This window comes from Equus caballus, chromosome 18, assembly GCF_041296265.1.
Source record: "Equus caballus isolate H_3958 breed thoroughbred chromosome 18, TB-T2T, whole genome shotgun sequence".
NCBI lineage: Eukaryota > Metazoa > Chordata > Mammalia > Perissodactyla > Equidae > Equus > Equus caballus.
This window is the reverse complement of record NC_091701.1, coordinates 67,207,968-67,496,325: the sequence shown is the minus strand read 5'-3', so window position 1 is coordinate 67,496,325 and position 288,358 is coordinate 67,207,968. Positions and strand designations below refer to the sequence as shown.

The following is a 288,358-nucleotide window of genomic DNA, read 5'->3' as shown; positions in this document are numbered from 1 at the left end:
TTTTTCTTGCCTAATTGGTCCGGCCAAAACCTCAAACACCATGTTGAATAAGAGTGGTGAGAGTGGATACCCTTGTTTTGTTCCTGTTCTCAGATGGATGGCATTCAGTTTTTCCCCATTGAGTATGATCTTGGCTGTGGGTTTGTCATATATGGCCTTTATTATGCTGGGGTACTTTCCTTCTACACCCATTTTATTGAGAGTTTTTTAAATCATACATGGCTGTTGGATCTTGCAAATGCTTTCTCTGTGTCTATTAAGATGATCATGTGGTTTTTATTCCTCATTTTGTTAATGTGGTGTTATCACAATGATTGATTTGCAGATGTTGAACCATCCCTATGTCTATGATATAAATCCTACTTGATCACGGTGTATGATATTTTTAATGTATTCCTGTATTTTGTTGCCTATATTTTGTGGAGGATTTTTGCATCTGTGTTCATCAGCAATATTGGCCTGTGAGTTTCCTTCTTTGTGTTGTCCTTGTCTGGCTTTGGGATCAGGGTGATGTCAGCCTCGTGGACTGTGTTAAGAAGTGTTCCATCTTCCTCAATTTTTTGGAATAGTTTGAGAAGGATAGGTATTAAATGTTTTTTGAATGTTTAGTACAATTCCCCAAAGAAGCCATCTGGGCTTGGACTTTTATTTTTGAGGAGGTTTTTGATTACTGCTTCAATCTCTTTACTTGTGATTAGTCTATTCAGATTCAATTTTTCTTCTTGATATAGTTTTGGGAGGTTGTATGAGTCTAACAGTTTATCCATTTCTTCTAGATTGTCCAATTTGTTGGCATATAGTTTTTCACAGTATTCTCTTATAATCCTTTGTATTTCTGTGCTACCTATTGCAAATTTTCCTCTTTCATTTCTAATTTAAATTATTTGAGAGTTCTCTCTTTTTTCATTAGTGAGTCTGTCAGTTTTGTTTATTTTCTTGAAGAACCAGCTCTTTTTTTCATTGATCTTTTCTATTGCCTTTTTTGTTTCAAATTCATGTGTTTCAAGTTCATTTATTTCTGCTCTAATTTTTATTATTTTCCCCTTCTGCTGACTTTGGGCTTTGTTTGTTCTTCTTTTTCTAATTCTGTTAGGTGTAGTTTAAGATTGCTTATTTGAGATTTTTCTTGTTTATTAAGGTGGGCCTGTATTGCTATGAATTTTCCTCTTAGGATCACTTTTGCTGCGTCCCATATGAGATGGTATAGTGTATTTTCATTTTCATTTGTCTCCAAATATGTTTTTATTTCTCCATTAATTTCTTCAATGATCCATTGACCCATTGGTTGTGCAGTAGCATGTTGTTTAGTCTCCACATTTTTGTCACTTTCCCAGTTTTTCCCTAGTAGTTGATTTCTTGTTTCATAGTAGTATGGTTAGAAAAGATGCTGGATATGATTTCAATCTTCTTAAAATTTATTGAGGCTTTCCTTGTTTCCCAATATATGGTCTATCCTTGAGAATGTTCCATGTGCACTTGAGAAGAATGTATATTGTGCTGTTTTGGGATGGAGTGTTTTATATATATATATATATATATATATATATATATATATATATATATATATATATAAATTATATAAAGTCCATCTGGTCTAGTTTTTCATTTAAATACACTATTTCCTTGTTGACCTTCTGTCTGGTTGATCTATCCATTGATGTAAGTGGGGTGTTAACATCTCCTACTATTATTGTATTGTTGTTAATATCTCCTTTTAGGTTTATTAATAGTTGCTTTATGTACTTTGATGCTCCTGTGTTGGATGTATACATATTTATGTGTTATGTCTTCTTGGTGGAGTGTCCCTTTTATCATTATATATTGCCCCTCTTTGTCTCTTATTACCTGTTTTATCTTGACATCTACTTTGTCTAATTATTCCAACACCTGCTTTCTTTTATTCACCATTAGCTTGGAGTATCATCTTCCATCCCTTCACTCTGAGCCTGTGTTTGTCTTTGGAGGTGAGATATGTTTCCTGGAGGCAGCATATTGTTAGGTGTTGTTCTTTAATCCATCCTGCCATTCTGTGTCTTTTGATTGGAGAATTCCGTCCATTTAGATTTAGGGTGATTATTGACATATGAGGGCTTAATGCTGTGATTTTATCACTTGTTTTCAAGTTCTGCTGCATTTCCTTTATTTCTCATCCTGTGTATTGTGGACTACCAATTCAGCTAGGTAGTTTTCTATGATGGTTTTCTTAGTCTTCTCTTTATTTATTATTTGTGTCTCTGTTCTGATCTTTTGCTTATTGATTACCATGATGTTTATATAAAAAAATCTTGTAGATGAGATAGTCCATTTTCGGATAGCCTCTTATTTCCTTTGACTAAGCCAATTCCATCCCTTTCCTCTTCCCCTTCTAAGTTATTGTTGTCACAACTTGTTTCATCTCGTGTTGTGAGTTTGTGGTTAAAATGATGAGATTATATTTATTTTTGATGTTTTCCTTCCCTTTATCTTTAATGTTATAATTAATCGTTTGCTAACCTGTTCTGATAGAGAGGTGCAATTTTCTGATTTTGTCTACCTATTTATTTCCTTGCTCAAGACTTTGTAACCCCTTTCTCTTTTTCCAGGTATGAGGGCCTTCTTGAGCATTTCTTGTAGGGGGGTCTTGTGGTGATGAACTCCCTTAGCTTTTGTTCGTCTGGGAAAGTTTTTACTTCTCCATCATATCTGAGGGATATTTTTGCTGAATAGAGTATTCTTGGCTGAAAGTTTTTGTCTTTCAGAATTCTGAATATATCATTCCACTCTATCCTAGCCTTTAAGGTTTCTGCTGAGAAATTGCTGAAAGCCTGATAGGTGTTCCTTTGTAAGTTATTTTCTTCTGTGTTGCTGCCCTTATTCTTTTTTATTTGTCATTGAGTTTTGCCAACTTTACTACTATATGCCTTGGAGAAGATCTTTTTACATTTGTATAGCTAGTAGATCTATTACATTCTTTCACTTGTGTTTCCACTTCCTTGCCCAGGTTTAGGAAGTTCTTAGCTATTGTTTCATTGAACAAGCTTTCTACTCCATTTTCCTTCTCTTCTCCCTCTGGAATACCTATAATCCTTATGTTGTGTTTCCTAATTGAGTCTGATATTTCTTGGAGAATTTCTTCATTTCTTTTTAACATTATTTCTCTCTCCTCCTCCATCTGAAGCATTTCTATATTTCTGTCCTCCAGACTGCTGATTTGCTCCTCCATAATATCAGCTCCATTATTCAGGGAGTCAGATTTTTCTTTGTCTCCTCCCTTGTGGTTTTCATCTCCAACATTTCTGATTGGTTCTTTATAGTTTTAATCTCTTTGTGAAGAAGTTCCTAATTTCATTGAATTGCCTTCTATATTTTCTTGTAACTTTTTAAGATTTTTTATGATAGCTATTTTGAATTCTCTGTCATTTAGATTATAAATTTCTGTGCCTTCAGGATTGATTTCTGGGTGCTTGTCATTTTCCTTCTGGTCTGGAGATTTAATACATTTTTTCACATTATTTGATGGTGTGGATTTGTGCCTCTACTTAGTGATGGTATCTGGTTGCCGCTTCCACCTGCCACCACTGGCTGTGAGTCAAGAACTCTGTATTCTGAGCCTGCCACAGTCCTCAGCTTACTTGCTCCAGCTGCTGCTTTTCTATCAGTGTGGGCACTCTGGCTGACCAGCTGAGTTGGAGTGCCAGAAGGGAGAGGGGCGCTTTCCTTCACCTGTGCAATCCCAGGAGTATTCTTGCTCTACCCTCACTATCTGCTCTCCTGTGGTGTAGCTTGATGAAGACACCCTGGCAATAGCTTAGTCACCTCTGTGTGGGGCTTTCCCTTGGGCTTTGAGGGAATTTGGAGAGTGAAGGTGTTCTCATGGAGGGCCATGCCACCTACCCAGAGCCACACTCTTAGGAGCTCAGGGTCACTCCCATTGGGGGAGACAGAGAAGGTTCCCCTTACATCCTTCCACTTCCTCAGGGGGCTCCATCACCTCCACCTTCAGGCATATGGCTGTGTCTTCAGGCATATGGCATATGTGTTCAGGCATACATCTTTTGTGTTGTGTGAATGTCCTCTATTGGTATATGAATGTCATTTTCATTGTAAGTTAGGGGTAAGAGTCTAAGGGGAGAGCTCACTCCACCATGATGCTGCTGTCACTGTGAATTTATACTTATTTTAATCTAACCAACAAATTTAAATAAGCTTTTATTTACCAAAGATCATTTTATATCATGTTAAGTTGAAAGACATTTGTGTTAATTTCTATTACATTTAGAAACAATTTATGTAAGCACTTACTTTAAGCCAACTTGATAGAGATACTTTAGAAATTATATCATCTGGAGGCAGATAAATATATAGAGAGAGACCTACATACGGATAGACACAAACAGAAATCTTTAAAATTTTAGCCAAGTCTTAGGTACAAAACTCAGAAGAACAGTTGGATTCAAGTTGCTCCCCAGCAAATGGACCTGTTCAGATTGCCAAAGATTTTTACTAAAGATTCTTTTTTGTCATAAGCATTCTTTTTATTGCTGTTTTTGAAATCATTTTGTCTTTTAGAAGCTTCTGCATATTAATCAAGATTGCATCCCATTATGAGAGGTTTTGAATCCTTTCTTTTAAGGGTGACTCTTAAGGTGGACTTCAAACAGAGATTCTCCAGAATGGCTATTACAATTCCAAATTGTCTCAGAAGTTTACTTATTTCCACTTGCTCAATTTTAGATCAGGGATTTCAGGGGAGTTGAAGTGGGGAAGCTCAGCAAGAGTGGAGATTTGGTTTCTTTCACCAGCAAAATCTTATTGAAAGTTTTGTTGCAAAAAGCTGATAGAATATTAAGTTATAAATACTAATTAAAGGAAAATATTAGCCCATGACTTTACAGACACCCCTGTAATCTACTCTCTGAGTTAATGAGACTCAGATTTTCTGGGAAACTGCTACTTCAAAGATTACTGGAACTGCTCAATCCTGCCAGAGAGTTACTGTTTGTCCTGAAACATGACAAGGTATTCAAAAGGATTTAGCAACTTAGGATCAGAAATTTGGCCAAACTGGAAGGTGATATTCAGAGCCCGACAGGAATTTTCTTTCCAGGCCTTCCCTAAGTTAAAATAAAACTAAGCACCCAGAGCAAAAACAGCAAATTAGGGTGATGCTGTTGGACAGGTAGAACAACTGTCTTCAATTTACAAGCCCTTGTAAGACTGGAAAAGTGGTTCCAGAGGCAGTTCAGATTCCATGCACTTCCTTTATCTCAAAAAAGATTATGGCCTTGCCTCTCTGAGAACTGTTATCTAGCTCATCACCAATTCCTAAAACTGAAGAAAAGAACAAGTGGAAAAGGCCAGAAAAAGGGCAATAAGAACAGCCTCACCCTAAATCTAGCATCTTGAGTGTCTTCTCCACAATATTAGTAAAAAAAAAAAAAAAAAAAAAAGCTTAAAACAAAATTTGGATTCATAACTAGGGAGCCTCATATTATGGTACTTGACTCATGGCAGTAATTTGAAGACAATAACTGTGGAGTCTCCATGTATGTGTGACTATATGTATGTTACATGTATGTGATATTTTTACCTCCAGATGGCATAATTTCTAAAGAGCTCCATTCAATTGACTTAAAGTAACCACTTATAAAAATTTTTTCTAAATGCAGTTAATCCAAATGTCTTTCAAGTTAATGTAATATGAAATAATCTTTGGTAAATAAAAGCTTGTTTAAGTTTTTTGGTTTCATTAAAATACACTTGTCCTCAGAGTTATCTGCATTGGATGTGATACAGACATGCAGCCTTTAGTCTATGTTTTATTGTTCAAATAAGCTGATGTTATCTCTATTACAAAACCAGTTAACAAAAATAATAACTTAAAATTATGGCTACTCTTGTCTAATGTCTCATGAAGTCTTGTAGGCAATCTAAATAATTATTGGGAACAAGTAACTAAATAGATGTGAAAAAGGTGAGTGTTGAGTGAACTTTTAACAATAATTATGTGCTATTGTGTATATACTTAAAATAGCTTCCAAAATCTCTTTGGTAACTTGAAACTTTGAAGTTTTGCTAGGTTATTACCTGATAAAAACTCATTAAATATATAGATCATCCCTAAATAAGATAAAATATTAGACATCAATTACCAAATATAAGTTTATCTATGTTGGGCTTCTTATTACAGAATAACTAAAAGGTGTTTTGAGTCTATTGGTAAACATGTCTTGTGTTCTATTAAAAATTGTCCTATGAAGAAGCACGCTTCTAGAAATTATTAAAAGTGTTTATAAACTTGCCAAGCCACAGACACTTTATAATTGCTTGCTTTTTAGTTTTCACTAACGTCTGTAAGGGTTGAAAATTCTAATTAATATGTGTAGTTAAAGCCACTAAAAATTAATAAGAAAAAATCTTTGTATTCAAGGAAAGTAAAATGTATGCTTTCAGTAAAGAAGGAATAAAGAATGGAACCATTTTTGTTTGTTTTGTTAAGAAGGATAAATTTGTCCTAAAGTACTAGAAGGGAAAAAAGAAAGCATGGGACAAATTCTGAATGTAAAAAAGAAAATGACAGAAGGTTGATGCAAGTAAAACCCTGAGGAGTTATGTACATGGTCAAGTTGGCTAAGATTGAAATGAATCTAATTAAGTAAATGAGTTTTAATATAAAAAGTAAGCTGGTACAAGAACTAGAACTTGGCTTTCTCTCTTAAAAGGGATAATTTTCTTAAAATCCAGTCTGCTCTTGATAAAGAGGTTATAAAAGGTTTTTCTTTATTTTTGAGTAAGTTTACCTAAAGGACAGAAGATTTGTGTTTGGTTAAAATTTCCTATGTTCAAAAAGACTGCGGTTTCTCTATCAAGATTTTTTTTTTCCTGACTGTTTTAATGCTCTGTTTGCCCTTCACTGTTTTGGCTGTCACTTTGTTTGAATAGATACTTAAGCATGGTTTCACAGTGACAAGATCAGCAGACACTTGACCTTATTTGACCAAGTGTTTTTAAAGATTTTATTTTTTCTTCTTCTCCCCAAAGCCCCTGATACATAGTTGTATATTTTCAGTTGTGAGTCCTTCTAGTTGTGGCATGTAGGATTCTGCCTCAGCATGGCTTGATGAGCAGTGCTAGGTCCATGCCCAGGGTCTGCACGGGAGAAACCCTGGACTACCAAAGCAGAGCACGTGAACTTAACCACTCAGCCATAGGGGCATTCCTATGACCAAGTGTTTTAAAACCTTTTGATATTTTTGACAAGCTCCCCAAAATTCACATCCTAAATGAAGTCTTTATTTTGACCTTCTTTGAAAGTTTTCAGAGGGCCCTTGGGACTTCTCAAAGAAATTTGTTCTCTCTTCTTATAAAAGTGGGAATACGAATTAGGCTTGTTTGGTATGCTAAATTGCATGGGAAACATTGTCAAGTAAATGATGATAAACCTTAGATTATATTGCGTAGGTAAATATTATTCACTATTTTAATCCTGCTACCTTGCTCCCAACATCACAAGAGGAAAAGACATGACTGCATTCTATTATTTAATTGGTTTACAGCTGGATCTTACTTAAACAATAAGCAAGGAAGTTATCAAGCTGGATATGCTGTCCAGCCTCAAGAATGCCCACTACCTTCTATTAACTCTGTAACCAAGTGAAAGATTTCCTTCTACAGGCTCAAGAAATCACCACGGAAGAAGAGAAACCAATAAGGCAGTCAAAAGGGGGAATTTTTGACATGCCATCACAGGTGTGGTTCAGGCCCAATAAAAAACCCATAGTACCTATTGGAGCACAATTGCCGCTTTTCCAGCATATACACCAATTAACCCATTGGTCACCCAAAAAGATGATTTTATGGGGAAAACAATACTTTTGGAAACTTTCTCCCACAGTGGCTCACAAAGCCTATACTCGTTGTGCTATATGCCCAAAATATAATCTAGGGAAACTATTTCAGGAATCACAAGGGCACTTTCCCTTCCCTAAGGGACCCTTTGAGGTACGGCAATTGGACTTTGTCCAAATGCCACCATCTCAAGGATAAATATATCTTTTAATGATCTGTATGTTCTCACATTAGGTTGAGACCTTTCCTTCAGAAGAGTGATGGCTTTAGCTAAATTATTATTGAAAAGGATAATTCCTGTTTGAGGAATTCCTTCTGAGTTACACAGTGACCAGAGAACTCATTTCACCAGACAAATAATTAAATCTATTTATAATATTTGGCCAATAACGCAGCATTTCCACTGCACTTACCACCCCCAGTCCTCAGGATTGGTGGAAAGAACTAACAGCACAATCAAAACTCAATTGACAAAGCTTTCAGAAGCATTTACTCTCTCATGGCCAAAAGCTTTCCCACTAGTGCTCTTTAATCTCAGATCTACACCCTTTTGGTAAACACTGGCTGTTTCCTTTTGAAATAATAATATGATGACCTCTGTTATTAGATGAGGAAATATATGAACCAACTTTGCTTACGGGAGATATTACATTTTTGTCAGGGTCTCATTGAGATGTTTAACAGAAATGAAAGGTTGGTAGCTGATTCTTTTCACAGGGAGCTCCCAGACCTTAAATATTGTGGGCTATAACCTGGAGAATTTATTTATGCAAGAGGCATCAAATAAAAGACTCTTTGCAGCCCTGTTGAAAAGGACTGTACCAGGTGCTTTTAACTAATCCATGCACTGCAGAATCAAAAGGCATAGACTCTTGGATTCACATTTCTTGTTTAAAAAAAGGGCTCGCCACTTGAGTTGGTTTCAGTTCTTATTTGATACCCAACTTCAATATTCCAAAACAAATATCTCCAAACCAGAATGAGAAGAAGATGGCATCTGTTTTACACAGCTGTCCCAAGACTCTGGACCACGTCTGTATTTCCAACCTTGTATCTGCTCATTTAAACCTTTGTGGGGCTTAAACTGTAAACTTATTTTATAATTGTTCCACTTGAGGTTTCAACATACTATCATAGTTAAAGAAAGTAACTGATTTGGAACAGACTGGTCTTGAAGGCCAGGTATTTGTTGGGTGGCTTCTAATGGAATTCAATAGTCATGTGGAACAAATCTCTGGCCTTGGGTACTGCCTATATGGCTAAAACACTGCACCCTGATTTTCCCTTGGATGCAGGGAAGGATTCAGACTGAACCAGCATCTGTTGCCATCTCCTTCTCTTTCAGGCCAGATGAGCTCATTCAGTGTTCCACTGGTATGCCCACAGAGCAACTAGCTATACTTTTTTCTTCTTTGGGGCTAGAGGATGTCATATCACGTACAGAAGCCCTTAACAGTAGTCAAGCAGGAATGGCCTTGTTAGATACTGAAATGTCTTTAGTGAGAAAGGCTGTCCTTCAAAATAGAATGGGCTTAGATATTCTTACAGCATCCCAATGTGGTATACATACATATATCATTCAAGCTGAATGCTGTGTTTTTATACCTTACACCTCCTCTAATGTATCATCTCTGCTAAAGCACATGAAAAAAGCAGGTGAATGCCTTAAGCGATCCTATACCTGGGCTTGATTTGTTTAGTTGGCTCCCTTCCGGTATTGGCTTCCATTTGTGACCAGGATTGCAATTCCTATTTCTATTATTCCTTGGAATTCTTGTATTAGTCCTAATATTCAAACCTAATTACTATTTTCTCAGTGTTGTAAGATTGGCACACAAGCTAGAGTAATGATTGCTCAGCGACTTGAGATGGTTGATCAATCTTACAACCCTGGACAAATCCCCTTTTCTTATTAAGGCTATGCCTAAGAATTCATTTTTAAGCTAATCATTTCAAGTACTGGATTACTTGTTCTATAATTGTTATAAACAATGTAACTATAGGAAGTCATGTAAAAGCACAAGTGCAATGTTTGTGCAATAATTTTAAAATAACTGACAAATTGCATAACCTATGAAACACTTCACCTGTTAATATATACCTCTGTGCTTGTCCACTATATTTGACTATTTACCCTCAACATGGATACTGGACAAATCAATGAAATAAAGGCCTAGCACCAGGGGGCATGATGGACCCAGGGCAGGCAGCAACCACCCTGGTACCGAGGGACAATTTTTTTTGAGGAAGATTAGCCCTGAGCTAACATCTGCCACCAATCCTCCTCTCTTTGCTGAGGAAGACTGGCCCTGAGCTAACATCCATGCCCATCTTCCTCTATTTTATGTGGGGTGCCTACCACAGCATGTCCTGACAAGTGGTGCCATGTCCGCACCTGGGATCTGAACCAGTGAACCCTGGGCTGCTGAAGCAGAATGTCCAAACTTAACCACTGTGCCAGTGGGCCAGCCCCTGAGGGACAATATTTTGACCAGAAATGCTTTCTATTGAAAGATTATTGATCAAAAGGGGAAATGACAAGAGATTTTCACATATTGAAGTATATGGGGTAACTATTCAGGTTCAAAACTGATTCAGCTTGAACTAAAAAGCCTGACTTACGGCCCATCAAACATACATTGTACATCTGCTTAAGCATTAAAGAATGCACTCTCTTAATATAAGAATGCATACTTCCCCTCCTACGCCCTATCGGTAATGCCTTATTGATAAGGCCTGGATTAGTCCCTTTCCTGATCAGGTCATTTTGACCTCCTAATTTGCAACTGAACACCTCTTTGAAATTTTGATGAAAATGTATCCTGGTTGTATTTAATGTATGTTCTTTATTCTAAAAAGATGTAAGACCATACTGAAAACCGTGCTTCTCAAGAATGCTTTCTAAAGCCTTCCCGGGTTATAATCCTCACTCTGGCTCACGTAAACTCTTTTTTTCTCTCATCTATAGGATGGTTATTGGTTACTTTGCATCGACACTTTCATTAGGATTCCATTAAGTCTTGGTCTTATAATATTGTGTAGGGGAAGCATTCCCAGCCAGACATAACATCCATTTCCAAAAAAAAAAATCCAAAGTTGACATGACCTCTTCATATATTAGCTCAAACATTTTAATCTTTATAATATTATCAACCTTAGCAGTCTGTTGCCCCAAACAGTTGATGGTCAGGTTTCTCATTGTGATTTCCTGCCTTCTGGCTTAAAAAAATTTTTTTTTTCCAAACTGGGGTGAATAGAACGGGCCTATCTGAGGTCCCTTCATCTTGGGCAGCCAGTAGGGGGTCCTTTTAGCTCACCCAACCTTAGTCAGTGTTTTATTAAAACCTTTGTTTTAACTTCATTCATGTCCATTTTATTTATCCTATTTTTCTTTTTAATAACCAGCTAAAGATTTCCATCCTGCTGAGACGAGTCCTGTGACTCTTCCCTTTTCTGATTCGTCTTTGTTCTTCCCCCTTTTAATATTTGTCTTATTTACCCCACTGTCTTATTTACCTTTTTTTAAAAAAAACCTTTAAAAATTGTCACCTCGTTGAGAAGAGTCCCTTTATTTTTTTCTCAGCTGCTTTTTATTCTTTTGTTAACTTGTTTTCATTAACATCTGTAAGACCAGGAGAGGAAGCTGAGACCCCAAATTTGATTGTTTTATCTCTTTCTTTTTCATAGGTTTATAACTGAAAACATCCCAGTTTTGCAATATGTAACCCAGAGGTCTGCCACTGAGAACCAAATCTGAGTTTCGCATTATGGCACCGCTCACACACACACATTAAAAACACTCACACATATCCACACAGGTATCAAAACACATGGAACCAAGAATTAGTCCTTTCAACAAATCAGGGTTCCACCTGAACAAACTCCAGTAACCTGGAATAAAACCCCTGAAACAGAGGCAAACATAGAAAGGAAAAACAGGACTTGTCAGTTTTAACAAGGAAACTCACCAAAAGCATGTCTGTTCCAAACCAGAAGCCAAAACAAACAAACAAACCTAGAGCCTGTTTCCTTGCCACAAGAAAAATGCACCTAGGGCCAGAGGTGCTGGGTCAGACAGACAGTACTGGGGACAGTCCCTAGGGCAAATCACCTAGGCAGCTGCTGGACTGCTTTCCAGGAAATCCCAGTCAGTCAGGGCTGCAGAGCCACAGGCAAAGAGCCTCCCGACTGACTCAACAGATTGTTGCCAAACCCAAACACAGGCTCCTTTACCCACCACACAGTAGGGTCAGTGAAGGAAAAACTGAAACACCAGGCTTGTGGCAAGGAAAGAGGTTTATTATCAAAAGGCAGCCAGACAAGGAGATGGGAGTTAGAACTCAGATCCACCTCCTTGAAGGGAAGAAGGTAAGGGGTTTCAGGTAGAGGAGGGAGAGCCTGTGCTGGGGTTTTAGGTAGGGGAGGGGGAGCATGTGGCCATGCTGCTTGGTGCCTTCCCACCAGCCTGCATTTTGACTTGAAGACTGAATTTCTTTTCCCTTGACTGTCTGGACTTTTCTGATTAGTTTTCATCTTCAGCCTGCGTTTGGCCTTGTGAGGCTGAATCTTCATGTCTGGACCTTGACTTCCTGGGAAAGACAGCTCACTCACATACTAAGGAGGGACAGAAAGACCTGGTTAGGCTTAAACAACAGTTGATTATGCTGAATATGCACGGCTGCAGTTAGCAAAGCTTATCTCAAATTTTTTTCCTCTAAGGAAGATTTTTTAACTTCTTCATGCTCAGTTTCAGTGTTGTTATGAATATTCTTATACATGTCTTTTGATGTACATTTATGTGCATTTCTGTTGGCTATCTACCTAGAAAAGGGTCATAGAATAAGCATATGTTCAGCTTTATTAAATATTGCCACATATTTTTCTAAAGTAGTTGTACAAATTTATACTCCCACCAGCAATGTTAGAGGCTTTTAGTTTAGTTCAAGTATCACCAATACTTGATATTAAGTTTTAGCTATTCTGGTGGGTGTAGTGGTGTCTCTGTGTGGTTGGTTTAATGCATTTTCCTGATGATTAGAGATGTTGAGCACGTTTTCATACATTTATTGGTCATTTAAATACTCTTTTTGGTAAAGGGTCTTGTGGCCCTTTTTCAATTGGGCTCTCTGTCTTTTTCCTATTGATTTTTAGGGGCCCTTTACATCTTCTGGATACAAGGCCCTTGCTAGATTTATATTACACATATCTTCTCCTAACCTGCTGCTCACGTTTTCATTCTTTTATGCATAGAAGGAAAACAACTCTAGGGAAATTGACTAAAATGTCAACAGGAGTTGTGTTTGGATCTTGAATTTTCCTTCTTTTTACTTCATATTTTCCAGTTAAGAAGCATGCAACGAAAAGAATAAAACACAATAAAAGGAACGAGTTGTTTAAGGAAAATGGCATATTTAAAACATGATGATGTAGGTGAAAAGTGACCCATTGGAAAAACCCAAGACAAGAACTTTGCCAGTTTGCCTTTAAGGTTACTTACATGGCTGCTCAAATCTGCTAGAGACACCTGGTGGAGAGTGTTGATAATTTTACAGTAAATGCTTGAATATGCTGAAATGTGCTTGAGGATGTAACAGCATAAAGGGCCAGCTTACTTCTTAGGTGAGAAATGTACACAAAACACACTTTCGTTCTCTTATCATCTCAGTTCTCATATAACTTAGACCGTTCAATTCCCAGTTGGGGTAGACCTGGCTCACCAGTGGGTTGGGTTTGGGCTTGGGCAGCAAATACACAAAAATTCAGAAAGAACAAGTGAGCTCAGAGGTCGAAATGGGACCAGTTCAGGGCTGGCTATATAATTTGTGGGACCCAGGGAAAATGAAAATGTGGGGCTCCTTGCTCAGAAAGCAGGAGAAAAGCTTCTTTAAGATACTAAAGTAAAAAGATTTTTCCTTTCTTCCACCATTTCTCTCTCATTTTGTCATGGTACTATTTATTTGCTATTTAATGTCATTCTAGGTGAAGAAAAATTTAAAACTTAACTCATTTGCATGAATTTTCCACTCCTCTTTATATTGTGCAATGCCAGTTTTAAGGGTAGATATAAGGTGGACTATAGGTGGAATCACCAAAATTACCCAATTCATTTTTCATAGCTCATTCACGAGTACATATTTTATTCTCACCAGAATTGTGGAAACAGTGTGTGAAACTAACTCAACTGTTTTTATTTCGCTTCTTGACATGAATACATTCTGCCAACCCTCTCTACCTTCAGCTTACTGGCAAGGAAGGACTGGAAAGAGAAGAAACTATGAGTGGCCCTATCTTTCCCTTTCCTTCCTGTCGTTTTCAGCCTACATGATTTGTTAATACAGGAAAATAACACAAAGAAGAAAGGGTACGTTAAATTTCCTTGGTCGTCCATTGTCTTACAATGCCTTTGCTTTCTTTTTGCGTTGGAAGCAAGTTCTGGTCCTGCGGGCTGTCAGAGCCCCACTTCGTCATAAATGTAATAGACTTACTTGTTCTGGCTTTGAATCTCGTTGAACTCCATCCATCACGGGTCCAGCGGAATTCTGCGCTCGCTGGTCACCGTGACCGCCACGTGAATGGGGCTGCAGGGAAAGGGGGCGGACACACACTGTACGTCACGCCTCCGTTCATGCGCATGCTCCACTGTCCTTTCGACTTAACGGAGAAGTTCAAAGATAAAATTTTTAAGAATTTCAAGATGGCAAAAGCAGAAACAAGGACAGTGACCTTACGAATGAGGAGCCTTCTGCAACTGTACAAGTCAGAAGCCCATGAAGCCAGCCCAGGAGTGGTTCTTTTTCTTTTCTTTTTTTTTTTTTGTTAAAGATTTTATTTTTTCCTTTTTCTCCCCAAAGCCCCCTGGTACATAGTTGTATATTCTTCGTTGTGGGTTGTATAGTCTTTGTTGTGGGTCCTTCTAGTTGTGGCATGTGGGACGCTGCCTCAGTGTGGTTTGATGAGCAGTGCCATGTCCGCGCCCAGGATTCGAACCCACGAAACACTGGGCCACTTGCAGTGGAGCACACGAACTTAACCAGTCAGCCACGGGGCCAGCCCCCTTCTTTTCTTTTTTTAATGGGTAAAGGGAGAACGCTCTTAATCCTGCATGATCATGGCTCCTTTGAGATCAGGAGCATTGAAAATATAGCCTACAAAAGAAAAATCATATTTAAAATTATAGGCATTTTGTTACAGAGCCAGAATTTGTAGCCTGATTATCAGATAGAAATAATAAGCAAATGAAACTTTTTAAGAACGATGTCAGAGCTCAAAACAGCTACTTCCCCTGGAGCAGTTTCGAAGCTCTATTTGTGCACACACCGGGCTTAAGTGAGTTCCTGCCATTCTAAGGGGACGTTGGCAGTTAGTAGGCTTGCTTTGTGAACATGTGTTTCAACCTAAGTACCAAGCCAGACACAATTAGAGGTGTCAACTACAGATGTGAAAGGTTACAACTTAGAGTTTCCACTCTCTTTTTGAGTTTAGCACTTAGAGGAAAAAAAATGGAAACAAAACTGGAGGAGAAGAAGGAAACTTTTGTTTGCTTTTTTTCCCCTTTGGGAAAGCAGCAGATGTGTGCATCTGTGTTTGACTTTTTCTGCCATGGAGTGGGCAGTGCTGTTTTGTGTGTAGCTGTGTTTAAGGCTGCTTACAGTAACATGCTCTGGGATAGGGATGCAGGACAAGGAGTTATGACCAGCTGCTGTGGACTGGGCTGAGCAGACGCCTAAGTGGAGGGGCCAAGCAAGGTGTATAAAGCAGACTTCACACGAGCGTGTCTGCATGCTGAGCACTAACAGACAAAGGCAGAGGTGTGGTCTGATGAGAGCAGGCAGTAAGGCCTCTAGGTGAACGGGCAGAATCAAAAATCCCAGAGATTTTTCACAGGTCTCAGCAGAGGAGTAACTGTATTTATGTTTGTCTTATATTTTCGTCTGTGTTTTTGCTGTCAGGAAGTTCCCTTTCTTTATCATCTTGATGAATGTTTGTGTTTATGGCACTTTTAATTCTTGGGAGGATGAGTGGATAAGTACATCATAAGTAGATAAGTGCCTGTGCTGGGGATTGGAGTAATTTGACTATAAAGGTCATGAGACCTTAGTAATAAGAGCAAGGAATGTGTGATCAGAGGTCAGGCCCAGGCCAAAGCCTGGACAGCTCAGTTGGACCGAGGGTGATAGAGATTGCTAGTTGTCTTCCAATACCTGTTTCCCATCTTCCAGGGGGATAAAATGCCTGATTTCTGGCTGAGTATATGGCTGCCCAAAATAGGGACTACATTTTCCAGCTTCCCTTATAAGTGTAGTCGAATGACTAGGTTCTGGTCAATGAGGTGAGAAATCACCTATCTGTTCATTTTTCTTTGTCTTTTCCTGTATCTTGCTGCCTGAAATGCAGATCCTATTGTCTTACACGGAGAAGAAGAGCCACAGTCTGGGGGTGGGGCAGCAGGGAGATGGAAGGAGCGTGAGTCCCTGAGGACTATAGGGTGGAGCTGCATTTCAGCTCTGGACCACTTACCAAATCACTTTTATCTTATTTAAGCCATTGTTATTTTGGCATTTCGCCACTCATGGTTAAACCTAATGCTTACTGATATAAAGTATTACTGTAGACTTATCTGGCTGGATTTCTTCCTGACAGAAGGGCTAGCTTAGGGACTTTACACAAAGGTGCAAAAGTCTGTTTTTTATACTCCTGTCATTATAACATAGTAGAGAGCCCTTTATAGAATACTCATGCATTGGCACTTGAAAAGCTCATATAGGGAGCCTATGACTAAGGGGTCAGAAGCCAGGGCAGAAGATTGGCAGCACACAAAGTGCATTAAAAGTGCATTGATCCTAAAGATCCTACTCAATGTGGGAGCCAATCCTTAAGAACAGTTGGGCTGAGTCGGAGGTGATGGCATAGAGAGCAACAGGTGAAGGGAATCTCTAGTAAATGTTTCACAAAGCAGATATTGAAAAGTTATTTTATTCATTAACCAATTTAGATTTTTTAAATGCAAGCCAAATATCTAGTCAGGAGGAAGAGACAATGTTATGCCATGGCAGCTGGGGATATACAAATTTTGCTCATTATTTTAAAGAAAATAATGCAAGTAAATGTCTAACACAGCACTTGGAGTGTAGTACTCAATATATGTTAGCTGGTTAATATAATATTGTATTACGTTATCATATTACAATAAAAGAATTAAGCCTATTAACAAATTGTCTGGATTACTAACTGAATAAAGTGAAGTCTCTCTTTTAACTTATTTTGTCATGTTTTTGCTTCCTGATAATTTTTATTTTGACTACATTATACATGGATAATAAAAGTATTAGCAGCTATGTTTTGTTGAGCATCTACCACGTCAGAGATGTTTTACACACATTACTTCATTTGCATCTTACAAAATTCCTGATAGATCACATAAATCATTTTACCAGATGAAGTAACTGGGATTCAAAAAGGTTTCGTGGCTCAACATCTAACTTAAGATCACATCACAGGTGCAGTGAATCCAGGTCTGTTTATTCCAAAATCCATGCTCTTTGCCTTACACCCGTTCTTACTCTTTCCTTGGTAGCAAGCTATATGTCAAGTTTCATTTGTGGTTCACTGTGGACTATTGAACAAAAATGGGGGACAAAATTGTTCCCCTTGTCATGTTGTTTTTAACAGATTTTTAAATCAGTGAAGATACAGTAGTATGTGCTTGCATGAAAGAAGGAATAAATCAGTAGTTATGAGAAATGTGAGAAACAAAACAACAAAATGTAAATGAGTAACTTACAGATGGGACCTGGGAAATAAAATGATTATTAAATATTACTAATTGCTTTTACTAGTGAACTTAGTGCCTTAGTGAACTATTACTTTGTTATAATATTCATAAAGTTGCAAGTTTAGGTATTTTATTCCAAAATTTAAAACTACTATCCCATTGCAAAAATTGTTATAGAGATGTATACAATGAATTATGAATATTTTACTTTTTTCATAAAATTCAGTATGTATTTCCATTTGCAGCACATCTAAATTCAGACTAGCCACATTTCAAGTGCCCAATAGCTAGTGGATAATGGATACCATTTGGGCAATGCAAGTCTAGATTCTCAGAATAATCTGGATAATTAGATCATAATCCTTAGAATTTATTTTAAAAAAACAACCATAGAACCAACGTGCCACATGCATGACCTAGTTTATGATATATTACTATGATAAATTGATGAAAAATATTTGTCCTGGGGAAAAATAATATGAAAGCTACAAATGACCCACTTAATGGCGCTCCTTCCTATGTTCTAAGGTTTGGAAGACATTAGTTCTCTGTGGCTTTTCACTATTTTGCCTACTTCTACACGCTAAGCCTAAATATGTCAATTTAACCTGGTAATAAGTTTGTCCCCACAGCAAGCTGTCCTAATACGCCACGGACGTGTTTGAAAGGATGAGGCTGGTAAGCCATCCCAACGGTAAAGAGCTCCATGCTTTTAGAAATACTCGCCCTAAGGTAGCTGCATCTACACAGCCTTGTATCTGATTCCCAAACCCAGTCGAAAGGGCTTAGATTTGCTGTAGGGAGAGGTGGCTAGTTTCCTTCCTATTCCAGCTGTTGCAAGCTCTCTCATTCCTGCCCTGCCATCAAAAGGACATTAGAATGGAGGAAAAGTGACTTAACCATTACTTTCTCCCTTAACTCTTAACAGGGCTGATATCCAGGACTTGAATATTAGCTTGGGAAATATTTCGATGTTTATTCTCTGACATAGGAATCCTAGGTTACTTCAAGCATTAAAGTGATTGTTTGAGAATTTAACCAACTATAGGACTAATTCTCAGCACTGCAGCAAAGTTTTCTGTAGTATTTTGGAAATAATTGATTTGGAAATAGTTGCTAATGCATATTAATTCTTGTCCAGTTTCTGAGCCCAATTCATTCATTAAATAACTCATTTACACTCATTCTGTGCCCAGGCACTTTTCTAAGCAATGGGGCTACCTGATACATGAACATCCCTGCCCATGTGAAGCTAGCATTCAAGAGCAAGGAGACAGACAAAACAAATTCTACCTTATATTAGAAGGCAACAGGTGCTATGGAGGAAAAAAGGGAAGTGGAGAGGAAGTGAGGGGTGGGTGAGGGGAACGTGGGTCGCAATAGAGTGAAAAGTACAAATCATACAGATATAGTGACATTTGAGCAAAGTTTTGGTGGAGGTGAGGAACCATGCCAGCATCTGGAGAAGAGCTTTCCAGTTAGAGAGAACAGCAAGTGCAAAGTCCTGAGGAGGACAGAGCGTGCTTGGCAAGTTCAAGGCACAGAAAGAAGGCAGTGTGGCTGGAACAGAGTGAGCAAGGGGGAGAGTAAGAGCAGGGGACTTCCTACTCCACGAGTGTGGTTTATGCAAGAAAAACAATGCAGACCTATCAGCAGACACTTGCTTAAGGAAGGGCGTTGGCTTTCCTGCAAAGATTGACAGTGAATGTATGTAATTGATGTTCACAGAGTAGATTTGATTCCCTGTCCTATCCAGCTTTTTCCCCCAACTGACAAACTGCCTGTTCAGATCACATTGAAGATGACTTTTCACTGCATTTTATTGATAATTTACATACTTTATAAATGTTCATGTGTACAACGAATGGTTTTTCTTGAACTATGTTCTGTTTCTTCATTCTGATGCACATGGGGGAGCAAGACTAGCGTGTGGATTTTCGTTTTTAGTGTGTTTTGTAAAGAATGAATTCACTTTGACTTAAAATCCACCTTTAAGATTTGGGGGCTGGCTGGAGGCACAGCAGTTAAGTTCACGTTCTGCTTTGGCAGCCCGGGGCCAGCCCAGATCCCAGGTGCACACTGCTTATCAAGCCATGCTGTGGCAGGCGTCGCACATATAAAGTAGAGGAAGATGGGCATGGATGTTAGCTCAGGGCCAATCTTCTCCAGCAAAAAAAAGGAGGATTGGCAGTGGATGTTAGCTCAGGGCTAATCTTCCTCAAAAAAAAAAAAAAATTAGACTGTAAGCAGTAAGGATACACAACTTGAGAGCCCAGAATCATAAAGCACAATGAATATTTTTAAAAACTATAACCCTATCACTAAACAAATCATTAATCTGCTGTATGCAACAAAATACTATTAAAAAGTTTATTTTCATTGTTTGTAGAAGAGGATGCTGCAGAAATACTCTTTGGCCCCCAGAGGGCGCAAGGCAGAAAGCAGTCCAAGCTGAGTTTATCCCTCCAGATGGCAGCACTACCTCCTTACCTGGGCTGCTGAAGAGAAAGGGAAAAGTGGTTGACGTCCACCTCAGAGGATATTCAATATGGCATTCCAGTAGCCAAGGACTGTATATATTTGACTCTACCTCTGGCTTTTGAAATGCAGTAAACACAAAAATTGCAGAAACCTCTTTACTCTATCCCCTTCTGCCTTACCTACAGAAATGGAGTGTGTATGTGAGAGCATGAGAGAGGATGAGAGAGAGTACTAGAATGCGTGTATGTGTGTGTGAGAATGTGTGCGTATCTGAGTGTGAGCGAGTATGTGTACGTGCATGTGAGAGCATATGAGAGAGAGAGGAGGAAGGAGCCCACAGTGCTCCAGGCTTTAATTCTTCTAAGAAACTTAAGAACACTGTGGAAAGTACACGAACTTGGCTAGACGATGCATCAAATTCACAGTTCTCAATGTTCTGCCAAAGGCTAAAGCTGCAGATCTTTCCTTCAAGACAGGAAACAAAACCCAGGCACAACCCCCTTTGTGCTCGCCCTAATGTTTCAGTGACATTTTACTTATCACTTTGATGTTTAGAGGAATTTTACTACTTGAGCGGGATTTTTTCCTCTCGTCAATAGTTTATTGAAGTGTTTCAAAAGCAGCACTTATAGCACAATATCCACTATTAAGAATTTCATATGCCTATTTAACTGCTGCATGACTGTCATTCCTTTATTGAAATTAACATTATGAACACATAATGGAAAAATGCTCCTCAAAAGAGGAAGATGAATGCCGACCATCAATAGAACAAAGCTATCTTCAAAAGATAGAGATGTAGGAAATCGTTTCACAGTTTGGTTTACAAGAACATGAGGACAAAGTCCGTCTATGTATGTGTATCTGCCAGGTTTTGCATGAGGTGGCTCAGGAATGTCTCCAGCTGCTTCCTTGATCTGTATGCAATCAGTCCACCCCTGTTGGCCCACCGATCCACTCCAGTAGCACCTGCGTTTTCCACGTGGTACACCAACTGTAGTAAGTCAGGCCCCGTTTCTGGATTTCTTTCCAAGCATTCTTTCAAATCTACCATTCCCCCACCCATGGCCCTGAGTATGGCATGAGGAGCACAAGAGTCCCACTTGAAGGTGGTGTCTTCTGAGAAGATGTAAATGTCAACAAGGCCTTGGACAACACAGAGGCTCTTGTAACCAGCCCCAGCTGCTGGGAACACGCGCTCTCCACACACACGTGACAGTGCAGCTTTGATGGTCTCCTTTTCACTCGTACTGATGACAGCTGAAAACTGGTGGGAGAATTCCGCCTCAGAGCTGGTGTTTGTGGTCAGTTGGCTCCGGGTGTCACTGCTGTTTCTTTTAGAGATGGAAGGCTGAAGGGAATGGATTTTGGTCTCCATGTAAGAAAGCCCCCAGTAGCACTGTCCTTTCCACCTAGGGAAGAGAACTTTCACTTAGTGACGGTAGGTGATCACATTTGTTTTTTATTATTCGTGTTGCTTTCTAACTTAATGATATGAAAAAGATATAATGTAACGAGTCTCAATGTCCTTAAGCCTTGAAATGGATATCAACTAGCTAATTCATTTCTACAAGTTACTCCTGTGCATGAAGCTGCCTGTGTGGTTGCAGGTTAGGAATGCTTTGAGTTCTATAGTGTTATCACATCGATCTAGGATGATGGGAAAATATGTGTGGGATTTCCGGCCTCTAGGGACACAGCAAATTTCATTGCCACTTTTGGTCTTTAAACTTTAATAGGGAAAAAGGTGAACAGATAAATAATTTCTCTTTTCAATCTGCAAATCTTTTACTCCTTATAAGCTTTTCTTCATTTCATAACTCTTTTTCATTCTCTTATTCACTGGTTCCACCTTGACTTTAACACCAAGAAAGATGGACTTGTATTTTTGGCAACAACAATAATAGTACCTATCATTTCTCAATGTTTACCTTATCATATATGTTGGGTAATTGACTCTTTCCAGAGGAGGAAGCTGAGGCTTAGAGAATGTAAGAGTAAGAATTTAAGTCAGTGGCTGAATCTGCATTCAAACCCAGGAATTCTCACTCCAGAATCTGTTCCACTAACTACTTTATCACCCATTTCTAGGCCACGATTATCTCTGCATACAGTCCCTTAATGACCCTTTAAAGATAACAGAAACACATTTTCAGTTTGGAGGAAGGCAAGAGTAGAGGAAAAATGTCAAAATTTCAGAGGTGTAGTTTATGACTATTAAAGAGCAAACAATTACTAGTTGCTTGAAGCAACTCAAAGTTTAACAAAATTATTTAGTCCTATATAAATAGAAATATAGGACTTATTTCAATGAAAACTTGAAGCCACAGGAGAGAAGCTGCTTGCTTCCACAGACTCTGACATGCCCTGGAGTCAACCAAAGCATCAGGCCATGATCAGAGGCAGTTGGCAGCCTGACCACCTCTATGCTCCATACAGAAGTCCATAAGGGGGGAGGAGGGAGGAGGCAGAAAAGGAAGTGATGCTGCCAGTATTTACAGCAGAGAACCCCATAGTCGGGTTCTGATCCTGGCCATTCCTATTCATCTTTTCATTGGATAATTTTCACATTTTGTTTTGAATTTTTTCTAAAATTATATAAATGTTCAACCGGCTATATAGTGATGACATCTATCTTGTTCCAAATATATTAGGAGACAGTGTTACACTGTGCTATTAATCTGGTTTTGAGTGGATTCTAGAAAACGGGGAACAGGACTGCTCTATTCCAAATGCAAAACTATGATTTCTCCAAGATAGCATTTCTTTTAAAAGTTTCTACCAGCATGCACCTAGCCTCAAAAAAAATTATGCCAAACCCAAGACTGAAAATAGAACTCTAATTCAACCATGCAGACTTTCAGTAGGAATACCCCAATGTACTGAGCCATGGGAATGCCACATGGAGGGACAATCATGACAATTTGCAAAGCTGAGGTTGTAAATTCTAAAAACCATAATACACCAAAAATGCTCATCTTTTACCTGAGGGTATGTAAGTCTTGTGATACAAAAGGTTGGTTGATGACTCCCATCAGGGGCACCCCCGTCTGTATGTCATAGACACCAATTAAAATGGTGACACACTGAAGTCCACTGGGGAAGATTCCTTGGTTGGATTTAACGTCAGCAGAACCTTTTATATACTGATAAGTTGAATCTGAAAAATGAACCAAGTTTGTTTAGATTCAGGAAATGATTATTTAGAAGATAAGGATGAATGTATCTATAAACTCTGCCCTATATCATTTCTGTCTTCTAGTAATTTGGTAACTGCTATGGTCTGAATGTTTGTGTCCCCCCAAAATCATAACCCCCAAAAGGTGAAGGTATTAATAAGTGGGGCCTGTGGGAGGTACTCAAGTCAGTAGGGTGGAACCCTCATGAATGGGACTAGTGCCTTATAAAAGAGGCTCAGAGAGATCCTTAGGCCCTCCCACTATGTGAGGACATGGTGAGAAGGTGCCAGCTATGAACCAGGAAGAGGGCCCTCACCTAACCGTGCTGGCACCTTGATCTTGGACTTCTCAGCCTTCAGCACTATGAGAAATAAATTTCTGTTGTTTATAAACTACCTTTGCTGTTAGTATTGTTGAGTTGATTCTGACTCCTAGTCGATTCCTAGCGACTCTGTGTACAGCAGAGCGGAACCCTGCCCAGTCTTTTGTGCACCATCCTCTCACCTTCCGGTGCTCTATCAGACAATGCTCTGCTGCTGCTGACAGGGTTTTCATGGCCAATTTTTTTGGAAGTGGATGGTCAGGTCCTTTTTCTTAGTCTGTCTAGTCTGGAAGCTCCACTGAACCCTGTCCACCATAGGTGACACTGCTGGTATTTGAAATACCAGTGGCGTAACTTTCGGCATCACAGCAACACGCAGCTACAAGAATATGACAACCAACAGATAGGTGATGTGGATGCCTGAAATGGAAATGAATCTGGGCCAAGGCAGTGGGAGCACTGAATCTTAACCACCAGACCACCAGGGCTGGCTATAAGCTACCTAGTCTGTGGTATTTTGTTATAGTATCCTGAACAAAGATGGTGACCAATCAAGTTTTACCTTTGCATGACACTTGTACTGAATTGTTATTTAACCTCTTGCACTTCACTGTTAAGCTGCTTGTGTTTCATTTTCCCAACTCTATGGGAACTCTTGAAGGAAGAGCACATGTCTATAGTTCCTGTGGCATCTAGCATAACACCTTACATGTAATAAACACTCAAATATCCATCACATGTCAAAAAGCATTTAAAAGCTAATGTCTCAGGATAAGTAACGGGATTCTTTCGAGATCTTACTAATCAGAGGACAAGTCCAACGTGGATGGGAAAGCCTTCTTCCAGGAATCTGTCCTAGGTGGAATTACCTTTTTTTGGTCCCTCAAATTGGAAGGAGGAAAGAGACAATGATGGTGGCACAAAAGGAAGAAACAGATGGTTCTCTTATGAAAAAGAAGTCAAGGAGCTACGTTTCTGCTTAAGAGATGTACCTGCCAGCAGCTGAGACTGCCAACAGCTAGTTGGATGTTAACTAGAGTTAACTCCCAGTTAAGGATGTGCTGGGCAAAAGATCCAGAGAGGTGGCTAACAGAATCAGTTCAGGATAGGACCAAGAAACAGGCAGTTCCTTTCCCTCAGAAACCTTAACTGATGCTGATTTACCCTTAAGTGATAAAAGATTTGGGCAAAGATTCTTAATTTGCATATACAATCCATTGGCTGAATATTCTATAATTCTCTGATGATTAAAGGCATTTCTATAATGTTGTATTAATGTGCTTGTAGGATGGGGAGGGTGGGAGGGGTTTGCCTGCTCAGCATAATGAATGGTCCCAGTTGTGTTGGGTGGAGTATGTCAGGCAAGTGGGAAAGAAAAAAAGAGCTTTCTGAAAATTAACATCTAGGGCATTGTATTAACAGCATCATTGAAATAGGTCTACCCTTTAAAACAATGAGCTATAGATTATGGTTCTACCACAATCATGACCCCCCCAAAAATGCGTAAGGTTTACAAAGGGCTCACAAACTGACTGATAATGAGTCACATTCAGCTGTATTCTGACCTGTATAGTGATTTTAATTGTTTAATTGAATTAGTAGACAGTGGTTAAAAATTGGGTGATTTCACTTAAAAACCTGGATTTGGGTTTCTCTTTAAAGATTGAAGATCTGGACTGTACTCCCATATGGCAACAATCTGCTGGAGCTGAGTGTTCTTTAAATGGCAAGCGTGATCAATTAGTTATAGCTGCGATCAATTCATTCCTCTCACACATTTGCCAGTCTGGCCCCTGAAGTCTTTCAAAGATGAGTTAATTCAGCTTCATATATGTGCCTGTACGGGTGTGTGTGTACACATAAATCTGTAACACACATCATAACACATACACTTCAACTCTTCATTTGTCATTGTAAAACTTGAAAATTTTAGAAACTTCTGGGAGAGTTAAACTACACTCTCAATTTTTATTTTTCCAACCCCCCATCCCACCCCAAATAAGGATCACTAATAACAAAAAATGAACAAAAGTAAACACTCTCCTCTACTTACCTATGGGATCCACCCAAATTCCCAAAATGTCCTGTGGAATGTTGATCTCCACTGAATCCAGAGTTGGGTCAGTAAAGGTGACATCCTGGTGAACCACCTTGGCTAATGCTTCAGAAGCCAACTTATTACCATTAAGGACTTTGCTAAGAAGCTCTACTGTTTCTTTCTCTGTTGGACACAGTCTCAAGATAATCTTTTCCCCTAGAGTAAAGACAAACTAAAAGCCATTACATTTCAAGAGTTTCGGGGGAGAGAAGGACCGCAGAGGGGTGCGAGGAGCAGAAGCTGTGCATTTAGATTAGGTGAGAGCAATGTACCCAGAGCACGGGGTCCTAACCTGGCTGACTGCCAGCAGCACCCGGGGGGCTTCAGAAAGTCACAGCTGCCCAGTGGTCACTCAGGCACCTAATGTGAATAGTGAGGGATGGAGTCCAGGTATCAAAGGACCTTCTCCCCAGACAAATGTCTACATGGGCACATGCACACAATTTTGTATCCAGTTTAAGGGGCCTCATGGACCAGTTAGGAACCCCTGAATCCTGAGTCCTTGATAATTAATCCTTTTTTTTGCCTTTTAGTATACATAGGTCACCCTGTTTGTGTTTGAATATGTTATTGAAAAGAGAGGTCTTATCAGCACAGGAAGTACTTCTACCTCCCTCTATGATCTGCTTTTAACTACGAATCGTTTATGCTCAGTAAAGCAATATAAGATGAAGTATACTTAATCTTTAAATGTGGCGAAACTGTTTGACTCTAAATGGCATACATAGAAATAGCTCTCCTCTTTGGAACCCACTAGAAGTCAGGGTGTAGGCAAAGCTGCTTCTCCAAATGAAACCACAAATTGCCAAGTCCAGGTGCTTTCCCATCACTTTAAATATGCTTCTTAGACCCTTGGCTAATCTGGTTTCCTGCTCCCCAAAAAAGTGAGGAAAGAGGCTGGCTAAAATAGGCAAATGAATAGCAACAAAAAGTGACAGCAATGGAGAATATATAAACGTTTAAAAATTAAGAAAACATGGCACTTTGGGGCTTTTGAAGTCTATAGAGAAGTACTCCTGGCGCTCCTAGGCATCCCAAGGACCAGTGGCATCTGCACCACCAGAGAGCTTGTTAGAAAGCCAGGCCTGCAGGCCCCCTCCCAGACCTGCCGAGTTTTCACAAGATCCCCAGGTGATTCACACATCATTAAGGTTTGGGAAGCACAGTATAAATCTATTACAATGAGGACTCAATCAGCAGAAACATTCAATTAAGTTTAGTTAAATTCCAATAAATTAGACTGTTAAAGTTGGGGATAATGATGCTCATCACTGCCACCGATGAAGCACCCACCCTGGGCTCAGCGAAAGTCATGGGATCATGCAAAGCAGCAAATCGTATCCCATCACTCCTTTGCTTCAAGTTCTCCAGTGAATTCCCAACACAGATGAAAATCCAAACTCCTTCCCACACATTCCCTCAATCTGTTCCTGCCTGCGCCCACCTCATCCACCAGTCCCTCCCCTTCTCTTGTCCACGTGTCTCTGCCCCTCCAACATGCTGACCCCACTCTCTCCTTCAGTTCTCAGGAAGATGGATGTGGAATGCCTTTTTGCCCCTATAATTCTAGAGAGATGAAATAAAATAACTTCATGAAGTGGTCAAACATAGGATTTTAAGGATAGGATTTCTTATGAGTTAATCACAGGTGAGATTTCTCTCCTTCCTACTCAGTGTCATAGAACTAATTGCATCTTAATACAGAGCTCATGGAGGAGATGAAAAATTTTCCCGAGTTAATCCAGAAATTAGTCTTTTCCTTTGTACATGTACCTCCAGATGTTTAACTATTTGTCACTTGATCAGTGTTTAAAGTTCACTGTTTTAATCTTCTACCATTAAACAAACCAAAAAAACCCAAACTAAAAATAATTTATTTTTCTGAAAAGAATCAGATTTTAACATTTTTCTCTCTACCACAAGGCAACATGGAGGTCCATCAAAGGAGAATCTGGCCAACAGGAAACTTATTAAATCAGGCTTAAAACTTGGTACTAAAAAGAACCTTTTAGTTAGTCCAACTCCCTTTACAGAGGTTCTGAGACCAGAGGAGTGGTGAGGTGATTTACTCAGGAACACACAGCATTTCAGGGACAGGGCCCCCTGTGCATTCTCAGCCAAGGCCTTAGGCTCCCCAGGGCGTCCACGAATGGGTTTAAACCTTGGACCTGAAATTGTCTGCACAACTGTGAAATGTGCATCTTTCTGGGGGCATCTATAACTTCCATTAGATTCTCACAAAGCCATGCAACTTTCCCAAAGGTTAAGTCATATATTATTTAAATGCTAAAGATTTATATCTAAAATAATACATGTGAACTTGCTAAATAATTCTAAGATACCACATCTCTCTAAATTAAATGGCATGATATTATGAGGCACTGAATGAAGCTTAACATTCAAATAGCACATTATTTTATTTAGATGAAAAGCTTCCAAACATCCATTTATTTCATGGTACAAGTTGAAAGTTAGAATATCATATGATAATTAATTTATAAAAATACATTAAGATTCTTATACTTACCCAAATCAGTAGTAAACTCATTGGATTCTTCTCCAAAAATTTTTTTTCCTAAGCCTGGAAACTGAATGATTCAGAGTATGACAAAAAACAAAAACCACCACCATAAAAACCCACAAACATGTTCAGTTATGAACAGATTTCCCTTTCACATTTCAAATTAAATTGCACAATTAGATCTGAAATTTAGAAATTCACGATTCCAGAAATCAATCCAAGTATGAAAAGTGAAGTCAGCTTAGTTCACTAGTTTTTTAATATTTTCTGCTCCTTTGCCCCCTCTAGAAAGCCCAAATTGTAGTAGAAGTCTAGTTTCCTCATGTCCTGTTGAGTTTGCAGAAACAATTCTAGAAACTTCAGCCTCCTCAAGGGCCACAGAACTAGAATGTTTCTAAAGGAGATATTTTAACTGTTGCTCTTAAATAGCACCCTAGTAGCTAATATGAGTTACTATTATTGACCACGTACCTAAATTATTACTTGGGACTGGACAGAAAGGATTAGAGGATAAGATTAGATTTTGTTTTCATCATCAGGTGTGTTTCCTGCACCTGTTGGAGGGATCACAAGCCTTCGGACTAGGAAGGTAATACAGCAAAAAAAGAAGGGAGATAATTGATTGATAGAAAAAACGGAGCTAAGAATCTTCTCTCATCTCCATATGACCAGGAAGCTTTCAGATACATTTTGCTTCTGATCCACTCTGTAGTAAAGATAATTTTTCTCAAAATATGTGCTAAATTATGATATATGTGATGTTCTCAGGGAACCAAAGCAAGGAAGCGTTTCAAATTTTTGAACTTAGTCAACTGCAGATGGCCAATAGCTCAAACAGTGCCCACAAACACGTGTTATTTTTTCCTCTTATGAAGAACAGTGCAAATCAACAGGGGCTGCAATGAGCCTACTCATTGGAGGCTGAAGCTACGTCTCCCAAGCCGGCTCAAAGGCCTGTTACTGAGGCTACAGGACATCATGGGCATGAAACCAAGACATTTTATATAGCCAAAAATTAATATCACTTATTTGTTCATCAGTCTGGCATATACCTCATGAATGAACAATTGCCTGAACTTGTGATAATGCTTTGGGACAAATATTAGCCCATAAAAATTAATGTTGATACATTTCTAATCCAGTTGCTCAACCATCCCTTGCATCCAATTTTCTTGATCGGTAACAAAAATAAACTTGTTTCATTTAGTTTATTGGAGCCAGATATTATAGGGCATGAAAAAGCATAGTTTGTAGAGATTTCAAGGGGTCATTTATTCTCTCTTCCTACCTGTGGTCAAGAATTCACTTAAATGATTCCCAATATTTGAGAATGTCATGGAAACTATTCCAATATTTTGTAGTGCTTTCTGTCATAAAGTTCTATCCTTCCAAATCTAAAAAAATATGTAATTATTAGATCCTGTAAAAGGCAATATCGTATTGCAAAGAGCACAGACTCTGGAGCCAGTCGGCCTATGTTCAAAAACTGGCCCTGTTACTCACTTGTTGTGTGACCTTGGGCAAGTTACTTAACCTCTCTGCGCCTCCCTTTTCTCATCCATTACATTAGAACAATGGTTCTTACCTCCTAGAATTATCATAAAGTTAACTAAATTAATATATTTAATACCCTTAGAACAGTGCCTGGCACGCAGTAAGCACTTACAAATGCCTGCTAGTGCTAGTGTTTGTGATTACTCCTTGTGAAGACAGTTTCTTTTCCTCAGTCAGCTTAAGAAAAACCTAGAATCACAATCATTGTTTATTATAAACAATGTTTTTCTACTAGAAAATAAAGGAGGACTTTAAGTCTCCAGGACTGTATGAGCCCGAAACAGAGGCAACCACTAGCTAAATGACTACGTCAAAAAGAAAAAAAAAAGTTATAAAACAGTATGTTCTCATTTCTGTTGAAATAAATTAAATGTGCCACACACACACATAGAAGGAAAACGTTCTAACAATATTTAGCAAAACATAGCTGTGCTTTTCTCTAGTGTTGGGATTAAGAGGATTCTTATGTTTGCTTATTTTCCAGAGAACATGTATTCTTTACTAAAAAGAAACTCACTAATAAATGAAAAATTCCATACCAAACAGTTTCTCTCTAGCTGTTAAAACTGTGATTTTTTATTTGCTTTTCTGTATTTTTAAAATTTTTCTGCAATGAACATTTAGTAAGCTTGCAGTCAAAACAAGGAGGGGAAACCCCAAGGTGTTTATTTGGATCCAAGGTGCTCATATTCTGAAGGAAGAAAGGAAGGAAAAGGCTTGCTATTCTATCAGGGGACAAAAACCACAGAGGACGAACATTTTGCAATTACCTTGGCTGTGACCTTTCTTACCTTGTTCTCCATATTCTGTTTTATAACTTCCTGTACCAGCACATCAGCCAGAGTCTTGAAATCAACTGCAAACTTCTTGTTCTTCTCTCCCTCTTTCTTTTCTTCTATCAGCAGCTGGAAGAGGGCTTCCTGCTGCCTGCACGCCCGGGCGATGTTGGCAGCTTTCTCCGAGACACAGAGCAGCTCCCGGAGGATAGCTGACATTTCTGAACCCTGCTTTTCAGTTGCAGCTGCTGGGAGAATTGGCACCCACCCTCTGGGCCGTCACCTGGGAAAGTACAAGAATGTGAAAGAGAAAGCAGTTCAGAGAGTGATGTCAGGATGCCCGCAGCACTGCTGACAACTCATCTGGCAGTCAACCTGGTCAGCACAGCTCAACAGCTAACACACATCGCAGTCACATCCTCGGGCTGGAAGACTAGTGTCATCGAAAATTTGAAACTTATCTTTTTAAATCTTAAAAAATTTATAGTCTCAAAAATCCATTATGCAAAGAGTTGAATTCTCAGTGAAAGGAAGTCTTTGAATGAGAATGTGCATTTTATTTATAAATCCCTAGACAGGCAGGTAGGACACACAAGCATCATGTTAAAAGGAAAGCGGAATTCCTAACAACGGCCTTAGAATGACCACAAAGGCTTAGCGGCAGTGTTGAAGTACTGCTCTTTCTTTCACCCTATGGGGGAAGAAGGGAGAAGTGGGAGAGGATTTATCTTCTCAGTCCTGGTCCTTAGTACTTTCTGAAGTACTAAGTACCACACTAGCAAGCGCTGTTGTGTCCCGCAAGACTCTGAGGCCACTCTTGGGCTAGCAGCCCAAGCAAGCTCCCAGCCACCTTTTTTCCCCCTCTATTAGAAAAAAGTCCCACTCTCTGTGCTGCTCTTCTACCAAGTGTAAACAATCAAGTGAAGTAAGACATGCAACTTGTTGGGATTTGAAACGTTCTGGCTCTAAGAATGTTATGCAATCCTACCTCGGTATACCTATTGCATCTGTTTTGCAATTAGGAGAGAAAGATTTCTCATTTTTTCATAGTAGCTGCATTTTATTGAAAGGTTCAATAATTTCTATCTTATTATTTTGAGAATTATTGAGAGGATTATCAGTCCTGTTTTACAGTCAAGGAAACCGAAGCTTAGAGGTTAGGTAACTTCTTGAGTTACACAAGACTAAACGGCAGGGCTCAAAATGGGTCTTACACAGAAGCCCATGCTCTTTGTTATTATAATCAACAGTTTATTTCTTTTTTAAAAAGTTCCCTTCATGGACTCTAGGAGGCTGAGAATTAGTACAACTGTGAAGATGTCAATGCAATGGAGTTACTTGTGAATTGTCATCGAAGGTTTGTCTTAAACAAAGTTGCTGAAAAACTGCTGTCTTTTTAAGATGAGTCAACCACCATGAGAAAAAAAGTCCAACCTCAATAGTAATAAAAGGAAAGTGAATCAAAACAATGAGACATCCTCCTTCACTATTAGATAGACAGAGCTGTTTTTAAAGTTAACATTCATTCTTGGAGAAGCTGTGATGAAAGTGCTCTGTATGAAGCTGTGGGAAATTACTCTGCTAGTGGGCATGCAAACAAGCGTGTTTCCGGAGGGCAATTTGAGAAAAATATATCAAGATACCTAGTATTGTCACTACCTTTTAGCCAGTAACTCCAATCTTACCTTAATTTGTGTTAAGCAAGGCTGAGTTCAGTTAAAACATTTCTGCACAAGAAGGATTAATATTTACAGTAGCAAAAAGTTGAAAATAATTTTAAACATTGGTAAGATATAAGATAGACTACTATGTGGTCATTAAAATGTTTGCAAAGAATATTTAATAAAACGGAAATATGTTCTTGCTGTAATGATAAGGTAAAAAACGACCTATGACCATATATATATATATAGTATGATAGTATGTTACCAATTTGTGTTTATATGCACATATACACTCTATATATACATAGAGAGAGAGATTGAAAGACTAGTAGGTCATGTTTTAACGGTAAACAGATGTTTAACAGTATTTATCACTGTGTACTGAAATTGTGGATAGATTTTTTCATTATGCTTTTCTATAATTTTCAAATATTCTACAATAAATATATACTGCTTTTATAATGGGAAATGACATATTAAATTAACTCGCAATAATTAGGCATGAAGGACAAGAATTTCCTCAATTCCTGGAGACAACTGACCAAACAGTGTTACTATGGTAATAACACAAAAAGCCGCCAGGTGGTAGAGAGTACAGAGTTAAAGACTAAATAAAAACAAGTGCTTACCTAAATGCCTTTTTTTTTTTTTTTAGGAATGAATACGTTCAAAGATTCACTTTGGTTGACCTGAACCTAAACACTAAAGAAAACAATTATATTAATAAAACTGAGGCACATTGACTTAGAAATAATTTATGGCAACTGTATGCTATAAGTTACATATAATATATACATACACAGATGCATGTGTATCTTAGTAGAATACACAAGGCCCAAAAGTATAAATTCAATAACCATAATTTTGATTTCTTAGTAAACGCTCTGGGGTTGTAAGTGAAGGGAAAAGAATCAATGAACCAACAGTAGCTAAATAGCTTTTTATCTTAAAAGTAGCATGAAGATTTTAAGGAGTCCAAATTGAAAGCTTTCTAGGTAAACAATATCAGAGTTGTCATTTTTCACTCAACCTTGTTAAAACCAATTAAATTTTTTTCCTAAAATAAACACTGGACCACTACCCTGTTGGTTAACGCAGGAACTCTCCCTATGATGCCATCAGAACGCTCAGGTGAGCTGCTCACCTAGGCTCCAAGCTCCGGAACCAGCCCCAGCTCTTCCCTCACAGGGGAAGCTCACCGCCCCAGCCCTGATCGGTTTCCACACAGCTGCCCCAGGAATCTGGAGTTTCTGCCCTTTGGACCTGACTTACTTCCTCAATAATGACCATTCTCACCTCACTTGAGTACAGCACCTTGACCACTAGGAAAGAAATACCAGCTATAAACCACAGTCCTGTAATTAACAGGTGTTTAGACTTTAGGAATTTGTTGTAACACAGTAATCAGGTTTTCCAGGTCCAAAGTGATCTCAGAGTGCAACCTTAATCATTCTTCATTCTGACCCTAGGGAACACTATTGTTCTTTGTCAAGCTCCGGGTTGAATGCCCAGTTTCAGTTTGGGACTAAGCTTTCTCCAGCCATCCTATAGAACCCAGCTCTTCTTTAGCTATTTACCTATCTCCAGGGTCCCAGCTCCCTAAAAACATCTCTCTCACAGCTATCTCATCTACATGTAAGACTTTCGAATTAATTTGCATGGCTAGCCTGCTACTTTCTGACTGAATGGACCATTTCCTCCAAATGAGTCAAACCACCATTCTCTGTGCTGCTCTGTAAGCTGCTTCCATCTCTCTCTCTGTCCTCAACTCAGTTCACTCAAGCAGGTCACAACCCTGAGGGGAGGACGGGCCAATGCATCCTGACCTTGAGTGACTCAACTTGAGATAAATTGTCTACAGGGAAACTGAGGGCTACCTCCAATGCAGCATTTCTTCAGTGTTATCAATAGCTCTTAACACTTGGGGAAATTATCCTTCAGATGATTTTTTTTTAATAAGATTGGCACCTGAGCTAACATCTGTTGCCAATTTTTCCCCCCCCACTTCTCCCCAAAGTCCCCCAGGACATAGTTGTGCGTTCTAGCTGTGGCTACCTATGGTTCTGTATGTGGGACGCCGCCTCAGCATGGCTTGACCAGCGGTGTCATATCTGCGCCCAGGATCTAAACCAGCGAAACCCTGGGCCACTGAAGCGGAGCGTGTGGACTTAACCACTCGGCCACGGGGCAGGCCTCTCAGATGATTTTTAAAATTTAAAAAAGTTTGCAAACTCATTATTGACTTAAGTCAGCTTTATTTAAACATTTTAAATACTTTAAATGAAAATTATTATAAACTCCCAATTGGTAAGTTATGCATTTATCATAGCCTTGAATATAGAAGAAATTCCTTTTGATTAGTTTTCTTAATGTGCATTCCGAGAACCACCCGTATCAGAATTACCGAAGATGGCTACTCAGAAGACAGATTCCTGGGCTCCACCCCAACTTAGTGGATCAGAAGCTCTGGGACAGGGCCCAGGAATCTGTATTTTAGTCAGCTTCCTGGTGATGCTAAACACTGAGATTTAATAGCTCCTGTTCTTCAGGCTGCTTATTCTTCTTTAACACTATGCTGGCAATTTCGGGGGGGCTGGCACCTGGTGGCAGATTATCTTGGTGGAACCATGCAGGTGCAATGGTTCTGCCGTCAGTTATCCATGTGCAGAGATAGGCCCAAGTTAAATAGTAATAGCTAACATTTATTAGGTGCTTACTGTATGCCACATATCCTTCTAAGCACTTTACATATATTAACTCATTTAATTCTCACACAACCCTATGAAGAAGGTACTATTATCTCCATTTTACAGATAAAGAAACTGAGGCACAGGAGGTTAAGTAATTTGCCACAAATCACACAGCTAGGAAGTGGCTGGGACAAGATTCAAGCCCAGGCATGCTGGCAGAAGCCCACACTGTCAGCCAGTACTCTAGCCAATAAAATTGTCTCCTAAGTTGTTAGCTGTTAATAAGGGAAGAAATGAGTAATTATTGGATTAATAATTATAAGCATATTATTATTATGAGGTATATCATATAGCAAAAAGTAGAGAAGTACATACCTAGCTGGAAGCTGTTGCTAGTTTGACTATTATAAATCACTATTGAATTGACACCTGACTTCCCTTCTACTCTCAGAAAAACCGTTCCCCTGGTTGGTCCTCAGTCTCACCATAAACCATCTCTGCTGGATGGTAAAAGCTCACCCATCATGTTCTGCTGACGTCTCTCTTAACTGGCTCTCACAGCAGTGGTGCAGGGGGCATAGCTCATGCCAAGTATCTAATTCCTCTTGTATTAGTGTGCTAGGGCTGCCATAACAAAAACCACAGACTGCGTGGCTTGAATAAAAGAAGTTTATTTTCTCACAGTTCTGGAGGTTGGAAGTCCAAGACCAAGGCATCGGCAGGCTTGGTTTCTCCTAAAGCCCCTCTCCTTGGCTCACAGACGCCTGCCTTCTCTCGTGTCCTCACACGGCCTCTCCTCTGCCTGCGCATCCCCAGTCTCTCCCTCCTCTTCTTAAGACACCACTCAGGTTGGATTGGGTCCGCCCAGCCCATGTAACCTCAGTTAACCTTAATAACTTCTTTAAAGGGCCTATTTCCAAATACAGTCACATTATGAGGGGCTGGGGGTTAGGGCTTCCATGTACAAATTTTGGGGGGATACAATTCAGCTCACAATGCTTCTCCGGCAAGAGAGACCTTGATAATCTTAGCAAATGCCAACACGACCTATTTCTTTGTCTTTTATTTTCTCACCAAATAGTAAAAATGGGGTAGGGTTCTCTTCCTCATTTCTGTGGTCCCTTTAACAGCCAAACCATTGATGATGCAGTGAGCACTGAAATAACCTCTCATAAGCCTTGCTTTGTGACAATCTATTTCGAGTTACATTTGAGCAGAACAGGTTTGAAGAAGTTACAGTCCTCACCATCTCAGACCAAATGGATACTGTATTTTAACATGAGATTGTACCACAATGTCAGATAGAAATAGTCTCATTAGCTTTGGGGGATATTCATATCCAGCTAAAGAAAGACTGAATAAATTGAGGTAGGTCAGAAAAAAAAAAAAAAAAACGCTCTTAAGACTTTCCCTGGAAGCCCAAATCTCTCTACAAAGACAGAGGTCAATTTTAATTTCTGACCATTCTATTATCTCATCAGAATGAACACCAGAAGTCTCAAAATCATATCCAAATAATTCACACGTATTTCAGATGTAATGAACAGTGTAGTGGGAAAGACACAGGTTTTGGAATCAGATAGACCTGGGTTCAAAACCAGGCTCTGCCATTAACTAGCTGTGTGGCATCAGGTAATTTACTTACCCTCTCTGAGCCTCCCCTCTTATGTGTAATATGAAGATAATACTTACCTTGCAGGAACACGGTGACGATCAAATGAGATATTTCTGGAAAAGTACCCGGTATGGAGCCTTGCGTATAGCAGATAACAAATGACAGCTATGACCATTAAAAACAGCTTCACAGAAACCACAGTCACATGTTCTTACTTGAGAAAATGAGGGTGGCAACTTTATATGGGTCACTGAAGTCTTTTTTGAAAATTTACCAGTCCATTAAACCCAAGAGGCTGGGAACTACTTGTAATTCTCTGAATGACCCCGAATAAAGTTCCTTTATGCAGGCCAGTTCTGACTGCTTCAGTTTCTGGGCATCTGGGTGGAAATTTTGGCTCCTGGAGGCTGGAAGACTACTCTGGCTTCGTGGTAGACCATTTATGGATGGGCTTGGGAGGGTCACTATTCTGCCAAGGAGGGTATTTTGTCAGGATATTTTGTGGACATTCTACTGCCCAGGGTGTCTATTCTTGTGTGAAGAGCCTGGTTGTACCAGAAGCTGGCCATGCCCTTTTGTTGTTCATAGTGACAGAAGTGTGACGACACAGATAAGGGCCTTCAGCAAAACAGAACTGCTCTTTAATGAATAGGCAACTGGGTCAAAGCCCTTCCGTTGAGGTTCCCTTCCTTCCTGCAGATAGTCCACTACTTCCACAGAGCGCACATTTTTGCCCGTTACACAATGACTCCACCCCACTCCCTCCATTCATATCCTGAATTCAATCTTTCACTCATCCTCTAAGGATTGGCAGTTTGAAGCTATTGTTATTGTGTGGCGGCCCTGCCTGACAGCTATTGCTGTTGTGGGTCAAGGTCAGACTTCTATGAAATACCTGGGTGTTTTACAGGAAGGTGTTTGTGGTGACTTCTCAAGGGAGTGGAGCTGTTCAGGAGTCCCTCTAGGTGGGCACATGCTGAGGGGCTGGCCAAGGCTCTATTTAGCTCACACTGCTCTCGTAGGGGAAACTCAGACCTCCTTCCCCTTCTTTTTTGCTCCCAACTTAGGGGTGCTTTAAGGAGTAGTTTAAAGAACGGAGGCTGCCCGGGCAGAAGGGCCAGAGGAACCTAAGTGAGCCCACAGAAAGTATGTCGGGGGGTTCAATTTGCTCAACTTCTGGAGCAGCCAGGGATGGCTGAGGTGCAGCTTGCTAACAGTAGCCTCCCCTGATATCCGTCTGAGATGCTCACCTGCCCACTTGGCTACCTAAGCCGGAGGGAAACCACCACAAGCATTACCAGGGATTTACGAATACTATCTTTTAGCTCACGGGAAATGAAAATGTCCTTCCAGTGTATAAGCCTTGTTCAACTTTCAGATATTTGACTGTCAAAAATTTCTCAGAATCCATTAAGTAGTGCAGTATGGGACCGCCTGTACGTTTTTGGGTTATTTTACTTTGATCTGTGTGATATTGCTGTCATCACTTCATAGGCTCTGATGAAGTTTAACATTTTACTAGATGATTTCCCACTATGTGTCCATTTACTCCCGTGCTCTGGGTAGACCATTAATTTGCACATGCTGTTCCATCTGGTTGACATGCCCTTCCTCCTGCTTTCCATGCCTAATGTGTCTACTCACTTTCTCAGAATTAGTTCCACGGCAAGAAACTTGAACAGATACTTCACGAAAGGGATTTTTTCAAATGGCCAATAAATATATGGAAAGAGACTCTACCTCATTAGTAACCAGGAAAATGCAACTAAAAATCACAACAGGATACCACTGCATACCCACTGGAATAGCTAAAATCAAAGAGTGAACATTTCAAGTGTGGTGAGGATATGGAGCAATGAGACTAATACACTGCTGGTGTGAATGAAATTGGTACAACCATGTTGGAAAACTATTTGTAATTTGTTGAATATGAGCACAACTTATGATCCAGCAATTTTCCTTGTAGACACATACCCAACAGAAACTCAAGCATGTATACATTAAAAGACATGTACAAGAATATTCAGGAGCAGCATAATTTGCAATAACCTAACACTAGAAATAACCCAAATGACCATCAATAATAAAAGGGAACAAACTGTGACATAGTCACATAAGAAAATACTATACAGCAGTGAGAATGAATGAATTACTGCTGTAGGCACCAACGTGGATGCATCTCACAAAAACATACTGTTGAGCGAAAGAAGTCAGACACAAAAATTAAATGCTGTGCAATTTAATTTATTTGAGGTTAAAAAACAGGCAAAACTAACTTATGGCGTTAGAAGTCACAATGGTGGTTCTTGATGGGGGGTGGGTATGCAGGGGGCTTTCAGGCACTGGCAGTGTTCTGCATCTGAGTGGTAGTTACATGGGCGGGTTGACTTTGTGTAAATTCATCAAGCTATACACTTAGGACTTGCATACTTTTCTGTATGTATTTCTAATTAAAAAAAAAAGTTTTTTAAAAGGTATGTGTGTGTCTGTGTGTCTTTGTAGAAGAGAGTCAGTTCAACAGTTGGCTCCTCCCCAGGCCGTGGGAGAACAGAGCAGGCCAAATCTCCATCCCAGCTCTCCAACACATTGTCCATTGGTTGGTTTATCTATGCTCTGTCTGGCAGGAGATTTAAACGTGTGTGGTTTCTTATGACTTGTATGCATACTTCAGAGGTGTTCAATAATGTTGGCTGACGAATTTCCTTTTAGTTTTGTAAATACAGAATTCATCCTTGTCAGATTGTTTATTGTACTTGGATATTATGAGCATTACCCAGGTGCCGTTAGGCACATAGGCCCATATTTATTTACATAAAAAATCTACATATACTGTGTATTCATTTACAAAAACAAACCAGAGCGGTATCTGGATGGCTAGCACTGAACTACATTTTTTTTTGAGGAAGATCAGCCCTGAACTAACATCTGTTGTCAAACCTCTTTTTGCTGAGGAAGACTGGCCCTGAGATAACATCCGCACCCATCTTCCTCTGTTTTATATGTGGGACACCTGCCACAGCATGGCTTTCTGAGCAGTGCCATGTCCACACCCGGGATCCGAACCGGCGAACCCTGGGCCGCTGAAGCAGAACATGCAAACTTAACCACTGCACCACTGGGCCAGCACCTGAACTACATCTTTTGAGCACCAAATCAGAATCTGAATCCTAGCTACTAGACCACCAGGGAAATGTTCAGAATCTGAAATTATACTCTGTCATCTAGAGGTGAATTATCTTGACAAGATTAACCTAGTTGATTAAATAACCAAAAATAGTAAGTTTAATTTGGTTTTATAAGAAAAGACCTTAAATGTGGGATATGTAAATCCATCTATTTAACCTTAACATTTCTCCCTCCTCCTTCCTAACCTTCAAATAGTGTTGACATACATGCCATTTCTAAGCTGATCAGTCTACCTCACCCTAGCTTCATAAAAGGTGAGTCTGCACAGAAATCCCACTGGTTTTTAATACGCAGATTGTATGTTTATATACAGAGATTTGGGTGTGGGGGGAGGGGTTAATGAACATTAGAAGGAGGGCCTAAACCCCCAACCCAAGCCAGCTCTTAGGGCACGGCAATTCTCTCTCTAATAAGCTGTAAGTTCCTTGAGAGCAGGATAGACCTTTTTTCCATCTCCTCATGACACACAGTGGGAGTTCTGTAAGTTCACTTACTGATTTTCATTCCATTAGAGATAAACATGTTTAAAAGGATTTTCTTGTAACAAAATTAATCTGTCAGGGATTATTCATTATGCAAATTTTAGGATTATAACAGAAAATGTGTTCTTTACAGAGGTTTTCAGAAGGTGGTTATTTATTTCTGCAATAACAAATTACATGATCTAAAATATATTCTCTGAATATTATAATAAGAAAGCAAAGGTCATAGATCATATTATGTATCATTTTGGCAGACTGGGTTTAGCAGCATATCTCTTATCACTCTACTTCCACTTTGTAGAGGCAAATGTTTATTTTTGACTGATATTTACAAATGTTGAATACAGCAATACAGAATACTGAAAGTAACACTTGCCTTTAAAGGAACACAAACTGATAAAAGAATATTTATAGGACCTTCTACTTGAAAAGGTCAAAGTGCTAAAAAGATATAAATGGCCCTTAAAGCCACACCAGTATGTAAATATACCAAATGCTCTTGCATTCTTACTGATCTTGCAACCATAGAAAAATGTCTAAGCTGGTTAATATTTGTCTTCTTGATCTGATTATTTATTTCTATTTCCCCCATTCTTTGCTATTCATGAAGTTTACAATCAACCATATTTTTAAAACAGACCTTTCATTATTCCCAGATCAAACTGCGATTATACATGATTCTCGCAAATTCCCAAGAATTAACTAGGGGGGTTTTCTAGAACTTGGAAGATCAGATCCTGGATAAAAAGCTACTGCTAATGAAAAATTATGGCATCGATTTAACTCAATTAGAGTTTCCTTAGCAATATTAAAACAACAGTTTCCTTTGGTCACTTGAATTTAACTCCTTTGCTACTAATCCTAACTCTCATTAGCACTGAGGGAAACCTACCATGATCACTCAGGAAAGAAAAGAAGAAATTTAAGTATCCACTGAGGGGCTGGCCAGCAGTGTAGCGGTTAAGTTTGCACATTCTGCTTCAGCCGCCGGGGGTTTGCTGGTTAGGATCCTGGGTACAGACCTATGCACCGCTGGGCAAGCCATGCTGTGGCAGGCGTCCCACATATAAAGTAGAGGAAGATGGGCATGGATGTTAGCTCAGGGCCAGTCTTCCTCAGCAAAAAGAGGAGGATTGGCAGCAGATGTTAGCTCAGGGCTAATCTTCCTCAAAAAAAAAAAAGCATCTATTGATAAAGTCGGCAAATATTTACATTAATTTAGGAGATTTTAAATATTTAGTTGATTAAAAATAGAAACAAGCAACCAAGCAACCCCCGTCCACCCCTCAAAAAAAAGGAAAAGGAATGAAGAGAGAAGGAAAGGAAAGGAAACTGTCACTTTCCATGTAGCAATTCATCCTAATGAATTATTTCATAGATGTTTAATACTCTTTTGTTAATTTGCTTTTATACATAATTGACATGTTTTATGCCCAAGTAAAGTTTTTTTTTTTTCTTTTTAGGAATGGGTTGGGTCATTTTAATAAAAGCTATAAATAAGTTATTAAAATTTGCATGCTTGTCTTCCCTAATTAGGAACACAAAAGAGGTAACAAGTCAGGTACAATATTTTGCTGTGGATTACTAGTCACAGTAATCTGCATCAAAACTTCATTAATACAATGCTCTTGTAACATTAAAGGATTTGAATTAACATTGCATACCACATAAAAGAGACGAAACATGAAAAAATGTTCAATCACCAGAAGGTTTGACTACAAAAGGAATAAATGGTTTCCTAAATGGGTGACGTCATCATATTAGTAAAACCATCACTTCCATTTAAGAACATTTTATGTACAGGACTACTAACGGGTTACGTCAGCTATTCATTCCAGCAACAGTGCTCACCTGTGTTTCCCAATCTTGCCTTTTTTGTTTGTTTTGGTTTGCCCTTTTAAAATTTTATCATTTAGACCTATTTTAAATATCTTCTTTCCCTTAGAAATTCTGATTCATGAAGTCCCAAGTTGCAACCTGGAAATCTTTTTAAATAACTATTACCCCCTACACACTTGGCCACCACTCTAGGTGATTTTTAAAATTAGACCAGTTTGGGAAACACTATTCTACATCAATCAGGAGAGATGAGAAGCAAAGTGCTGTCAATTCTGCTTTTATTTCTAAACTCCAAACCAGACAAAAACATCAACATAGAGGATTTTATTAGCTTCATTACATGATTCAAAATGTTTTAACAAGGACATTTATTAAGGACACACATCCAGAAAAAGTTCTCATATACACCATCCTCATCTTTAATAAATGAAGAAGACACTTGTTTTCATTAATCACTTTATATAACATAATTATCTTTTAGGCAATTTATCTACAAGATGAAACAGAATAAGACATTTTCAAATTGTTGTCAGAGACAGAAATAAAAGGGGAAGTATATATATATATAGAATAACTATAACTTTTGTTTCACAAGCCTTATATGTCAAATAAGACATACTTTCACTTTTTTCAGGACCACAAGTATAGCTATAATTTAAATCTGTAATAAGATATTTCACATTAAATGGCATGAGTCTAAGCTGCACTTTCCAAGCAAGTGGTGGTTTAGTCCAAAAGCTTGAAAAGAAATGGTAGCTTATTCTATGCAAAAAGTGAAGTGTAACTTTATGCATCTTACATAATTCTCTTCGTGACTGAGAACTTCAAGAGTAGTATAAAAATCCATAAAAGCTTAAAAATAAAGTAGGTTCTAAATAAGAATGCAAACAAATATCCGTGTTGAAAAACTGAACTCTTCCATTGCCTTCATTTTTTCCCTTATATTCCCTGTTTTAAAAGGTAAAAATAAGGTCCTTAGCTAGTTCATCAGTCGATAGCAGTTTCAGTGGATTATTTTCATCATTAGACTATTATCAGGCTGAGCAAGGCTGGTCCTTATCAATTTCTTTGGTTTCAAAGCCAGGAATCACAGGGAAAAAGCCAAAAAAATGTTTTATTCAACACGTGAGGTGCACTTGAGTGGTCTGTCCACACAGCCTTAACCCTTGTTCTCTTAAAGTGAACACTATTCACACAGTGGGCAAACTTCTGCTTCTCCAACGCCTTAAAATTAGCTTTAAAACTGGAAAACTCCAAAATACACACCTTAATCGTTTATGTATTCTCTATGGATGGACTAAATAATCTAGGGATTTTCTTTCATGCTCTTTACGTCTAACAGCAGACAAGATTCGGCCAAATCCAGGTGAAATATTTTTCCCATCTACTACTCTGGCCACACCAACTAACTATGCAGATCTCACCAGACCGCCTTTCAAAATGCAGAGAACTACAAGTAAGGAGCTAGACTTTTCTAAATATAGTCCCGTCATGTTCATTTCACGCTCATCCAGTAGGTCACTAGCGGCAACAGGCAGCTATGGACACTTAGAAGCATCTCTCAAAGCAAAATCAAGAGGCGTTTGACAGCTACGTCATCTACCTGTTGAACCTGGGCCATTGCTCCCGACAACTGTCAGATCCCAGCTTCTACGACCTAGAAAGGCTAATGATCGAATTTTTTTTTAAAGTTGTTTGCTAATCTTTCTTCCTACTCTATTTCTTTCGGGTCACTTCTGCAGAGCCGAGGGAGCTGCCAGAGCCGCCGGAGCCGCGAGCTCCTCCGCCTGGCTGGTTGCAGCAGCGATGCGAGGCGGGCCGGGCCGGGTGGCAGCCTCGCTGCAGCGGACAGAGGTCATCACAGGCCGGGCGGAGAGGCTACGAGCCCTTCCGGCCCAGATTTACTCACCTACGGTCAGCAGAGGCGATGGGGTGCAGGCTGTTCGCCCAGCCCGGGGACCCAGATCCGAGGAGGAGGGGGGCAGTGGCGCCGGGGCGAGAGGGGCGTTAAGGAGGAAAACGTATTACCTAAGCCAGGGATGCGGAGCCGAGAAAGAGGGTGCAGCCTTTCCCTCCAGAAACGGAAGAGGCGGGGGAGGAGGAGGAGGAAAGCGCGGAGGAGGAGGTGGCGGGGCGAGGGCGGCTAGCAGAGGGGCGCCAGGCGTCTGGCCGCAGGCTCAGCCGAGGGCGAGGGCGGGGAGCGCGGCGGAGGTCAGCGGAGGGGAAGGCGAAGCCGGGTGGCGCGCTGCCTCGCTCCGCCCTGGATCGAGACCTCAGCATCCGCCAGGCCGCCGCCCCCTCTTTTCCCCGGGGACCGCCGCGTGCGGACGCGCGGTGACGCCTCGAGGCTCCCGGGTTGGGTGAGGGCATCCCACGCCTGCCGGAGCCGGGCGTCTGCGACGTCACAATTGGAGCGTGATGATTCAGAGGGGACTGCCAGCAAGAAAAGGGCTCCAGGGTCACCTAATCCACTGTTTTTGTTCTTTTCTGGTATCCGCCCACAAATTCGATTTTAGAACCTTCCTCCTCCGATCTTCCGTACTCTTTTTTGGGGATTACGGGTTTGACAGACGCGTTGGCACCTGTGAAGATGGACTTCCTGCTGGTGGCAATCGGGTTCCATTGTTCTAATAGAAATGTCAAGTGGGCTGGTTGTTCTTCAAACCGTAGCAGTGTCGCCCGGGCGCTTTCCTTACAAGGTGTGGGCCACCTTGGCAGGAAGCACATCACCGGTAGAGAGCTCCTCTCTTCAACCCTTTAAGCTGTGCTACTCGGTGTGGTTTTGAAAGGTGGGTGGGGATAGGAATGGGTGATGATAGGAGAGGGGTTGAAATTAAAAAAGGGCAGTATGAAGTTTTCCGTGGAGAGGCCTGGCAGCTGGCCCTGCAGGCTGAATGTTGTTTGCAAGTGCATCGGGCCTTCTAAAGCAGCACTTCAGTCCCCTCTCACTTCATGGCACGCCTAGGAAATGATAATGTCTGCAAGGCCCCAAATGGGGAAAACAGAAGAGGCTGCTCATGCCCTTCCACTGTGCCCTTCCACCTGGAGGGCGGAGGAGACTAATATCTACATACCTGTAACTCATTCCACCATAGGAAATTGGGAAGCTCTGTTTAAAGTTCCAGCTGGCAGGCTTTCTTATCTACATTTTCCCAAACCACCCAAGACTGCCTCCTAAGTAGTCAACACTTCAGTCCTCAGAGCGGTGAGGAACCGCCAAGACGGAAGCCTGGGGCTATACTCGACCTGTCACACTCTAGGAAACGGTGCTTAAAACTTTACAGCTCCCAAACTGAACTCATCTTTCTGCTCCCAGCCTGCTTCTGTGGTTTCTAACTTGAGACAGCTCTAGCCCAGACCTCATCCCATGCCCTTGCTTTCACTCACTAGCAAGTCTGCTTGACGCTAGCTTCTCTCCCAGATTCATTTCTAGGTCCATCCCCTTAGGGCTTCTTAGGTCCATGCCATTGCTACTGTTGATTAATTAGTCTCATAATTGTATCTATAATGGCAAAAATCAAGAAATAGTTTAAACATGATATTTAGAAGTAAAGAGGCAAATACCAGAAGAAATAGTTAGAAGGTGGAAGAATTTGCCTCTAGGGAGCAGGAATCTGGGGAGGGGAGGTCTGGAGCAGGGGACTGCCATTTTTGTGAAGTTTGTACTATGATATGAACCTGGTCCATTTCCCGCTTTGCTATCACAGAAGTAGTCCTCCAGCACACATCTCAGTAGATTTCTTGCTTGTTTAAACGCCTTCATTGGCTGCCGATCTCTGATAAGATCAAGAGCAAGCTCCTGGGCATGGCTTTTAAGGCCGGTCTCCCCTCCCATCTGTCAACCATGCCCTTCACACTTGACACCCCGTTTTACCACACCACGTCTAGTTTCCTAAATGCACAAACTTGTTTCATACCTTTGTACCTTTATACAGGTCATTTCTTTTGCCTGGAGTGTTCTCTCGCTGCTATAATAATAGCTAGTGGCTCTATGCTAAGTGCTTTTTGGGTTTTATGGCTGTTCATTCTTACATCAGCCCTATGGTAGGTATTACTGTTATCTCCATTTAATAAAGAATAAAACTGTGACTTAGAGAGGTTAAGTAATTTACTCAAATATGTGCTATGTGGTAAGGCCAAATCTGAATCCAGCAATATGACTCGTATTATATTACCTATTCATGTTTTAAAAACCTTTCTCAGACACTAAATTGGAGCAGGATTAAAAGATTTAAATTTTTTAAGTCTTCAAAGTGCAAGGAGAAAATATAAGTGAATTGCTTTTAATCTCAAAGTAAGCTTGGAACAAAGGGCAAAATTACAAAGAAAAAGTGACAGAGTTGACTACAGAATTTTTAACTTCTTTTATCAAAAAGACCCACAGAATAAAATTAAAAGACACGTAAAAATTATTTAAAAATTGGCAATATATACGAAAGATGAGAGTAAAATCCTTATTTAATAAAGAGGTCGTACAAAGAAAATATAAATATCCTGTTAAAAAAAAATGGGCAAGAATGTAAATTAGCTAAGTCATGAAAGAAAAATGTAAATGGCCAAACATATTTTTAAGGGAAGTGAAAACTTAAAACAATAATGCACCATCAAGTTGACTGAGAATAAAAGAATACTCAAAGGTAGTGATTTGGGCCAGCCACCCTTGAGACAGGATGCATGGCGAATGACCAGACTCAGTACCAAGAAGGGCATAAATTGCTTCAATGTTTCTGGAGGGCAGTTTGGCAGAATGCAGTAAAAGCCTCAAAAATGTTCACACCCGTTGACTCAAAAGTTACCTTTCTGGGAATTCATAATACAGGGATTGACAAATGTTTTCTATAAAAGCCCAGATGGTAAATACTTTAGGCTTTGCAGGCCTCATGTCTCTGTTGCTTTTCTTCTTTGTATGTGTGATTTTTTTAACCCTTAAAAAATATGAAAGCTATTAACTTGAGGGCTGTTGAAAAACAGGTTGTGGCCTGAAATTGGCCTGAGGGCAGTAATGTGGGTAAAGAGTAGACTACGAGAAAGTTCATCACAGTGCATTTGGTAATAGCTAAAAGAGAAAGCAAACTAAATGTCTGAGGATAGAAATTAATTACAACCAAATATGAGGAAACAAGTTTGTAAAAAATTTTTAAAAGTTGCAGAATATTTATTGCATGAGACAGTATTCATGATTTATTAAGTGGAAAAATACAGTTTACAAAAAGATATCTATGTTATCCCCAATACAACGTAATCATGTGTATATCTGCTTAGAAAAAGATCTGGAAAGATATAACACTCTAAGATGTTGATGGTGGTCTTGGGGTGGGGGTGTGATTGTAGATACTTGGTTTTTTGTTGTGTGTGTGTGTTTCCTATAGTGAATATGTATTGTTTCTGTAATAAGCAAAGATACAAGAAACTTCCTGGGCAACAACAAAGCACCTTAGTCGTCAATGTAAGAAAATCTTCCGGGAATCCACTCCCCTGATGGAGTTGGTGGCTCTCTCTTCTGTGCTCCCTGAATACATAATGGTCTTTTGAGTACCATTATTTACTTAATTGGAGAATGGTTGATATCATCATTTAGTTAAGGATTTTTCTATTATTGGACATCAGGGTTCCCAGTATTTCACTATTATAAGTATGCTGGTTATTTTCTACTTGCTCTCTGCCAGATCCTTTTTCCACCCTTCCCTAGCAAACTCTGTGTTTCAGAAGGTAAAACTTTCCTACACTATTCCCTCTGGGCTCTCTTGCCATCTGGCTTCCAGGTAGGATTGACCAATGGGTGACACCAACAATAGGTTGGACAGTGGAAAAGAAAAAGGTTGGGGTATTTCTTCCCGCCTCTTTTCCTGATTTAGACCTCCTGATTTTGGCTCCTGCGAGGCAGCTTCCCCCCGACTGCTCTGCTAACTTCATCTCCTCCCTGTATCCTTTCAGTCCTAGCAGAGGTAACAACTTCGTACTTTTGCAAGAGCCTGGGTACCTCCACGTCTCTTGTCATCTCCAAGTCATGTTGTTTCCCTTCACCCGATGCAAAACCTAACCCCAAACTTCTGTAAATAGTCCCTTCAATAAAATCTCTTTTGTTGAAACATCTGTGGAAGTTGGTTCCTGCTAGGACACACTGATATATTAAAGAACGCTGGTGAACATCATAGAACACGAGTCTTTTATTTCTTATGCAACAGGCCCTGGGTATTCTCAGATTTTACATCGGAACTTTTGACTATTCGCAAGATAATTATAGAATGATTTACAAGTTTCCTGAAGTGGGAATTTGAATTAATAACTGTGAGGCTAGTTTTTGGGAATGTAACACTCATTATTGTTCTCCAGTAGTTTTTGAGAAGTAACACTCCATTGCATTTTATTGAAGAAATCATATACTACAGTATGGTAGTGTTCAAATATTGATGTTTTCAGTGGAATCTTTAAGAAAATATTCTTATATCAAGTCGACATATAAATGAGGTAAACGTCACATGCAGAGTTAGGGGAAACTTCTTCCTCATCTTTGAGGCAGACTTTGGGACACCCTGCAGAATCCCAAGGCTCCTTGGAACACAGTTTGAAAACACAGATTAGGAGAGTCCAAGAGTCAAGAAGATATGTCCTTCATAAATATCAGGGGTCTATTGTATTTCTTTAGGTTAGATTGCTAGAATTACACGGTCAATAATGTAACTTTGCCAAAACACTCCTCACTGTGAATGACGTTGCCTATCTCATTACCACATCTATTATCAAATACACACAAATAAAAAACCTCTCCTAATTTCTCATCAAAGTTTTAGCTACATTTTTATTATTAATGGGAGAATTTTTTTCCATGTCTATTCGCCATTTATATTTCCTTTTCCCCTCTTCCTTCCCCCCTTTTTAGCCTCCTTTTCACGTTTGACCATTTCTCTATTCATTCAATACCTATTAATTCCCTGTATTGCATCTGGGCATTATGTTAACGGATATAAAAGGTAAACAATACAGTTATGCCTCTGCCCTCACGGAGCTCACAGACTAGCAATATTGTAGTCTTATTATTTATCTTATTTAATTCAGTTAACAATATAGTAAGTATGGCGACACTTTGTCACATTTATTATGGATAATTTTCTTAGTTTATCTTTTAATTTTATTGAAGGGTTTTTATTATCTACAAAATTTAAAAATTTTTATGTTGTTAAATCTATGGATCTTTGTTTCTATGTCTAGAAAATTCTTTTTAAAGCAAAGGTCAGATCAATATTCACTTATATATCTCCTAATATTTTTACTATCTGATTCTTAAGGTTTAAGTCTTCAATAATCTGGAAGTTATTTTGAGAAGCTCTAACTTGATTTCCTCCCCAAATATCTAGCCAATTTTTCTGACATCATTACTGAACAAACATCCTTTTCCTACTAATCTGTGATGACCCATGTATCATGCGCTAAGTTCGTTTATGCACTAAGGCCATATTTTTGGGTCCTCTATTTTCTTTCATTTATCCTCCTTTGGATTACTGTGCCAATGTCATAGCTTTTTAATAGCAATAGGGTAACTCTCCATCAAAATTCACTTTTTCAAAATGTTCTTAATATTTATGCTTTCAGATAAAATTTATTGACTATGTTTAATGGACTTTTTCCTGGTTATAAAAGTAATGCTCTATGAAGAAAAGTTTGTGGAAACTTTGAAAAGATGGGAAAAATATAAAGAAGGAAGCAAAACCCACCCCAATACTATAACTGTTAACGCTTTGGAGTATAACTTCCATCTTCTCTGTGTGAAAGTGTGTGTTATTTTTACAAATATTACTAAACATATTGTTTTGTAAACTGTCGTTTAATCATATATGAGTATTTTACCATGCTATTAAATATTCCTTTGAAATATTATTTTTAATGACACATTAGCTAAGGCCTCTAGAGTAAGGATCAATAGTAGCAGTGTCAGCAGGCAGCTCTCACAGTCTTTCTAGACTGAGTCATTTCCTTTACTCGGTCGCATCAAAACCAGCACTGATGTCACCAATTGTTGTTACATAGATCAACATTTCACAGCTGCTGCTGCCGTAACTCATAACTTGAAATCAGCTGCTAGAAACTTAAAATTGGTTTTAACTGTAGTTCACTGGGTTACAATGAGTTTTGCAGCATTTGCCACCTACATCTCTTCTGTTAGGGATATATAATAAATGATTTGACTGTAGGCTATTAGACAGTTAACAAATACAGAAAAATGTGGGTTACCCAAACAAGGACTACATTTGAATTGATTTAGTTATAACTTATTCCCAGCACCACATTGCGCAATCTTATATTTGTGTTCCTTTAAATCATTAACTTAATATAAATCATTTATACTTGCCTTAGAAAAGACTGAATAGCTCTCATGAAAACTAAGCATAGCTCTGATTTCTTAAAAGGATTTGAGGAAGGAATCCTTAACATTTATGATAAAATATTTAAAACTCTGAGTTTTTCTTAAGTTACCAGTACAAGTTTACTAAACTATATAAACTAAGAGGAGTTGAATGTAGTAGTGAGGACTACAAGTAGCTGAGATATCAAAAGCAAAGGGTACGTTTCTAGAACAAGTCATGCAGGTATATTTATAGTCACTTCTCGATGTACGGAAATACAGGCTTTTCTCTAAGAAGGTTTCACTGGGTCTGAGTATTTATCTTTATTCTATCACACTACACACACACACACACACACACGCAGTGTATATACATTAAACTTCATAAAATGGGAATTATCTTTTTCTCACTTACCTTTCCACAGAAGCGTTGCTTACTGAATTCCCAGATGTAAAATATAGTAAATGCCAAAGGCTTGAAGTGTATGGATTCTTAGGATCTGAGTTCCCCTCTGTCTGAAGGGAATTAAAGGCTGGAAATTGGAGAGCAAAAAGTTCGGAGGGGGGACGCTGGATTGCTTTTCCCTGCACTTCATCTGAACATTCCTTAGTAAACGGCCCAGCCCAGCCTCTGCTGATTAGGTGTCGAGTTCTTTGCTGTGCAGTACAAAGGTTATCCTCTGGAGCACACATATTATCAATGACTCATTTCCTTCAATTCTTAAACTTTCCTGAATATTTTCCTGTTTACTTTGGCTATCCATGGAAGACCCTAAATTCAACTAATTGTTGAATCCTCCCTGATACTCTAGTTTGTAAGAACATTTTATGGTACACTTTGTTTTCTTGAATATTTACGTCATGATTGTTTATTCTTTTTGTGTATTTGGCTTTGGAATAAGTTTGCCTAGTTTTATTTTTAGAACTGTTAACAATTTCTATATTCTACTTTTGGGATCTTATTTGGCAAATATGAACATGAAATTAATTTCGTAGGGTATAGTGTATTAAAAATCTTTTAATTTCTTACGCATTCAAAAATAGAACTTTACAAGGCTTCTTTGAAATGTCCAATACACGGAATCAAATTCTTTTCCTAAACCACACCCATTGTATTGCCTCCACACCTCATATTACCAAATCATTCTGGCAAAAACTTAAGCCAACAAGAGACTGGGAAGGCAAGAGGAGACAAGAAGTAGATCTCGCTTGTGCTGATTATACTGTGTTTTTAATTTGTTAAGTAATTTCCTTTGTGATATATAAAGTGCCTCATCATTTAGGTAATATTTGGAGACATATTAAATGTATTTAAGCATATGGGACTGTACTATTACTCCTAATACCTTACAACAAAAAAATAATTTTAGCTTTCAAAATGCCTTTACACATAATGAATCTTTGATCCTAAATGCTTTTCACAAGTTTTTTTATAGGATATTCTGACACTGAAATGTTTGCTTATTGTGATTAGTCTCAAGTTTCCCCAAATGAAATGTTATAAATGGAAAGAAAACAATGGAAAATTAGAACATACACGTGTCTCCTGGTTTGTTTGGGGGTTTTTTTTGTACTTACTTCACATAGTTTCTTTCTTCAGCTCATTTTTTCCCCTCTTTTCCCACAAGAAAAATTAAATATATTACCTGACGTATACAGTTAAATTTTATCTTGGAAATAGCAGCAAATGCGGTTCAGCAGATGCTTCTGTGAGGACCAAGGAGTTAAATGAAAGGTGCAGACCATGGCTTGATGTCAAGATGAGGAAAAGAAAGGAAATTCCCAGTCACCATTCACTTCTCCAGTGCCATTTTTGGTCTCCCGCTCTCCATCCCTTTAGATAATCTTGTTTTCTGGGTGAGTATGGAGGTTTTGACCTTAACATACTCCAGAACAACAATGTACTGATAAATGAGTACATTGAGGAGATCAGTGTACAGAAGCAGCTATCTCTAATTTGTTGTTGTTGTTGCTGTTGAAGTCAAAACTCAAAACTTGAAAAAAAGAAATCTTTGACATACCGTTTACCATAAATCTCTCATCAGCTGCAATTTATTTCCTACCTCATCCACTTTGAATTTTAAAAAGATATACCAAACATTGCCTTCCTCTACCTTTTTGCTCTAAGTGACTCTGGTGCTCCTAAAAATAGGCAGAAATTATACAAGTTTCAATTGATTTTACCTCTAATAATATGACATGAAAATTTTCTCTTTCCTTAGTTCTTTCTTTATCTTCCATTGGGACAGTGAATATGACATGAATAGTAGAAGGTCTCACCAACCACACACCAGAACAATATAAAAGTGACTCTGGAAAGAACTCGAAGTTTTCCCATAAGAGTGAAAACACATACTATCTTGACACTCATTTGATTTTATTTCTTTTCTCCAAAAGAAATATCAAATAGTAGGGAATCTAATGTTCATCAGGGGAAAGTATATGCATACTTTAAAACAAATTTTAATCTAATTACATATTATCATTGCTATGTGTGCATACATAAGAACAATTGTAGGGAAACCCAGAAGAGTTTAACGGCCATAATTATTACAAAAGATCTTCCTGATTACAGTTCCCTGTGGGACTTGCTAACATCACAGAATTTGCAATTCAACTCACCAAATTTGGTAGGACAGGTCAATCTACTCATTTGGGGATGTTTTAGTGGCAATTTTAAATACTTATTGCTAAACTGAGATCCTCAAGACTGTATTTACATAATATGCATATTTTAAAATAATGAAGATAATTTGACATTGCATATCAGAAATATTCCAATTGTTAGAAATACACAAATAGATATTGCACTATTACTATGTACCAAGGTTTATGTTCTTTGAAAATACAGTGCAAAGTTTTTATAATATCAGTGTTATTTCTTATGTTGTGTCTGTGTTATGTATTTTTAATTATTAGGGATACAATTTGGCATGCAATATCAAAATTAAGCAATGTATTAAAGCTTTTTTCTAAGAAATCTGGTTTGGAGAGACTACCTTAGGGAAAAACATAAGCCTTTCAATCTTCTTTGATGCAATATATGCACCACCTGGTGACAACTCAATGTACTAAAGAAAAAACTTGTGCAAAATGTATTTTGGGAATTACCTATTCCCAAAGAAAAAGACAGTCGGTTTTGTTTAATGTTTTGTATTTCCTTAAAAATCACTTTTATTTTTGTTAGAAGACAACTATCTGTTCTCAAGATAAGCAATAGAAAATATAAATAATTATAGAGAAGTAGCGAATCACCCTTATTTCCACCACCATCCAAGGATAACCACGATTAATATTTTCAGTAGGTATTCTTCTAGAATGTTTCTGTGCATATATACAAACTTTTTTTCTATCAGAAACCATCTTTATTTTTAAAATTTCCTATTTTATTAATGCTACTATCTATATCAGCTGCTATTTGAATCAATACCCTGGGCATGGATACTGGTTGATGATCTGAGAAATAAGCCATCATTGCCTGCCAAACCCACATAATCCTGGAACCCATAAACGTCTCCAGTATCCAAACAGATGATTAAACCCCATGGCCTCTTGATTCAAGGTGACGCATTCATAGATCGAAAAAGTTAAATTAGGCTAATCAGATTGCTGTGCTGAGTTCAGAAAATAAGAAACAGATTGGCTTGTTGGCAAGTGTTATAAAAGCAAAATGAATAAGTAAACAGATAACTATTTAAAAGTCATATTGTGAGATGATATCATGAGGTAGACTTGGGATCAGACAAGCCAAGGCAAGTCAAAATCTCTTAAAAGTGAAGTTAGTATGAAGGCACAAAAAAGATACAGGAAAGGGTATGGGAAGCCAGACGTGTTTTCTCTGATCCACTGGCCATGCTTCAGAGTGATACTGATAGAATTTTAAAAATCTGATTATGTCATATTTCTGCTTAAATACCCTTAAAGGTGGCTTCACAGGCCCTTTGTTTCCTGATTCCACCCTATGTTTCCAGTGCTACTATCAGAATGCTGGGGTCCCATGTTTTGTTCCATCTGTGCAGAGTTTTTCTATATCTAAAACAGTCGCTTCCTCTGAGAAGACTTCTCTGGTTCCTAGACTATGACAGGTGGTCCTAATATTTGCTTCTGTAGCATCATGTAACCTCCAAGGCTGCAGGGCCCAACACCTAACACAGCACCTGGATCATAATAGGCCCTCAATGACTTGACAAAGCACCAAGAGAAAAGCAGACATCCCACAAGTCTGCATGAGATTCCATGTAGCCAAAGAGAGAGGGAGATAGCGAAGAAAGGGCACCCAGATGTGACTCAACCTCTAAGATTTTTCAGATCCAACTTTGGTCTATGTGATCCTTTCAGTAACTCTGCTATAACGAAGGTCCAGTCCTGTTTGCTGAGTTGCACACAATGATTAGCAGAAGCATACAAAAGGGTAAGGGTAAAACTCAAAATATTGAACAGCTGTGGTACACCACAGTGCTGTGAGGGCAACTCTAGGCATGCCAGCCTGCAGCAGGCAGTCCCAGCCAAGGGAGGAGCAGCCTGATAGCCACCAGGCAGATGCCTTCTCGTATGCAATCTCTATTGCCAGAGGTACTATTTTCCTAAAAGGGACATGGCCCACTGTGAACACATGGGGATACGGTCTAGTGTAGACAGCTGTGGCCAGCTGGCTGGCAGGCACTGGGTTGATTTCCCCAAGAGCGCCCACCTGGGGCTCCTTGGGGCAAGGGTGACTGGGTTGGCTGACAGTGCACGGTGGGTATTTACTAATTGAGTTTTCAATATCTTAACAATCATACAGCCATACTGTGGCTACTCACTTGTGGAAGGCTTATGTAACTTGCTTTGTGTATTGAGCATGAGGGAAGGGAAAGGATTCAGATTTCATTACTCAATCTGGGGCATCTCCAAAACCTTGGGGTCCATAAGGCCACTTGTCTGTGACTATAATACAAGGGCAAAAATGGTAAATGCCTTAAGAGATGTGCTGTTGAGTCAAAGGCCCCACAGTATCTGATACTGCCCACCTTGTTCCATATAAGAAAGGGTGTTGATACCCTTTTGGAATCCATAAGTTGAGATTAACATTAGCTTCTGGAGTCATTGGATCAAGGTCTTTTTTCTGCACTTCTTGTTAGTAATAGTCAAATGATGCCTTTTGTCTTGGCCTCCAGTTGTATGACCCAGTTTCTTTTGTTTGGGAAGACACCTGGAACTTTGTGTAGGTGGTCTAAGTTCTGTGCATCCTGCATTTAGCTCTGGCCAGAGGGGTACACTGAGACCACCACATTCACAGCCTTGAGGTGGAGACCAATGAGATCATTGTAGGCCAGGATCTTGCAGTGGGGCTTTGGCAAAGAAGAACATTGACGTCAGAATGCTCTTCCCACTTCACAAAATTTTAGTCAACTTAGGTGTGAAAAGAAGGTGAAATGAGCCAGTTTCAGCACCCTACCAAGATGTGTGAAAGAAAGGAGAGGAGGGTTGAGACTTAAGACTTCCAACCCAACCCATGAGCAAGGAAGAAGGGTAGAGCTGACCACAGGTAGCACAGCCCCAGGCCAGTTAAAGTTAAGAAAAGGCACAACTCCAGAAGTTCTTCCAAAAGTGGGCTACTGGGACAGTCGGAGTAAGCATCTTGTTCCTAGCATTGGCAGAGATCCCTGATTCGTCACGGAACCTGGGGAAAAGGGGGTGGGTAAGTTGGGTGCAATGAGGGGCCTCAACCTGACAGTGGTGACATTTTGGCAGACTCTCCAGAGCCCTTCATTGATTACAAATCATTGATTTCCAAGAAGGGAAAGTAGGAGGGGGTCACTTCCCTGCCATTTAGCCCTTTGTGGACCTCTGGATAATCTTTCACACGTTGTGTATGCATAATCCAGGGAGCATCTGTATTTTGAGAAATAAATTTTGCAATCTTATTTTTCCATACTAATGCCAAGTTCACACTGATTAAAATACACAGGGTTATTTGTATGCAAAATCTCTTTCTTAATTAATTAACTAGTATATCAAATTTGTATGCCGGCTTATCGTGTTCCCAGCCCTAGGTTTCTGAAAGATTCGGACAACATATATGACGCAGTTCCTAGCCTCAAGGAATGTACAGCTTGTTTGAGAGAGAAAACTAGAATTCAACAAAAAAGTGAGTGATGAACTATGATACTGATTAGAAGTATTATTTAAATTCAGGAAAGGAGAGCCAAGTACAGGTTAGAGTAAGAGACTATTGCAGGAAGAGAAGACCTAAGGTAGGCCTTCGGGAACGAGAAATTTTAGAAGAGGGTGAAAGAACGGCTTTTCCGGTATGAGGAATCCAGTGAGCCAAGGCACAGAGGCAGAAAATCAACATTATGTGTTCAGGGACATCTAGGTGAGATGTGTGACAGTAATGAGAGCAGATAATGAGAAATACGGTTGGGCAGCTAAGGTGGTATCCTGTTTCTTTTGCCTCAAAAGTCACTCAGATGAACTCAGTGTTATAGACCACTACTGTTCAATAATAATGCCACCTATGTAATTTAAAATTTTCTATAGTCACATTGAAAAAAAAAAGAAACAGATGAAGTTAATTGCAATAATATATTTTCCCTAACCCAATATATCCAAAATATTATCATTTTAACACATGCTCAATATATAAATTATTTTACATTGCTTCAGCTGTTAAATTTAAATTAAAAAAAAATCAGTTCCTCAGTTGCACTAGCCGCATTTCAAGGCCTCAATAACCACATGTGTCTAATATTGGACAACACAGCTATGGACAATTGTGAGATTATTTAGCAGCTGAATAATAAGTCAAAAGTGGTATTTTAGAAAGATTTGTTGTCAGTAAAATGCAGAGTGAAATGGAGAGTGTGATGGTTGTGGGAGAAGAGAGAAGTTAGATCTGGAATGGCTTACATGTGGATACTAGAATGGTAGCAGTGGGGTGTTAAGAGCAGAGGGCAAATCTGAGAGATGTTTCAAAGAAATACTTGGTATGTTTTGATAACTGATTGGCAAAGAGAGAAGAAAAAAAATTCAAGAGTGGTAGACAGTCTCCAAACAGCCCTCAATGATCCTTGCCTCCTAGTACTCACACCCTAGTGTAGTCTGCTCCCACACTGTACCAGGAGTGGTCTGTGTGACCAGTAGAATAAGGCAGTAGTGAGGGTATGTCACTTCCAAGATTGGGTTACAAAAAATACTACGGCTTCTCTCTTGGTGGTTCTCCCTCTTGGAACACTGGGTCTGGAGGAGGCCAGCTGCTGCATGTGAGCAGCCCCAGGGAGAGGCCCAAGTGGTGAGGAACTGAAGCCTGCCAACAGCCTGGGAGTGAGTTTGGAAGTGGGTCCTCCTGCATTCAGATGACTGCAGTACCAGCCAGCCCTTGACCGCAACCTCAGGAGAGACTGTTAACCAGGACTACTCAGCTAAATCTCCCCCTGATTCCTGAGCCCCAGAATCTGTGAGAAGTGATAAATGTTTGTTGTTTTAAGTTGCTACATTTTGGGGTAACTTGTAACAGCAATAGATAATGACTACATCAACCAATTAAAAAAAAAGATAACCCAATTTAAAAATGGGCAAGAGAATTGAACAGTTACTTTAGAAAAGAAGATAATAAGTATATGAAAAAGTGTTCAATATCGTTAGACACCAGGGAAATGCGAATTAAAACCACAATGAGATAACACTGCATACACAACAGCAGGCTAAAGTTAAAGACTGACAATGCAAAACGGTAATGAGGATGTGGAGCAACCAGAATTCCTATTTTTTGAATTAAGATATAATTCACCCATTTAAAGTATGCAACTCAATGGCTTTTAGTATAGTACAACCAACACCACCATACATTTTAGAATATTTTTATTACTCCAGAAAAAAACCCCATACACTTTAGCTGTCACCCTCCAATTGTCCCACCACCTCTCCGGAACCATAGGTCACCCCTAGTCTACTTTCTATCTCTACACATTTGCTTATTCTAGACACTCATATTAATAGAATCATACAATATGTGGTCTTTTGTGACTGCCTTCTTTCACTTAGCGTAGAGTTTTCAGAGTTTACCCATGTTCTATTATGTATCAGTAGTTCATTTCTTTTTATTGCCAAATAATATTTCATTGTATGGATGTGCCACTTTAAAAAAAATCCATCAGCTGACAGACACTTGTGTTATTTCCACTTTTTGGCTATTATGAATAATACTGCTGTAGACATTTGTGTGGAATATGTTTTCATTTCTCTTGGCTATCTATCTAGGAGTGAAACTGTTAGGTCTTATGGTAACTCTGTGTTTAACCATTTGAGGGACTGCCAGACTTTTTTCTGAAATGGCCACCCATTTTACATTCCCACCCGTAGTGTATGAGGATTCCAATTTCTCCAAATCTTCACCAACACTTATTATTATCTATCTTTCTGATTATAGCCATCCCAGTGGGTGTAAAGTCATATCTCATTACATATTTGATTTACACTTCCCTGATGGCTAATCATGTTGAGCAACTTTTCATATGATTATTCATCATTTGTATATCTTTGGAGAACTGTGTATTCAGATCAGTTGCCAATTTTTTTTTTTGAGGAAGATTAGCCCTGAGCTAACATCTGCTGCCAATCCTCTTCTTTTTGCTGAGGAAGACTGGCCCTGAGCTAACATCCGTACCCATCTTCCTCCACTTTATATGTGGGACGCCTGCCACAGCATGGTTTGCCAAGTGGTGCCATGTCCGCACCCAGGATCCGAACTGGCGAACCCCAGGCCACCAAAGCAGAACATGCACACTAAACCACTGCCACCAGGCCTGCCCCAGTTGCCAGTTTTTGAACTGGGCTATTCATCTTTTTTTATTATTGAGTTCTAATAGTTCTTTATGTATTCCAGATACAAGCTCCTTATCAAAAATATCATCTGCAAAAATTTTTCCCATTCTTTGGATTGTCCGCACCTAGAATTCTCAGTCCAAAATGATATAAACACATTTGAAAAAGGTCTTGTGTTACATAATTTGCCCAAGCTCATGAAACTAGCAGTGTGCTAGGGGCAGGACAGGACCAGCTATACAATTTGCAGGGCCTAGTACAAAATGAAAACGCAGGGCCTCTTATTCAAAAATTAAGAGCAGAGTATTAAAGCAAAAGCAGGGCACGTCTAAGCATGAGACCTTGTGTGACACATGTTGTAAGCACATGAAGCTAGAGGGACAGAGAAGATTTGAGTCTTGGACCAAGCTCTTTCCAATAACATATGCTGGGTCAGATGATTTGTTCATTTATTGTGCACACTGAATGAGACATGCTGGCAATGTCAGATGGTGATGTCAAATAGCGATGTCCCATAGCCATTTAAAAACTGAATTTGCAAAAAACCTACGTATCCTTCAAAGCCCAACTTGTGATACTTTCTCCAAAGTTCTTAGCTAGAATCTGCACAATATTGTATGAAATTGCTTTTCCTAAAATCATTTTTATAACATTTCAAAATTTCCCCATCCTTGAAATGAGTCAGAGGTTTAAGGACTTAGGAAACTTAATATGTATTTTCCTTGAAAATTGCATTTTGGGGGCCGGCTCCATGGCCGAGTAGTTAAGTTCGCGCGCGCTCCACTGCGGTGGCCCAGGGTTCAGATCCTGGGCGCGGACATGGCACTGCTCGTCAGGCCACGTTGCGGCGGCATCCCGCATCCCCCAACTAGAAGGACCTGCAACTAAGATATACAACTATGTACTATGTATGGGGTGGGTGGGGGGGGGGGGGGTTGGGAAATAAAGCAGAAAAAAAAAAAGAAAAAAGATTGGTAACAGTTGTTAGCCCAGGTGCCAATCCTTAAAAAAAAAAAAAAGAAGATTGGCAACAGTTGTTAGCCTAGGTGCCAATCTTTAAAAAAAAATAAATAAAAATTGCATTTTGATCCATCTCACAACTCATTTGATATCTGATATTTATCATATCTTGACACTTCAGTCAAAACTTTCAATTTAACATTCTGTCACAGTAATTACCTAGAGAGAATAATATATCGTTATGCATGGCTGTCTTATCCACCAGACCACAGGCTAGGACTGGCTCAATCATCTTATTTACTTTATTCAGGTTATCACTTGTATATTACTGGCCCAGAAAGGCCTTTCCTGACCATCTTATCCAAGGAGGCATTTCCAGTCACTTGTTAGAGATAAAGATAGTATCTTATTGTGAAATATAAAATTCACAAAGGCAGAATCATTTACTCTTTTTTTCTTCTGATATTTCTAGCCCCTTACAGTTCCTAGTATAAATTACAAAAAATCCAAAAACCAGAAAAGCAAAACTGCTTTACAGATCAGGAGTTCCTTCTGTGACGCTTCGTTTGTCACCTGTTCAGTGGGTATTTGGTGATTATATGTGACCTAGGTAGGAAGAGTAACTTTTGATCAAAAACTTGACAATATCTTCTTAAATGTCAAGGAACTAAGACTAACCCCTTTAACTTCTTTCTTTTCAAAATTCCTCACTGAATTCCTTCTTTCTGATAAGCGTGTCAATACTTTAGTGGTGAAGAAATGTTTGCTGCTGGACATCTGGGTGTATCTGGATGCAGAGGAACATTCTTCTGAATCAACAGTGTATCCTAGTGGATAGGTTAAATCTTGATTTGTTTAAGCATTAGCTACTTGCTGAATGTAATTATGCTTTCACTGATAACAGTAGTTTTTAGTTTAGTTGGTGAGACGTAATAGCACCTCTTAATGAGACAATTCTTGTCCATCACTGAGGAAGAATGGAGAAGTTATGACTTTTCCAAAAAACTGGACATAGCTCAGTCTTAATGTGAAAGGAGTTCTGCTGTGTTGGGTTAGGAATAAAGCACATCGATGTCCTCCCGTTATCAAGTATATTTCACCTGTTTGATTCTCAAAGAGAAGAATACTAGGTTTACATTTTTAATTAAAATTCCGTAGAAGTCTTTCGGGTCAATCCCTGCTAGTCAAATTAAGCAGGCCAAGCCTAGACCACTACGTCTTTTCCCCAGCGGCCCCACTAGAGAGCCAAGTCTTTCGGCCCAGCCGGCCCGACTCTGCTCTCTGCTGGCGCCTTCTGTCCGGCCCCGGCCCCGCCCCGGCCCCGCCCCGGCCCCGCCCCCGCCCCGGCCCCGCCCCCGCCCCGGCCCAGGCTCCGCCCCGCCCCGTCCCGTCTCCCTTCCCCCGTCCTCAACCCATTTCTTCAGCCAGTGGTTCTCGCCCCGCCCCTCAGCGCCGCGCCGCAGAAAAATCCCGCCGTGGGCCGCTCTGGCCCCCTGGAGGACTCAGCATCTGTGTCCGGCGGTGCACGCCGGCGGTGGGCGGGTCCGACGTGAGGTGCGCGGAGCCATTGGGGTAGGCTGTGTCGGGCTGCTCTAGTCTCGTGTTTTGGTGATGCGGTCGGGCGAGATGTGGAGGCTCCTGTCGAGGTGAGTGAGCGAGCGGCCGAGGGCGCGCCCGTCAGCTGCGCTCGCCGACGTGGAAAAGCGTCGGGGTGGGGACGGCCTCTCCTCGAAATTTCGAGTCTCCCTTGGACGCGAGCCCCGGCTTTCCTCGGTGTCTCGCCGTTACTCTTTCTGGCCACCTCTTTGAAGCACCACCTTTGTGTTCTGCCCCTCTCGCTCCTACTCAGCCTTGACCCCTATTTCTTTCTTCAAAGTTGAGGATAGTTTGGGGGACACGCAGGGTTTCAAGGTGGAGGAATTCGTGGCGTGTTTTGTGCGTGGCCAGTGTTGCCCCTGCGCTGGTGGGGCGGCTTTACCGTTCCGGTCCATCGGATGGCTCCAGCCGTCCTGCAGGTGTCCGGACATTTCAGCCTAGTGTTGCGGACACGCAACGTGGCGTGCTGGAGTAAGCGTGCACACATCGTGTTTAACTTTTGAAAGTGCTGCTCAATGCAGCTGGAGCTCAGCTGAGGAAATCTGGCCGCGGTCGTTTGAGGGCGCTGGGCTGCGTCAGGCTCGCACCTGCTGCCTGCCGCCTTAGGTTACCAGGTAGAGCTGAGACCCTTTAAGGGAGAACCGCCTTATTTCCGCGACAGCTTAAATTCCTGGGTTCCTTAGCTCACGGAGAGCCTTGGTAAATACCAAGAAAATCAGTCCATTGAGTCATTGCTGCTGCTTTTTTGAAATTGTGAGCAGATACCAAATTATTTCAGAAAGAAATTGGAAGACATGTTTAAGTTAACTGACTTGGGAAAGAATCGGTCATTCGCAGAGTGCAGGATGGCTTTATTCCACCCCACATTTCAAGGTGCCGACTGGTTAGGTGAGTCCTGGACTAGTTTGGAAGCTTTGATCAGAGATGCCTTTTTCAGGGCTAGCTGTGGAGTGGCTGCTACCCTAGCAAAGCGGAGGCCTGAGATCAAGGTCGTCCAGTCTACGACAGCCTAGCCTACAAGTGTATTAAGGAACAGGGGGCCACAGAGAGTGTTTCTGCGAGGAAATAAGGGTTCTGTGCTGTGGTTGACATGGTTGGGTAGTCCCTCTTGAACTTCGGCCTTCCTTGGCTTTTCTGGCATTGTCTTGCTTTTCTCCGACCACTCCACTGCTTACTTTTTGCTCTAGTGCCAATTCAGCCCTTGGACATTTTTCTGTTCCCAAATAAAACACCTCTCTCTGAAGATAACTCTCCAATTTGTATGTTTAACTTTGACTTATCCTGAGCTCTAGTGCTAGTCACAACCACCTGAATGTCTCATTTGTGTCTCAAATATAAATTTGCACATAAATGCAACCCTTACTCCTCATCAGCACTTTCAGCTTCTTGGCGCTATCCTTCTAGATTTCTAAATCCTTATCTCTTCCTACTCATTTGAATTTTAGCAGTCTTCTCAAAGTTAGCGTTTGTTCATTTTGTTCATTTTTCGGGGTGGACTTACCTCTTCCCTCTTGGCATAGGTTCTGCACCTGACTGCCAGATTAATCTTGTTGACGTTTACTTCAGTGCCTGCCAGTCCTCTGCTCAGAAGCTCTTAGAGGTGCCCCCCTACCTAGGGAATTAAATAAAAACGTTCCAGCCTGGCTTTCAAAGATTTGGCTCCAATTTACTTCATGAATTCAACAATACTTACTGTTATGTTCTAGCTTCTGGGCCGTGCTGTTCTAGGCACTTCTGTTATCCTGTAGCCAACCTGGACGACTTGTTGTTCTTATTGTTTCTTATGGAGGCGGTCAAGTCTGAAAGGAGAGCAGACATGAAACAAATATTTAAGCAAAAGTAATACTTTGTTGCCAATTCTGATAAGTGTCTCAAAGGAAAAGTACAATTATGAGAGAGCCAGATTTAGGAAGGAAGATGGGGTCAGGAAGCCTCTTTAAGAGGCTGATCTTTGAGTTGTTAATAGTGCTCATTCCTTTTTCCATCTGCTCTCTACTCTGGCGAACTACATTATTTTGGTTCTTGCTTCTTGGGGGCTGCCTCTTTTTCTTTTACTTCTATCTAGTTGTGTCTGAAGGGTTAATATTTGATTTTCTGGTTTTTCTTTTTTCTGTGCTGGGAGTCACAAACCCAAAAGCAGAGGCAATTGAGTGATACTCGCTAGATGGCAGCAGTGGGGACTCCTGGGGGCCTAGTGAGCTACAGAGAATGCCCTAAATGAGGCGGCTTCTCGGCCCCAGGAATTGTTGCCATTAGAGAATGTAGACCCAGGGTTTCCACAATGACCAATTTTTCTGGAAAAGCTGGAAAACTGCACTTTTAGTTGAAATCTCGATTTTTAAATGTTTGCAGTTTTAAAGCACTGCTGACTAAGCAAAACACATTTATAGACCCAGGTAGCCTTTAGGTCACTAGTTTTCAACTGCATCTTTTTCAATTATTCCTCTTAGAGAGCTGAGAGGTTCTTATGCCTCAGTGAGTATCTCTGCATGTGACTTCCTGACGTGTCCTAACTTTTCTTTCAAGCTCCATTCTCTCTTCTCTACTTGCTGTTGAATATTTCTACTCATGGCAGTATAAACTCAAGAAATTCAAAATTGAATTCATTCATTCTACAAACCAGGTAGTTTCCTTCCCAACCTTTTCAGTACCTATATTCTGCTGGCTATCCTGGCTTGAAATCCTGGAGTCATTTTTGACATAATTCTTTTCTTTTCCATTGGGTTTTTACTTCATAATAACTTGATAAATCATTCTGTTTCCACAGCTGCTGTTTGTCAGTTCATACCTGAATTGTTTGGCCTTGATTTTCTGCTTTATTCACTTTTTACTTTGCCTGCATCTGCTGTAATAATCTTCATTAGGCACTGTTTTTATTATATCATCTTCTTAAACAGTTTTATCAAGTTAATTTTGTAAGCCCATGTGTGTTTTATTGGATAATTGCAAAAATCTCCTAAATTATAAGTTTCTCCTCCTTCTAGAACAGTTGTTTTTAACTTTAGCTTGTATCAGATCACCTGGAGAGTTTGTTAAACATGGATTTCTGGGCCTTACCCCACAGTTTCTGACTCACTGGGTCTGGGATGGGGCCAAGAATTTCTTCTTCTTCTTCTTCTTTTTTTTTTTTTGAGATTAACCCTGAGCTAACATCTGCTGCCAATCCTCCTCTTTTTGCTGAGGAAGACTGGCCCTGAGCTAACATCCCTGCCCATCTTCCTCTATTTTATATGTGGGACACCTGCCACAGCATGGTTTGCTGAGCGGTGCTGAGTCCGCACCCGGGATCTGAACCGGTGAACCCCGGGCTGCCAAAGTGGAACGTGCGCACTTAACCGCTGAGCCACCGGGCTAGCCCGGGGCCAAGAATTTCCATGTCTGATAAGTTCCCAGGGGGTGCCCATGGTGCTGGTCCAGGAAACACGCTTTGAGAACTGCTCCCAGCAGCCAAATTGACCATGACCTGAAGGAAAGGAGCCTTCAGGTGATGAAGTGAATTAGTAAATTAGCAGTAGCTGGGATGTGCATGCTCTCTTCCCCTCCACCAGATGGCAGTTTTGACGCCAATGGGAGGGAAAGAGAAGAGCAGGAATTCAGAATTACTTGGGGACTGAATACTGAAATACTTTGAGATATATAAGTTAATATCAGATTTTAAATAACAGCTGAGTATGAATTGGAACAAATAGAAGCAATATGATTATATGAAATGTGGCAAGGAGTTTTGTTGTCTTTAGGTTTATTTTCTCTTTTTTTGTAGTAATCAGGGATTTTTGTAACCTATAAATGCCGTGCATGGTGCTTCGCACTTGCACTTGGTAGGTTTAGGTTAACTTTCTTTGAATGAGATAAAATTCCCACTAATAAAACTGGGACTTGAAGCTAGGCCTGTGTTTCTCTTTTTTTATTCTTTATGCTGTACGTAGTACTTAAACTGTTGTTATAAAAGTTGCCAGTCTGGCAGCACCGTCTTTAACCATAAACTGGCATTTGGGTACTGGCCTCATTAAGGAATTCAAAGTTATTCTGGATCTAAAGAAATTAATGCTTACATTTTTTGATACTTAAAAAAAGTTCCAAAAAGGTGAAATTGAGTTAAGTTGAAAAAACTTTTCAGAAATGGTGCTTCAGGGTAAGTATAGTTCACATCTTAAAAGTCTATATGAAATTCCTGTTTAGAAGAGATTCCTAGGTAAGCTAGGATCTGTCACTTCAGTTTTCTTTTTACAAAGTAGTGATTTTGATGACAGCTTGTCTGCACTTTGGAATCCGTTTAAAAACTGTCGAAATCCCTGTGGTCCACCTCCAGAGTTTGCTTTAATTGGTCTTAGTAGTGACCTGGGCTTTGGAATGCTCACAAGAGCCCTCAGGTGATTCTAATGAGCAAACAAGTTGTGGAATTACTGGGCTAGGAGAAGAATATTTTACTTGTGGTAAGGCAAATTCAAAATATGCTAGTCTAGGAATGAAAAGTGTGACTGATTTCAGCAAATTAGTGATTTCCCTCTTTTTTGTAGTAGTATTCAATTTGAATGTAATATGAAAGGGAAGTCATATAAATTCTAAAAAATAAGTTGGGTTACAAATTTTTTTTTTATAAATTCTGTTATCTAAGATGTGGTTACAAGTGTAACAATGGTCATATTGCCTTTTGAAAACATGCCTTAGCTAAACTATTGCCCCTAAGTCTCAAAGTATTCTTGAAAAGTTAATAAATTGGCACTTTATCAGTTCCATCAGATAGTATATGTATCTACACAAGTACATAGTCCTTATCGGCTGCTCCCGCTACTTGTTCCGGCTTTGACCTCTCTTTATACATCTTTAAATTTCTCTTCTTATTTAGTATGCATCCCAGTATAGTCTAACTACAGTGTTTTGATATGCCTTGCTCTCACTATTCTCTGAGTTTCTCAAGGGCAAGAGTGATTTCTTTTGGGAGATTTTTAAAAGGCCCTTTATAAAGATACAATTTGATGAATTTTTACACATTGAACATATCTGTTTCACTGGCACCTGGATCAAGAAACAAGGTAGTCCCAACATCCAGAATCCCTGGTCTTGCCCCTTCTAATCATTGCCCTCCCTTATGTTTCTTTTACTTACTTCTTTAATTACAATGTGCATAAAGTACTTAAATGTGCTGTTTGAAGTCTATAGCTTAGTGAACTTTTACGTGTGTCTACAGTCCTCTCACCTTCCTCTGGATAGAGAGTTTCTAACACTCCATGTTTCCTTATACTCCTCCTCTGCTTCCCCCACCCTCCACTATTCTGACTTTTGTTATTACTGATAACTTTTGCCAAGTTGTGTCTTAAGCTTTGTATTCCTAGCCTAACAACACTTTTAAAACAACAAATTTAGAAGTGTATTGTGTTTATTGTTTTGTAGCCTGCTTTTTTTTGGTAACTTCTGTCATGACTATTTTTCCATGTCATAAGTATTATTTAAATATTTTTATTGGCTGTGTGGTGGTTTTGTGTAGATGACAGTCTTTAAAATATTACCATATTGTTAGATATTTACTTGGTTTCCAGTTTTTCCCTTATGTAAATAGTTGTGAATGTCTTTATAAATCAAACCTTGGTCATAGCTCTGAGATTTCTTTAATACAAATGCTTGTGGAATTGTTAGGTATAAGGGTATGATCATTTTAAAGGTGTGGATCTATGTTTCCAGATTACCTACTGGAAAGGCAATACCAATTTACATATCTCACAGCAGTGTCTGAGAATGCCTATTGCATCCTTATCATACTTTTTTTTTTAATTAATGGACTTTATTTTTTAGAGCAGTTTTAAGTTTACAGAAAAATTGAGCAGAAAATGTTGACAACTGTATAATGACATGTCTCTACCATTACAGTCATACAGACGAGTTTCATGGCGCTGCATATTCTTGTGCTCCACCTTTTCTTCCCTCTGTCCCTTCCCCAAACCACTGGCAACCACTGATCTTTTTACTGTCCCCAGAATTTTACCTTTTATAGAGTGTCCTGTAGTTGGAATCATACAATGTATAGCCTTTTCAGATTGGCTTCTTTCGCTTAGCAATATGCATTTAAGGTTCCTCTATGCCTTTTTGTGGAATGATAGCTGATTTTTTTTTAATTGCTGAGGAATATGCCATTTTATAGCTGTGCCACAGTTTGTTTATTCACCTACTGAAGGACCTCTTGGTTACTTCCACATTTTGGCTAATATGAAGAAAGCCACCATAAACATTCATGTGCAGGTTTTTTTGTGGATGTAGATTTTCAGCTCATTTGAGTAAATGCCAAGGAGTGCAGTTGCTGGATCATGTGGTCAGAGTATGTTTTAGTTTTGTAAGAAACTGCCAAACTGTCTTTCAAAGTGACTCTACTGTTTTGTGTTCCTACCAGCAATGAATGAGAGTTAAACCTTTTTAAATTTTTTTCTTTTTAACTTCTAATATCATTTAGAAGAGGCTAAAGCAAAAGGGAATGTAGTATTTATACATTGAGATATGAGTACCCACGTTATTGTGTTCATTGTATTTGTTTCAGGTTTAATTCATTCAGAAGGACTCATGTCATACTGCAACACTTGGTAAGTTTGTATTCCTAGCCTAACAACACTTTTAAAACAACAAATTTAGAAGTTTTTGTTGATTGTTTTGTGTTTGTTGTACTGTGTTTATTGTTTTGTAGCCTGCTTTTTTGTAACTTCTGTCATGACTATTTTTCCATGTCATAAGTATTATTTAATTATTTTTATTGGCTGTGTGATGGTTTTGTGTAGATGACAGTTTTTAAAATATTGCTATATTGTTAGATATTTACTTGGTTTCCAGTTTTTCCCTTATGTAAATAGTTGTGAATGTCTTTAGAAATCAAACTTTGGTTATAGCTCTGAGATTTCTTTAATACAAATGCTTTGTTTGGGACTTTGTTTTGCTGGCATTATTAGATTATGATGTGTAACTTAAAATGTCATTGCTAGGGAAGTAGAAGTACTGGCATGTTTTGTTGACCTTGGTTCATTGTTCCCAATTTTATAGTGTCAGGACTTGACACACATAACTTGTGGGAGGTGGCATAAGGTTATGGATAAGAGCATAGATCTTCAAATCAGAATGGCTGGGTTTAATAATGGGTACACTACTTAATCCTGGGCATATTACTTGACCTCTCTCAGCCTCCTTTTTGATATATATAAAAATGGGGATAATAGCATCCACCTTAGAGTGCTTATGCATAATAAATAAGATAATACATTAAAAAAATGTAGCATAGTGCTTGGTATATAATAATCATTTTATACATGTTAGCTACAATTGTACTAATAGTACCCTTACAAAGCTTAGATGTCCTTAGTTTATCACATTGCAAGGTAGAAATAATTTTTATTTTTGTATTTCTCTGCTACAGACTGGATTTTTGTGTCATCCCCAAATTCATATGTTGTAATCTAATCCTCAGTGTGATGGTATTTGGAGGTCAGGCCTGTGGGAGATAATTAGGTCAGGAGAGTGGAGCTCTCTTGAATGTTATCAGAGCTCTTATGAAAGAGACCCTGGAGAACTCCCTCACCTCCTCTACCTTGTGAGGAATGACACAGTGAGAAGAAAGCCATCCATGAATGAGGAAATGGAACCACACCAGACACTGAATCCGTGGGTGCCTTGATTTGGACTTCCCAGCCTCCAGAACTGTAAGAAATAAATATCTGTTGTATAAGCCACCCAGTCTATGGTATTTTTGTTATAGTGGTTCGAATGGGCTAAGACATCCTCATACAGCCTGACAAGTACCTTGAATGAAAAAAGTCACTCTTGATATAGCACTTACTGTATGCCAGGTGCTATTCTAAGTACTTGGTATGGATGAGCTCACTTAGTTCTTGTTATAGTTGTATGGAGTAAAAACTATTGATCTTTTATCTGCAATTCTGAAACCTCAAAACTAAAAGTTTGATTTGATGACAAAATCTGATCTAACGTACTTGAAGCTCTTTTTGTCTTTATCCTAACTAGTGAAATATTACTGTTTTGGTGCAGAAGTATTAAAGCATTTGATTACAGTTTACTGACCTAGACTCCACTTGAAGTGTTTTATATAGTATGTAATGTGTGCTGTGTTTCCTTTCAAAATCTAGAAAGTTTTCTGAATTCTGAAATGCATCTAGATCCAAGGGTTTTTTTGTTGTTGTTGTTAAGAGATTATGGCCTTATCCCTATTTAATGGATCAGAGATTGAGGGACAGAGAGGCTAACTAATATGCCCCAATGTCACACAGCTAGTAAATAGGAGATGGGATTTGAATCCAGGTGAGCTGGCTCCATAGCCTTACCTCCTGCACTCTACAGCCTCTGGTAGAGTGGGCACTAAGTGGCTATTGTGGATGTATGGACTTGTGGACTATTGCGGACTTGTTTCTCAGGTAAGCCTAAGTGGAGATGGACATCTGAAGACTGGGATATCCTTTCCTACCTTTACTTAATTTCATCAGCTGATATACATGGGGGCTGAGGAGTTTACTGGAAAAATAACTTAGAACGATGTCAATGATTCCTATTTAGATGTACGCACACAGAATAGAACGACCTAACAGAATCCAGATCACATGGGGCTGTGGTGAACTGGGGCATAAACCACACTGAGAGAAGGCAGATAAACTGGGCTCTCATTGACAACCTGAGGGGCAAATGGTTCTAGGTCCCAGTGTTGGCTTTTACATGTACTTCAGAGAGAGAGAGGCTGTATCCCAAATAGTGCTTCTGTGACCCTTCTAAGAGAGCCAATAGAGAGCAAGATCCCTTTTTATTTCATAGTGGAGTCATGGAAATATGGCATCAATGGCAGTATTGTAGGCAGACTTATGAGAAGTAGACAGGACTGATTTGTGACAATAGTGTGACATTTCTTGTGACCTTTCCAAGATCCTTGAATGGAGGCCAAGGTTCTGCATTTCTACAGATGGGGTTTGTCAAGCTAATGCAAACTAGTGGAACCTATTAATGAGGTCTCATTTGTATCCATAGGCTGATTTGGATGTATTTTTACTACAAAGATATTCACAGAAAGACTTTTCTTTCTCTATAATCTTCCATTTTAAACTCTTACACAGCATTTTAATTTAATGTGCAAAAGTTCATTTCGTCCACATAGTTTTGACTTGGACATGGAGAAAACTTCTTTTTTCTTTCAGAAAGTAGTTCTTTTCAGTATGAAGGTATACGGATTGGACCCATGAAATGCTACTGCACATATCCTTTTCATGACAGCAAGCATGTTCTTATGCTGTATGTCCAGATGATGGTCTAGAATCAGTATCAACCAATTTATAATCTGTGCCATCTGAACAGACATTTATTAAGTGTTTGTGTATGCAAAGAACTTAACTAAGCACTTTGAGATACTACTACGAAAAAGGCAGTTCCTGACCCTAAGAAATGAATAGTCTAATGAAAGAGATAGAAATATGTACTAATAAAGAGTGGTAAAAAGGCCAAATACATAAATTAGAGGTGAACAAAAGTGAACAAAAGTGGGATAGACTGATGTTGACTCTGAAACCAATGAAAGCTTTCTGGAGGAATAATTTATTGGATCTGGGCCTAGTAGCATGATCAAGCGTTTCAACAAGTAGAGATGGGAAGTAGTGGAAGTTCATGTAGTAGCCCTAAGAGGTGATTATATTATCTCCGTTTTACAAATGCAGAAATTGAAGCTCTGAGAGTAACTTGCCTGAGGGTGTACAGTAGTGAGTGGCAAAACTAATGTTTAAGTTCATCTGACTCCAAAATCTCTTTTCTTTCTATTACACAATATGCTTATTCTTGGTGGCAAGAACTGCAAGATGGAGAATGGAGGTTACATTCGGGTTTTGTGAGTATCCATTATAAGGAATGCAGTGCAGCAGTGGGCCTAGAGAGTTTACCTGGGCAGATGTGGAGAGACTTGAAGCCTATGTCAAGTAATTTTGGATGTTTTTGAAGTTAATGGAGAGTCACTGAGTATCTTTGATTGGGAGTGACAAGATTAGGAGTGTGCTGTAGCAAAATTTCTCTGATGGCAGTGTGAAGTATAGACCACTGGGCAAAGATCCTGGAAATCTGCAAAAAAGGAAAATTATAATAATGCTGTGTGGCTAGGGCAATGAGAATGGAAAGTAACGGATAGATAAGAGAGTCATTTTAGAAATAGATTCTCTGGTACTTGGCTACAGCCTCAAGATGTTGGTAGAGAGGGAAGGAGAACAGGTAGAAATCAAAGATAAGACCAACATTTTGAGCTTAGTTGACTGAGAAAATGTCATGCCTTTAGCTGTGCTGTGTTACCTGAGGGAACAGAGGAGGAGAAACGAGTGTGGTGGAGAGAGATCCTTCCCCAGTGCCTTCAGAGGGAGTGTGGTCCTGCCAACACCCGGATCTCAAACTTAGAGTGTCTGGAACTGAAAGACAATAAATTTCTGTTCAAGCCACTTAGTTTGTGTACTTTGTCAGGACAGCCTTAGCAAACCTATATGATTATCATGATACATGTCAAAACCAAGATTATTGGTATATATTAATATTAACTTCAGACTTCATTTGGATTTCACCGATTTTTTCATTAATTTTCTGTTCTAAGATCCAATCAATGACACTACGTTGCCATTTCCTTGTCATGTCTCCTTAATCTCTTCTGGTCTGTGACAGTTTCTCAGTCTTGTTTTTCATAACTTTGACAGTTTTGAAGAGTACTGGCCAGGTAGCCTGTAAAATATCCTCTATCTGGGCTTGTGATGGACTGTGTAATTAGACTATGGTTAAAAGGTTTTTGCAAAGAATATCACAAAGGAAAAGCCGCCTTCTCATCACATCATACCACAGAGTATCTGTGGGTTTTGACACATGCATCGGGGAGTACATGACATCCACGCGACATAGCTGGTGACGCTTACCTTCATCACTTGGTTAAGGTGGTGTTTGTCAGGGTTTTCTGCTCTAAAGTTACCATTTTTCCCTTTTCATACTTTATTCTTTGGAAGCAAGTCATTAAGTTCAGCCCACACTCAAAAGTTGAGGGGACTAAGCTCTACCTTCTGGAAGGGTGCTGTCTACATACATTATTTGGAGTTCTTCTGTAAGGAAGATTCTCTCTTCTCCATTTATTTATTTATTCAGTTATTTATATCAATGTGGACTCATGGATATCTATTTATTTTTGATTAATTTTTTTATTGTGGTCATAATAGTTTGTAACATTGTGAAATTTCAGTTGTATGTTATTTGTCAGACACCATATAAGGGTGCCCCTTTACCCCTTGTGTCCACCCCCCACCTACCTTCCCCCAGGTAACCACTAAACTGTTCTCTTTGTCCATAAGTTTGTTTATGTTCATGGATATTTATTTTATTCTTTGGGTTACAATCTAATATCCTATTATTTATTTTCTTACTCAGATTATTCTGACTTTGGCCATTAGGAATACCTTCATTTTGGCTCCTGTGTCTCTTTGATATGACCCCATCCTTTTAATTTTTAAAAATCAAGATCTGAGCTCTGGGAGTACTTTTTGCTACTGGAGTGTCATGGCTTTCTCTCCAGGAATAGAGCTAGGGTAAAGTATGTATATATATATATATATATATATATATTAGAACACATGTGTACTGTATACTAACCTACATATACGTACATATCTATAATTGTTCCTGTATTTATCTATGTGTATATATTAAGCTAAACATGAGTTCATACCGATGTCTCTGACTTTAATCCAGGGCAGAGTTTATTCTAGCTTTCCTGTCTTGATTATCTGTAACTGTCCACCATCTGTTACTTATTTAATCCCAGTGTACATGCAAAGCAGTTTCAGAATTGCTAACCACCCCCTAGGAGAAACGGATTTACCAACTAGAGCGTTGATGTACAGTTCCTTTTGTATTTTTTCTTAGAGTTTCTAATCAAACCACTGTTTTCCAAAATTATTTAGGTCAGCAACCCTGCTGCCACTGCAACCACCATGATCACTTCAGTGAGGTTATATCATACATGAGTACTTCAGTTACATTTATTTGTCACCATCTGCATTCCATGTTGGAATCCCCTCACATCCTGGCTGATTTTTAAAAAACATAATTTGTATACATTAAAGTTCCCTCTTTGTTATGCATGTTTCTGTGAGTTTTGGCAAATGCGTAAATCATGCATCCACCACCCCAAGACCGTATACAGCAGTTCCATCACCCTACAAATTCTCCTGTACTTCCCCTTTGTAGTCAACCACTTCTCCCACCTCCAACCACTGATCTGTGTTATGTCTCTATAGTTTTGTTCTTTACAGAACAGAACATCGTATGAATGGAATCATACATTATAGAGGGTCTGGATTCTTCCATTTGGCAAAGTGCATTTAAAATTCATTTATGTTGTTACATGAATTGATAGCTTGGTCCTTTTTAACACCAAAGAATATTCCATTGTAGTTTATCTATTTTCCTGTTGAAGAGCATCTTGTTTGCCTCCAGTTTTTAGACAATATGAATAAAACTGCTAAACATTTGGGTATAGGTTTTTATGTGAATATAAGTTTTTAATTCACTTGAGTAAATACCTAGATTGCTAGATTGTATGGTAAGTCTATGTATAACTTTACAAGAGTTTGCCAAATTGTTTTCCAAAGTGGCTGTACCATTTTCCATTCCCACCAACAGTGAACAAGAGTTCCTATTGCTCTGTGTACTTGGCAGCATGTTATTGTCTGTTTTCGGATTTTAGCCATTTTAATCTGTGCATGGTGGTATCTCATTGTAGTTTTAATTTGCATTTTCCTAATGATAAATGATATTGTGTTTCATGTGTTTATTTGCCATCCCTATATCCTCTTTTGTGAACATCTTCAGTTTCGTTTGTTTGTTTTTTTACTGAGGAAGATTAGCCCTGAGCTAACATCTGTGCTAGTCTTCCTCTACTTTATATGTGGGTCGCCACCACAGTGTGGCTGATGAGTGGTGTAGGTCCACACCGGGGATCCAAACTTGTGAACCTCAGTTGTAGAATTTATCTGCTAAATTCTATGAAATGAGAAATTTTTGTAATATTCTAGCTGTTCAGTTTAACAGGGACCAGAAACATCATCCAGAACTAACTAGTAGGTGTTAACTTTTAACCTAATTTTCTTAACAATGTTAATTCTGAAACCTTTCCCTAAATCATTTAGGTTATATTTTGCTACACTCATTTTTCAAAAATATTTTTCTGAGAAGTTGCAGAATGACCAAGGTCGTGTATTGAAATGGGTATAATCTCTAAAAACAACATTAAAATTATTTTAAAATTGTGTGAAAGATCACTGCTGAAAATTCAGAAATCATAGTACAAAGAAGAAAATTTAAATAACCAACAATCCTATCCAAGTCTAATCACTAGACATTTTGGTATATTTCCTTCTGATTTATTGCATGTATTCATATTTGCTGTTTTTGACTCTTCTTTTTTACTTTGCATCATATTATGAAACTTGTTATTACCATTGAATATTCAAACATGTTTTTCAGTAACCGTACAGTGTTGTCATATGAGTAACATGGATTAAATGATAGGAGTACCATATATTAATTATTGTGTATTTTTGATATTGTAAATAATTGTATGAAATATCCTTTTTTGTTCTTTGAGACATTCTTGAGTAACCAAATATTCGTTATGCCTATGGTAGAAAATTTGAAAAATATGGAAAATCACAAAGAAGGTGGCCCCAAATCATTGTTTATAATTTGATGTATATATGGACATTCTTTTATTTTCTATGTATGTATATATATTTTTAACAAGATTATACTCTAATATAAATATTTCACTAGATTTTGGCTTATTTTCTGAGTATCAATTTCTAAAGTAGAATTATTTCTTCAATGTAAGAATGTTTAAAAGACTCTTCATACACATTGCCAAATTGCTTTCCATTTACACTTTCCCCTGTAAGTGCTTTTGCTTTTAAAGGTTATCTGTTGTCGGTTATGTGGCCACTGCAGTTGTATTTGTTGATGTAAATTATAGTTCCTTGTATCCTGGGTTGTGTCTGTATTTGGATCTATTCTCCTTTAGCAGGTCAGTAAACTTGGCTCATATATTTCATCAACATTACAGAAAATGAAACGACATTGGGAAGTCTGGTTTCTTTTGTGATTTTTGTGTATTCTTTTCTTTTATCAAAAATTTTTCCTTAGTATCAGTAAGATAAGACAATGAAGAATACAGTTTTCTAAGTCATATAGCTTAGTACCTTTTAAACCTAATCTATTGCCCTTTAAAAAATTATTTAAAATATTGTTTTGAATAGGAAGTAAATATGTATGGTACAAAATTCAAAAAGTTCGGTGGGGCCATACAGTAAAAAGTCTTCCCACCTCTGTCTCTCGGATGCTTGATTTTCCTTTGTGGGAGCAACTATTTTAGCAATGTCTTATGTAACCATCTAGAAGTATATTTTCTATATAAGTTTGTTTGTGTCCACGTACACAGTGGGTGGGCAGCCTAGTAAACACACTGTGCACTTGGGATTATTCCATAACAGCGTATGGAGAGGTAGCTGCCTTGCTCTTTTTAAAGGCTCCATAGCATGCATATGTATGAATGACTGTTATTTAACTAGTCTTCCACTGATAACATTTGGGTCATTTCCAGTCTCTTGCCGTTACAAATGACAATGTGGTGACTATCCTTGTGTGTATTTCATTTTGCCTGTATGTAAATATACCTACAGGGTAAATTTCTGGAACAAGAATTACTGTCAGTGTGTATGCTTTTAAAAACGTGTTGTCAGAGTGTATTCCTAGTTCTGTAATAATTCATTCTCCCACAGTATGTCTGTTTCCTCACAATTTAGACATTATAGGATGTCAAACTTTCTGATATTTGTCAGTTTGGTTAAAAAATATATCTTACTGTAGTTAGAGTTTTTAAGTTTTAATTTGAATTGAAGAGATGCAACCTTTTCTGTTGGTTAACAGCCTTTCCTGTAACCCTTTTAAGTGAATATAAATTATTTTATCTGATAATGAATTTTAAGAAAAATTAGCTCTAAATATGCAACATTATTTTATAAAAGAGGACTTAAACATTGTGTAAAGATGTTGCTTAATGTCATCAAAATATGGACTTCTGGGCTTTATTAGATTTTAGTTAATTAGCGTGTTTGATTTTAATTGGCTTTCTCCAGGTAAAATTTTCCAGTTTAAGCTGACTTTGAATTTTATGTTGCACACTGTCCCAATGTGAGGTTTAAAGCATTGTCCTTAGATAAAGGAATGTATTAAGTCTGGTGGTGCTATTAGCCCTAATAGATGTGTATAGCAGAGTCCTGAGAAATTGCTATGTAGTTTAAAATGTGTTCCTCCCAGGTTTTATAGTCGTCTTTTATATTACACGAGCAGTGAGACCTGATGATTGTTATTATGTATGAGGCCCTGAGTGAGTGTATAGGCAAGTTCTTCACAGCTATATGATATGTAAGTTTGTCGTTTTATAATCTGGCCTCAAACTACTTATGCTGCCTACTTTCCCATCATTTTCTCAACCAACCTTTATTCCACTCATGTTTAACATCTTAATATTTCCAAATACTCAGTGCTTATGTTTTAGCATGTGCTATTTTCTAGGATTCTCAACCCCCTTTTTCTTGGCATACATCAAGGCCCAGCTCAAATATCACTTTTTTCCACATTGTCAGTATCTGCTGTAGTCAGAATTATTTGCCCTCTCAGTTCATCTTTGCTTTCCAAGCACCTAACATAATGCTTGGTATACAGTAACAAATGAAAAGATTTAAGAGCATTTCATAGTCCAGGTAATTCTGGGATTGAGTGCTATTCTAAATAGTTGACTCAGTTTACTCAGAAGTAAAAATTAAACTTAAGAGGTATGTATTTTCTTTGGAATTGTCCATCTATGGTCTAAATGACTTTAGAAATCTTTGGCAGATGTATCTAGTTATTCATTCAGTTGGTTACCATTGTTAACGTAACTTTTAATGTACCATTGTGTGAAAGATTTGCATTCACTGTATATGTTTTGGTGTTGGCATGTGACAAAAACTTAATAAATTTTATCCTAAAGTTATTCTTTGTTTACACAGAGAATGTCAAAGCACACAGATGCAGCAGAAGTACTATTGGAAAGAAAAGGTTGTGCAGGAGTGATAACACTAAACAGACCAAAGTTACTAAATACACTGACTGTCGGTATGATTCGGCAGATTTATACACAGCTAAAGGTTTGTAATTTTCTTAAAGCAATTATATGGATCGTTTTAAAAGTATATCTTAGTAGAACGAAGAATAGTTCTCCTTTGGTCACTGGTTCCTTAATTCTTCATTTGATGAGTCTCTTTTCCATTCCGCTGTGTCTGTTTGGGACACCTTATAATATGTTGTTAATAATTGTGAGACAGAGAAAGAAGCCAAGTGTTCCAGATTAGAATTGCACCAGAGTGGAAGAAAATAGAAACTTCCATGTTAGTATACTATATTTTTACTAATGTAGTCCAGTATTGCATTAACCTTTTGAACAACCGCATCTGTCCAGCTATGTCTCTTCCTTTTGCATATGTTTTTAATTGCGAGTAGAATTCATAGAGCCTCTGTTAATTTTTCTGTGTCTGGTTAACTAATTTTTTATTTGGTCCTTTGTTGTAGCCTTTTGAATTTTCTTTGACTCTTGATTCTTTCATCCTACTTATTTATTAGCTATCCTTACCCCAGATCACTTCTGGATTTGATCATTATAGGTGATTTCACGCTGTTGCTTATAAATATGTCAGTACAACAGACCCCTATATCACCACAGTAGAAAGGGTAATGCTCTCTTATCAGCAATCTTTGGGTTGATGTAGTCATCAGATTTATAAGCTTATGTAACGTAATATCATTAAGCTCATATTTTTTCATCTTGGTCTCAAAATTGTCATGGCAAAGATTTCAGATGCTGTCATGAAATTTGGATCACAAAATGTACTCATCTAACAACTTTGTTGTAACTGCCTCTAATTTATGTCAGAAAAGAAAATGAAGTCGGGATCCCTTCTTCTAGATATGCTTTATAAAGCTTGTGCTTTATATATATATCCATATATACCTCTCTATACACGTGTATGTGTGTATATATATGTATATGTACATATGGGTTATCTTTAATGAGTTTGTATTTATAATATGCTTATACCATCTTCTTTTGCATTTGGATAGAAGTGGGAACAAGATCCTGAAACTTTCCTGATCATTATAAAGGGAGCTGGAGGGAAGGCTTTCTGTGCTGGGGGTGATATCAGAGGTAAAAACTTTTTTCCCTCTCACCTAAATGCTTTTTTTCCCTAATAAAACTGAGACACTGTTAGCAAATTTTTGTAGTATTTCATAATTTGCTTTACTTTTGAGAATTTTTTTGTTATAAAGTTAATACATTCTTATGTAGCTAAATTAGAAAAAGGAGAAATTTAAAGACTTACCTTTTGTAGTTAATATTAGAAAAAACGAGGAGAAGAGTGATTTTTTAAAATTACTTACTTCCTTTCAAATATCTTATCTTTCTCCCTGACTCATTCTAAACAAAATGTCCAGTTAACGGTAGGTGAATCCACTTTTTACTTTAGAATGGCTGATATTAAGCAGTTCAGTTTGTCACCTCACCTGACAAGCTGGCCATGTTGAGTGACTTGCCGTTCTCCAAACATGACATGCTGTCACATATTTCTATGACTTTGTGCTTTCCCACTGTTTATGGTCCCAAAGCAAGAATGTACTAATTATAGCATTTATCCTATTGTATTGTCACTAACATGTGTTTAAATAAACATGCTGAGATAAAAAGATTAATTCTCCTTTCTAATCATTTAGGTCGATCTGTCTGTACACATTTAACTATTAAAGACAAAAGAAAGAAATGTTTGTTCTTAGGATCAAAGTCATGTACTTATTTTTCCACCACTGGTTGTCAGTATTTTATACATACTGAAAACTATTTTTTACATTTTGTATTTTGTTTCTTGTGGAGTTGGTAGTGTCCAGGGATGGTTTTTTCCTTATGTTTTTGTTTTGTATATTTGTTCTTTTGTGTTGTAAGATAATATTGTTTGGGTTGATCTATTTACCAAATTTATAAGTTTATGTAAACCAGTATATTTGGAATGAGAAGAAATAAGCTTGATTCAGGACATAGTTTCACATACCTATTAAATTTAAAGTTACTGAATCGTAAAATTGCAGTTAAAATTTTTCAATTACTCAGACAAATCTTTGTTAACCGAATCGTTTTTGAATTTATTGTTTTGCCCACAACATGAATAATTTTAAAACATTGTGTATCAGCCTGGAATTAACTTTTTCTCTGGAGTTGAGCATATAATCTGGTCAGTTTACTGAAGGGCAGAGCCTTGTGTATTGATTTGAACTTCTTCTGACTGTGAGCTATTTTTGCATCTAGGCCTAATTTTATACTGATGTTAGAAATACAGTTACAAATTCTAGAATTATTCTAGTTACATGTATAAAGCAATGGCAATTCCAGGAAATTTAGTTTCTTTAAAGATCATAATCTAAGACAATAAATCGGCACCCAGCAAATTTTTTTAAAATGGTATGAATGTCATTTAATTTTAATTTATATGGAGCTAATTGATTAGAATAAGATTAGAGGAAACCTAAGAATATTTGAGGTAAAAGAGCTTCATTCCACAAGCAGTACAGTTTACACTCTTTTCCTCTTGAAATTGGTAAGCAGTGATAAGGACTGACTAAAATACAATAGATGAGGGGTTTTTTGGGGCATATGTCAGTGAAAGCCTCAGAGTAACAAAACTAGGTATCACATTTTTCTTTTAAAAACCAGAAAAAGAAGTCAACGTTTGGAATATTTTGAAGGAAGATATATCAGAGTTTTAGAGTTAGTCTAAAAATCTATAAATAGTCAATACTTTATTTTTTTGGTAATTTATTTTTTTTTATTGAAATCACATTGGTTTATAACATTATATAGATTTCATCTGTACATCACTACATTTTGGCTTCTGTACAGACTGCATCATGTTCACCACCAAAAGTCTAGTTGCCTTCCCTCACCATATGCATGTGCCCATTTACCCCTTTCCCCTCCCCATGTACTCTCCTTCCCCTCTGGTAACCACCAGTTTGTTTTCTGTATGTGTGTGTGTGTTTATCTTCTCCACAACCCCTCTAATGTTTGTTATTTTTTGTCTTAGTGATTATGAACATTTTAATGGGTGTAAGGTGGTATCTTAGGGTAGTTTCAATTTGCGTTTCTCTGATGATTAGTGATGTTTAGCATCTTTTCATGTGCCTGTTGGCCATCTGTATGTTTTCTTTGGAGAAATGTCTGTTCATATCCTCTGCCCATTTTTTGATCGGGTTGTTTGTTTTTTTGTTGTTGAGTTGTGTGAGTTCTTTATATATAATGGAGATTAACCCCTTGTTGGGTATATGATTTGCAATTATTTTCTCCCAGTTGGTGGGTTGTCTTTTTGTTTTGATCCTCCTTTCCCTTGCCTTGCTGAAGCTCCTCAGTCTGATGAAGTCCCACTTGTTTGTTTTTTCTTTTATTTCCCTTGTCCAAGAAGACATGGTATTCAATAATATCCTTTTAAGATCGATGTGAAAGAGTGTACTACCTGTATTTTCTTCCAGAAGTTTTATGGTTTCAGGTCTTACCTTCAAGTCTTTGATCCATTTTGAGTTAATTTTTTTGTATGGCGTGATATAGTGGTCCACTTTCATTCTTCTGCATGTAGCTGCCCAGTTTTCCCAACATCATTTATTGAAGAGACTATGTTTTCTCCATTGTGTGTTCTTAGCCCCTTTGTTGAAGATTAGCTGTCTGTAGGTGTGTGGTTTTATTTCTGGGCTTTCAATTCTGTTCTGTTGATTTGTGCCTGCACCAGTACCATGCTATTTTACTGCCATAGCTTTGTGGTACATTTTGAAGTCAGGGATTGTGATACCTCCAGCTTTGTTCTTTTTTCTCAGGATTGCTTTAGCTATTTGGGGTCTTTTGTTGTCCCATACGGATTTAGGGTTCTTTGTTCTATTTCCATGAGGAAAGTCATTGGGATTCTGATTGGAATTGCATTGAATCTGTAGATTGCTTTGGGTAGTATGGAAATTTTAACTATGTTTATTCTTCCGATCCATGTGCATGGAATCTCTTTCCATTTCTTTATGTCATCATTGATTTCTTTCAGCAATGTTTTATAGTTTTCACTGTATGGGTCTTTCACCTCCTTGGTCAAATTTATTCCTAGATATTTTATTCTTTTTGTTGCAATTGTAAATGCGATCATATTCTTGAGTTCTCTTTCTGTTAGTTTGTTATTGGAGTATAGAAACACAACTGATTTTTGTAAGTTGGTTTTGTACCCTGCAACTTCACTGTAGTTGTTGATTATTTCTAATAGTTTTCCAATGGATTCTTTAGGGTTCCCTCTATATAAGATCATGTTGTCTGCAAACAGCTAGAGTTTCACTTCTTCATTTCCTCTTTGGATTCCTTTTATTCCTTTTGCTTGCCTAATTGCTCTGGCGAAAACCTCCAGTACAGTGTTGAATAAGAGTGGTGAGGGTGGGCACCCTCGTCTTGTTCCTGTCCTCAGAGGAATGGCATTCAGTTTTTCTCTATTGAGTATGATGTTGGCTGTGGGTTTGTCATATATGGCCTTTATTATGTTGAGGTAATTTCCTTCTATCCCTGTTTTGTTAAGAGTTTTTATCCAAATGTCTATTGGATCTTGTCAGATGCTTTCTCTGCATCTATTGAGATGATCATGTGGTTTTTATTCCTCATTTTGTTAATGTGGTGTATCACATTGATTGATTTGAGGATGTTGAACCATCCCTGCATCCCTGGTATAAATCCCACTTGATCATGGTGTATGATCTTTTTGATGTGTTGCTGAATTCAGGTTGTCAATATTTTGTTGAGAATTTTTGCATCTATGTTCATCAGCGATATTGGCCTGTAGTTTTCCTTTGTAGTTCTTTTCTAAGTTACTTGCTTCTACCTTGCTGCCCTTAGTATTTTTTCTTTTTCATTGACTTTTGCCAGCTTCACTACTGTATGGTTTGTAGGAGTTCTTTCTGCATTGACAAAGTTAGGAGATCTGGTGGCAACCTTCATGTTAATTTCCATCTCCTTCCCTAGGTTTGGGAAGTTCTCCGCTTTTATTTCCTTGAACAAGCTTTCTGCTCCATTCTCCTTCTCTTTCACCTTTGCAATACCTGTAATCCTTATGTTGCATTTCCTAATTGAGTTGGATAATTCTTGGAGACTTTCTTCATTTCTTTTTAGTCTTAGTTCTTTCTCCTTGTTCAGATTTCTAAATTTCTATCCTTGTTCTTGCTGATTCGTTCCTTGATAATATCTGCTAAAGTGTTCAGGGAATCTATATTCTGCTTTATCTCATCCATTGTGTTTTTCATCTCCAATAATTCTGCTTGGTTCTTCTTTATAGTTGCAATCTCTCTTTGAAGTAGCTCCTGAACTTGTTGAATTGTCTATCTGTATTCTCTTTTAATTCGTTTAGTTTTTCATGGATAGCTATTTTGAATTCTCTGTCCTTTATGTTATAGTTTTCTGTGTCTTCAGGATTGATTTCTGGGTAGTTGTCACTTTCCTTGTGGTCTGGAGATACAATGTAATTTTTCATACTACCAGATGTCATATATTTGTGCTTCCACATTGTGGTAGTATTTGATTGCCACTTCTACCTTGGGCCACTAGTTGGGAGTCAAGAGCTGTATATTCTGCACCCACTGCGAACTGAGGGGACAGCTCCAAGGTGCTGTGCTGTGGCGTTGGAGCAGTGGGTGGGTGGGAATGGTGCTTTCTTCTCCTGCATGATCTCAGGGGCGTCTCACTCTGCCCTTGCTATCTCGTCTCTTAGGGTGTTGGCTTGATGCAGACACCCCTGTGATAGCTATTCCCCTCTGTGAGGGACTTTTTCCCAGGCTGTGAGGGACTTCAAGGATCTATGGCGTTCCCTTGGAGGGCCTCCCCACTTTCCTCGCTGTGACTGTGTCACTGTCCTTCCATGAGGAAGAGAGGCATTCTCTTACCTCAATCCACTCCACTTCCTCGGAGTGCTCCAGTGCCTCCACCTTCTGACGTATGACTGTGTCAGTCTCTCAGATGTCTTTTCTGTTGTATGGATGTCCTCTGTTGGAATATGTATGTCCTTTTTGTTGTATCTTTGGGAGGAGAGCTCACTCTGCCATGATGCTGACATCACTCCTCCTCTGCACATTTTTTGATCAGTTTGTTTTTTTGTTGTTGAGTCGTATGAGTTCTTTATATGTCTTGGATATTAACCCCTTATCAGATATAATTTTCAAATATTTTCTCTCAATTGGTGGATTGTCTTTTCATTTTGTTGATGGTTTCCTTTGCCGTGCAGGTTTTTAGTGTGATGTAGTCCCCTTTGTTTATTTTTTTCTTGTTTCCCTTACCTGAGGAGACATAGTATTCAAAAAGATGCTGCTAGGACTGATGTGAAAGAGTGTACTGCCTATGTTTTCTTCTAAGAGTTTTGTGATTTCAGGTCTTACATTCAGGTCTTTAATCCATTTTGAGTTTATTTTTGTGTATGGTGTAAGATAATAGTCTACTTTCATTCTTTTGCACATGGCTGTCCAGTTTTCCCAACACCATTTATTGAAAAGACTTCCCTTTCTCCGTTGTATGTTCTTGGCTCCTTTGTCAAAGATTAGCTGTCCTTATTTGTGTGGGTTTATTTCTGGGCTCTTGATTCTGTTCCATTGATCTGTGTGTCTCTTTTTGTGCCAGTACCGTGCTGTTTTGCTTACTATAGCTTTGTAGTATATTTTGCACTCAGTGAGTGTGACACCTCCAGTTTTGTTTTGTTTTTTTTTTCTTAGGATTGCTTTGGCTGTTCGGGGTCTTTTGTTGTTCCATACAAATGTTAGCATTCTTTGTTCTGTTTCTTTCAAAAATGTTGTTGGGATTGCATTGAATACTGTACATTGCTTTAGGTTAATTCTTCCATCCGTGAGTGTGGAGTATCTTTCCATTTCTTTATGTCTTCTTCAGTTTCTTTCAACAATGTCTTATAGTTTTCAGTGTATAGGTCTTTCACCTCCTTAGTTACATTTATTCTAGATATTCTTTTTGTTGTGATTGTAAATGGGATTTTATTCTTGATTTCTCTTTTTGCTAGTTTGTTGTTGGTGTATAGAAATGCAAATAGTCCACAATTTTTATGAAACTCTTTCCCATAAAAGAAAAAATATGTATATTATGGATTTAATTTTTATTTTAGTCGGTAATTCTCATAGGGCTTAAGGACAGCAAAGGCATTAAGCTTACAGTATATGGAAGAGAAAGCTTTGAAAGTAGTCTTGACATTGACTAGAGTAGGAGTACAGTAGATGTGAACTCTGGATAATGGGAAATTGCAATAGAAATGAAACTATTTGCTAGTATTTATTATTCAGATATTTACTGAGCACGTGTTTATTAAGCTGGGCAGTAGTATGCTATGGCAATGACTTTCAGAAGTTATATTGCCATTGATATTATTAATAAATAAGGATATTACTATCTCATTTACCTCTCTATCCTCACCTTTTACCATTCTCCTTTAGTCCTTTAAAACTGTGTATTTCTTGGTTTCATTCATTCTTGCCTGTGTGACTTCCTTGGTGTTCCTTCCTCTACTCGGAACTTTTTCCTGTCATTTACTAGGAAATCCCTACCTATTGTTTGAATTTGGCTCACACTCATCTCTTCTGGGAAGCCTTCCTTTAATTCTATCTCTCATGCTTCCGTTCCTACAGTATCCCAGCCTTACACTGGGCATAGCATAAAGAGTGTATTTTAATAGTCTGTCTGTCTTATTAGTCTAAACTCCGGGGCACCCATCTTACACTGACATCTTATTATCTGCAACACCTAAAACAGTGCATAGTACCTAGTAGATGCTCAAGAAACGTTTCATGGTGAAATGAATGTGGCAGAAACACTTAACTAGATGGAAGATACTATAGAACTGTGTGTGTGTACACACATATGCATATATTTCTCTGTGTATGTATGTATAAATGTACTTTGTGTTAAGATATATTCCCAGAGGATGTGTATATCCAGCAAATGTGTTTTCAGGTGCTGCAGAAAACAATCAAAAGAAAATGCTTTTTGGGGCCAGCCCCGTGGTGCAGTGGTTAAGTGTGCACATTCTGCTTCTCGGTGGCCCAGGGTTCGCCAGTTCGGATGCTGGGTGCGGACATGACACCGCTTGGCACACCATGCTGTGCTAGGCATCCCACATATAAAAAGTAGAGGAAGATGGGCACAGATGTTAGCTCAGGGCCAGTCCTCCTCAGCAAAAAGAGGGGGATTGGCAGCAGTTAGCTCAGGGCTAATCTTCCTCAATAAACAAAAGAAAATGCTTTTGGTAGCAATATATAACTTCTAATTTAAGTGTAACACTTTCTAAGAAGTTCTTAATAACATTTTTGCCCAGAAGTTTTGACATTGGACTATGCATCTGGGGCTAACTGTAATATTATCTGTGGTGTGGGCAACCTCAAAATTTTAATAAATTATTCTAGAATTTCCCCCTGTTGCTTAATATCACAATATTTTAAAGTTGTTCTATTTGCCTGTATGGACTGTAAAACACTTCTTTTGATTTGTAATTCTTCCTTTCTTTCTTTTTCTTTCTTTTTTTGGTAGCAATTTCAGAAATTGGAAATAAAAACCAGAAGATACTTCAAGATTTCTTCAGAGAAGAATATATGCTGAACAATTATATTGGTATGTGTGCTCTGCTGAGGGCTTTCAAAATGGAATCAAGAAATAAGCTACATAGTATGAATTGTTAAAAATGTAATCACTAGGCCTTCTTTAGACTGGTAATGACTTTATTTATTTGTTTAAATACATTTTTATATTCATTTTGTTAATTGACATAACATTAGTTTATAACATTATATAGATTTCAGGTGTACATCATTATATTTCGATTTCTGTGTAGATTTCATCATGTTCACCACCCAAAGACAAAATACCATCCATCACCATACACAAGTACCTAATCACCCATTTTCCCCTCCTCCCTCACGCTTTGCCCTCTAGTAACTACAAATCCAATCTCTGTTTCTAGGTGTTTTTTGTTGTCATCTTCTATTTATGAGTGAGATCTTGTGGTATTTGACTCTCCCTCTGACTTATTTTGCTTAGCAGAATATTCTCAAGGTCCATCCGTGTTGTCACAAATGGCCAGATTTCATCCTTTTCTTTTTTTTTTTTTTTTATCACTGAGTAGTATTCCATTTTGTATGTATACCACATTGTCTTTATCCATTCATCCCTTGATGGGCAGCTAGGTTGCTTCCAAGTCTAGGCTCTTGTGAATAATGCTGCAGTGAACATAGGAGTGCATATATCTTTATGCACTAGTCTTTTCGTGTTCTTTGCATAGATAGCCAGCAGTGGAATAGCTGGATCGTTTGCTAGTTCTATTCTTAATTTTTGAGGAATCTCCGTACTATTTTTGATAGTGGCTTCACCAGTTTGCCCTCCCACCGGAAGTATATGAGAGTTCCCTTTTCTCTACATCCTCTCCAGCAGGTATTTCTTATCTTGTTGATTATAGCCATTCTGACAGGCGTGAGTTGATATCTCATTGTAGTTTTGATTTGCATTTCCCTGATAGTGATGTTGAACATCTTTTCATGTGCCTGTTGGACATCTGTATTTCTTCTTTGGAAAGATGTCTATTCATACCCTCTACCCATTTTTTCATCAGGTTTTTTTTTGTTTTTGAGATGTATGAGTAGTTTATATAGCTTTGCTGTTAACCCCTCATCAGATATATGGTTTGCAAATATCTTCTCTTGATTGTTAGGTTAACTTTTCATTTTGTTGATGGTTTCCTTTGCTGTGTAGAAGCTTTTTACTTTGTTGTAGTCCCCTTTGTTTATTTTTTCTTTTTTTCACTCGCCTGGTCAGACATGGTATTTGAAAATACACTACTAAGACCGATGTTGAACAGCATACTGCCTACGATTTCTTAAAGAAGTCTTATGGTTTCAGGTCTTATGTTCAAGTCTTTAATCCCTTTTGAGTGTAGTGTAAGATAATGGTCCAGTTTCATTCTTTTGCATGTGGCTATCCAGTTTTCCAAACACCATTTATTAAAGAGACTTTCCTTTCTCCATTGTATGTTCTTGGCTCCCTTGTTGAAAATTAGCTGTCCACAGATGTGAGGGTATATTTCTGGGCTCTCGATTCTGTTCCATTGATCTGTGTGTCTGCTTTTCTGCCAGTGCCATGCTGTTTTGCTTACTATAGCTTTGTAGTATCTTTTGAAGTCAGGGAGTATGGTACCTCCAGCTTTGTTCTTTTTTCTCAGGATTCCTTTGGCTGTTTGGGGTCTTTTGTTGTTCCATATAAATTTTAGGACTCTTTGTTGTATTTCTGTGAAAAATGTTATTGGAACTTTGATAGGGATTGCATTGAATCTGTAGATTGCTTTAGGCAGTATGGACATTTTAACTGTGTTAATTCTCCCAACCCAAGAGCACAGAATATCTTTCCATTTCTTTGCGTCTTTTTCAATTTCTTTCAATGATGTCTTTTAGTTTTCAGTGTACAGTCTTTTCACCTCTTTGGTTAAATTTATTCCTAGGTATTTGATTCTTTTTGTTGCAGTTGTAAATGGGCTTGTATTCTTAATTTCTCTTTCTAATTCTTCATGGTTAGTGTATAGAAGTCACTTTTGTATGTTGATGTTGTGTTCTGCAACTTTACCATATTCATTTATTATTTCTAAAAGTTTTTTGTTGGATTCTTTAGGGTTTTCTATATATAAAATCATGTCATCTGCAAATAGTGACAGTTTCACTTCTTCCATTCCAATTTGGATGGCTTCTGTTTCTTTTTGTTGCTTCATTACTCTGGCTAGGACTTCTAATACTATGTTAAATAAGAGTCGTGAAAGTGGGCATTGTTGTCTGGTTCCTGTTCTTAGAGGGATGGCTTTCAATTTTTCTCTATTGAGAATGATATTAGCTGTGGGTTTGTAATATGTGGCCCTTATCATGTTGAGGCACTTTCCTTTATACCCATTTTATTCAGAGTTTTTATCATAAATTGATGTATCTTGTCAAATGTTTTCTCTGTATCTATGGAGATGATCATGGCATTTTTATTCTTCATTTTGTTAATGTGATGTGTCACATTGATTGATTTGCAGATATTGAACCATCCCTGCATCCCTGGAATAAATCCTCCCTGATCATGCTATATGATCTTTTTAATGTATTGTTGTATTTGATTTGCTGGTATTTTGTTGAGGATTTTTGTGTTGATATTCATCAGTGATACTGGCCTAGAATTTTCTTTTCTTGTGTTGTCCTTACCTGGTTTTGGTATCAGGGTAATGTTGGCTTCATAGAATGAGTTAGGATCCTTCCCATCCTCTTCACTTTTTTGGAAGAGTTGGATTGCATAGCTATTAAGTCTTCTTTGAATGTTTGGTAGAATTCACCAGGGAAGCCATCTCATCCTGGACTTTTATTTTTTGCAGGTTTTTCTTTACTGTTTCTATCTCCTTAATGGTTATTGGTCTATACAGATTCTCTATTTCTTCTTGACTCAGTTTTGGAAGTTTTGATGATTCTAAGAATTTATCTGTTTCTTCTAAATTATCCAGTTTGTTGGCATATAGCTTTTCATAGTTTTCTCTTATAATCTTTCATATTTCTGAGGTGTTTGTTGTAATATCCCCTTTCTTTTCTGATTTTATCTATATGAGCCTTCTCTCTCTCTCTCTTTTTTTTTTTTTTGGTGAGTCTAGCTAAAGGCCTGTTCATTTTGTTTATCTTTTCAAAGAACCAGCTCTTAGTTTCACTGATTTTTTTCTATTTTTTTAATTCTCTATTTCATTTATTTCTCCTCTGATTTTTATTTCCTTCCTTTACTGATTTTGGGCTTTGTTTGTTCTTCTTTTTCCAGTTCCTTTAGGTGCACTGTGAGATGGTTTATTTGAGACTTTACTTGTTTGTTGAAGTAGGCCTTTATGGTGATAAACTTCCCTCTTATAACTGCTTTTGCTGTATCCCTTAAATTTTGGCATGTCGTATTTTCATTTTTATTTGTCTCCAGGTATTGTTTTTCTTTCTACTTTGATTTCTTTGTGGCCTGAGTTCCTGTTCAGTAGCATTTTGTTTAGTCTCTACATATTTATGGCTTTTACAATTTCCTTCCTGTAGTTGATTTCTAGTTTCATGCCATTCTGGTCAGAAAAGACGCTTAGTATTATTTCAGTTTTCTTAAATTTATTGAGACTTGTTTTGTGGCCTAATATGTGATCTCTCATTGAGAATGTTCATGTGCAGTTGAACACAATGTGTATTCTGCAGTTTTTGGTTGGAGTGTTCTGTATATATCTGCTAAGTACATCTGGTCTAATGTGTCATTTAAGGTCTGTGTTTCCTTATTGAAATTCTGTTTGGATGATCTAGCCATTGTTGTCAGTGGAGGGTTGAAGTCCCCTACCATTTTTCTTTTTTTTAAAGATTGGCACCTAAGCTAACAGCTGTTGCTAATCCTCTTTTTTTCTTCTTCTTTTTTTCCCCCAGTACATAGTTGTATATTCTAGTTGTAGGTGTGGGATATCACCTCAGCAAGGCCTGATGAGCAATGCCATGTCTGTGCCCAGGATCCAACTAGGGAAACCCCAGGCTGCCAAAGTAGAGCATGCGAACTTAACCACTCGGCCTAAGGTCTGGCCCCAAAGTCCCCTAGTATTATTGTCTGTTTCTCCTTTTATGTCTGTTAATAATCACGTTATATGTTTAGGTGCTCCTATGTTGGGTACATACGTATTTACAAGTGTTATATCCTCTTGTTGGATTGTTCTCTTTATCATTATGTATTGCCCTTCTTTGTCTCTTGTTACAGTTTTTGTTTTAAAGTCTATTTTGCCTGATGTAAGTATTGCTACCCCAACTTTCTTTTCATTGCCATTTGCATGGAGTGTCTTTTTCCATCCTTTCACTTTGAGTTTGTGAGTGTCCTTAGGTCTGAAGTGTGTCTCTTGTATGCAGCATATATATGGGTCTTGTTTTTTTATCTCCTTGGCCACCCTGTGCCTTTTGATTGGAGAGTTTAGTCCAGTGACCTTTAAGGTAGCTACTGATAAGAATGTACTTATTGCCATTTTGTTACTCTGTTTCTGTGTTTTTTAGTAGTTCTTCTCTGTACCTTTCTTCTTTTCTTGCTCTTTTCTTTTGTAATTTGATGGCTTTCTTTAGTATTATGTTTGGGTTCCTTTCTCTTAATTTTTTATTTATTATAGGTTTTCGGTTTGTCATTACCATGAGGTTCCTATATAATAACCTACGTATATGGCAATCTATATTAAGTTGATGGTCTCTTATGTTTGTCCTCTTGCTAAAAGCTCTACTCTTTTACTCCCCTCCTCTCACATTTTGTGTTTTGGACATCATTTCTAAACTCTTTTTTGTGCGTGTGTATCCATTACCATCTTATGGCAATAGATAATTTTAGTACACTTGTTTTTTGACTCTCATATTAGTTTCATAGGTGGTTGATCTGCTACCCTTATTGTATATTTGCCTTATCAGTGCTTTTATTGTGATAATTTTCTTATTCCTGTATGCAGTCTTTTCTTTTTCCACTTAAATAAGTTCCTTTAGCAGTTCTCTATGGCTAGTTTCTTGATGATAAACTCCTTTTGTTTTTGCTTGTCTGGAAAACTCTTTTATCTTTCCTTCTGTTCTGAATGATAACCTTCACAGGTAGGGTATTCTTGGCTGTAGGATTTTCCCATTCAGCACTTTAAATATTTTGTGCCACTCCCACCTAGCCTGTGAGGTTTCTGCTGAGAAGTCAGCTTATAACCGTATGTGATTTCCTTTGTCTCTAACTTGTTGCCATACTCTTGCAGCTTTAGGATTCTCTCTCTATCTTTAATTTTTGACATTTTAATTATAATGTGTCTTTTTGTGAGCCTCTTTCGGTTTATCTTGTTTGGTGCTCTCTGTATTTCCTGTACCTGGATATCTGTTTCCTTTCTTAGATTAGCAAAGATTTCGGGTGTTATTTCTTCAGATAGCTTCTTTGCTCCTTTGGCTCTCTCATTTTCTGGGACACACATGATATGGATGTTAGGGCACTTGATGTTGTCCCAGAGGTCCCTTAAACTGTCCTTGTTCTTTTTAATCCTTTCTTGTTTTATCTGTTCTGTTTGCATGATTTCCTCTTATCTTTCATTCAGCTCACTGATACATTCTTCTGTATTGTCTGCTCTGCTATCAATTCCCTCTAGTTAATTTTTCATTTCCATTATTGTATTCTTCACTTCTCATTGGTTCTTTTTTATATTTTCCAATTCTTTGTTGAAGTTCTCTGAGTTCATCCATTCTTCTCCCTAGATAAGTGAGCTTCCTTATGATTATTAGTTTGTATTCTTTGTCAGGTAGATTGTTTATCTCTGTTTTGTTTACTTCTTTTTCTGAGGATATATGTTCCTTTGTGTCTTCATTTTGCCTCTTTCTCTGTGATTATATTTATATATTAGGTAGATTAGCTATGTCTCCTAATCTTGATGATCTGGCTATAAGAAAGAGATGACTTATGAGGCACAGCAGTGTGTTTCCCTCTTGTCACCAGTTCCAAATGTTCCAGGATTGTCCTCTGTGTGGGCTACATGTGTCCGTTGGTTGTGGCAGACTTTCTTTTGCTGCAGGTGCCTGAGAAGGCTAGTCTGTGCCCCTGGCCAGCTGGTTGTAATGCTCAGCTGCATTTGGCTGCTGTGGTCCCTTCAGTCACTTTATTGTGCTTGAGGTGCCCCTCAGCACAGTTGGCTACAAGGTCTAATAGCACATTCCTGTTACAGTTTTTCTCTTAAGTGAGTAGGCCCCCAATGTGGCTGGTTGCCAGGCTCCAGGGCTTACAGCTTTGTAGGCTTCCAGCCTGCAGGGCTGTGATCAGCTCTCAGTAGTGCAACTGGGTATGCAGGCCCCAAGTGTGGGAACACTCAGTTGTGTCAGGCATTGCAAGGTGGGGCCGATCCCCTATGTGGCTGTTTGAGAGGCATAAGTCTGCTGCACCTGACAAGCCCCGCTATCTGAAGGCTTACACACCCTGTCAACACAGTCTTGCCCCATGCATACATCCCGCCCTACTGAAGTGGACCCACTTGCCTCCCTGTAGAGGCCCCACACACTCTACAAATGCATGCCCACCCCTTACGCCCTGCTCCAGAGAGGCGCACCTACACACCCCACTGCAGAGGTCCCACACACCCTACCTATGTGGGCCCACAAGTTGCCTGAGGTCTTGCTGTTTGGTGGGGCCAGTTCCCAGGGTGGGCTTCCTGCCTTAGGTGAGCTGGATTAAATTAGTGCTGTAATAGCTGGGCCATATTCCTGTGCTAACATGCCAGGGAAATAACTCAGATAGCATCAGCCAGCATCTGGGTTAGCACCCCTGTACTAGGTCACAATAATGGCTGCCACCAGTGTCTCAGTCCCTGGGGAGGTGGTCCCAGCTTGGAGAGGTCTCACCTCTCATTGAGATGGGCTCAGAGCCTGTCAAGTGAGTCACTTTTCACCAAAGGACTGTGCACCTTTCTTTCTGGTGATTTCAGGTTACTTTCTGAAATGGATACATTTGTGTGTGGGCCCTTTAAGAGCAGGCTTTTCTTTCCCTTAAGTTTGATAGCTTTTCTGGGGTTATTTCCCATTGTTATTAGTAGCCAGCAAAGCCAGATATTATGACACTTCTCTCAGTTGTGCTCAGTGTAAAATCTGCTTATTGTTGTAAAGCTCCCCTTCTCAGATCCCCCACTCCTGCAGGAAAAGCTTCCTACCTTAAGATTGCTCCTGGCCGACCATGAAGTGCTGCGGCTAGAAGGTGGCATTTTGCTCTCAAGAAAGGAATTTCTGCGTCTTCCACCTCAGTTGGCACTCTCTCTTATTGAGGGTTTTTTTTTAATCCAGTTTTCAATTCTCTCTCAGGGGTAATTGTTCCAAGAGTAGTTGTAAATTTGTTGTGTCCATGGGAGGAGGTGAGTTCAGCATACTCTTACACTGCCATCTTGACACAGAATCAATAGACATTCTTATTTATTCTTTTGTATACTATATGCCAGGAATAAACTATTCTGACTGCTCATTCAGAACAATTCACATGTTAACATTAGTAGGCTATAGTAAACTACTGTTTGTCATACACTCAATATGAAAACATGGATTCTGATCATATGGCTAGTTTTCTTGGACAACAAAAAACTTGGATCTCAGTTTTCTCTACAAAGTGAAGTATGATTTCTTAATTCTTGAGGAGTTCTGGGATGAAAATTTCTTTATAGTTGACATTCCAGATTGCACCTGAAGTGAAGCAGTACTTTTACTTTTAGTGAAGCATGTGTTTCAGGCTAGATGACAGGGAATAATATAATGGATACTTGTGTACCCGCCAGCCCAGAATGAATAAGCACTCATATTTATTTTTGCTTGATGTTTTAAAAATTGATTTAAAAAGAATATAATCCTACAAATTGTAAAATTACCGTTCCTCACTGCCATTTCTTTCTTTCTCCAGAAGCAGTCATTATCCCTCCTCAGAGGCAACCATTGTCATTAATTTGTAGTGTATCCTACTAGGTCATGCTTTATATTTTTATTATATATTTACGAACAAAAATAGTATTACCTTGTGTTTTTGAAATTTACATAAATATTCTCTTACCATATATACCATTCCATAAGTTTTTTTCTTTTGTGAAGAAGATTGGCCTTGAGCTAATATCTGTTGCCAATCTTCCTCTTTTTGCTTGAGGACGCTTGTCACTGACCTAATATCTGTGCCTATCTTCCTCTATCTTATGTGGGATGCTACCACAGCATGGCTTGACGAGCAGTGCTCAGTCCACACCCAGGACCTGAACCTGTGAACTCTGGGCTGCTGAAGCAGAGCACACAAACTTTACCACTGTGCCACTGGGCTAGCCTCCATGTTTTGTTTTTAATAACATGGAATGTAACTGTTCTATATTGTTTAATATTGTGAATATACCCCACATTACTTATCTATTCTACATTAATGAATATTTCAGGTCATTTAAAATTTTTGCTAATATACGTTGTTGCACCTTTATATGTGCCCTCTTAATTTCCGTGTGCAAAAGTTTCTCTAGAAATAATAGAAGCCAAATTGATCAGTCATACAGTTTGTACATCTTCAATTTTTTTTCCAAATTTTTCTCTATAGTGCAAGACTTCATTTTCTACATGTGTTTTTATCCTTTTTTGTCATTAAACTTCGCATATTTAATATCTTATTGTGGCTTTAAGTAGTAGTTGTTTTCTTTTGTTAATCATCTAGATTTTCTTTTCAATTTTATCATTTGTTCATCTTTTTATTGGATTATTTGTCTTTCTTACTGATCTTGCAGGTATTTATATATTCTGGATTCTTCACTTTTATAGATTATATACATTACAAGTACATTTCTCTCAGTCTGCTACTTTCACTCATCTTCTGGTATATACAGGTTTTTATTTCATGAGATGAAATAAAAATGTTTCCATTCTTCTCCCATTTATGATTTCTGATTTTTGCATTAAAAAAACCACTTAATAACACTGAGGTTATTAAGATGTTCTATTTTCTTTTAGTAGTTTGAATATTTTATTTCTTTATACTCTTAATTCTTTAATGTACTTGGAGGTTTTTTGCATGTGACATCATCTAACTTTTATTTTCCAGCTAGAAAGCCAAATGTTGCAATGTCTTTTTATTGAAAAGTCTGTGCCTTCTTCACTAACTTTAATGATACCTCTGTCATATTTCAAGTTCCTATATTTGGCCAGGTCCTTTTCTCGGCTACCTTATTCATTGGTCTATTTGTCTGTAGTACTTATGTTAAAACTACAGTGTCCAAATTATTATAGCTTTAAGATATGTCTCTGTCTGGTGGGACAGGTTGCTAGGATGCTCTTGGACTTTTCGTCTTCCATATGAATTTTAGAATTATTTTGTCTAGTTCTGCAAAAGATTCTATTGAGATTTTGATTGGACTGACAATGAATTTTAGGTCAATTTGGGGGGATTTGATATCTTTTCTATTGAGTCTTCCCATCCATGAGTGTGGCATATTTGTTTATTCATGTAGACTTTAAAGAAAGAAACTTACAGAATTATAGTTTACATAACATAAAATTCACCCATTCCAAGTATAGAATTCAATAATTTTTGGTAGACTTGTGCAACCGTCACCGTAAACCAGTTTTAGAACATTTTCATGAGATTGACTTTCATTTCCTTTCATAATGTTTTGTAACTTTCCCCATAAAGATCTTATTTCTTTTTTTTTTTTTTTTGTTTTATTCTTAGGTAGTTTGTTTTCTTTTGTTACTACATTTAATGGCTATCTTCGTATTACATTTTCTAATTGACTATTTCTGGCTTATAGAAATGCTTTTTTCCCCCCAAGTGTCAGGTATACTATAAAGTGTAAGGAAAAGTGATTTCATTACCCACTTACTCATTATTTATAGAGAGTATGGTTCAAACATGTCTTTCTAAGGCATAGGTTGGCTAATTATATGGCTTGACTAATTTTTCTACCTAATTTCTGTATATTTAACACAGCACATCTCAACTGTGCAACAGTTGCCTTTCACTTCCTGAGAGACCTTTGTATATTATTTTGTGTTTCATGAAATTCTTATCAAGAAAAATTATAGTTTAGAAGTGAATTTTTTGGAAATAGCTTTTCTGTTGACACAGTTATTACATGTTAATGAGACCAAATTTGGAAACTGCAAAAAGGAAAAGAGATAAAAATTGCTGATAAAGCCTATCATCCAGAGATAAGAACTGTTAATCTTACATCTGGATAATCTCTTGTTTATTTATACTTTTACTACATATATAATTAGGAAAGAATTTAGCTGCAAGTAACAGAATACCTAACAGTGACTTAAACAGATAAAGGTTTGTTTATTTGCTCAAGAAGTCTAGAGGTTGGTAGTCCTGGACTGATGTGGCAGCTCAGTAATGTCGTTAAGGACTCAGGTTAGCCATCCTTAGCTTAAGGTTTCTCTCTTTTTTTTTTTTTTATTGTGACGTGCTCAATTTTCATGTGTGTGTATGTGGGTGATGACATTTTCAGGAAGTTCTTGATATACTGTTTCAAGTCTCAGAAAGGAGATGGAAGAAAACCTATAATAAGTTTTAAAAGAGAGTTTGGAGGAGTGATGTAAGGAACCTGGTGGAGTGAGCTCTTCCCTTTATCTCTCCCTCTTTGAACTTCAACTAAATGGATATTCACTGACCAATAGAGGATTCGCAAAGAGCACAACAGGATGCCTGAGAGACCCATGCAGCTATACATTTGAACATGAATGGACTGGGCCACCTGGAAGTAGTGGAGATACGTGAGCACTCCTCTACCATTTCCTGGTGGTCCTACAAGTGAGAATGCTCCTTGGCAAAACTGTAAGAATAGGTGGTGGCAGCCTTCAGCCTACGTGCGAATACTTTCCCACCTGGTAGGGGAGCCCATTGTGCCACTGCAGTTCCAATGAATGGCCCAGGGCTTGGGCTCCATGAAGGAGCCCTGCTCACCAAGTGCGGTGGCCAGCGCAACTGTAAGAAGTGGTGGTGGTGGCCCTGAGCTCATGTGTGAACACTTTCCTGGGTGGTGCGAGTGCCCACCATACCCCCACAAATTCTAGCAGATGGGGTGGGGTCAGAAACACAGCTCCTCCTTCCCCAGAGTGGTAGCAGGTGGAACCTGCAACCTGATACTACTACAAATACACTGGCAAAGGATTAGTTCATCAACCACTGTGAGAAACTACAGCAGCAATTCATAGCAGAAGGAAACTGACCAAGTCTCCAGAAATCAACTCTGAAGTCAGAGAAATTTACAATCTAGATGACAGAGAATTACCTGTCATAAAGAAACTCAACGAGTTACAAGAAAACTCAAAGTTCACTGAGCTCAGGAATGATATTAGTGAGAAGGAATATTTCACCAAAGAGATTGAAACTATAAAAAAATCAAGTAGAAATTCTGGATATGAAGAACACAATCAGATAGAAAATAATCCAGAATCCTTAAAAAAGAAAGAATTGGTGATTTACAGGATATAAATATAGAAATGTTTCAGGTGGAGGAGTACAGAAAACTAAGATTTTTAAAAAAAGGAATTCTTCGAGAAATATCTGACCCAATTAGGAAGAGCAACATAAGAATTACAGACATTCCAGAGTGAGAAGAGATGGAGAAAGGAACAGAGAGCTTGTTAAAGAAAGAATAGCTGAGAACTTCCCATACCTGGGGGAGGAACCGGACTTACAAATACATGAAGCCAATAGAACTCATAATTACATCGGTGCTAAAAGACCTTCTTCAAGGCATATGACTGGCAAAAGTCAGCAACAGAGAAAAATAGCAAAGGCAGCAAGGCAGAAGGAAAAAAAACATACAAAGGAACCCCTATCAGGCTTTTAGTGAATTTCTCAGCAGAATCCTTGTAGGCTGGGAGAGCAGAATGTTATATTTAGAATACTGAAAGACAGAAACTTTCAGCCAAGAATACTCTATCTAGCGAAACTATCCTTCACATACGATGGAGAAATAAAAGCTTTCCCAGATAAACAAAAGCTGAGGGAGTTCATCACCATTAGACCTCTCCTACAAGAAATGATGAAGGATGCTCTCTTACCTGAAACAAAAAGGCAAAAGTCTACAAAGCTTTTAGCAAGGAAATAAATAGACAAGATCAGAAAACTGCAGTTCTATTTCAGAACAGGGTAGCAAATAATTATAACTTAAAATATAAAGGGAAGGAAACCATCAAAAATAACTATAAACACTTCAACTTAGTCACATACTTGCAACACAAAACATAATTTTTGACAACAGCAACTCAGAAGGGCAAGTGGGAAGGGATGGAACCTGCTTAGGCTAATGGAGATAAGAGGCTAACAGAAAACATAATATCTCATTTACGAGATCTTTTATACAAAACTCACAGTAACCACTAAATGAAAAACCAAAGCAGAACCATAATTCGTGAATAAAGAGAAAACTGAGAAAACAACCACAGAAAATGACCTAACTGAAATGGCAGTCAGAAAAAACAAAGGAAGAGAAACAGTGGAAATGTAGAACAACTGGAAAACAAGAAATAAAATGGCAGTATTAAGTCCTCATATGTCAATAATCACTCTAAATGTATAATTTTTCAATTTTCCAATCAAATGACACAGAGTAGCTGGATGGATTAAAAAACACAACCCAACAATATATTGCCTACAGGAAACACATCTCAGCTGTAAAGACAAACATAGGCTCAGAGTGAAACGATGGAAGATGATACTCCAAATTAATGGCAAACAAAAGAAAGCAGATGTTGCCATACTTATATCAAACAAAGCAGACTTCAAGATAAAAAAGGCAATGAGAGACAAAGAGGGTCAGTATATAATGATTTAAGGGACTTTCCACCAAGAGGATATAACACTTGTTAATACATATGCACCTAACACAGGAGCATCAACGTATATAAAGCAACTATTAACAGACCTAAAGAGAGAAATTAACAGTAACACAATAATAGTAGGGGACCTTAACACCCTACTTACATCAATGCATAGATCATTGAGACAGAAATTCAATAAGGAAATAGTAGATTTAAGTGAAACACTTGATCAGATGGACTTAATACTTATACAGAAAGCATTCCATCCAAAAACAGCAGAATACACATTCTCCTCAAGTGCACTTGGAACATTCTCAAATATAGACCATATATAGGGAAATAAAGCAAGCCTCAATAAATTTAAGAAGGTTGAAATCATATCAACCATCTTTTCCAAACATAATGCTATGATACTAGAAATCAACTACAAGAAAAAAGCTAAGAAAGTCACAAATATGTGGAGACTAAATATAACACTACTGAAAAGCCGTTGGATCAGCGAAGAAATCAAAGGAGAAATTATGAAATACCTGGAGGCATGAAATGAAATGAAAATACAATATGCCAACTCTTACGGGATGCAGCAAAAGCAGTTATAAGAGGGAAATTCGTAGTAATACATGCGCACCTCAACAAACAAGAAAAATCTCAAATAAGTAATCTTAAACTACACCTACCAGAACTAGAAAAAGAACAAACAAAACCCAAAGTTAGCAGAAGGAGGTAAATAATAAAAATTAGAGCAGAAATAAATGAAATAGAGACTAAGAAAACAGTAGAAAGGATCAATGAAAGTAAGAGCTGGTTCTTTGAGAAGATAAACAAAATTGACAAACCCTTAGCCACCTCACTAAGAAAAAGAAGCCTCAAATAAATAAAATCAGAAATGAAAGAGGAGAAATTACAATGGATACCGCAGAAATACAAAGCATTATAAGAGAATATTATGAAAACTATATGCCCACAAATTTGATAACCTACAAGAAATAGATAAATTCTTAGATTCATGCAACCTCCCAAAACTGAATCAAGAAGAAATAGAGAATCTGAAAAAAACCAATCATGAGTAAAGAGACAGAAACAGTAGTGAAAAACCTGCCAAAATATAAGAGTCCAGGACCAGATGGTTTCTCTGGAGAATTGTACCAAACATTCAAAGGAGACTTAATACGCATCCTTCTCAAACTATTCCACAAAATTGAAAAAGACAAAACATTTCCTAACTCATTCTATGAGGCCAACATTACGCTGATACCAAAACCAGGTAAGGACAGCACAAAGAAGGAAACTTGCAGGGCAATATTGCTGATGAACATAGTTGCAAAAATCCTCAACAAGATATTGGCAACCCAAGTACACCAATACATTAAAAGGATCATACACCATGATCAAGTGGGATTTATACCAGTCACTCAGGGATGGTTCGACATCTGCAAATTAATCGGTGTGATACACCTCATTAACAAAATGAGGTTTAAAAATCACATGATCATCTCAATAGACGCAGAGAAAGCGTTTGACAAGATCCAACATCCATTTATGATGCAAACTCTGAATAAAATAGGTATAGAAGGAAAGTACCTCAACATAATAAAGGCTCTATATGACAAACCCATAGCCAACATCTTGTTTAATGGTGAAAAACTGAAAGGCATCCCTCTGAGAACAGGAATAAGACAAGAGTGCTCACTCTCGCTATTCATATTTAACATAGTACTTGAGATTTTGGCCAGAGCAACTAGGCAAGAAAAAGAAATAAAGGGAATACAAATTGGAAAGGAAGAAATGAAACTCTCTCTCTTTGCAGGTGAATGATTCTACATATTGAAAACCCTAAGGAATCCATCAGAAAACTATTGGAAATAACAACTGCAGCAAAGTTGCAGGGTACAAAATCAACTTAGAAAAATCAGGTGTGCTTCTATACACTAATAATGAACTAGCAGAAAGAGAAGCCAAGAATACAATCCCATTTACAATTGTAACAAAAAGAATGAAATATCTAGGAATAAATTTGACCAAGCAGATGAAAGATCTATACACTGAAGATTCTAAGACATTTTGGAAAGTAATTGAAGATATAAAGAAATGGAAAGGTATTCCATGCTCATGGATTTGAAGAATAAACATAGTTAAAATGTCTGTATTTCCTAAAGCAATCTACAGATTCGATGCAATCTCAGTCAGAATCCTAATGAGATTCTTCACAGAAATATAGTAAATAATCCTAAAATTTATATGGAACAACAAAAGACCTTGAATAGCCAAAGCAATCCTGAGAACAAAGAACAACCTAGAGGCGTCACCCTGACTTCAAAATGTACTACGAAGTCACAGTAGTCAAAACAGCATGGTACTGGTGCAAAAACAGACGTGTGGATCAATGGAACAGAATTGAACGCTCAAAAATAAAAACCACACATCTATGGACAGTTAATCTTGACAGAGGAGCCAAGAACGTACAATGGAGAAAGGAAAGTCTTGTTACTAAATGGGGTTGGGAAAACTGGACAGCTACATGCAAAAGAATGAAAGTAGACCATTATCTTGCACCATAAACAAAAATTAAACCACAATGAACTAAAGACTTGATTGTAAGACCCGAAACCATAAAACTCGTGGAATACAACAGGCAATACACTCTTTGACGTTGGTCGTAGCAGCATCTTTTCGAATACCATGTCTGCTCAGGCAAGGAAAAGGAAAGACAAAGTTAACAAATGGGACTGCATCAGACTAAAAAGCTTCTGCAGGGCAAAGAAAACTATGAACAAAATGAGAAAACAACCCACCAATTGGGGGAGAATATTTGAAAATCGTATATATGACAAGGAGTTAATCTGCAAAATATATAGAGAACTCATACAACTCAATAACAAAAAGAACAAATAACCCAATCCAAAAATGGGCAGAGGAGATGAACAGACATTTTTCCAAAGAAGATATACAGATGGTCAGCAGACACATGAAAAGATTTCAACATCACTTATTATTAGGGAAATGCAAATCAAAACTACAATGAAATAGCACCTTACACCTGTCAGAATGGCTATGATTACTAAGACAAAAAAATCACAAATGTTGGAGAGGATGTGCAGAAAATGGAACCCTCATACACTGCTGGTGGGAATGCAAACTGGTGCTGCCACAATGGAAAACAGTATGGAGATTTCTCATAAAATTGAAGTACCATATGATCCAGCTATCCCACTACTCGGTATTTATCTAAAGAACTTGAAATCAACAATTCAAAGAGATTTATACACTCCTATTTTCATTGCAGCACTTTTCACAATATCCAAGATGTGTCAGCAACCCAAGAGCCATTCTATAGATGAATGGGTAAAGATGATGTGGTATATGTATACAATGCGATACTACTCAGCCATAAAAAAGACAAAATCGTCCCATTTGTTTACATAAACATCAGTGGCTTGTAAGGCAAATGTCAATTATATTTCTCAATAGCTGAGTTTTACAAGGCTTTCATTCATTTCAAATTGAAGTATTAAGTTGTTAAACAATAATGAATAGATGATCAGGATTGTGTATGGATTGACATTTTAAAAAAACATATTTTACAAGTCATACATTTAGTCTTGATATTTCTTGCAAAAATTTCTTAGGGAAAATACTCAGAATTTGTGTAAGGTGATTTTTGGAAAAAGTGAATTGATTTTAAACATTGCAACTAAGTACAGCTCTTATTTCTTTCAGCTTCTTACCGGAAGCCATATGTTGCACTTATTCATGGAATTACAATGGGTGGGGTAAGTAGACTGTTTTACTCTCATCATTGAAGTGAGGGGATGGGTGTAATACAATAGAATTCTGTGTAACAAAATCATGTTTGGGTTTTGGATGGAGCCTTGCAGGTTTGGGATATAATACGTGCTTATAGCCGTTTTAGAATAGCTCCACCCAAAAAGAATATGTTCTTAATTATGTTATATGCCATTTTAGCTTCTTGAATTAGTACACTTTTTTAAGCCAACAGAACTGATAGAATCTTTTTTTGTTTAATGTAGAGCTGTTTTTTACTTTTTAGCTGATTGCTTCCGACTTTAGAGAAGAAACTGGAATGTTGAGTTTTTTTGAGACACTGAATAGTGGGGATGTGGTTCCCTAAAGCGTATCTGTTGCACAAAATCTCACCTTAGTGAAAGTGTTTGGATACTTTATGAAGTTCTCTGAAACTACATTTCTATCAGTTGACAAGTATTTATTTTGCATCTGTTTTATTACAAAGAAGTCTTAAATGTCATTGGCCTTGAATAATTTGATAGGGAGTTGGAGAAAAAAGTGAAATAATTACAGAAAAAGTGATAAAATCATATGGCACTGACTATATTAAAGACAAACCTTTAAAGTGAGAGGTCAGAATGGGACTTCAGTCCAGCAAAATATAGGATGTAGGTAGGTAGTAGGAGGCCAAAGGGTGGAATTTAAAAAATTCCACCTGTTCGTTGTTTCAGAGATTTAATCACTGAAAATACAAGAAGTCCCCTCTTTTTCTAGTAGAACCACATTAGGTGAAGCCTCTTGGGCACTGGGAATTGCTTGGATCTTGCATATCATTTTGAGAAGGGATTCCACTAGCAGCTATGGTTAGGAAACAGGATTAAGGGTAATCTATACCTCTCTGCTTGTTGGCAGGTACTAAGCATGAGTTGACTGTGCTTTGTCAAGAAAGTATTAACATGGGGAAAATAAGAACTCCTTGAAAAAAAAAAAAAACACTGCAGAACAAGGGGAAGGAAAATAATCTGAAGCATTGAAGGAAGAGCTGCCCTGTGAATGTGAAAAGAACCAGGAAAAAAATGAAAACAAAAAGTATGGGGCATACATAGTAACATGTAAAAAGATGGCCCCAGTAAAATAGGAGAGATAGCCCATAAGGAGACAAGCTCAGTTGAAAGGGCAACAGGTTGAAAAGGGGAATAGATAACATAAGGAAGGGTGACTGGACACTAAAATGCAGTAGCAGAACTGACATTCCACTTTGAAGACAATAGATTAGAAGAATTTGAATTTAATATTACAGATAATAAAGTTGTATCTGTGGAGGAAAAACCTGAGAAGCTCTCACCAAAAAAAGACTAGGATAAAAATGAGAATGAACGTTTTGAGGTAATGAATGTGAAAGAAAGATACTGGGAACTCAACAAAGGAATGATAAATATTCCATGGAAGGTAAATCAAGCATTTGGAATGGAAATGATGATCAGATATAATTAAAGACGACTTTCTTTTATTTAATTAAAAACAAAAACTCTCAAACCCATGGTATGTATAATTAAAGGAAACACAGCATTCCAGATAAAAATCAATGAAAAGAGATCAGCATTCCTAGACAAAAGTTCACAGAAGTTTTTTTGAATTACAGGCTTTAAGAGAAAACAAACAACTGCTCAAGTGTTCCAAGGTGGGGATGAAGAGGTGGTTAGTGACTACAGGTTACGTACAAAGGAACGTCAAGTCATTCTGGTTTCAGACTTTGTTATTAGTATAATAACAAAATAAAAAATTGCCAGAAGTCAATGGATTGAGGAAGTTGTGAAATACTTAAGAGCCAAGAGTTTTCTACCCAACCAAGTTGTCATTTAGTATAAATGTAAAGAAAAATATTCTCAGAAATGAAAGGACTTGGAAAATATATTGCTGACATACCGTTGTTGGAACTGTTTCAGTAAATGTTTGATCTAGTTGACCAAGAGATCGCCCAAATTTAATAACATAAGAGTGGTTTTGATATGAAAGGATCAAGGAACTGCCCTTTCGTGCTGTCAGTGGGCAGAACTTTCCTCTTTTCATAGGAGCCTGAGAAGAACTATTATTGCCCTAGCATACCACATCTGGATGAATTGGCCATGCATTTTGCCCTCCAGGACATGTATAGGTTGGTACAGTGTCTGTACACATTCTTATGTATGTTACAGCCAAGAATACTCCATTTATTTCTAAAGAGAAGACTGCAGTAAAACAAAGATAATGTTGTCTTGAATAGAGGGAGTAAGGATGATGCTGCTTCTTTCTGCTGGTCTGTTTTCTGTATTTACTTTAAAGAGTATGAATGACTTTAAAAATGAAAATGAAAATATACTTTATAGGGGCCGGCCCTGTAGCCGAGTGGTTTTAAGTTCGTGTGCTCTGCTTCGGCGGCCCAGGGTTTCACTGGTTCGGATCCCGGGCGTGGACATGGCACTGCTCATTAGGCCATGCTGAGGCAGTGTCCCACATTGCCACAACTAACCTATATACAATTAAAATATATACAACTATGCACTGAGGGGATTTGGGGAGAGGAAGCAGAAAAAAAAAAAAGATTGGCAACAGTTGTTAGCTCAGATGCCAATCTTTAAAAAAAAAAAAAAAAGAAAATATGCTTTATATTTGCCTTTCTTAACCAGAATACCACCAAGATTTGTCTTAGTGCCCTAAGGCGATGGTTTTCAAGGTGTTATCCCTGTACCAGCAGTCTCAGCAGCACTTGGTAATTTGTTAGAAATACACATTCTTGGGCCCTACCCCTAGAGTCAAATTCTAGGGGTGGGGCCCAGCGGCATGTGTTTTAATAGGCCCTCCAAGTGATTCTGAGTTACGTTAAGTGTGAGAACCAGTGTTCTCAGGCATCCGTTGAATGTAATGGTTAACTTCTCTCCTATTTCTGTCCTGCGCTTCTAGAATGGTACCAGTTATGTACTGTTTTTGGGAAAATCGAAAAAATAGTCAAGTCATTTGCAGCGCTCTGTGGTTCAGATGAGGAACCCCTCAATAAGAAAGCTTCTTTTGTATTACATATTGTCAACCCTCCCACCCCCAAAATCTGTGTATCTTTTCTCCCATCAGGTCTGCCTACCTACATGTCCCATATATACTCTATATCTAATTCATCCTTAAAGACTGAAATTCTACACTATTTTTTGACAGTCTTAAATACTACTATGATTAGATGTGATTTCTTCCTCCATTGACTCAATAAATTCAATCTGTACTCCAAATTTGGCTTTTATACTTTAATTGCTAGTTAATATGAAATATGCTTAAGTGTATTAGATGGTGTAGAAGAGGAAGAAATATTCCTCTATCCTTCCAGGTTCTTCTGACTAAGAATTAAATTGACATGAGACAGAATAACAGGAGAAAATCAAACAAAACTAAGTAAATTGCCAAAGCTACCACCTTAAATACCATCTTAAGCTAAAGACATAGGAGGATATTGGGGGTTGTGGTTTGGGATTTCAAAGGGGAGAAAGGCAATTCATGTGGAGATGGAACAGCAAATGTTTGGTAAATAAATGATTGCCATGCCTTGCATAGTCAGAGAGACATGGAGAGGACTTTGATCAAATGGGCCTTACTAGGTTCCTCCTTGTCTACCACACCTGGTTCACATTATGCTATATTTAGCTATGGTGACAGCTCCTTCCTAGAAGAGGCCTTCTATCTTAAGTTCTTTTAGGTAGTTAGGGATAAGGTTGAAGTTTCTTCCTGAGTCTTTTGTTCTTAAAAATAATCAAGCCATACATTTATCCCAGAGAAATGGAAACTTAAGTTCACACACAAAAACCTGTATACAAATGTTTATAGCAGTTTTATTTATAATAACCAAAAACTGGAATCAGCCCAGATGACCTTGAACAGGTGAATGGTTAAACAAACTGTGATACATACATACCAGGGAATGCCACTCAGCAATAAAAAGGAAGGAACTATTGATACAAGCAACAGTTTGGATGAATTATGCTGAACTAGCATAATCGCCAAAGGTTACATATTGTATGGTTCCATTTATATAACGTTTTGAAAATGACGTAATTTTAGGAGTGGAGGACAGAGATGGGGGAGTGGAGGGAAAGTGGGAGTAGTTATTAAAGACAACCTGAGAAATAAAAAAAAATCAAGCCATAGAGACACATTTTGGGCTAGTAAATTTTGCTCCCCTATATTGAATGGTCTGTAACCGCAAGGATTATCATCATGCCTTTTTTTTAACTTTCGCATAACAACTAGGAATGCTCAGTACATATTTAATAAATTGTTTATTAAAAGACTTTTCTGAATAGTGATATGAACATCTTGTGTAGAGTTTGAAAGAGAAAAATGTATAGACTGGATGTGAACCAGCCCTTTTTTTTGTAGTGAGATTTTGTATGTATCTTGGTTTGGGAGGCTAACTTTTCATGTCTCCTTTACAAACTTTGCTGAATCTAAGATTCTTAGTGAACTCTAGCTTTTGAAAATGTAATCCTGCATGTCAGTGGCTCTCAATCCTGGCTACATTTTAGAATCACTTAGGAGTCTCTTAGAAATTCCAGTGCCCAGGCTTTACTCACCTCCCAGAACCGTTAAATCAGATATTGGAGTGGGACCCAGGCATTTTTAAAGCTCTCTGGTGATCCAAGTATGAAGCTAAGGTGATGAACTGTTGATTTACTAGTGATTCTTAGCTAATGTGTGGTTCAGTGTTACCTGTGGACTTTATTCAGAATTCCCTTAAGACATTGATTCTCACAGGTTAGCTCATATCTAGAATCACCTGGGGGGTTTGTTAAGGCACAGACTCTTCCTCCCACTCCCATTTCCAGTTTAGTCAGTTTGAAGTATGGCCTAAGAATGAGCATTTCTAACTAGTAGGGGTACCTCACTTTAGGAACCACTACCTTAAGGTGTTGAGAACACAGAGTGTGTTATCCAAAAAGCCTTTATTTTCAGGATTTTTAGTAGAGTTTTAGTATTATACATAATTTTTAGTATAGATAAATTTTTAATCCTAATATGGAAGTATGAGAATAAGATAGGGCAAATATGGCTTTAGAAAAGGTGTACAAATAGTAATTATCTCTCTATCTTGATTCTGATCAATGAATTGTTTCTTATAATGTAGGAAAGAATTTTAGGAAAATGTGAACAATCCAAAAGATGGTGCTATAGAGCATGTTTTTTTGTTTTTTTTTTTTTGCTATAGAAAACATTTTTTCCAGCAAGGAAAATGACAGTTTTACTGTCTCTTTTATCCACCATAAAGAGGAGCACAGCACTTTGTAGAGGGGATTGCTAAGTTCTATTTATTATGTTTCAGATTTCAGAAATTTGAACTTCTACTCAGTATTTTGGTATACGGTAAAATAAAAATGAGTGTTTCTGAATGGTTCTCCACTTGGTTGACCAAAATTAGGTAAGATTATGTCATTCCAGCATTTCTGAAAACACTGGATAAAAAATTTTTTTTGTGAATAGCAGTTTCAAAGAATAGTTCATTATGTTTCCTAAGAAAACAAATTTTTAATTTCCTTTACCCTTTATTTTAAACATCTGGTCATATTTTCTCCAGTTAATATACAACAGAAAGGCAAATTTGCTTAAAAAATTAAAATTAATTTTAAGTAGGTATAGAAGAGAGAAAAATCCTTAAATTTTTATTCTGTGCATGTAGTATCACCCCCATTTCCCTGAATTGGATTCAAAGTTTCTTTCTTTTCTCCCTTCCACCTTCCTTTTCTCCCTCCCTCCCTTCTTTCCTTTTCTCTCCTCCTAATGCATTTTACAACAGAAACAAAGTTAGCTCCCCCAAACCAACTCAACATATGGGTGCAATATGGTATTGTTTTTGAGTTTCCCAGTGTCCTCAAGATGCTGCTAGCAAAAGGCTTTTGTAATCAATATAATGGAAAATTAAAAGTTTTAAGGCATATTTAGAAGGGGTATGTTCTAATGAATAGAGAACTGGGAATTGGAATGGAAACAATAAGCATGTATTATACCCACATGACTTTATTGGGACACAAACCAGCCACTTGGAAAATTGACTAGTGCTCAGTTAAATGGAGGCTACTGAATCAGATTAAGTGTTGCCACTGATTGTTGTCATTGAGACATGTTCTGTCCTTTTCTTAGAAAAGAATGAACAGTCCTAAAAGAGTGAATTATGTTAATGTATTGCAAAGGTCTGTAAGACATAACAAGGTATGTCTTTGTTCAGTTTTAAAAGGTATTCTGTTTTTGCTGTGGTTAGTGACAGTTGAACAGATTACATTTTAAGAAACCGTTTTTTATTATAATAAAATGCTTGGCTTTTCTTAAACAACATTTAGTTACTTAATGGAACCTGAGAGCTTATGAAAGAAGAGATGAAATAATTTTATTAACTAAGTTAAAGAAGATTTTTAAAGAAACTTTTGAGTTTAGCTTACTTTGGTACACTTCTTCCCCCCATGTCATTTAAATCTCTTGAATTAAAAAAAATAGTTGTTATAATACTCTTTAATGTGTTTACATTGTGTAATGAAAACACTGAAACCTGTATTTCATTTTTAAATGAGAAAGCCAGCCAAGAAGATTTCAAAAGATCAAATATTAAGTCATTAACAAAGCCTGGAAAAAATTCTAAATTTTACATTTTAACATTTCACTTGCCCATACTTGAGACTTCTGTTGTAAAGAGTACAATTCACCAACCAAACAATGTTCTTTTTTCATGTAGTAAAGGTAGGAAGGACTATGTGTAATACATTGATCATGTATTTGCTCCTGCACGCAATTTGTCAGTGATGTTCACTTCAATTTCAAGGACTAATTGAGTAGCTTAGCTATATAAAAAAAGAATGATTTTAGAATGGCCAACCTTTGTCCAGTGAATGGGAACATTCTTATGATACAGCTAAGAATCATAATCATTCTTATGATTAGACATAATGTCTAATGATAGATTCTTTTTTTCCCCAGCTTTATTGAAGTATAAGTGACAAGCACAATTATACTATATTTAAAGTGTACAGTGCGATGATTTGATATGCAATACATTGTGGAAGGATTCCCTCCTCAGACCTTATTCATCTCATCTCGTAACTGAAAATTTGTATCCTTTTACCAGCCTCTCTATTTTCCCCACCCCGTAACCCCTGGTAACCACCATTCTACTCTCTGTTTCTATGAGTTAGACTTTTTTTTTAGGTTTCAAATGTAACTGATCCCATGCAGTATGTGTCTTTCTCTCTCTGGCTTATTTCCCTTAGCATAATGCCCTCTGGGTTCATTGATGTTATTGCAAACAGCAAGATTTTCTTTTTTTTTTTTTTTTTAAGGCCAAATAATACTCCATTATATATATACACATTACATTTTCTTGATCCCTTGATCTATGGAGAGACACTTAGGTTGTTACCATACCTTGATTATTGTGAATAATGCTGCAGGGAACATAGGAATACAGGTAACTCTTCAAGATAATGATTTCAGTTCCTTTGGATATATACCCAGAAGTGGGATTGCCGGATCATATGGTAGTTCTATTTTTAATTTCTTGAGGAGCCTTCATATTTTTTTCCATAGTGGCTGCACCAGTTTGCATTCCTACCAGCTGTGTACAGGGGTTCCCTTTTCTTCACATTTTCACCAGCATCTGTTATCTCTTGTCTTGATAATAGACATCCTAACAGGTGTGAGGTGATCTCTCATTGTCATATTGATTTGTATTTTCCCTGATAATTACTGATTTTGAACACCTTTTCATGTATGTCTGGCCATTTTGTATGTCTTCTTTGGAAAAATGTTCCAGTCCCTTGTTTACTTTTTAATGAGATTATTTTTTTGTTATTGAGTCATATGAGTTCTTCATGTATTTTGGATATTAACCCCTTATAGGCTGAATGGTTTGCATATATTTTCTCCCATTTGATAGGTTGCCTTTTCATTTGATGGTTTCTTTTGCTATGCAGAAGCTTTTAGTTTGATGTAATCTACTTGTTTATTTTTGCTTTTGTTGACTTTGCTCTTGCTGTCACATCCAAAAAATCATTGCCAAGATCAATAGTAAGGACTTTTGTAGTTTCAGGTCTTACATTAAAGTCTTTAATCCATCTTGAGTTGATTTCTGTGTATGATGTGAGATAAGGGTCCAGTTTCATTTTTTTCCATGTGGATATCCAGTTTTCCTAACACCATTTATTAAAGAGACAATCCTTTCCTTGTTGTATATTCTTGGCCCCTTTGTCGAAAACGTGCATCTTTATGTTCTGTTGATCTGTATGTCTGTTTTTATGCCTGTAGTGCTTTGATTAATACAGCTTTGTAATACAGTTTGAAATCAGGAAGTATGACATCTCCCGCTTTGTTCTTTTTCAATATTGCTTTGGCTATTCGGAGTCTTCTGTGATTCCATACAAATTTTAAGATTGTTTATCTATTTCTGTGAAAAATGACGTTGGAATTTTGAAGGGATTGCAATGAGTCTATAGATTGCCTTGGGTAGTATGGACATTTTAACAATATTAATTCTTCCAATCTGTGAGCATGGACTATCTTTTCATTTATTTGTGTCTTCTTGGATTTCTTTCATCAGTGTCTTACAGTTTTCAGTGTATAGAACTTTCACCTTCTTGGTTAAATTTATTCCTAGGTGTATTATTCTTTTGATTCAATTGTAAGTGGGATTTGTTTTCTTAATTTATCTCTGAAAGTTTGTTAGTGGATAGAAATGCAACTGATTTTTGTGTATTGATTTTATATCCTGCAATATTAGTTCTAACAGGTTTTTGATGGAGTCTTTAGGGTTTTCTCTATATAGTATCATGTCATGTTCAAACAGAGACAGTTTTACTTCTTTCTTTGCAATTTGGATGCCTTTTATTTCTTTTTCTTGCCTAATTACTCTGGCTAGGACTTCCAGTATTATGTTGAATAAATGTGGCAAGAGTGGGCATCCTTATCTTGTCCCTGATCTTAGAGGAAAAGCTTTGAGCTTTTCACTGCTGAATATAATGTTAGCTGTGGGCTTGTGATAACATGGCCTTTATTATGTTAAGGTACATTCTGTCTATACCTAATTTGTTGAGGGTTTTCATTATGAAAGAAGGTTGAATTTTGTCAAATGCTTTTTCTGCATGTATTGAGATTACTCTATGATTTTTATACTTCATTTTGTTAATGTGGTATGTCTCATTGATTTGTGTATCTTGAACCATCCTGTATGTTGGGAATAAATCCTACTTGATCGTGGTGTATGATACTTTTAATGTATGGTTGAGTTTGGTTTGCTAATATTTTGTTGAGGATATTCACATCTGTGTTTATTAGGAGTGTGGGCCTGTAATTTTCTTCTCTTGTAGTGTTCTTGTCTAATGATAGATATTCTTATTGCTAAGCCTGTTGTGTAGATCAAAGTGATCTGATTTCAGATACATGAATATAAGTTACATATGAATTGAGCTCTGTGATTCCTACTTGTCCTTTGGGAGTTTAGGGTGGAAGCAGCCAGTCTCGAGTGTGATGAAACTAGACTTGAAGTGGATGTGCAAAGGTAAAGGATGACCAGTCAGAGGCTAAAGAAGGGTACTGCACTTGCTCTGGGAAGTGAAAATAAAAGGACTATGTTGACAGGTAAACTTGTCTTAGAAAGAAATAAAATATACTAAGAGAAGAAGAATAATTAGACAAAGAAGGATATGAAAAAAGCGCCTCCTTCAAGACTGAAATACTAGTAACACAGCAGGGGCTGTGAAAAGAAGAATGGAGTGGAAATTTCCCTTGGATTTCTAAGTGTGTAGAGTATGTGCTTATATGCATTCATTTTTATCTGTATTCACTGTTGAACTTTCTCCGAGTGTGGATGGATATCTTCTTTTTCTTGATTGAGAAGGGTAGGGTCCCCTCTCCCCCCATGGGATTCTATCTAGGTTTCCTTCTGCCTTATTAGGGGAAAATTAGGATTGCTTTTAGTTGTATAATCTCTCAGTAAATTTTTAGGGTCATTTAGGTTCTCAGTGAGCCTTTTTCCTTCTTCTTTTTTTTTTTTTAAAGATTGGCACCTGTTGCCAATCTTCTTTTTTCTTTTTCTTCCTTTCTTTTTTTTCTTTCTGCTTTTTCTCCCCAAATCCCCCCAGTACATAGTTGTATATTTTAGTTGTGGGTCCTCCTAGTTGTGACACGTGGGACGCCGCCTCAATGTGGCCTGATGAGTGGTGCCATGTCCGCGCCCAGGATCCGAACCAGCGAAACCCTGGGCCACCGTAGCGGAGCGCGTGAACTTAAGCACTCGGCCACGGGGCCGGCCCCTCAGTGAGCCTTTTTCATAGGTGAGCATTGGGTTATATTTTTGAAGATGCAATGGATTATCCTCTAACAGATGTTCCTGTGCTGTTTAACTTCATCTTACTCCTTGTCTGTCTTATTAAAGGGGGCTGTTTATTCTCCAGCTTCCTCTACTCTCTTTCCCCTGACTTTTAGCCCAGGGATATCTATGTACAGTTGGAAGTGCTTCTGTTTCCTTACTAGGGACTTGGCTTCACTAGTGCGCCCACCCCCCCCCCCCCCCCCCCTTTAAGATAGTGAGTTCTGGGAAATAGAATTTTGACTTTTCAGGCATATGGATATTCATGGTAACTTTCACAGACTTGCAGGTCCTCAGATCTTCAGGGAGTTCTTTTCCTTTTTCCTAGGCCGTTTCCTGTGGTCATATTGGCCAGGATTTTGGTTCATTTTGTTTTTAACTGTGAAAGCACCCTAGGTTTTCAGTCAAGTGGCGGCACCTCTCCCCTGTGCCATTCTTACCCTGCCTCCATTCCATCCCCATCTTATGGGGTTGGGTGATTTGTAGTCTAGAGGGCTCTGTTCCTTATTGAGGCAGATTATTTCACAGAGAAGAAAGGGGGAAAGGAGCCCCCCCACCCATATAATGATCTCATTCTCCTGTGGATATATGGACTCATGACATTTAAGACTAATTAGAGGTTCATTAATGATTTTAGCCGTTATTTGAGATTGTTCTCAGCTGTTTTACCCAACCAGCAAAACTTATTGGATGTCTGCTATGTGCTACATACTGGTTAGGCTCTGGGGATAAAGTAGTGAGCAAAAGCACAGAAGTTTTCTTTCTTTATAGAGCTTACTTTCTAGAGAGGCAGATACAAGAGTGGTCTGGAAATACATGAAAGAGTACCAGCCTCAGCTGTGTGTCTATGTGTGAGTAGTTTAGTGTTGGGGGTGGTGTAGGGAAGGCATCCTGGATGAAGTTATATTTAAGCTGAGACTTAAAGAAAGAGGAATTAGCCAGGAAAGAACGCGTTGGGAATAGTGGAGGAATGCAGTATGGTTGGTGCAAGTGTGTAAGTGATGTAGAAGGACAGTGTGGGAATCAGAAGATAATAGTATATGTGAAAATGAGATGAGGAGAGACTGCATGTTTGGGGAGGGTTCACTGTGCCTAGATTTTGGAGCATGAAGGAGATAGTGGTTAAATTCTGAGGCCAGAGAGGTAAGCAAGAAGCCAGATCAGTAGTTAATCCTGAGATAAATAAAGCCATTTAAGTATTTTTAGCGGAGTTGATGATTTGAACAGATTTGCATTTTAGAAAGATAACTCTCTTGTGGGAAGGGTAGATTGGAGGAGGTTAGGATTGGAGGTAAAGAGATTATTTGGGAAGCTATTGCAGGATCCAGGTGAGAGATTATGGTGATCTTGAGCTAAAGTAGAGATAATGAAGGGGCAGAAAATGAGATAGACTTAAGGGAGATGTTTAGGAGGAGACTTGGTGGGATTTGTTGATGGATTGAATTTGAGAGATGAAGGGCAGAAAGAGGCAAGGATGACCTCCACGTTTCTAGACTGGGCAGTGGAATGAATGGTGGACTGTTTACTAAGATTTGAGAGGAAGAGTGGCTGGGGGGTGGGTAGGGGAGGGTGAAGAGAGAGCTTAATTTGGGGCTTGTTAAGTGAAATGCCTGTGGGCTATTCATGTGGGAGTGTTTTGTCTGAATAACAGTATTTTGTCAGTTATGCAAGTCTGAAACTCAGGGTGCTGCCTGGGCAAGAGGTATTACTTCAGGGCACATGTAGGCACAGTATGGTCTACAGTGTGTGCTTCTATAACATGATTAGCTCATAAGACATTGGTAAATGTGGAAATGATGTTAGGGTAATGCAAAGGTTGTATTGGTTTATATGCAGTTTTTTTCTTGGCAAGGGGAGATGGGATAGTGGCAACAGATATATAATCGTCAACTAAACAAAAAAAGTGGATAGCTCAGTTGCTGTGCTGTGAATAGAAATTCTCTTGTATTTTAAGAACGTTAACAAACAAATGCTATTCCTTAGGTGACCTCCACCATAAGGTGAACCCCAACTCTTGGCACTTGCATGTTTAACGGCAGCCCTACTGACTCATAGCTGCACTTCTACCTGCTTTGTCTCAGCACCTGCTCTGATTAAAGTATTGCCATTCTTTCTACTTTATTTTTGTACATTTTAAATATATGCTGTGATATTCTTTGTTCATACTGAGCTGCCCAGCTTAGTGGTCTAAATCAGGTCCCTGGGACCATTTATAGTTTTAATTAGCACTCAGTTACAAAGTTGCATGAGTTTTGAGCAGACTACAAAACTCTGTTTTTCCTTTAAGCTCTGTGCAGTTTTGCAGAACCTGAGAATTTTTCAGGAACTCATTATGTTATAGCAGAGCTGCCCTGTGTTGAAAATTTGTCAGTAGAAGAGATGATGCAAGGAACTGTTGTAACTGAGCAAGAGCTTGTTCTGCTCACTGCAACCTGAAACCAGTCGATGGTAAGATGTCAGTGGTCGAGAATGGGATTTTTTTCACTTAGCTAGCAAAATAAGAAGGTGGTGGACTCATGTCCCAAAGACATGTTAAACAAGCACAAAATTTAAGCAGTTACAGTGGGCTATGATGGAGGGGCTCAGGAATGTTGACCATCTGGCATTGACAACTGGAGATGCCATACCAGGTCTTTCAGTTGTCATCGATGATGAATGCCAGCATAGATGTTCATCTCTGAGGAGATTCTCATATTCCTAAGAAACTCAAAAGAACAAAGTTATCATCTGTCACTATAGGGAGGTGCATGTGTCAGCCAGGATTATAAAATCTACAGAGTATGCATATTCATCACCTAGACTATGTGTAAGTTAAAACATAGACGGTGTGAGTGAGTTAGTGAGAGGTCATTCGAAGTTACAATATGGCTTCCCTCGCGTCAACTTTGCCCTAGGCTGGTATCAGTGTGACAGAAATAGAGTTACAGTCAAGATAAGTCCAGAATGGAATCCTAAACCCCAATGTTTATGGCCAGGGGCAGAACAAGGACGCTATAAAAGACACTGAAAAGAAGGGTCCCAGAAGATAGGAGGCAAACCAGAAGAGTAGATTTGTAATGGGCACTTTCAGGTTGGCTTCTATGACCCAGAAATCTTTGACAATTTCTTTCCTTTGTGGTAAAGAATGTATTCTAGATTCATCTTGTACATTTCATTTCCCACAGCTGAAGTCAGCTGTTTCTCCAAGGTACCCCTGGTTACTTTCAGTAGGAAATGATGGTGAGCAGTCACAGTCTGGGCACTACTTAAGATAATAATTGTTTTTAGTCCTTTTCAGTGAAGAAAACTAAGAGTATGTATTTTATTTTTAAGAGAAAATACATCCTGAGTTCAATATTTCCTTTCCAAATTTAGATTTTTACTTCTTTAATATTTGTATCTTTTTTCTCTTAGGTATGTTGAAAATCTCATTTTTTTAATAACATTAAGATTGTTACAAATTTGCTTTGTCCTAATGTGTGTAATAGTTTTAGAATAGTAATACTAATATTATTACCAAGAATAAAAAGTCACTTGTAATAACCATTTTCTTTGCCCTATATCAAATTGTTTTTAGTGACAGCTTTTTCATATTTTTCCAGAGTATTCAACCTAGTTCTCATAGAAGCAATTCTTTATTTTTATACTTTTATCAGTTTACAGTTAATAATATTTAAAGTACATACTTACCATAAGTACAACTGGCATAAACAGATTGGAAATAAATATGACTGACATTTGGTAAACTCCAGAGTCAGCAGAGCGGAGAGGTATGAAGTGTGTGAAAAAGTAAGCAGAGCTTTCAGAATGCTAGTTAATATGGATATTAGTTAATATGTTTTGCAGAGTTAATGGGAATCCTTGGTAAATCAGAAGTCAATTAGGAGTACTCCTGCTATAATAATTGTTCTTGAGTATATGCTATAAGACAATGGTTTCTTAGAACTTCTCTTTTTAAACTTCTATTAAACATATAGATATTTAAATATAATATGTGTTATGTTATATGCTATAGTCTGGTGACACATGTATAAATATAACTCATGAATAAATATGCATATATTGGGAGAATGTGCTCATTTAGGTAAAAACCTGGAGTATGAATCTAGGAGAATTTAGGAGGTATGTATTTTTAAGTTATTTCAAATTTATGTTTTAATGTTTGATGCAATAGAATTCATATCTCTACTCCCTGACTTTTTTTTTTAATTGAGATATAATTGACATATAACATTGTATTAGTTTTAGGTGTTACAACATAATGATTTGATATATGTATATATTGCAAAATGATGACCGCAGTAAGTTAACATCCATCACCATAGATAGTTAAGGAATTTTTTTTCTTTTGATGATAACTTTTAAGATTTACTCTTGTAACAATTTTCAAATATCTCCCTGGCTTTTTTAATTTAAGGTAAAACTACCTCCAGGAATGGTAGACTGTTATTACAAAAATAAATATTTCTACTTCAATTGTTTGTTTCTGTTGAATATAATTTCCGTCCAAAAGTAACGTGAATTACAGCATCCAAAGCAGGATAAACAAATGTGTTTGCTGCTGATCTCTGTATATTAGTCTATTAAAATACATTAATATTATATAATCAATATATTAGTAGCCATTAATATACAGTATTAGCCTATTATTGTTAATGTGAGAAGCATAATAAAAAGTCTGTTTTTACTGTGGAACCTGCTGATCAGACTGCTGATCTAACGCATGTGCTCCCAGAGATACATTATAAAACTTATTTTATAGTTAGAATATTAACTCTTATGCCATAGTGAAATAATATATAGTGAAGAATCTATTTGATTTTCTAACAAAAATATATACCTATTTCAAAGCACCATTTGTAATCCTGAATGACGGTGAGAGAAGACTCGTACTCCCTGATACTGTGGTGCAGTGTTCATTCTGGGCAAGAGTTTGCTCATTCTCTCTGATTAGAATTTAAATACATGACTCTTTGTGTAAGCATTAGTCACATCACCCCATTGTATGCCTTTTTGAGTTTGTTGTTTTCTTAACTGTGGTTGTTGGCTCTGTTTACTTTGCAACATTTATTTTTTATTTATTTTTAATTTTTAAAAACTTTTAATTGTGAAACAGTATCAAACTTACAGAAAAGATGCAAGAATAGTGCAAAGAACTCTTATACATCCTTAATCTGTATTCCCTGTTATCGTTTTCCACATTTGTTTTATCATTCTTCTCCCCCATATCTATCTGTGAATAATTTTTTTCTGAACCATTTGAGAGAAAGTTGGAAGACATGATAACCTTTTATTGCTAAACTCTTCAGTATGTGTTGCCTAAGAATAAGGACATCAAAATCAGGATATTTAACACTGATACAGTACTCTTATCTGGAACATTTTATTTTCAAGCACCAAATTAAATTGTTCCACGTGTCCTTGTTTGGGTGTTGGGGGATTAATCTCACCATTAATATAAATCATGAGGTGGTTGACTATATCTTAAATTACCTTTGAATAGTCTTATAATTATCAGTTTTAAAAAATTAATGTTGCTTTTTGTCTAGAGTAGTAATATTACCTGGAAATATAAAAGTGAATGCTTATTTCTAGTTGCTGATTAACATATTTGCAGTTTGAAGGATTTAATCATGCTTTTTTTTTTTCAAGATTTTATTTTTTTACTTTTTCTCCCGAAAGCCCCCCAGTACATAGTTGTATATTCTTCGTTGTGGGTCCTTCTAGTTGTGGTATGTGGGATGCTGCCTCAGCGTGGTTTGACGAGCAGTGCCATGTCCGCGCCCGGGATCCGAACCAACGAAACACTGGGCCGCCTGCAGCGGAGCGCGCGAACTTAACCACTCGGCCACGGGGCCAGCCCATAATCATGCTTTTTAAGTGATTATAATTAGGTCTCTTTAAAAGCCTTAAATAAAGCTATGCCAGCTTTTCTTCCCATTTGAACAGTCTGAAAATTCATCTAGCTATGTTGCTTAATTAAAAAGGAGAAGTCTTAGATTGCCTAAGTTTGGCCTTAAAAGACGCCAAAATTTAAATAAGTATGTTGTCATTCTTGTGACAGAGTATGAATTCATGTTCATATATTCTATTTTTGTTCAGTTATTTATGCTTATCCATCTTAGCAGTCTTTATAGTAGATTATAAATATGAATCAAATTCATTTTACTTTATCTACACAGTATCAGCACAGTGCTGCAATGACGATTGTTTAATAATAATCCAAGTAAAAATAAGAGTGTCACAGGCCAGCCGTGTGGCTGAGTAGTTAAGCTCACGCCCTCTGTGTTGGCGGCCCAGGGTTTTGCCGGTTCGGATCCTGGGCGCAGACATGGTGCTGCTCATCAGGCCATGCTGAGGTGGCGTCCCACATGCCACAACTAGAAGGACCTACAACTAGGATACACAACTATGGGGCTTTGGGGAGAAGAAGGAAAAAAAAAAAAAGATTGGCAACAGTTGTTAGCTCAGGTGCCAATCTTTAAAAAAAAAAAAAAAAAAATGTCAGAGGGCTTGAGACACCGTAAAATATAAGGCACAGAAGGGTTAAATGTAAAAGAATAGAAGAAGATACCAACACTAACTAAAAGAAAGCTGATGCAGCTATTTTAATATCAAATGAAGGTACATTTTATGGCGAAAACTTTTACTTGATATAGAAGGACCTTTTATAGAGTTATAAAATGGTTGGATATAACCAATATAAATTTATTTTTTTGTTGTTTTTTCTCCTTAAAGCCTCAGTACATAGTTGTATATCCTAGTTGTAAGTCCTTCTTTTTTTTTTTTTTTTAAGATTTTATTTTTCCTTTTTTTCCCCAAAGCCCCGCCCGGTACATAGTTGTATATTTTTAGTTGTGGGTCCTTCTAGTTGTGGCATGTGGGACATCGCCTCAGCATGGCCTGATACCATGTCTGCGCCCAGGATCTGAACCGGTGAAACCCTGGGCCGCCGAAGTGGAGCGTGCGAACTTAATCACTCGGGCACCTTCTGTTTTTTCTATGTGGGACTTGCCTCAGGATGGCTTGATGAGTGGTGCTACATCCTTGCCGAGAATCCGAACCAGCCTACCCCAGCTGCCAAAGCGGAGCAATCGAACTTAACCCCTGTGCCACTGGGCCAGCCCCTAACCAATCTAAATTTATATGTCCTATGAATCTGTTTTTGTTGTGTATTGTTTCTCTTTGATTTTAGTCATGTGGTCTTTTCTTATATGTTGGATAATTTCTAATTGAATGCTAGTTATTTCTAATTGAGTTATTTCTACTTGAGTATTATTTGAGCCCTAGGATGACATTATCTTCCTCCAAGGAAGATGTACTTTTGTTTCTAGTAGGTGTCTAGACTAAGGGCACCTTAAACTGCAATTTTAGATCATCTCAATCTAGTCAGGAATAGGAGAATTTGAAGCTTAGCTTCACTCCAAGTGGGAGCTGGTCTGAATCCAGGCCACTCTAATTCCTAGGGTGTAGCATATAGGGGCCCAATTTGATAAGCCCTAAATTCCAGTTTTCGTTTATTCAGTTTTTCACCCTCTTAAAATCACTGAGATCAGATTCGGAAAATAATTTTATTGACTGTAGTCAACTCTAGAAAGATATTTTATAAATACTTAATCTGAAACTCTCAGTTTGTAACTGAATATGAAGCTGAACTGAATTATTTGATGAGTTCCATAGCATAAAGTATGACACTAGTACTGAAACTGAGAAACCATGGGAATGAACTTCTTCCTATATGAAATAACTCTACTGGTGTGATATTTTCTAACATTTAAAAATGTTTTATCTTGCAAAAAAGTGGGAACTCTAAAAAGGGAGATAGACAGAACCACAATCCTAGGAGATTTGAGCATATTTCTTTCAATAACAGGTGAAACAGAGACATACTCAGGATATGTACATATAACAAGTGTGTGCACATGATTTAAACGTCCAATAAACAATCCAGTTAACATGTATTCAGTAACTGCAGATTTCATGTTCATTTTATGTGTGCATGGAACATTTTCCAAAATTGTCCATAGAATTAGTCTCAATGTATTTCAAAGGATTAACCTTACAGACTGTGTTCTCTGTCCCCAGTGGAATTAAGTTAGCAATCAATAATAGAAAACTAGAAAATCCTGAATGTTTGGAACATATGCTTATGCCACACCTTGAGGGTAGAGAAGGATTACTTAAATAGTACCCTGAATGTACCACAGACAAAAATAATAAAGTAGACTGCATTAAAATTAAGAATTTCTGTCCATTCCAAGATATCATTAAGAGAGAGAAAAAGTAAATGACAGGCTGAAAAAAGGTATTTGGAATACATATATCTGACAAAGGAATCTTATCCAGAATGTATAAAGAATTTCTGCCAATCAATAAGAAAATCCAATGGAAAATTGAGCAGTGGAGTAGAGTAGACATTTCCAAAGAGGATATCCAGATAGCCAGTAAACATGACAAAGCACTCAACTCTTTTAATCATCAAGGAAATGCAAATTGAAACCACAAGGAGATACTAACTCATACTCATTAGAATGGCTAAAATGTGAAAGACAGTTTCAAGTATTGGTGAGGATATGGAATAACAAATTCATATGTTGCTGGTGGAGTAGAAATTTGTACTACTGCTTTGGAAAACTGTTGGATATTATCTTTTAAAATTGACTGAATCAGTACTCTTTGACCCAGCAATTTTACTCCCTGATATATACCCAACCAAAATGTATACACTTATGCACCAAAAGATATGCATAAGAGTGGCCATTGACTCATTATTTGCAAAGCCCAAAACTAGAAAAATCTAATTAACTATTTACAGTAGAATGGATTAATAAATTGTTTATTCATACAAAGGAATGCTATACAATGAAAAAAATTACTATTACAACAGCATGAATGAATCTCACAAACATAATGTTGACTGAAAGAAGTCAGATAAAAAATATGTACTCTATGATTCCATTTATATCTAGATCATAACTAGAAGAAATTAATCTTAATTTGTTAAAAGTCAGGATAGTAGTTACCTGAAGGATGGAGGGAGTTGTGACTGATAGGGTGTATAAAGGTATTTCTGATAATTTTTATCTGGGTTTTGGTTACATGGCATGTTCATTTGGGGATAACTGACTGGATCTGTATACTTACTCTTTGTTAGTTTGTGTACTTTTGAATGTCTATTATATGTCAATTAAGAAAGAATAAAAATAGAAAAAAAGCCAGTGCAGCTGACTGTAGTGAAAGTGGGGAAGGCAGGCAATGGTAGACCATACTATTGGTGATAGAGAGTGATCAGATCGGGCAGGGTCTTATCAGCCATGATGAAACGTTTCTGTAATATTTTAATGTGATGAGAAGTCATTGGAGAAATTTGGGCAGGAGAATGACATGAACTGATTTACATTTAATAGGCTTACTTGGCTGCTGTGTAGAGAATGGATTGTGGCAAGAACAAAAGCAAGAGGAACTAGTCCAGGCAAGAGATGATAGTGGCTTCAGCTAGTAATGGTGGAGATGGTGAAAAGTGACCCAATCCAGGATATCTTTTGAAGTTAGAGCTGTTAAGACAGGTTCATAGGTTAGATTTGAGGTCTGAAAGAAAGAGGTTGCTGCTGAGATTGTTGTCCTAAGCCCCTGGATGAATGATGGTGCTATTTACTGAGATGGAAAAGACTGAGGGAGCAGCATGGTTAAGGAGAAATCAAGAGATTTACTTCTGATGTTTGAAGGTTGAGATACATATTAGACATCCCAGTGGAGATGTTAAATAGACAACTAGGTATAAAGTCTAGAGAAATCAGAAATGGGGAAATCATTCAAGTCAGTAGTGTTATAGATAGTGCTTAAAATCCTGGGGCTCTTGGAAGAGATCACTTAGAGAATGAATGTAGAAAGAATAGTAGAGATGAAGTGGAGTAGAGGGATAACATCTCATCATTGGGGCAGGTCAACATTGTGATGACGGGGAAAGAGAAAGAGCTGCTAGAGAGAGAGAAGGAAAACCAGGAGAGTATGGCGTCTCAAAGCCAAGTGAAGTTGCCTGAAGTAGGGAGTGAGCAGCTCTGTCCAGTGCTGGTGAGATATCCAATTAGATGAAAAATGAGATTGACTACTGTGCTTGGTAGGATGCAGAAAGAGTATTTGAGGAGAGTTAGGAATTGGAATAAAGTATCACATTTGGGGAGTAAATCTGTACAACCATTAGTTCCCCCAATGTACAATGTACAAAAACTTGAAGACTTTGAAGCCTTTTTAGTCTAGCAAAGGAGTACCAGCTAAGATTAATGGTTAAATAGAATATAACAGTAAATTTTGGAAGTTTCGAGGGGACTTCTTGCAAGCAACCTATAATGGATTCTTTTATGTAAGTTACGAAAAGTAGATATGAATCTGCCATGAGGGTGCTACACCCCTTTCAACATGGATCAGCCTTTATCTCCAAGTCAGGTGGCTTGATAAAAGTCTTTTTAAATTGACTCTTAATATATTTGTGTCAATGGTCTCATATTCTGAAAGCTTTGCTTTAATAGCTTCTTAATAAAATCTTGAAGTCTTTGATTTCATTCATTTTATCAGCCATGGCTGAAACAAAATATAATACAAAATAAAAGTGTAACACAAAAATAAATGGAAAATAACTGAATCAATGACTACAGGATCTATAGTTTCTGCATGAAAGAATATGAGGCTTATAAATTTCTTTTTTTTTTTTTAAAGATTTATTTTTTTTCCTTTTTCTCTTCAAAGCCCCTCGGTACATAGTTGTATATTCCTCATTGTGGGTCCTTCTAGTTGTGGTGTGTGGGACGCTGCCTCAGCGTGGCTTGATGAGTAGTGCCATGTCCGCACCCAGGATTCGAACTGACGAAACACCGGGCCGCTTGCAGCGGAGCGCATGAGCTTAACCACTCGGCCACGGGGCCAGCCCCATAAATTTCTTTTTTTTTTTTTCTTTTTTTTTTTTTTAAAGATTTTTTTATTTTTTCCTTTTTCTCCCCAAAGCCCCCCAGTACATAGTTGTATATTTCTCGTTGTGGGTTCTTCTAGTTGTGGTATGTGGGACGCTGCCTCAGCGTGGCCCAATGAGCAGTGCCATGTCCGCGCCCAGGATTCGAACCAACGAAACACTGGGCCGCCTGCAGCGGAGCGCGCGAACCTAACCACTCGGCCACAGGGCCAGCCCCCCCATAAATTTCTTTTTAAGGTAGAGTTCAGAAGGTAGAGAGGGTCCTCTAGAGAAGTTGGGCTGTTTGGTGGCTCTTTTGCAAAGAAATGAGAGTCCCAGAAGGTAAAATGGGAATGGCTAGTCAGGCAGAGCAATGTTAGGAAGAAAAAGCACAGAGCATTATTGGGATGAATATATACTAGAGGCCAAATGACTAAAGTGGCTCGTATTGTGTGCTGCTGAAGCATGACAGGGTATACGTCTGGGTCTAATCGAAAATGTGGTGAAGAGACTTCCTTTAAATTGAAAAGAACAGAGACTGACTCCTACAGATCCAGAAAAGAGAATGGAGTAGTTATTAAACAAGTGCAGGGATCAAATAGAAATCCAAAGACAAAACCACAGCATTGCTGTCTTCCTGGAAACTCGCCTGAAAGTGTGCACTTAAGGCAAATTTAATTACTGTGTTTCTTGTTCTGTCTCTCTATCTCTGCTGCTGCGTTTTGTATGTTTCCTCTGTTCTCTATGTTGTATAGGCTGCATGCAGCCTTCTCAGCTTTTTTGGTTGTTACCTCATATAATTTCAGCTTTCTCTTGGCTGTCACGTCTTCTTCAGTTCAAACTTCAAGTGACCTTTAAGCTTCTTTGGCTGTCATCGGACTCACAGTTGCCCACTGTGTTTTAGTTTAAATACCTAAGAGTAAGAATCTTGTCTACTGCACTTTTCTTCCCCCTTTTCTCCCTAGGCCTTAGAGTTCTAGTTAGCCTCAATTGGCTGCCCGTGGGTCTGCTGCCCATCCCTGGTTCAGCCACTGCTGGGGGATGGGCAAAGTCTCTGGACAGAGCAGATTCCTATAGAGAAAGGGCAGTGATGGGACAGGCAGTGGCTTTCTCTACTCTGTCTTCCTCACTTTAAAATTATATGATTAATTGAAATTGTAAAGGCTTGGGATCTTGGAGGACTGCCACAAAGGTCCTGTGGCTAGTAGAATGAGCATGGGAAGAGTGGTGGGAGATGAAGTTGGAGAGGTAGCTTGGGCAATATTAGGTAGAGCCTTGCAGGCTGTGGAATAAGTTTGATGTGTGTGTTTGTGTCAGATAAATATCTGCATTTGTGCAACTACTCATTACAGATACATATGGGAAAAAAATCTGAAAGTATATATCTTTATTACATACCAAATTAATAGCTGTGTATCTCTGGGGAGAGATGAGACTCGGATTGGGTGTTGTGGTCAGACTTTACCTTTTATATGTAAATATTTAATCAAGAAGAATATAGTCAAGTGCTGATTGTGGAATTCATAGTTAATTAAAAGAGGTAGGAGGCAATAACCAGAGGAGTAAGGTTGAGGCAGCTAGCCTTAGTCGTCTATTGGTTAGGATTCAGCACTCTCACCATCATGGCCCGGGTTTGTTTTCTAGTCAAGGAACCATACCACTTGTCTGTTGGTTGTCATACTGTGGTGGCTGCGTGTTGTGATGCTGAAAGCTATGCCACTGGCATTTCAGATACCAGCAGGGTCACCCATGGTGTGCAGGTTTCAGCAGAGCTTCCAGACTAAGACTAGGAGGAATGATCCGTCCACTCCTGAAAAAATGAGCCACGAAAACCTTGTGAATAGCAACAGAGTACATGGCACGTATAGTGCAGAAGGTGAAAGGATGGTACAAAAAGACCTGGCAGGGTCTGGTTCAGTTAGGCAGGGTTGCTAGGAGTCAGAATCGACTTGATGGTACTAACAAAAACAAATAGTTGAGTCAGGATCAGTCAATGAGGCTTGGATATCTTACCTGCTTTGCAGCCCCGGATGGAGGCAGCTCTTCTGAGCCCTAGGACTCAAAAGAACATAGTTGGGGAACTGAGAATCCAGTCCAACTCTCTCTTAGCAAGACATTCCTGAACACTAATAACTTTGAGCTACAATGTGATAAACTAAAAGTGGAGAGTAGAATGTGAGGCATAGGCTCTTAAAATAATAACAAGAAATTATTAATAAAATTACTAATGTTTTATTTTTATTAAAATTTGTAAGATTTCATATCATCTTGAAGTATATACAATCTAATTTGGGTTAATATTATCAGTTGACTGTGTCCTAAAAGAATACCTATACCATGATGGTATTTCTTGTACAGAGTATTAAATATTGTAGATTTAACTTAGAAATGCTGATACCAAAGGATGTAGGTAGTGACTGAAGAATTTTATTCACTTCCATGTTTATTTACATAGTCTTTTAAAATTTAAGCTTAGCCTATAGAACATAAAATTTATAAGAAATTACATGTGTTTTTGAGTATTTTGCTAAAAGCTTTCCAAGTTTCAGGAACTTTTAAATGGCTGAACTGAGTGTGAAAACACTTAACGATTTGAGGAAATAATAGTGAAAAATTAGAAGAATCAAATAGAAATGAAGCCCTTTCTATTTAGCTAACACTTATAGGACTCTTAAGTGCCTGACATTATTCCAAATACTTTGTTTTAACTCTGTGGTGTCAAAGATAGAATATACTTGTTAAAAAGGATTAAGAATGAGAACTAAAACAATCTAGTAGAAGTTCTGAGTAATGCGAAAGAATATAACGTAGGAAATGTATGTTACAATGTGAGCCCTGACATAAACTTGGATACTTTGTCATCACGTGGATACCTGTTATTTCATTTTATTCAAATATGTCTGTTTATTCAAATATGTTTACTCAAAGATGACTGTTAAGTGTGCCCTTTTTAATGACATTCAACAAGTCAGAGAGGCTTTCAGCCAAATCTTTTTATTTTTAGAAAATAGAAATTTTTATTTCTAGTACTTGTTATTTCTAAAACTTGTTTAGTAACCAGTTTTTTAAGAGTTATGTAGTTGGCCCCATTAAATGTTTATCTGAGAAAAATGATCTTGCTAATTTTATTTGATGAAATGTGTGAATAAATAAAATGCATTAAAATTCTATTTAAAGCTACCGAAATTCACTAGAATAACTTTTTTGTGCCTTTTTGGTGATTGATTCCACTAACAACAACACTCAGTGGTTCTGGGAACAGTCAGTATTCTGTAATTCTGCAGCTAGTTTGAAATGAGAGGGAATTGGGGAAGAGGTCATGAAGCATAACACAGAACTGAATGAAAACATCTTAGCTAAAACAAATCTATTCCAGATTTCAGGGATACCCATATGTTTTTTGGCCAGTAACTTCTGAAATTGTGCGGTTTAGCATTTCCCTCCAGTCTTATCTCCTGAAAGAAATTCTTGTGGAATATAAAGATAATTTACTTAGTTTATAATGTTTCTGAGTGTGTAATTTTGCTTTTACTTCTTACAGTAATTTTAAACATGTTTATGCCTTATTTCTCTAGGGAGTTGGTGTCTCAGTTCATGGGCAGTTCCGAGTGGCTACTGAAAAGTCTCTTTTTGCAATGCCAGAAACAGCAATAGGTAAAAACTCAAAATTTTTCCTAATTACTTTTAGAATCATCTTCTTTTGATACATTTCAGATTACATTGTTGTTGGAGGAATTGACAGAATCTTATGTGAGATACGGCAATGAAAGAACATTTAAAGAGAAATTAGAATAGGAAGATATCTAAAGTTTATATTAGCTCAGTAATTGTATCTTAAACTCAAAAGCAAGAATATTTAACTGGAGACACTAGTTAATTTTAGATAAAGGATTATTAGAGGAAATATTCTTGCATTCAGATCTATGATCCATTTTGAATTAATTTTTGAATATGGTGTGAGGTATGGATCAAAGGTATAGAACAAAGTTTATTTTGCATTTTGAGGTCAACAGTTGTTTCCACACCATTTTTTTTTATTGCAGTAACATTGGATTATAACATTATATAGCTTTCAGATGTACATCATAATATATTTCGAATTCTGTGTAGATTACATCATATTCACCACCCGAAGACTAATTACAATCCATCACCACATGTGTACCTAATCTCCCATTTTGCCCTGCCCCCTTCCCCTATGGTAACCACCAATGCAATCTCTGTTGCTGTGTGTGTTTGTTGTTTTTATCTTCTACTTATAAGTGAGATCAGATGGTATTTGACTATTTCCCTCTCACTAATTTCACTCAGCATAATATCCTCAAGGTCCATTCATGTTGTCACAAATGGCTAGATTTCATCATTTCTTATGGCTGAGTAGTATTCCATTATGTATATATATCACATCTTCTTTATTCATTCGTCCCTTGATGGTCACCTAGGTTGCTTCAAGTCTTGGCTGTTGTTTTCCACACCAGTTTTTGACAAAGCTATTGTTTCTCCACTGACTGCCTTTGATCTTGGTGCCAACACTACACTGTCTTGATTCCTGTTGCTTTATAGTAAGTTTTAAAATCAGGTAGTGATAATCCTCCAATTTTTATCTTTTTTATCCCCAAGTTGTTTTGGCTATACAGATCCTTTGTATTTCTATATAAATTTTGGAGTGAATTTGTCAATTTTAACAAAAATGCTGCTAGGATCTTGATTTGGATTGACTAGAGTTTATCAATTTAGAATTGACATGTTAACAATATTGAGTCTTCAGACCTATGAGCAAGGTATCTCTCTCCATTTATTTAGGTCTTCTTTAATTTCTTTAAGCCAGCTTTTATAATTTTCAGTGTATAAGTCTTACATATCCTTTGTCAGATTTATCCTTAAGTATTTCGTATTACTCGATGCTATTGTAGGGGAGGAAGACATTTCCTCTACCCAAATGTGGATTCGTCTGGCCGGAAAACAAATTAAATTCACATGAGACAGAATAGCAGGAGAAAATTAAACAAAGCTTTATAACATGTATACATGGGAGAGGTCAGGCAAGCTGAGCAACTCGCCAAAATGGCCGAAACCACCACTTAAATATCTAAAGACAAAGGAGGATGTTTAGGGTGGAGGGGGAGTCAATCATGGGAGATTACCACACAAGTACAGTAAACAAAATGCAGATTTAAGTCCTTGCCTTTGGCATTGATTAAGAGTTTCTAGAGACAAGGTCATCTCCCCTTCTTCCTGGTACAGAGGGAGATATCTTTACAGATGGAGAGTTCCTTTACAATGTAAATGTCTCTTACAAAGGGTAAGTAAATTCTACTTTTCAGTTGCTTTCCTGTCTGCAAAGTAACTAGCCTCAAATAATCATCATGCCAAAGAGACATATCTTGGGGTGGCCAATTCCAGTCCCCACACTATTGTAAATGATATTTCTAAAAAGTTCAATTCTGATTGATTGTTACCAATTGTTTTATGTGGTTTCAGCCTGTTGATAGTGTCGACGAAAATAATCCATATCCAATCTATAAGTGAAAATTTGGGTGAGTTTATTCTGAGCTTAAATCTGAGGATTATAACCCGGGAGAGTCTTTCCACAAAGGAACAGAGCACTCCAAAGAAGTGGGGGTATAAGGGTGGTTATATACCCTCAAAGAGGATGTTTCACATAGGATTGAAATGTCCCTTTTACAATAGTCGCGAGACTGCTCTGTCGGCACAGCGATTGATGGAAATAGCAGGTAGGTCTTCTGTCTCTGTGAACACAGCAGGGTGGCAGTCTGTTGTCTCCAGCTGGGTGGTCACAGGTGAGCTGGGAGGTGAGTGCAGCAATCAGTTCCTAGCCTAAGGAAAAATGCTTATCCCTAAGGAAATGGTAATGTGGGGGGAAGTTGCACCTTTATCTCAAGGGCCTTTGTTCTGGCCATAGGAAATGTCTAAGCAGATATGCAATGCGTGCTCAATAGCCACAGTCAGGCCCTTTTGAAAAAAAGTCAGGCCGAATTAGGTTTATACCAAATGGCTTCCTCATATACTCCAATATATCCTATTGCTTGCCATTTTTATTTGTCAATAGTAATGCTATAGCTAGAAATGCCTGAGGACACTCACCTGGCCCCCGCCCCCCCCCCCCCCCCCCCCCCCCCCCCCGAGCATCCCACAGACATCTTCCTCTTCAAAACAAGATTACAACTGGACCGACCATTTTAGTTATGATTGCAAGAGGCTCTTCAGCAAAAACCGTTAGGAAACTTTGAAGAAAAAAAGAGTTTATTTATTATTTACAAGCCCTGGAGCATATAAACCACACAGCTGGGTCTTGGGTAGAGAGAGTGTAGGTGAGCGTGGGCCTGGGCTTCTGCTTTTATTGGGGTCAGAGGGTGGGGAGTCTAGGGTTTCATGGGCTCAGTCTTTTTTTTTTGGTGAATTTAAAACATAAGAGCAGGAATTTGCAGCATGGGGAAGAAAAAAAAGTAGCCCAAATGGTCAGTTATTGAAATCAACAAAGATCTCTAAAACAGGAGGCTCAGTGCAGGGAGGCTGGTGGGCTCTTCATCTAGTCCTGTGGCTGGCAATGTATTTGAGATAGCCCTCTTTGAAGTGGATGCTTCTTTGAAATGGATGCCTTGATAATCAAAGCTTAAGTTATGCAGGCACTTACAAAAAGAAAAGCCACCTGTCACTCAGGCCTTACACTACATCAATATATAGAAATATAATTGATTTTTGCATTGACTTTGTAGCCTGCAAACTTTCTAAACTTATTAGTTCTTTAGATTTTTTTTTTTATACATTGCATTGGATTTTCTAAATGGATAATTATGTCATTTACAAATAAAGTCAGTTTTACTTTTTCCTTTCCAATCTGGGTGCCTTTTTTTCTTTTTCTTGCCTTTTTACACTGGGTAGAACCTCTAATACAATGTTGAATGGAAAGGTTGAGAGTGGACATTTTTGCCTTGTTCTTGATTTTAGAGGAAAACATTCAGTCCTTCACCACTCAAGTATAATGTTATGTGTAGTGTTTTTAATAGATGTCCTTTATCAGGATGAGGAAGTTTTCTTCTCTTCCTAAATTACCCAGGGTTTTTATTAGGAAGGGATTTTGGATTTTGTCAGTTTCTTTTTGTGCATCTATTGAGATGATCATTGGTTTTTGTTTTTTCATTTGTTAATGGTGAATTACTTTGATTGGTTTTTCAACATTAAACTAACCCTGCATTGCTAGGATAAATCTTACTCTGGTATGATATGTTATACTTATTTATATTGTTGGGTTTGATATACTAAAATTTTATTTAGAACTTTTGCATCTGTGTTCATGAGGGATATTGGTCTATGGTTTTCTTGGAACATCCTACCTTCATTTTGGAAGGCAGCTATGCTCACCACTATAGCACCAATGCCACTCCTTACTTCATTTTCTGGAAGAGTTTGTGTAGAATTGGTATCATTTTTTCTCTGTTTGTAGAATTTACCGGTGAGGCCATTTGGGCATAGAGTTTTCTTTGTGGGAAGGTTTTTAACTACAAATTCAAATTCTTTAATAGATGTAGGGCTATTCAAGTTATCGATTTCTTCTTCACAACATTATCTATTTTTTCTTGCATAAGCTTGGGTCTTTTAAGGAATTTTTCAGTTTATTAGCATAAAGTTGTTCATAATATTCCTTTATTATCTTTTAGTATGTGTAGAATCGGTAGGGACATCTGGCTCTCTCATTCTAGGTATTAGTAATTTGTGTCTTCTCTCTTTTTTTCTGATCAATCTAATTAGAAGTTTATTGATTTTATTGATCTCAAAAAAAGAGTTTTTTGGTTTCATTTATTTTCTGTTTTATTGATTCCTGCCCTGATTTTTATTACTTCCTTTCTTCTTCTTACTTTAGGTTTTATCTCCTCCTCTTTCTTTAGTCTCCTAAGGTGAAAGCTGAGGTCAGTGATTTAAGACTTGGGTATAGGATTCTATTCTATTCTGATTTTTAAATTTCAGTCCTTTAAAAATGTGTCTACACTGTCTTCTCATTTACATTGTTTCTTGTGAGAAATCTCTCGTCTTTCCTTATCTTTGTTCCTCTGTATCTTTTTATTTTCTCTGGCTGCTCTTAAGGGTTTCTACTGGTCACTTGTTGTGGGTTAGATGGTTATGATGTGCCTTGGTGTTGTTTTCTTCATGTTTCTTATGCTTGTGTTTATTGAGCTACTTAGGTTTAATTTGACCTTATTTCTTCAAATATTTTTCTGTATCCCCACTCCCTTTTCAGAAACTCCATTTAAATTTACGTTAGGCTCACTCATGCATTGTTCATTCTTAAAAATTTTCTTTTTTTTCATTTTAGATAGTTTCTGTTCCTCTGTCTTCAAGTTCACTAATCTTTTCTTTTACAAAGTCTAATCTGCCCTTAATCCCGTTCAGATATTTTTCAGTTTATGCATTCATCTTAGTTTTCATCTATAGAAGTATCATTCGGGTCTTTTTTTTTAATCATCCATGTTTCTACTTAACTTTTTGAACATATATGTTTAATTATAACTGTGTGAATGTCCTTCGTTGCTAATTCTTATGTTTTTGTTAGTTCTGGGTCCATTTTGATTGTTTTATCACTTCATTTTGGGTATTATTTTCCTGCTTTTTTAGATGCCTGGTAATTTTTGATTGGCTTCTAAATGTTATAAACTTGACCTTGTTGGATGCTGGATATTTTTGTATTCTTATAAATGTTCTTGAGCTTACTTCTGGGATGAAGTTAAGTTATTTGGAAACAGTTTGATCCTTTGAAGTCTTGAAAATTTCTTTTTAAGTGCAGGGTTGGAGTAGTGCTCAGGCCAGGACTAATTATTTTTTACTGCTGAAGTGAGCCCTTTGTATTCTATTCAGTGCCCCATGAATCACGAGTTTTCCTAGTCTGACTTGTGGGAACAGGCACTATTCGCAGCCCTTGGCGGGGTCCCAGTACAGTTCTCTGTATTCTTTTCTTGTGGTTCTTTCTCTAGCCTCAGGTAGTTTCTTCATGTACATGTATTGATCAGTACCAAGCTGAGTACTTGTAAGAGACCCACTGCAGATCTCCAGGGTTTTCTCTCTGTGCAGCTCTGTCCTCTGTGGTACTCTCTTCTGAGAATTCTAGCTGCCTTCATCTCCCTGGACGCTTAGCTTCATCCCCTCAAATCAAGGACTGTGCTAGGCCTGGAAATTCTTTCAAGGCATTAAATTGGAGCTCTTACAGGATTTATCTTGTTTTCAGATATTCAGAGATCACTTTCCTTTATTGCCTGATGGTCCAGTATATTGAAAACCATTATTTTGTATATTGCATCTGTTTTTATACTTGTTTCAGGTTGGAGGGTAAGTCTGGTCCCTGTCACTCTATCTTGTCCAAAGCATAAATGTCCTGGTTGGTTACTTTAGATTAGATAGTTAAAGAGGCTCTCCAAGGAATTGTCCTTTAAGCTGGGATTTGAATGACAAGAAGGAGTAGCTTTATTAATATCTTAGAGTAGAATATTGTGGCATTAAGAAAAGTTAGTCCAAAGACTCTAAAGTAAGAATGAACTTCACCTGTTCAAGGAACCAAATAGAGGCAACTGTCTGAATAAAGGGCAGAAGTGATATACTATGCTCTTGAAGCGGTACATGGGGGCTCTCAAAGAGGTACACAGGGGCCTCTGGTGAAGAGCTTGGATTTCAACCTAAATACGATGAGAAACTGTGGGAGAGTTTAAAGCAAGGAGTGCATGATCTGGTTTACGTTTTCTGGCTGCTTTGAGGAAAATGGATCATAGGGGTATAAGAGTTGTAGCAGGGAGACTTGTTAGAAGGTCATTACATTAATGTAGAGCTATGCTGTCTAATACTGTAGCCACTAGCCACATATAGCTATCTAAATATTAATTAAATTTAAATAAAATAAATTCAGTATCTCAGTCACACCAGCCACATTTCAAGTGTTTAATAGCCACCCATGGCCAGTGGCTACCTTATTGGACAACATAGATTATAGAACATTTTCATCAAGACAGAAAATTCTATTGGATAGCACAGGTATTGAGAGAGGATTTTGACTTGTAGTAATGTGGAGGTATAGAATTGGAATAGAGTGGATAGTTTTGAAAGATGTTTTAGAGTTCACAGGCTTTCTGATGTGATGAATCAGGAATAACTCCAAGATGTTGAGCTTGTGTTACTGGGTGGATGAGGCCAGTTAGGGAAGAAGTATTGTAGTTGGAGGGTGGGAATCAAGAGTTGAGTTTTTGCCATGTTATATCTGACTTGCTTATTATACATGTGGTTATGTCTAGAATGCAGATCTAAGAGTTGAGTATTCAAGGGAAAAGGCATAACTAGATATATAGATTTGGGAGCATATTAGTCTGCTACAGCTGCTATAACAAAATAGCACAGACTGGGTGGCTTAATCAACATTTATTTCTTGTAGTTCTGGAGCTGAAAGCCCAAGATCAAGGTATTGGCAGGTTTGGTTCCACCTGAGGCCTCCCTCCTTGGCTTGTAGACAGCTGCCTTCTTGTTCTTATGTGTGTGTCCCTGGTTTCTATTCCTTTTCCTGTAAGGACACTTGTCATATTGAATTAGGCCCCCGCTCGTATAACCTTCTTTAACCTTAATTGCCTCTTTAGAGGTCTCATCTCCGAATTGTCACATTGTGGGTTAGGGCTTCAGCTTAAGAATTTTTGGGGGGATACAATTCAGTCCAAAACAGGGACTAATCAGCATATAGATGTTATCTAAAGCCATAAGAGCTAAGGAAATGCATGTATAGGGAGGAGGGGATACTCTAAGAACAAGCCCAGGCACAACAGCATGTAGAGGTCAAACAATAGAAATGGAACCAGCAAGGGGGACTGGAAAGAAGCAGCCATTGAGGCAGGGAGCAGAAAGAGAGAATATGGTGCCCTGGGAAAGATGAAAGTGTTTCAGGATTGAGGGTGTTTTCACTTGTCGGAGTACCGCCGAGGCTCTGGGGCAGGTAGGCACGTAGGATGTTGGGAATAGTTGGGGGCCTTGAAGAGTTTGATTAAGGTATTGGTTTTAATGTAAAAGAAATGGGCAGTCATGGAAGAGTTTTAAGCAGTAGAATGGCTTGTGTTATTAAAAAGATCACTCTGGCTATCGTATGGAGAACCGTTTGGAGGAGGAATCAACAGGACATAGTCACTGTTGGGGGCTCAAGGGGTGGTACGAGAGAAGATGTTGAGGCTAGATTGGTTGCACCCTTTATTGGTGTGGGTGACCCCCTAGATGGGGATGATGGCAGTAGGGGGAGGTCGTGAATTCAACTTAGACCTATCTTATTTGGGGTGCTAAGAGAGATTTCTGTTTATAGCAGTATGCTGCCAGTTCTTTCGAGTTTCGAAGTAGAACTGGAAAGGATTTGAATTCTTGTGTTTTTATCTAAACGTAATTAAATGAAGCAGTCTTAGAAAAGATATGGATTATAAAACTAGAGGGTCACAGTTGTTTAAGGAGTTCTTAAACACTTAAACACTAGAAAGTAGTGTACTGGCAAGTATTTGCATATATGCTGTTTTCAGTTATTACCTGTGGAGGGAATAAGGGAACTTAAAAAATGCTGATGGTTAAGAAGAGTAAATGCAAGCAAGTGATTTTATAAGGTATAAACTTGTTTGTTTAGTAGGACTAATGGTTATTGCATCCCTTTAAATATCGTGAATTTTAGCTAATTTGCTATTTGGAAAATGATTTAAATGGTAATAATCAGTTTTCATATAATAGCCTTAGATTATGTATATTTTTTCCTATGCTATCATTTGGAAAGCAAGTATTTTTCAATTTTTACCTATTTCAGAGATTCTTAAAAAGTAAATTAGTGGTGAGAAAATTTAGGTAATATTTATTGATTACTTTTTATGTACAAAACATTTTGCCATCAAATACTTTAATGACTTCCATAGACATGACACATGAAAATTTTAAGTACCCAAATTGTTAGCTTAATTTATAGCAAGTCTTTTGTGATATTGATTGCATTGTATAGTACTTAGTTTAATAATGTTTCTAACAGAGATTCAAACTCTAGAGAGAAATGAGTATCTGATCTAAAGTAAAGAGAATTATATTCATTTCTTTTATTTGAACCATTGTTATCTCTTTTTGTTATTTAATTACAGGACTATTTCCTGATGTGGGTGGAGGTTATTTCTTGCCACGACTTCAAGGAAAACTTGGTTACTTCCTTGGATTAACAGGATTCAGGCTAAAAGGAAGAGATGTGTACACAGCAGGCATTGCCACGCACTTTGTAGATTCTGAAAAGGTAACTGCTTGGATGATTGCATTTTGTGTTGTTGGAATAACTCATATTGCACAGGGAGGCGTATGAGTGGTTGAGATCACAGGCTTTTGATAGATGTGAATCTGAATCCTGGATCTGCTTGAAGCTGTGTGATCTTGGGGAAGGTGCTTAAGGTCGCCAGTCCTCAGTTTCCTTATATACAAAATGGAGATGATTGTATCTGGATTCAAGGCTGTTTGCCCAGGACCTTCAGTAAGTATTTTTTAATGAATAATTACGGTCTGTTTTTTTGAAAAAAATTAATACCTATTTTAAGAAAGTCTAATATTTAAAAATCTAAATTTATATATAAAAAGATAGGCTTTTATTTTATAAAGGCATTTTTTAAAGGTTCTCTTGGTTGTGAGTTTCCCTAGTGCATTTGTAAAATATACTCTTAAAAAACTTTTCATAAGGATGCCTGTGACAAGGAACAGCTGTTACTTATCTTTGTCTTTTTTTTTTTTTTAAACAGTGTAGCCAATTTTTCTTAGCACAGGATAGCATAGTGGCAAAGAACATGCAGCCAGCCAGCCTGGGTTTAAATCCTAGCTTGAATTTAGCGTGTTTTGCCCCCAGTCTTCCCATCTCCAAAAATGGGACCTGCAGTTTTACCATAGTAGTTGAAGCTCCTTGTGCTAAATGTAGTAGAAAACCCAATTTCAGGTACTTTTGCCTCAGAATTCCCAGCAAGAGGTTTGGGGTTTATTCTCCTTTGGCTGGCCTATATCACCCCTGAGCTATGTGAGTGGGTGGAATACACTGACAAGCCTATCCTAGCTAATGTGCTCCGTCCCTGGAACTGTGGGGTGAAGCCAGCTTCCCAGGAAGCACATGGATCTCCAAATGAATATCTGAACCTGGGGGGGTGTGTTTTGAGATAGGAGAAGGAACATTAGAAAAATGTATGGAGTTTGTCCCCTTTACATTGTTATGAGGGCTTTCATCACATTTGCTTGAAGTTTCAAATCTTTCTCTGTGTTGTGGGCATCTTCAGCCACATTGAGTAGGTGGCTGTCTCATCCCTCCCTTGATGTAACAGGAAGCAAACATGGGCGCTCCATTATCTACTCTGGAGGGACACCTGTGGTTACGGTGGGATTTAGTTAAGCATGGGAGAGGAACTGATCCACACTCTTCTCCCCTCTTTGTCAGCTTGCCTAATAATAATATTTGTAGTGTGTAGCCTGCCATTCACAGGGCCTGTAGAGGATAATAAAAAGGAGTAATACACATTGGGGATGGGGCTAGAGATGGGTACTGAATAAATAACCATGTGTCTCATCTGACAGAGTAAAGTATGATAAATGTAAAAAAAGAATACAAAGAAAGTACTCAATGAATTGAAAGGAGTAAGAGCTTACTTACAAGAAAGGACTGGAAGTTTTTTCATAGAGATTGCAGCTCAGCTACACCTTAAGATGAGTTTTGTCAGGAAAAGGCATTCTGGATAGAGGAAACATTGATGAGCAAGCCCATAGGGGCAGGAAAGCATTAGCTATGTTTTGGAAATAGTAAAAAAGTCCTGTTTGCCTGAGCATAGGATAGGTGTGTGAGGGATATAGGTGGACAGTGAAGTGTGGCCATATTATAGAGCTGTGCATTGACTATGCTAGCCATTAGTCACATGTGGCAATTTTAGTTAATTAAAATAAAACTTATAATTCAGATCTTTGGTTGCATTACATTTCAAGTGCACAATAGCCAGAGGGAAACAAATATGAATGTCTCTATTTCTCCTCTTTAGTCCCTTCCATCTTTATCCATTCCTTGCAAAGCACCATTTGCTGTGTAGGAATGTGTGCACATTCATCCTCAGTGAAAATTTTCTTCACTGACTCAGCTGAAGAGAACACATGATAATTTTAAGACAGAGATTTTAAAAAAGAATATAAGATTTCTAAAAAGAAAATTTGTTTTTCCTTTTCTTCCCCCCCTTTAGTTGGACACGTTAGAAGAAGATTTATCAGCCCTGAAGGCTCCTTCAAGTGAAAATGTTGCAGATGTCTTAGAAACTTACCATACAAAGGTAATCTTGTGACTTTTCTAACCTCAGTTTTAATTCGTGGGAAAGTGGAAATGACTGAAAACTTGGCAGTTGATGAATATTCTACTTAGTAGATGTAAATAAATGTACTGGGATTTATTTACTTTAAAGCTTGATGGGGAGGATCAGCGCTTCACAGTGGTTAGGATTCAAGACGACTTCTGTGCAGCTGCACAGCTTGTCTTCTCACTGCTGCTGAACTTCACTGCGTAGCCTTGTGATTGGCCTTTGGAAGGGCTTTTTATAACAGACTAGGACATTTCTGTGATGGAGGTTCAATGTTGATGCTATTTGTGCAGCTGCTAAAGTGAAACTCTGGTATGTATCTAAATATAATAATAAAGTTTATTGTAATGTTTACTTTTAATTCCTTACTTATGTTGCCTAACTTAAATTTTCTTTTAAGAGCAAAGAATCTATAAACATGCTGCATGATCTCTAGTTAAACATGGTGGGTTGAGTATATACTCCCTCCTAAAACCGCCCTAAAATTGTAATAAAGGAATAAAAAGGCATGAGTCCACAAAAACAGACAGAACAGAAGAGGAGACAGTGGCAGGCATGAGATGTCAATATTTTGGAAGCTTGAAAGCAGAAGGATGAGGGCAACTACTTTAGACCTAAGAACACTGAAATCTTGTCCTTCAGTGGGAGAAGACAATAAGAAGTAAGTCGGTTCTTGCTGTAGACCCTTTTAAGGTACCAGGTCCTTCTGAAGACTAGGGGGTGGAGTAGGGCAGAAAAACAGGAAGATCTCTGCAAATTTTTATTAGGAGCAGATAGGCCTCCAAAAGTTCTCCTCCTGTAACAGCAGGTACCCTCTTATACGCTGGCGGAAAAATAGAGTCTTACTTCTTAGACCAACTCAGACAGGCCTAGCTGACTGAGGGCAGGGGTAGGTGAGGTACTCTACTTAAAAGAGGCAAAGCATACTAAATGGGAAGACCTCTAGCCTCCTTCCCTAGTCAACTTCCAGAATCATTACATACCATCTGTCTTAGTCAGTTTGGGCAGCTATAAAAAACATACCATACAACCGGGTAACTTAAACAACAGAAACTTATTTCTGACAGTTCTAGAGGCTGGGAAGTCGAAGATTAAGGTCCCGGCTGATTTGGTTCCTAGTGAGGGCTGTCTTCCTGGTTTGCAGATGGACGCCTTCTTGCTGTATCCTCACAAGGCCAAGAGAGAAAGTGAGCTCTCTCAGGTCTCTTCCTCTAAGGGCACTAATCCCATCACAATGCTTCACCCTCTTATGTAATTACCCCCAAAAGGCCCCACTTCCAGATACCATCACATTGGAGATTAGGGCTTCAACATGAATTTTGGGGAGGACACAAACATTCAGCTCCCTGTACCATCCTCCTCCCAAGCAATACATTAGAGGAAAAAGAAAAAACCTCCAGATACTGACATTCGAGGACCCCTACAATGAAACATCCACGTCCTTGCCTGATCATCTTATCATGTATCAGATGATTGGCAATCTTAGAACTGCAATTGACATTACAGACAAAGCTTCTTAATTTTAGTGCTTCACACAGGAAAACACGAATTGCCAGGCATAAAAAAACAGAGATTGGTCAAAACAAAAAAGGCACTCAAAGGAAGCAGACAATGTTGGGAGAAGAAGGAAACTTAAAAAACAACAACAACAACAAAAGCTTGTCTTCAGATCAGAGGAAAATATTTCATCTATGAAATAAGAATGGATATTATAAAAAGAAGTAAGTAGTCAAAGAATAAAAAGAAATTTAAAGTATGATAGCAAAAGGGAAAAAAAGCCCGCAACCGATTAGATTAAAATTGATGGTTGGAGGAGACTCTAAGAGGACTAAAATGATAAGATTGAAAATGGAGAGAGAGGAAAATTAGAGATATTATTCTAGGAGGTCCAATATCTAATTATTAGGAATTCGTAACAGAGAAGATGGGTTGAGGGGGGAGGAGTATTTAGAGAAATAGTGCAAAAAATTACCCTGAACTGAAGAACATGAGTACATATTGACAGGGTCCCTGAATGCTCAGTGCAATAAATATGAATACTGAGCATGTGAGGATTTCATCAAAACATTTGATAGTGTCTCATGTTGTCAAATTGGGTAAATATGGGGTGGATTATAGAGTACGGGGGTTGAAGGGCCTTACCAAAGAGTTCTGTTAAATGTGTAGTGTTAGTCTGTAGGTAAAGTCATCTTGGCCTTGTCTTATTCAGTATTTTTCTCAGTGATCTGGATGAGAATATTGACAGCATTTTGATTAAATTGATTTGAAAGTAAGAAAATAAATTAGGTAAAAGAATATGGATTAAAAAAAACCCTTCACGTTTAGAGTGATCTGTTTAATAGTAACAGTGTGAAATTTAATAGATGGATGGAGAAAGCAGTCCTTGTATTTTCCTGTACTCTCACATTACTACTGCATTCACAGCACTTCTCACACCAGATATATGGGTTTTCCACACATGAAGCAATTCTCTGCAGCACCAACTGGGTGTCCTGAGACTCATTTCAATACAACTCTATCTGCCTGGAGTTAGCATTAGATTGATCCCACAACTTAAGGGCTCAGTCCCACAAGACTGACCCCACTTCAGATGCCAATCACAAGTTCCGGGTTGTCACCTGTATTTCTGACTGACCCGCTATAAATCGGGGTTCTCATGACCCCCTCCTTGGATTTAATAATTTGCTAGAATGGCTCGCAGAACTCAGGGAGACACTTAATGTTTATTGGTTTATTATAAACGATACAATAAAGGATGTGAACCAACAGCCTGATGAAGAGATACATAGGGCAAGGTCTCAAGCCTAGGAGCTTCTGTCCCCATGAAGTTGATGTCTACCACTCTCCCCATATGTGGATGTGTTCACCAATCCATGAAGCTCTCCAAACCCTATCCTTTTGGGTTTTTATGGAGGTATAGGCAAGATTTATCATAAGCATAATTGATTACGTCATTGACCATTGATGATTGAATTCAGTCTCCATCTTTTTTTCCCTCACTGGAGGTGGAGGGAGGGAGATGAGGAGGTGGAGGATGGGTTGATGGTGGGGAATGGGACTGAAGGTTGCAACCCTTTAATTATGTGGTTGGTTCCCTTGGCAACCAGCCCCCATCTTTCGGGACTTTCCAGAAGTCACGCCATTAATATAAATAATGATGTGGTTGAAAGGAGTTTGTTATGAATAACAAAAGACAACCATTTCACCTTTATTCCAGGAACTGAGACCAAACGACCAAATATTATAAAAAAGATGTTCTGTTTAGGAAATTTCAAGGGTTTTGGGAGCTGTGAGCCAGGAACCAAAGACCAAATATATGGCCAAAGACCAAATGGATATTTCTTATTTTAAATCACAATATCACAGTAGAGATAAGTGAAAATCTTGGATTTCAACCCAGAGTACCAAATTCATAAGGACAGGTTGGGAGAGGTGTAGCCTACAGTGGCACCAGTTAAAAGAAAATATTCTACCTACTCAGTGTAAATCCGCAGCATAATAGGGTTGCTCCAAACCTAACCCAGAACTGTCCTATTAGTAAAAGAATTGTATCCAAAACAAACAAGAGTCTGTGGGGCCCTGTTGTACTTTGCTGTGATTCAGCCATTCCTGTAGCTAAGGTATGTGTTTCCACACTTTAAGAATGACCTGGATAAATTGGAACTTGTGCATAAGAAGGACCTGGATTGTCAGGGGACACAAAACTGCACTGTGTGAGAAAAGATGAAGGTGGAAGAGGGATTAACTGAACTATAAACATGAGAGGGCTGACTTTTGGTCCAGAATTTTTTTAAAAGTCCTAATTATAGTTGCTCAAGCGCTTGTGAGTTCCTTCCTGAAGTACTGTTTTCTCTGCCTGGAGGTCAGCACTACAGGAATGTGGTAGGAATTTCTGTGTTAGATGGGAATTTGGGCAAGATGACTTCTCACATCCTTACGATCCCTACATTTATTAACACATTTTAATGATAATATATTATGTATAAATAAAAATATAAGAACATTTTTTGCCTTTGACACTTTTAAGAGCTAGTTTGGAATAATACATACTGTCTGAATTTTGAACATACGGTGGTAGTTATTTATGAGACTGTTAGCTGTAATTTTACTGAAAGTGATAATCTATCACAAAGTGTATCATTAAATATGAAATTTTAAAGGATTTTGAAAAGATTTGAGTTACCTCAAATTAATTGAAATATTTTTGTTTTCAAACAGTCCAAGATTGATCGAGACAAGTCCTTTATACTTGAGGAACACATGGACAAAATAAACAGGTACTTAAAGAGAGATCTCAATTATATCTTCCCTTTGGAAAGACTATATTAAATTCAATTTGCTAACATTGTAGTTATATTGTATTTGATAATGCACCAAATTCTGAGATCAGATAGCATAGTGCTTTTATTTTCACTTTTCTTTGAAAGTAGCTTCTTGCCCACTCTTTTTGGGGGAAATAAATTCATTATATTTAAGTAATCTGTCATGCTGATTCATTTTAGTGCAAAACATCTTTTTTCTTTTTCTTTTTTTTTTAATGGGGAAGAGCGGCTAGAAGATAACAATTGAATTAACTTATCTTTTATCTTTGTAAAGTCATCTTTTCTGAAGGTCTTATCAAGCCAATCAGCAAAAGATTTTGTGCAGTGATTTCAGAGGTTGACACACTGGCATAGGGGACACAAGGGGAGGAAAACTATTGGAAAATAAGACAACTATCTCTGCATTTTAGAAGCATCGGTTTTTCGCAGTTAAGATATTTATTTACATATAATAGATGCAAAAAAGTAAAAGCAAAAATTTAGCCTTTATTTTGCATTAGTGAAGGTAGACTGTAAACCCTTACCCAGAGAAGCAATGTTCTAGTTCATCATCCTGTAAAATTTTTCATTATTGAAATGGGGTTTAGGGGAAGCCTGTGTTTAGACTCATTGCTGTCTTGGAAAGAAGAAACTGCTTGCACATTGATGAAATCTTTTGTTTCCTTTTTTATAGTTGTTTCTCGGCCAATACTGTGGAACAGATTATTGAAAATTTACGGCAAGATGGTTCATCTTTTGCCCTAGAGCAGTTGAAGGTAATATATGGATCATTTCAACCCTGAGCATGGTGAATTCTTGTGATAGAGAAGCCTCTCCGAGGGGTGTCAGAGCTCCGTGGTGGTGACATAGCCCACTGCACAGTTTGTTTGCCTGAACTTAGCTGAGCATCAGAAAGCGGTTCCACAACACCTTTACCAAAGTGCCTGGTCCACTTGCTGGATGATAAAGCTAAGCTGTTTTTTGTCCTTTGAATGTGACAGAGAAGGACTTTAGTAAGTATGCTTTATCTCCAATAGTCCCCGTTGTCCTGTGGGAGAAGCGTTTGTATTAGAAGAGTTGGGTCACTGGAGAATAGTCACCATATAACATATTGCAATTGTAACATTAACCTATCAGTTCTGTTTAATATGCAGCAGATCAGTATATGGTCTTCTAAGCATATACTGATTTAATAAAGGTTTAATAAAAAAGTGATCCTTTTTAAACTAACAAGAGGCTCTATCTACAGCTATAGCTGAGTCTTAAGTGTTAGGTACACTGATCTTTTGACAATGTGACTCAATTGGTAACAGCAAAAGAAAAGCCTTTTTTGTATAAATGAGTGCACATTGGGTTACTGACATTCTTGGAACTGTCAAACGATTATGAAACTTGGAGTCTTACAGACTTCTAGATAAGGAAAGAAAAAACGTGTTTCCTTATACTTAAAAGAAAAGATGTTTTTAGCTTGTCTTTATTTTTCAGTTTATAGGTTGAATTCTAACATTTCACTTGTCAGGAAACTTAATGACAAAACATTTAGGTAAATTCTGGTAAAGATGAAAACATTTCCCATTGTTACTGTATTCTTAAGGGGGAAATCCCAAGTTAATTTGTGTCTTAGGATCTTATTCAGTATTGGAATTCTAGTAACCTTTAAGGATAGACATAAATTAGAGTAGGTAGACCAGCCATATAATTCCCTAACTCACAAAAGTACATTAATGTAACTCTTAACAACTTTTAGGAATGTTTGCATAAATGTAGATAATAATTTTATGTTTCGAGGATTCTGACTCTAAGTTGGTTCTCTTGTTTCCAGAGTAATAGAGAAACTAATATTCCTGTTATTTTGATTTTAGCAGTAGAGCCCAAGTAAGTATACACTTAGTAATTTCACTTGAAAATAGTCATGCAGCACATTACATCATAGGCTATATGATGTCACTTTAAAGCAATAAAGATATGCAATGAACCATATTATTTTAAATCACTGGCCTACCCCAAAACTGAGGGATAGGACTCATATGGTCTTTCAGTTTTCCTTCCATTCCTCTGGCAATATGACTGTTCTGCATTCAGAAAAGAGTACTTGGCAAGTCACCCATTACAGTGAGGATCACCATAAGCACTTTCACTCAAAGGACAGGTTTTCATTTTTATTTAGTTGATCTGTACCTCTCATGTGTGAATGTGGCTCTAAAATATTAGTATCTGCTGGAAATAACATGATGTGGGCATCAAGAAATTTCCACTGAGCTTCCCTCAGAGCTTAGATACAGGATTCGTTTTAATTATGTCAACCAGAAACATACACCAAAAAATACTGAGAGAGAAGATAGTTGATAGTGCTTTGGTGAAAGATTTGCGGATCAAATCTTAAAGAACATTCTAATATTTGTGTCAGTAAACCTCTTGGATTGGTCCTAACCCCCATGGGCTCTTCAGGGATTCCTGTCTTCCTTCTGCACGTCCCAAGGATCTAGTCTATGTTTATGTTCCAAGTTGCAACCATCTACTCTATGTCTTAGGGGTTCCTGATGGTCCATGGGCAAGAACATAATCTTTTCAACATACTTGCTCAACATTAAATAACGTAGGTTTTTAGAAATCTTTTCTTTAGATTTTTGAAGTTTTTACTGATAATCACTATAGGCCAACATATGGGGTTAAAAAAATAACAAATATAGGGAGGCTGTTAATTCTTTACAAGTGATGGAATTTTTATAGTACCTTATTTTTATGGCTTCTCATTTTCTCTTCTTAGATTTTCCTTCAAAGTTCTAATAAAACTTTTTTTTTTAATGCCTAAGATTGGAATTAATCAGATCTTTTAAGTACCTCTTTTAGTGTAGGTTGTTCATGGTACCAAATAATCCATGTAAGCTAATGGGCTATTTAAGTGCCCTCGTGGGCAGCTTACCTTAGGGAAACCTTAACCAAAGACTCCAGTTGCAGTGCTCTCACGTTTTTGTGTATGAGTGTGTTTAATTGTGGTAAAATACACATAATGTAAAATTTACCATCTTAACCATTTTTAAGTGTATAGTTCAGTATTAAGTATATTCACATTGTTGTGCAACCAATCTCCAGAACATTTTCATCTTGCAAGACTGAAACTTTATACCCGTTAAACAGCAACTCCCCATTTCCCCCTCTCCTCAGTTCCTGGCAACCACCATTCTACTTCTGTTTCTATGAATTTGACTATTCTGGATACCTTTCATAAGGGAAGTCATACAGCATTTGTTCTGTTGTGACTGGCTTGTTTCCCTTAGCATGCTTCAGGGTTCATCCATGTTGTAGCATGTACCAGAATTTTATTCCTTTTTAAGGCTGAATAATACTCTATTGTATGTGTATAATGCATTTTGTTTATCCATCCATCCATTGATGGAAATTGGGTTACTTCTACCTTTTGGCTGTTGTGAATAATGCTGCTGTGAACATGGGTGTACACATATCTATTTGAGAACCTACCTGTAATTCTTTTGGATATATACTTGAAATTAGAATTGCTACATCATATGGAAATTCTATTTTTAATTTTTTGAGGAACCTCCATACTGTTTTCCATAGCAGCTGCACCATTGTACATTCTCATCAACAATAGTGTACAAAAGTTCCAATTTTTCCATATCCTCGTGAACACTTGTTATTTTCTGTTTTTTCATGGTAGCCATCCTAACGACTGTGAAGTATTATCTCATTGTAGTTTTGATTTGCATTTCTCTAATGATTAGTGATATTGAACATCTTTTCATATGCTTGTTCACCATTTGTATCTTCTTTGGAGAAATGTCTATTCAAGCCCTTTGCTCATTTTTTAATTGAGCTTTTGACCTGTGGTGGTGAGCTGTAGCAACTCCTCTCCTGTTTCAGTCTCCCTTTTCTGGTAATGAAACTAGCAGGCTTGCCAAAGTAAAGAACGTTCTTCAGGGCCAATGAGAGAGAAGTATTTCTTTTCCAGAATTGTAAGTGATATCAATAATCAAAGGAATATGAATAGAGGAGTTTATTACCCCCCGTTAGACTCTCAGCAAGGACACTGAGCCAAGGAAGGAATTTAAATGGGTTACAGTCCTTTGGAGGGTTGGGATACGAAGTATTTTCTTGGTTATTGATAGAGGATAGCCTCTTGTGTTAAAGGCTTAGAGGGCATGTAAGTTTCTTTCCAGTACTACAAAACTCTTAAAATTTTTTGGAATTTCTTCTTTCTAATCACCAATATGAAATTTATGTATTTGTTTGATTTTAAAATATTCACTTTGTGAAGAGTAAATGAAACTGAGCTTTATACTTGAAGTTAGCATGCAAGAACATGACAGCCCTGTCTAAAGAATTCATACACTGAAAAATTGGGGGAAAAAATGGAAAACTAAGAATGATAACCAGGGCATAGATTTTAAGAAAGAAGAGCAGCAAAATATTAAAAAGAAAAATTAAAAGATTACTAATCTTTCTGTAATCTTTGAGAATTACCCATATGCTGTACTATTTAAAAATAAAGTGACATTCATGAAGAATTAAATGCTACAGGAATTGTTCTTCTGCTGTAAACAACAAGAAAACTGGACAAAATGTATGAAACAAGTGTTTGCAGACATTGGACAGTGCGTGCAGCACAGGGCTTTGATTTCTGAGAGGAGAAAAACAAGCAAGAGAGCCCTAAGATTGACTTAACTTTTTTGACATGTTTTGGGTAGGACTCCATGAAACCAGGGAAAGAATCACAGGAAAGCAGTAGTCTGAACAGTTAACAAGGCTCATACACGTCTGGGAAGAGTTCATGTTCCCATCAGCCAAAAGGTTTACACTTTAGTAGTGGAGGTTTATTAATACTAGAGTAAAAGCTGCTGTGAACTCTCCAGGAAATTCACTGGGGAAAAGATGATCTTTTCAACACGTAGTTCTGGAATGGTTGGACATCTATATGCAAGAAAAAAAAAGGTACTTGACTTTTACCGTGCACCTATAGGGGAGAAAAAAATTCTCCTCTACCCTCTTAGGGTCTCTAGCTGGGCCTAAGAATTAAATTGATATAAGACAGATTAACAGAAAAGCATACAAATTTTATTACAGTTTTACATGTACATGAAAGAAGAGAGTAATTCTGTACAAGAGAATGAAGACCTGAATAAGTGACCAGAGCAGGAAGCTTTTATACCTTTTAGAAAGAAAAACAGTAAATTTGTGAAGAATTGACAAGATGAAGGAGTTTGGGCTTGGGTAGTAAATAGTGGAGAAGTAACTAGGAAGATAAGGGTTAGTTTAAGAAGGTTTGTACAGATTTCTTGGCCCCAAATTCCATCTTGTGATAAGGATGTCTTCCTTCCTCCTGGTACAGGGCAGGTACATTTCACATGGGAGTTTTATCTCCTGCTTTCAGGAAGAAAAGAAGGCTCGGAGTGCCCTTCTTACACCTAGTTGTTCTCAAGCGCCTTTAACAAAATAATCAGTATGCCACTTTGGCATATCTTGGAGTGACATGCTCTGAACTCCTTCACACCCTGTGCAATTCAAGATGGATTATGCAGCTAAATGTAAGAGCTAAAACTGTACCACATCTAAAGGAAAACATAGGAGAAAATCTGTGACTTTGGGTTAGCCAAGATTTATTTTTTTTTTAATGCAAAAAGCAGGAGCTGCAAAAGAAAAAAATTGATAGGTTGATCTTTGTTATAATTAAACACTTTTCCTCTTTGGAAGACACTGTCAAAAAATGAAGAAGCCACAGATTGGGAGGAAATATTTATAAAACATATATCTGATAACAAGACTTTAATCCACTATGTATAAAGAACTCTTACCATTTAATAATAATGATACAGACACCACTAGAAAATGGGAAATCTAGACACTTCATCCAAAGAAGATGGATGAATGGCCAGTAAGCAGGTGAAAAAATTCTCAAGGTCTTTAATCATTAGGAAAATAGAAATTAAAACCACAGTGAGCTGTCACTGTGCATCCATTAGAATGGCTAAAATTTAAAAAGTTGACAGTACCAACACCAAGTGTTGGTAAGGATGTGGATCCAGTAGCTATAACTCACACATTACTGGGCAGTAAAGCAGTTTGGCAGTTTCTTATAAAATTAAATGTACGCTTACTGTAAGACCCAACAATCCCACCCCTAAGGATTTACCCAAGAAAAATGAAAGCATATATCCAACAGATGCTTGTACGCACATGTTCATAGTAACTTTATAATAGCCAAAAACTGGAAACAGCCTAATCCTTATTAACTATTGAATGCAGATTGTGATATGTTCATACTGTGGAATACTGCTCAACTGTAAGAAGGGACGAGCTACTGATACATGAAACAGCATGGATGAATCTCAGAAACATTATGCCAAGTGAAAGAAGGCAAACACAAAGGACTACTTACTATGTGATTTTATTTTTATAAAATTCCAGAAAAGGCAGAACTTATAGGGACAGAAAACAGATCAGATGCCCACGGGTAGAGTTGAGGGAAGGAGAACTTTTTAGGTTGATGGAGATGTTCTGTATCTTGATTGTGGGGGTAGTTGCACAGCCGTATTCATTTATCAAAACTTATAGAACTGTGCACTTAAAATGAGTGAATTTTATATGTAAATTATACTTAAATAAAGCTAATTTAAAAAAGTAAAATGGCATACCAAATTATGTTAAAAAACAGTTTGACCTATAGAAGTGGGCATTATATTTGCTGAAGGTACCCATTACAGTATGCTGATAATTGCTATTAAGAGTAATGGGCTACTTTAATGGCAGTGTTGATGGAGACATTGTGCCTTTGGGGAAAGAGTACAGTAAACCTTAAGGGGAAAATGCATCAATTTATGTAGACAGGAAGAGAAAAGAGTTTTCCAGTCTACTGATGGATCTTAGTGACCTTAAACGCTATCATGAGCATTTAGGATATCACGAAATAGGAGTACGTGTGTATTTAGATACTATCTTTTCGTTTTATTTAAATTGTTAATGGTTTTAAGAAATTACTGGACAAGCCTTAAGATAAGGTTGCAGAAAGCGCTCTTCTTGGACTAGCTTTAAGCCTTCTACTGTAGATGAGGAAAGAGAAATACTGGTGCCCATTTCTTTAAAGTGCTATTTGGTCTTTATATAATAACCTGACTCTTCAGAATGGTGAAAATATATTTAAAAATACATATTTCTGCAGTATTCAATGAAGTAGGCTGACTTGTTCAGTTTAGGTATTTTGTATTTCTATTGGTTTATTGTCAATCTGAACACTTCTGGAAAAGATTTATAGATAAAAGTACATAATGTATAGGGTGATTATTTAGAAAAATAATCACAATTCATAGCAAAACATAACTCTTAACTATGGTTCATTTAAACAAGTTAAAAAATCAGAGACCTGTTTAACAGGATATAACAGTGGCTTACATTGCTTGATTTTAAGATCACAGATGATGTAACTTATTACTGTGGATCAAATTCTACCTTTTGTTTAATTCCTTTAAACCAAAGTACAAATGCTAAGAGGTATTTCCCATTTAAGCCTTAAAACAACACAACACAGCTTCAGATCTTTAGTGGCAATGTTGTAAAACTCCATAAAAATGGCATTGTCAGTCCATAAAGATCTGTGCACATCTCTCTGCTTGTCCCTATCCCATTATGTGTTCATGTCTCTCTCCTGCTTCTGTCTTTTGCTTTACTGAATGCTGTCTATGGCAGACTATAAGCTCCTGAGAAGCTTGCTTACTCCTGTATTTCCAGACACCTATCACAGAGCATTTCACATTGTAGGAATGATGAGTGAATGAATGGGTAAGGTAGTGTGCTGGCCACTGAGGTGCAAAAATGAAAATCTGGTACCTGTTCTCAGAGAGTTCATGATCTAGTGGAATAGACATAAACAATTGTAATACAGTATGGTATGTACCTCTAAAATAGAGGCACAAATTATTGTGGGTGTACAGAAAATGACAGAGGGAGCCTGAAACAGTCACAGAAGAGGTGTCTGAGCAGAATCTAAAAGATGGAAATGTGTTGCCAAGTAGCAAAGAGCATTCCAAACAGAATAAAACACATACTCAGAGGACAAATGTTTGGAGCATGCAGAGTGGGGAACAAGGAGATAAAGTGTCAGAAAATATGACCAAAAAGATGATTGGAGCCAGATTGTGAAGGGACCTTGTGTTAAACTAAAGAGCTTGAATTCAGTGAGTTTTTTCCTGAGTGGTGTATAGTTTAAGAATTCATTTTTTGAAGTACATAAAAATAAGTCATACATGTGTAGCTCAGAAATTTTCACAACATGAATATAGCCAACACCTACAATAAATTATCAAGCATTCCAGATGTCCCACTCGTGTCCCTCCCAGTCACTACCTCTCCCCTAGGATAACCATTATACTGACTTCTAACACCATAGATTTTGTTTTTGAGTTTTATATAAATGAAATCATATAGTTTCGTGTCTGTTTTCTTTTGTTCAACATTTTACTTGTGAGTTTCACCCATGTTGTACATAGGAGTAGTTTGTTCATTTTCATTGCTACGAGATCTTCCTTTGTGTGATAGGTCACATTTTATTTATTCGTTTCTACTATCGATGGACATTTGGGGTTATTTGCAGGTTTTGACTGTTACATGTAGTGCTGCTATGAACATTTTTGTCTGTGTCTTTTGGTACCATTAGATACACATTTCTGTATATACCCAGGAGTAGTACTGCACTCATCAGGTGTGTTGTTAAAAGATAAACTGAGGCATATTAAAAATTTTAAGAGTTTACTTGAACCAACATTTATTCAAATCCAGCAGCACCAAACAGAAAGTGGTTAGAAAAGCTCCACTGATAGGAGCTAGGGGAAAGACTTATACAGAAGAGACGTAAGCAAAGCAGGGAAATTGTTTGATTGGTTGTAGCTGAAGTGGTTGCATTATTTGGGAAAGTCTAGTTGGCTGTTTATGATTGGTTGTCTTTAGATTTTGATTTCTTGACTTTGAGGCATTACAGGATTAGGTTTTGGTTTGCTAGTAGGCTGCTAAAGCATTGACACCACCTCAGTCTAATGGCTTCTTTGTTTCATTAATTTAACAATGTGTCTATTCATCCTGGTAGTTACTGTCACACAGTTTTTTAAATTTGTTTGTACTAGTTTACAGTCATGTACTAAGTTGCCCCACATTCTCACCAACACTTAGTGATATTTGTCTTTTTCATTTTAGTCATTCTGGTGGGTGTAAAATAGCATTGCATTGTGGTTTTAATTTGCATTGCCATGATGGCTAATATATATTATTTATATTACATATGTAGTATTATAATGTGTAATATACATGTGTTTATTGGCCGTGTGGGTATCCTTTCCTCAGTGGCTGTTAAATCTTTTTTATTGTTACTTTTAATTTGTAGGAATTATTTATATATTCTGGATATAATCCTTTATCCACTAGATGTACTATGTACATCTACCTCCTATCTGTTACTTGCCTTTTCTCTTTCTCAGTGGTATCATTTAATGAACGAAAATTTTAAATTTTAATGTACAGTCATGTATTACTTACCGACGGGGTTACATTCTGAGAAATGCGTCATTGGGTGATTTCGTCGTTGTGCGAACATCAAAGAGTGCACTTACGCAAACCTAGATGGTACAGCCTACTACACACCTGGGCTGTGTGGTGCTAATCCTATGGGACCACCATTGTATGTGTTTGCTGTTGACTGAAACGTCGTTAAGTGGTGCACGACTAATCTAGCTTATTCCTTTTTTTCCACTGCAGTTAGTTCTTTTATGTACAGTTTAGGAAATCTTTGGCTACTCCTGAAGCTTTCAGAGACTAAAACACATCACATACTAGGGCTTCAGATTTCTCAACAGAATGGGAAGCTAAAAGGCAGTGGATCTTTGCCTTCTGTGTCAGGGGTCCCCAAGACCATCCCTGGGGTTGGTGATCCTCCAGAAGGATTCACAGGACCCAGCATATAGTCGTATTCATGGCTAAGATTTAATATAGTGAAGAATACAAAGCAAAATCAGCAAAGGGAAAAGCACATGGGGTGTAGTCTGGAGGAAACCAGCTGCAAGTTTCCAAGAGTTTTCTCTCAGTGGAATCACACAGGACTTGCTTAATTCCTCCAGCATTCAGTTGAGACAACACATCTGAAGGCTTTCATTGTGAAGTGGTTATTAGGTACTCTCTGCCTAGCATGTAACAAAATTCCAGACTCCAAAAGCAAAGCAGCTGTTGAATCTTGCATTTCATAAATATGGTATGTTGCTCTATTTATTGAGGTCTTCATTAATTTCTCTCAACAATGTCTTATAATCTTTATAGAGGACTTGCATTTGCACATCTTTCATTGGGTGTATTCCTATGAAATAAGGAATTATTTATTCCCTGCCAGATATTTGATGAGTGTTGTTGCAAATAGTGTATGGTATTATTTTAAAATTTCATTTTCTGTTTGTTGATCTATATGAATATAATTGAAATCAAATTTTGTGTATTGACTTTGTGTCCAGTGACTTTGCTAAACTCATTCTAATGCAAAAGGAAGTGGCATAGCATTGTAGGCAAGGAGTCAGGCCTATAATTCTTGTTTATTAATTATTTAAGTACTATAGAAGACCACCTCATAGTACCTTGAATTGTTGTTCTCCTTATTTCCAAGGTAAGTGGATTTATTTACAGGTGAAGACTGTAGTTAAGACATTCTCAAAGAGTCACAAAGTGGGAAGGAAGACCTACTGTATTTATACCACTTCACCTTCTTTATATTGTAAAGTGAAATGTCCTCTGATATATTAGTGGCTTGAAATATATGTATTAATTTTATTTAAGCATAATCACAGTTTGCTTACCTAGCTGGGAACATAATTTATGTCTGGCAAGCTACAAAATGTAGATTTATTACTTAAGTGATAGGTGTAAAGTTTACTGCATTTGTGGAATGATCTGTTTTGTTATTGTAACAGGTTGGAAAACTTGTTTGGTGCCTTGGCAGGGTGTTTGGCAGGGTTAGGCTAAGGCATACTCTTACTTTTATGAGACTTTGTCATATGAAAGTACTGTTAAGGAGCAAATTTTAATATGATTTATATCAAAACGCAGCTAGTTTATTATAGACGATAAAGGAGCTATTGGACTAAAACCAGTAAAAATTTTTTTCTACCAGGTAATTAATAAAATGTCTCCAACATCATTAAAGATCACACTAAGACAACTCATGGAGGGCTCCTCAAAGACCTTGCAAGAGGTATTAACTATGGAATATCGGCTGAGCCAATCTTGTATGGTAAGAATTGTTTTTTAAAGTATTGTCATTTTCTGTTCATGAAAGTAATACACGTTCATTGCAGAACATGTAAAATACAGAAAACTATAAACAAGAAAATTAAAACTACCTGTAATCTACTCTATGAAAACAACAGGCCAGTTAGTTTAAGGTGTGTGGAAGTACTGCTCCCAGATTGTTGTTAAGCCTTTATGAAACAGCAGTTACATTTGCATGTATAAGTGTAAGGAGGCCTCTAACCATGTGTGGAATTCAAAATAGAAGTTAACCATTTTTTTTGGGCATGGTCTCTGACCTTTGGGCAAGAAGCATAAACTCTCTAAAGCTGAATTCCCTCATTTGTAAAACGAGGAATGTGTTTAAATGTGTGTGTGTGTGTGTGTGTGTGTGTGTGTATATATATATATATATATATATATAAAAGTACAAATAGAAGTTACTGGTCTGTTACATGTTTTAATTAATAGATTAGCATTGAAAGTACCATTGTAAATACACTTAAAATAGACAATAATCACATGGAATATTATTGATTTTATGAAACATTTCAGAGTCATAGTGATTTCTTCTTCCAGATGATAAACTCTTTAAAAGCAGAACTGTCCCTTTTGTGTCTTGTGTACAGGGCCCTTAGGTTAATAAAATTATGGCCTAAAGGAAATACTTTGTTTAATAACTAAAAAGCAGACATCCCTAATGGACTTTTATGCCTTGAAATATTTATTAAGATAGTTTGTCTAACCATAAATAAAGCTCTGTTGGCTGTATGTTAAAGTCACTCCTGGTAGGATGTAAACGGCAGCTGAGTTCTGTTGTTCATTATGAGCAGGTGCTCATATGCTAGGCACTTTGTATGCATTCTCTCCATTAAATCTTACACTCTCTCTAGAAGGATAGGTACTATTGTCTCCCTTTTACAGATGAGGAAACTGTGGCATAAGGTGGTGCAGCTGTTAAGTGACAGACACATGGTGTGTGAAACTAGTGCAGGCCCTGTGGACCACTACCCAGCATACCTCACGCAGTCTGTGTTTCTCACTGTACATTTAGTGCACTATCTAGACTGATTCCCCCTTCCTTCGTTCTCTCAGCAAATATGTTAGCTATGTGTCAGGCACTGTGCAGAGTGTTAGGTTGTTGAAAGTGCTCATGCTCCTTCTTCTCATGGAATTTATAGGCTACTGAGACTCTAAAGAACAAGTGAAATAATTACAAATTGTGGTACGTGCTCTAAAGGAAACATACAGGGTTGGTGAAAGAAGAGAGTGATGCAGGGACAGGCTGGAGTCAGGGAGGCAAAGGGAAGCCTGCTTTAAATTAGTAGAGTAGGTCAGGGAAGACATCTCTGCGATGTCAGCTCATCTGTGACTGGAAGAGTGAGAAGTGAGTATGTTGAAGCCTCTTGAGTTTCAGCAGGGGGTAATTTGATTTGTTTTAAGAAGGTAATTCTTGCTGCTGAATGGAGATGGCATTGGAGGGGTTCAAGAGTGGGATGTAGAGACCAGGTAAGAGTTTATTGCAGTTATCCAGCTGCAGAATAGTGGTGGCTTGGACTAGGGTGGTGGCAATGGAGAGAAGTGAATGGATTTGAGATATATGTAGCAGATAGAATTGATAGTCCTTGATGATGGGTGTGAACAAAAAAATGCATTTAGGAGTTAGAACTCAAGAGGTGTGGGTTAAAGATTTAAGTCTGAAAGCACCATTTACACACAAAAAAACTTTAGAGATTTATTTATTTACTTAACAAATAAGAGTGCTAACTATGTGCTAGGCACTGTTAGAGGCACCAAGAATACCATAGGTAAACAACACAGACAAAAATCCCTGCCCTCCTGGAACTTTGTAGTGGGGGAGATAGACTGTAAACAGATAAATTTGTAAAATATATAGTACACGGTTATAAGTACTAAGAAAAAGTGAGAAGGAGGATATGGGATATAGAGGGACAAGGGGTTGAACCTGTAGATAGGATGACCAGAGAAGATCTCACTGAGAAGATGTTCTTTGAGTGAAAACCTGAAAGAAGCGAGGGAGTGAGCTGTGCAAGTGTCAGCGTCACTGCAAGTACAAAGCTTGGATAGAGGAACTGCAGGGAGATTGTAGATGGAGTGGGGTGGGGGTGGTTGGTGAGTGAGAAAGAGATGAGGTCAGAGCTCACAGGGTGGGGAAAGGCCGTGTGGTCCAGACTTTGAATGTCATGGTTCAGGTTGTGGCCATGGGATTGGGAGGCTAAAGTGGGTGGGAGAGAGAGGAGCTCACCAGGAATACAGATGCCTAGAAATTCTCCATTTAATCTCAATTTTCTTTCAGAGAGGCCATGACTTTTATGAAGGCGTTAGGGCACGTAAGTAACAAATAGTTTTTTTTTCCTTCTGGCTATTTATGGAAATAGGACTTGTGAGCATATACTGTTAATCAAAGATGATAGTTTTATCAGTGAAAATTAAACTTCTATAATGATTGCAAAGTTTTTTCTTTTTAATATTGCCAATTGGCATATAAGGGAAGATGAATCTTTGAAAGCAATATTGTTTAAAAAATTCACATAACCTGGTCACTGCCTTCTGATTTGTACGTAAGAGGTAATCCTACTCCTACAGTCCATGGACTGCCTCTGCTAAGCGCAGCGTGAGCCTGTGAACTCATTCTGCTGCTGAAGCCTTTGAAAGGTGCATTTATTCCCTTAAATGAGGGAGGCAGCAAGCCCCCTGCCCTTCCTCTCTCTTTTGGACTGACCTGGCAAAACCCCAGCAGTGTCAAACCCTGCCAGTCCTTGCCTGTACCTGAGCAGTTAAACACTGACATTGAGGAAAACCATATGACATAATTAGTAACATCTGCTAATGCTCTTATTAATCTCTGTTTTTGCTTCTCATCTCCAAAGTCAGCATATTTAGAAAAAGCAAGTGAAGTAGTTGATTTTTTTTGTTTCTAGCAAATTTGCAGTAATTTCTTTTTATGTATAAGCCCATATCCCTATAAATAATAGCTTAGTTATTTATGTTGTATAAGTTTCATCCCTCTGCATGTATTTTGCATATCTAATTTTCTTGTGTTTTTAATGATCACTTAATATAGCACATTATCTGAATAGAAGGTTATGTTCTCTGAGCTGTAAGCTTCTATAAACACTGGTCACTGTTGTAGAATTCTCTTAATTTTTATCATGACACAACATCATCAGAAATAAGCAGTGGGTTCAGATCCTTTTAGAGGACACATGGAGTTGAGACAGAGGAGACTGCTATTTGTTTTATAAAAACCAAGTAAAATATGCGTTTTTTCCACTAATTCCATACAAATCCTTGCTGCATGTGGATCCGAGCCTTGAACTCTGATTTTAGGAGGTTATATTATGTTGGGTTACTTGAGTTATGTTTCTAAAGTATGCATTATATGTTATAGCAGCCCTTCTTAAACTTAAAAAAGGATAGTATTGTTTTTAGATTTACTGTCAGATATTTGAAAGAAAAAGAGTTGAAACCAACCAGCATCAAAGTTCTGATTCATGACACTGGTGTTTATCAAGCTACTTTATTCAGAAAGCAGTATCTATTCTGGGTAAAACTGTTTGGTGTTCTTACATAACGAAATGTTTGCTACAATTTGCTAATTATAAAATATGTTAGCATATTAGATAAACTAGCAAATTAGGGGGATAGTTGTCAAAAATTCTTACTTTTAATATCTAGAATAAATTTTTTCCTGGTTATAGAAGGAAATAAAAAATCTCAGCAGAGCTAAGAGCTACCAAATGGAATTTGAGTGGGTGCCTCATGAGACTTCTGAAAAACCTGAGCTGCCTACATGGCAAGAACTTGTTACATCTATGCTAGGTAAAAAGGTTACTTTGAAATAAAATAGCATGCAGATCTGATTAATACTCTCTTTCCTTTTACCCTTCAGTGGACTGTCAAGGAGGTAGATAGCGTTGGCTGGAAGGAATTCTTGTAGAAAGAGTGTTCCAGGATTGTTTTTATTTATGCTGTCCAGGGAATGTAAAACTTTCAGATTGGCAGGGATCATAACATCAGTGTTCAATACCACCACTGATCTGATACTGGAATCTCGTAGTTAGGCAGCCAAACCTTAAAAACCTTCAGTATCCATATTTAATTATGCACAAAGCCCACCTTCCCTCTACCTCCTGAGGCAGCCTGCTTCCTTGGCTCCCAGATTGCTGCTTTAATTATTTAGCCATTTAATACTAAATTTTGTTTTTAGGTTCACTGAAGAGCTTGTGTGTTTAAATATTTTCTTTCTTCACAAGAATTATGCACATTTTAAGCATGGTTGAAATTCTACCACCACTATACAAAGTATAGGCTCTCTCCCTCTTTTTTTAAAAAAAATTTTTTGAGATAATTGTAGAATCACATGCAGTTGTAACAAATAACTAGGGAGATCCTGCATACCCTTCACCCTTTTGCTACGTGGTAACATTTGTATAACTATCATATACTATCACAACCAAGAAATTGACATTCCCCTCTCTTGTTTAAGGAGAGGTTACAGATTGCCTCATACTTATAATCCTGTGGGGATACTATGTGGCTACACTGAGTGATGACTACACCGAAATAAGAGAAGTAAAGTTTCATGATAACCTGGAGGTGGTCTGGTATTTTAATTCAGAGGTGTGTGAACTAGAGGATTCAGCAAAATGGCAGTATCCACATTTAATTATGCATAAAGTCCCCTTCCCTCTACCGTAAGTAATTTTCCTTTCAACTCAGTGTGGAGGAGGTTAAGAAGACAGATCTGGGCCCTCCACCCTCCCCCACCTTCCCTTTAAACCACACCAGCTCTGGTTTTAGCTGTTTATAACGGGAAGGTTTCATTTACAATTTTGTTTGAAGAAGAAAAAAAGAGTTCTATGGCTTAAATTACTGGATTCACTCAGTAGGCTGTATTCCAGCTAGAGGCATCAGACTTAGCAGGTTAGAAAGTTACCACACGGGTCATCATCAGTACATTGCTATCTATCCAAATTCTGTGGGGGCCTAATTTAGAAGAAAAGAGGAACACATACAAAAATTTAAACTTTGCAGGAAAAAAATGTGCTATAGAAAAATATGCCTAGTACAGGGTAGTTTCTGTCAATTCATTAATTAAAATCTAATACCAGAAAGATGTGTACTAACATTTCTTATATCTTCACTTGACAGTTTTAATAGATAAAGACCAGAGTCCAAAGTGGAAACCAGCTGATTTAAAAGAAGTTACTGATGAAGATTTGAATAATCACTTTAAATCTCTGGGACACAATGATTTGAAATTTTGAGGTGACTGGATTTTTAAGGTATTATTTTGGAGCAGAGATTGGGAAACTATGGCACGTGGCCAAATCCAGCCTGCTGCCTCTTTTTATATGTCCCACAAGCTGAGAATGGTTTCTGCATTTTTATATGGTTAGAGAAAGAAATTAAAGACTAATATTTCATGATATGTGAAAATTACATGAAATTCAGATATCAGTGTCCATATATAAAGCTTTATTGGAATATAGCTGTACTCATCTATTTACATATTATCTATGGCTGCTTTAAGTAGTTGCAACAGGATTGTAAGGCCTGCAAAGCCTTACATATTTACTATCTGGACTTTTTCAGAAAAAGTTGCCAACCCGTTTTAAAAGATGGGAAAATTTGAAGGTCTTTAGAGATTCTTGAGTTAGTAGTCATGTTCCACATAAGGGCGTTTCAGTCACTGATGGACTGCGTATAAGATGGCTGTCCTGGGGGCCAGCCCCATGGCCGAGTGGTTAAGTTTGCACACTCCGCTTCGGCGGCCCAGGGTTTTGCCGGTTTGAATCCTGGGCGCGGACATGGCACCGCTTGTCAGGCCACGCTGAGGGGGTGTCCCACATGCCACAACTAGAAGGACCCACAACTAAAAATACATGACTATGTACTGGGGGCTTTGGGAGAAAAAGGAAAAATAAAATATTTAAAAAAAAAAAAAAAAAAGATGGTTGTCCCATAAGATTAGTACCATATAGCCTAGGTACGTGGTAGGCTTACCATCTAGGTTTCTGTGAGTACACTCTACAGTGTTCACACAATGACGAGATCACTTGACGACATTTCTCAGAATGTATTCCCATCGTTAAGCCACGCATGATTGTATATCTAATTGAAATGGGAGCTTCATGTTTTGCCTTTGGATAGTGATTTGTATGTATGTGGTTTATATGTTGATTAAATAAACATGTATAGATTATAAAAAATAAAAATCCTAAAATCTTGTTGGATATTGTGTTAATGCTTCATAGTAGAATTTTCTCCATGTATAAATATTTTAAAGTAATTATGAGATACTATGGCAGAAGTGTTCCTTTGATAACATTGGAAGTCTCAGGCAAAGAGAAAAGGTTTTATAAGCTTGTCCCTCCAGTGTTATTAACCCAACCTAGGCCTTCCCTAAAGTTAATCAGAATCCCTTCCTGTGGCGGAAGTGAATGCATTATTTCTCGTTGTTCGCAGTATTTGCTAATCTGGCAGAATGAGGAATTAGGAAATTCCAGTCTCTTAAGATGGAGACACTCTGCTTTCTGTAATTTACATCAAACTTGTGTGTGATAACAGTTATTTATCCTTACACAGTTCAAATCAGGAGAAAGACATCGAAAACAAGGACTTTTGTTCAAACTAGAAATACTTTCAGTAATTGGTACTATTGGCAAAATAAGTTTTCTTTAAGGTTCACAGGAAACTGCAAGGTGTTCCAGACTTGGGACCTTAAAGTCTAGGTAAGAATAATTTTTAAATTAAAGGTCAGCTTATCATTTATTTTATAACTTGTTATAGTTTTCCCTTCACCCCAAAGTCCTCAAACTAAGAGAACTTCAGGTTTGTAAGAACAAAAAGCAGCAGAACTGAAAAAGACATCAAAGATTATATCCTGCACCCTTCTCACAGATGAGGAAATTGCAGTCCAGAAGGAATTGCTTTAAATTTTCTCAGTTCTTAATATATTTAACCTGAAGCATTTTTATATTCTTAAAGCTCCTAAATTGGACCTGATTGATCAAAGAGATTATTTGTATTAATGGGTTTTTATTCACTTTGCATGTTTACAAATGCAGAAAATGTCCGTTATATTAAAAGATTTGGAAGTACACAATGTTGAAAAGCATTTGCTTACTTCAATTATTTAATAAGAACTCATAGCTTGTTAATTGCAACTAGACTTTTATTGTGCAGTTACAAAAAAAGCTTTTCACAAAAATATTTGGAAAAAAATATACCATTTCATAGCTAAGTCTTACAGGGAAGAGGATTTGCTAACAAAACTTGAGTTTTACAAGGTAAGATGTAGGGAGCGCATCTGAGTTCGTGTCCACAGCTCCAAGGAAGATGTGTCCTATTTGGTCACACAAGTACTGGATGAGGGCATTATGATTAAGCAACCAATATGTTTGGTAGAACTTTATTTTTAAATTACTGTTCCTTGACTTTATTTATGATATGTCTCTAACTTTTGATTTCTAAAACTATGTAATATGAAAGTATAGTTCCCCTATCTCGTAAGATGCCAATGATATTGAGTAGGATATATGGGTATCATGCTATTCATCCAGTATGTCTATTTTTAATACTAATAAGGCAGTTTGACACAAATTATTCCTTTGAGACTAAGATCATTTTTATCTCCTTCAAAATTGTGCTTTAAGTGCTCATAACCATAGGTAATTTGCAAAGAACTGATAAGGCAGCTGACAGTGGATAACTCTCGGATCAAAGGCCTGTAACCAAAAGGTAATGGCACACAAGACAGTTCACTGGGGAGGGAGCAGTGAAGCACACGTGTGGGTTCTGAGAGTCTTGGTCAATGAGGAAGTAGCGCATCTCCTCTGATGACCTGCCACTTCTACAGCGGCCACCGGCCGGTCCTTTGTTGTGCTGGTGCCAGCTTATCTGCCCCTGTACTGGGTGTTCTTGAGGGAAGAGATTCAGTGGCTGGGCCTGTGTCAGTGCGGTGAAGAAAGGAAGTTGCTATTGTGTCCTTTCCCTCAGTTGAAAAGACTGGAAACTTGTTTTTGCAGGTGCATCTTCTGATGGAGCCTGACATTAGTCCTGTTTCTTGGGCTGCCTTTTCCCCACTTTCTTTTCCCTTATAATTTGGCCACTATTCTTATCTCATCTGTTTGTGATATAAGTTGGAACAAATGTTTCCCTTTCCAATAGCTAATGGTTCTTTCAGTCTTTTGTTTTATATGTCTCCTTCCTTCTCAAACAGTCCTACTCTTTTATTGTTCATGAAGGACCTTCCAAATGAAGTAAATCCGATATTTAAATATGAAGGTATGATAGAAGTTGAATTCAGCCTATCAAAGAAGTTCTCATCTTTCTTCGCATCAAGACTAAATTATATCTTGATAAGTATCACATGCAGTACAAGTGTGTTTAGCCAGCTCTTTCTCCTGCCTGCCACGACTTGGTTTAGTCACTGACTCACTGAACATGCATTCCTTGTAGTTCCTTGTCCATGGTTTGACGTAGAATACAGCATATATTTCCAAGATAAGTCTCTGTATGTCATAAGATATTATACTCTGTTAAAATGATTCTGGGGTGAGGGAATGGTACTCAGCTACACACCCATAGTGCCATAGTGTCAGAGAGGGTGGCAAAAGAGATTAGAATTCTAGCTAGATATGGATCTGACAGGCATCCCTGTTACACCCCTGAGAAAGAGGGGCTCAAGGCAAAGGAGGAACCTGAGGTTAAAATATTGAGATATAACCAAAAGTCATTAGTCTATGTCCCTATGTATGCTGAAAAATTTAGTGTGATGTGCTGCTTTTATATGGCTTTGTGTTCACAGCATAATATGTATTATTTTATATACCTAATTATATCTTTTAAACAGCAAATGACCTTGCAGCAAAAGTGTCCTTATGTGAGATATAAAATGAATGAAAAATGGCAACTTCTAGGCTTTGGTCTGAGTCATTAGTATAAACACTCAAAAACCTAAATTTTTCTTCATCAGCTGGAAATATGTTTTGCACTTTTGGGAAACTTTCTGTTCGTAGCCTATGACCTCAGATCCTTGTATGAACAGTGGTAGTGGTTTTTCTATTTTGTAAATTGCTAGATTGTAAGTACAACAGGACAGTACAAATCCTGAGATTAGGTGAAATGAAAGTTGAATGACCAGGTGTCCAAAGGCAACTGAAGGATGGCACATCACTCATTTAAAGAACTGTCCTTGCCCGTGTAACTTGGAGGATTCACTCTACTTGATTGTGGGTTTCAAAGTATAATTGTCAAAATTAGAGGTAGCATTTCTGCCTGCTTACAAGGCCAAATACATATTTAGCTCATTAAAGAGGTCACAGCCTTTTTCTGCCTGCCTTTGGATTTCAATGACAAGGATCTGTTATCTTAATAAAAGGAACTAACGTCCGTGGGCTTAAATAATTCCCCTTTCCAGTTAAACTCAATGTGTAGCAAATCTTGATGAAGTAGGAAAATTGGAACTGAGTCTCTAGATTAGAATTTTCTCAAGTTATGTCTTTTCAGTATCATCTTCCCTCACTCCCAAATTTTCTGTTACTATTGATCTCAATCAGTACTTAATCCTTTTTATTTTTTAAAGAGATGTGAGCTGTGACAGTTAAAATAGCTTCCCAAAAAAGGTAGCCAAATTTCTGAAAATAGTATAGTATATGGTTGTAAATACCCCATGGGCATTGTTACCATAAAAAAACAAATACAAGAGTACTCTCTTTGGAGGAGTGTTTGATCTTTTGTTTTATAATACAATGATAAATCATATGTATAATCTGATCCCACAGTAATTTGAATGGTGATTGCTCCACTGGGCAATAAAAAAAAGGGAATGAGTGCCCATATACCAGCCCTCTGCATCTATGAGACCCTAAAGCTTAATACACACTCAGCACTGAGAACAGGTTCTGCTTTCTACCTTGCTGACTAGGGCTTCTGTTATTCTGAATTTACTGGTTTGCTATTTATAAAAGGTACCTATACTTGTTTTCTTGTATAGTTATATCACTAGGCTTTTTTTTTTTTTTTTTTTTTGAGGAAGATTAGCCCTGAGCTAACATCTGTGCCCATCTTCCTCTATTTTGTATGTGGGATGCCTCCACAGCATGGCTTGATAAGCAGTGCTAGGTCTACGTCTGGGATCCAAACCAGCAAACCCCGGGCCACCGAAGCGGAATGCACGAAGTTAACTGCTACGCCACCAGGCTGGCCTCTCACTAGGCTTCTTAATGCAATAAACATTAATGTCATGACCTCTGTAAATTGTATCTTGTTAAGATGCTGTATAGACAAAGTATGAGTCATCCAGTGACAGCTGTGGTTAGTTAGGGCCCTGAGGTTCAAGGTGATAGTTATGTTTTTCATCTACAAAAATAAATATCTTATTAAGGACAGGGTTCAAGGTTGACCTCTTCTATATGGACTGCTTCCTAGTGCTTCATCATTTGTATTAGGGAGGAGGGATCCTTGATACAAATGTTTTTGACAAACAAGAGCCACTGTTAATCGCCATGGCTTGAGGGACATTCCCTTGCCGAGGGATTTCAAGAAAAGTTCTTTTCATATCTTGGATATTTTGTTAAATTAACAAATAGTTATTCTAAATGAGTGTCTTTAACCATTTGGAAACTTGGGGCACTTTTAAGTTTTTATTTCTTTGGTGATACCATCGCTGCCTCAGGAAGAAAGTGGTGAGACATAACAGCTGATTAGTATGGTGCCACAGGACAAAGGTTGCTCTTTAAATGACTTCAATCCAAGACCAAACAGATAGAAACCGCTGTTAACTTATAACTGCTTAAAACACATTTCATTTTAGGTTTTCCTACACTCTTGATATTATCATAGACATATTTTTACATCCAGATGGAGTTATTTGTATTTATTCACAGCAGTTTTTGCTTTTGTTTCATGTGTTTAAACTAGCACCAGCTGTATCCACAGCTCAACAAAGTGTCATCATCCTAGAGCATCAAGGCCCCTCACTCTCAATGTATGGGATGTCGTAATACTTGATGTTATTGCCTGCCCACTGCTGCAAGGCATCACTCAAGATTTCCTGGGACAGGCGCTGTGCAAATTCAGAGACCACAATTTGGGGCCCTGGAGGTTCCTTCACTTCCTCTTTGACCTCAGCTGGAGAAGCCATCCTAGGTAGAAATCTCTCTTCCGACATAAACCTTTCTTCATCTGCATGCCGCTTCTCACTGTCAAATGTGGTAGGAAATGGGAAAGTTTGCTTTGATTTCATGCAGCCCATGTTATGAAGAGAAGGAAAGCAGTAGCAAAGACTACTTCAACAGCATCCTCAGAAAACGCTGATTTTGTCCACGTGATACCAACCAGAGCTTTTCCTCTGCAGGCCTCTTCGGAAATCAGTGTTCCCTTTCACCACTCTTCACGTGTAATGTTTATCTGTCAAGAGAAGGGAAGTTTTCATTTTGAAGTTAAAGAATACAAAATACTGTATGATCAGGTAGCATGTAGAAACAGCAACAACAGCTTTTATCAATAGGAAAGATAATCATTCAGTAAAAAGGGCAATTTACAAAACAGGAAAACATTTTTTCAAGATCTTGAAAATTTTATAAAACTGAAAACACAAACTTTTGCTAGTTTAATGTTCATCGGGTTAGTGAACTATAGCCTTCAGGCCAAATTCCAGCTGCCTGTTTTTGTAAATGAAGTTTATTAGAACACGGCCATGCTCACTTGTTTACGTAGTGTCTGTAGCTACCTTTGTGCTGCAACAACAGAGCTGTATTTGTGACAGAGACCGTGTGGTCTGCAAAGGCTAAAATGTTTACTATCTGGCCCATTATACAAAATGTGTGCCAACCTCTGACCTATACTGTTAAGGGAGACAAGCATATCAAAATTTGCTCTTGCCTCCAACCTCATGAACCTACACAACTTGTGCTGTTATTGTTGTCAGGTTTGTCCCTTGGTCAGATGTTTACAAGTGGAACAGGATGACGGTCTTTACACTAGTGCCAATTCTAAGCAACACAAGTTAGACCTGGCAAAGCTATTCATTTCTTCTGAATTAGGTACTCCCTGTGAAATTATATGAAAAGTTCAGATTAATCTAAAGGTTAAAAGTTTCTCCCCCTAAATATCTCATTCTTACTCGTGTTTGATAATTGGATGGTAAGTAGGCTGCAGTGCTTGTGTTGTGCCTTCTACACTTGCCAACTGGGTGTTGTCACTGAAGAATTTCTCTTAAGATAGGACTTAAGGGAAACTAAAACAATAAAAAGCAACTGCACCGGAGGGAGGTTTAGTCATAAGAAAGTGCAGGCAAAGTCTCTATGAATGAGGTTATGGTCCCTGATTATATCTTAGTTTTTGGGCCAAATACAGCTCTAAAAATTCATAAAATAAAATTCAGTTGATTTATTTCTGAAACCACTGATCTTAAGAAGGTAAAAACTAGCACTTAATCCATGTTTTAATAGTTTGTAACTAAAGTAAAAGTCCAGAAAAGGTGATCTTTCCCCAGGTCTTACTGCTATACATTTTTTAGATTTCTATAAATTCTATGCAATTTCTCCCATAATGCTACATTTGTTCTCTACCTCTACCCTAATAAGGATGATGTGGAGGGTAGGAAGGAAATCTAGCCTTCTGTTTTTAATTGCCTTTAGTTCTGATGCCCTGCTACCTGCTCAGAGATGTATTTCAAAAGGGGAACAGGGGTGTGTGTGATGTTTGTCTGCTTTACTAGGCGGAACTACCTGAAGACAGGAACTGTCCTGGCTGTGCATCTCCAACATGTAATGACTTACATAGTATCTATTTTGTACTATGAGGGACAGTCAAGGTAATTAGACATAGTTAACCTGAAAATGATTACTTAGAGAATTCAGTGAGTATCAGATAAATTAAAAGCCATGAGCAGAATCATCAGAATATTCTGTTTTCTAAGATCTTTGGTTTTGCAAAAGCAGCTTTATCTTACCATAACAAAGTAACTAGTGCCAGATTTGCCCTCTCACCAAAACAACTTTAAACCTGGACAAAATATATGTGGGTAAGTATATTTTCAGGCATTGAACAATAGATAGCACAGTACTGTGATACCTGAGAGAAAGGAAACACAGGATGTTAAACCCCACAGTTGATCATCCTGAGATTCTGCCTGGGGCATCTTCCAGCATTATCTCGGGAGTTTGAGCCTAAGCAGAGAGGCAGTTCTGCTGAGCTAAAGAGGTTACTGAAGCAGATGGCAGTTCAAGAGAAGAGGGAGCTGTGGGGAGGGAGGCAGAAATTTGCATAAGGTCTTATCAAGAGTACTTGTCTGAGGCGTGGGATGTGCATGTACAGGAAAACCATCTGCAAGACCTAGCAAAAGATTACCTGCTCTGAGACTCAGAATTGAACAGTGATACCAGAAGTTAGACAGTGCTGGGGAATCCTTGGAGTTCCAGAGCAGCCTGAGTGGAGGAACCTCACTGAACACTTCAGGCATTTAGCTACTATTCTAGAAATGTGAGTAGGAGTCAGGAGTGTTTCCTAAAGGAAGAGTTGGCAAACTTTTTGTTAAAATGCTAAATAGCATATAACTTAGATTTGTGAGCCATATGGTCTGTGTCACAACTACGCAGCTCTGCTATTGTAGTGCAGAAGCAGCCATAAACAATATGTAAACAAATGGGCAATGGCTATATTTTAATCAAACTTCATTTGCAAAAACAGGCAGCCAGCCCGTGGGCCTTATTGGACTAAGTTCAAACAAATAGTCCCATTCGAACACAAAATAAAATTAAATGCCATTTAAAGGAAGATGACGTAATCCAGACTCCTACAAGGTATTATCCACAGTGTCCATCATACAATAAAAAAATTACTAGCCATGCAAAGAAGCAGGAAAATGTGCCCAATGATCAAGAAAAAAAGAAACCCAGTTATTAGAAACAAACCCCAAGATGACCCAGCATTTGGTAATTAACAGAACTTAATAAAACTTTAAAGTAGCTATTTAAATATATTTTAAGGCCATAAAGGAAAAATGATCATAAAGAGTGAATAATCATCAAAGAAATGGAAATTGTAAAAAAAAAAAAAACTAAAGTGAAAAGCTCATTGTGTGGGCTACTGGACATGCAGAAGAAAGGATCAGTGAACTTGAACATAAATCTAGACGTATATCCAGTCAGAAAAATGGGAGGGGAGATAGGTTTTTTTTAAACTGAACAGAGGAAGCATTAAAAAGATAATGTAAGTATGGCATAAAAAACAATGAGGAATTAGACACACTTAACCCGGAAGAAGGCAGAAAAGGAGGAACACAGAAAGGAAAAGAGAAAATGGGACAATTAGAAAACAAACAGCAAGTGGCGGACATAAACCCATACAGATCAAAATTATTTGAAAGAAATGGACTAAAAATGTCAATTAAAGGCAGACTAGTTAAAAAATAAGATCCAACCCACACAAACATAGTCAACTAAACTTTGACAATGGAGCAAAGATGGTCTTTCAATATGTGCTAGAAAATTGGACATCCACATGTCAAAAAAAAAGTCTAGACCTTACACGCTTCACAAAAATTAACTCAAAATGGATCACAGACCTAAATATAGAACATGAACTATAAGACTCCTAGAAGAAAACATCTAATAGTTAAATCTAGATGACCTTGGGTTTGGCCATGACCTTTTACGTAAAAGACCAAAGGCGTGGTCCATGAAAGAAAGAATTGATAAACTGGACTTCACCAAAATTAAACTTCTAAGACACTGTCAAGAAAATGAGAAGACAAGCCACAGACTGGGAGAAAGTATTTGCAGAACATATCTGATAAAGGATTGTTATCCAAAATACACAAAGAACTCTGAAAACTCAGCAATAAGAAAACAAACCAACTGATTAAAATATGGGCAACAAGGGGCTGGCCCCGTGGTCAAGTGGTTGGGTTCGCGCACTCCGCTGCAGGCGGCCCAGTGTTTCGTTGGTTTGAATCCTGGGCGCGGACATGGCACTGCTCATCAAACCACGCTGAGGCAGCGTCCCACATGCTACAACTAGAAGGACCCACAATGAAGAATATACAACTATGTACCGGGGGTCTTTGGGGAGAAAAAGGAAAAAAATAAAATCTTTAAAAAAAAAGAAATATATATGGGCAACAAATCTGGACAGACACCTCACTGAAGAAGTCATACAGATGGCAGAAAAGCATATGAAAAAATGTTTATCATCGTATATCGTTAGAGAACTGCACCTTAAAACGACAGTGAGATACCACTCCAAGCTATTAGAATGGCGAAAGTCCCAACACGGACAACACCAAATACTAATGAGGATGTGAAGCAACACTCACTGCTGGTGGGAATGCAAAATTCTACAGCCACTGGAAGACAGTTTGGCAGTTTCTTAGAAAACTAAACATACTACGAGATCCAGCAGTCATGCTCCTTGGTATTTACCCCAATGAGGTGAAAAATTATGTCCACACAAAAACCTACTCATGGATGTTTATAGCAGTTTTATTCTTAATTGCCAAAATTTGGAAGTAACCAAGATGCCTTCAGTAGGTGAATGGATAAACAGTGGTACCAGTGCTAAAAAGAAATTAGTTATCAAGCCATAAAAAGAAAACAAAGAACCTTAAATGCATATTACTAAGTTAAAGAAGTCAATCTTTTCAACTATATGACATCTTGGGAAAGGTAAACTATGGAAACAGTAAAAAGCCCAGTGGCTGCCAGGGGTTAGAGAGGAGGGAGGGTGGAATAAGTGGAGCACAGAGGATTTTTAGGGCAGTGAACTACTCTGTATGCTACTATAATGTTGGATATATCATTATATATTTGTCAAAACCCATAGAATGTACAACACCAAGAGTGAACCCTCACATAAACTATGGACTTTGAGCATTCACAATATGTCAATGTGGGTTCATTGATTGTAACAAATGTACCACTGTGGAGTGGGATGTTGATAGTGGGTCAGGCTGTGTGGCGAGGGGAACAGTGTAACTGTGCTTCATGCTCAGTTTTGCTGTGAACCTAAAACTGCTCTAAAAAATCATTAAAAAAAATCCAACTACATGCTACCTATAAGAGATGTACTTTAAATACAAATATACAGTTGCAAGCAAGAGGGTTAAAAAGGATACACCATGCACACAGGAAGCATAAAAAAGTTGCTGTGGCTGTATGAGTATCAGACAAGGCAGACTTCAAGACCAAGAGTATTACCAGAAACAGGGATATTTTAATGTGTTGATGAGAAAGACATGATAATCATAAATGTGTATACAACTAATAATAGAGCTTCAAAATACATGAAGGAAAGACTAACAGAACTAAAGAAAGAAAGTAACATTACTCTTTCAGTAACTGAGAGAATATCCAAAGAAAAAAATATGGAATTCAAGTTTTGAACAACACTATGATTCAATTGAGATAACTGACTTTAACAGAAGACTACACGCAACAACTGTAGAATGCGTATTCTTGTCAAGTGCGTATTCATCAAGATAGACTGCATGATGGTTGCAAGAGATTTTAAAAGCTTGAAATCTTAGAGTATATTTTCCAATCACCACAGAATTAAATTATAAATAAATGATAATAGGGGCTGGCCCTGTGGCCAAATGGTTAAGTTCATGCGCTCCACTACAGCGGCCCAGGGTTTCGCTGATTTGGATCCTGGGCGCGGACATGGCACCACTCATCAGGCCACGTTGAGGCAGCGTCCCACATGTCACAACTAGAAGGACCCACAACTAAAATATACCAACTATGTACTGGGGAGATTTGGAGAGAAACAGCAGAAGGAAAAAAGAAGATTGGCAACAGTTGTTAGCTCAAGTACCAATCTTTAAAAAAATAAATAAAATATCTAGAAAAGTCCTTAAATACTTGGAAACTAAATATCACATTTCTAAATAAGCCATGGGGCAAAGAAGAGATCACAAGTTAAAATATATTTTCAACTAAATAATAGAAACCACAATATATCAAAATTTTTGAAATCCATCTTTAAAGCTTAGAGGGAAATATATAGATTTAAATGATTGTAACAGAAAAGAAGAAAGGTTTAAATCAGTGATCTAAGCTTTCACCTTGAAAAGCTAGAAAAAGACAAGTAAATTAGACCCAAAGTAAGTAGAAGGAAGGACATAATATAGATAAGAGCAGAAATCAATGAAGAAAGGAAAAAGGGCAAAAAGTAGAGCAAATCAATGGAACTGATGCTGGTTTAAAAAATATATATATATATAAATAAAATAAGTATCTAGTCTGATCAAGAAAAATGAGGACACACATTACCAAGATGTGTGTGAACAAAAGGACATGACTACAGATCCTATATATTAAAAGACTAACAAGGGAATATTATGAACAATTTTATACCAATACAAATTACCAAAACTGGCACAAGAGAAAATAGAAAGTCTGACAGCCCTATATCAAAGAAATGGAATTTGTAACTTACACCTTTGCAAAAAGAAACCCAAATGGCTATGCCGAAATGGCTAAACTAGAGCTCCAAACTCTTTCAAATGCTTCAGGGAAAAATAATACCAATCTTACCCAAACTCTTCAGAAAATAGAGGAAGAGGAAACATTTCCAAAGTCATTCTGTATTAGGTCAGGATTACCCTGTTGCTACAAACAAAGACAGTTAAGAAAAGAAAACTCTACAAGCCAATATCCTTCATGAACATAGACCTTGACACCGTTTTTTAAAATGGCAAATTGAATCCAGTATATGTAAAATAGTTAACATCATGGCTAAGTGGGATTTATACGAGGAATGCAAGAAATGCAATGTCACATTCAAAAGTCAATAAATATAATTCCCTATATTAACAAAAAAGAAAAATCGGATGATCATCTCAATAGATGCAGAAAAAGCATTCAATAAAACTACCCTTCATGATAAAAATTCTCACCAAACTAGCAATAGGAGGGACTTCCTCAAACTGATGTTAAACAATGGTCAGAGACAGAACACTCTTTCCCCATGATAAGATCAAGGCAACAATGTTCATTATCACTATTTTTATTTAATATTGTACTGGAGGGGGGGGAAGAAATATAAGGCATAACGACTGTCAGAAAAAGAAAACTGCCTTTATTTTCAGGTGGCATGATTATATGTGTAGAAAATCCTAAAGATTATATAAATTACCAGAACTAATAATTTTAGCAAAGTCTCAAGCTATAAAATTGATATATAAGAATCAACTATATTTCTGTATACTTAAGTGATGAGTAATTGGAAGATGAAATTAATGCCATTTACTAGAGCATGAAAAATATGAACACTTAGGGATAAATTTAACAAAACATATGAAAGAAAACTACATGGTGTATTGTGTATGCAGTACATGAAAAATATGAATCATTACTGAGAAAAAGTAAAGAACCTAAATAGAGATAAAAAGTGTTCAGGATCTGGAAGACAATATTGTTAAGATGTCTGTTCTCCAAATTGATATGCATATTCAGCACAATTCCAGGAGGCTGTTTTGTAGACATTGACGGACTGGTTCTAACATTCCAATCAAAATCCCAGCAGGATTTGTTATAGATACAGACATACTGATTCTGAATTGTATATGGAAATGGAAAGCAACTAGAATAGCCAAACAATTTTGAGAAAGAACAAAGTTGGAAGACTTGCATCACCTAATTTTAAGAATGATTATAAAGCTACAGTAATAAAGACAGTGCTGTATTGGTGAAAGGCTAGACACACAAATCTATGGAACTGAATAGATTCCAGAAATAGATCCACAAAAATAAAGTCAAGTAATTTTTGACAAATGTGCAAAGATAATTCAATGCCAAAAGGATAGTCTTTTCAACAAATGGGATTGGAAAAATTGGACATCCATATACCAAAAAATCCCCAAAAACAAAAAAACTATACATTTCCCTTTATACAAAAGTTAACTGAAAAGGGATCATGGATCTAAACATAAAATAAAAAAACTTTGAGACTTTTACAAATGACATGGAAAATATTTGTGATCTTGGGTTAGGCAAAGAGTTCTTAGATATGATACCAAAAGCATGAACCATAAAAAAAATGATAAATTGGACTAAATAAAAACTGAACTTTTGCTCTGAGGAGAACACAGTTAAGGAAAGGACAAGCCCCAGATTGGGAGAAAATATTTGGAAATCATTTACCCAACAAATGATTTCCATCTAGAATAGATAAATGACTGTCAAAACTCAACAGTAACAAAACAACCCAAAGTAAGAAAACAACCCAATTTTTAAAAAATGGATGAAAGATTTGTACAGACTTTTTACCCAAGACCACCCATGGATGGCAAGTAAGTGCACGAGAAGGTGCTCAAAATCATTAGCTATTAGAGAAATGCAAATTAAAACATGGTAAGATAGCTCTACATACCTATTAGAATGGGTAAAATAAAAAAATACAATACCAAATGCTGGTGTGTATGCAGAGCAACTGGAACTTTCATACATTGCTGTGGGAATCCAAAATGGCACAGCCAATCTGAAAAACACTAGCACTTTCTTATAAAGTTGGAGCGTCCACTTGCCATATGACCCAGCAGTCCCACTCCCTAGCTATTTACCTAGAGAAATGAAATTTGTGTTCACATAAGAACCTTTACCACAGATGTTTATCACAGCTTTCTTCTTAATTGCCAAAATTTGAAAACAGAGATATTGATACCAACATGGATGACTCTTAAAGGCTTTATGTCATTTGAAAGACGCTAGTTCCAAAAGGTTACATACTGCATGATTCTATTTATATGACATTCTGGAAAAGGCAGAACTATAGAGACAGACAACAGATGTGGTTACCAGGGGTTAGGGGTACGAGCAGATTGTGAAACAAAGAGGCAGCAGGAGGGAGCTTTTTTAGGTGATAAAACTGTTCTGTATCTTGATTGCGGTAGTGGCTATATGAATCTATACATATATTAAAACTTACAGAACTAGTCACCAAAATAAAGTCAGTTTTACTGTATGTAAATTAAAAATGTGTTTCAAAACCACAATGTAATACCATTATATGCCCATTAAAATTGCTGAAATTAAAAAGCCCAACAATGCCTAGTGTTGGTGAAGATATGGAAAGCATATATTGCTGGGGGGAGTGGAAAATGGTACAACCACTTTAAAGAACTGTTTGGCAGTGTATTACAAAGTTAACTACACACTTACCCTATGAACCAGCCATTTTATTTCTGGGTATTTAAGACAAAGGGAAACATGTCTAACAAAACTTTTTACCAATGTCCATAGCAGCTTTATTCACAACAGCCAAAGCTGGAAACAACCCAAATGTCCGTCAGTAGGTGAATGGATAAGCACACTGGGGATACCCATGAAATGGAATACTACTTGACAATAAAAAAGAATGAACTCCTGCTACACGCAACAACATGGATGAATCTCAGAAACATGTTGAAACAGATAAAAAAGACCAATTATATGAATTTCAAGAATGGACAATACTAACCCCATGAATAGAAATCATAACAATGATTCTCTTTGGGTAGGGAGTGGTAAGAACTGCTTGGAGGGGGGCATGAAAGAACTTTCTGGGCAATGAAAATGTTCTTTATCTTGAGTGTTGATTACATGTGTGTATACATTTGTGAAAACTTGTGAGATTGTACCCTTAACATCTTCATATTTCACTGTCATTTTTACTTCAACAAAATAGACAAAATAGTTTTTGAGAACATTCTGGGAGACGTAAGTCCAGGGGACTGATATATTTATACCTAAAAAGACTGTCTGGGGCCAGCCTGGTGGCACAGCAGTTAAGTGCGCCTGTTCTGCTTCGGCGGTCCGGGATTCGCCGGTTTGGATCCTGGGTGCTGATATGGCACTGCTTGGCCAAAGCCACGCTGTGGTAGGCCTCCCACATATACAGTAGAGGAAGATGGGCATGATGTTAGCTCAGGGCCAGTCTTCCTCAGCAAAAAGAGGAGGATTGGCAGCAGATGTTAGCTCAGGGCTAATCTTCCTCAAAATAAAATAAAAGACTGTCTGCTTGAGCCAGTCACATCAAGTTTTAAAATCAGTCTAAAATTCCATCTCTTCAAGTGACATCCAGCCTCCTGTGATAAGTGTGTTGTTTCCTTTGATCTTACACTGGCCTAAAATCAGCCCAAACTAAGTGGTCATGTTCTTCTAGCCCTACAGAAGAGCAAGAAGCCACCTCCTACCTGTAACTGCCAGTTCCGGGGCTTTAACTATTTATTTCTCACTTCCTTTGGGAACTTGTAGAGTGCTTTGACATGGAATGACAGCAAAAGAGAAATCAGTTTGGCAATTGGATGTGAGTCTCCTTTGTCCTTAACAGTATTTTTCCTGAACTTGTAGCTAAGGGGAGTTGAGTGGGGAGAGGGCTATATAACCTTACCCAAAGAACTAGATTAGTAATACCCCATCCCCAACAACACTCTCCTTATTAGTCTGAGCACATCTCTTGATTGTCCATAGGATCTCAAAATACCTACACAGTGAGATACGTGTGTCATCAACCTGCGGCTGGTTTAGCCATAGTGCTGCTATCAAAGATAGAAGACTACTGTTCCATGGTTGTTCGGCACTGCAGTTTACGAATTTATACTATGTTTACCATCTTCTTCCTCCCAGATAATAGACCAAGTAGGCAGAGAGGCCTGGCTGCTTCCACTTACAGAGGAAGCTGACCCTGATCTAGATCACCACTAAGATTGTAAAACATTTAAACTTTATATTCTACACTCATTTCTTAGTCATGCCACGTCCTAGAGGAGAACCAGGTAACAATGTCAGAATATTGTCTTTAGTTCGTTACAACTGGACTATTCTTTAGATGCTGTAGCTGAAACTAGGCATCTGAGCTTGAATCAGAACGTGAAACCAAAACTAATGCAAAAATAAATGCTCAGTCCTTAAGCCTGCAATCTGAAAATCATGTTTCAATCATCCTTATATGGTAAACCAATGATTTATCCCAGAGACTCCTGTCTCACATTTGTAAAATGCTTTCTCTTTTAAAAGGGCTTTCTTAGCATTTTTTTTTTTCTTCTCTCTAGTATTACTTCACACAGATTTCTTCTCTAAGAATTTACCCATTCTTAAGTGTCCCTCTCAGGTATTCCTCCTGTGTAAAGGCCATCTCGCTACTTAATATGACTCTGTCACTCCCTAGGGTTTCCATAACATATTTGTCTCCTTCACTGTACTCTTCCCATTCTGTCCTGTTTACAAGTCTGTGCCATAGCAAAAAGACTCTTGAAGGCAGGAACATGGCCATACAGTTAAATTCGTTCTGAAAGAAGATGGGTAATAAGTAATTGTTATTCACCTTTGGATCTCACTTCTATGTGCCCAACATAATGAAGGGCCTCAGTAAATGTTAATTTATTTAAATAATTTAACCATTTGACATTTACATCTAGATATTTGAAAGAAAGTCCTATATTCTTACAAAGAGAGCAACAGAGCGTGAACAGCCGTAAGTTACAAGTGATAACCAAGTATCTGGAGCTTTTAAGAGTAAATTACCCATCTATCTCTGTTTCTGTTGAGCATATCTCATTTCTATTTTTCCCTTCCCTCTTTCCCTGGTGTCTTATAATTATTTTATCCAACAGAAAGAAATTATTTCTCCTAATTTTACAGAATACATTGATGTATAACTGTATACTTAAATATCCTGTCTGGGGAAGCCTGTGGCCTTGATGACATTGTATGGGAGACCAATTGCACTGCCTATTTTGGAACTCACATCATTTGATTCTGGTTTCAGGGATTTTGCTGCTACATTACATTGCCTTCCTTTCAGATTTCATGACAAATGTTAATTCAAATAAACTTCCTAATTATGGAACAATTTATTTTACAAACTCATTCTTCAAAAGAATTGTCTTAAGGGGAATGGGGTGCAATGAGCACTCTCAAACACAGATGTTAGTAGTGTAAATTGGTTCAATATTAGCCTAACAATTCACATTAAAAGCCCTAACCCAAATATCCCACTTTCAGAAATCAATCCTAAAGAAATTATCAGTTGCAGACAAAAATTTATGTATAAAAATTTTCATGAAAGCCTTTTTTCTTTTTATTTTTTTTTTTTGGCTGAGGAAGATTTGCCCTGAGCTAGAATCTGTGCCAATCTTCCTCTATTTTATATGTGGGTCGCTGCCACAGCAAGGCCACCAACAAGTGGTGTACATCTGCACCTGGGAACTGAACCTGGGCCACTGAAGTGGAGCATGCCAAACTTAATCACTAGGCCATGGGGCTGGCCCCATGAAAGCCTTTTTATAATAAGAAAAAATAACCTAACTGGACCACAATAAGAGATTTGTTATTATATGCCTATATCCTGGAATGTCATGGAAGTGTTAAATAACTATGGTAAATAGCCTCTAAAATGGCTTCAATAATCCCTGCCTCCTGGAATTCCCATCCCTTGTTTAATCCTCTCCTCTTTAGAGTAGGACTAATGACTCACTTCTAACAATAGACTATAGCAGAAGCGATGGGATGTCACTTGCAATATTAGGTTTCAAAGAGACTATGACTTCTGTCTTGCACTCCTTCTCTCACTCTGATGGAAGCCAACTGCTGGGTTGTGAGCAGCCCTATGGAGAGGCCCATGAGGAAAGTAGCTGAGGGAAATTTCTGTGTGCAAAGAACTGGAGTGTCCCCCAGTTAAGCCTTCAGATAATATCGCAGCCCCACTGACAACCTGGCTGTGAAAGGCTTTGAGGCAGAGGCACTCAGCTAAGCTGTACCCAGATTCCTGACCCACAGAAACTGTAAAATTAATGTGTTTGTTATATTAAACCACCAAGTTTTTGGGTAGTTCATAATACAAAAGTAACTTTTTAAAAGAATATTTAGTGACATGAGGAAATGCTCATATGTTAACTTTTTAAATTACTGGTCAAATGGTTTATTTATCCATAGCAAAACAAAAAACTCAGGCTTTTAATAACAAAAGTATTGTTTAAAAACATGTACATGTTTGTTATTTAAACTATTAATTTCCTACATTTCCATTCACTGAAAATATTTTCAAGACTGTTATAAGCCTGCCTTGTAATATCATATAATTTAAAGTATAATTATCATTAGCTAAAGAAATGACACCAAACATTGAAAATATTACACTGTACCTCCTAAAATAACAGTGACAAACTTTACAAAGATTAGAAGATTCATCCCAGTCTTCAGAATTGATAGTTTTTAAAAGCAGAAAACTATAATATACATATATGATTCCAATTTTTAAAATATATACGCTTTAAAAAGAATAGAATAAAATACAGGAAAACATCCACAGAGTTTCTGTTTGGATGGTGGAATTTAGATCATTTTAATTGCTTCTTCATGCTTCTCTGTTTCCCAGATTTTCTCAAATGCACATATTATTTTTATCATCAGAAACGTCATTTTAAAAAAGCCAAACTGATAATTTAATGCAATACATTTTAGCTGCTTCAAACAGATTTAATCCTAATAAAGACTCAACCATTTTGTGAAGAGAGAGAACAGCACTGGCCCCATATCAATAGCCAGGTGCTAGCAGTGAATTAGCAAGTAAAAGCTGCCAACAGCACTACCGGCTATCTAACTAAGAAAAAAAGAAAGAAGAAGTTGTCATGCTGAGTCAGATGAGAGAGTTTAATGCAGGATTCTGTCAGAACCAAGAACAAGTTTGTGAGGGGTTGTGGTAGATGCCCTCCATGGACCTGGTTCCAAAAGATGAGGGTTTACTAATAAGTCAGAATATTAAAAAGCTGAGCAACTCCTGCATCTCCCGTAAACTCGGTATTTATCATCTGTGATTGACTTCAATATTCGTGAATCTTACGCTCTAGTTTAGGTCGGCTGTGGGGTCAGCAGTCTTCTATACGCGGTGCAAAGTGTGCTTTTTATTCATCCTAAAGGTATATGCACAGGAGGAAGGGAAAACTTGTTTTAGATTTTAGGATTTGGTAAACAAAATTATTTTTGGTCAAGCCACTTCTCATTTCTCTAAGTGCCAGACTGGTAATTTATCCAAGATGCTGACTAAGGTTCTTTTAAACATAACAACTTGATATCACGACAGCAAACTTGTGTCATTTAGCACTCAGAAAAGTCAGAAAAACCTATAGATTCTCCACAGAGAGTTCTTCAGATGTCTTTTGACTAGATAAAGGTAGAGGAATTTAACTAGTAATGTGACCATAGGCATTTTTCTTTGCTTCTCTGAGACTGGTTCCTCATTTCTAAAGAAAGGGTAATAATACCTGCCCCAAATTCCTCCGTGGATAGTGGAAGGAAAAACATGAAGACAGTGGAAATGCGGCAGCTATTCTGCTGTTAGTACCAGACCATGACTAAAGTGATGGTGAGTAAGAGGAGGGGTGAAGAAGCTGTGGGAAGGAAGGAAAAGCTGACATTTGAGTAGACTGTCGGGTAACTTACCCCCTGGTTCGAACAGTCTTCCCAATGCCCTTCGCAAAGGCCCAGCCCAGGAGAAACATCAGACACCCCAATTTCAAAATCTTCCTCAAAGGTGGAAGCCACATACTTCAAAAACAATCCTAAAAATGTAGATCCTGTGTAATCACATTACACTACGAATGCGGATCCCCTCCGTTGGGGCAGATGGTGTATGTGTCAGTCCTTCTCACAAGCCTGTGAGTTCACGGAGGGTAGAGACTCTGCCTTACTCAAGCCTGAACTTTACTAAGTAGTTTCTAATTTGAGCTTGGTCCAAAATACCCAAATCTTAGTCATTTTAATTGATCAAACTACCTTCACTGACATTTTTCTGAGCCACTAAATTTTATTTACCTCCTGTCGTTAAGGAACTTGAAGCGGATCAGAGTTTGCCACCCCAAACTATGCCACGTTGGCATAAGGGTTGTTTGCGGCTGAAGGAATTAGCTCCCTGCCCTCCCCTCTTTTGTCCAAAAGCAGGGCGCAAGTTTCCCTTTGTCAAGGTGGGGCCTCCTCCCATCCCAGGAAGAGAACAACTCCGGAGACAACTCCTACCCCTAAGACAACTCTGATCTGCGTAACCTTACTAAAGAACCCTTATTTATCATACGTTTCCTAGTCACCTTCCCATAACTAACCTCCACCAGGAGCCCCAAATCCCTTTTCCTTTGTCCAGCCTCTATCCTGCACTTTATCACCCTTTGTTAAGAGGGTCTATAAGCCCCCGATTCTGACAGTGTCCTTGAATCAGATTTCTTTGTGAACTCCCAGGCATACCTAGGTAATTAAATGTTTGTTTCTCCTGTTAATTATCAGTTTTATTTGCAGGCCCAGCCAATGAACCTAAGAGGATAGAGGAGGAGTTTTTTTCCTTCCCTCCAGAGTCAAGATTAGTTAGTCTTTATGTTATGTAGCGACACCACTTCAAATATTTTAGAACAAGTGGGAGGCATAAATAATAAATTAGAAGTGTTTAAGTGCTATGCACTGAATTAAATGTCAGGCAGTAGTATATGTAATTTTGAATACTTAAAAGAACTATTATTCTTACGTGGAGAACTATTATTCTTAGGGGAAAACACAGTGTCCAAATCCACTTGGACTCTAGGCAAAGAAGCAGGACTTCAGAAGGTTTTGCTACTTACAGTTTAAAAATTCTTTCATGATACATCCACCACACTCCTAAGGAGTCACTGTAGAGTGTCTATTCTCTGTAGCTGATGGCACAGTGCTTCACACTGGGGCGGGGGTGCAGCGAGGTGGAGGCAGAGGTACATTTACTTTAAACATGTTTTACAGCCCTCTTTTTACTTTTTGGATTTAATTTTCACTAATCCAAGGAAATTTCCTCTCTCATCACTTTCTTATCCTTACTTTACACATCCTTGCTCCTTCTCTCCTTCCCGCCTTCCCTTAGTGGGACACACCGGCTCCCTTTGTCTCTGCCCAGCACCTTTTCCCCCTTCCCTGCTTAAAGAAACGTGTAGTGTCTTCAAGGCCAGGGAAGCCCCATCTTGTCCTGCAGACTTCCCGGGGTTCCTCCAACCCTCACTCAGAATTCTCTCCTCAAACTGATGTCCAGTCTATTTCATTTACAATCCTGTCTCCCCAAATGAGAGTAAATATTCCTCAAGTGCAGTACTCGTTTCTCCTTTTGTTACTTTGCACAGAACAGTTCTCGACATCGAGGCAGCTAATCAATGCTAATTAAAGTTGGGCTGTTTATCAAACATCCGTGTGCCTCACAGGGTGTTAGATGTCGGGAATCAAACAGTGAACTGTACATCATTCTGCCTCCTTCGGGGCGCTTACAAGCAAAGGCCACAAACTTGTAGTGTTTGGGCCAGTGTTTTGTTAGCGCAAAATGTGAACTGTCCTGAATGACAATAGTCTAAGCTGGGCATTCATCCCCAGGTCACAAGACTTGGTCACTCCCTCTGTCTGGCACCCATGCAGCTTCACTAATTTATGTTACCTTCAGTCATCTGTGAAACATCCTTAACTTCTTAACTCTGAATTTATAAAGAATAAATTCGTTTTAAAGTGCAGGCTCTTCCCATATCAGATGCTGACTAGAGTTAGTTATCACTCCCCAGACTTTCAACATTATAATGCCACGATTGGCTGCGTTTCTCCACCACTGACTTGCTGCACGCTGTTCACAGTACACTTACTATGGAAAACCAGCTCCAGTTAAAAAGAATTCCCCAATCCGAGGGCAGATGGTATATTAATTAATTAGAGAAAGGAAACAGAACTGCTCAGCAACTGTTTTGCTTTCTTAAAAGCAAATGATCTTTAAGCTGGAAAAGACAAGAAATCTCACCTAGAGGGAACCAAGGTACAAGCAGAAGAAGTGACTTTAAAGGAATTTATGTCTTCAAATTCTGGGGAATTATATTCCAGGGGGAACCTGCAACATGAGACAGATATTCTGACAACCTTTGGAAAAACATGGCAAAGGAGGGCAGTCTCGAGAGGCTAGAGACTCAAATACACTTGTTTCCCCATATTTTTAAAATTCAAAACTGAAAAAAAGAATTACAATTCCTAGGCATTACAGACCAGTTAGTTTGATACCAATCTCTGGCAAAATCCAAGATTTAATCAGTAAACAGAGAACAGTTAGGGGGGAAAAAAGATTGGGGATTGCTAGGAGCTAGCAGTTCACAAAGCATCAGTCATTTTAAATTAACGTCACTTAATTTTGTGACAGATCAGGAAACACGCAAGATCTTTATTTTTAGCAAAGCATTTGATTAAAATTTTTCTCACGATGTCCTTATGAAGAAGACTGATCTATGGGCTAGAATAGTTTGATAAAGAAGAAGGACAGTGCTGAGTTCAGCTGATTCATTAATTTGTCTGGGCAGCATCTACTGAGGGCCGTCTAGATTCCCACCCAGCACCAGATTTGGCACTTTTAATACTGTACATTACTCTGAGTCCTAACAAGCACCTTGAATGGTAGATGTTACTACCCTGTTTTTTGTTTCTTTTTTTTTTTTTTTTTGCTGAGGAAGATCAGCCCTGAGCTCACATCTGTGCCACCCTTCCTCCACTCTATATGTGGGTTGCTGCCACAGCATGGCTGATGAGTGGTGTAGGTCCGTGCCCAGGATCCAAACCCACAAATCCAGGCTGCCAAAGTGGAGCACACTGAACTTAACCACTACACCGTGGGGCGGGCCCACTACCCTCACTTTATTGGTATGGAAAAGAAGTTTCTCAAGGTCACAAAGCTAGCTGGTGTCAGGGCCAGGCTCCAAAACCAGGCCCCAAAAGTCCAGGACCATTTCTACTGTACCACAGGCTTCCAGATGTGCCACCACAACAAAAGGACCTGTCCCACGTATTATCAATGACTTGAATGGGGAACAAACTCACCAAATGTGCAGGTGACACAAAACCGCAAGGTAGAATTAACAAGATCAATGCCACAATCAAGATGAAAACATATGTAACAAACTGGAAATTGGCGACTATACTAAGTACTTTCTGGACATTAGCTCATTCAGTGCTGCAATAACCCTATGGCTAGACAGCGTCTCTTATCCTCCCCATTTCACCCATGAGGCAGCTGAGGCTCGGGGGTCTGAAAGGCTGTCAAGTAAAGGAGACAAAAGTCATACTCTGTACCACTTTAGACTTTGCATTTCTTAACTTTTTTTTTGGCCATAGACTCTTCAGACAGATGAAAGTTTCAGATCTTCTCTGCTGAAAAATTCTACAAATAATTTTACAAGTTGGAGGGCTATTGGCAAAAGTAGGACTAATGAGAAACAGGTCCAAGGAAGCAGTTGTCAGCTCCGTGTAAACAAGGCCTTGCCCACAAGAACAAAAACGTGTGGCTGAGGCGCTCCAGTAGCAGGCAGCTGGTGTGTCAGGAGCGCTGTGGAGGAGATACTAAAATGGACTGGAGGTTGGTCTATGATTTTGAAGCACTCTTTTGCTATAAGATTGTAGGCTTAATAAGTAATTTTTGTTTAAGGGCAAAACAAGCAAGTTAAAAACTGAAGTTATTGTTTTTTCAAGCCATTCTGCTGAGTATGTCAAGCAGAATACCTAAATAATGTCATTTCCCTTCTACATATCGTAGCTATATCAGGTACTGGAAAACCTCATCCAAAGACAAAAGGTATATTCAACTCTTCGTCTGGATGTGATTTACACTTTGTCATAAAAAAGTGGATTCCTTATTCCTCTGAATCCTTAACTAAAATTTTCCCTAAGATAAACACCATATACCCCAGATCCTAAAAAGATGGAGTCTTTGTTGAGAACATTTGCTAGTTTATAATTTTATGTGAACCGGCTTCCATAAAAGATGGGGCGGGGGCAGCCCCGGAACATACGAGAAACAGCTCCAATTGCTCTGCTTTGCTTCTCAGAGCCCTTCGCTAACGGCTGGAGGGTCTTACCCGTCTACTCCGATTTACTTCCCACTTGCATCAAAATTCCGCCTCCCACAGCTATAAAGAGCGCACAAGCTAATATGCCATTCAGAACACAAGCCTGACAGCTTGGCATACAAATTAAATGTCCACAGGCAATTCTTTCACCTGAAAACTTGCATTCAGGTGGGACGGAGGAAGGAGGGCGAAGCTGCGCCCCACGGGGCGATGCCCTTCGCGTGGGCGCGGGGGCGGCGGGGCGGGGGCTGCCTCGCGCGATCGGGGGCCGGAGCCGGGCGGCTCGGGGCGCGCGGCCGCCGACGGGGCTGTCCGGGAGCAGCCGCCTGGAGCTCCCCGGGGCCGCCACTGAGCGATCGGACGGGCGCAGCTGACCTGCAGAGACCGACGGACGCACACGCCGTCGCCCCCTCCCAGTGTCACTTACCCGACCCACCGCCGGGGCAGCGGCGCGCCCATCGCACCTGGGGCGGCCGGCGCTGCCTGGGGCTGCTCGGCGACAGGGGCCGGGCGCCGAGGCCGGGACGGAGACGAGCGCACGGCGGCAAGGACAGCGGCGCCGCCTCCGCGCCCGCGCCCGGCTCAGTCAAGTGGCAGCCTCGGAGGACGGGCTGTCCTTCGGCCGCGCTCCGGGCCCCTCCCCCGCCGCCGCCGCGCCCGCGGCGCGCTCCTCGCGGGTTCGCGCCCCGCGCCCGGCCCGCGGGACCCGCAGGTGGCAGCCGTGGGCGCTCGGCTCCAGGGGAGCCCTTGGCGGGCTGCACGCGGGGCCGGGGGCCGGGGGCCGCGGCGGGGCGGCGGGGCGGCGGGGCGGAGCTGGGCTGTGCGGCTGGTCGGTCCCGGCCACCGCCTCCCGGCCACGCCAGTGCCCTATCCAGAGTGCCGCCGCCTCCCCAGCAGGAATCAGACCCCCAAAGTTCGAAGAAAAGAGGAGCGAGCGGGTCACCTCTCTGCCCTGGGCCCTCCTCTGAGCCCCTGGCGGCTCCCTCTCCCGGGCTCTGCGCTCCGAGGCCTCCCGGCCGCCCTCCCCGCCAAGGGTTCTGGCGCTCCGTGCGGGCTGAGCAGCCGAACCTGCTGTGACCTCACACCCCACATTCTGCGGGGCTGGGCCAAGGGCTCTGCTCTTGCTAACTAGCGTGCACCCTGAGTATGCAGAGCAGAAGTGCTTGAAGCACCTAAACGTTAAACGGACACATCCATTTTATACTTCTCTACCCCAAACTCCTCAAGAACATTTTTCAGGCTTGTTTCTCCTTAAAACAAAACGCATCTAAAGGCCATTTTCCCACTCTTTAAAGCACTGAGGTCACTATCTCAAAACAGGGCCGTTACTCAGGTGTGTGCCCCTGCACACTGCATGTGATGCCCGCATCTGCCCAGCGGGACTCCGGGCAATAGTAAAAGCCCCAAGGGACCTACGAAAGGGCCACCATTGTAGTCGTGTTCTACAATGGGTTAGTGACCTTAGTGATAACGTCACCTGACTGCTTCATGTTCCAGATGAGGCCACTGAGGCCCAGAGTCAGCAGCAAAACTAAATGCGGAAAAGAAAGATTGGAACCTACTACACTCACCATCTGTAGACGACCCCGATGTTGGAACATAGTGAAGAACATACCGGGATTGCAGGGGAGTTGGGAGGCATAAATCATATAAAATCTAGCCCAGAATCTTTTAGATTTTAAATGAATCAAGCATTCTTATTTTTAACTATTTTTAACTTAAATTAACTAAGGTAACTTTTATATACAAATACAGTGGCCCGGAAGTGTAATTTTTCTTCATGATAATATGATTAATGGAATTGGAGTGGGTATATTCCGACAATCGTAGAATGTGAATACACATATTAATTGATCTGCCTGAAATCAATTTTTTTTAAAGATTTATTTTTTTCCTTTTTCTCCCCAAAGCCCCCCAGTACATAGTTGTATATTCTTCGTTGTGGATCCCTCTAGTTGTGGCATGTGGGATGCCGCCTCAGCGTGGTTTGACGAGCAGTGCCATGTCCGCGCCCAGGATTCGAACCAACGAAACACTGGACCACCTGTAGCGGAGCGCGCAAACTTAACCACTCGGCCACGGGGCCAGCCCCTGTCTGAAATCAATTTTTAATGTGTACCAGCTGATTATACTAAGATAAAAAATATTTAGTTCTACGTATTTCAGGCATATCATGCTAAATAATTATGATCAGACTCAAAGTTCCACCTTTAGGCCTCATTCTTCACGTAAGGGATGTCATTTGCTTGTCCTCTCCCTTCCCCAGCTTTAAGGCTTTACCAACCTGGTGCTGGAATAATCCATAAGAGACCTCTGAGTTCCACACTGAGAGATCAGTCTCAGTCCTTGATGCGCTAAGGACGAGAACGGAAAAAGAGAAATTTGTACTTTTTTCTTTCAGTTTCCGGAGCAGCAGTCGGCGAGGGATGAGTCTCTGGCCTCCCCTAGAAGAGAAATCACTTGTTCACACCTCCTTTCCTGCCTTTCACTCAGTTCAGAGATCCATGGGATCATCTTTACCAAGTGTCAGTTCCCCTCGCCTCTGTAGTCTGAGAACGGGGTGGCTAGGGGAGCGAGGCCTCAACAGGGCCCCGAGCGCCCAGCTGGCTTCTGCTCCCAGTGAGCCGCACCCGACACGGGCCGTCCCTCCGTCACCCCGGGTAGGCCGAGGCGGAGAGGCACCGAGGAGCGGCCCTCCCGCGCTGAGGCCGTCCTCACTGGCCGGCCCGGACCGCAGGGCCCCCCGGGACTGGGACGGCTGCAGGCCATGCACCAGCTCCGGCCGCGGGAGCAGCTGCTTCTCCAAGCTCCCTGGAGAGGCCACCTGCCTCCGGCCTTAGGACGTCAAAAGGTGACCGGGGTCTTAGCCTCCCCTCAGACTGGGGGCCATGCTTCTGGCCAAGATGGTGCGATCGATCATCGATCGTAAGACCCAGAGGGAAGAGGCCTTGGGAGCGTGGCGCCCTCTGCCTCTGCTGCTGGCAGAGGCTGGTTTTCTCACAGCCACCCCAGCCTGGAACTGGCAGTTAGTGCCCAGCACTGCTGTCTTCTTGTCATCCTCTCACCCCGGCTTGGACAAGGTGGAGAGGTGGTAACCTAGAGCTCCCCAAACTGATGGCGGCAGAGACCGACGGTAGGATTCTGACAGTGTGCTGATCACAACTTTTAAAAAGCCAGAGAACAGGGGGCTGGCCCCGTGGCCGAGTGGTTGAGTTCGCGCGCTCCGCTGCAGGCAGCCCAGTGTTTCGTTGGTTCGAATCCTGGGCGCGGACATGGCACTGCTCGTCGAACCACGCTGGGGCGGCGTCCCACATGCCACAACTACAAGAACCCACAACAAAGAACGTACAACTATGTACTGGGGGGCTTTGGGGAGAAAAAGGAAAAAAATAAAATCTTAAAAAAAAAAAAAAAAAAAAAAAAAAAAAAAGCCAGAGAACAAAGTGGGAGAGAGGAGGAAGGACCCCAAAGATAGCCTAACTTGAATGTGGTTAGCGTCAGGGTGTCTGGGCTATACCAAGTGTTTAGCGAGTTTTCTTTTTGCCAAAAAGGCATGGAAAGAAAAAATAAGAAAGATAGTAATGAGAAAATATTAGAATTTGAACATAAGCAATCTGATCCCAGAGCCCATGCTGCTGACAGAGGAGAGGTATTGAACTGGATTGAGGATTACATGCCGAATAGAAACTTGCAATGAACAGAATTAAATCAAGGTGCCCCCAGACCCTTTCCCTTGTAAAGAAATCCCATTTCCACTCCCAGCACCCTAAACTTCCACTCCCACTGCAGACAGACAGCTTAGAGAGGGGTAGGCAGTAGACCCCTCCACTGATTTCCCCCCTTAAACCCTGAGCACCTCTAGCTTCCATTTCTGCTTCAGGCCAACCAGTGAGCTGGAGCCTGCATGTATGTTAGAGAGTTATGAATGTCACAGAAAAGGTCTAGAAATAATAGAAAAGACTGAAGAAAGAGAGAAAATAATACCATTATGATATACCATTAGGGAGTATGAACCCTGATGGAACAGCACATAGGTATGACCTATGAGAAAACTCATTTTGACAATTTAACTTTCATAATGATAAAGCTATGTTGAAATAGAGAAATAAATAATAATTTTGTTTTATGCATATAAAAATTGAAATTCTACCTCCTCATTTCTCATAATAGTTTACTAGTCTAGGGAAAAAACCACCTTTTGCTGCTTACTGGAAAACATGGCTATTTCCCATGGATATTTTTCACTGATCCAGGTTTTCTGTGCGAGTCTTCATATGTACAGGCTAAAATGGTCTCTCCAAAGCAGTGAACTTATCTTGTATGTGCTAGGATTTTATTTAGATTTGACTGAGAGACCCAGATATCTCCTCTGAGTAGGCGACAAACACATTTTCATGTCAGAACCTAGACTAGGGTTTTAGGATGCAAAGCTTTAAAAGTTCAGCAGCAGAAATGGCGCACTGATGGACACTTCCTGTAGGCCAAGATAGGCAAACCTGTTTCTTGATGATGACCTAGCTGTGGAGGTATGAAAATGGTGTCAGCCTCTTCTGAAATTCCCGGCACCCTTTGCACTACTTCTAGTCTGTCCCAGGCCATGGCGGGCTTCAAAATCTTGTTGAAAGCCTTAATCACACCGTCGTGAAAGACCTCTGCTTGTTAACATTTGCCCAGAATCCAAGAGCAAATCATCAGACACCTGAGCAGCCAAACACGTGAAAATGCAAACCTACCAGGACAGTTTCCTGTCTTGATATTTTAATATATATCATGATACGTTTAAAAGTTCTTATGCCCAAAATATATTTTCAAAGCCATCGTTAGGCTGTTCTAGCCTTATGTATTATGTCACTGAAATGAGACGTGATTAACGTTATCTTCCTCGTAGAGATGACAGGAATAAAATCAGCTCTCAAACTTTCTCTTTTTGAGGAAAAATGTTTCTCTAACTTTTTCTCATAGGATTTATTTTACTCACATTTGTTAGGCTTCTCTAGAGTCATTCTGGTTCTCCAAATGTCATCAAACGTCTGGACACACAAACTAGGAAGACGTTCCCAGAAAGAGTTTACCTAACGCCGAGCAGAAGAGTTCCATGGACCAGCAGCTTCCGGCCACGTCTGTGTAATACAATTCTGTTCATCATATTAACGACCACACAGGTTGTCGACTGCGCCGTCTATTTCTTCTTCCCACGTGTTTTATTTCTCCTTAAAGTTCCGCAGTCTGAGTTTTGGTCTTTTGGTTTACTGATGTGCGTTTGTCAGTACATAAGCCTCATCGTACCAATAGAAGATCTGTCTGAAGATTTTTACACTAAACTTAATTAAGTACATTTTGGAATCTTTAAATCACCATCAACATTTTCTATGTTTCTCTTGCATAAGTAGATTGAACAATCCCCAAAGAGGTAGAAACGCCTGGAAATAAATGAGCATCCTTTTTTTTTTACTGTTATCTTTTACAGTCACCTATATTTGTATTCCCCTCTAGGTTCTAAGTGTCATGAAGACAAGAACCATGTGCTTTATGTATTTTATGTGCTTATTTCTAGCACCCGGCATGTGGAAGGCATTAAATATTTGTTGAACTTTGTGTCTCTGCTTTGGTGCTTTCTACGATTTCATCCCATTTTAAGCAGAAAAAAACATTACTGCTTAGGCCCGTGAGTCCGAGCGTCTGCAAGCCTTCTTTACCTAAGTTTATTTTGATAACCATTTCTGGCATTAAGATGAGGCCAATTTCTTTTGCATACAATGTGGATATAAGACATTGTTAAAAACCTGATAAATACTGCAGTAATCATTGCTCCAAAATTTATTATTTCAAACATCATAGTGTACTGCACGTTTCGCTTTTTACTTAGGGCATGTGTGCCTTTCAATATGACTCACTTTCCACTGTCTTAATACTCTGGTTGTTAAAACAATCTGTCCTGATTTGATCAAAATAATTCAGTTTCCCCTGGAATTCTGGATTTTGCATATTTGTTTATTAGCTTATAATTTTAAATTAAAGCTAAATATTTGATAAATATACCTTGAAAATGGGCATAGCTACATAATTAAAGACATTAGGATGTCTATTCCGGAGAAGTTCAGGGAATTAGAATAGCTATCTGAGGGGTATTCGCATATATGAGGGACTGTCCTTAATCCACATTGCTCTGCTGGGCAGTACTACAACCACTGGGAAGACAGATGGCAGGCAGATGTGGGTTTAATTAAGAAAGGACTGTCTATTGGTTAGAGCTTACAACAGGATGGACTGGTTAGTGAAATAGTGAGCCTCCCCTTAAACCAGTAGTTAGATGATCTATCTGGAATGTTATAATGGAGATTTCTAAAAAGAATAGCGATATTCCACACCGTCTTAGAAAATTCCTCCAAAGCCAAGATTCTATAATCTTATGAGTTGCTTTGCAATATGAATACATGCGAGCTTGGCCTTTGGACTGCATCCACTCCCGCACCACAGGCATTATCTTGATGTCTTACTGTGTGTGCCATCCACAAGGACAGAGAGAGCCCTGCTGTGGTCCTTGGCCAAGGAGGTCATTTAGCATCTTTTCAAGATTTTTCCCTAAAAAGCAAATCAACTACCAAATGTTGTATAAATTGGTACTCAAAGAATTCCAGCTAATTCAACATAAGAAACTATCCACGTAGGGAGATTTTATGGCTTGTGCTATTTCACTTAACTGCTAACTTCATTTGGTGGAGTGGGGAACTACTATAACTTAGAAATAATAATGATAATTACTATTTATTGAGCACCTACTATGTGCTGGGAACCATAACAGTCTTCCACGTGCTATCTCATTTAATCCCCACGATAGCACTGTGAGGTATATATAATTTCTGTTTTAAATATGAGAAAATGGAAAAGATAAGGTAACTGTTAATATGTGGTAGAACTTGAATTGGAACCCAGCCCTGAGTCCAAAGTTAGTGTTCCTTCTATTATCTATGTTGCTTTCTAAGCTCTCAGTTGTCCACACAATGGCCTGTTAAATCTGGCCATAGTTCCACATAGCAGTCCTCCTATCCCACTCCTAACCCCTCCACTCTGATGGGAAGTATCCATTGCCAAGATATTGAGATCTGGAAAGAAGATGGGTTGCTATCAAAACTGATGAAGCCCTGGTGGCAGAATATCAGACTTGAATATGTTGATGGGGAAGTATTCTGAACAATTATATTTTCCATGGCCTCTATATTTCTGAGCAAGGATCTGTTCCACAGACCCTACATTTCACATCACACATGCAATACCTACATAGAGCCAGCCCTAGAGATAGGAGAGTCATGAAAAAATGAAAGAATAGCTATAAGCAAACCAACCGGTAATGCAATCAGATATTTAAATTAGAATTCTTGCTTAGAAAATGGTTAGCTCAGTTTGAAAAAGAGTTCGATAATTGGGACATTGTTACTTTATCAGATCTAGGATTACCCAGTCTTTATGTACAAGGAAGTTCAATGTACAAAGTCTCCAGTGAACATCCCAGATTCCTAACCAGCCTGATCTAAGAACTGAGATTGACTCTCCAAGTCTAAGTAAGAGATCAGAAAATAGTGACTCTAACTAGGGTAAGGCACAATAGAATGTCTTTACTACAGTTATCAATTGCATGGATCTCAGCTCCTATTTCCTTCCTTGCATAAGGCCAAGACCACTCCTCTTATTTTGATGAGTGAACTAAAACCTCAGCTCCTAGGCTTTAGGGTCTATTTCTGGGTGTGATGACCCCCTGCCCTTCTTGCCCCACTCATAACCCCCGGCTTGGTGTCAGCTCCTGTGCATACCACTCTAGTTTTCAGTGTCTTCTTTTTGGGGAGGTACCTGGGAATTTCTGTTTCTTTCTTGTGAGGCCACTATATATTTAAATTTGTTATTTGAATTTAGCATGCCTAGGTGTTTAGAGAATGATGAGTTGTGTATTAGTTCAGTCTGCATTTTGCTAGAAGTGGAAGTCCCTATTTGTTCTTCAGCATACTCTAACCTGGCTTCTATCCCCACCACTCTAAGATGCCTGTTCCTGTCAAAGTCACCACTGTTTTCTGTATTGTCAAATTCAATGGACAATTTTTAGTTCACATCTTAATTTTCAGTGTGTTCATAAGAGCTGACCAGTCCCTTCTTCCTGAAACACTGTTAGCTTACATGATGCTGGTTTTCTTCCTGGGTCTCTAGCTGCTCCTTCTCTTCAGTTTAATTCCTAAATATTGTTGTCTCCCAGTGCCTGTGTAGGTTCTCTTCTCTCCTTTTTCTACAATACTTCTTCAGGTGAGCTTACCTATTTGCATTGCTTTAACATCGTCCTTATGCCAGTAGCTCCCAAATTCACATGTCCTGCCTCGGATGCCCAAAAGGCAGCTCAAACTTAAATGAGAACTCTTGATACCCATTCTCCAAATATGCTTCTCCTTTGGTCTTCTCTAATTCAATAAATAGTGGCTAAATAGTGGCTAAGAAATTTAGGAGTCATTTTCAGTTCTTCCATTTATATTTCCCCTCCTCCTGCTATATACAGTTCACTAGCTGTTGCCTGGACTATCTCTTCAATCTCCTCTTGTACAACTAGTTTCCTCTCCCTCTGAGTCCTGGCCACATGTTCCTCTTCTCCATCTCAGGGCCTTCATACTTTCTGTTTCTTCTGTTTTTCCTAGTTTTTCACTTGGCTGTCTCTTTCACATCTTTCATGTCTCAGTTCAAATGTCCCCTCTTTGGAGAAGACTTTCTCGATTACTCTATCTTAAAGTAGCCTTCTCTCTATAACTAGCTACTTTTTTACACATCACACTTCGTTCCTTCATAGCCTTTATCACTACTGAAAATTACCTTATTTGTTTTTATCTTATCTGCCTTATTTAGAACGTGAGCTCCATGAAAAGAGTAAACTTATTCAGTGTTTAAATATTATCTATCAGTGCCTAGAATAATAGTACCTGGTATATAGTGGGCACAAAAAATACTTCTGGAACAAATAAATAACAAGATACTTCCACTTCCGATTATAGCAGACTAGTTTGTATTACATGAACTCTCCCAGTGAGAACAACTATAAAATTTGGATAGAAAGTAAAAAAAAAAAAAAAAATCAGACTGAAAATACCCAAGAACTATTAAGGCAGCCAAGACTCAAGGAGCCAAGATCCTGATTTGAATGGAAATGCTGAGAAGTGAGTCTGATATTTTATGCAGAATATCCACTTAAGGACTTTGCCAATTTGTAAGCAACACCCAAGAGGCTGAGAAGCTGAATAGGACTTTCAGCCATTTTGTAGAGTTTGGGAGAAAATAATTAATTCAGGATCCATCAAAGTGGAGGGCCCCAAACAAACACCCATGACTTTCAGTTGGAACTGCTGAAGAGGTACACTCCAGGACTAACCAGATTAAACCAGGAATAAAGTGGAAATAAATCAACTCTCACAAAGACTAAACCCAGTTTTTGATTAGCTCAATCCATTATGTAGTCTTTGCCAGCCTAAGGGGCTGCAAAAGCATCATCCAGAGTCTCAAATTATTCCTATAATTTTCAAATCACAGTGTCTAAAACTCAATTAAAAATTATCATACATGCTTTGAGGACAAGGACCAGAGACTAAGAGAAAAATGGGAAAAATAAATAGATCTATAAGAGTTTCAGACACAAATTATAAAATAATTATGATTAATATAGTCAAAAAATAGAAAGCCACATAGAATCTATTTTTGAAAAAAATCAGAGGGAAATTTAAGAAGTGAAAAATGAAATAACTAAAATTAAGAACTCAAGCAGATATATTGAATGCAGACTAGATACATCTTATGAGAGGAATAGTGCAGAGGAAAATTAGACAACACAAGATATCCAGACTGAATCATGGAATTTAAAAAAGATGAAAAAATGTAAGAGACTTAAGGGACAAGATGAAAATATTTATCATAGGTGAAATTAGAGTCCCAGAAGAAGAGGAGAGAGAGAATTGGGCATAAAGATATTTGAAGAGATAGTGGTGACGAATTTTCCAAAATTGATGAAAGACATCAACGCACAGATTCAAGATCTTCTATGAACATCACGCAGGATAAATTCCAGTACAATCACATTTAAGCACATTATAGTAAAACTGCTGAAAACCAAAGACAAACAGAAAAATCTCAGGGCAGCAGAGGAAAAAGAGACATATCATCCTCAAAGGAGCAACAATGGTATTGACAGCTGCCTTTCAACGGAATTGATGAAAGCTAAAAGACAACAGAATGACAATATTAAAGTACTGAAAAAAAACTTGCCAACATATTAGTATTTATTCATGATCCTGGGCAGGGAAATATTCTCTTTTTTGTTTTGATTTGTTTTGGTTTGTTTTGGGTGAGGAAGATTCACTCTGAGTTAACATCTGTTACCAATCTTCCTCTTTTTTTTCTGTTTGAGGAAGATTAGCCCTGAGCTAACATCTGTGCCAATCTTCCTCTTTTTGTGTGTGGGTCACTGCCACAGCATGGCTTGATGAGTGGTGTAGGTCTGTACCTGAGATCTGAATGTGCAAACTTGGGTTGCCAAAGTGGAGCATGCCAGACTTAACCATTGCACCATGTGGCTGGCCCCAATATTTCTTAAATAGAATACAAAAAGCATATGCATAAAGAAAACATTGATAAATAGTATTAAATTGAAAGTAAGAGCTTCTTTTCATTAAATGACACCATTAAGAATGAACATGCATACCATATCACAGGAAAAGATATTTGCAATAAAGATATCTTATACAAGACTCATGTATAAAATAAAAAGAACTTCTGCAAGGCAAGGACAGATAACTCAATTTTTAAAATGGGCTAAAAACTTTAGTGAGTACAAAAGAGGATTTCTAAATGGCTAATAAATATATGAAAATATGCTCAACATTAATAGTCACTACATAAGTGCAAATTAAGACCACAGTAAGAAACACCAACTAGAATCATGAAAACATCAAGTGTTGGTTAGGATGATGAGCAACTGGAATTCTCATATACTGCAAATGGGAGGGAAAATTGGTACAATCACTTTGGAAAATGTTTGGCATTATCATCTAAAGCTAAATATACGTCTATTATATGGTTTGGAAATTACATTCCTAGTAACATACCCAATAAAAATGTGTGCAAATGTGTACCAAGAAAGAAGAATATTCATAGCATCATTACTTATGGTAGCTCCAAAACTGGAAATGCTCTTCAGTACCAGAACCACATCTGGCACTTATTGTGTGTTCAATGAATGTAAGTTTTATTATTCTTTTTAGCCTTTGAAAGTCTACATATTTTGTCAATTCCAGAAATCTGCCCAGCTGAGAACCAATAACACCTACTCAGAAATATCTAATTACATATAATAATTGAAAATGCCTAAATAAAATAATTCTTATCTCAGGGCTGGCCTGGTGGTGCAGCAGTTCAGTTCACATGTTTCTCTTTGGTGGCCTGGGGTTCGCTGGTTCGGATCCCAGATGTGGACCTACACACTGTTTGTCAAGCCACGCTGTGGCAGGCGTCCCACATATAAAGTAGAGGAAGATGGGCACAGATGTTAGCTCAGGGCCAGTCTTCCTCAGCAAAAAGAGGAGGATTGGCAGCAGATGTTAGCTCAGGGCTAATCTTCCTCAAAAATATTAATTAATTAAAAAAATAAAATAAAAAAATCCAGTTAAAAAATAATTCTTATCTCAAGAATTGTTGAAAACTTGTGGTATATTTAATCACTGACTTTCTTTTTACTTTCAAGTACCATAATTTTAATATTAGGCATAAATTAAATTCAACTTTGTTTTTAAGAGGCATATTCTTATTTATACCGGAATAAAGCCTTTTCTCCCTATTGAATTGCAGAACTAAGTTTTTCAAATAAATATCTTGCAAGGAGACAAAGCAAGCTTTTCAATTATTATTTTGCTATGAATCATCAATTAACCTCTTCTGTCCCACAGACAAGAGGTGGAAAGCTAACCTGAAGTGATCAGGAGTCTCATTTGGTAGCTGTGACCCAGCTGTATGGTTTCTGTATGGATCTCAGAGCTTTTTCTAAGCCTCTCATGCTCCCTTTCTAAATGATGGCCAAAAAAATGTAATAGATGTAATCCTAATCCTAAAAAGCATTGGTTTAAAATAATTATACATACACAATGCAAACTGGAACTCTGTATAATGTGACTGGTTAAAATTCTTACATATTCTTTCCGAAAATGGGGAAACAAGAGTCCACAGTTAGTGGCAAAGGAACGAGTCATAATCTAACATTGATTTAGGAGATTTTTTTCCCCCATCTTCCCATTACATTTTATATATGTGTCTACAATAATAAATACTTAATTGTAATGAATGGTTTCTATTTATGTATCATCATTCAAATGGCAGAAATAACATCTTTTCAGTTAAGTATCTTCAATCCTAGTTGAGTGCCTGGCACTTAGTAGGAACTCAGATATGTCAAATAGATGAAAACTAAAGGATGTGGTAAATACATTAGGGAGAGCTGTGAATTCCAGGCCAAGACCTCAGATTTATAAATCACAAGGGAGGAGAAAATTTTGTAGGATTTGATATCCTGTGGATGACCTAATAGAAATCAAACTTCTAAAAATGCAAAGTTAAAAATACACCAGTTGGATGATGTTTACCTCAAGATGATCTAGTAATCTGCTTCAACCTGGAAACAAGCTTACTCTAATTTATTACAATGCACTCTTTTGCTTACTTTTTAACAGTCTTTGCTTGTATAAGAACTTTTATTCTTTCATTTCCAGTAGAATTAAAAAAATAAATTTACTCTCAAATATTTAATTATTCAAATTTACTATTTTTAGTATAGTATAAATTTATAGTATAGTATAAATTTAGTATAGTATAAATTTACTACAATTTTTTTCAGACAATAAATATCTTCAGGGGCCAGCCCAGTGGTGTACTGGTTAAGTTCATGGGCTCTGTGGATTTGGATCCCAAGCACAGACCTACATACCACTCTTTGAGCCATGCTGTGGCAGCATCCCACATACAAAATAGAGGAAGATTGGCACAGATGTTATCTCAGTGACAATCTTCTTCGAGCAAAAAGATGAGGATTGGCAACAGATGTTAGCTCAGGGCCAATCTTCCCCACCAAAAAGAAGGAGAGAAAAGAAAGAAAGAAGGAAGAAAGGAAGAAAGGGAGGGAGGGAGAGAGGGAGGAAGGAAGGAAGGAAGGAGGGAAGACAGAGAAAGGAAAAGAGAGAGAGAGAGAGAGAGAGAGAGAAAGGAAGGAAGGAAGGAAGGAAGGAAGAAAGGAAGAAAGAAAGATCATCATTACAATGTCTCCTAACAAAAATTGTTCCCATGTGCCCAAGATCTTAAGTAAGAAAACTCCAAAGGAATCCTCTGATATGTCTATCAGAACTTAAGTTTGGATTATATTTATTATCAATACATCTTATACAAGGCTCTTAAATAGTCATCTTATTTTCCTGGTATTTCATTAAGTAAACATGGGGATATTATCATTCCAATTTTACTGACAAAGAAGACAAAAGGTGTGAAGCCCACTGCCTTACCTCAGCAGTCAGAAATGTGGTAGCAGATATCAGAGTGGAACTTGTTTCTCTCAGATGTTTCCTTTGTGTCTCTATAAGCAATTATGCTTTCTTTTCCAAAGCTTCTTTTCACACAGTTTTAATTACAAGTTTCTGTTATGTTTATGTTCCACATGTAGGGCTGGTTTTCCTTCAAAAGATTTCCACTCCACTTTTTCCCAACTACTTCATTGCCTAGGGTGGTTGAGGAGAAGAATATTCTGCTTAAACAAAGTTATCATAAAACCAGCATATGCACAGCTAATTTTTAAAGTTATTGTATTAGAATACAAAATTTACTCATATTACTACTCAGATTTTCAAAGAAAATAACTTCTCTCTTTCCTACAACCTATCCTAATTACCCTCCACTCCACTAGGCAGCAGGCGTAGACAAGTGAAGGTGGGATTGGGGGAAGTAACACGTGTGCTCAGTTAGCCATCTTGATCCAGAGATCCTCTGGATTTAAATCTCACGTCCTCTGTACCACAGGGAGCATCTGAGGTAGCAATGAGTTTGAGGAAACTTGATTAATAGGCCTGTCAACTACAAACCAAGTAAGATGTCTACCAAATAACGACCTTGGTTCTGGAATAGCTGACCAGATACCATTTTTTCCTGGCAGTGATTAGAGAGCAGAATCAATAGTCTTCTAAGGTCACTCCTGCTTCCTCATAATAAGCTCATATCATCTGATTACAGGTCTTTTCCTTTTGGAGGCTGAGACAAAAAAAAAAAAAATTGTTTATCCAAAAGTAAGTCCAGAACACATTCCTATTTTAATGTATGGGCAAATATTTTCTTATACAATAAGAGAATATTTCTCCTGCTCAGTCCTTGCTTCTGCAGAAACATCTGTAATGGGGGGGGGTCTATATTGAGCTCTGCATTTTATCTCATAACTGATTCCTGCCCCAGGAATCAAAGGCTGATGAAAGTGCAACAAAAATAAAAACTAACAATCTGTTCTACAGGGAGTCTAACAGCTCTCTCCACGAGACCAAAGACCACAAGACATGACCAGAGTAAAAATGGAATGGTTATGCCTGGAGTCCACTTGCTACATGTTTAGAATTTCGGCCTGAGAAGCCTAGATGTGTTGTTTATGGAAAATAAATCAAGTATAATTTTAGATGGAAGGTCTATTAAATTAATAGTTGTGCCACTTAGATAAAGTAAAGTAAAGACTGGTATAAACTACAGTCTGGATTCAACCATATTGGACCATCCATGTGGGGCTGATAAAGGCAAACAAAATGACTAGTTACTATGTCTCGATAGGAGTGTTACTGATCATCTCTGGAGGCAGGGAGTGGCTGGCGTAAGGTCTTCCCTCAGGCTCCAGCACCGTGACCGGAACGAGCTGAAGCCTTTTCTCAGGAGCAACTAAAATATAGTATCTCCTCCATAGCCGGCCCCCTCCTGTTGCACATGTGACAGCCGCTGACAACACTGGCAGACAACTTTGGATACCTGGCAGTTCCCTTAACAACTTTAGCAAGAGTGAGAACAGCAAGCCACAAGTCCTATTTTAGAATCATCTTCAACTGTAAGGAGCAGCGTCAGAAAACCACCCTTACTACTGACAGAAGATGGCCTGGGAACTCAGAAAACCGTTGACAGTTGATTAAATTGTTTTTCCTTCTCATATTTGTCACTTTTCCATCATGTATATTTTCAAGAAAAAAGTTTAATTATAAATCTAATAATCTAATCTAATAATCAATAATCAAATCTGATAATCTAATCCATCAAATCTAATAATCTAATAATCAATCTAGAATTGAATTAAAGCCTTGGTTTTGTGAAGCTTAAAAATTTCCAAGTCTCTTGAGACTATTTGCTCCTCTATAAATCAAAGATTTTCTAATGAATCATCTAAGACCAAGCAAAAGTTACATTTTAGCATTCTTCATATCAGTGTTTTATTAACTTTATGCTTAAGACTATAAGTGATTGACCAGAAGCTAAATTAATTCTACTATGAATTCTTTTAAGATTAAGCAGAATTAAAAAAACCAGTATGTCTTTCAAAGATAAAACCTTTTAATATTTTGATATATTTCCTGTTAGTCTTTTATAAAATTTATAGTAAATGTCTATACACTCATATTTTATATAGTGGTTCTTATACATAGTGTTCCATAACATGATTTTTATTTCACATAACATTAAATAGGATTGACTTTTTCTATAATTGGTGACTATAAATTTACAGAATTTAAATGAATAGAACTATGGTTACATTTAGAGAAACAATCTAGAATAGGAAATTTTTCTTTCTGATTTAAAGAAAGCATGACCAGACTATTATGTAACAGCAAATGGACATGTGGCATCATTAAGAAAATTTTACTGTTCTATTAAGAATTAAAAGTTACTTATCCATGGGATTAATACACTTTATGTGTCTTGGAATCTCTCAAACATTTAACATCCCTCATGCTGGAATCCATTTGTAATTATTATTTAATATCTATACTTAATTTTTCAAAGCCTATTCCTCTTTAAAAGAAATCTCAGCTGAAGAAAGAGAGCTAGTAACATACATAAAACATTTTGCCTTGATGTCATTTTACCTAGTCAGTGTAGGTCGAACAGAAAGGCCTAGTCATACTTGCATTAAGTGAGAAAGAAGTATATCCTAAAGTTCCAATTTGTTTCCTATTCCAAAAATCAACACACAAGTTTCATTTAATCATATTTTGTAAACATCATTGGAGAAAACAAATTTCAAAGTGTACCCTTTCAGCACACGATATGGTGAGCTATACAAGTTTCATAAGAACTATAAATAAATGGCCGAGAAACTAATATTTTGGGCTTGGCATTTTGAGGTGGGGGATCCCCAAAGAGGAACATGGACAGATATGCCTATGGCTTAAAAAAACATTCTTCTACGACTAGTGCCATCAAGGCAAGTAGGAAACCCTAAATAGGAGGAGAGTGTGGGGATCATAGAATGATGTCATAAATGGCCATATCATCAGCCCACTCTGAGACCTTTGAATATGTAGTTGTTTGCAAAGCAACTTACTTAAGAAACAGAAATCAAAAAGATCAAAGTAACCTGAGATTGAAAGTCACATCAAAACTACATCCATGAAAAAGATCAACTATTTCTTGATTGTCCTTCTTAAAAAGTTCATAGTTCTATCTTCAGAAATGAACCTCCACTGTCAGTGTAACTGCCTGGATCTAAAGAAATGTCGCAACTCTAAACTAAATCATTAAAAGAAAGGGTTCGATAAAGTTTTATGCGCAATGAACTTCTCAACTCATAAATTATTCCAGTTTTGCATTGGCAAATTCTAGTTCATAATAGCTTAATGTTTTCAGATAAAGAGAGCTGTTTCAAAAGTTAAAGAGCAGACATGCAGAAGGGGCCAACAATGGCTCTTAAGAATGGATTACTGCAACTTGAACCTTTTCACATTTTTTCTTCATTAGCCTCCTTGATACTTTCCCCTCCCAAGTATGCCAAAAGTCTGGTTTTGTGAGTCACTGAATTCAGCCTTTTTTCTTAAAGTGATCTCTCAGTCTGAGATATTGAATGTTATTGGCAAGCTCTATTAATTTACGTCATGTTGGCTAGAAGAAAGCGGTTACAAAGCAGTCATCAGCCCAGGACCTTAGGGACAAGAGAACTTGGAATACCAAGCTTCTCAAAACAAAGGGAGCTCAAAGAAATGAGTCCTACTTACAGACAAATATGACAGAACTGCAACACTCTCACAGCCCTACTTCACAAATCAAAATGGGGCATGTCCTGAATTCAATGAAGAAAACCAAAGATCTCCAGAAATTGAGTACAGTTTAGCTCATGACCAAAGAGTGAATATTTTATACTCACAAAAATACCATTGTTAATAGTGATTTATATAGAAAGTGAGAATACAACGGCTCATTACAACAGTACTCACTAACCTAGAACTCCCATCAACCTCCTAGGAGGTCACGCCCTTTAGCTCCACCACTGCAACCAGGCCCATGGACACAAGCACCCATGACAGGCCAGACTGCCTGGGACCCTTAGGCAATTACAACATCAACAGAATTTGTACCAAATTGAGTGGATACCAATCACTGCTAATTACAATGCTCATGCATAGGGAGAAAGGCAAGTGCTCAATGCCACCCCAGACTTCTGTAGTTCCCTTTGGCCTGTCCTCTGTTTTCTCAGATCTGGTGAATGCCACCATTGTCCTTCATCTCAGTCCCTTTCACTGCAGCCTTTGGAATCCTAATCCCATTCTAATCAACATCCTACATCTTCATCTTGTCATAGAAGTCTCTCTACCTCCAGGTCCTAAGGTAAACCTGCCCCTGGCCCTGCCCCCAGGATAGCCCTTCTCCTGCAGCTCCCCCTAAAATGGATATAAGATTCTCCCACCCACTTTTGTCTCCAAACATGAGCATTTCTCCTGCTTCTTGAGGCTTCTGCCTTGTGGTCACACCCTCTGCTATGCTTCATCACTCTTTTAGATCACGGTTCCACCTTCCTCTCCACCCCAGTGCCTGCATAACACTGGAGATGATGCTACCCATGGAGACAGAATAAAAAAGGTAAACTTCTTTAATGATATTATGAGACCGTGGATCCCCTCGGGAATTTATAATTTAATCAATAACATTAAAAGTAATGTGATCACAGTTTGCATAATAAAACATTTAAAATATATAGATATTTCTGTAGGATTATAAAAACAAATTCTTACTGGTTCCTATTCAATAAGTGAAACACTGTTTAATTTACTTCAAATGAATTAATGCAAGAAATAGGATGTTACTAAACTTTTAATGACGCTGCTTGTTTGAGGGGTCTGCATACATACTAAAAAGTAGGTTAAATTTAACTTCTGCTAAAAAACTCTGCTTTTATGATCTGATGTTTAGAGTCTTCCATATTCCCTTTTTTAAAGTACAGTTGTTGCTCTTTTTTTCTTGAGGAAGATTAGCCCTGAGCTAACATCTGTGCCCATCTTCCCCCATTTTATGTGGGACACCTGCCAGAGCATGGCTTGATAAGCGGTGCTAGGTCAACGCCCATGATAGAAACTGGTGAACCCTGGGCTGCCCAAGTGGGGCGCACAAACTTAACCACTCCGCCACCGGGCCAGCCCCTAAAGTTTTTATTGAAGCACAACACTCATTTCCTTTTGATTTACACTTAAGCCTTTATAAATGGATTAATTTTTTAAATTATGTGTGTCTTTTCCTTTATAGGTTCTCAGTCCTGTCTTGGTTAATCAACAACTTGAGGAATACTGGCATATACACAAAATCTCTTATTTCTTCTTTCTTTAGTCAGTTTGGAACTTATCTTGATATGCTTTTTTCCAGATGAATAGGCTGTTGGGTCAGCACCATTTTAAAAATAACCCATCTTTTCCCTTTTAACTGAAATATCATTTTTGTTATGTATCAAATATCCACATGTGCTGGGATCTATTTCTGAGCTCTCTAGTTTGTTCGCTGACTTGTCTCTTTCTAAGTCAAAACCAAAGCCAATAAGGAGGTCATGATATGCTTCAATCTCGAGAGGCAAGTTGTTCCTTACTGGTCTTCTTGTTCACGTTTATTATTCCACATGGTCTTTAAGAGCACTTTATCCAGTTCTCCCTGCAACTAATCTTATTCCAATTTAAATTAGACTTGTCTTACATTTGCTCAATTTGGGGAGAATTCATACTTTTATGATATTAAAACTTTCTATCTAAAAACAGATATTGTTTAATCTATGTAACTTTTTTTCAGATGGTCTATTGTTATTTTTGTCCTCTTTTATAACTGGTTGCTAGTACAGAAAAAACTAATTTATTTTTACTTATCTACCTTAGGTCAATTTCAACATTAGTATTTCAATGAACATTCTAAACCTTCCTCACTGTTCAAGCTGTCCTCATTCTCATCAGACATCCTTATTTCCTGCTTCATTAAAAAAAAAATTGGGGTTATCAGCTTTCCAGACTCCTGTGTGCGTAGTCACCTATGTTCATAACCATTCTTAACATTTTTTCCTCCATTCTTGGAGGATGAAATTTGTTTCTTCCTGTTCAAGTCCGGACTCTGTTGACTCCAACCCTTTCAACTTCCTTGAGGACCTTGCTCCATTACTTATGCTCCCTTCTTTCCTGCATTTTCCACCTCTGCTTCTTATTTCTTTTCCTCAGCCCCTACTCTGTGCTCTGTTAAATTCCTCCTTTCTGTTGTGGAGAGACTCCTTTAATTATCTTGGCCATTCAGCCATTTCCAACCGTCAGAAACACATTACTCTGATTGGTAGCTCTTCTCCTACCTTCCCTTAACATAGGCTAAAGCGATGGCTCTATGAGCTCAGAGTGAGAAGGCAAGGGTCTGGTTCCCAGACACCTCCTCATCCTCTCTCTTGCTCCTCTGTATTTGGGGCAAAAGTGGGGGATGAGGGGACAGAAAAATGTCTCCCTCCTTGACTGAAGAAAGTTGCATTCCTCTATGTTGGCTGTCCCTGCCTCTGTGGCTAACACTCAATGGCCATCAATGTTCTCCAGGGAGCACATGCTCAAATGCTGGCTTTCTCTTCTAGTACATTTATGGATTCTTAAGTACGCCCTGGTAAAAGATGCATCTGCTGCACAGTTGGAAGAGCGTCTCCCTGTTGCACAGCTTCCTCAGGGAGGAGATCTGCCTACAGGCATCTATCTCTTCTCCACTGCCCAGTTAGCTCCTACACAGGCAGTCCACCTCACTCCCTGGAATAGATCCCATTCCCTGACCAAATGGCCACAGTATTTTGCAAATTATCCCTCAGAGTGGATTTTACTTCCCCACCCCTTGAATCTGGATTCAGTCATGAAACTTGCTTTAGCCAGTGGAACATAAAAAAATGTGACTTTGGGGGTTTGTGTGCATGAGCCAAGTCATACTGCTATTGTAAAGCAAAACCCAGCCCTATGCTATGTACAAGAGGCACTCCTAAGGCAATGCAATTCGGTAAAGATAAAAATAAAAGGACGAACAAATACAAATAAAAAGAAAGCACAGGCAGTGATTTTGATATCAGTGAACGTGGAATTCATACCAGACAGCAATTTTACAAGACTTTTTTTTAATGCTAACGGTAAGAATTCACAAGGAAGATAAGATATGAATATCTATGCACCAAATAACTTAGCAATAACTTTAATGAAGTAAAAACTACAGAATATACAAGGAGAAACAGAAACACTAAAAACAGGACACTTTAATTTACTTTCCAATCCAAAACAGGCCAAATAGTCAAAAAATATAAGATACAAGAAGATAGAAATAATCACAGAAACAAAAGGGACTCTGAAGCTACTTTGCACAACTCTATGAAAATAAATAAACCCAGATGAAATGGATAATTTTCCAGGAAAATGTAATCAACCAAAACTCCTCCTGGCAGATTCAGAAGTTTTAGAGAGCTCAATTTCCACTGAAACTGATAAATTAGGTTGTAGCAGCATAAGCATAGTTAAGAATATCAAGGTTAACATGGTAAGATAATACTAAAGCGGTGTGCCTGAATTAGGGAAATCCTAAAGAAGTGGTTGCAAATTAACTTAATTGTTGCTTATATATGTTGTAAATATCTCTTCCACCCTAAAAAAGTACCATTCTCTAGTCTCACAGAGGAATCTTTAGAGAGTAGGTAATTCTAATACTATTTAAACTGTCCCACATCTTAGAAAAATGAAAACTTCTAGATTATTTTACAAATTATAACACTGATACTAAAGTCGGATCCATTGCAAAAAAGATGATCAATTTTACTTATGACTATCAATTCAAAAGGTCAATAAAATATTAACAAACAGCACATTAAGAGAATAACGTGTCTTAATCAAGTGGGGTTCCTCCCACCACCACCTGTGCAAGAATGCAAGAATAGTTCAATAGTACAAAATTTATTCATGTATTTTAGCATATTAATAAATCCATGGAGAAAAACTGTGTTTATATGATAGTCCTTGAAAAAGAATTTGATAAAAATCAAATTTACTCTTATTTTTTCAAAAAAAGCACTCAAAATAAGAGTTGACGAAAACTTCCTTTATATGATTATACATATTTTACCTCAGCCCTAAGGCTAGTATATTTCCTAACGGGGAAACACTGGAGATATTCCCTCTAAAGTCAGGAACTCGACAAAGATGCCCACAATCACCACGACTATTTCAAACTGTCTAACTGATTGCCTAATACCTCCAACACTATAGAAAATTAAAGGTATAACAATTGGAAAAAATAAAAAAGATCTCTATATTTGAAGATGGCATGATTGTACACCTGGAAAATTTAAGAAGTAGCAAATGAAACTAAGTACTAATGAGAGAATTCAGCAAGGTAGCAGGACATAAGATTATTAATACACAGAATTAACATACATATATATATAGACACACAAACAATAACAGAAATAATGGAACAAGTAGACCCCATTTCAATAACAACAAAAGACAAATACTTAGGACTTTAATAAGAAATACCCAGAACATAAAGGAGAATCTTTCTAATACTCACAAAGGATAGAAAAGTTAACTTGGGAAGATGTGGAGAAAAAGGAACCCTTGCGAACTCCTGGTGGGAATGTAAATTGGTACAACCACTATGTAAAATAGTACAGAGGTTCCTCAAAAAATTAGAGATAGGACTACCACATGATCTACTCCTGGGTATTTATCTGAAGGAAACAAAAACACTAACTTGAAAAGATATCTGTCTCCTCATGTTCACTGCAGCACTATTTACAAGAGTCAAGATATGGAAGCAACCTAAGTATCCACTGGGAGATGAATGGATAAAAAAATTTTGGTATATATATATATATATATATACACAATGGAATATTATTCAGCCATAAAAAAGAAATAAATCATGAAACATAGATGAATCTTGATGGCATTATGCTGAGTGAAATAAGTCAGACAGAGAAAGACAAATATTGTATGATCTCACTTATCTGTGGAATCTGGAAAAAAAAGCCAAAACCAAACTCACAGATACAGAGGACAGATTGGTGGTTGCCAGAGATGGGGGGGGGAGGGCAGGCAAAATGGGTAAAGGGGGTCAAAAGGTACAAGCTTCCAGTTATAAAATAAATAAGTCCTGAGGATATAATGCACATCATGGTGACTGTAGTTAATAATACTGTATCGCATATTTGAAAATTACTAAGATAGCAGATCTTAAAAGTTCTCATTATAAGAAAAAAAATGTGTGACTACATGTGGTGACAGATGTTAACTAGACTTATTGTGATGATCATTTCACAATATTTACACATATCGAATCCTTATGCTGTCCATCTGAAACTAATATGTTACATGTCAATCATATCTCAAAAAAAATAAATAAAACTTTTAAAAAGTTAACTTGGATAAATGTAAAGATATGCTATATTCTTTGATAGGAAGACTCAATATCATTCTGGAAATATCTTCCAAAATCTCAGAAGCATTTATTCTCGATATAATAATCACATTTCTAGGAATCCCATATATGTGTATATATATATACACACATGTGTGTGTAAGTATGCGTAAGTACAGATAGTGAATATAGACAGATATAGATATCATATATAACATATATACATGTATATGCATATATCTTATCTGTGCTAATATGAAATGACAGTTGTGCAAGGTTATCCTTTTCAGGATTGTTTGTAAAAGCAAAAGATTGGAACACAAATATCCAGCAATAGGGGACTAGCTGAATACATCATGGTAGATCCATACAATAGAAAACGACGCATCCACAAGAAAGAATAAAGAAGATCTCTATCAACTACGGACTTGGAAACATCTCCAGGATACATTTTTATGTTAAAAAAAAAAGGAAGAATAAAAGAGCACAACCAGAGGCACTCACAACTAGAATATACAACTAAATACCAGGGGCTTTGGGGAGAAGAAAAAAAAAAGATTGGCAACAGATGTTAGCACAGGTGCCAATCTTTAAAAAAAAAAAGAATAAAAGAGTGTATATTTTAGGCTATCTTTTATGAAAGAAAGGAGGGGAAACAATACACTCCTATTTTCTTGTATTTGCATGAAGAAACACTGGGGGACAAAAAATAAACTAATAAAAATGATCATCTATAGCAGCTAGAGGAAAAAGGGTGGGAAGGAGTAGGAACGAGACTTCTATGCATTCTTCTTATATATTTTGATATTTGAATCAAAAAATTAAAATTAGTAAAAGTAAGATGTTTTCTTAGAATTTGGTGCCAATTTTTAGGGCAAAGATACCTGGATAAACTTTAGCAAAGTAACATGGTTTTAGATGTTACATGAGGAAATTGCCAATCTTTTACTTTCAATTTGCCAATCTTTTATTAGGGAACTTTATTTTTCAATGGAACTTGAGAACTCAGAAAACTTCATGAAATCAAGTTTTTACGAAATCCTTTATGTCAGTTACTGAGGATACAGTAAGAACACAGGTTCTTGCTCTCAAAGAGTTCAGACTTGAAGGAGAGACCAAAAATAAGCATGTGATTACAGAGCGTAAGAACACCAAGAGCTCTACACAACGTAGAACGTGATTACCTACCTTCTACCGCCAGGGAAGGCTTCCGAGAGGAGATGAGAGCCAAGATAGACTCTAAGGGACGACTAGGAGCTTGAAGGTGATGCCGGGGAGGCTCGGGGCTGAGGGTGCATTTCAAGCACAGGGGATAGCAAGTGCCATGTTCAGTACTGCTTCCATTTTCTTACAGGATACGTTTCAAGTTCCTTAGCCTCAAAGCAACCCTTCCCAACTTGGCTCTTGCCTATCTTTCCACCCTCATCTCCTGCCACTCTGGAAGCCTAGACCTATATACGGGCTGTATGAACTGGAAGGACAGAAATTGTGGTCAGAGTAATTTATTGGCATATAAGATTTCACATGCAGGGTGGCCCCTGGTCTAGAGAATCTCTGGAATGTCCCTTGGAGTTGTGGATGTCAGCTCTAAAGTAAGAGTGTTTGCTGAGCTGATCAAAGGGAGATGGCAAGATTTTGGAGCAGAGGGAAAAACCGCGACCCAGGTGCACTAAGCTCAATAAATATTGGAGAGCAGGGCCCATATGAATCTAACTTCATTTACCAAGTAAGTACTGTGTTCCAAGTGCTGTCCTCAGAAAGATCTTTTAAATGCATAAATCATGTTACACCCTTGCTTAAAATCATTGCATTTAAAATAAAATTAAAGCTCTTTCATCTGGCCTTCATATTCAGGTCCCATAAATTCTGTCCCCAGCCCACATCTCTAACCACGCTCTGTGACACACTCTCCCTCTCACAATGGCCTCTTTCAGTCTCTGGACGTGTTGCACTGCCCATCTGCAGTGCCCTCTCCGTCCCTTGCTCCATCGCCTAAATCCTACTGATCCTGCCATTCTCACAGTAAACGTCAGCTCCTCAGGCCTTTCCTCCTGACCACCTCTCCACCATCTAAGTTATACCTCCCATGAATCCTTTGTTACAGCACTCTACATTTTCTTTCATATTAGATTTTGTAATTATGTATACGTATATGTTTACTTTTTTAAAGAGTTTCTTGCCTCATGAGACTACAAGCTTCATGAGGGAAGGAATTATTTTGTTCAGTACTTAGAAAAATTCCTGGTGTGTAGGAATCAGTAAAGATTTGTGAAAAGAAGGAATAAATTTAATCTTCATAACCTTGCAAAATGATATTCTTATCCCCTCTTTTCAGATGTGGAAGTTGAGTTCAGAAAGGTTAGGTGATCCATTCAACATTCCAAAATAAGAGTGCAAACCCCAATCCCATGATCGTACATGCCATATTATCTCCCAAATGAACAGGGGCTTCTCATGAAAATAAAAAAGAAAGGCCTGGGAGTGGCATAGGCAGCTAAAGAGGATGCTAACCTGTCTCCCGGTTCCGGTTTATGAGGTTATGGTCAAGGACAAACAGCAGTCTCTGTGGGGTTGAAAATGAAGTAGGGTCCTTGGGGTCTCAACTAAAATAAAGACGTGACAGAATATTCTGTACATAGGTTGAGGAATAGGGCTTTTGGAGGATCCTGTGGAACTGAGTTAAGAGACTGGACAGCAGCAAGAAAACGGGCAAGCAAAGGGGGTGAGGTTTCCGAGCAGCCATGGGGATAAAGGAACGAACGGATGGCCGACTGATGCAAGTGAGTACTCTGGAAGTGCGGGGGCCTCTGGGAACAGGCCTGGACAGAATCAGAGGGCGTGAACTACAGGAAGTATCAGGGCGATCAGGAAGTACTCCATCAGTAGGAGGCTACGGTGGAAATTACCTTCCTCTAAGTTTTCTGAGCACACTTCTCCCTGGAGAGCCTTCTGCTCCACTAAATGGCCTGTCTGCCCCTCATCAAGTTCTGGCACATTCCCTAGTTCCTTGGAAACTCCTGCTTCGCTGCTATTAGCTGAGCTATGTCCTGCTGCAGGGCCAGGTCAAGACAATAAATCATGATCAGTAGAGGAAGTAGGAGTAGTGACTACACAGCAGCGCCAGGAAGCATTTTCCAGGAGGAGACTTAGAAGTTTAAAGTGTCTGGGACATGTTTCACACCGCATCTTACGCTCTCAGAAGTGAGCGTAAATCTGGGTATAGTCTTAGACCACTTAAGAATGTGGCAGGCCTAAAAGGAATGGACATGAATGGTTTTTAAAAACACTAAAGCTCCTGGCTTCAGACATATTCCATTATAGTTAAAATCTGTACACTTATGTTATATTCAAAGATAGATAAAAAGTAATAATATTAGGTTTATTATGTCAATCACTAAAAAGGAAAATATTTGGTATTAACAGTTGCTAAGAAAAACTATACCTTAAATCTGGAATCCAAATCATTCAAAACAGATATCCTACGAAGTGTGTAGAAATAGTCTGGTGGCTCCTGAAAGGCAACAACAGCTGGCTCCCAGCCACCCTTTGCCTAGAAACAGTTGCTAGGCAGTACTAGATTTGCTCACAAATGCACTTTCCACCCAATGATCAGTATTATGAAGACATATGCCATCTCCCAATCAATTTTTCTACTCCTGTTTCATTAAAGGCAAGAGACTCTGGTAAACATTATTGATGATGGCTCACACTCTCATGGACACTGAATCATGCTATGCTATTTCCTGGACAAAATGATTAAGATCTTGGCCTTCTATGTCTAGGTGTGTTTACAAAAGCCTGAAAGCTACATATTTCATTTGTTCTTAATTTCTTTGAGACTGAGTATAAATGTTGTCTAGGGACCAAAATAACAGAATAATGGATCTGAGACTCATTTTCTTTCAAGTTCTTTTTGTTGATGCATAAAAAACCAATACTACAATTCATTTAATTGAAACTCATTTTAAAAGCATTTAGTAGACAGATTCTGAGAATTTGACTTATTTAAAGAAAACAATTATGTCATCATTTTAGATCTTTTTTTTTTTTTGAGGAAGACTAGCCCTGAGCTAACATCTGCCAATCTTCCTCTTTCTGCTGAGGAAGACTGGCCCTGAGCTAACATCTGTGTCCCACTTCCTCTATTTTTATACGTGAGACACCCACCACAGCACGGCCTGACAAGTGGTGCCATGTCCGCACCCAGGATCCGAACCGGGAAACCCCGGGCTGTTGAAGTGGAAGGTGGGCACTCAACTGCTGCGCCACTGGGCCCACCCCCCAGATCTTTAAGGTTTTACCTTTGTTTTGTATTGAGGCTAGTACTGTGCTCAGTAATACAAGAATAAAAGGTGAAAGTATGATTGACCCTGTTCTGAATGGAGCTATTTCTACGGCATCTGCCAAATCATTTATTGGATATACTGCCATCACCTGCACTCAATACTTCCAAAAACAAATAGATTTTTTCCTCAAAGCAGCTATGCTTCTAATATTTCCTTTTTGCTAAAAGCACCATCACATTCCTGGTCCTTCAGACTTACAATCCCTGGAGCTATAGTTGCCTCTCCCCTACATATTCTCCATGTCGCATAAAATCTTGCTTCTTATTCCTTCTGTGCTCTCTTCTACTGAGCCATCCTGTTTATTAATGTTTTCATTTTTTCTATTTGCCAGCAAAAATACATACATAAGGGCCGACCCCGTGGCCTAGTGGTTAAGTTCTGCTCACTTTGCTTTGGTGGCCCATGTTTGGTTTCTGGGCATGGGGTTACACCGCTTGTCAGCCATGCTGTGGTGGAGACCCACACACAAAATAGAGGAAGACTGGCATACATGTTAGCTCAGAGCGAATCTTCCTCAAACAAAAAGAGGAAGATTGGCAACAGGTGTTAGCTCAGGGAGATTCTTCCTCGGCAAAAAATAAAAGTAAAATTATATATATATATATATATATATATATATATATATATAATAATTCTCTATTCCTCACAGTTAAAGCTGACATTTTTTTAGTCTGAATTAAGAGGATCCAATCTTAGTCTTTTAACTGCCTAACAAGCCTTCTGCTCTAGTCCCCCTGTGCCTTCCTCAAAATTCCTGGCACCTCATAGACATGAGCCCTGCTTTCCTCTGTCACTCTCCAAGTGTTTATTCCTGCCTCTAAGTCTGTTTCTTCTGGAATGCCGGTAGTGCTTTTGTCTCTAATTGTTCCCAAATTTAGTTATCCCATAAATCTATTTTAAATTCCCACTTCCTCTATGGAGCTTTCCTCAGTTTCTCAAACTCACACTAATAGAATGCTCTCATTAGTACTTTCAAGTCAGTCATATGTTCTAGAATGCTAGTCAATCAAGAATTGTAACTCATAGTGAGAGCTGATGTTTGTATAGTTCTTATTCTGTACCAAGCACTAATCTAATGCTCTACATATATTAAATTCAATTATTCACAACAACTTTATGAAGTAGAAACTACTATAATTCCTAATTTTTCAAATGAGGAAATTGGGGCACAGGCTATAAAATCTACCCAAGGTCACACAGTAAGTGGCAGAGTTAGGAATCAAACCCAGACATACCAGTTCCAGAATCCATGCTTTAAACCACTAATCCTTCTTATAGGTTCCTTCCAGTTTTAAATTCCTACACATTATCTAGGTCAACCTCATCATTTGACTGAAGACAAACCAAGGAAGAGAGATCCAGTTATGAAGTACATAAAGCAGTGTTTCTCAAAATTTAATATGCCATGTGAATTACCTAGAGGTCATTTAAAATGCAGATTCTGATTTAATAGGTATAGGATGAAGACTGAGATTTTACATTTTTAACAAGTCCCCACGTGATACTGACTTTACGGGCCCATGTATCAACGCTGAGTAGCAAGAAGAAAGAGAAATGCTAGCTGAGACTGGAACTCAGTTCTGACTTATTCTATCCAGTGTCATCCAAAACATTATGCTCATAGGTAAGGAGGGAGAAGATGTGACTGACAGAATGTACCAGGAAAAAACTTACCTCATTTTGAATCACCTTCTTGCTGATCATGAGTGGTGAATAAGTTTTATGGTGCTTTTTTCCACATGTATTTTTATTTTGTAGTAGTATAAGAGGTACATTTAGATAGCTCTAAGATTTACCATCTTTCTCTGATCTGCACAAGCACTGAGCTTGACCAAGACTTATCATCCATAAATTCATTATTCACTTCTCTACATCTCATCGATTTATTGCTCTGGGTAGTGATTTGGGAATATGGGTTGAAGGAGGAAAGAGTATGGGGAGAAAAGCAGGCTTTCCAGGACCCAAGAAAGGTGGAGTCAGGACACCACTCATGGGCATTCATTCTGCTTTTTCTTCTTCATGAGCTCACTGCTGAATTAGGCTAAAGAACCAGAGTCCCAGATGCCTGAATGTTTTTTCCAATAAGGGCATATACTGCCTAAGTTTTTTCTAAATAGTAATATATGTCCCTGGTATAAAAAGTACAGGACAAAATGAAGCTTCCCGGATCTGGAAAGACATACCTTGTGCAGCTAGTGTTAACAGTCGGATTTCCCTCTTTCGGGGGCTCTGGTAGTCACAAGAAGCTGCAGAGACAGGCCGAGACGCATGGCCAGCTAGCTTCCACTAAGCCTGTCATGTACGCCCTTGGCCAAATACACAAATACATCAGAAACTTGAGGAGTGTGTATATTTTCTTTCTAGCCATCTATTGTGTATTTAAACCTATAAAGTCAAAAAAAAAAAAAAAAAGGAGGATGACAGTTCTTTTGATGTCATTTATTTATGTCTATCATTTAAACAAAAACCACTTACTTTCCCTGCCTTTCTCTTAACACTCTTGCCCTCCCCCAATCTGTGATTTTGTAGGCCAAAATCTGTTTGCTTTGCCTTGCCTTACCTAAAGTCCTAACTCTGTAACTTACTCCAATGTGCCCTTAAACAATGATGCGTGCGGGAGCTTTTACTATGGATTTTAAGTAATATTAACCATCAACTGAAGATATTTTTTTGTTAGAGAAGGACATAATATAGAACAGTATACCTTAAATTTCTTTTTAGATAAATTCAGAATGCCAGATAAAATAGCTCTTTGAGTCCTGAAAAATAAACCTTGTGGGTTTCTCTCATGTATGAGAATTAAGGTATTTATTCAAGGATTAAGCGTTTTTTTAAGGACACCGTAAAGATGCTTTTGGATCACTATGGTATTTTTATATATGTTTATACATGATTTTCTGTTTATAAAATCTTAACTATACAATTAGTCTTCCCAGTATACATACATATATATGTGTGTGTATATATATATCTCCTCATTTAATAAATCTGAATTATTAAAGACATTATTGTTTTTAAAAAGATTTTTGGGGGTCATCAAAAATATCTCATGTCATATATTTTGTATAGCTCTCTAGAAGGAATCCGCTGAAATCAATAGCTCTGACATTTGCCATGCTGTTGTACTAACTTGACTCCTCCGTCCAAAATGTAATTAAGTGTATGGGGTGGGGGGACTTATTTCGATTCCTTCAGTATTACACTTACTAATTTGTAGAAATGCATTTTGCCCCATGAACTTTTATTTTAGTAGAAATTTCCTGTTAAGTGCCACGCCAGCCACCATGATCTTTGTGTGACAGATTTCCTAACACAGATCTCAAGAGAGTGGTAGGAAAAGAGAAAGCTCTCTCAGACAATTCGCTATTCCAGCATTGATATCTGCATTGATTACGGAGTGGCTGATCTCTTGGTTTATCCCATTTAAATCAAGTCCAAATTTGCACTTTGTAGAAAGCTATTTAAAGACCACTAGAGAATCTGAAACAGTTTCATTAGGGCGACATTGCAAACAAAAACTCCTCTGAATTGTGTAGAGGACATCGTCTCCCTGGCCGAGCTGGGCTTCATGCATCAACTTGCTGCGGTGGGTCTTGCGATCACAAGCTCTCTGCTCTGGCAATGCTATGGATTCACACACTCCAAAATTTAGAAGCACACAAATTTGAAAGAATCAAGACATTTCCTGAAAATGCACTTGAATTAAATGCAGAAGACCTGAGGTGGAAAAAATTTTAAAATAATGGTATTTCTTTTGATAACGCTTATGATAACACAAAACTGATTTTACTGCATACAGAATAACCAGACCTCATACCCAAATACCAAGCTTTCCCAGAAAAAGAGATTTGAGAGGAGCAAACAAAGAAAAAAACGTCACAGGTAAAGTTTTTTTAGGTAAAATAAAACTATATGAAAGGAAGGATAATATAAGTTAATAAAATCAGAGTGCTAGGAAACAAGGATGATTTGACAATAAAAATCAAGTAACAATGGTTAAACTAATTTTTAAGTGCATGCTTAAAAAGGATTCATGAGAAATGAGGAAAATTGAGGTAAGGTATAAGTAGACTTTAAAAATGAGATTAAGATATAAAATCATTAAAAGATTCAAATTCTCATCCAGAGATTTTTCTTGGATATTATATATTTGTGTAAGGGAGGTGATTATCTTAACAAGAACAAAGCCTGAGCATTACTATGTCAAATTTTTCCATATTAATACAATGTAATATGAAATAGTAATCAATACAATTAGTAACAAGCATTTCTAAGAAATAAAAGCTACAACAAACTGTAAAAAGCTGAACATCACTGTTGAGTCAAAGAATAATAAGAATGATATTTAGAATCACGTTACATGAAAAACTTAACTTGGATTAAAGAACAGTAGGATCTGAATTGCTTCAACCACAAAAATAAAAGCAAGTAAAAGTTTGCCCTAAAGTGGAACTGATTAAATAAGGAAATAGAAGAAATTAGTCCAACTAGTGTGAGAAGATAAGCTACAGCGGTCTTGTCAAGGTCTTACTTCACCTTTGAAGAGACAAACGGAGAGAAGTGAACAGGAGCTTCAGATAAAGTAGAAAAAGCTACATAAAACGAACAGCTTCAGGGATCCGATTGCAGCCATCCTTTCTCCACTACAACACGATTAGAAGATGAGTCTTCACAAGAAGGGCACAGGCACGCTTCTCTTGTCTGTTCATTCTCACTTTGGATTCAAAGGCAGCATTTATCAATGGCCTAGAATGAATGCAGCCAATTGTTTTCAGTAACAAACTCACCACTAGGTTGCAGTCTTAGCTCAACTGCTTCTTTCACAACTATTCACAAGCAGTTGACGGTTTTAATGGTAAACAGTTATTACTTCTCTCTTGTGACAAGAGCTGACAGAAGTCACACTCAGTTTATCAATCAATTCAGTAGCCTATCTATATTCCGCAACAGAGACATTGTTTTTCAAGAGCATCAGAACTCACAATGTGCCAGTCAAAAAGTTCTCACTCATCCACAGGCAGCGTCTTCAGAGCTTTCTTCCATCACAAAGCATAGCATTGTGCAGCGAAAAAAATTATTCTTTGGGTATTTGAAGCCACTAGTTTCAATATAGGACCAATGGTTAAATAAGACACACATAATTACCTTTCTCTTTGTTTCCCTTGCTGTTCTCCGGTCCTAACCCCCACAGAAGATGCAGTTTGGCTGTGCTGCTTCCTGTCAAAAGTCCACCTCTCTGTCGTCATTGGAGGCACTTCCACTAGCAGTTCCCCAAAAGAGCTTCAGGTGCTACTTATTCTTTAATCCCTACAGGCATATTTTTAAAAGAACTTGACACTTTTTATTTTTAAAGGGAAAACCCAGAGATAGACAAAAATAAAATAAGGAAATGAAACAATAATGCCTTATTTGTAACACATTTGAATCCTTCTGAATCCTTTCCTAATGGAAGTGCCCGTGAATGTTGTAGTGTTTCGCTTCCATGAATGACTCATACGTTTTGTGGAGGTTTTGGAGAGAGGGAGATAGCTATCACGAAAGTTTCTGGAGAAAATGCTTAGATATTTAGTTTGAAATATATTTTTGAAAATAATAAATAATGAAGCATCCAATTATAATTTTAAAATAAGTCATATGTAACCACACCAACTCTCCCAAATCCTGAAAGATAAGGCATCTGGTAATAATCGCATAAAATAGACAACATTCATTTAGAGCCTAATACACGCCAGACCTCATGGTCAGTGCTTAACATGCATGTTTCATTTAATCTGCCCTACAACCCTGTAAGGTACATTCTTTGATTCTACAGGCGGTCTTCCCTTTGCATGGTGGTGCAGGACTGTAAAAATGACTGCAAGCCAAGACTGTGTAAAGAGACCTATTTTAAAAGATTTTATTGAGGTCATAATAGTTTAAAACATTGTAAAATTTCAGTTTTATATTATTATTTGCCAGTCACCATATAAATGCACCCCTTTACCCCTTATCTTCACCCCTCAACCCCCTTCCCCTCTGGTAACCACTAATCTGTTCTCTTTGTCCGTGTGTTAGTACATCGTCCACGTATGAGTGAGATTATATGGTGTTTGTCTTTCTCTGCCTGGCTTATTTCGCTTACCATAATATCCTCAAGGTTCATTCATGTTGTTGCAAATGGGATGATTTTGTCTTTTTTTTTGGCTGAGCGGTATTCCATTGTATATATGTAGCACATCTTCTTTATCCATTCATCAGTTGATGGGCACTTGGGTTGCTTTCATGTCTTGGCTATTGTGAATAAGGCTGCAATGAACATAGGGGTGCTCAAGTTGCTTTGAATTGTTGATTTCAAGTTCTTTGGATAAATACCCAGGAGTGGGATAGCTGGGTCGTATGGTATTTCTATTTTTAATTTTTCGATAAATCTCGATAGTGTTTTCCATAGTGGCTGCACCAGTTTGCAATCCCACCAGCAATGTATGAAGGTTCCCTTTTCTCCACATCCTCTCCAACATTTGTTGGTTTTTGCCTTGGTAATTACAGCAGTTCTACCAGGTGTAAGGTGATATCTCATTGTAGTTTTGATTTGCTTTTCCCAGATGATTAGTGATGTTGAACATCTTTTCATGTGCTTACTGGCCATCTGTATATCTTCTTTGGAAAAACATCTGTTCATATCCTCTGCCCATTTTTTGATTGGGTTGTTTGATTTTGTTGTTGAATTGTATGAGTTCTTTACATATTTTGGAGATTAGCCCCTTGTTGGATATATGATTTGCAAATATTTTCTCCCAGTTAATGGGTTGTCTTTTCGTTTTGTTGCTGGTTTCCTTTGCCTTGCAGTAGCTCTTGAGTCTGATGAAGTCTCACTTGTTTATTTTTTCTTTTGTTTTCCTTGCCAGAGTAGTCATGGTATTTGAAAAGATCCTTCTAATACCGATCTCAAAGAGTGTACTGACTATATTTTCCTCTGGTTTTATGCTTTCGCATCTTACGTTCAAGTCTTTAAACCATTTTGATTAGACCATTTTCATTCTTTTGCAGGTGGCTGTCCAGTCTCCCAACACCATTTACTGAAGGGACTTTCCTTTCTCCATTATATGTTCTTAGCTCCTTTGTCGAAGATTAGCTGTCTGTGGATGTGTGGTTTTATTTCTGTTCCATTGATCTGCATGTGTGTTTTTGTACCAGTACAATGCCATTTTGATTATTATAGCTTTGTAGTATATTTTGAAGTCAGGGATCATGAAGCCTCCAGCTTTGTTCTTTTTTCTCAGGATTGCTTTAGCTATTCAAGGTCTTTTGTGGTTCCATATGAATTTTAGGATTTTTTGTTCTATTTCCGTGAAGATTGTCATCGGGATTCTGATTGGGATTGCACTGAATGTGTAGATTGCTTTAGGTAGTATGGACGTTTTAACTATTTTTTATTCTTTCAATTTTATTGTTTATTCTTCCAATCCATGTGCATGGGATATCTTTCCATTTCTTTATGTCATCATTGATTTCCTTCAAGAATGTCTTATAGTTTTCAGTGTATAGGTCTTTCACCTCCTTCGTCAAATTTATCTCTGGATATTTTATTATTTTGTTACTATTGTAAATGAGACTGTATTCTTGAGTTCTCTTTCTGTTAGTTCACTAAGAGTATAGAACTGCAACAGATTTTTATTACTTGATTTTGTACCCTGCAACTTTGCTGTAGTTGTTGATTATTTCTAGTAGTTTTCTGATGAATTCTTTAGGGTTTTCTATTTATAAAATCACGTTGTCTGCGAACAGTGAGGAAGAATATTTCACTTCTTCCTTGCCAATTTGGATACCTTTGCTTCTTTTTCTTACCTAATTGCTCTGGCCAAAACCTCCAGTACCATGTTGAATAAGAGTGGCAAGAGTGGGCACCTTTGTCTTGTTCCTGTTCTCACAGAGATGGATTTCAGTTTTTCCCTGTTGAGTATGATGTTGGCTGTGGGTTAGTCATGCATGGCCTTTATCATTTTGAAGTATTTTCCTTCTATACCCATTTTATTTAGAGTTTTTTTCATAAATGGATGTTGGATCTTGTCAAATACTTTCTCTGTGTCTCCTGAGATGATCATGTGGTTTTTATTCCTCATTTTGTTAATGAGTACCACACTGATTGATTTGCAGATGTTGAACCATCCCTGCATCCCTGGTATAAATCTCACTTGATCATGGTGTATGATCCTTTTACTATATTGCTGTATTAAGTTTGCCAATACTTTGTTAAGGATTTTTGCATCTATATTCATCAGCGATATTGGCTTATAATTTTCCTTCTTTGTGTTGTCCTTGTTTGCTTTGGGATCAGGGTGACATTGGCCTCATAAAATGTGTTAGGAAGTATTCCATCTTCAATTTTTTGAAATAGTTTGAGAAGAACAGGTATTAAATCTTCTTAGAATGTCTGGTAGAATTCTCCAGAGATACTATCTGGTTCTGTACTCTTATTTTGGGGGAGGTTTTGATTACTATTTTGCTCTCTTTGTGATTGGTCTATTCAGAGTCTTTATTTCTTCTTGATTCAGTTTTGGGAGGCTGTATGAATTTAAGAACATATCCATTTCTTCTAGATTGTCCAATATGTTGGCATATAGTTTTTCATAGTATTCTCTTATAATCCTTTGCATTTCTGTGGTGTTCATTGTAATTTCTCCTTTTAATTTCTAATTTTATTTCTTTGAGCCTTCTCTCTTTTTTTCTTAGTGAGTCTGGCTAAGGGCTTGTCAACTTTGTTTATCTTCTCCAAGAAACAGCTCTTAGTTTCATTGATGCTTTCTACTGGTTTTTTGGTTTCAATTTCATTTATTTCTGCTCTAATTTTTATTATTTACCTCCTGCTGCTGACTTTGGGCTTTGTTTCTTCTTTTTACAGTTCTATTAGGTGTAGTTTAAGATTGCCCAATTTGAGATTTTTGTTGTTTGTTAAGGTGGCCTGTATTGCTATGAATTTCCCTCTTAGGACTGCTTTTGCTGCATACCATATGAGTTGGTATGGTGTATTTTCATTTTAACTTGTCTCCAGATATTTTTTGATTTCTTCTTTAATTTCTTCAATAATCCATTGGTTGTTCAGTAGCATGTTGTTTAGTCTCCACATGTTTGTCACTTTCCCAGCTTTTTTCTTGTAGTTGATTAGTTTCATAGCATTATGGTTGGAAAAGATGCTTGATGTGATTTCAATCTTCTTGAATTTACTGAGGCTTGCCTTGTTTCCCAACATTTGGTCTATCTTTGAGAATGTTCCATGTGCACTTGAGAACACATATTCTGCTGTTTTTGGATGGAGTGTTCTATATATGTATATTAAGTCTGTCTGGTCTAGTTTTTCACTTAGTGCCACTATTTCCTTGTTGACTTTCTGTATTGATGATCTATCCATTGATATAAGTGGCATGTTAAGGTCCCCTACTATTATTGTGTTTTTGTTACTATCTCCTTTTAGGTAAGTTTCTTTATGTACTTTGGTGTTCCTATGTTAGGTGCATATATAAGTGTTATGTCCTCTTGATAGAATGTCCCTTTTATCACTATATACGACCCTTCTTTGTCTCTCATTGCCTTTTTTATCTTGAAGTCTACTTTGTCTGATATAAGTATAGCAACATCTGCTTGCTTTTGTTTGACATTAGCTTGGAGTATCATCTTCCATCCCTTCACTCTAAGCCTGTGTTTGTCTTTAGAACTGAGATGTGTTCCTGGAGGCAGCATACTGTTGGGTCTTCTTTTTTAATCCATCCTGCCACTCTGTGTCTTTTGATTGGAGAATTCAATCCATTTACATGTAGAATGATTAGTGATATATGAGGGCTTAATGCTGCCATTTTATCACTTGTTTTCCAGTTGTTCTGTATTTCCCTTGTTTCTTGTCCTGTGTATTTCAGACTGCCAATTCTGTTTGGTGGCTTTCTATGATGGGTTTCTCTTTATTTATCATTTGTGTCTCTATTCTGATCTTTTGTTTAGTGGTTACTGTGAGGTTTACAAAAGATCTTGTAGATAAGATAGTCCATTTTCTGATAGCCTCTTATCTACTTAGTCTAAGCAGGTTCCCTCCCTTTCCCCTTTCCCATCTAATTTATTATCACAACTTATGCTCTTTTGTGCTGTGAGTCTGTGGTTAAAATGAAGTGATTATATTTATTCTTGATTTTTCCTTCCCTTTATCTTTAATGCTATAATTGTTTGCTAATCTGTTCTGATAGACAGTTGCAATTTCCTGATTTTGTCTGCCTATTTATCTCCTTGCTCGAGGCTTTGTAAACCGCCCCCCCCCCTTTTGTTCAGGTATGAGGGCCTTCTTGATCATTTCTTGTAGGGGAGGATTTGTGGTGATGAACTCCCTCAGCTTTTGTTTATCTGGGAAAGTTTTTATTTCTCCATCATATCTGAAGGATATTTTTGTTGGATAGAGAATTCTTGGGTGAAGGTTTTTATCTTTCAGGATTTTGAATATATCATTCCATTCTCTCCTAGCCTGAAAGGTTTTTGCTGAGAAATCTGCTGAAAGCCTGATTGAGGTTCCTTTTTAGGTTATTTTCTTCTGCCTTGCTGCCCTTAATATTTTTTCTTTGTCATGACTTTTGCCCATTTTACTAATATATGCCTTGTAGAAGGTCTTTTTACATTGATGTAATCAGGAGTTCTATTAGCTTCTTTTACTTGTAATTCCAGCTCCTTCCCCAGGTTTGGGAAGTTCTCAGCTATTATTTCTTTGAACAAACTCTCTGCTCCTTTCTCCCTCTCCTCTCCCTCTGGAATACCTATAATCCTATGTTGCATTTCCTAATTGAGTCAGATATTACTCAGAGAATTTCTTCATTTTTTTAGTCTTAGTTCTCTCTTCTTGTCCACCTAAAACATTTCTATATTTCTGCCCCGTAAATTGTTAATTCTGTCCTCCATAGTATCAGTTCTGTTATTTAAGGACTCCAGATTTTTCTTTATCTCATTCACTGTGTTTTTCATTTCCAATATTTCTGATTGGTTTTCTTTATAGTTTCAATCTCTTTTATGAAGAATTCCCTCAGCTCATTAATTTCATTCCAGCTTTCACTGTCTTTCTGAGTTTTCTTGTCACTCGAGTTATTTTTGCGATAGCTTTTTGAATTCTCTGTCATTTAGATTGTAAATTTCGGTGTCTTCAGGATTGATTTCTGGGTGTTTGTCTTTTTCCTTCTGGTCTAGAGTATTAATAGACCTCTTCATACTATTTGATGGAGCAGATTTGTGCCTTCGCATAGTGATAGTATCTAGTAGCGGATTCCACCTGCTGCCACTGGTGGTGAGGCAGGAGCTGTGTACTCTGAGCCTGCCATGATCCATGGTCACTGTGCCTGTCCAAGCCTGGACCATTCCTTGGGACCACAGCAGCACTGTGGGCTCTCCCACTGAATGGGAAAGTGATCATATGGGTGCTCAGGGCTGCCACTGCCAGCTCCCACATTCCTGTATAAGCATCCCACCTTTGGGGTCACCACAGTACTACTGGCAGTCTCGCAGCTGGCAAGTTGTTTGTCTGTGCCCGCAGATCTGCCACCATCTCTTCCTAGGTCACACCGGCTGCTGTGCTTGGTGGGTGGGGCCTGTCCACTGGATCCAAGCCTGAGCCACTTCCTGGGACCATGGCAGCACTGTGGGCTCTCCCACTGGATGGGAAAGTGCGGGGGCTCAGGGCTGCCATCACCTGTTCCCGCAGTCATACTGAGGTGTGCGCCTACCCTTCGAGCTGCAGTGGTACAATGGGTGCTCTAGCCAGGAGAGCAGTTGCATGAATGCACAAGACTGCTGGGGGGCTGAAGAGTGCTCATCTATCTCCACCACCTCCCCAGGGGTAGTCCATCCACCTTCAGATATATAGCTGCGTGGATATCTCAGGCATCTTGTGCTGTGTGAGTATCCGCCATCGATCACTGAATGACCATTTAGTTGTTGTTTGAAGGGGGAGAGACAAAGGTAACAGCTCACTCTGCCATGTTGCTGACATCACTCTCTTTTTCCTGTGCAGAGATCTTACTAATCAATGGGAAAAATTACAATTGTTCCATGACTTTAAAAAAGTTTTCTCAAAACTTTAAAAATTATCCTACTGTTGATTCTAAATGTACTGGAAAATTTACAAATTTGTAAACCTAGTAAATTATCATACTGTAATTTAAAACATTAGAAACATACAGAACTAAAGTGTTTTATTTCTTTGTAAAAAAACTTATTAGGAGTAGTTTGAACAGTTCCAGCCTCCTTCTGGTCATTTAACTTACATTATAGAGCAAGTATCTTTTCTATTTCTTGGCAAATTGTCACACTTCTTTCTCAGTTTACATCAGTGTATCATATTTTATCCTCTGTGCTTTCATTGTCATAAAATACCTTGAGACTTGCTTTAATGTGAAGTTTTTTGCCAGCATCACTTCCTCTGGGCCATCTTCCTCTTTTTCATCACAACTACCTTCCTCAAGTGTGTGGATAGGTAGGCTTCACTAAGTTCCTCTGGTTCCAGGTCTGGGGTCTCTCCAACGGCAGCAATGTCAGCCTTCCCATGGTCAGCTATTCCTGCTATAACTCCATTTATGTTTGATTTGAATTTCATTTCCAGCATCACTACTTTTCATTTCTTTGCTGAATTTAATGTTTTTGGCAAATTTCTTCTTTTGGTTAGTCATTTTTGTAAAATGTCACAGGGGTTTATCACAGGTTGCCAAGAAGGCAACACAACTATAGACTTTGCTGTCTGTGTGTGAATTGAATAACAGATGCACAGTGACCAATCACGGACAGACTCTGAAAAAAGTGATGTGATTGGTTACTGACCACGATGTGCATCTATTATTTACATAGTGATTGGAGAACTGAAGAGCTAGTATCAAAGTTTGTATTTTGTATAATTACTCACAGTTACTATATGTGGTAACCAAAATTTGAACTGTGTTGCTGGGGAACCGATGTTATTTAGCTAAACCATGGTAACTGAAATGTGTACATATTGGAACTGTACAAAGCAAGGACTGCCTGTACTCATCCGATGTATAAGGATGATTAGAGGGTTAAGAAATTTTCCCAGTGTCACATAGCAAGTAAGGGGCTACGTTAAGATTCAAGTCCAATGTTTTCTAGGTCTAAGACTCAGGTCTTAGCAGTTCTGAGTTGCTCTGATGACAGTTGCCTTTTGTTCCTACATGTACTTGTGTTCTGCTTAATGATGTGCCTTTTACTTTTCAGTTTAACAAAGTGATAATATCTCATTATATTTTGAGGAATATTTAAGTACTCACTAGTCTATGTGTCCCAAATTGTGTTCCAAAGATGTTAATAGGTGTGGCAAAGGTCCTAGTGCAGTGTCCCTGGGGGCTCAAGGGACATTAAGGAGGCCAGTGTGAATGCAGGAGTGAACAGTGGAAGAGCTAGAGACATGCATCTGAGAGGAACCAAGAGGCCAGGCCATGTAGGATCTTACAGGCCTGCTTCAGGATTTTGGCTTTTATTCTGACTAAGATGGGAAACTATCAGAGAATTTTGAGCAGAAGATTATAGTGTAGGAGAAATGAAAGAACATCTTTCCCTTTCCTCAGACCTGGCAATTAATGGGAAGGAAATGCAGGAGAGGTAGAGAGTGAGAAAAGCAGGCATGTGAACCACTTCCTGCTCTCCTGGCTTTGGCCTGGAGATGGGGAGGAACGCTCAATCAGTGAGGGAAATACCAAAGGCAGAGGAGCAGAATGCAGAATCCAGGAGCAGGCAGTGAGCTAATGTGTGAATGAGTAAAGAATTGTGTACTTTATTAATGTTTAAATAAGCAATTACTACAAATAGACCCATTTAAATTTGATATCAAATTTAAAATTTAAAATGCTAAATGATGCAAAGAGGAGCTTGGGGTGTATAGATGTAGGTCAAAGTGTATTAAGAGACAGTTAAGACTATTGGTTTGTTTGGGGAAAGACTGAGAAATTGATGAGCTTTAGATAGTGCCTCCTACTTCAGTAAGTTGGGGGTAATCACCAGAAGAATAAAAGTAGAATGAGTAACTTTCAAAACAGCAGAAGCAAATTTGATTATCCAATAAGTGGTAGGAAAGGAGATAAAGAAACAAAACTCAGGAAGAAAGCCTGGTGTCTTATCTTAGGTTCCTTCAAGAAGAGAGCCTGAATCAAGGTCTAGTACGCAGGCAATTTACTTTGGAAAAGAATCCCCAGGAGCAAGAGTAGGGGATTGGAAAGAGTGAAACAGAGAAGGAGGGAAAGGCAATTTAGGATTGTATTTTCAAGTTGATCACCGTGGTGGGCAACTGGAGCTCAAACTACTAGGGACTTCTGAGGAGCCATGTAGAACATACTCCAGGAATATCTACCCAAGGGATGGAAAAAAGGAAAATTTGTCCTCTAGCTCCTATGCTTCCATTGATCAAGGGTTGTCCATAGTTCTTAATTTGTCTGCACTTTTGGTTCTCTCATATATTGCAACGGTGAGAGGTTCTTGCAGGTATGCCAGACAGTGGTGCTAGAAACACTCTGGAGTAGAAAGCAAGAGATCCATACTGCAGCTGAGACAACGTGCTCTCAAGTTATGCTTGTATGCAGGTGGTGGCTTCAACAATGGCTGGAGTAAAAAGATGAGCCATAAGATGGCAGCAATAATTGTAATAATAATCATTGTAAATGGTTCATTAGGTTAAAGAAATATGATACTATGCTATTTAAACTTCAGAGGATGCATGCAAAAATAGTAATATACTATACCTCCAAAGATCCAACATACAGTCTATATTCTCTCATATGCAATAAAATTAAAACTAAAAAATAAGGTTCTTGAGGAACTTTTTTTCTTTTGATATAGCAAACTATACTATCTGGATGAGTACTGTTGAAAACAACTAAATATATTGAATAAATTATTTTTTTTAAATCTTCTTAAAATTAATGAGGAGCTGACAAGATTGTAAGGAATTACCAGGTGAAACCTGAGGGAGACAGAAGAAACTAAAGAGATAAGCCAATACAGAATCTTCTTTTGTCCTGAAAGTGTTTATCAATCCTAGGAAATTTGAACTTTCATTTTGATAACTTCACTAGGGTGAGGAGATCAGGAAAAAAAACAGCCAGCACCACACAAGGTCAGGAATCTAATACCAGACACTACTCACAAAAAGCTGGGATCTCAAAGATTTACACTCTGAGTCTAAGAGTTAACTAGAAATGAATCAGCACTTATGTGGTATCACAGCATGGATTTTTATTATTGAGGTAGACCAAGAGATCTCAAGTCTTGAACTTGGATTAAAGTGGCCCTTTTATGGTAACATAATGAAGATAATGTCCCCAGGTATCTGGCAGAAGCTAATTCAAAACTTCCCTAGAAAAACTTTAGAAGTATTCCCTTTAGATTCAGGAACAAGATAAAGATTCTCATTATTATTGATTCAGAACACTGTAGGTCCTGGCCAATAGAAGACAACCCTCAAAATAAAGAAATGAGAAGTAGTATATGAGATTAGCATGTAAAAATCTGTAGTGTTCCTCTTTTGAAAAATTAGAACATAAGATATCATTTACAATGGTAACAAAAACATGAATAAGTCCCCCTACATAAATCAATAATGAATACATAAGAAAAATGTACTCTTTAAAGGTTACCAATAAGGTTACAAAATTCTACTAAAGGTTCCAAATAAGGCCTGAATAAATGGAGGGATATACCATGCTCATGCTTGAAACGATGACTTACGCAGAAGTGGGAATTGACACACAGATACACATATTCCTGATATGAACCTTATTTCTTGATCATGATGTGTTTATCTACCTATCTATACATATGTACATACACACATATAGTCTATTTTCAGGACAAACACTAAAGACCCAGGGAGGCTTATGACTGCCTGCACATGTGCCTTAAATGGTAACCTAGGCTGGTCCTGAAAGACTTAATCTCTCTAAATACCTAGCTTAGCCTACCTAGAGTTGAAAGAAATGATGCTGGCACACTCACTAAGTTAGAATGATAAAAATCCTCCAAATGCATTTACAGTGTAATATCATACCTCTATTTGTGTTTATTAATGCAATACCACTTGATGGCTAATGGACACTGGGCACTCGGAAGCTCTGTCTTCTATTTGTGATGATGTACTACTCAGTAATTCGATTACCAGTAATGGAGCTCAGCCATGAGAAGGAATCTGATTTCATTTCTGGGGTGGAAAGAAGCAAAGCAAAAGACTCCAATTCAAGTTGTGCTGTTTTGTTTTGTTTTGAAAGCATTTTGATGAGACATCTGGGTCAGCTGGCAGCTCCCATTCATCCCTCAATTTGTATTCTTGCTGTTACTAATCTCCTTGCTGTGCCCACGCTGAGATCAGACCTTTCCCTGTGCTTTGAGGGGTTCTCTGCTCTCCTAGAGGCCTAAATCACCCACCCTTAACACAGAATTAGAATCTCTGCTCTCCAATTCTCTACCAACACAATTTGGAAAGATTAGGAGTCATAAAGAAACTGTTCTGATCCTGCACCCTGTCTTTGAGCTTCTAGTGCTCTGGGGGCTAGCACCTGGGGCCATTGCAAGCTCTCCACCTCAATTATACGCCCCATATTCTTAACCTCCTCAGGTAGACTTACACATGTGTAACAGAGGCTAAGGATGGCTCTCAGAGACGATAAATGGCTCTGCCAGCATCCATTAACAGCTGTAACACACGGCCAGAAGCATTTCATTCCCCAACTTTATCTTCTTAAATATCACTGATTACAACTTCTAGATCATTTTTGAGACCAAGTGAAACTATGATAACAAATACTGATGTTACTTAAGTTACATAGTCATATAAGAGAAGGAAATAAATTGTTATTTTTCTTATCATTCTATTATATTCTCCACTACTGTGTTTGTTCACCTTATTTGATGTCATTATTATCAGTTCTCTTTATTGTTACTTTGATTTCAATTTACATCTAAGCAGAGCCTGAGCTAAATCCAGGACTTCAAGGAATCAAACATCCTTTAAAGAAAAAAATACTTAACTCACTCCTTGATGTCCAAGTTGAAATAGCAGTGTCAGAGCAAGGTGCAAAGACCACTGTTTCATATGTCTGGAAAAAAATGCTCTTTATTCTCTGTGAGAATTTGAATACAGTGATGCCATGGGGATGCTTGGCAGTTTTCTAGGTGATTTGCCATCTCATAATGTGATATTTTTTCTGAATATTGTCAATTTTCAAGATAAAGGTAATTTTCACCTTACTTAAAAATACCTTAACGTTTGTTGGCCCAATATACTTTTATTAACTGATAGTTACAGGTGCAGCATGTATGACAAAGTGACCCAGACATTCTGATGTTGGGCTATTGCACTTTGTTGTGATTTTCTCTAGATCTTATCATACACTAGGCTAGTGATTTTAAAAATGTGGTTCCTGAACCAGTAGCATCAGTATCACACGAGAACCTGTAAAAATGGAAATTCTCAGGCCCTACACCAGACCTACTGAATCAGAAACTCTGGAGTGGGGGCCCAGCAATCTCTGTTTTAAGAGAAACTCCAGGTGATTCGGATACATCTAAAGTTTGAAAGCCACTGCCCTGGGCCAATCAAACACACCCTCAACAAGTAGCACTCGTGGCAGCACCATGGACGTCTAAACGACCCAAATTTTCTGATGCTGGGCTACTGTATTTTGTTATAATATTCCCTGGGGCTCATGGGGCAAGTCTACACCTTGAAGTTACAGTTTTTTCAGAAGAAAAGGGACAGTTGTATTTTGAGAACTCTAGGCAGAGGCAGATCCTGGGGTAGCTCACAGGGACTCAGGAAGACATCTAAGCTTGCAGGTGAGTGGGGATTATTTCCTCCGCTCTAGGCCTGGCGATTCCTTAGGCCTTGGGGAGTGGAGGGAATGGTCTGTTCCTCGTAGGACAGAGTGGCCAAGTGGAGAAGAGCGCACCTCTCCAAGATCCCAGTGGAGGGTCTGCTGGACTTCTGGAAATGACACTGGCTACCCCAAGCAGGATCTCCTGAGACCACTGTCAGCAGACGTGGTGGCGTAGAGGCCTGATAAGGAAGGAGCTTGTGTGACCATTCTTGGGACACTGTCAGAAAAACCCTGAGAAAATAGTGTAGAGGCTAAAGGCAGATTGGGTGCCGCAGGCACTGTAATGTTGGCAACACAAGGGAGCGTTACACCACAGGCTGGTGGAACCTGGACACACACTCACACCTGCTAGAATGCCTCGTTACCACAAACTCCTTCACTCCTAGTTTGCTGACGGTAATTCTAACTCTGATTGCCTGGTTTTCCTATACCTCACAATACACCTACCTTTTCCCTTGGCCTTGGCATTATAATATAACACAAATCAATGAAATTTGAAAGGCAGGAAATACAATTTCACAGTTATGTCAAGGATATTGTAAAAACACCTCTTATTAATACCCCTTCTTCCTCCATTTCTTCTACAATATTATAAACCAGCATCTATACAGTGATCAGAAACTAAGGAAAGCAGCAATCTCATGTAAGAGTTCTGAGAGGGGCGAGGCCTTGCCCTTCTCCAGTAAGAATTTGGGAAAGCGAGGCAAATTTCAGTTAGAGTTCCAGTCAATCTATTAGGCCTCTTTGAATTTTTTTTGAGAAGTAGAATATTAAGTTTAAGCTTTTTTAGGAGAAAATATTTTCTTCCCCTTTATCTTGAAATGAGGCCTTCATGGAATTTTATAAAGAATTGTAAGGAGTTCAGAAGGAAAAAACTCACAGATGGGCCACCTAGCCTCCACTACCTGCTGCCTCACTTGCTTCCTATTCTAACTTCCTAATCTCCCATTCTCTTTCTGATCTCAAGAGACCACTGCCAGACATTTCTTATGGGCTTCATATCCAGGCTGCCAAGATAAACATCTTGTTTGAGACCTTCCCTGACTCATCTCCCTGAATCCAGTCACTTCCATCACTTCAGGTTTCCTTAAGGGGATATCCATATTCTACAGGATGGAGTTCCCATTGAGGCAGCAGGAATAATTCCCAACTAAATCACAGGGAATGGCTTGTGGTACTTCCAAACAGTTTTGTAGGAAATTTTTTATAATAAATTTAGCTTTCTCTATCTAACTGGAAGCAATTACATTGGTTAATATATCTTTTTGAGCTGTCCTTATGCAAAATTTGGACAACTTCTTCCTAAATTTCTACGTGGAGCAGAAACTGTGTCAACAGAAGAGCTTAGTGGCAAATGTACTGGATTATCAGTAAAGAGAGCTGGCTTTGTTAACTTGAGTGAGTTACTTAACTTCTCCAGGCCCCCGTTTCTTCATTCATAAAATGAAGGAATTGGACTTTGATCTTTAATAATATTTAATAGTCTTTAAGGTCTAGTCCAGACATAAATATTTTTGATGCTGTAACATTCAGTTTGATCTGTTCTTTTGCCATCATCTCACATTGTCTAGTTGAGTTTCTTTGCACAGAATACTAATAAATGTTACTGATGACTACTAGACTATGTTTCCAAAACTGTGTCCTGGCAGTGCTTTCTTGAGCCACCCACGCCTGACTTTGTATACTCCACTCTTTCAGCAATGCACTGCTGGAACAAGCAGTACTCAGGCTGGTGAAGGATGAGGCTGGACATCATCCTGAAATCAAATAGACTCATCTAAATAGCTTACTCCTATTGGCAAACCAGCCCAATCCCATATTTCTCAAACTAAAATAAAAATCCATTTCATTTCCTTCTCCAAACTGAAGTCCTGAGACTAAGTACATGTGGATGAATAAGAGGACAAAAAACAAGTAATAAAATGACAACTTTAATAAAAACTTGTTCAAATAATTGCCTATTTTATCCCAGATGTTCTGTCGGATACTTTAAATATCTTTTTTATTTATTGTCTTAACAACTCAGTGAAGTAAGTATTATTCTTCCCATTTTACAGATGAAGACATGGTTTCAGAAAAATCTGGTGACTTGTCAAAGGTCACACAACTAGTAAATGACAGAATCAATTAGAACCCAGGTCAGCTTGAATCCTCTTTCCACTGTATTTCCTGCCTCTCACATTTTAGATACTGACTAATAAACACATAATACTAGAACACAGAAGCATAACAGCATAGACATTGGAGTAAAAACAACACTATTCCATATAAATGTGGCCCTTCTCTTCAGTACACCTCGATGTGGCCCACACAGTTGCCAAAGATTACTTAGCAGTCTCTAATTTCAACTCTTCTCTCTCCAGCTTATGTTTCTTGCTGGCAGAATAGTAGGATCTAGGAATAGAATCTCCTCAGTTGGGTGAATTTAAGCTGTTCCTCAGTGATGGTCACCACTTAACATTACCACAACAAAAAACATACTCTTGAGTTGCTAGACAAGTGTTTACCCTAGATCCTAACAAGAAAAGATGTTTTAGTGAGCTACTAGTCCAATATTTTTTTTTGAGAGAGAGAGAGAGAGACAAAGAATACAGTCACTTAAAAGCATTTTGTTGAACTGGTTGCATTCCTTAGATATTTAGGATGATGATGATGACTGCTATAAGGTATGTCAGTTGGATTATGACTAGGATTTGCTCAGACAAGAATCAATCTGGATCCAAGATATTGGGTGAGCAGAATTAGGATTAGGATGAGTACTTCCAGATAATGGCATAGATGGTTGGAAATGTAGGAAGGAGCTTTTCCTAGGAGAGAAACTACAGCAACTTAGTAAAACTGAATATATTTTATAAGGCTGAGAATATATTTGGAATATATAAACTGACAACTTCCAGTGATAAAACTTTCAGATACTCTTGGCTCTCAGTGCCAATTTGGCTCCTCAGAATAGATACCATAGAGACCTACAAGACCAGTTAGATGTAACCATAAAAACACAATTAAATCCCAGTATGGTATATCTATAGTTTTAATTATCATGACGTCTCATATTATATACCTCATAAACAAGAAACATAATGTACACTTGTCTCTTTTGCCATAGTTTAAGAAATTTATAAGTTGAGTGCTAATCTTGTCATATAACATGAATATTGCAGTTAAGTTCCATTGTTCCTATTTATGCTTCTTGCATTAGCTCTTTGTCATTCATTCTAGTCCTCATTCATTTATTGATCAAACGCTTATTTGTGTGCTTACTCTGTGCCAGGAAATCTGCTGGATGCTAGACGAAGAGAGGTGAGTAAGAGAAGGGCGCAATGGCGAAGGAATTCTGTTCAGTGGGATAAACAGATTCACAAATGCAAAACCCCAATATAGTGTGATGAAGTTAGCGGAGAACCCTGTTTGAGATTTGCCAGAATTTTAGAGATAGGAGCAGCTTGGGAACATTACTAGCTAGGAAGCCCTGAGGGCCCAGCTGATAAGGGAGACAATGAATTTGCTGTGGCATCAACTCACTCTGCTGCTAGAGAAAAATCACAAAATATATCTATCCAGGTAAAGAAGCAAAGAAAACAAGTGGATTGGCTAAAGACCTAGAGATTTGCAAGGTTGTAGGGCAGGGAAAAAAGGAATGGAGAGATTTAGGATACTTTTCAAGGAAGAGCTCAGTCTAAAGGCTTGCCAGCCCTCAGGCAAGGGGCTGGCCTCGTGGCGCAGCGGTTAAGTTCACACATTCTGCTTCGGCGGCCTGAGGTCCACCAGTTCGGATCCTGGGTGCAGACGTGGCACTGCTTGACAAGCCGTGCTGTGGCAGGCATCCCACATAAAAAGTAGAGGAAGATGGGCACAGAGGTTAGCTCAGGGCCAGTCTTCCTCAGCAAAAAGAGGAAGATTGGCAGCAGTTAGCTCGGGGCTAATCTTCCTCAAAAAAAAAAAAAAAGCTAAGCAAGAAAGAAAACTAAAAGAGGTCAGGGGGTAGTTTGTAGGTTAGAAGAAAAGAAGAAAGATCGAAGAAACCAGAGGTCTCAATGAGATGTTAAGGGCAGGAAGAGAAGGAGACAGGGAATTTGGCATTTTGGTTCAATAAATGAATGAGACAATTATTAGGGTATCCATATAACCTATTACTCAAACTGGGTGAAGGAGAGTGAAAGAGATTATTAATAATTACTCCAGGCAGCAGGTGTGACTGAGATGACCTTAGGATGCGTAGTTGTTCTCTCAATAATCCATATGCTAGACACTGTGCTAGGCACTGGGGATAATGGGGAAAATGAGGCAGAAATGGTGCCTGTCATCATGGAGTTTACAGTCATATGGAAATGACAAACATTGAACAAGAAATTATAACTGTGATGTCTTGCTGAAAAGAGAGGTGAAGGAGCCATGAGAGTTTACTATAGAGGAAACCAATGTATTCTCAGAGGTCAGCAAAGGGTCCCTTTGGGAAATGACATTTAAGCTGAGACTGCAAAGATGAGTAGGAGTTTGAGGATGAAGTGAGGTGTGAGTGTCCAGGCAGAGAGAAGAACATTTACTAAGGCTTTGGGATGGGAAAGAACATTGTTTGATTTCTAAATTCTAACAGATTTTTTTCAAATACCTATGGTCTTTTTTCTTGTTGTTGTTTTCTTCTCTTATGGTTTATATTCCTTCCTTCATGCCTTTGAACATTTTTTTTTTGAGGATGATTAACCCTGAGCTAACTGCTGCCAATCCTCCTCTTTTTTCCGAGGAAGACTGGCCCTGAGCTAACATCCATGCCCGTCTTCCTCTACTTTATATGTGGGACGCCTACCACAGCATGGTTTGCCAAGCAGTGCCACGTCCGCACCCAGGATCCAAACCGGCAAACCCCGGTCCGCTGAAGTGGAACGTGCACACTTAACCACTGTGCCACTGGCCCGGCCCCTGAACATTTTAAACATACTTTGTAAACATTTTGTTTGGGTAGTTCTACTCTTTCAAACTTTGGTTCCTATTTCTTTCTTCTGATTTATAATTTTTGATGATGAGCTAGTCATTAGAAGAGAGTTCTCTGTGGGGAAGTAGGATACAGGGTGCTTTTCTTTCGTTTCAACTTGATCAAAAGACTTGGATGCTTTTTTAGGTTGATTTCTCAGCTTCAGGTCCCTGCACACAGGCAATGTGATTTCAGATTTTCCATCTGTGCATGGCATGGACCTGAGGTTTTAATCTTTTGCAGGTGATATTTTCTCATTTGTGATCTTGGGATACTATAAACCTTTTTGTTGTTTATCTGGGCTGATGGGAAGAGTTCCCTTAGTCTTCATTTAGCAGCCAGTACAACCCTTTGTGACTCCAAAATTTATCTAAATAGCTCAGTACAAACTTTCCTCCTATGGCCTGGAGTCTGGACCCTCCTTCCAGGCCAGTTAGAAACAATTCCAGGAGATGGTGTCAAGATGGCAGATGGTAGCATAGGCAGACTCTGAATTCACCTTCTCCCATGGACACAACGAATTTACAACTACTCTTGGAACAATTACCCCTAAGAGAAAAGTAAAAAGAACCCTGACAACAAGGGACAGTACTGACTGGGGTAGAAGAAGCAGAAATTCCTTTCTGGAGAGAAAAAAGCCACCTTCCAGCTGCAATGCTTCATGGCCAGATGGGAGCAACCATAAGGTATGAAGCCTTCCCTGCAGGAGTGGGGGATCTGAGCAGGGGAGCATTACCACTATAAGCAGCTTTTAGACTCAGCACAACTGAGACAAGTGTCATAATATCTGGCTTTGCTGGCTATTACCTACAATGGGGAATATCCCCAGGAAAGCTTCAGACATAGGGGAGAAAAAAGCCTGCTCTTAAAGGACCCATGCAGATTCACCCAATTTGGAAAGCAACCTAAAATCACCAGAAAGAAATGTACACAGTCCTTTGGTGAAAAGAGACTGACCTGTCAGGTTCTGGGTGCATCTTGGCAAGAGGGGAGACCTCCCTGTGGACTGAGACATTGGTAGCAGCCATTATTGTGACCTAGTACAGGCATGCTGACACAGACACTGGCAGATGTCTTTGGAGTTCTTCCCCTGGCCTATTCGCCCAGGGGTCTGCCCCACTCATCAGAGCATTGATTTAATCTAGCTTAGCCAGGGCAGGCCCCACCCAACAGCAAGCCCTTGGACAACTTGTGGGCCCTCATAGGCAGAGTGCCTGGAACCTCTGCAACCCGGTGAGTGGGTCTGCCTCAGCGGGACAGTGTGTGAAACAAGAGTGGGCCTATGTTTGTGGAGTATGTGGAGCTTCTGCAGTGGGGTGACTGGGTCCACTTTAGTAGGTTGAGGTGTGTGATGGGGCAGAACTGTGTTGACGGAGTGTGGGGCCCTGGAGGTGGTGGGGCCTGACAGCTGCAGCAGACTTATACTTCTCAAAGAGCCACATAGGGGATTGGCCCCACCAAAGCCTGAAAAAACTGGGTGCTCCCATGCTGGGGGCTGGCCCCACTGAGTTTCAACCCTGAGAGAGCTGATAACAGCTTTGCAGGCTGGAGGCCTACAGCAACTGTAAGTCCCTGAGCCTAGCAACCAGTCATGCTGATGGTCTACTCACTTAACAGAAAAACTGCAACAGGAATGTGCTATTAGGCCTTGCAGCCAACTGTGCTGGGGCTCCCCCTGCCCAATAAAGTGTCTGAAAGGACCACAGCAGCCACATGCAGCTGAGCATGACAAACAGCAGGCCAGGGGGACAGCCTAGCCTTCCCAGGCACCTGCAGCAAAAGCAACCCTGTTATAGCAGAAGGACACATGTGGCCCACACAGGGGACACTCCTGGAACATTTGGAACTGGTGATGAGAAGGAAGAACACTGTTGGGCCTCATAAGGCATCTCTTACATAAGGTCATCTCTCCAAGATCAGGAGATGTAACTGATCTACCTAAAACACACATATAAGCACAGAGAAAGAGGCAAATGAGGCAACAAAAGAATATGTTCCAAGTAAGGGAACAGGACAAAAACCACAGAAAAAGAACTAAACGAAACAGAAATAAACAATCTACCTGACAAAGAGTTCAAACAAAAAGTCATACTGATGCTCACTGATCTTGGGGGAAGAATGGATGAACTCAGTGAGAACTTCAACAAAGAGCTGGAAAATATAAAAAGGAACCAATCAGAAATGAAGAATACAATACTGGAAATGAAAAATTCACTAGAGGGACTCAATAGCAGAGTAGATGATACAGAAGAACGGATCTGTGAGATTGACGAAAGACTAGAGGAAATCACCCAAGCTGAACAGACAAAAGAAAAAGAATTAAAAAGAATGAGGACAGTCTAAGGGACCTGTGGGACAACATCAAATGCATTAACATCCATGACCCAGAAGGAGCAGAGAGAGACAAAGGAGCAGAGAACCCATTTGAAGAAATAATAGCTGAAAACTTTCCTAACCTAAGGAAGGAAACAGACATCCAGGTACAGGAAGCACAGAGAGCACCAAACAAGATAGATAAGCCCAAAGAGGCCCACAAAAAGACACATTATAATTAAAATGCCAAGAATTAAAGATAAAGAGAGAATCCTAAAAGCCACAAGAGAAAGGCCACAAGTTACATAAAAAGGAAGCCCCATAATACTATCAGCTGACTTCTCAGCAGAAACCTTATAAGCTAGAAGGGAGTGGCATGACATATTTAAAGTGTTGAAAGGAAAAAACCTACAGCTAAGAATACTCTACCCAGCAAGATTATCATTCAGAATAGAAGAGGAGATAAACAGTTTCCAGAAAAGCAAAAATTAAAGGAGTTTATCACTAGGAAACCAGCTTTACAAGAAATGATAGAAGGGACTTAGAGAAGACCACAAATAAGAGTAAGAAAATCATCCACAAAAAAAAAAAAAAGAAAAAAAATCACTGGTAAAGGCAAATATACAATAAAGGTAGTAGATCAACAAACTATGAAGCTAATATGAAGGTCAACAGACTAAAATTATCTATTTCCATGATAAGAGGGTAACAGATACACATGCACAAAAAAGGAGGTTAGATTTGATATCAAAAACATAAAGTGTGGGAGGAGGGGAGTAAAAGAGTAGAGCTTTTAATCAGAGGTCACACTAAAGAGTATATCAACTTAATATAGATTGCTATATATGTAGGTTATTAAGTATGAACCTCATGGTAATCAGAAACCAGAAACCTATAATAAGCACCCAAAATTAAGGGAAAGGACCCAAACATAATATGAAAGAAAGCCATCAAACCACAAGGGAAGAGAGCAAGAGAAGAAGAAAGGAACAGAGAAGAACTACCAAAACACTCAGAAAAAAGCAAAAAAATGGCAATAAGTACATTCTTTTCAATACCTACTTTAAAGGTAAACGGACTAAATGCTCCAATCTAAAGGCACAGGGTGGCCGATTTGATAAAAAACAACAAGACCCATATATATGCTGCATACAAGAGACATACTTCAGACCTAAAGACACTCACAAACTGAAAGTGAAAGGATGGAAAAAGATACTCCATGCAAATTGGCAATGGAAAGAAGGCTGGGGTAGCAATACCTATATCAGGCAAAATAGACTGTAAAACAAAAACTATAACAAGAGACAAAGAAGGGTACTACATGATGATAAAGGGAACAACACAACAAGAGGATATAACACTTGTAAATATCTATGCACCCAACATAAGAGTAATGATATATTTAAAACAATTATTAACAGACATAAAAGGAGAAAGAGAGAGCAACACAATAATAGTAGGGGACTTTAACACTCCAATTATACCAGTGGATAGATGATCCAAACAGAAGATCAATAAGGAAACATTGGCCTTAAGTGACATATTAGACCAGCTGGACATAGTAGACATATACGGAACATTCCTTTTAAAAACTGCAGGATACACATTCTTTTAAAATGCACATGGCACATTCTCCAGGACAGATCACATATTAGGCCATAAAACAAGTCTCACTAAACTTAAGAAGATTGAAATAATACCAAGCATCTTTTCTGACTACAAAGGTATGAAACTAGAAATCAACTACAGGAAGAAAATGGGAAAAGCCACAAATACGTGGAGATTAAACAAAATGCTACTGAACAATGACTGGGTCAATGAAGAAATCAAAGGAGAAATAGAAAATTACCTGGAGACAAATGAAAATGAAAATATGATATGTCAAAATATATGAGATACAGCAAAAGTGGTTCCAAGAGGGAAGTTTATAGGAATACAGGCCTACCTCAACAAATAAGAAAAATCTCAAATAAACAATCTAACAGTGCACTGAAAGGAACTGGAAAAAGAAGAACAAACAAAGCCCCAAATCAGTAGAAGGATGGAAATAATAAAAATCAGAGCAGACATAAATAAAATAGAGACTAAAAAAAAGAAAAAAATTCATGAAACTAAGAGCTGGTCCATTGAAAAGATAAACAAAATTGACAAGCCTTTAGCTAGACTCACTATGAAAAAAAGATAGAAGGTCCAAATAAATAAAATCAGAAATGAAAGAGGGGTTATTACAATGGACACCTCTGAAATACAAAAGATTATAAAAAAATACTATGAAAAGCTACCCCCAACTAATTAGATAATCTAAAAGAAATGGATATATTCTTAGAATTATACAACTTCAAAAACTGAATCAAGAAGAAATAAACAATCTGAATAGACCAATCATCAATAAGGAGATTGAAACAGTAATCAAAAGCCTCTCCCCCAACAAAGTCCAGGACCAGACAGCTTCCTTGGTGAATTCTACCAAATATTCAAAGAAGACTTAATATTTATCCTTCTCAAACTCTTCCAAAAAATTTCAAGAGAAGGGGAAGCTTTCTAACCCCTTCTATGAAGCCAACATCACCCTGATACCAAAACCAGACAAGGGCAACACAAAAAAAGAAAATTACAGGCCAATAACACTGATGAACATTGATCAAAAATCCTCAACAAAATACTAGCAAATCAAATGCAACAATACATTAAGATCACAAACCATGATCAAGTGGGACTTATTCCAGGGATGCAGGGATGGTTCAACATCCACAAATCAATCAATGTGACACATCACATTAACAAAATGAAGAACAAAATCACATGATCATCTCAATATATGCAGAGAAAGCATTTGACAAGATACAGCATCCATTTATGATAAAAACTCTGAAGAAAATGGGTATAGAAGGAAAGTACCTCAATATAATAAAGGCCACATATGACAAATCCACAGCTGATATCATTCTCAATGGAGAAAACTGAAAGCTATCCCTCTAAGAACAAGAACCAGACAAGGATGCCCACTTTTTACCACTCTTATTTAACATAGTATTGGAAGTCCTAGCCAGAGCAATTAGGCAAGAAAAAGAAATAAAAGGGATCTAAATTGGAAAGGAAGAAGTGAAACTGCCACTATTTGCAGATGACATGATTTTACATATAGTAAACCCTAACGAATCCACCAAAAACTTTTAGAAATAATAAATGAACATAGTAAAGTTGCAGGATACAAAATCGACATACAAAAATCAGTTGAGTTTCTATACACTAACAACAAAGTAGCAGAAAGAGAAATTAAGAATACAATCTCATTTACAATTGCAATGAAAAGAATAAAATACCTAGGAATAAACTTAACCAACAAGGTGAAAGACCTGTAAACTGAAAACTATAAAACATTGTCAAAAGAAATACAAGACACAGAGAAATGGAAAGATATTCCATCCTCTTGGATTGGAAGAATTAACACAGTTAAAATGTCCATACTTCCTAAAGCAATCTACGATTCAACAGAATTTCTATCAAAGTTCCAACAACATTTTTCACAGAAATAGAACAAAGAATCCTAAAATTTATATGGAACAACAAAAGACCCCAAATAGCCTCAAGGAATCCTGAGAAAAAAAGAAAAAAACTAGAGTTATCACACTCTCTGACTTCAAAATACACTACAAAACTATAGTAATCAAAACAGCATGTACTGGCACAAAGACAGACACACAGATCAATGGAACAGAACAGAAAGCCCAGAAATAAACCCACACATCTACAGACACCTAATTTTCGACAAGGGAACCAAGAACATACAATGGAGAAAGGAAACTCTCTTAATAAATGGTGTTGGGAAAACTGGGCAGCCACATCCAAAAGAATGAAAGTAGACCATTATCTTACACCATACACAAAAATTAACTTAAAATGGATTAAAGGCTTGAATGAAAGACCTGAAACCATGAAACTTCTAGAAGAAAACCTAGGCAGTATGCTCTTCGACATCAGTCTTAGCAGCATATTTTTAAGTACCATGTCTGACCAGGCAAGGGAAACAACAGAAAAAATATTTTGCACAGCAAAGAAAACCAGCAACAAAATGAAAAGACAACCTAACAATTGGGAGAAGATATTTGCAAATCATATATCTGATAAGGGGTTAATATCCAAAATATACAAAGAACTCATACATCTCAAAAACAAAGAAACTAACAACCCAATTAAAAAATGGGCAAAAGATCTGAACAGATATTTCTCCAAAGAAGATACACAGAATGCCAATAGGCACATGAAAAGATGTTCAACGTCACTACTTAACAGGGAAATGCAAATCAAAACTACAATGAGATATCACTTCATGCCTGTCAGAAAGGTTAAAATTACCAACACAGGAAAGAATAAGTTTTGGAGAGGATGTAGAGAAAAGGGAACCCTCACACACTACTGGTGGGAGTGCAAACTGGTTCAGCCACTATGGAAACAGTATGGAGATTCTTCAAAAAATTAAGAGTAGAATTAGCATATGATCCAGCTATTCTACTGCTAGGTATTTAACCAAAGAACATGAAAACCGAATGTGTAAAATGTATGCACCCCTATGTTCACTGCAGCATTATTCACAATAGCCAAGACTTGGAAGCAACCTAGGTGCCCATCAAGGGACGAATGGATAAAGAAGATGTAGTACATGTACACAATGGAATACTACTCAGCCATAAAAAAGGATGAAATCTGGCCATCTGTGACAACACGGGTAGTCTTCGAGGGTATTATGCTAAGCGAAAGAAGTCAGAGGGAGAAAGTCAAATATCATATGATCTCACTCACAAATAGAAGATAAAAATAACATCAAACACACACACACAGACACAGAGATTGGACTGGTGGTTACCAGAGAGGAAGGGGGAAGGAAGGAGGGTTAAAGGGGTAATTAGGCACCTGTGTATTGTGATGGATTAGTTGGGTGGTGAACATGATGTAATCTACATGGAAATCGAAATATAATGATGTACACCCTAAATTTATATAATGTTTTAAACCAATGTTACCACAATAAAAAATACAAAACAATTCCAGCTTTTAAGGCCAAACCTGGTGGCAACAATTCTCTGAGCTGTTTGGGCATAAGATTCTGCCTAGCACTCTGACTTGGTATTCCCTCTTTAATTCTGATACTTTGGGGACTCTCTTTCTTGGTTTCAGCCTCAGCTACAGACTTAAAGAAGTTTCAGCCACATTTTATTCTGTGTTTAGAGCAGAAGAGTGAAGAACTGCTTTGTGTCAGCTCATCTTATAACATGATCAATTCTGGAAGCTGTTTTAAAAAAGTATTCATTCATCCAAAAATATTTATGGAGCACCTATGATGTTCTAAGTATTACAGAACTGAAAGGTGGAAGGTGAGGACAGAGGGGCATGAGACAACACTGAAGAGTGAGACAGAGTCGTGCAAATTGGGTTAAGAATCTGGATTTTTCTTCAGAGCAAATTGCAGCTATTGAAAGATAAGTTTCCATCTTTTTTATTTTTTTGTAGGAAGATTAGCCCTGAGCTGACATCCACTGCCAATCCTCCTCTTTTTGCTGAGGAAGACTGGCCCTGAGCTAACACCTGGCCCATCTTCCTCTACTTTATATGTGGGACGCCTGCCACAGCATGGCCTGCCAAGCGGTACCATGTCTGCACCCCGGATCTGAACTGGCGAACCCAGGGCCACCGAAGCAGAACATGCCCACTTAACCGCTGCGCCACTGGGATGGCCCCTAAGTTTTCATCTTAAAAACGCAGAGTGGAGAATGGATTGGAGCCCAAAAAAGAGTAGATGTGGGGGGAAGTGTGCAGTATTCCAGTGGGTGATGATGGTGTCTTGATCCAGACAGTGAGGATAGATAAAAGCAAATGGACTTAAGAGATATTCAGGTAATAAATTTTGTAATCTTTGCTTATGAACTTAATTGGGGAAGGGATAGGAATGAGTCAAAGATTCGTCTTAGGTGCTTGGCTTGCACATCTGGGTGGTTGTTAACAGCATTTAACGAGATAGAGAGCACAAGGCGAAGGAGCAAATTTAATTGGAAATATCTCAAGTTCAGTTTTGGGCATGTTAAGTTTAAGGCACCAGTCAGCCCAGAGGACTTATCCAGTAAGCAGCAGCTGTCTGGGTTGTGGGCTCAGAGCCTAAGTCTGAGCTGGAAAGAAAAAGAATACTGAATTATTTGGAATGAGATTTTCTAACGAGAGAGGGTAGAGAGGAAAAAGAAGAGAGTCTGTGATCCACCTTCAGGGATACCATCACCTAAAGGTTGGGTAGAAGGGAAGAGGAGAGAAAAAAAGAACAGCTGGAGGAAGAGTTGTATCAAGGATGGCCTTTTTCCCCCTACGCAGGGACGGACTGAGAATATTTATTTGCTGACGGGAAGGACACCGAAGAGAAAGACTGAAGTTATTATAGAGAGGAAGGACAATGGCTAACAAGAAGTTCCTGAAAAGTTGAAAGAGAATGGGGATTATGGGCAGAGGGAGAAGGATTGGCCTTTGACAGCAGACAACATTGTAACAAGAGGGAAGGAAGACAGGATGGGTACAGATGTAGACAGGTTTTTAAAGTTGATTTTTGAAAGGTTGTGGTCATTCTTCTCTGACAGTGTGTTATTTTCTCTGTAAAGCAGAAGCTGAGCTCAGGTGCTCCATGTAATAGGGTAGGTAGAAGGACAGAGACTTGAGGAGATGGAGCGTTTAAGATTGAACTGACTATAAAGACAAAACGAGCTTTCCAGGCAATGTTAACAGCTCAGAAATCTGCTAGTTCATATGATTTTTCTCACTAGTGTCCTTTGGCCTGGGTACAAACCCAGAGAAGGTGAGTAGCTGGATTCATCCAGCTTGGGCTTTGTCAGGCTTGGGGCTTTGATAGACAGGTGCTACAAAAGGACAATGAGACAAGGTAAGTTGGAACATTAATAAGAAAGTGGCTAAAATGATGGATTATGGAATATAGACTGATTAAAGGAGGAAACTAAATACAGGAAGGAGATGATGAGAGGAAGATAGTAGAATGGCGCGATAGTCTGAGCGTTTGCATCCTGCCCCCAAATTCATACGTTGAAATCCTAACTCCTGAAGATGATAGTATTAGGAGGTAGGGCCTTTAGGAGGTGCTTAAGTGGAAAGTGGAATCCTCATGAGGGGAACTGATGACCTTATAAAAGAGGCATCAGAGAGATTCCTAGCCCCTATTGCCACGTGAGGACACAGAGAGAAGGTGCCAGCTATGAGCCCAGAAGAGGGCTCTTACCCAACTATGCTGGCACCCTGATCTCAGATTTCTAGCCTCCAGAACTATAAGACACAAATTTTTATTGTTTCTAAGCTGCCCAGTCCATGATATTTTGTTATAGCAGACCAAACAGACTAAGACACATGGCCAATGGACTGAAAGTTACAAGTGAAGTAGTGATAGATCCAAGTGAACAAACCAAAATGATCAGGGTCTATATGAACCAAGAATGTGAAATGATCAGGGTCTATATGAACCAAGAATGTGAAATGATCAGGGTCTATATGAACCAAGAATGTGAAATGATCAGGGTCTATATGAACCAAGAATGTGAAATGATCAGGGTCTATATGAACCAAGAATGTGAAATGATCAGGGTCTATATGAACCAAGAATGTGAAATGATCAGGGTCTATATGAACCAAGAATGTGAAGCCTGTATAAGCGGCTTCAAAGGCGGAACACTTTCCAATGAGGAGTTCCAGAGTCTGACTCTGGGAATGGAAGCTGCGTTAGTCAGGATAGTATAAGTTATTTTTCATTAAAAGATTGACTCCAACTTCAGATAAAAATCTCAAACAAAACTAAGTTTTATTTATCATTCAAGCTGGGTTTTCTTTGAAATGTTGCCATTTCAACACATAGCTACCATGTCTCAATGGTAAGGGATGAGAAGACCACACTGAGTTCTTAAATGCTTTGGTCTGGAAGCAAAACATGTCACTTCAGCTCATAATCCTCTGTCCAGAAGTAGTCATATGGCCCCATCTATTTGCAAAGGGGCTAGGAAATTCGAAAGAGCACATGGATATTCAGTGAGCAATAAGTGCCTCTCCACGCAGCCGAGATGGATGAAGGAGGAGACAATTAAAAATAAAGTGATTGCGGAATGTCATTGTTGATGACTGCCAGGGGTGTGGTAGAAAGGAAAACTGAATGCGGTGCTTAGCCTTCAGTGAAGGGGGAGGGCAGCTGCAAGTTGGTAGATAAGAGCAATGAGAAGGAAGAGTGCTAGATGGTGAGTCTTAAAGAAGAGCAGGATTTTGTCCTGGGTAGAAAATCAAGTGCCCAGGAAAATGCCTTTGGGAACAATAAAGAAATCTATCACTTAGGCAAAAGGAATCCAGCCACTCTACTAGACCCCATGGGGACCAGGACTATTGCCCAATAATGTCTTGTAGGGAGATAAGAATGGCCATACAGTTGGTCCTCATAAACAGAGAACGTTGTTTGGGTGGTGGGAAATTATTTCTGAACAGTAATTGATATTTTTCCTGATAGTTCATTTTCCTATTTTGTGTTTGCCCCTATGAATACCTAGTTTGTGTTCATTGCCTCAGGGTCTGAAACACTACTCCAAACTTCTAGCCTACAAATAGCCTAGGCCGTGAAAAGAATGGAAGGATGTGGTAGACAGAACAAAGATGCTCAATTCTTAACCCCTGGAACCTGTGAATGTGTTAGGTTACAAGGCAAGGGGGAAATGAGACTGCAGATGGAGTTAAGGTTACTAATCAGCGGGCCTTAAAATAATGAAATTTTAATGTAATTACAAGAGTCTTTGAATGTGGAGGAGGGAGGCAAGAAATGTCAGTGTCAGATGTATGCAACATGAAAGGACTTGACTGGTCCCTGCTGGCTTTGAAGATGGGAGGGGGTCATGAATCAAGAAACGTGGGCCATATTTAGAAGCTCGAAGAGGCAAAGAAACACATTCTCCCCTAGAGGTTTCAGAGGGAGCATGGCCCTATCAACACCCTGATTTTAGCCCAGTGAGATCCATTTCAGACTTGTGAACTCTAGAACTCTATGACAAATTTTTGTTGCTTTAAGCCACTATATTTGTGATAATATGTTACAGGAGCAATAGAAAACTTATAAAAGCCAAAGGAAAAGTTTTGAGAATTGGAAATTTGAGAAGGGAATTATCTGTGAAGAAGAATGGGTAAGCAATATCAGAGTAGAAGCAATGACAACATGGATATTAATTAACGGCAGAGGAAAAGGCCCAGTACTCTGCTCTCTGGGCCAACATCCAGGCAGACAGCAAACTCCCTGACATGGAGTTATGTGATCTGTGCTTTTCACCTGGTAAAAGCGCAGAGAGAGAAAGCAAGACCCCTAAGGAGAGAGGCTGTGTGCTGTTAGTCAGAAGGCTGCTTAATTAGTCTCATGAAGAGTTCATTATATTTTGGTAATAGTACTTGGACCTCTTTTTTCCAGTGCTATACCCATAATATTGTTTTTGTTTAGTGTAGTAACTTTGTAATGTGTCAACCTGGCTAGCCTGAAACTAAATTTCTTGGGTTCTCCTTTCCTGTATGTTAAGATGGACCACAAGAGAGATTCCTATGGGATATGTGGAGGGCAGAAGGGAAGCAGCAGCCATTTTGTAGCTCAACCACTTTGTCACTTATCTACTGACTCTCCCTATTGGTGTGAGAAAACGCCTTCACCTTGGCCTAGATCCTCCTTCGGCTTGTCTGACTCCTGAGCCAGGTGTCGGTGTTTAGCTCCATCAAGTAAGACCCGGCTTCTGCAGGCCACCCACACCACCCAGGGGAGAGGCAGCAAAACTGATGCTTTCAGTACATCCCGTGGGCTCCATCTCAAGCTGTGGGTTCTAGCTAGTTCTTGCTCTGTCCCACATTACATCCATCTCTCCTTTCCAACTGTCTGTCTTGTAGACATCAAGCTCCAGTATCAGATGTGAAGACAATAGCCTTACAGAGACTGCTTAACCAGCTCCCCCAATTACGTAAGGTCAAATCCCTGTAATAAACACCTTTGAATATGATATGATATGATACGATATAAGAAAATGTATATATGTATATTTATCCTGTTCCTTTGAAATTTTGAGTTTCTATCATATTTGTTTCTGATATCACCAAAAATTCTTTTCAATTTCTGTGATTTGCAGGAATTATATTTAGTGTCTCTCATGGATTATTATCCTGGTCATTTACTCTTTTAACTTATCCCTCACTTTCTTTGAATACTATTTTTCTTGGACCAGCAGAATCTGAATGACTCAGATTCAGATACAGTAAGTAATCATTTATTTCCTACTTAAAACCATCTACAAAATATCTCTCCCTACCTCTCCTTTAACATCTTCCCAAAAGCCTTGAAAGGACCATTCAAAATACATAACTCGGATATAATGCTAATAAGGAATCATTGATCCATGAATAAATTATGAATAGTGACAGAAGGCAAGGCAATGTTTGTGATTCAGCTCAGTAGACTTTGCTGGCAAGAAAACATCCTGTAATCAATCCTTTGATTGCTGGAAAACATGGTTCAAAATAAAAAGTGAAGCAATATACACATATAGCCATAAACATAGGAACAAACACTTGCAAACTTAGAGCTCCACTCCCTGAACCCCTCTTAAACAAAACTTAGGTTGCATGGAAAGAGTCGGGGATTGGAGAGTTAGACAGGCCTTGATTTAAATCATGGTTCTGGCATTCCATAGCTCTGTGACTCTGAGCCATTGATTTAACTTTTCAGAAGTCTTCTCTACAAAATTGCAATAACAGTACCCGCCCCATAGGATTGTGGGAAAGATTAAAAATAATACGTAAAACTTCTGGCACATAAAAAGGCACTAGGGGAATGCTACCTGTTATTATTATACTCTTCAAACAGCACATGTATCCCCTTTGTTAATACCTTTAAAAATATATCTCTGCAAACGATGTCCTGGAAAATCCCTACAGATGCATATATGCTTTCCAATTGCTTAACCCCACTCATCTCATTTTATAGTCACAAGATCCACACTCACCAAATCTTTTTCTACAGAGTTGGAGGTCAAACGAAAAGCAATGTAGGAGTTCACCCTCTTCATGGCTGGGGGAAGACGGAAGCTCTTGACAGGAGCATTGGGCCTTAGAGAAAGCAAGGCCCTAGTCCTTAATTAGAGGCTACTGCTTCAGCAGCTGCACCAAGCGCTTAGTCACAAAGACAGCAGAGGACAAAAAGGGGGCAGGCCCTTCCTTCCCGGCCCAAGTTGGAGATGAGTGGGGGAGGAGATTGCTTACCTCTCTGACTGCCTCCAAGGGTTTTCCCACCTTCCTCTGCAGGTTCCCACGGTCAGGCTACCAAGCCGGAGAATTCCCAAAGTGAAAATACATTGACAGCTGTGTTTGGAATCTATTAACAACATTTTAACAATTACACACAGGGCCAAATTTGACCTTGAAAGTACAGGAAACTTATCTCCAAAAGACTGAATGAAAACGAAGAAATCACATAAATAAAAATGCCCCCAATACGAAGTGAAATTATGGATGAAAAAAGGAAAACAGGAGAACAAAACATTATCTTATTACAGGCAACAGTTTAAAAAATTCTGGGGCCAAAGTACAAATCTTTACTTCCATAATCTTAAACAAAACTCTGTTTTTCCCTACTTATGCTATAATGCATCCAAGAATATTTATTTTCTGATTCTTGCTACGTTTTATCATTGTAGTTTAGTGTTTAATGATTCTTTTTACTGTAAACATTCATCTATTGCCCTCATATGTATTATCTGTACTATCTGTATACTTTCTACCTGTGGTTTGAAATTTCTGTAGAGACACGGTCCAGAAGAGCATCATCTTTATGAACAGAGACATTATTATAGTCCAAAAAGTGAAAAACTGAAAACAGAGCATTTCTAGGACTTTCCATTTATTCTGCTTGTAGCATAAGCCCAATATAAGTGAAATTCTCTTCACAAAAGTTAGAATTAGACAATGTAACTCTGCTTGTAATAGGCAGTTCTCTCCTCTGATCGGGTACAAAACTATCCCCAGAACAAGGAGAGAACATTTTTACAGATCAGACAGACTATGATTTCTTAAAAGGCTATTAATCTGGGTTGGCAAGGATTTGGGGGAAATAGGCATTTTTGAATACTCTTGCTAGACATCTAAGTCAATACATCTTTCTGAAGGATAAGTTGGAAAAATGATTCAAATTCTTATTTTATATTGGGGTCGGCCCAGTGGGGTAGTGGTTAAGTTATGTGCTCCACTTTGGAGGCCTGGGATTCACAGGTTTGGATCCCAGGCATGGACCGAGCACTGCTGGTCAGACCACGCTGTGGCAGCATCCTACATAAAATAGAGGAGGACTGGTAAGATGTTAGCTCAGTGGCAATCTTCCTCAAGCAAAAATAGGAAGATTGACAACAGATTTTAGCTTGGGGCCAATCTTCCTCACCAAAAAAGAAAAAAACAATTCAGTTCTCAAATTGTGTGGATGGTTCTTCTGTTAATGTGGTAGCAACTGTACAGTAAAAATAACAAGGTCTTTTCATAAAGTATATACTGTCAAAACAAGACTATTCATTTATTACACATTTTTTTTACTCCCTAGTATGTGCCAGGTACTGTGCCAGGAACTGGATGCTGAGGATACATCTATAGTAGGCCAGAATTCCTGCCATTGAGGAGCCTACAGAAGAGAGTGGACACACAAAAATAAGCAGGCAATTAGATGATAGTGTGCTAAGTACTATGCTAAGAGAAGTACTAGTGCTAGAGAAGCAGGATGGGACACTGGTAGAAACCATTTGCAGGACCTGTTCAGCTCATATACCTTTCCCTGGGAACTGCCTTCTACCTTTGTGTCACAGCCTTGTCTATACTACATACCTCCAACTACGGCCACAGATGACTGGACAAGAGGCACATACGTGACCCAGGCTGGAACTCATCCCAAGAGCTAGGGGATCAGTTAGCTGTGGCAGGTGAATAAGTGTGCTTATGTAAGGTCAGAACTAAGGTGGTTGTCTGAGGCTGTATACAAACAGGGAAAAGAAGGCTGCTCTGCAGAAGCCTGGAAAGGAGGACTCAATACACTTGGGAAGACTCTGCTTCCAAGGTGGCTCACTAATGTGGCTGGCAAGTCAGTGCTGGCTATTGTCAGGAGGCCTCAGTTCCTCTCCACAGCACTGCTTGAGGCATGGCCGCTGGATCGCCCCACAAAGAGCAATCCAAGAGACCAAGGTGGGAGTTGTAATGCCTTTCATGACCTTGTCTCCGAAGTCACATGCCATCTCTTCAGCTATATTTGCCACCAGGTCATCCCTGATTCATTCCCTGGTGGAAAGAGACTATGGAAGGCTTTCCTCACTTACTGACAGTTGGAAAGAAACTCAATTATCTGCCTAGACTAGGACTTTAAAATAATACTATTGGAAATGGAAACAGCAGCTAGTGCTGCCATTAAAAGGGGCAATATCAATCTCTCTCAGAGGGGCAGGCAGGTGTGAATAGAGAAGAAAAAGGGAGAATGAGATTAAACGTGCCGACCATACACCTGTTATGAACTACTTCGGGCTAAGCAGTGTTATGACAGGGGTGCAATGCCCAACAGGCCAAAGGCCCAGAGCCACTGCTCTTCATGGTATAAGAAGTTCACTTTCTTGGGTTCTTGGCAAAATGAGCCCATTGTCGGGGTTTGTATAAGCATATGGAATTTAAGGAGAGGCTTTAGGGCAGACTGAACCCCTTTGTAGTAGTCCTAAATTGAATCATAGTTCTAAAGAGCCCTAAGATTTAGGATTTAAGACTAAGGACTTGATCCTAAAACTTAGGACTCTCTGGGGGTTTTATGACTTTCTGGGAGTAACACTGACTTTCTGGATGCCTACCTTTCAGCCTCATAGACACTGTGATCCTCAGCTCCCCACGTTATGTGTACAGTCTATGTTTTCAGAGCAAAAGTATATGCTATAATTTGACAACGGACAGTATATTTGAAATTAGAACTGTCTTTGAAATCCTTACCCTACTCTTGGATATATGAACTACTTCTTCTATGGTTTTATGTACATAACAAAATAACTATGGGGGAGTATAAGCAATTAATAGAATTCCAGAATTTTCAGGGACAGATGGGTTCTAAAGGAGCTTAATATTTTTTAGGTGTTCATAGACAAAAAAAGCAAAACAAAAAATCCTCAGGATAGGATTGAATTTTTTGTGTTTTGTTTAAATACAACTTCATATATTTAAAAGAAATATACACTATTTTATATTTATTACAATTCTCAGAGGTGAAAAATCTAATATAGCTTCTTAAGTAACATAAATTCTCCTGAAGGACTCCAGAGTTAATGGAGGTAAATGATCGCCAATGACAGGAAAAATAAGTTAAAAAATGAAGAAAAAGTAGGGGCCGGCCTTGTGGCCAAGTGGTTAAGTTCACACGCTCCGCCTTCAGGGGCCCAGGGTTTCACCGGTTCAGATCCTGGGCGCAGACATGGCACCACTCATCAGGCCACACTGAGGTGCAACAACTAGGAGAACCCACAACTAAAAATATACAAACTATGTACTGGGGGGATTGGGGGAGAAAAAGCAGAGGGGAAAAAAACGATTGGCAACAGTTAGCTCAGGTGCCAACCTTTAAAAAGAAAGAAAGAAACAGAAGACAAGAAAACATTTGCAACAAGTTTTCTGAGTACATCTGAAGATCAGTTCAGATGTCATCTGGGCATTGAGAGGGTCTATATAGTCTCAAAGAGAAAAGTCAAGACAAAGAGTGGATGTGATGTGCACAGTCAACTACACTAGACTCAGATTGAGGGCTTGATGTAACTATAGTGACCCCTACTGGAGGTTATCTATTTTTTTAACTCAAGAACCTAAATCAGGGCTTGTGCAAGCATACAAACAATTTTCATAGAATAATTGCATTTGAAAGTTGGAAGAAGGCTCAGAGAACATTTAGCATTATCTCTTTAATTCATAATTGATGAAACAGGCCTTTGCCTTGGAGAGGTTAAATGACTTGCTTTAGGTCACAGAACTGGAATTACCAGGAAATAAAGACATCTGCCCAGTTCTTGGGCCTGTTTATACAGGCAGTTTCCTGTCATAACAAATAAAAGTTTCTATAACAAACAAAATGAGGAGGCCGAGCAAAACCTCAGGAACTTACACTAATTTAAAAATAAACTATTCACTGGATTTGGTTAACTAGGACTCAGTTTTGCTGAGAAAAGGACTTTCTAATTGATACTAATATGACACTTTTTTCTTTCCCCTTTGGCCTTTATGAGCTTACACAACTTCATATCAGACTCAAACTTCCATTTGGAATGCTAAGTTGCCCTGTCCTTCACCAGGTTACCCGTGTTCCCCATCTCTGCTATTTTGATCTTTCTGAAATATTTTTTTGGGCTTCAATATGCTTTTTATGTGCTTTCCCATTCTTCACCTCTAAAAAACTCTTGATAATGTACTAAGAAAAAGGAAATAACAGAATCACAATGGCTCTTATATTGGGATTTTCTGGAAAGTCTGACTCTGGTTCTTACCCTCTACTCAGCACACTAGAGTCACCCATTCCTGAATGCCCTTTGCTTCTTCATCTTTCTTCCCTCAGTCAACATCCCTCTTTCTTCACTCCATAAGTCAGAGTTCCCAAGACATATCATGACCATGGGGTTTGTGCATTTGTTCTCCTGTTACTGTACTAGAAGGCAAAATCCTGGTCCCTGCTTACATCCTTAGCTAGTTATGGAAGCTTTGGAAAAGCCACTTTACTTCTTCCACATTTCAGTTCTGTCATCTTTCAAATGGTTATAATAATATAGGCTATATTTACTTCACAGACTTTCAGTGAGGATCAAATAAGATAAAGTTTTTGAAGGAGGTATGAAAAATATAAAAAATTATGCACAGGATAGTTTTTGAGATATTATTTTTACTACTTTCTTTGCAATTTTTTCTCTCTTCAACTATTCAAGCAGGTACCCAGGTTATTTTCTGTTTTTTTGCTTCTGGAACTTTTTGCATGTGGAAACCTTAAGCTGTCTGAGGTTAAAAAAAATTCTTCTTACTTCTTATACAAAAGATTATGTTAGGAGCCCTGGAGAAGGAAGGAAGAGGAGCACTTTAAGTAAAGAGAATAAGATAGAAGTTTGTCCCATTCAGACTAGAAGGATTATAGAGGTTAATTGGCTTCATGACCAGTGGGGACACTGCAGAGCCCACTCTGAGGCTGCCCCTGAGGAAGGTGGAAAGACCTCAGGGTGGAACACTTCATGACGCATGGATTAAAACCTGACTGTCCACTTTGCAGGGCAGAGATAGATAGAAGTAGAGATCTACATTGATTCATGGGCAAGTGGCTATTTGGTCAAGGAGTCAAGGGCTTGAATAAACAGGATTAACAGATTGGTTAAAAGGAGGTCTAAGGAAGAGTTAAACGAACCTCTCAGAGTGGGCAGAGTGAGGATATTTGTATCCCATGCAAATGCTTACTACAAGGCATCCACTGAAGAAGAGATTCTCAATAATCAAGTAAACAATATGACCAATCCTGTGGATGTCAGTTAGCTGTCTTCCCCAGCCATCCTGGTGCTCACGAACATAATGGTCCTGGCAACAGTGTGGGCTTAAGAACATATGCTTCTTTCCACAAGGCTAATCTTGCTACTGCCACTGATGAGTGCCTATCTCACCAACATCAGAGAACGACACTGAGCTCCTAAAATGGCACCAATCCCAAAATCTGCCAGCCACCTGATGGTAGAGAGATTACACTGTACCACTGTCATCATGGAGGAAAAGATACTTAACCTGGATATGAATTTGTCTTCTTTGCCTATAATATTTCTGCTAGCACCACTATCTATGGACTTAGGTACGGCCTTGTTCACTCTCTTGAAACCCCATAAAATATTGCTTTTGAATAAGGAATTCCACTTAAAGAATTAGAGTTGAAGAAATAGTTTCATGTCCATAGGAAGAAGCTGCCTTGATAAAATGTGGAATGACCTAGTGACAACTCACTTATGTTGCCAATTATTGGACTGGAGAGCTGTCACACAAGTTATTCTATATTGTCTGAGCCAGCGACCGATATATAATGCTATGTCTTCCATAGCAAGAATACTTAGATGTGAGAACCAAAATGTAGAAGTAGTGGTGGATCCTTCACTATAATTCCTAACAACCTACTCACACAGGTTTTGTTTCCATCCTCACAATATTGTGCTCTTAGTTTCCTCTTGGAAACAACAGAAGCATTCCACTGAATGGAATCCCAGACTGCCACATCAGCCACTTTGGGTTGTTCATGCCACTGAACCAACAAGCAGAAAAGGGGATTACTGTATTGGCTGGGGCACTTGGTCCTGATTACAAACTAGAAAAAGTGTTGATACTACACAGCAAAGGGAGGGGGAACTACGTCTGGAAGTCCAGGGACTCTCAGGGCAACTCTTAGTACTCCTACGTCCATGGTAAAAGCTATTGGAAGATTGGAAGAACCCAAGCAAAGCAAGAACCACTAATGGTTCAGATCTTTCAGGAATGAAAGCTTAGGTCATCATGACTGATAAATAAGCACAATTAGATAAAGTTAGCTGACAAAGGGAATAGGGGAAAGGTAGTGGAAGAAAGGAGTCGCAAATACCAACTACAGACCATAAAGTGTAGAGAAATGAGGACTGTAATCATTATACATATTTTCCCATTTTCTCTTTTCCCATTCCTCCCTGAGGTTTTCCAGGATTTGAATCTAATTATGGAATAGGCCTGGGTCTGTAAGCAGCGAGAAATACTGGGGATTGATCTTGAGGAGATTCATCATCCTCCGACAAATCAACTACCTCAGGTAACATTATAACAGGTTATCAGGCAAAGGGAGACTAAGATTATCAGACAGAGGAGGAAGGATTGCTTCTACTGACATCCAAGACTCAGTGGGATTTGGGCACTCAAGGTAGCCGGATTCCTTAGAGCCTACCCAAGTATTCCCATCCTCAGGATCCCACACTTCTGAGTGATGCCTAGAAAGTCTGCATTATAATGCATAAACTCGCACAATCAAACTTAGGTTTGTCTTTTGGGTACCCCAGCCCCACTGGTACAAGAAATAAGACATTTTTTAGAAACTCATTCTCTGACAGTGCCTTGAATTAAAAATGTAAATCCTTGAGTTTGTCATTTCTGCAAGCTTTCCAGAGCAATCAGAACCATCCCCACAGCCCTTATATTCATAATTTTCACCGTGATATTTTACAGCTACTTACTCTAAGCGCCAGTCTTCTAAAGTCTTGGCATTGAAAGGCGTCTGATTCCAGGAAACAGCAAGTGAACATCTGAGGAACGTTTTGTCACTGCATGGTATGGACTCCCAGTGTCCTATTTTCCATTGACAGTGAGGTCATTACTGATTTCAAATCTAATCTATGTGTATGTTAATGCCCACTATATGCTCATAGTGTAAGATAGGTTGCTTGGGAGGAAGAGGGACACAAATGAAGGCAAGAAACGGTCTTGACTTCAAGAATGTTGTGATCCTATAATTAGTAGCTAAAGGAGTTCTGCTAAATTCCAGAGAGCAGATAGCATTCTCTGAGCTGCCTCATTCCCTCTTTACCAGATGGCCAGTGGGTACTATAGTAGCAAAGCTGAGTTAGAGAGGAAAGAAGATATTTCTTGGAGTCCCAAATAGTGACCCCATATTTCTCATAGAAACAATGTTATAAACATAGGTTACACTTCCACACTAATTCCTCAAAGCCTATTGAACCCAAAAGATTCCTGAAATACAGTCCTATGTGTATATAAATATAGCACATTTCTGGCAAGATTATGAGTAGGTTTTAATTAAATAACATAGAAAACTAATTATCATCCAGATATTGTTTCTATTTTAAAATGCCTTTCAAGTCTAATATAAGACATTAAAAACATCCTTCCCCTTTCCTTTCACCTGAGTATACATATCCCACTCTGGCACCCAGGCTAAAAGGTATCCTCCTCTCCTGGTCACCTCCCAGTCATGCCATGTGGTCTCGCAATAAAGGAAAATCAGCCCTGAGTAGCTGTAATGAGAAGGGACCGTGGCGGTTTGGGGAATTTTTGGCAGCTAATGGTCTTTACAGTCCGGTTGATGAGGGAAGCCAGAGTTTTCCCAGGGCCTTTCAACACGTTGGGTGTACCCTGATCCCCAGTAGGATGCCACCAGAGGCAGCATTCACTCAATTTGTTCCAAGATAGAATCTTCTTTTCAAGGACACCTTTTAGTTCTTTCACAATCAATATTTTACGGAATGCTAAGTAACTTGCTGAAGGCCACTCAGCAAGAAAGTGTCAAAGCTAAGGTTCAGAGTTAGGTCTATCCTACTCCAAAGCCCATGTTCCCTCCTCTACATTCTTCAGTACTTTCTAGGACAGTACGATCACTTTAAAAATAGTCTACAAGTGGCATTTTCCACCAGTATATCATGACAAAGGAAATCGAGCCTTATTTCAAGCTTCCTATTCACTTTAACTTTTGAGAGCTGTGGTCTCAAACCAGGGAGCACGTTAAAATCACCCGGAAGCTTTAAATCACCTTGGCTCTTGTCCAGACCAATTAAATCAGACTCTCTAGGGGCAGAGCTTTTTTTTTAAGTCCCCTGTTTGCTTCCAGTGTATGCCCAGGGTCGAGAACCACTGGTGCTGTATAACAGAAAGAAAGCAGGCTCCCGAGTCTCAGACCTAGGCTCGAAATTAAGATCTATAATTTGCTGGCTATGACTTTCAGGAAGCTACTTAATTGCTTTAAATGTTGTATTAAAGAAAATTCATGAGGATTGGAGAGAATGCATGTGAGCTTCTCACATTGTGTCTGGCATACGGTAGATACACAATAAATGGTGGCATTAAAATTGGACACTGCTATAGTAGTGGTAAGGAAGTGGGCTTGGAGTCCAATTGTATAGACCTGCTTTCAAATCCCAGCACCAACATTTTTAGTCTTAGGTAAATTAAATGTCTTGTGCTATTCTCTTAATTTGTATAATAGTTATAATAATTCCGATCTTACAGAATTGCTGTGGGAATTAAATGTTTGTGAAACACTTGGTACATTCCTTCTATTATCTGTAACCTAGCTATGCTAGTAAAACTGCCATTGAAAACAGTCTTAGAATGTTCCTTACATTTAGAAATGTTGTATTTTAGATGTGGAAATGTATAGGTTCTGTGTTGTACAATAAGTTCAGATAACACTATAGATTCTATTTATTCTACACTATTTCCTACTCTACTATAAAATAAAGCGTCAAGATTGGTGTTCGGGTTTGCTAAAGGGGCTTATTGAAAAGAGGGCAAGTGGAACCTACTGAGTCAGTGAGCTGGAACAGAAATTCAGGCACCTGGATTCTTCCATCCACACTATGAGGAAGAGCTGTTTCCTGGACCTGATCCAAATGCAGACCAAAGTGGCCCAGAACACAGACAGAAGCCAGGCTAGACTGTCAACACTGCTTTCACGAAATTGAGTCTGGAACAGTCATTAACTGCTTACATTTCAGTGTGGTCAATGCTCTTGTAGTAGGGGGTTGCAATCAAGATGGAATGTGTCAGCAGTGTTAAAACAAACATCTCTGTTCCATCTTGAGAGCAAAATCTATAAATAGCAGATCTGGTCATGGCTCACACCAGACCCTTGTGTAATTATCTGTCTTCAGAGGATGTGCCTGGCACACAGGACTAAAGAACCTGGAACAGTGCCTGGCATACAGAAGGTACTCAATAAGTGTTCCTTGAATTGAATTGGCCTGTGTCCTCTGCCTGGAACAATTCCCCAACTGGGACTAGAGGTTAACATTTATTGGGTCTTACCAAGCCCTGTATCAGGCACTTTATATAGAGATCTTCTCATTCACCTGGCAAACTCTTGCCCATCCTTCAAGATCTAGCTCAAATGTCACCTATTCTGTTAAACCTTCTTGACTCCCTCAGGCAGAGTCCTGTGTTTCTGCACTGACAGCTCTTTGCTCAATCTTCAGAAGAGCACTTACCACCTTCTACTTTAACATATCTGTTTACAAGTCTGTCTCCCCCACTGGAATGTGAGGTCACCAGGGGCATCATGTCTTTATTAATATTTTTGTTACTGGTACTTAGCCCAGCATCTGATGAAACTAATTTTCAAAACACTCCTGCAATTCTGCTGACTAAATAATAAGCCAAATTGAATACATTTATTCAAAAAACTACACCCTTCTACACATAAAGCCAGCTAATATTTTTATATAACCGAGGAAGAAGGACAATTTTTACATAACTGAGGAAGAATCAATTCTACATCACAGAATTTGAACAGTGAAGAAGTGGGATATAAGGGCTTACCAACACACACCAGCTGTGAGAATCAACACCTCACAGGAAGTGCCTAACATGTTTCCACTAGCACCCACACTGGGACTACACTGGTGTTCTCAGGATATCTATATTCCCTGGTAACCATCTTCTAGCAGGACCTATGGGCTGCAATACAGAAAAGAAGCATGAGAGAATTTATGCATGAACACACACACACACGGAGCTCATTTTTCAGTAAAGCATTATCACCTGAAATCTTAAACGATCACCAAATGGTGAAACAACACTTGCCTTATAGTTTTGTGAGGATTAAGTGAGATAATGTTTATGAAGTGCCTGATACAGTGACCAATTTATTGCTACCTAAAAAGGTGGTAGCTATTTTACTATCCCCCAACCAGGCAATATTCTATGAACCTTCCAGCTTTCTGACTCCTTTATTCCCAATGAACAGTGTGGAGAGCTTAGCAGGAAAAGTTCCTTGACTCCCAGGTGTTTGACATGAGAAAGTGGTTGAATGATAGTGTCATTTACTTAAATGGAGAAGAGTAGGCGGGGAGGAGAGGACTAGCAAATCAAGAGTTCAGTTATGTTAAATTGGAAATTCCTATTAACAATCCAAAAGGAATGTAAAGCAGACTGTTGAGTATGAGTCTGGAGCAAATATCAGCAAATATTTAATATTAAAGGTCATGGGATTAGATGAACTATCTATGGGGAAAGTATAAATATAATGAATGTAACTTTTCCGTTTTTCATAGTTATAAAATCTTTTCTGTTCTAAAATTTGCTTTCTCCACTTACTATATTTATCTTTCTATGTCAGTACACACATACAGATTTGTCTAAAGATACTGTAATTTATTTAATTTATTTCTAATTGTTGGACATGTAGATTACTTCCAACTTTTCAACATTATAAATTCTACAAATATTTTTGAGAGTTTGTGCAAGTTGATCTGAGGGTAAAATCTTAGAAAATAGAATTGCTGGATCAAAGGGCATGGCATGTTTAAAATTTTGAAAGAGAGTGAGAAATTGCCCTACAAAGTGGATAAAAATGAAAATTTACACTCCCACCAAGAGGGAAGGAGGGGACTATTTTCCTGTGCTAACCCTAACACTTGAATGAGAAATGGTATTTCACTGATATTTTCATTTTATTGTTACTTATCTATGAGGTTGAACATCTTTTCATATGTTTATTGGAAATTTTTCTTTTTGCCATTTTTCTACTGAGTTATTAACTTTTTTTCTCCTTTGGGGTTCTGGATTGAAGGTAGGAAGAAATTTAGCCTTTTTCCTGCCATAAGTGTTTCATTTTCCCCTCCTTGTTCCGTTGTCTTCTAAGGGGACTTCTACCTCAGGCCACATTTGATTATCTGGTACTGTACTTGCCTCCCTGCTATAAACAATTAGAAAACAGGATAAAATATACAAAGCAACTGCTTCGGAAATTGGACACAGGCAGAATAAGACTGGGATCCCTAAAAGAAGGGAAACAGATGATGTGATCCATAGAATTGCCCTGGAGGCACATTTTGGATCACAGTGCAGAGAAAGGAAAGCCAAGTAGAGTACAATAATCTCGCTAAGTTGAGGAAACAGAGATCAGAAGTTGGGGAAGCTCAGGACCCTGGATATTGTGGGGCAGAGTGCCAGAGAGGAGGAAGCTATGCAAAGAAAGACTCCATAAGTCTGCAGTCTCCTTGAATCTGAAATAGGCTGCAGAGGAATAGAGTGAAACTGCAAGGCTAGGCAAAGAACAGCTGGGGAACTGTAAGTTGAACACTTCTTCAAGGTCACAAAGGGCTCCAAGTTCTGACCAGCCAGAGTAGAAAGACTTGTTGAGTATCCAGGGCATTAAAAGACCTTAGAAAGGTCACATATTAGTAATTGAAGTAAACTAGGCCTGGAGTAAAGGCTACTGTAGATCCATCCTAGCAAAGCTTGAAAGTCAGCCTCAAAACATCAAGTTGATCTACAAGTAACTTCACTGCTTGTCTAAACCAAGTTTAACACTTTTAAAGGAAGGCAATGAAATTCAGACACTCCAGAACATAACATTTACAATTCCCTTCACCCAATAAAAAATTACCAGGCATATAAATGAGCAAGAAAATGTGACTCATAACCAGGAGAAAAGAACAATCAATAGAAATAGACCAAAAGAAAAAAGAAAAAATAGATATAGTGATGGAATTTTCAGACAAGGATTTTAAAACAGTCATTAAAATACACTCAAAGTTTTAAAGGAAAACATGAAGATAATAAGGAAAGAGAGGGAACATAGAAAAAAGAACCAAATAAATTTTCTAGGGATGAAATACAATATCTGAAATGAAAATTTCACTTGATGAGATTAATAGATCAGAGAGTACAGAAAAAAAATTAATGACTCAGAAGAAATAACCACAGAAGCTATGAAAACTGAAGCACAGAGAGAAAAAGAGAGGGAAAATAATATGAACAGAGCCTCTGTGACCTATGGGACAACATCAAGTTGTCTAATTAACATATGTGCAATTACAGTCCCAGAAAAAGATGAGGAAGAAAAAATACTTGAATAAATAATAGCTATTTTTTCCCTCCAAATTTGATGAAATCTATAAACCCCAAAATCCAGAAAAGGCAATGAATACCATGCAGGGATAACACACAAAAAACCCAGATCACGGCACATCATAATAAAATTGCTGAGAACCAATGATAAAGAGAAAATCCTAAAAGTAGTCAAAGAAAAAGACATACTACATACAAGACCAATGATAAAAATTACCATTGATTTCTTGTCGGAAACAATGCAATCTAGAGGACACAAAATAACATCTTTAAAACAGTAAAAGGAAAATATTGGTAATAGAGAATTCTGCAGCCAGTGAAAATATCCCTCAAAAATAAAAGTAAAATAATGCCTTTTTCAGACAAACAAAAGCTGTGAGAACTTGTCACCAACAGTGCTGAAGTAAAACAAACGTTCAAGAATTTTTTTTAGGCTGAAGGAAAATGATTTCATACAGAAACCCAAATCTACCCCAGTGGTTCTCAACTAGTGACAGTTTTGTCCTTCAGGGAACATTCGACAATGTCTGGAGACATCTTTGGTTGGCACACCTTGGGGGAGAGTTGTTACTGGCATCTAATAAGCAGAGGTAGGGACGCGGCTAAACATCCTACAGTGCATAGGACAGCCCCCCACAGCAAACAATTATCCAGCCCAAAGTGGCAATAGTGCTGAGATTGAAAAATCCTGCTTTACACAAGGCAATGAAGAGCACTGGAAAGGAAAAATACATGCATAGATATAAAGACTTTTTATAGAAATTTGACTGTTTAAGGCAAAAATAATAACAATGTATTAGGGAATTTATAACATAAGTAGAGGTAACATGTATGACAGCAACCACACAAAGGATGGGAGAGGAGAGATGGAAGTATATTGTTATGAGGTTCTTATATAATACATGAAACAGTAAACTATTATTTGAAGGTAGACTGTGACAAGTTAAAGATGCATATTATAAACTCCAGAGCAACCACTGCATAAATAAAACAGTCAGGTATAGTGAATAAGTCAATAGTGGAGATGAAATGAAATATCAAAAAATACTCAATCTGAAAGAAGTTAGAAAAAGAAGAAAAATGGAACAAAGAACAAGTGGGACAAATAGAAAACAAATAGCAACATACTAGACTTATACCAAGTCATATTGATAACTGCATTAAATGTAAATAGTCTAAACATTCCAATTAGATGGCAGAAATTGCAAGGCTGGATAAAAAAAGCAATACTCAATTATATGTGGTCTACAAGAAACCACTTTAAAAATAAAAACAGACAGGTTGAAAGTTAAATGGATAGAAAGAGATACACCAAGCAAACACTAATCCTAAGAAAGCTGGGGTGGCTATATTAATATCAGATAAAGCAGATTTCAGGACAGGGAATATTACCAGAGGTAAAGAGGGACATTTCATAATGATAAAAGAGTCACTTTAATTCATCACGAAAACGTAACAATTGTAGAGATGTATGCATCCAATTACAGAGCTTCAAAATACATGAAGTAAAAACTGACAGAACTGAAGAGAGAAATAGTCAAAACCATCATTATAGCTGGAGGCCTCAACACTTCTCTCTTAGTGACTAATAGAACAAGTAGATAGAAATAAGTTAGGATATTTAAACTTAACCCTATCTGACCTAATTGACTTTTATCGACTCACACACACAACAAAAACGGGATACACATTCTTTTCAAGTTCTCATGAAGTATTCACCAAGACAGACCATCTGCTGGGCCATAAAACCAGCTTTGATTAATGCAAAAGGATTGAAATCATACAGAGTATGTTCTCTGATTAGAAAAGAATTAAACTAGAAACCAGTATCAAAAATGTATCTAGAAAATCTCCAAATATTTGGTAAATAAACAATATATTTGTAAATAACCAATAGGTCAAAGAAATAATCACAAGAAAAATTAGAAAATATTTTGTATTGTGCATGACTTTTGTTTGAAGTTTTCTTTGCCATGCTGAAATCTAAATTTTTGTCCAGGCACATTTATCAAGCTACAGTAGAAAAGATTGATAAAGACGCCTAGTTAATTTTAAATTTCAACGTGGCAAAGAAAACCTCAAACAAAGTCATCCACATATAATGCTTAGAATTTATGATGTCCTCTCCAAAATTTACATCATGGTATATAGAAACTAGTTACACTTTCTTCTCATACTTTTCTGGTTGCATTTTTGAGATTTAAAGTTTTGATGAATAAGGAATTGTACCCACCCTCAAAGAGCTTAGTGGCCAGCAGTCCATGTGGCTTTCTCTGTCCCAGTACCAATACATAATCCATCTATTCAATGGCCTACTTAAAATGACACTTTTATCTCTTATGAAGTTTTCTTACATGTATGGGTCTATTTTTCACTTCTTTTTTCTGTTTCACTTCTCTATCTTTCTATTTTCTGTCAATACCATGCTTTTTTAAATTACCAGTTTTTAAAATGTTTTCATATCCATCAATGCTAGCCCTCTGTCACTTCTCTTCCTTATCAAAATTTACCTAGCTATTCTGAAATGTTATGTTTAAAAATCGATTGCTATTTTAATTGGAAATTACATTGCATTTATAGACTAAAGAGAATGACATTTATACAACATTGAGTCTTCCTCTTCAGGAATAGGATGTATCTTTCCATTTATTATGAGTTTTGATATTTTCTTCATATGGAACAAGTGGTTCTTCACCCTGATTGTACATTACAATCACTTGGATGGTTTCAAAAAATACAGATGTCTAGGTCTCATCACCAAAGGCCTAATTGGTTTGGTGTGGAGCATAGGCATTGAATATTTATCAAGAGCTTAACCCCAGTCAGGGTAAAGAACTAATAACGCACAGCCTGCATACTTCTAGCTCACTTCCCTTAGGGTGTTTTTATTTGGTTTGGTCTAGTTTTGGCTGTTATTTTGAATGGCATCATTTTGTCCATTATATTTTCTAATTGATGACTTTTTGCATCAAGAAAATCTAGGATTTCAGAGTGTATTAATTTTGTAACACACCACCTTACCATATTTATTTCATATATTTTTTTCAGTTGATTCTTTAGATTTTTACAGGCGTTAAATTATATCACCTGCAAAAATATTGACAATTTTGCCTTTTCTTGTCCTAAATTTATGCCTCTCATTCCACTATCTTGTCTACTTGCGTTGGCTAATAATTCCATAAAAATAACAAGTAATAGTTTAGATTGAGTGTATCCTTAACATATTTATGGTTTTAATGAGAACATGTATAGTGTTTCATCATTAAACATATGATGGTTTATCACTTAAAGAAAATACCCATCTACTCATATTTTACTGAAAGTTTTTAAATAAAGAATGGCACTAACTAAAAGACTTCTACTTAAATTCTTCTCAAGTGCTTTACAAGAATCTCTTAAGATGATGATGATGTTCCTGCTCCTTTTAACTATTAATATGTTAAAAGATGTGAACAGATTTCAGATACTGAACCATATTTGCATTGCTGGAATGACTGGACTTGGTTACAGTATATTGTTCTTTCAATGTATTGCAGAATTCTACTTGCTAATATTTAATCTAAAATTTTGGATCAATATTCTTTTCTTTCTTTCATCGCCACGTGTTAGCCTCAGTATTACAGTAGCTTAAAAATTCTTGTAAGCTTTCTGTATTCATTTATTCTTTAATTTATTAAAATTCTATAACTGGTTTTCAGGGTATTTAGATTGTGACCCACAGTAAAAAATGCAGCTTTAAAAGGAGACCTAGCATAAATATACACATTGAAACAAAAGTTTCACATAATAATATTTGTCTTTTACTATGAGTATGCACTCCATTCTATTTCAGTAAAAAATGCTCATCTCAAAACACTATTTTGAAAAACACTATCTGTCCTTTAAAGATTTGGAAGAATCGTCTATAAACTGGCACTTTTCAGAGATTAGTTCTCTGGTAATTATTTCATTTTCTTCCTTGGTTATTTTTTTCTAGAAAATCTATATCATCTTAATTTCACACAGGTCTTCAAACTTATTTTCATAATACTTTTGCAGCATGCTCTTTTAATTCTTTAATTCTCTCACAGTGTCTGTAAATCACCTCTCTTTCTAATTTAGAATATTTGTGCCTTCTTTATATTGATTAGCTTAGCTAGCATATTATGTTTTTTTTCCTTAAGGAAACAGGTCATACATAGATTTATATTATCAATTCTACTGCTTTCCTGTTTCTGACTCAATTTCCGATTTTATCTTTTTATTTTTCTTCTGCTTTTTAATGTTTAATTTGTAGTCTATTTTGTATTTCATTTTCTAATTTTTGGAGTTAAATAGAATGCAATTTTCATTCTTTCTTATTTAGTAATACATGTTTGAAGCTATGGATATCTGCTGAACACAGAGGTCGTTGTATCCTACATATTCTGAAACATCATTTTTTACTTCCAATTTGTACCATAGGTTGTTTTAAATAATTTCTATATTTCCAAGTAGTGGATTATTATTTTGTGCATAATGTTTTAATTATTATTTCGCTCATATTCTGCAATATGATTTTTATTTTCAATTTGTACCAAAGGTTGTTTTATATTGTATTGTATTGTATATTAAAATATATTGTATTGTATACTATATTGTATATTGTATTATATTTCCAAGTAGTGGAGATGTTGATTTTATTTTCGTTGTTCATTTCTGTTTAATTACACTGTTATCAGAGAATGTGGTCTGGATTATTTCTAATTTTTGGAATTTATTGAAGGACTTTTTTGTGTGTGGGCCAATATACAGTCGATTTGGTAAATGTTCCATGGGCTTTTAAAAATAAGATTGATTTTCAGTTAACAAAATATCTATCTCAACTATTCTATCTAGTCCACCAACCAAATCTGTTTCATCAACCTCAATGACTTTGTTGTTCAAATACAGCCTTGCTAACTGTGGACTGCCTGGTCCATGAAGTGCATTAAAGTAGGCTGCTGCTGCTTTGTTTCTGATCACTGTTCCTTGTAGTTCTGCAGTTTTTCTTAATGTATTTTTATTACTGTATTATTCAGTGCTTTAAGTTTTATGAAAGGTATATCCTTTCTGTAGATCCTTTACCATCATAAAATTTCCCTCTTTGTCTTGTTTTACCCTTTCTGCCTTAAATTCAATCCTGTCTGCAACTAGTATCATGACTACAGCTTTCATTTTGTTAGCATTTGCCTGGCATATTTTTCCCCCATTTTTCCTTTTAGTTTTGTAGTCATTTTGCTTTAGATCTTCCTCTTGTGTATATATATTACATATACCCATCCTTCACTTTGCAAAAGTTCAATTTATACATTTTCAATTTTGCAAATATTTCTAATATGAATTCATATCATTGATATAAATATTATTAGGTAGATGTCGACAATGGTTTTAATATTTAATGTTTATTAAGCACTTATGAGGCACCAGGCACTGCTCTTGGTACTTTATATTATTACCTCATTTAGTCCTCACAACTTGACTAATGTTTCCTTCTGTAGGTGAGCAAATGAAGATTACCTGATTTGCCCAAAGTCAGAGAGCTCGTAGAGACTGCCGGGGCACAAGCATATATTTATTCATGGGTTTTGGAGAGGGAAGGTTTTATAATGTTGTTTCCAGTCTCCCATTGGTCCTCCACTCCCCACCCCTCAGTCTCCCATGTATAGAAATCATTCCAGCTACACCCAAGAAACTGTTGGTTTGTCCTGCAGTCCATACTCCATTCCACAATTTTGCACTTGCTGAAGTGCTGTTTAATAGTTATAAAACAGCACCAGAGGAGTAGGGCAATGTTTTAGGCATATACCCAATGCCTACCCACAACCAAACAGTGGGTGTTAAATAAATATTTGATGAAATGAAATTCTAAGTAGATTCTTTACCACATTTTCTCAAGTATTTAAATTCCATCTGATCTCCCATCAGATTTCTCCTCTGAATTTGAGTGGAGATGAAAAATATTGGATTTCTTTATATTTAGATTTAAGGTAGATAATTTGATTATATTACAGTGGAGTGGATTTAAATTCATTGTGTCATACAAAAACGTCCAATATTTAACACAGGTTTTGAGTCTTAATAATAGTAATGCCTTGCTTATATATTTTATTCAATAAACTTCTGTATGTTACAAAAAAGAAGATATATAAAACTGAATTCAAGGTTTAAACTGAAGTCCTTATGACCTTAGAAAAATTGATAGTACAAGTGATGTAGTTCTTAGAGTCCCCAGCAGGGGCCAGAATGTTCATGTTAAATCTAATTAAATGAAAATGTTTTTATTATAATTCAAGGTTGAATCAATTTTAAACTAAAAGTCAGATAAAACTCTTTATGGTTAAAATAACTAGAAACTCCTGACATTAATTTTAAGTTTCAAGAATGTAAATGTATGACTCCAAATATAAGAATATGAGTTTAACAGAAATAGTGATGTTCTACAACAAAGGCTTACACCCAATATCTGAGCAAACAGGCATCCAAAGCATGTTTAGTTAGCAGACACTAAAACTCCTATACTAATTGCCAAATGCAGGTCACTAGGTCTTTCAGTTGCCAAGCCAGACCATGGATTGGATCCAAGAACAAAGGGCACCACCGTGGCACTGACCCAGGAAATTGAGCACTGGCCTTATTTGTTAAATTTAGAACATTAAAAAAAATTCTTAACTCAATATAAAAGAAGTACTTGGTGCTTCAAAAGTATTTCAATGCAAATCACCTTTGTAAATCAAATAAACTGTTTTTCTAATTTAAGTCATGTAACTTCTCTCTGGGCCTCAGTTTCCCCATCGGTTCCTGAGCAGATTAGATAGAACAATCTTAAAATTCTCATGTTCCTATAATTCAAATTTTTCCCCTTAGGCAAAAAGCATCATTTTTTTCCTGTCTCCAATTCCTGGCATAGTACCTATCATAAACCAGTTGCTCAGTAAGTGTTTAATGAACTAATAAATGAACCAATGAATCCATTGTAAAGGGTCCTTTCTAGGAATTTACAAAAGAATTTGGAAGCAGAATGCCTCTGAAAGCCAATCCTCTGTGAATCATGAAAAACAATGCTTTAGGCAATTCCAAGGAAATAAGAAAATATTTTCTGAATACTTTTGCAAGGAACTGAATTCTTTTAAGGTTCTCACTACTTCCCAGCTACTGAGTAAAGAGAGAGTTAAATTTTTTAAAAAGAATTTTAAGACTCTAAATTGTAAAAATCTGAATCTAAAAAATTAGAAAAAATTTTTTTGATTTGAAGAAACATACTCTGTATTGAGTCTACGGTTTCCAAAGGCCTCCAAAAACAAAACCCTGAAAATGGCAAGATTTTCTCTTGGTGAGCGGTTGTTTACTGGAAAGTTTAACTCTTAACAAGAAGGTTAAAGATTTTGAAACTAAAGATATGTTTTTCCAAATCAATCTATATTGTCATCTGCTCTTGGAAACCACGTGCTTGTTCTAAAGTAAACCAAAACATCATGAAGGAAATCAGTTATCAAAAATAAAGAAAATGACCTTATTATTATACTCAGTTTCTCATTTATAAATTTTTAAAATTTGACTTCATTAAATTTGGGAAAGAAAATGTATAGCTGCAGGCAGAAGTTTGTGCCTTCTTAATCCAAGGAGGTAGGCAATGGTGTGGAAGTTTAGACCAAAAGCAGGGGTGTGGCTGTAGAAAATGTGAGAGCCCAGCTAAAGAGCGGTATAACTGATATCAGGCAATCTGAAACATTCCTATATGCTATCTCACTGCATGTACACTCAACATAAACAAAAGGTAAATTTGAGTCCAGTAAAAAGGGTTCACTTATTGAATCACAGACTTTTTCCAAACACCAGCCATTGCCTTTGGGGAAAAAGACTTAAGTAGCTATGCTTATTTGCTATTGATAGAATGAGGAAATTATTTGAGCCAGATTCTCAGGCTTGACTAATGTAAAGATTCCTTTAAAAGGAAAAACAAGTTTTTTGAGAATCCATGAATAAAAGTCAACCCCTATCACTTTTGGGGCACTTGAAGCCAACGTGATTACAGTAAAAAAACTCAACTGTAAACACTGTATTTGTAGACACTGTAGAAAATGAGGACATTGAAGTAGTTAGTACTCAGATGTAAGGCGGGTATATGGATGAAACAGAATATACATAAAGAACTAAGTTTTATGAAATGACTTATGGAACTCACAGACCCTTCTGGGGAGCTAAGGAACTCAGTTTGAGAGCGCATTCTGGGAAACATGTTGACTTCTGGCCCACCTTGGTTGGCTACTCAAAGAGCTATGCCTTCTTGGGTTAAACTGAGGTGATAAACTCCATCCCAGTTTCGAGAGAAAGCTCCTTTCTGCTGGATAAGGAGACAGCAGGGAGGGAAGGATCACAGAGAAACTTAGTTCTTTCCGAGAAAGAAGGAAAAGAAGACTGTAACACATATAATCAGTTCACTGTTCTTCCCACCTGGTCAAGGCAAAGAAGATTGTTCTGCCTTTGCCTTGTTTAAACACACACTGACACACACACACTCACACACACACACACTGCTCTTTTGAGATTTCTTTTCTCCTCTTGGGCTAACTTTGATGCTTGTTATACTCAGTTTGACTTAAGTATGACCTGGGCTGGGTAAGGGCTCTGGTGGTCTTAAACAGCGGTGTCACAGCCAGCAAGGCCACTTCCTAGCAAGGTCCCTGTTAAGAGCCACACAGTGTCTCTGGGTAGTCATAGATCATTAAATGCAAAAGCTCCACTGGAATGTTCCAAGTGCTGAGCACTCTACCAGAGAACTACTAGAGGCAGCAAAGACATAGGGACCTGTAACACCAGTCTCCCCTACCAGTCTGAGTAAGAGAGGATCCAACAGAAATGCTAGACCCCTAGTCAGAACAAACTAAAAACACAACCATAGTCACTTAGAAAGTCTATAAATATACTAATTATACCTACTGAAAAATTAGAAAGTTGAAGTTTCTTGTATTTAAAGAGACATTCATTCATTTATTGATTCAATTATACAGTAAACACTCTTTTACCAACCTAATTATGTATCAGGTATTGGACCAAGAGCTGAAGGGACAAAAATGAACAAAATAATTTCCTCCTTTTAAAGAGCTCATAGTCTATTTAGGGGATGGAGGGGTAGAAATGGGAGGATAAGTAAGGAAACAAAAGCAAACATTTGAGAATTATGATAATAGAGGACAGCACAATCTATACAGTTCGAACACTAGATCTTTGAGTCTAGTCTCTTTTTTCAGCAGAAAAATGAGGAAGCCAAATTATAACTTTATTTTTATACTCTGTATTTCAAATTTATAATAAATAAACTAGAGTTCCCAGTTTGGAAAGGAAGGAGCAGAGAAATTGCATTTTGAAGTATTCCTGAGCTAATGCTACCTCTAAAGGACAGTAGAATGCAGAAATTTTATTAACTGGGACATTATATTACGAGGCATTGCCGTAATATGAATGTTATCATCTCAAGACTGACCTGAAGACCATCTACAAGAAACCCCTCAAGACTATAGATTTCAGTCTATACCCTAGAACTCACAAATGTTGTGCAAATGTCCTCTAGATAACCTACAATTTGGTAGTTGGTGATTATAATACAATAATATCTATATTTCTGCTCTTGGGAATAATTATGTGTCAGTAAATAAACATACAATGTTTAAAAATTACCATATTTGATTTCTCATTAAAAGCCAAAGCTGTAGGTATTAGGAGGAGGGGACTTCAAGTCAGAGCGAAAAAATACTCAATCCAAGTAGTGTAGAAATTATTATTTGAGGTCTGGTTCTCAAAGTGTTGTCTGGGGATCCCTGGAGTGAAGACCTTTTCAGAGAGTCTATGAAGTAAACACTATTTTCATAACAAGGCTGTTTTTTGCTACTCCCATTCTTTCTTAGGTGTACAGTGGAGTTTTCCAGAGACTCCATGATAGGTGACATCATCACTGTGTCAGCAAATAGACTATATGCTTATGTATGCCAATATTCTAACATTTCTCATTTTTAACTTGTAACACGTTAAATATTGATAGATATGACTCAAACAAAAGCTTTTGAGGATCCTAAATAATTTTTAAGAGTATAAAGGAATCCTGAGACCAAAAAATTTGAGAATTGCTGCTTTAGGGGATAAACTTCAACTGAAAGGGCAAACTTAATTAAATTTCCTCAGATTTTACATTAAGAAACTAGACTGTAGGTTTCTTGAAGACAGTGATGACTTCTGTCTGGTTCATTGTTTTCTCCTCAGAATGTAGCACAGCACCAGGCACATAATAGGCATTAGAATATTTCATAAAATATTCATTAAATGAATTAATACATATATACATACACCTTCGTAAATGAAGGCCTCGCTAAATAACTTATTCAAGGTCGCATAAAACGTCAGGGGCAAAACCAGAAGTATATTCCAGGTCTCCTGTCTTCTATTCCTACTTTTGCTCTCTAGCTCAAGAAAACTTCTGCTTTTGTTAATTTTTGTTCTATAATCTGCTGAAAGCATGGATAATCAGATATCATCAATGTGGGAAGACTAGCTTCTCATGCTGTTAAGTGAGTTGAGCATTATACGGTTTTTTTTCTGGCTTTAAGCATAATCAAAATAGAGTGATACCAAAGGACTGTCATTACAAGGAAATGGCAAGAGTGATAAGATAAAATATCACTCTCTGGGTTTTTCCCACGACAGAGTTGAATTTTTCATGATCCATTCTTCTTGTAATTCCTAGTCTCCTCCTCCTTCCTTTGGCCACATCATTAAACTTCCGGCAAGCCTTTATGTTAGTGCACTCAGGATTTCCCAGACTGCAAAGAGTGAAACCATAAACATTTTTTGGAAAATATGCTCTATACTCTCAAAGTTGTTTTGAAACACCCCCTGGTATTTGTAGTAGAGATAAGAGAAATTTGTTGTCGCCTTACTTAACGGCTACCGAAATGTAAAGCCTAGCTAGTACAAAGGAGAACAGGGGAAAGAAAACACATATTGTGAGGTGATGCATTGGCCACCTAAATCTGACTCCTCTGAGAACTGCTTTTAAAGATGGCCAACCTACAACAAAGCCAACAAGCTGGCCAGTCAAGCTCTCCAGTCAACTAGAAGGAATTCTTCTTTACTCACTCGTCTTGACACACTGTCTGTCCTGCCTCCTTCATGAAAGCAGCCAAAGCTAGGCCCTCAGCAGTCAGACTGCAGCAAAGGTGTTAAAAAGAGGGTGAACCTTCCTGCTCTGGGTCCTTCACCGGTTGCAATCACTTCACTAGAGAAGGAATGTATGTTCTTGAAATTTCTTGAGCACTTCTTATTTAATAGTGACGTCTAGAGAAGTTGATTAGATACAGTTGATTCTCATTATTCACAGTGGTTATGTTCTATAAAGTCACTGCCAACACTGAATGAGTGGTTCCTGAACTGCTGCTCCTAGGGGAAACACAAGGTTATGTTCCTTTGAGCCTCTGGTCACAACATGTTCATCAATCAATAGATAATCTTGTTTTATGTGTGTTTCTGTTTAAAGAGATCTTATTTAATACATATTGTGGATTCATTAATATTGATCTCTTGGCCAACAGCACTATAACTCAAGCCTGAACAGAGCTTATCTAATACATGTTTTTTCCATAAGAAATTTTTTTTCCTAAGGCACATCACAACCTTCTTTTTAAAAAAACTGTGGTAAAATATGCATAACATAAAATTGACCATTTAACCACTTTTAAGTGTTACAGTTCAGTGGCATTAAGTACATTTACATTTTGTGCACCCATCATCAACATCCACCTCCAGAACAGTTTGATCTTCCCAAACTGAAACTCTATATCTATTAAATAGCAGCTTTCCCCACCCCCTACCCCTCCTCCCAGCCCCTGGCAACCACTATTGTACTTTTAATCACAGCCTTCTTGTGCTTAGGAGCACAGTACTTCAGCACTATGCTTGGGGGGCATTTTAAACAGCAGAATCACCCAGAAAAAGCACTCCAAAAAAATGTGAAAAACATGGTACTAACTAGATTGCAAAAAGGGCACTTGTTTACAAAATCAGAGCTGAAAGAAAGCAGAGCACTGTCTCGTTTGACCTAAGCTGGGAACGTGTGTTGGAAGATTCAAAATTTTCGCCATTTTGTGCATGTGCGTGAATGACCACAAAAGTCCCAGAAGTATTGATTTTGGGGTTAAAAAATAAATTTTAGCAAGTGGGCGAATTTGCAAATATGGAATCCATGAATAATGAGCATCAACTACATGTGGAAATGATAACCTTTGTTTGCTTTATTCCAGATAGTAAGAATAAAGAGCTGAAACATGCCTTGTAATAGGACTGCCTTAGAAAATTTTACTTGCCTCAGAGGCCTAGAGAGGTAGTCTATGTGAGTTGATAATTGGCAGCTACCTAAGGCAGTTCTAGTTCATGTGGAGGATAAATTTAAGCATAATCTCAAATCCCTCTGCATGAAACACACTCAAGTACCAGTTATCAATCACGTACTATATGACAAGCACTATATTCAGCAATTTACATGCATTATTAAATTACACATCCCTAAAACTCTATGAGGAAACTGAAGGTTAGAGAAGTGAAGTACTTCATCTATTATTACCTAGTTAGAAGTGGCAAGGTTGAGTTTTGAACTCAGGTCTATCTGACTCCAGGATCTGAGTTCTGAAGTGTTATGCAATTCTAATCAAGTTAAAAAAAAAAAGATGTGACTTACTAAGAAGTGTATAGGAACACGTTACAATTATTATAACATGACAAAGATTTATACATTGAAAAACAAATTTACTAAACATATAAAACTTTATAAGCCTGATCCAATATTGTTCCACAACAAAGAGTATCTGAAATCTTTCAGGGCATCTGGTTTGTGTCTGGTTTTCCTTAATCTTTAATGATGGGCAAATCTAATGCATTATGTAAGGCCATTTTTTCTCAAGAGATGTAGATACCTCTTAAGAATTTGATGAAAATGCATTAACTTTTCAGGCTACTGAGTTGCATTTTAGTGCACTGAGGCAGTAAATTAGTGTACAATGTGCAAAAGTGGTAGTGACCTAAAAAATAAATATTTGATATGAGCCACTGCATTCTCCTGGGGAAAAAAAAGTAATGGATTAACTCTCTTAGGAGTCCTTAGCTTCCCAAAAAGCAGTAGGAATAAGAAATCTCCTGTGGCCTGGAAACAGCTTCTGTTTCTTGCTGGCTATGTTTGCTTAGCTCTTTAATAGTTCATTTGATTAGATCTTGTGGCTCCCAAAGTGAAGGTTGAGAGTTTGATCCCTACAGAGGCCACTTAAATTTAGAGAACAAAAAGCTCTATTCTCTGCTCCCAGACCCCACCCCAAATCCCTGCCAGGTGTCTGCCCTCTGGTCAAAAGGAAAAACTGGCAAAGGGGTGCAAACATCACAGTATTGAGAAACAAAACAAACAGGCACCCCTTTATTACGGTGCTCTTTCCCTTTTATGTGTTCACGATATTCTGATATAAGTTATGGAGAAGAGACAGTACACTTGTTACTTCAACTGCTGGAAATCGGAGGCAAACTGTGATAAGTCCTGCTTTGTCACTCACAAATCCATTATCTTCTAAGTTCAGAGATTTTTTCTACTAGCTGACATTATGCCCTGGTAATAACAATGAAGAAACACATCTTCTGAGTGATATTAATCTGCAACTTTAGAAGAGGAAATAATAGTAATCAGTCAAAAATTGAGCACAATTTTCATATTAATAAAAGACATCAAATTATTTAAAAATAGTTCCACATGCAATATAACATTATAATAAGTATAATTTTCAACATGTGTTAAGAATTTAGTCAGGAAAACAAGTTTCTCAAATTATAGTTGAAAACCTTTTACTAGTATCACAATCTTAACTTCTCTTTTAATACAGGTCTTCCTAATTTAAATTTATATTTCCCTAATTATACAGCACTAAAAATAATTTAATACAACAAATACAATTCTTTCTATTTCAAATGTTTGCCTAAATAATATAAAATCTTAATTTCTGAGGAAGTAACATTTCAACTTTTTTAAGTATGAAGTGTAAATTAAGATTTACTTATTTAAATTATAACTTGAGTTTCACATATAAAGATAAGATTTAAGTGTAGTTTATTTTATTGTTAACACAGACTTTAATTTTTCAAATATCACATTATCTTTCTTATTTATAGATTTATTTCTTTTATGAAGTAGTCAAATGAATCAGCTCACCCTTGACTGTAACAAAATACTGTTTGGTGACTTGTGACAGACAGGGTTTTAACCTCTGACAGCGAGATTCATTGTGGAGCAGGAGCCAATCATAGATCCTGACGACACTTGTCTCATCAAAGTTGGAATATAAAAAGCCACTTGGAATACAGTATAAAAGATTCACTGGTGTGGCAAGTTGTCTCTCAGACTGTACAGGCATTAAAATTTTGCTTGGCATTGCTCAAAAGCAAAAGAAAAGTAAAAGGAAGAAATAAGAGCAAGGAAAAAGATTGAACTGATTTTAAAATCATGCAAAAACTGCAAATCTATGTTTATATTTACCTGTTTGTGCTGATTCTTGCTGGTCCAGTGGATCTAAATGAGAACAGCGAGCAAAAAGAAAATGTGGAAAAAGAGGGGCTGTGCAATGCATGTACTTGGAGACAAAACACTAAATCTTCAAGAATAGAAGCCATAAAAATTCAAATCCTCAGTAAACTGCGCCTGGAAACAGCTCCTAACATCAGCAAAGATGCTATTAGACAACTTTTGCCCAAAGCTCCTCCACTCCGGGAACTGATTGATCAGTACGATGTCCAGAGAGATGACAGCAGTGATGGCTCTTTGGAAGATGATGATTACCACGCGACGACGGAAACAATCATTACCATGCCTACAGAGTGTAAGTAGTCCTGTTAGTGTATATCAACAATTCTGCTGACTGTTGTTCTAGTGTTTATGAGAAACAGATCTATTTTCAGGCTCTTTTAACAAGCTGTTGGCTTGTATGTAAGCAGGAAGGAAAAGAGTTTCTTTTTTTCAAGATTTCATGAGAAATTTACTAATGAGACTGAAATCTGCTGCATTATTTGTTTTCTTAGAGAGCTAAAAAGCTAAACAAAATAAAATTCTTGCACAGCATTAATATTATTTAGTTTAATATGACAAATATAACATGCTTATGCTTTCACAGCTTAATACCACCAAGGCAAAAATTGGGAGATAGTACAAGCAATGTTAAAAACTTACATGAGATTTCATAATTGCGTTTGGTTGCCTAAAATAAGCATTTATAATAACAAGTTTTTTTCACTAATAATAGAGAAGGAAGAAATTTGTAGACGTTTAGGTCATTTGAGCATTTGCTGAACACCAAAATGACTTCTGTTACTCAAAACTATTTCTCATAGTGTTTTTATGTTCTTCACAAATTAACATATTAGATTTTGAAAGTTATTCCCCTGGAGATTAGGAAAAATATTTTTTAAAATGTAATGTATTAGTAAGAAAAATGATGAAGTAAACATAGCATAATGATAATCATGAGCTAATTATCATAAAATGCCTAATAAATAAACATTTTAATCAAAGAGGTTATAGCTCAGAGTCCTGCTTACACCTTGACCATAGTACTATTGTTGAGAGCACCCGGGGTGCACATTTCCAGGCAGGCACATTGCTTAATAATCTCCTAAAATACAATTTTATTCTTCTTGGGAGGGAGGACTACTACCTGTAGTATCTATATTGCTTCTGAAAGATAATATATTTCATATATTCTTTTTGCAGTCAGTTCATAACTACACTCAAGGAAAGGGAGACAGACACCTTCACAGAGAAGGCATGACACGGAAGATTCTGTGCCATGTGTCTGCGATCCTGCTTTACCCAGTGCTTTATCTACTTTAAACAGGACACAACAGTTTCAAAATATTGTTCTCCTTATTAAGTAATCAGGTTATAATGCACCAAATAATTTTCCTTTATGACTCTGCTATCAAATAGTCCTGGAGTAGATTTACCTTATTTATAAACAATCTTGGGGAACCAAAATAAAAGAAATTGCTAGTGATTTTGCTCACAATGACAGCCTGGCTCTAAAGACAGTATTTTCTAACTTTTGAGATAGCCTGAATATAACATTCAAATTTTTGTGCTAATTACTTGCTTAGCTTTGTTCCTTTAAAAGGCTATTCCAAAGCCAAAACATAACAGATGTACTATATTTTCTCTTAATTCCCGAGGCTCAGTTAGTTCCTCAGTGTGTCTTGTCCCCAGGTAATTCAGGCCTGGGGGAAGGGTTCCTTCTTCCAGACTGATTGGTACAGCTGCTCAGTAAGTGTAACTACTCAGATTCCCAAAGAATTCTAAGTGGATGTTCCTCCACGGTGTCTCTTGTTCTCTCTAATCATCATCATTTTAAAATTTCATCCACAGTTCATTCCTTCATAGAATTTTCCTTAGTTCACAGTTTTCTGGAAAAGAAGTAGATTCCTCATAAACAGCTGAAAAAACATATATCAAAAATTCTGAAAGGCTAGAGTAATTATATTCTTTGATATTTTTCTGAGTTATGAATGAAATTCTACATAGTTTTTCACTTTAAAAGACTAAATATATATTCAGTATTCCAATGGAAAAAAAATGTTCACCAACTAATATGGAAGGGTTTACTAATTTTTTATGATAAATAATTTCAATAACTCTTTTTCTTTTCTTATTCATTTATAGCTGATCTTCTAATGCAAGTGGAAGGAAAACCCAAATGTTGCTTCTTTAAATTTAGCTCTAAAATACAATACAATAAAGTAGTAAAGGCCCAACTGTGGATATATCTGAGACCCGTCAAGACTCCTACAACAGTGTTTGTGCAAATCCTGAGACTCATCAAACCCATGAAAGACGGTACAAGGTATACTGGAATCCGATCTCTGAAACTTGACATGAACCCAGGCGCTGGTATTTGGCAGAGCATTGATGTGAAGACAGTGTTGCAAAATTGGCTCAAACAGCCTGAATCCAACTTAGGCATTGAAATCAAAGCTTTAGATGAGAATGGTCATGATCTTGCTGTAACCTTCCCAAGACCAGGAGAAGATGGGCTGGTAAGTGATAAATGAAAATAATATTCTAACAACCTTGTTATGTTTTTATTCATCATGTGAATGAATAATAGTGGAAAATCACTACCAGTTTCCTATGCTAACAAGCTAGACAAAGGCATCTTACCCCAATGGCAGCCCTGTACCCAATAAAAGTAGGTGTCCAATTTCATATCCAATGAAACACCCTCTTGATATGTCAACTTTGCATGAGGATTAAAAAAACGTTATACCATAGTCCTTAACTCCTCAGGGAGTTCTTTGGAATTGGGAATGAAATATAAAGTGCTTTTCATTGATATGCCACATAATTATATGAATAAAAACACAAAATCTTCACAATGGATTCTTGTACATACCCAACAAATTAAACCTTTTCTTCCCCCCAGAAGAGTGTCAAATGTGTTGAAAGTTTTCTGCTTAATAAAGCAGAGTAAAACTTTAAAAATTATAATTAAAATACAATGCTTTTATTTATAGCAATTAAGTACAAAATGTTTAGGCTTATATTTTATTAAATATACCATATTCAAGGTCCCTCATGATAAATATGTTCATTATGTTCATTATTTTGCAGGCTGTTGATGCATTGATGTTTCTGTAGATTACTTCGTGAATTACACCTAATAAAACTTAAACTTCCAGGCTAGTTAACCTTTGCCACCTAGCTTTATTTCTGAGCTGCCTTACCATTCTTGTGCAAGAGTTTACTTAGGTAATGCCAACTAATTTAATATCAGGCCAAGCAGATGACAATACCTTATATATTATAAAAATTACTAAAAGATATTTTAAAACTTACTATAAATTGAGTTACTCTTCCAACTTACCTATACTTTTGTTTTCAAAAACTTATTTAATGTGATCATATTTTTTATTTCCACCTATTGACATAATTTACAACAAAAGATTATACTTGCAAACAATAAATATATCTTTTCAGTCTTCATGTGGTCTTGGTTAAAAAGAATATACAATTAGTAAATCAGATCTACCTTAAATGAAAATAGAATCTTTTAATATTATGCAATTTTACAAATGATCTATTTTTCTTTAAATATGCAACATAAAATGTTATTGTCTCCCAAAATGATGTTATTCTTTTATACAATCTTAAATAACAACAAGTACCAGGTCTATTTTGATTTTGATATAGGATAAGAACTACTATTAATCATTTAAGAAAGTATTCTTTTTTATAGGTAGCATTTTAACGTAAACTTAGTAACGTAACAGAGGTTTTAATTACTAAACAGATGGTTAACATGGCATATTCTTCCAATTTTTCCATATAAAAGAAGCAAAGTCTTAATGCATTAAAAGATTGCGGCAGGGGAAGGACTAGCAAATCATTTTTTAAATATCTGAATGGAAACACTTTTCAGTGAAAGGATAAAGGAAATATTAGTTATCTTCTTCTGAATCTATCCCTCCCTCTCTTAGAGTTTTTCTTTCCAACCCATTATACAGACCAACACCTTCATCACCCTACCTTCCTTTTTCCTGTTACAATCCATATAGTGCTGGAAGGCAACTATTTTGCTTTGGCTTTAATATCCAAGTTTCCCCAAGTAAAGACCTAGGGAATGGAGGATGGATGAGTATACCTATCTTTCTAGAAGTCATCAGACATATTTAGCCAATACATTTAATTAACAAGCGTGAAGAGAGGGAGATAACCTCTTCCCTCCCTCCTCTTCTCCCTCTTTTCCTTTCTTCCCATAAAGATTTTCAAAGCATCTACTATGTGCCAGGCATTTAGATACTCAAAGTGGGGGAAACAAAAATTAGAAAGACATAGATCTGACCACAGGAGAATTTGTATTGCTGCTATATTCTTTTGAGCCATAGGGAAAAGTCAAGCCTACTGTAAATTAAAACTCCTTAATGCTCTAAAATTTAAAAATAAATGTAGTATAAGCAAAATGATTAGTTTCTTTCTTCAACAATGACATCTTGAGGTAGGAAAGTGTTTCGGGATGTATTAATATTACTCATTGTTCTTTCCTTTTCATACAGAATCCATTTTTAGAAGTTAAGGTAACAGACACACCAAAACGATCCAGAAGAGATTTTGGACTTGACTGTGATGAGCACTCCACAGAATCTCGATGCTGTCGTTACCCTCTAACTGTGGATTTTGAAGCTTTTGGATGGGATTGGATTATTGCACCCAAAAGATATAAGGCCAATTACTGCTCTGGAGAGTGTGAATTTGTATTTTTACAAAAATATCCTCACACTCATCTTGTACACCAAGCAAACCCCAGAGGTTCAGCAGGCCCCTGCTGTACTCCCACAAAGATGTCTCCAATTAATATGCTATATTTTAATGGCAAAGAACAAATAATATATGGGAAAATTCCAGCCATGGTAGTAGATCGCTGTGGGTGCTCATGAGATTTACATTTGGTTCATAACTTCCTAAAACATGGAAGGCCTTCCCCTCACAATTTTGAAACTGTGAAATTATGTACCACAGGCTATAAGCCTAGAGTATGCTACAGTCACTTAAGCACAAGCTACAGTATATGAACTAAAAGAGAGAATATATGCAACGGTTGGCATTTAACCATCAAAATAAATCATACAATAAAAAGGTTTATGATTTCCAGAGTTTTTGAACTAGGAGATCAAATTACATTTATGTTCATATATATTACAACATATGCAGGTAAATGAAAGCAAGTCTCCTTGTATTCTGGTGAATTAAAGGAGTATGCTTTAAAGTCTATAGTCTCATTTAATATTTACAGAAATCTATATATAGTATTGGTAAAATGCAGGATTGTTATATACCATCATTTTGATTATCCTTATACACTTGAATTTATATTGTATAATAGCATACTTGGTAAGATGAAATTCCACAAAAATAGGAATGGTACACCATATGCAAGTTTCCATTCCTATTGTGATTGATACAGTACATTAACAATCCACACCAATGGTGCTAATACAAATAGGCTGAATGGCTGATGTCATCAGGTTTATAAAATAAAAACATCCAATAAAATAATGTTTCTCCTTTCTTCAGGTGCATTTTCCAAATGGGGAATGGATTTTCTTTAATGAAAGAAGAATCATTTTTCTAGAGGTCAGGATTTAATTCTGTAGCATACTTGGAGAAACTGCATTACCTTAAAAGGCAGCCAAAAAGTATTCATTTTTATCAAAATTTCAAAATTGCAGCCTGCTTTTGCAACATTGCAGTTTTTATGATAAAATAATGGAAATGACTGATTCTGTCAATATTGTATAAAAAGACTTTGAGACAATTGCATTTATATAATATGTATACAATATTGTTTTTGTAAATAAGCGTCTCCTTTTTTATTTACTTTGGTATATTTTTACAGTCAGAACATTTCAAATTAAGTATTAAGGCACAAAGACATGTCATGTATGACAGAAAAGCAACTGCTTATATTTCGGGGCAAATTAGCAGATTAAATAGTGGTCTTAAAACTCCATATGCTAATGGTTAGATGGTTATATTACAATCATTTTATATTTTTTTACATTATTAACATTCACTTATAGATTCATGATGACTGTATAATGTGAATGTGAAATTTCAATGGTTTACTGTCATTGTATTCAAATCTCAACGTTCCATTGTTTTAATACTTATAAATATTATTAAGCATACCAAAATGATTTAACTCTATTATCTGAAATGCAGAATAACAAACTGATATCTTAACAAGAATTGTTAATTTTATTTTATAATTTGATAATGATTATATGTCTGCATATATTTACTTCTATTTTGTAAATTACCATTTTCTTAATCAAATTCATTGTACTTATGACTAAGTGAAATTATTTCTTACATCTAATGTGTAGAAACAATATAAATTATATTAAAGTGTTTTCACCTTTTTTGAAAGATACAACAGTTTTATATTATAATGACTAATTGTGGATTTCTGATTTTCACTTTATTATGAAAGTCTAATGGTTTAGCACAAAAGTTTGGTTTAGGAATTTTAGATCTGCTACTCTAGTTCTCACGAGTGAAATTCCTGTTAAATTGGTTCTGGTCAAGTTGCTTTAAGCATACAAAAGCAACGACTAGTTACATCTGTTTCATTTCTCTTTATCTTGACCTGAAAACTATTTATATGTTTTCATAGCATCAATTTCCAAATGCATTGCAGTTGGCAAGGGTATATGGTCCTAGAGTTACAAGTTCTACTGAAGCCACAGGAACACAGGGAAGCTGCATCTTTTTTTCTAGCACTTAATGATACCAGCACATTTATCTGAGCTTTGGGGGTACCAATTTTCAAATTGAATTGAAAAATAATCATAAAGTGCCTAGAAATTCTTAAGTGCAACACTGTACATAAATGTTTTTGAAGTGAACTCTCTTCTCTACTGCTTATCAGTTTAGTAAGTTAGCTATAAAGCAGTGACTAAGTCTAATGCAGGAGGTGATTCAAATTCTATCTAGTGTCATGGTTCCTAAATAAATAATATATAGTAAATATGAGTGTAATTTTTGACGATCAATGAAATTACAGCAATTTCCACTCATACAAACAAAGTGCAGTACTTTTTCTAATTTTAATACTGACATATTTAACATTCACAATGCTGGAGCTATAAGGGGTGGCCCCTGTGGGGGAAGAAGCCAACTATGGTGATACACTTACAGTTGTACACAGTGGAACCTACTTCTTCCAGGGCCATGAATATACCTATACCAAAAGTGGTCAGCAGCCCATTAACGTACCTTAGGCTCTAGAGTACAAATAACTGGGACCTTGACCTCTATAGGTCCTGTGGGGACTATGAGAAAGGAACATCCTCAGTTTCTAAGGACCCAGTCACAGGACTCCCTAATCTTTATACTCACCCTTACCATGGAGCCCCAGGATCACTTCACCAACCTCATCCTGTGATAGCCCTCTCTTGAAACTCATATGACCACGAAAGAAAGCATCAGGACCAATCTCTTTTTGATGGGACCTAGGCAGTTTTTGTTCTGTTTTGCTTAGGTCCTTGGAAATGGCAAAGGTACTCTGCCAGTCTGTCTATGGGTACATCATTTTCATTTTCAGTACCCCAAGAATATTCACTTGTAATACATAACACTAATCCCTGAGATTTTCAAAAAATATCATTTAATTGCAGTGTATCAGTTTTAATATTCTTAATATTTTGTAATACTTCTCATACTTCCCACAAATCTATGTTAGTCGAAAAAAAAAATCAATAAAAAAAACCTTTCCAAACTCTACAGTTCTTTTTGTATTCAAGTTGATTGCTGCACTTCTGTATAGAACTTTACTTTCTTAAAATAAGGTAATAATTTCACATTGATAGCAACTAAATTAGAACTCAGTCTATCCCCAAAACAAAAAAAATTGTTTCACTTTAAACCATGATACATAATTGTTAGGAAGTCAATGACCTTTTTGAAATCTGTTGAAAACTAGAGATACTCTCACTAGAAAAAAATCAATACTTACAATTTTGCATATAATTTCAGGGAATTTAGGGCCTCCCTGGAGCTCATTCATAGACCCTAGTTTACAAACCCTTGGGAGGGATACTGCATTTTCTTTCTTAAGATAAAAACTATTATTTATGAAGTAAAAAAATATATTTATAAAGGCCTGCTTTCCAAGTAATCTATTTTAGTCATTAAACAATTTGAGTATTCAAAAAGGAAAATAAATATCAAATCAGCCTGGATGTCTTAATGTGGCTAAAATCCTTACTATTTACGCAAACATTCTATGTTTCTTAAAGATCATCCAATCACCACCTGTCAACTCTGTGAGAGATTAAACTAGACAAGTGAATAAAAAGGACCTCAAGTTACAAACTTACGTTCTTTTTATGTGTCAAAATCCAAAATAAGAAATTATCAGAGCTTTTGATGTCTGGGTGTCAGAATGAGGAGGATATGAGATGATAGTATTTACTGAGCACCAGATTTGTGCCAGGCACTATTCTGACATGGTCAGTATGAGAGACATTATTGTGCCCAATTTACAGAAGAGAACTCTGAGGAAATGAGACAACAGAGGTATCTCAGTGGCCAAGCTTGGATTGAAACTAAGAGCAGTTTGACACAAGGAATTCACCACTCTGGTTACAACAATTCTTCACCAAGCCCTAATGGAAGAGTGGAATGTGTTTTAATATTTATATTTTTTAATACATCCTTATCTGGATTCAGCATTGGTTTTTGCAAAAGGTTGTCTGGCTGTATTTTAGTGAGGGAGGGTACAATTGGTGTGAATGAGAAGGTGAATGAAGAGCAGGTGATTAGCAAAGATGTACATGCAGAGATTGAAATAGGTCAGTGTCATAGAATATGAGAGCTAGAAAAGACCTTAGAAATTGTTCAATTTACATATGACAGAATTGATGCCTAAAGAGAGGGTTGCCCAAAGTTATATAGTGAATTGGTTCAAGAACCGAAACAGGAGCTCTGAAATGCTAGAGTAGAATTGATGGTGGGTCACAGTGAATGATTCCAAAAGACAAAATGCAGGAGAGCTAAAAACAACAAAAGCTGTGAGCCATGGTTTGTTCGCTGGGAATAGTCAATGCTGGACACTAAAGAAGTGTCCACAGGATTATACCAATTTACACCTATTCAAACAAATCTTTTGTCAACCTGGAAATTTTTTTGGACAAATAGACTGTAATGGGAAATCTATGGTAGTGTGTGACTAAAACCACTACTTTATTGTGTATAATAATAAAAATTAAAATAATAATAAATAATTAATAGTTTTCAAAGTGTTTTCACCTTAATGAAGTAACTTTTATCTTCATAATGCTGAAAGTTAAGTATTACTACTATGCCCATTTCAAAGAAGGAGCTGAGGCTAAAAGAAATTAATCAAATTGCCCAAGGGAACATAGCATTCATATTTGCATATCAATTAGATAAGAAATAGAAATCTAAATCAAATAAGTTACACTTTTTTGATCATGCATGCCAATAGTACTTATTAAAAAGGTAGCATGATAAAAAAATCCATTTAAAATATCAAATGATTACTTTTAAAAATAAAACACGTGAATACTATCCTATAATGTAACTAAGAAATTAAACCACAGGCTAAAATGTGATATGCAAGTCATGACTTGCCTGGCATGTGACGTACAGTGTTGAAATTTCATTTGCATGGTCATTCGGTTCCAGTTTACACACTGCAAAACATATCAAAGTAAACTACTCATTTTGGTCATCCTTGAGTAAGATACCAAGCAGTGCAAAATGGTACTAAATTTAGTTCATTCATGTCTAGATGGAATTTTGCAGAGGAAGTCCTTGGAAAATGAATACATTTTCATTAGACAGCATGCATGATTTATAGCAAGATTATCTTTGATGACATTTAAAACACTAGATAGATGGAATATTTATATATATTTTACTAGATTACATATCAAAATGCTTCAAGGAATATCACATCCTATCAAAAACACAGGATGTTCTTTTTTTTTTTTTTTTGAGGAAGATTAGCCCTGAGCTAACAACTGCCAATCCTCCTCTTTTTTCTGAGCTAACATCTGTGCCCATCTTCCTCTCCTTTATATGTGGGATGCCTACCACATAATGGCTTGCCACGCAGCGCAATGTCCACACCAGGGATCCGAACTGGTGAACCCCCGGCCACCGAAGCAGAAGGTGCGCACTTAACTACTGCACCACCGGGCGGCCCCCACGATGTTCTCGAATGTGAGATTTTACATATGAAGCTGCCCATTTTAACCAGCAGGTATAGACTGTCTCTGTAATGATGACAGTCAAGTCTCTAATAATCTGTTATAAGAGTTGAATAGTTCACTTCAGCTGTGGTTTAACATTACACTAAATATTCCTGATACAGAAATACACAGCCTGGCAATGAAGTAAAGACATACATGCTTAGTTTTCATTGGTTCCAGTTTTGGATTACTGTAAGAGAGAGAAGTTTTTAACAGTATAATGCTATTATTTCTGCTCCATAATAAAGGTGATTTTTTTTTATTAAACACACATATTTACTTTCTTAAAAAATTGATTTTAATAAAATTTTCTTTTATTAGTCCTACAAATGCACAATAGGCAAAACACTAGTCACTGGAACTAACTTATACAGATCTAAAACATATTCCCAGATCCTGATCTTAAGGAAAGTTGGAAAGTTCTCCTGAGAGGGGCCAATAGATAAATTTGATTCAAGTAATCATAAAGGTAACTTTAAAGCCAAAAATATAAAAAGATTAACCCACTAATTCACATCTTTAATTTTTTTCCTAACCATTCAAGATTATTCTATTAAGAAAACTTTCTTCCTGTAAGTGTTATGTTCTTTTATTTTTTCCCAATGCCTTATGAAGGATCCTATTCAGAACAAAATTTGATTACGCGGTTTTGGCCATGGATCCTCCACAAGACTTTCCCAGATCCGCTCCCATGGACACTAATTCTGACTAAGAAGCCAAACGTCTCTTGGCTCTTTTCCCACGGAACTCACAATTTTGGCATTACCTCTCCACTAGCCAAAAACAAAACATGTCAGTATAAGAACGTTTGCCTACATCATGACATCAGATCCTCATAATGCTGAGATAGAATTCTGAAACTGAAAATCAAGCATAAAACACAATTTACTGAGCACACGGAAGTGACTGTGGGAGAAAATCCAAAGTGTTAAATGGAAACAATCAGGCAGTCATTGAGGCAACTGCTTTCCTTCAGCTCCAAGAATATCTTCCTGAAAAGCTGCATACTTCTCAACAACTCAAGTAATGGTGTGAGTTATGTGGGGGCCTGCACCCTAAGTAAAGGATTCTACTGAGGAACCTCAGGTCATCTTGGACTCTGAACCAGGCCAGGTGCTATGGGTTAGAAATTATAGTGAAAAAGAGCAGAGGAGGATAATCCTTCCCACTTGTAGATATACCTTGGCAGACAGTAAAATTGTCCCTAAGTCTAGAATCTACCAGGACCTGTGTCTTCTAGTGAACTTAATTTCATTACAGTTCTAGAGTCAGACAGAATTCCAAGGAAGCTGCATAGGACTCATAGAAACCTACCTAGGTTCCCATCTACTCATAGGCCAGGATGCATCCCTATGACTGAAACAAACTGCACCAAGTGGAACTCTCCTGGGAGAAATAGCTCTGCAACTGAAGTGCCAGCAGAGCTCTCTCCTTTGCTGACAGAGGTAGGCAGACTATGACTAGTGAGCCCCAAGTTGCTCGACCAGATGTTTGACTAATGATTCCTGGTACTGGCCAAAGAGAGCAGTGTCATTTCAGGGAAGAATTTGTGCTAGAAGCTGGAATTTGGCTCTATATCTGTTGACACAACATATATTGTGTTGACACAATATATTTATTGACCAGGTGTAATACCTGGTTAGTGTACTTGGCCCTCATATATCCTGATCAGTTTAACAAAGAATAACCATAGGATTAACCAAGGAAACCACCCAAAGGAACTTGGACAAGAAGCATGAGCATTTACTCACAAGAGAAAAGCACATTATATAGATATTATTATCTCCATTTTTCAAATGAGGAAATTGAGGTCCAGAGACACTCATGACTAATAAGTGACTAGGACAGGTGCATACATGATGGGAAAAATATAAATACAACTGCAGTGGTACAATCTTTTAGTCATCAGCTTAAAGGCGAAAAACTATAACTTCTTAATTGTTGTAAAATTGACATCAGCTTTTACTTAAGGCCCTCCCCAGCCCCACTGGCTATATCATCATTTCTAAATGCAACATGATGTCATTGGGAAGTGCTCTAATGATGCTTATCATCTCCCTGGACCTCACCCAGAAAATCATGTGCAATATCTCCCCACTCTCAAATCTCCAAACTTAAAGGAGGACTGTAATGTGTCTCTCCTCCTATGTCAAGCTTAGATTATGAGACAGAGCACCAAAAAAGACCAATGTCTGAAGCTTCTCTCTTCCCATAAAATTCACTCCCATCATCATGAGGTCATGAGATCTTTATGTGAGAAGATACAGGAACAGGTTCTGGCTGACTGAATCTATTTAGTAACTGTTTCATACCTGAACTCTAGACTCTTGAACTTAAAAGCTAAATACTTGCTATCTTTTTTTCTGATTCTGATTTGTGAAGTACCCCCTGGAAAAACGTAACCTTTTAATAATCACAATGTTAATTCTCACCAATAATAAAAATGTAAATGAAAATTACATATTATCCTTTCACCTACAAATGCACTAAATTTTTATGTTATTACCTGGTGTTATTAGTAAGGATGATCAGAAATGACCATTCTATACATTGCCTGTAGAAAGGTCCCTGACCAATTGCCTTCCAATATTTAACAAGATCCTTAAAGGTTCTATACACTGATTTTCACTTTTAAAATTTTATCCAAAGAAAACAAAGATGCAAACTTTTATGTAAAATCACAACATTATATATTATTTTTAAAAATGAGAAATAACATGTATTCTAACAATAGGCAATGGTTACATTGATTATGATAGCTTTAGTAACAGCGTATTCAAATTTAAAGATATATGTGTACAGATGTATACATGAGATGTATAAGTAAACACATGCCATACACATTTCTTTGTTTATTTAGAATCCTTTCAGCTATAAATAACAGAAACCCATACGTGACTTAAACAGTAGAAAAAATGATTATCGTCAATAAAGAAAGTTACACCTCTCCAACCCGTTTGTGACCATTACAACTCAGTCCCATTAGATGTGGGATCACACCACGGATCCTGAAGAAGAAAGAATCATCAGTCTCTAGAGCTTGACTCTTAGGCTCAAGAGCAACATGGACATCAGCTGAGCCTTGTCTCTTGCAAA

At 37.9% G+C, this 288,358-nt stretch overlaps 4 protein-coding genes and 1 long non-coding RNA gene across 22 annotated transcripts; 2 read left to right on the top strand and 3 right to left on the bottom strand.

Moving 5' to 3' along the window:
* Positions 1–20,659: 20,659 nt before the first annotated feature.
* On the bottom strand, positions 20,660–51,177 carry INPP1 (inositol polyphosphate-1-phosphatase). Of its 15 annotated transcripts, none has more exons than XM_005601639.4 (7): positions 50,763–51,015; positions 32,824–32,896; positions 30,546–30,813; positions 28,207–28,267; positions 25,635–25,835; positions 23,066–23,240; positions 20,660–21,492 (listed from the first exon to the last, which is right to left on the bottom strand). In XM_005601639.4, the coding sequence occupies exons 3-7, from the start codon at positions 30,747–30,749 to the stop codon at positions 20,931–20,933; spliced, it is 1,203 nt and encodes a 400-aa protein (XP_005601696.2). In that variant the 5' UTR covers positions 30,750–30,813; positions 32,824–32,896; positions 50,763–51,015; the 3' UTR covers positions 20,660–20,930. The 15 variants fall into 15 exon arrangements, with proteins under 15 accessions (XP_005601696.2, XP_070097529.1, XP_005601695.2 ...); XM_070241428.1 differs by having other exon boundaries at positions 25,635–25,851; positions 50,763–50,994; XM_005601638.4 differs by lacking the exon at positions 50,763–51,015 and adding an exon at positions 43,916–44,467.
* Positions 51,178–61,491: 10,314 nt separating this feature from the next.
* Positions 61,492–160,422, top strand: HIBCH (3-hydroxyisobutyryl-CoA hydrolase). Of its 2 annotated transcripts, XM_023622215.2 has the most exons (15): positions 61,492–61,758; positions 68,235–68,277; positions 69,099–69,381; positions 77,794–77,931; positions 78,902–78,986; positions 86,412–86,492; positions 102,926–102,978; positions 127,812–127,890; positions 136,377–136,522; positions 138,483–138,569; positions 142,812–142,870; positions 143,589–143,670; positions 154,047–154,166; positions 156,480–156,513; positions 159,338–160,422. In XM_023622215.2, the coding sequence occupies exons 4-15, from the start codon at positions 77,797–77,799 to the stop codon at positions 159,451–159,453; spliced, it is 1,077 nt and encodes a 358-aa protein (XP_023477983.1). In that variant the 5' UTR covers positions 61,492–61,758; positions 68,235–68,277; positions 69,099–69,381; positions 77,794–77,796; the 3' UTR covers positions 159,454–160,422. The 2 variants fall into 2 exon arrangements, with proteins under 2 accessions (XP_023477983.1, XP_023477981.1); XM_023622213.2 differs by lacking the exon at positions 69,099–69,381.
* Positions 160,423–164,816: 4,394 nt separating this feature from the next.
* C18H2orf88 (chromosome 18 C2orf88 homolog) lies at positions 164,817–210,577 on the bottom strand. The gene is made up of 3 exons (XM_005601637.4): positions 210,442–210,577; positions 197,606–197,818; positions 164,817–165,601 (listed from the first exon to the last, which is right to left on the bottom strand). Exon 3 carries the CDS (start codon positions 165,444–165,446, stop codon positions 165,159–165,161), a length of 288 nt encoding a protein of 95 aa, XP_005601694.1. The 5' UTR covers positions 165,447–165,601; positions 197,606–197,818; positions 210,442–210,577; the 3' UTR covers positions 164,817–165,158.
* A 43,687-nt stretch (positions 210,578–254,264) lies between these two features.
* On the top strand, positions 254,265–280,251 carry MSTN (myostatin). 3 transcript variants are annotated; one of them, XM_070240555.1, is made up of 5 exons: positions 254,265–254,378; positions 254,789–254,890; positions 274,616–275,319; positions 277,149–277,522; positions 279,539–280,251. In XM_070240555.1, the coding sequence occupies exons 3-5, from the start codon at positions 274,947–274,949 to the stop codon at positions 279,917–279,919; spliced, it is 1,128 nt and encodes a 375-aa protein (XP_070096656.1). In that variant the 5' UTR covers positions 254,265–254,378; positions 254,789–254,890; positions 274,616–274,946; the 3' UTR covers positions 279,920–280,251.
* LOC111768768 (uncharacterized) lies at positions 269,682–273,168 on the bottom strand. Its single transcript, XR_002801293.2, has 2 exons — positions 273,033–273,168; positions 269,682–271,852 (listed from the first exon to the last, which is right to left on the bottom strand). It is a non-coding gene; the product is annotated as an uncharacterized lncRNA (long non-coding RNA).
* Positions 280,252–288,358: the final 8,107 nt, after the last annotated feature.

What these genes read in the sequence shown, in the direction of transcription:
- INPP1 (XM_001501984.5), bottom strand. Translation starts at nt 30,749, where the DNA reads ATGTCAGCTATCCTCCGGGAGCTGCTCTGTGTCTCGGAGAAAGCTGCC. An exon ending in AACAGAATATGGAGAACAAG is followed by an intron (nt 28,268 to 30,545) that starts GTAAGAAAGGTC and finishes TGAATCATTCAG; the next exon opens with TTTCCAGGCTTAGGAAAAAA. An exon ending in TGAGTTTACTACTGATTTGG is followed by an intron (nt 25,836 to 28,206) that starts GTAAGTATAAGA and finishes TCTTTACTCTAG; the next exon opens with GGGAAAAGATTATCTTGAGA.
- HIBCH (XM_023622213.2), top strand. Translation starts at nt 61,724, where the DNA reads ATGCGGTCGGGCGAGATGTGGAGGCTCCTGTCGAG. An exon ending in CACATGGACAAAATAAACAG is followed by an intron (nt 142,871 to 143,588) that starts GTACTTAAAGAG and finishes CCTTTTTTATAG; the next exon opens with TTGTTTCTCGGCCAATACTG. An exon ending in TTGCCCTAGAGCAGTTGAAG is followed by an intron (nt 143,671 to 154,046) that starts GTAATATATGGA and finishes TTTTTCTACCAG; the next exon opens with GTAATTAATAAAATGTCTCC.
- C18H2orf88 (XM_005601637.4), bottom strand. Translation starts at nt 165,446, where the DNA reads ATGGGCTGCATGAAATCAAAGCAAACTTTCCCATTTCCTACCACATTT.
- MSTN (XM_070240555.1), top strand. Translation starts at nt 274,947, where the DNA reads ATGCAAAAACTGCAAATCTATGTTTATATTTACCTGTTTGTGCTGATT. An exon ending in CATTACCATGCCTACAGAGT is followed by an intron (nt 275,320 to 277,148) that starts GTAAGTAGTCCT and finishes ATTCATTTATAG; the next exon opens with CTGATCTTCTAATGCAAGTG. An exon ending in GACCAGGAGAAGATGGGCTG is followed by an intron (nt 277,523 to 279,538) that starts GTAAGTGATAAA and finishes CTTTTCATACAG; the next exon opens with AATCCATTTTTAGAAGTTAA.